Source organism: Delphinapterus leucas, chromosome 4 (assembly GCF_059928025.1).
Source record: "Delphinapterus leucas isolate spDelLeu-1000000601 "Yukka" chromosome 4, BTC_Dleu_Yukka2, whole genome shotgun sequence".
Lineage (NCBI taxonomy): Eukaryota > Metazoa > Chordata > Mammalia > Artiodactyla > Monodontidae > Delphinapterus > Delphinapterus leucas.
Window position 1 is genome coordinate 127,403,121 of NC_143132.1, and position 275,430 is coordinate 127,678,550.

Sequence of the window (275,430 nt, forward strand, 5' to 3'; positions counted from 1 at the left end):
TTTACTAAATTACCTCTCCCTCTTCCCCACCACTTGGGCAAGGTTATTAGCCACCAGATCCCAGGGAATTCTCATATTCTTTAACCCAGCCCACAGGGTTGTCCTGTCTCTCCCAGAAGGTCCTGCCTCTGTCAGCATCCCAGTTTCATCACCAAACTCTGTCAAGAACTGAGAAGAGTTTGAAGTTTTACTGTACTTGGAAGCTAACGAGCTCCATGGATACTGGCAGCAGATATGAGACTCCTGGGTCAGAGACTAAAGACTTTATTACTCATGACATAGCAAACATCATAACCTTCATATTTGCATTGGTTTCCTTTGCCTCTTAACTCCTGTGTGGATTGTCTGGGTTGATGCTGTGCACACAGTGGGTTTGCAGTACAGCTGAGCAATCTCGAGCTTAGGAAACTTGAGTCTTTTGTAATGGGCTGCAAGCAAGTGTGCCCGATGCTTGCTCCAGAGGACATAATTTTTATTATATTGGACAGGAAACAAAACTGCCCTCTACTCTGGGGGGAGACACTATCTCTATTTTACAACAGAGGCCTCAGTACCTCTGCTTACCAGACAAGCAGAAACAAGAAAGCCGTGTAGAATTGCCTGCCAACCATAAATTCATTATCTTGATTGTGGGAATAGTTTCATGGTATATACATATGTCAAAACTCATCAAGTTATTCACTTTATGCATAGTTTATTGAGTGTCAGTTTCATCTTAATACAACAGGAGGGAACAAGTCTTGCTACTCAGATATGTTGTTGGGACCAGTAGCCTCCGTGTCACCAGAGTGCTTTTCAGAAGAGCAGAACTTCAGGCTTCATTCCAGATGTACTGAAACAGAATCTGTGTTTTAATAAGATCCACCAGTATTTAGTTTTTTTTTAATTGAAATATAGTTGATTTTCAATATTTAGCTTTTTGGCTTTCTATTTTGAAATAATTTTAGACTTAAAGAGAAGTTGTAAAAATAGTACATAGAGTTCTCCTTTCCCCCAGCTTCTCCTAATTAACATGTCACTTACATAACCATAATATAACTACTCAAAATGGGAAATTCACATTAATACAGTAGTATAAACTAATCCACAGGCCTTAACTTGAATTTTGTCAGTTTTCCAACTCTTGTCCTTTTTCTGGTCCAGAATTCAATCCAGGATCCCACGTTGCATTTAATTTTCATGTCTTCTTACTCTCCTCCAATCTGTGATAGTTCCCTAGTCTGTCTTTCTTTTATGACCTTAACATTTTTTAAGAAGATTGGCAGTTATTTTATAGAATGTCCCTCAATTTGGGTTGGCCTGATATTTTCTTGTGATTAGGTTAAAGTTCTGAATTGTTGTTAGAATCCTGCAGAAGTGATGTCCGTGGCCTTAGTGCATTCTATCAGGAAGACATCAATATGTCTTATTATTGTTGTTAACCTTGATCCTTTGATTAAAGGGGTGCCTGCCAGGTTTTTCCACCGTAAAAGTACTATTTTCCCCTTTGTAGTTAAGTATCTTGTGAGGAAATACTTTTTTTTTTTTAATTTTTGTTGCAGTATAGTTGCTTTACAATGTTGTGTTAGTTTCTGCTGTACAGCAAAGTGAATCATTTATACATATAAATATATCCACTCTTTTTTAGATTCTATTCCCATATAGGTCATTGCAGAGTACTGAATAGAGTTCCCTGTGCTATACAGTAGGTTCTCATTAGTTATCTATTTTATATATAGTGGTGTATATATATCAGTCCCAATCTTCCAATTCATCCCACACAGGAGATACTTTTAGACCATGTAAATATCCTGTTTCCCATCACACTTTCACTCACTAGTTTTTAGTATCCCCGGATGCTTCCTGTCTGCAACAATCATTTCTGTAATATTTGCCTAATAATGGTGATCTTCTATTTCCATTATGTCTTTACATTTATTCATGGAATTCTACTGTAAGGAAGAGTTGTTGCCTGTCCTCCATTTATTATCCAATTATTTATATCAGTATTGGTCATCTCTTGCCCCACTTCACATCCTCTTAGCCCACTTTTTGATTCCAGTTGTAGCAACCAGCTGCCCCAGGTGTAACCTGACAGCATCTTACTTTACCATATCTCTGGTTTTATGAGCTGGGATTTCTCTGCCTCCCAGCTTGGAATACTCATTTGAACTCATTCTGTCATTTTTCACCCATGGTCAAGCCTGGAATGCTAGAAAGTTGACACCATATGGGTAATGTTTAAACAATGGGGACAGGAGCCAGTGTGTAAACATGCTCCTCTGTATTAGTTAGCAGATGTAATAGTTTGCGTTTGCTAATCCCAATCTCCTACTCCATCCCTCCCCCATCCCCCTTCCCCTTGGCAAAAGCAAGTCTGTTCTCTATGTCTGTGAATCTGTTTCTGTTTCGTAGATAAGTTCCTTTGTGTCATATTTTAGATTCCACATATAATTGATGTCATATGATATTTGTCTTTCTCTCTGACTTCCTTCACTTAGTACGATAATCTCTAGGTCCATCCATGTTGCTCCAAATGGCATTATTTCGTTCTTTTTTATGGCTGAATGATATTCCATTGTATATATGTACCACATCTTTATCCATTCTTCTGTCAATGGACATTTAGGTTGTTTCCATGTCTTGGCTATTGTAAATGAGTGCTGCTATGAACATAGGGGTGCATGTGTCTTCTTGAATTGTAGTTTTGTCTGGATATATGCCCAAGAGTGGGACTGCTAGATCATATTATCATTATTTCTTATACCTCACATATAATTTATATTTTTAGGATAAATAAGATATTTATCTTAAAATAATTTTAGGTTTGATATTAAGAAAAGTTTACTTCTATTAATGGTGGCTGTGTAATCTTTCCACTGCCTGAACAAAGTCATTCCAGAAATGAACTGAGGAGAAAGCTGTGTCCCTCACTGAGGAAATTCCAAGGCTTTGATTCCACTCTGCAGTTTAATGTGACTAAACTGCACATAATACAACTGTCTCTGGAAGACAAGGCCTCTCTGTAACACATTTTTCACTTAAGTGTTATTTCTTTTGTCTGTCACTGGATGGATTGGGTGTGAGGTTAAGAATTCGCCTGCCAATGCAGGTGACACAGGTTCGAGCCCTGGTCCGGGGAGACCCCACATTCCGCGGAGCAGCTAAGCCCGCGTGCCACAACTACTGAAGCCTGCATGCCTAGAGCCCGTGCTCCACAACAAGAGAAGCCACTGTAATGAGAAGCCCACGCACCACAGAGAAGAGGAGCCCCTGCTCCTCACAACTAGAGAAAGCCCGCCTGCAGCAACGAAGACCCAATGAAGCCAAAAATAAATAAATAAAATAAATAAATAATAAATTTATTTTTAAAAAAAGTCATCTGCAACTACAAAAGTGTAGACAACTATGGATTTTTGGGAATGGTAAAAAGGTGTCACTAAGGTCCTTGTCACTCAAACTGTGGTGTTTGGTGAAGCAGCAGCATCACCAGTTGGGAGTTCATTGGAAATGCAGACTCTACCCCACTCTGAGGTGGGGTACCTCAGACCTGCTGATCTAGAGTCTGAATTTTAATAAGATCTCTAAGTGATTCCTGGGTACATTAAAGTTTGAGAGACATCGGTCCAGGAGCACTATAGCTATGCCTCTAGAAAGCAGCATCCAGCTTCAGGAGAGGGGCAGCACAGGGAAATTCCTCAGGTTTAATTTTAGCAGATCTGTCTCTTTCATGGCCGTCTGTTTGTTGCCCCGCATATACAAGTAGAGACTTTATTTATGCTCGTCTCCTCTTTCCAACGTGCTAGGCTGTGGCACACTCATCCATTCAATAAAAACTTACTGAGCTTCCCTCAAGCACCGAGGATAATGTAGTGAATAGAATGGCGTAGATCTGAATCGCAGGGAGCTTACAGTCTAACAGGATACAGGTACTAAATGAGTAATCAGAAGTTTGATGAACGTTAGAAAGACAAACAATTTTATGGGCCAAGAGCTGGAGACGGGGAGTCAGAGGAAGCTTTTCTGGAGAGAGTGTTGTTTCAGCTTAGATGAGAAGGCATGTGTAGATGAGGTGTGGATAAACTGGGGGATTGTTCTAAGCACAAGGAACACCCATGAACAAAGCTCTTTGGACATTTATGTGTGTATTTCCAATGCCTAGCACTGTTGGTGGCATACAATAAGCGCTTAGTAAGTGTTTGCCAAATCAGTAAGTGTTCTGTCGTGTTTCAAACATCTACTCTCTTGCTTTGGAGATAGTGGAAGCTTTATTTTCCTTTTCAAAGGAAATCAGATCTTTTAATGGGGAAATGAGAAGGAAGAGAGAAAGCTGGCTGTTGTGCAAATTGCTAAATTGGAACTGTGAGTGGGAATGAAAAATTGATTTACATGAATTTTCCTCCCTGAAGCAACTTGACAATTTATTCTGTTCTGGGGAATTTTCAGTTTTTGGCTTGAAAACCAAGCTGTTCCTTATTCTGAATTTCTTGGCCTGCCGTGAAACTAGCATTTTGTGTCTTTTACAGCATACCCTGATTAGGTCATGGAAATTCACAGCTAGATCAAACCAGTATATGGAAAATTTGAAACTTGCACTGCCCATTTTACTTCAAGGCGTTGGAAGGTGTTATGAAACATTGACTTTTAAATCATTCTTTTCAAAAGCACTATTATCAAATGATCATAATATCACCATTATTTACTGAACACTTACTATATGTATTACATAGCAAAATCCTCATATTAACTCTTCGAGTCATATGAAAATTGCCAAATATTAACAATTTCATGTGGTTTAACTTAATATTATCTTCCGACTCTCACCTTAAAAATTTACAAAGAGGTTAGAGAATCCCTGATTGCCATAGCCTTACTCCAAAATTTAGCACTGAGTTGTCTTCATAGACAAAGAGATTCCGAGGTACAGTTCCTTAATAACATCCACTGCTTCTCCCTCCCCCATTAGCCCAAGCACAGCTCTGCATCTACTTCTACTTGGACAGTTTACACTTTGACCTGAGGTGATTAACAATCCATCTCTCCTGATAGACTGAGCTCCTTGAGGATGGAGGTTTCGTCTGTTTTCCTCATTTTTGTATCTTTGTGCTTACGATGTTTGAAAAGTATTTAAGTTGAAACCACAAAATTTCTGTGGAAACTAAATAAATCTTATTGATTTGTTATTGCAGAATGCAAGGTAATGACTCCACTGGGGCTTTTGCATTTTAGAATGAGTCCAAGGAGACTGCATTCAGCATTCTTGACCACCTAGGACTTTATCTACGTACAATTATGCAGAAATTATCTCTCCACTCCACCCCAGAGAAAGGTCCAAAGGTGCTTTCTCACCTCCCCCAGTTCCTTTAGGCATTTATTTAAATGGTGCCTTTCCTGCTGCCTTCACTGAGCACTCTATTTAAGTCAAGCCATCCCTCAAACACCTTCTCTGCTACATATTTTCCCCAAAGCATGTCCCAGCATGTAACATAGCTTATATTTTGCTTATTTCTTTTGCATATTGTCCTTCCCACCCCACTAAAATGTAAGCTCACACATGGTTTTCAGATAGGCACAAAATGTATTAATACTGAACTAAATGGACAGGTATTTGGGGGGTGGGAGCTGCGATTTTCTCTTCAGCTTCCACGTGACATGGTGACCTGGCCCGGTTTGGATCTTACTTGCCTGTGTACTGAAGAAGCCACATGCCCAGCGGTCTCTAACCCCTGTCTGAATAATTTACCGCACACTCGTCCCCACACGTGGCCTCAATCACTCGTCCCCATGCCCCTCCATGCTGCTGCCCCGGAGGTGACCCATCAAGTGACTGGGGACGGAGTTGTGCTTGGGAACTAGGGATGACCTAGTTCCTCCTTTTCTAAGAGAGATAGGGGTTTTCCTGCTTGGGCCCGGGGGGATGGGGGTGGATGGAAAAGTCAAGATTCCCACCCAAGCCGGGGGAAGGGGCGGGGAAGGGTGTGTCTATAAATTTTAGGCCTCAGGCCTGTAGCCTGCCCCGGAGGCGGCTGGGGAGCCGCGTTGGCGAGATCCCTGCGGGGGACCCACTGAGAACCTCCAGTGGACAGCCCAGGGACCCGGCACAGTGCCTGACGCCCCGCTGCTACACCTCGCGGCCCCCTCCTCTCTTTGGGAAGCCTCGGGGCGGGGTTTGTTTACTCCTCGCACGCACCGCAGGCCTGGCCAATCCGTGGGAAGAGGTGCCGTACGACATTCATCCCGAGGGCCAATCGGCGCTCACCGTGCTGCTCCGCCGCCAAAGCTCGCGCGGGGGAAGCGGGGCAGTGGCTTGGCCGGGCGAGGGCGGACGAAGCTGCCAGCGGTCTCGGCTGCAGCCGCTGCCGCTGCTCGGTACGCGGGCGCGCCCTGACCCTTCCTCTTCGGGCAGGCTCAGGGGCGCGCGCGCGGTCGGCGTCCCGGGGCCTCAAACTCCAGGGCCTCGACTGGGCAGGCCGCGGATCGCCAGCCTGCCCGGCGTGCGAGTCGGCCGGGAGCCGGCCGCCGCCAGCCGCGGGCGCCACTGGAGCGGCGGCGCCCGAAGACGTGCCCCAGGCTTGAAGAACAGCCCTGCGCGGTCGCCTCGTTTTCTGCAGCCAAGCGGCGGTAAGGTTCAGGGTGCGGGCGCGGGCTCCGTGCCGAGGGCCTCTGGACCCGGCCCGGCGTGTTCCTGGGCAGTTCCCCTCCCTGCGCCTCCGGGTCCCCTTGTCACCCCGAGTCCCATCTGTTTATTCCCACGCCTTCTTCCAGGCCTGGCCGAGTAACCCTTGAATGTCTGGGGAAGAGAGTCGGAAACCGGAGACCGCCCCTCCCCCCCGGTCCCCCCCCGTCCCCCCCGGTCCCCCCCCCGTCCCCCCCCCCAGCCACACACAGACACACAGAGCGAATCGGGGGAGGCACCGTCCCTGAGTCACGCCTCGTGGAAGAGAGGAAGGGCTGCTTTCTACTTTCTCGGTATCTTCAGGGGAGAAGCATGGCTTCTATGTCTGGTTTTCCATCTCTGCCAGGTGTATTTCAGAGTTCCAAAGCCTCGTGCGCTTGGAAGAGCCTCGTAGCCTCTATAAGGGAACTTTTCTCTCAAGTAGAGGGTCACTTTTGGGGCCCAGACTCCTTTGAGAAATTCCGGAGAGCCAAGGTCTCTCTCCACAGAAAAGGGTAAAGATTTTTATAGGCTCTTGCAGGGAGACAGTGCAACTAAGGGGATGAGTGCTCCGTCTCTGGTACCAGTCTCTGTTACCTGGCGTTGTGTGGTCTCAGTTTCTTCATCTGTAAAATAGTATCCACCTATTGAGGGTGTTGCCAGGAGGAAATGGACTAATCGGCGTCACCATTTGGAACAAAGCTCACCTCCTATTAATTGCCCTGCCTTGCTTGAGTTAGGCATTTAATTGACCCCCGTGAATGATGGTTTAGAAAAGTTCCCCGTATTGTTTCTCTTTTTCCGTTGAAACAGTTAACAGGCTCATCCCTTTCCGTATTCACTGCTGAAGCTCCCTTTGAGGCTTTGAATACTTTTCCTCATTCTGGCCCTGAGGGCTCAGACTCCCTGTCCCACTTCTTTGCTCTCTTTTTAGTAAGTCAGTAGCTCATTCCCTTCCTTCCCCTTTCTCCCCCAAATCTTAGTGTTGTGTTTTTTCATTTGATTTCTATAGCCTAATTTTTTTTCTGGGCCACTTTTCTTTTCTCTTAATGGCTTGAAATCATCTTCACCTAACAGGTATGGTTGAGGTTATTCATCTGTCCTCTGTACGGTGTAATCATGACCCTACCTCTGTACAAAATTATACAGAAAATAATTTAGTTGATCTGATATTGCATGTTGCTTTTCCATTTCATTGGTTGGCCTATAATTTAGCTAAAGCTTTATCACTATCCTGTTACTGTAATAAATCTTTAATGGCAGTGTCCATTCTCAAGTAGCACCCGGAGAAAAATCAAATGCCTAGACCCCGGATTCTGTCACACTTCTGTGCTGGCTCTTGATGCATTTGTTATTTATTAGAACATCTTGTGCCTGGAACTAGAGTCTAGTCTCATGGCAGACATGGTGTCTGTAGCCCTGTTCTGGCAGTACAGTTGCAGTTTCAGCAATGTGGTGCTTATATTTAATAAAGGCCCAGGACTTACTAAACTCTTATTTTGGAGTTCTCTTTATGTCTAGTTGTTTAATTAAGAGGGAAAACAGAAGTTTCAAGTGTTTAATACTTCACGTTACCATTTTGTGATCATGTACTTTTCCCCCCAACTCTTGGAAATGTGTCCTCCAACTGGCACCTTCAGGTTTTTCCCTTGCACCCAAAATTCTTAACTGTGAGCTATGTCCCCTCAATACAGCTTGAAATTGGGTGCACAGATGTGTTTATCCTTAATATGGAAAGCATTTGTGGATGGAAATTATACATTAAAACAACCTGAAGGATTCAAAGATTGCTTTTTGTAATTAGGAATTGAAATGTGAATATACATTTGCTTTTATTTTTTTTAGCATTGTAGAAAGACTGGCTTTGTTTTCTTGCTATTGATATTTTATGTTTTATGCATAATGCATGAGTCGTATATTTACATTGCACTTCACCATTTTTAGTTATTTTTAACATCTTTATTGGAGTATAATTGCTTTACAATGGTGTGTTAGTTTCTGCTTTATAACAAAGTGAATCAGTTATACATATACATATGTTCCCATATCTCTTCCCTCTTGCATCTCCCTCCCTCCCACCCTCCCTATGCCACCCCTCTAGGTGGTCACAAAGCACGGAGCTGATCTCCCTGTGCTATGTGGCTGCTTCCCACTAGCCATCTATTTTACGTTTGGTAGTGTATATATGTCCATACCACTCTCTCACTTTGTCACAGCTTACCCTTCCCTCTCCCCATATCCTCAAGTCCATTCTCTAGTAGGTCTGTGTCTTTATTCCTGTCTTGCCCCTAGGTTCTTCATGACCTTTTTTTTTTTTCTTAGATTCCATATATGTGTGTTAGCATACGGTATTTCTTTTTCTCTTTCTGACTTACTTCACTCTGTATGACAGACTCTAGGTCCATCCACCTCACTACAAATAACTCAATTTTGTTTCTTTTTATGGCTGAGTAATATTCCATTGTATATATGTGCCACATCTTCTTTATCCATTCATCTGTCGATGGACACTTAGGTTGCTTCCATGACCTGGCTATTGTAAATAGAGCTGCAATGAACATTTTGGTACATGACTCTTTTTGAATTATGGTTTTCTCTGGGTATATGCCCAGTAGTGGGATTGCTGGGTTGTATGGTAGTTCTATTTTTAGTTTTATAAGGAACCTCCACACTGTTCTCCATAGTAGCTGTATCAATTTACATTCCCATCAACAGTGCAAGAGTGTTACCTTTTCTCCACACCCTCTCCAGCATTTATTGTTTGTAGATTTTTTGATGTTGGCCTTTCTGACTGGTGTGAGATGATTTCTCATTGTAGTTTTGATTTGCATTTCTCTAATGATTAATGATGTTGAGCATTCTTTCATGTGTTTGTTGGCAGTCTGTATATCTTCTTTGGACAAGTGTCTATTTAGGTCTTCTGCCCATTTTTGGATTGGGTTGTTTGTTTTTTTGTTATTGACCTGCATGAGCTGCTTGTAAATTTTGGAGATTAATCCTTTGTCAGTTGCTTCACTTGCAAATATTTTCTCCCATTCTGAGGGTTATCTTTTGGTCTTGTTTATGGTTTCCTTTGCTGTGCATAAGCTTTTAAGTTTCATTAGGTCCCATTTGTTCATTTTTGTTTTTATTTCCATTTCTCTAGGAGGTGGGTCAAAAAGGATCTTGCTGTGATTTATGTCATAGAGTGTCCTGCCTATGTTTTCCTCTAAGAGTTTGATAGTTTCTGGCCTTACATTTAGGTCTTTAATCCATTTTGAGTTTATTTTTGTGTATGGTATTAGGGAGTGTTCTAATTTCATACTTTTATATGTACCTGTCCAGTTTTCCCAGCACCACTTATTGAAGAGGCTGTCTTTTCTCCACTGTATATTCTTGTCCCCTTTATCAAAGGTAAGGTGACCATATGTGCGTGGGTTTATCTCTGGGCTTTCTATCCTGTTCCATTGATCTATGTAGCCTGCCCTGGAGGAGGCTGGGGAGCCACGTTGGCGAGATCCCAATGTTTTTGTGCCAGTACCATACTGTCTTGATTACTGTAGCTTTGTAGTACAGTCTGAAGTCAGGGAGCCTGATTCCTCCAACTCCATTTTTCGTTCTCAAGATTGCTTTGGCTATTCGGGGTCTTTTGTGTTTCCATATAAATTGTGAAATTTTTTGTTCTAGTTCTGTGAAAAATGCCAGTGGTAGTTTGATAGGGATTGCGTTAAATCTGTAGATTGCTTTGGGTAGTATAGTCATTTTCACAATGTTGATTCTTCCAATCCGAGAACATGGTATATCTCTCCATCTATTTGTATCACCTTTAATTTCTTTCCTCAGTGTCTTATAATTTTCTGCATACAGGTCTTTTGCCTCCTTAGGTAGGTTTATTCCTAGGTATTTTATTCTTTTTGTTGCAGTGGTAAATGGGAGTGTTTTCTTGATTTCACTTTCAGATTTTTCATCATTAGTGTATAGGAATGCCAGAGATTTCTGTGCATTAATTTTGTATCCTGCTACTTTACCAAATTCATTGATTAGCTCTAGTAGTTTTCTGGTGGCATCTTTAGGATTCTCTATGTATAGTATCATGTCATCTGCAAACAGTGACAGCTTTACTTCTTCTTTTCCAATTTGGATTCCTTTTATTTCTTTTTCTTCTCTGATTGCTGTGGCTAAAACTTCCAAAAGTATGTTGAATAATAGTGGTGAGAGTGGACAGCCTTGTCTTGTTCCTGATCTTAGTGGAAATGGTTTCAGTTTTTCACCATTGAGGACAATGTTGGCTGTGGGTTTGTCATATATGGCCTTTATTATGTTGAGGAAAATTCCCTCTTTGCCTACTTTCTGCAGGGTTTTTATCATAAATGGGTGTTGAATTTTTTCGAAAGCTTTCTCTGCATCGATTGAGATGATCATATGGTTTTTCTCCTTCAATTTGTTAATATGAACTTCACCATTTTTAAAGGCTATTTAGGTATATGAAAGTTTGTAGAATGTGGTGAGGAAACAGACTAAGCCAAAATTAAATTCATGGCAAAAATAGTGAAGTAGAACCTAGTATTCTGACTTCTAGTACATTGTTTCTTAGTTTGTCAACCTTAACAACCAATCGGGACTAAAAGATGAGAAGGGAGAGTTTAAGATGAAGTCTTAAAGGCAGAGGGGGAAACTTTCTAATTTGGGCATTAAATATTAGATATTGAGTAGTATATTAGCACCTCATTTTTTAATCTTTAAACTTAGGTATGTTTCTTTTAAAGATGAAATAGTAAGCCATTATTACTTACAGTCGGAACTTACTTATAGTCGGTTTACATTGTTGCTTGGCAAACTTGATTTCACTTTTTTTCTGAACCTGTCATGATATTTTAAGCTCTTATTGTAACATGTATCTTAATGTGTCTTAGAGGAAACTAGAAAGCATGAAGTTCAGTGCTTTTTAGACCATAAAGTTTTAAGCTGTAATCAGTTTTAAAGATTATAAAATATATTTACCTCTTCATACTTGAATCCTTTCTGTTTTAATCTGGGATAAATAATTCTAAGGATGGGGCATGAATACATTAAAAGTAGATTTGTGAACCCTTGGAAATTTTATGTGCATTTGTATATTTTTCTGGAGAGAAGATTCATAGTTTCTGAGGCAAAGATATTTGGACAACTCTAATTTTTATAAAATTATTTCTTTTACAGAACTAGAAGTTATATCTTCACTGGTTTTAGTTCTGTCCCCTCTGTAGTGGGTTTTCAAATATTTGAAGATACTTCCTATACTCTCATGATTCGTTTCTTTTCTAGACAAAATATTCTCAGTCTTTAACCTCCTCTAATGATTTTGTTGTTTTGATTTGCACCTCCTCAAATTACTTATGGCTCATTTGTGGGTTTGTCAGTTCATCCATATTCTTCTTAAAAGTGTAGTACCCATAATTAGATATTAACCAGTAGAGAAGACCGTAAGTTACCTCTCTGATTTAAGATTAAGGGTAGACTTGCTTCTTTGGCAATCACGTGGCACTGTTAATTTACAATAATGTCCTGTCAGGAAGGCGAACTCTGGGGCTAGCCTGCCTGGGTTTAAATCCTGGTTCTACAGTTTATCAGCTGGGTGACCTTGAGTAAATTATGTAAACATTTTGGGGCCTCAGTTTTCTCTTCTGTAAAATGGGGTTTATCATAGTACCTATCTGATAGGGTTCTTCTAAGGAATAAATGAATGCATATATGTAAAGCATTTAGAATAGTCCCTGGCATTTAAGTGCTATGTGCATTACCCATTATTGATTTTGTAGTCACCTAACATTCTTGAGTTGTTTTGTCCATGCTCTCCCAGTTCTTTAATAGAATATGTTTTGGTAGGACTTGATATTTATCCCGATTAAATTTTATCTTGTCAGATTGGTTCCAGTATGTTGACTCTAAAAAAAAGAAAAAGTCTTGATTTGGTCATTCAATAAAAAAGCTTATTTGTTTATCCATAGATTTGATAAACTATAATTTTGATAATGCTGACATAGCCTTCATGCAAATATTATTAAAATGTTGACTAGGTGGGCCTAGGAGCAGAGCTCTCACCCTGCTAGAGACCTCATAATGTTGAATTTTAAAAACCTGTTAATTCTTTGATTCAAGTTGTTCAGCTAATTAGAAATCCAGCTAATTTATCATTATCTACCTCAAATAGTTCTAGGTTTTCACAAGGAAAATATAAGGAACTTTAACAATTGCCTTCCTAAAACCCAGGTAACTTTATATATACTTCATTAAAAAAAATCCTATCTGTTTAATAACTGTCAAAAAAAAAAGAGCATTAATCTGTCATTACTCATCCTTAATGAAACTATACTGATTTCCAGGAGCATAGGTTGGTTATTGTTTTTTCTGTGTTCATAGACTTCTCTCAGTAATGACTCTAAAATCTTGTCTGGAGTTACATTTAACTTCAGTGATCAATAGTTGGCAGGATCCCCTTTCCCTAGCAGCTGCATGCACATTTCATCGGGAGTGATATACCTTGTTGAAGGTTTCCTTAGAGCAGTTAGGAACTCTCTTTAGAATCTTCTCATCTATATTGAGCTTTGGTTTCCATTAATTCATTGATTAAATTTATTAAATGCCCATTTTGTGCAAGATACCAATGCTCGTTTAACCCCATACAGTCTGAAGAGAATTTTTCTTGATAGAGATACCTGAAGCAAAAAGGTAATCCATGTCCGTTTCTCGCCATTCCTACTGTTGTTACCATAGTCTGGGCCTCCATTCCTTTTCTCTACAATAATAGCTTCCTTTTGACCTTCCTTCTTTGATCTTTTTCTGTCTCCAATCCTTAAGCATTGCAGCCAGAATCATCTTCTTTGTTTTGTTTTGTTTTTTTGCTGGACTGCGCAGCATGCAGGATCTTAGTTCCCAGACCCGTGCCTTCTGCAGTGGCAAAGTGGAGTCTTAACCACTGGACCACTGGAGAAGTCCTTCATGTTTTTTCCTTAAATTAATTAATAAGCTTTTGGTTGCGTGGGTCTTTGTTGCCGCGCGTGGGCTTCCTCTAGTTGTGACGAGTGGGGGTCACTTTTCGTTGCAGTGCGCAGGCTTCTCATTGCGGTGGCTCCTCTTGTGGAGCACGGGCTCTGGGCACGTGCGCTTCAGTTGTTGTGACACGTGGGCTCAGTAGTTGTGGCTCGCAGGCTCTAGAACACAGGCTCAGTAGTTGTGGCGCACGGGCTTAGTTGCTCTGCATGCGGGATCTTCCCGGACCAGGGCTCAAACCCGAGTCCCCTGGATCAGCAGGCGGATTCTTAACCACTGCGCCACCAGGGAAGTCCCTGTTTTTAAAATGCATGTATTTCTTTAAAGTATTTTCTTCCCCACTGGAAAAATGTTTAATGATCTAATTAGATTTTAATTTTTGACTACTTTCCAACTCCCTTATTCTGTTTACTAGCCTTTGAAATTCAAGCCTCCCCCGCCCTCTTTATTTTTTTACCTTACTTATTCTTAGAGATGATATGAACCATCAGCCAGATAGTAGGCATGGAGCAATGGTGATTCCTCACCAGCTGGTCTGTGTGTGAGTCACTCAGCTGACAGATATGGAGTGCTTACTATGTTACAGGCACTGTGTAAGCCACTGAACTGACAGAAGAGCATGACATAGCCTCAGCCCTTGAAGAATTCTAAGTGCAGGGAAAGATAGAATAGGGGAAAGTATTTGGAAAAGAGAAATCTTTCTTTTTTTTTCTTTAATACTCAAAAGCATAATAAGTTTATGTAACAGATTCCATTTTATTTTGAAAAGAGCCAAGTATGTTGTTATTAAAGAATGAGTTTGTGGGACCTGCCTGGCGATCCAGTGGTTAAGACTCCATGCTGGGACTTCCCTGGTGGCACAGTGGTTAAGAGTCCGCCTGCCAATGCAGGGGACACGGGTTCGATCCCTGGGCTGGGAAGATCCCACATGCCACTGAGCAGCTAAGCCCGTGTGCCACAGCTACTGAAGCCTGCTCTCTAGAGCCAGCGAGCCACAACTCCTGAGCCCGTGTGCCACAACTACTGAAGTCTGCACACCTAGAGCCCATGCTCTGCAACAAGAGAAGCCACCGCAGTGAGAAGCCTGCGCACCACAACGAAGAGTAGCCCCCGCTCGCCACAACTAGAGAAAGCCCGCGTGCAGCAACAAAGACCAATGCAGCCAAAAATAAATAAATTTATTTTTTTAAAAAAAGACTCCATGCTTCCACTGTAGGGGGGGTGGTTTGATCCCTGGGAGCTAAGATCCCACATGCTGCATGGTGCGGCCAAAAAAAAAAAAAACAAAACTGGGGGTGTAATGTACACCATGATAAATATAATGAACACTGCTCTATGTTATGTACGGAAGTTGTTAAGAGAGGAAATCCTAAGAGCTGTCATCACAAGGAGAACAATAGTTTTCTGGTTCTTTAGTTTTGTATCTGTATGAGATGATGGATATTCACTAGGCTTATTGTGATAATCCCTTCATGATGTATGTAGACAGATCATCATGCTGTCCACCGAAACTTTTGCAGTGCTTTTGACAGCTATGTCTCAAAACTGGAAGAAAAAGAACATATGCAACTAACAAATAGCAGTCAATAAAATGATTTCTAGGCTAAAGAAAGTTTGGAAAAACTTTTTCATGTTGTGACTACTAGCAACTTAGATGAATTTTTCACATTGAATCTACATCTATCTTAAGTAGCCAGTGTGTGTTTGGTAAAATTTTTATGTCCGATATCAGAAGCTCTCTCATAGTTTACATTATCTAGTGCTTACTGTGTGAATCTTGTTGTGTCTGATAGTTCCCTTGAAGATACTCCCTGTTAATTAATTAATTTATTTTTGCTGTGTTGGGTCTTCGTTTCTGTGCGAGGGCTTTCTCTAGTTGTGGCAAGCGGGGGCCACTCTTCATCGCGGTGCGCGGGCCTCTCACTGTCGCGGCCTCTCTTGCTGCGGAGCACAGGCTCCAGACGCGCAGGCTCAGTAGTTGTGGCTCACGGGCCTAGCTGCTGTGCGGCATGTGGGATCCTCCCAGACCAGGGCTCGAACCTGTGTCCCCTGCATTAGCAGGCAGATTCTCAACCACTTCCCCACCAGGGAAGCCCGATACCCCCTGTTATATCTACTCTTGGTTTTAGCTCTTGGTTATCTTGCACAAATCCCACTTTTTCTCAAGAGGAATATAGGAGATCAGTTGCTGACGATGGGGAAATAAAATAAACCAGTTGTGCTTTCTGGATTCTTCTGGGCTTAGGGGCTCATGCTTGCCTTTCTGACTTCTTGTATTAATATTTGGCAGTTACCAATTTAAAATTTTCTGAAAAAGAATCTTCTTCATATTTTTCATCTCACTATCCAGAGGTAAAACTATGTTTTTAAAAACTGCTTTTTTACTGAAAGATGATAGATACCTAAAATTGGACAAATTTTCACTAACTAAATAACACATCAGTGTAACTAACACCCTAGATCCAGAAACAGACGATTAACAGCACCCTACTGCCCTTTCCAGTCACGAACACCTCTTCCCCAAGGGGAACTATCTTGATTTCTAACAGCACGAATTAGTAAAACTACCTTTAACCATATCTGCTTTTAGTTCTTTTGATGGTTATCACTCTTAGTGGTATAATTATTGCTGTATTTCTTTTTTTTAAACTTTTTTACTTTAAACTAATTTTAGACTTACAGGAAAGACACAACTTCCTAATGTTAATTTAACCTTTCCATAACCATTGCATAATTATCAGGAGCAAGAAACTAACATCAGGACAATATTATTAACTAAACTACAGACCTTAATTTGAATTTCATCATTTTTTTCTGTAATGACATTTTTCTGTTCCAGGATCCTATCTAGGCTCCCACATTGCATTTAGTTGTTTCTCCTTAGTATTCCCTATTCTCTAACAGCCTTCAGTTTTTCTTTGTTACATGACCTTGACACTTTTGAAGAGGACCGATCATATATTTTCCAGAATATCCTTTATTTGACTTTGTCCAATGTTGTCTCATGATTGGAGTATGGTTATGCCTTTTTACTAAAAATACCACAAAAGATGATGTGTCTTTCTTTCACAGAGCTCATCAAGGGCTTCGTCATGTTAATATGTTTTATCATTGGTGATATTTACCTTGTTTACCCTTGTTTACCTTGGTTAAGTTGATGGATGCCCACTTTCATTTTTTAAATCTCGACCTCTAATCCTTTTGGAGTTTATTTGTGTGTATGGTGTGAGATATGGATCTAATTTTATCTTTTTCAGAATGACTGCCCAGCACCATTTATTAAAAAGTTCATCTTTTCAGTTGATACCGAAAAGTATTTGACTAAATTCAACACCCTTTATGATAAAAACACTCAACAAACTAGGAATAGAAGGAACTACCTCAACATGTAAAAAGGCCCTATAGGAGAAGCCCACAGCTAACATCACACTGAGTTGTGAAAGACTGAAAGCTTTTCTTCAAGTTCAGGAACAAGACAAGGATGTCTGCAGTCACCACTCTATTTAACATAGTACTGGAAGTCCTAACTGGAGCAATTAGTCAGGAAAAAGAAGTAAAAGACATCTGAATTGGAAAGGAAGAAGCAAAATTTTCTCCATTGGCAGACAATATGATCTTTATGTGTAGAAAACCCTAAAGATTCTACATACCCAAACCTATTAGAATTAATGAACAAATTCAGCAGAGTTGCAGGATAAAAAAATCAACACAAAAGAATCAGTTGCATTTTTACACACTAACGTAGTGAACAATCCAAAGGGGAAATTAAGAAAACAATTCCATTCAGGATAGCATGAAAGGAAAAAAGAATAAAATACTTTAGGAATAAACTTAATCAGGGAGGCAAAACACTGGTACATGGAATATTACAAAACATTGCTGAAATTAAAGAAGACACAAATAAATAGACAACTTGTGTTCCTAGACTGGAAGACTTAATATTGCTAAAATGTCAATACCACACAAAATGATGTACCGATTCAGTGCAATCTTTATCAAAATCCCAATTTCGTTTTTTTAACAGAAACAAAAATCCGTTCTAAAATTCATATAGAATTTCAAGGGACCTTACATAGCCAAAATAATCCTGAAAGGGAACAAAGCTGGCGGACTCAGACTTCCCAATTTCACTACTTATTACAAAGCTACAGTAATCAAGCAATGTGGTACTAGCATAAAGACAGACATAAAAATCAGTGGAATATAATAGCTCAGAATAAACCCTTGCATATATGGGCAAGTTATTTTTGACAAGGGTGCCAAGACCATTCAATGGGGAAAGGGTGGTCTTTTCAACAAATGATGTTGGGGAAACTGGATATCCATGTGAAAAAAAAAAAATTGGGCCTTTATACCATATATGACAATTAACTCAAAATGAATCAAAGACCTAAATTTAAGAGCTAAAAGTATTAAATTCTTAGAAGAAAACATAGGTAAGAATCTTTATGATTTTGGATTTGGCAGTGATTTCTTGGACATGATACCAAAAGCACAGGTAACAAAAGTAAAAATAGATAAATTGGACTACATCAGAATTAAAAATGTCTGCATCAAAAGACACCATTAAGGGTAAAAGGCAGCCTATGGTATGGGAGAAAATATTTGCAAATCATATATCTCATAAGGTGTTAATATCTAGAATATATAAAGAACTTCTACCAGAACCCAAACAACTTGATTCAGAAATTGGCAAAAGGACTTCCCTGGTGGTGCAGTGCTTAAGAATCCGCCTGCCAGTGCAGGGGACATGGGTTCGATCCCTGGTCCAGGAAGATCCCAGATGTCGTGGAGCAACTAAGCCCGTGCACCACAACTTCTGAGCCTGCGCTCTAGAGCCCGAGAGCCACAACTACTGAGCCTGTGCCACAACTACTGAAGCCCGCACCCCCCAGGGCCCGAGTGCCACAACTACTGAAGGCCGCGTGCTTAGAGCCCGTGCTCTGCAACAAGAGAAGCGACAGCAGTGAGAAACCCATGCACTACAACGAGGAGTAGCCCCCGCCGCTCGCTGCAACTAGAGAAAGCCTGTGTGCAGCAATGAAGACCCAACACAGCCAAAAAAAAAAAAAAAATTGGTAAAAGACTTGAATAGACATTTCTCCAAAGAAGATATACAAATGGCCAAAAAGCACATGAAAAGATGTTTAACGTCCACTAATCATTAGGGAAATGCAAGTCAAAACTGCAGTGAGAGGGCTTCCCTGGTGGCGCAGTGGTTGAGAGTCTGCCTGCCATTGCAGGGGACACGGGTTCGTGCCCCGGTCCGGGAGGATCCCACGTGCCGCGGAGCGGTTGGGCCCGTGAGCCATGGCCGCTGAGCCTGTGTGTCCGGCGCCTGTGCTCCGCAACGGGAGAGGAAACAACAGTGAGAGACCTGCGTACCCCCCAAAACAAACAAACAAACAAAAAAAACAACGCAGTGAGATACCACCTCATACCTATTAGGATGACGCCTATAAAAAAAAACCCAATAAAACAAAATAACAAGTGTTGGTGAGGATTGGAACCTCGGTTGGAGAAATTGAAACCCTTACCCTGTTGGTGGTAACATTTATAAAATGGTACAGCCAGTGTTGAAAACAGTATAGAAGTTCCTCAGAAAATTCAAAGTAGAATTACTATGTGATCCAGCAGTTCCACTTCTGGATATATACTCAAAAGAATCGAAAGCAGAGCCTCAAAGAGATATTTGCACACTCATGTTTACACCCATGTTTATAGAAGATAGAAGCAACCCAGGTGTCCATCAATAGATGAATGGATTAGCAAAATGTAGTATATACATACAGTGGAATATTGTTTAACCTTAAAAAGGAAGAAAATTCTTACACATGCTATAACATGGATGAACCCTGGGAACTTGATGATAAGTGAAATAAGCCAGTGACAAAAAGACAAATACTGTATGATTCCATTTATATGAAGTACTTAGAGCAGTCAAACTCATAGAGACAAAGCAGAATGGTGGTTGTCAAGGGCCACAGGGAGGGGTGAATGTGGAGCTATTGTTTAATGATTATGTAGTTGCAGTCTTTCATGATGAAAAGAGATCTGGAGGTTGGTTATACTGCAGTGTCAATGTACTTGATGCTGCTGAACTCTAAACTGAAAAATGGTTAAGATAGTAAACTTTATGTTACGTGTATTTTACCACAATTTTTAAAAAATCTGAAAAGAGTCCACCTTTACCCAATGATTGGGGATGCCAACTTTGTCATATACTAAATTTCCATTTGTATTTAGGTCTAATTCTGTACTTTCTATTCTGTCCACTGGTCTACTGGCCTATTCGTGCATCTGTACCACAATGTTTTAATTATAGAGGCTGTATAGCATATTTTAATATCTGGTAAGGTTATTTTCCATTCATAGTTTTTCTTTTCCAGTACTTTCCTAGTTATTCTTGCATGTTTGTTTTCTATGTCAACTTTATTTAAAAAATTTTTTTAAAAACTATTTATTTGGCTGCGTTGGGTCTTCGTTGCTGCGTGTGGGCTTTCTCTAGTTGTGGCTAGCGGGGGCTACTCTTTGTTGCGGTGCGCGGGCTTCTCATTGCGGTGGCTTCTCTTGTTGTGGAGCATGGGTTCTAGGCGCGTGGGCTTCAGTAGTTGTGGCACACAGGCTCAATAGTTGTGGCGCACGGGCTTAGTTGCTCCATGGCCTGTGGGATCTTCCCGGACCAGGGCTCAAACCTGTGTCCCCTGCATTGGCAGGTGGATTCTTATCCACTGCGCCACCAGGGAAGTCCCTCTATGTCAACTTTAATATCAGCCTGTCTAACTCTATAAAATGGGTTGTTAGTATTTTTATTGGGATTACATTGAATTTATAAATTAACTTAGGGAGAATTTATATCCTTATAATGTTCAGTTGTCTTATCCAAGAACAGGGTATGTCTTTCCGTTGTTCAAATCTTCTTTAGGAGTATTGAAAATTTTCCTTGTTTTTTTTTTTTTTTTAAAAAAAGCTTTATTGCATTATAATTATCATAAACTTCACCTTTTAAAGTATATGATTTGGTGGTTTTTGGTATATTCACAGAGATGTGCAGCCATCACCACCACCTAATTCCAGAACATTCCCAGTAACCCGAAGAGAAACCTGTGTCCTTTAGCAGTCACTCCTCATTCCCTTCTCCCTCCAGCCCTGGGCAACTACTAATTTACTTTATGTTTCTTTGGATTTGCCTCCTCTGAATAGTTCATATAAATGAACTATTCATGTATAATATCTAAATCATATTTAAATTCAGTCATACAACATGTGGCATTTTGTGACTGCCTTCTTTCACTTAGTGTAATATTTTCTAGGTTTATACATAGTGTAACGTAACAATACTTCATCTCCTTTTTATTGCCAAATAATATGCATTCCGTTGTATAGATATAGTCCTTTTTATTTATCCATTCATCAGTTGGTAGACATTGGGTTTGTTTACGCTTTTTGGCTATTATAATAATGTTGCTACAAACATTCGTGCGCAGGCTTTTGTGTAGACGTATGTTTTCAATTCCCTCATACAAGTTTTTATACATTTCTTGTAATTTATTATTAAGTATTTAATCTTTCCTACTATTGGACTTTCTTTACCCTTGTAATCCTCCTAGTGTTTATTGATTTTTGTGTTTTTCTGTTTTGATTTTGTTGCTGTACGTAAGTTAAACTCGACTGTAGTTTAACATATTGTTCCTATTACCTGGCTTTGGTGTAAGGGTTATACTGACCACATCAAATGAGGCATTGTTTTGAAGAGAATTCTTTGGAAAACAATGTGTATTCTCCCATTTTGGGGGCAGGTTGGTACATATGTCTCTTAGACCACACTTACTAATTGTGTTGATGAAATTTTGTGTATACCCTTACTGACTTTCTTATTTTGTCTGTTCGACTCATCATTACTGAGAGGTGTATTACTGAGAGGTTAAAATCTCTTTTATAGTTGTAGATTTCTCAGTTTCTCCTTGTAAATTTGTCCTTTTTTTTCTTTATACATTTGTGAACTGTTATAAAATACATTCAAATTTAGAATATTTGTGTCTTCCTGCTGAAAAGAACCTTTAATCGTTATATCCTCTTTATCCTCTATAATGCTCTTACTGTGAAGACCATTTGTGTGTTTATAGAGTCACATTGTCTTTTTTCATTCTGCTACTTTCTGTGGAGGTATGTGTTAGATACTGCAAAGAGCAGTTGGATTTTGTTTTCCATTTTATTGTTTATTTTAAACCCAATGTGACAGTCTTTTTGACTAACGAGTTTATTTATGTATTTGCATTTCTTTCTACCATCCATTTATACTGCTTTTTCTGTGCTGCTTCTGTTTTTCTATCCTACCAGCTTTTGATAATTCTTTTATCCTTTAAGTGGTTGCCTTTACATTTTTAGTGAGCGTATTTAATTTAACACAGTATTTTCTGAACAGCACAAGGCCCTTTGAATTCTTTAATTCTGATCAAATGCCTCCCTTCTTATATTACTGTTGTCCAGGCATATTTCCTCCTGTTTTTCCCCCCACTTTCTTCATCTTCTAAAATTATTCAGTATAACTGTCATACAGATGATGTATGTTTATATATAATCGTACCTTTTTTATTTCTCTTCCTTGAATTTCTTTTGCATTTTCAGCTTAGTTTTCCATTTTCCTGAAGTATATCCTTTGGATGCCTCTTTATTGAATGTCTGTTGAAGGTAAACTCACTGAAAATGTCTTTTATTTCACACTTATTTTTAGGTGAAAACTATTCTAAAATAGTTTAGAATTCTAGTTTGCTTTTGTTTTCCCTTAACACCTTGAGGATATTACTTCACCGTGTTTTTGCTTTTGCTGGTGTTGAGAAGTCTTCTGCAGCCTAATTGTCATTTGCTTGTAGATAATCTGTTTTTTCTCTCTGCCTGTGTTTTTTCCCCCAATTTAAAAAAATTGTAGTAAAATACACATAACATAAAGTTTACTGTGTTAACCATTTTAAAGGATACAGTTCAGTGTCATTAAGTACATTCATATTGTTGTGCAATCATCACCACCATCTCCAGAACTCTTCTTGAAATCTGAAATTCTGCACCCATTTTCCCCTTCTCCAGCCCCTGACAACCACCATTCTACTTTCTGTCTCTATGATTTTGATTACTCTAAGTAGTCATATAAATCATAGAATCATACAGTATTTGTCTTTATGTGATGGGCTTATTTCACTAAGCATAGTGTCCTCAGAGTTCATCCATGTTAGAGTACGTGTCATTATTTTCTTCTTTTTTAAGGTCGAATAATATTCCATTGTATGTGTATATGTAGCATATTTTGCTTATCCATTCATCTGTCTATGGATACTTGGGTTACTTCCAAATTTTAGGTGTTGTAAATAATGCTGCCATGAACATGGGTGTACAAATATCTCTTTGAGACCCTGCTTTCAGTTTTTTTGAGTATATATGCAGAATTGGAATTTCTGGATCACATGGTAATTCTAGTGTGAATTTTTTCAGGACTTCCATACTGTTTAAACTCCACACTAGCTGTACCATTTTATATCCCCACTGGCAGTGCACAAAAGTCTCGACTTCTGTACATCCTTGTCAACGCTTCTTGTTTTGAGAGTAGCCATTCTAATGGGTGTGAGATAGAACCTCACTGTGATTTTATTTTGCCTTTTTCTAATGATTAGTGATGTTGAGTATCTTTTCATGTACTTGTTGGCCTTTTGTACATCTTCTTTGGAAGAAAGTCTATTCAAGCCCTTCGCCCATTTTGGAATCGGGTTGTTTGGTTTTGTTTTTTTTTCTTTTTTTGGTTGTTGAGTTTTAAGAGTTCTCTGCATATATTCTGGATATTGACCCCTTGTTGGATGTATGATTTGCACATATTTTCTCCTGTTCTGTGGGTTGCTTTGTTACTTTGCGCATAGTGTCTTTTGATGCGCAGAATTTTAAATTTTTCATGAAGTTCTGTTTGTCTATTCTGTCTTCTGCTGCCTGTGCCTTTGGTGTCATTCTCTGCTTGTTCTTAAGATCTCTTTATTTTTAGTGTTTTGCTGTGTCTGGATGAATTTTTTTTTTTTAATTGGAGATCATTATGATACCTGAATCTGAGGATTTTTAGGAGACCTCCTTTTCCCCTAGTTTCCAGAGCTAGATAGAGACATTTTCTTGTCTTTGCTGGTGGTTGATTTCCTTCTCCTCCCCTAGTCCATCCTTTCACTGAGGATGTTTGAAACAGGGTGGAAAAAAAAAAAAAAAGAAGAAAGGGAGTAGGGGCCTTAATTCCAACTCTTCACTTCATGTGATTCCCAAAACCTCATCTCTTGTCACTTTAAGGCCATTAAAAGTTAAAAGTTTTGGTTATTTGTGTTGACAAATTCCTCCATGGCAGCTGAAAACTTTGCTTTCTTGTGAGCTCAGCATTTGAGAGAATATGTATTTTAATGTATCCAGCATTTCTAGATATTTGTTAAGGTGAAGTTTACAGACACTTTAGTTCACTGTGTTACCAGAAACAAATATATCCTTTTGGGGGTATAATTTCTTTCCTTCTTTTCTCTTTTCTTTTTCTGAAATTCCCTTTTAGTTGGACATTCTAGATTTGTGATTCTTATTTTTTTCTAATTTTAAAAAGCTTTTTGTTATAGTTTGTAGATTTCGCACTCTTCCTTTGCTTTCTTTCTCTTTCTCCCCTTCTTTCTTTCCTCTTCCTTCCTTCCTTTCTTTTCCTTCTTCTGTTTTGTTAATTCGGTCTTTTTATTGCATGTTAGAGACTTTCCTCATTTGTTCAGTAAACTTTGGCCATCTGTGTAAAGAGTGAGACAGTAAAAACTCTGTCCGTGGGGAGTTGTTAACTGCAAGTCTTAATACAGGGTGATGGAGTGATTGAGGGTCTCTTCTCTTGGGTCAGATTCCCTATGGAGGAATCTCGTAGTCTCCTGCTTGATTGGCTTGTGTTCTGGAAGCTGATTTGGGGAAGACGGCTGGGGTCCACTGTTCAGCATGTGAATCTTAACTTAATCTCTTTGTGGTATGCTGTGACACGCAACCCCTGTGTGTACCTGGTTTCTACATCCTAGTTTAGTGTCTTAAGACAAATCACTTGTCTCTTGCTAGGGTGCAGGAGAAGCAGTTTCTTGGCTACATGATAAGGCTTCTGGGTGAAACCTGTTCCTTATACAGCCTTTCAACCGATATTCCGATTTTCAGCCCCGACCCAGATGTCTCCATTCTTAAGCCTTTCTGTTGTGTTTGCAGCTTATTGGTTTCATACCCTCACCTGCCCTCACATGCATAGGGTTTGGCTTGTTCTGTTTTACCAAGCCAAGTTCAGCTACCCTCTGTCTAGCTTCAGTGAGCTGTATTTATGTCCCTGATGTTTCCTTTCATGCTACATATGTATATGTTTTTAAAAAAATATTTATTTATTTATTTGACTGTGCTGGGTCTTAGTTGTGGCATGCGGGCTCTTACTTGTGGCATGCGGGATCTAGTTCCCTGACCAGGGATGGAACCCGGGCTCCTTGCATTGGGAGCATGGAGTCTTAACTGCTGGACCACCAGGGTAGTACCAATATGTATATTTTTTGGATGGTTTTATCCTTTTTTAGTCCTTTAGCTTCATTTTAGTGTAGTTTCAAAAGAGAATGGATATAAACCTGTGTTTTCGTATTTAACAAAAGAACCTTATGGACAACTACATGTAAAAGAAAGATATTAGAACATTTTTTCACACCATGTACAGAAATAAACTCAAAATAGATTAAAGACCTAAATGCAAGCCTGGAAACCATAAAAATCCTAGAAGAAAACATAGGCAGAACATTCTTTGACATAAATTGTAGTAACATATTTTTGGATCTGTCTCCTAAGGCAAAGGAAACAACAGTAAAAATAAACAAATGGACCTAATTAAACTTAGAAGCTTTTGCACAGCAAACGAAACCATCAACAAAACGAAAAGAGAACCTACTGTATGGGAGAAAATATTTGCAAATGATATGACTGGTAAGGGATTAATACGCAAAATATATAAACAGCTCATACATGTCAATCTTTTTTTTTTCATACATGTCAATCTTAACAACAAACAACCCAATCAAAAAATAGGCAGAAGATCCAAACAGACATTTTTTCCAAAGAAGACATATAGATGGCCACCAGGCACATCAAAGGATGCTCAGCGTTGCTAATAATCAGAGAAGTGCGAATCAACGCCGCAACGAGCTATCACCTCACACCTGTCAGAAATGCTGTCATCAAAAAGACCACAAATAACAAATGTTGGCCAGGATGTGGAGCAAAGGGAACCCTTGTACACTGTGAGTGTAAATTGGTGAAGCCACTGTGGAAAGCATTGTGGAGGTTCCTCAAAAAAAATAAAAATAGAACCACCATATGATCCAGCAATTCCACTCATGCGTATATATCTGAAGAAAATGGAAAACACTAATTCAGAAAGATGTATGAACCCCAGTGTTCATAGGAGCGTTATTTACAATAGCCAAGATATGGAAGCAGTCTAAGTGTCCATCAACAGATGAGTGGGTAAAGAAGATGTGGTACATGTATTCAATGGAATACTACTCGGTCGTTAAAAAGAATGAAAATTTTCCATTTGCAACAACATGGATGGACTTGGAGGGTGTTATGCTTAGTGAAGTAAGTCAGACAGAGAAAAACAAATACTATATGACATTATTTATATGTGGAATCTAAAAGATGAACTAGTGAATATAACAAAAATGAACCAGACTCAGATATAGAGAACAAACTAGTGGTTACCAGTGGGGAGAGGAAAGGGAGAAGGGGCAAAATAGTGTTAGAGGATTAAGAGGTACAAACTAATGTGTATAAAAATAAATATGCTACAAGGATATATTATACATCACAGGGAATATAGCCAATATTTTATAATAATTATAAATGGAGTATAATCTTAAAAAATTGTGTATCACTATATTGTATACCTAAACTTATATAAAATTGTAAATCAACTACGATTTTAAAGCAAAAGGAACCTTATAATACGTTTTAAATATGTTGTATTCACTTAAAATAGTATTGTTATAAATTCAGGAATTTCTTCTATCTTCCTTTTCCACTAATGTTTGTTTCAGTTTCATATCTTGGGTGAAGAGTAGAAGGATAGGTAAATATAGGCATGAATGCAGAAGGGCAACAGGACAGAGACATAGAGAAAAGGAAAAACAGGTCTCTTAATAAGACCTTGAGAGACTTAGATGTAGGTACCAGTGAGACTTTAATGAAGTAATAGTGCCATCTTCTGGCTTTTTAAAACCTGTGTTCCTGTAATTTTATCTTGGAATCCCACATGTCGCTACATTGCACTGTGTGTCAGATATGGTGAATTTGGTCTTGTTTAGTTCTCTACCTTACTGTAGAAAAAGGCTTTTCTTTACATAGGATTTGATTAGAATACAATAATTCTGGTTTTTCAAGCTCCTTAAGCGAGGATTCTATCTAAAATGTTACAAAAACCATACTCTGACTCTGTACTTCAGATATTATTTCTACTTATTTTTTGAAAGCAGTATTGTTCCTCTCTCTCTCTCTCTCTTTTTTTTTTTTTTGGCTGCATTGGGTCTTCATTGCTGCCCACGGGCTTTTCTGTAGCTGTGGTGAGCAGGGGCTACTGTTCATTGCGGTGCATGGGCTTCTCATTGTGGTGACTTCTCTTGTTGCAGAACGCGGGCTCTAGGCATGTGGGCTTCAGTAGTTGAGGCACGTGGGCTCAGTAGTTGCGGCGCGTGGGCTCTAGGGCATGTGGGCTTTAGTAGTTGTGGTGCACAGGCTCAGTAGTTGTGGCTTGCAGGCTCTAAAGCACAGGCTCAGTAGTTGTGGCCCACGGACTTAGTTGCTCCACAGCATGTGGGATCTTCCCGGACCAGGGATCGAACCTGTGTCCCTTGCATTCGCAGGTGGATTCTTAACCACTGCGCCACCAGGGAAGTCCAGAAGTATTGTTTCTGTATGAAGGAAAATACAGAATTAAAAATTAAATTGGTGTGTTACATAGGTACTTTGTGTTTGTAGGAAAAATACAGAATGTATAAAGGATGTAAGTAGCTCATCTTATTATTTCATTAAAATTGATCAAAGAAAAGAAAAATGTGTTCTTCCCACTCTTTGCCATATGTCCAGCCAGTTCCTTGCCTGGGAGGTAGTCTTTTTATACAAATGCTAGTATGCTTCACGTACTTCTCTTTAACTTGCTTCCTTTCACTGAAAGGTTTACATTGGAGGTCATTCTTTATTAGTTCACAATGCGCTCCCTTATTTCTTGTTTTAGGCCATGATTTGTTTAACTAGTCTAATATTGGTAAACAGGGTTTGTCTTAACTTTTGCTATAAAAGTGACACCATAGTGAGTATCCTTTATATCTATGGTTTCACATGACCCTAGAAAAAAACCTCATGGGATATATACATGTATAATTTTCATAGATATGGTGAAGTTACCCTGCATAAAGATTGTACCTATTTATTCTACCACCAGCAAGTATGATAAAGTCTGTTTTCCCTCCTTTTTCTCAGTACAGTATACCAGTGTCAATATTTTTGATCTTGTGTATTACAGCTTTATTTTGTATTTCTCTTATGAGAGAGGTTGAATATATTTTATGTTTAAAAGCCATTTGTGCTTTCTGTTATGTATCTTTTGCCCATTTTTCTTTAGACTCTATGTTCTGTTTATTTATAGGAGCTTTCATAGGTTAGAAATTAACTCTTTTTTTGGAATGTGAATTGCAAATACTACTTTCCAGTTTATTTTTCTTATGACTTGCATTGTGGTGTTTTCTTTAAATATAAAAAAATGTAGTCATATCAGTTTTCTTCCTTTGATGACTCCTGGGTTTGGGTTCATATTTTAGAAGAGGTTTCCACACAGATTAAAAAATCAAGCTCCCATGTTTTCTTCTAACACCTAAAAAATTGCATTGGATTTTTTGATCCGTCTGGAATTTGTTTCAAACAAGGTACAAATTATGGCTCCAATTAATTTTTTTATATAAATTTATTTTATTGTATTTATTTGTTTTGGGCTGCGTTGGGTCTTTGTTGCTGTGTGGGGGACTTTCTCTAGTTGCGGCGAGTGGGGGCTACTCTTCATTGAGCTGTGTGGGCTTCTCATTGCAGTGGCTTCTCTTGTTGTGGAGCACAGGCTCTAGATGCGCGGACTTCAGTAGTCGCAGCATGTGGGCTCAGTAGTTGTGGCTCGCGGGCTCTAGAGCGCAGGCTCAATAGTTGTGGCGCACAGGCTTAGTTGCTCCACGGCATGTGTGATCTTCCCGGATCAGGGCTTGAACCCACGTCCCCTGCATTGGCAGGCGGATTCTTAACCACTGTGCCACCAGGGAAGCCCTCCAATTAATTTTTTTAAGATGATTACTCAATTGTCTTGTATCCTATTGCTATTTATTGAGTAATCTACCTAAACCATTTATACCTAACTAATATGAAGTGTCAACTTTGATATATACTAAATTTCTTTGTAGATTTAAATCTATTCTTGCACTTGTTTTTCGGGTCCATCCATCTATACGCTTTTGCATTTACAGTATATAACATTTTAACTGTTGTAACTTTATAACTGGTTTTAATAATTAGACGGGGCTAATCCTTACTCTGTATTTTCCAGAATTTGTGTGGCTGTTTTGCTTACTTTTCCGTGTAAAGTTTTTTGTTTTTGCTCATCCCCTACTTTATTGTCTGTCCATTAAAGAAATTTTTTTTATTGTGGGTAAAATACACATAACATAAAATTTACCACTTTAAGCCTTTTTTAGTATGTAGTTCATCATATCTATAACTCTTCATCTTGTAAAACTGAAACTCTATACACATTAAACAGCAGTCCCCCATTTCCATCCCCTGTCCCCCAGCCCCTGGCAACCACCATTCGGTATACTTTCTGACTCTGTGATTTTGCCTCTACTCTGAGTACTTCATGTAAGTAGAATTACAGTATTTGTCTTTTTGTGACTGGCTTAGTTTGCTTAGCAGAATGTCCTCACGGTTCATTCATGTTGTAGCATGTGTCAGAATTCCCTTCCTTTTTAAGGCTGAATAATATCAGCCTGGGAGCAGATAAATTGAGAACCTGAACAAAATGGATGATTATCCAGGAAAATATAAACTACCAAAAACTACCTCCAGAAGAGGTAACAAGTCTAAGCTGTCAGGTTACCATAGGAAAAATAAAGTTGTCAAAGGGTTGCCCATCTAAAGAGCAACTGGGGCCGTACTCTTACAAATAAGTTCTATCAATAAGAAAACACTTTAAGTATTTATTAGTAATTATTATTAATTTTGACTACTAATGCCTTTTAAGCAAATGCTAAAATATGCTTTCAGAAGATTTGATAAGATTTAACATGCATTCATTATACAGTCTTGTTAAATTCTCATTATAAATATTTAATAAGAGAAAATGATTTAATATTTAGTAAGATTATATTTTATGAAGAATGCATATGGAATCTTATCAAATGCCCTTTCAGCACCTATGGATATATTTTTCATTAAGTATCATTAAAGGAACAGTCTGATTAAAGAATAATAAGAAAGAATGTCTGTTATTACCACTCACCACTATTATTTAACATTGTACTGCAGAAATCAGCCAGTGCAATCAGAGAAAAGAATGATAGAAGTATATAAAGTGGCTGAAGAGGTAAAGTAATCATTACTTACAGATGATCTGACTGTTTACAGAGAAGCCCCAAGAGAATCAACTGGAAAGCTCTTTCAAACAAGTGATATGGCAGATTACAAAATTCATACTCATTTTTTTGCGGTACGCGGGCCTCTCACTGTTGTGGCCTCTGCCGTTGCGGAGCACAGGCTCCGGACGCACAGGCTCAGCGGCCATGGCTCACGGGCGCAGCCGCTCCGCGGCATGTGGGATCTTCCCGGACCGGGGCACGAACCCGTGTCCCCTGCATCGGCAGGCGGACTCTCAACCACTGCGCCACCAGGGAAGCCCCTCAGCTTTTTTAAAAATGGGAAAACGAGAGTGTTTTGTATTACTTGTGTGTGCTTAAAAGAAATCTGGGGCAGATACAGTAGAAACAAAGTACTTTGACTGTCCATGCAGGGGTATAAATGGGGCAGATGGGAAATAGGCAGATGGGCCAACAACATCAGGAGAATAACATTTCGCTGTACACCTTTTTGTACTTTCTGGCTATCTTCTTTTAAAAAATTAATTTATTTTTAAACCAGTGTTAAATAAATCAAATTAAAAATATGTGATAGCTCTAAGTTGATAGAGGGCTCATATAAATAAGACAAATGTTCTTTTTCTAAAAAAATATATTTATTTATTTATTTGCCTGTGCTGGGTCTTAGTGGCGTCATGCGGGATCTTTGTTGTCGCATGCAGGCTCTTTAGTTGCGGGATGTAGGCTCTTAGTTGTGGTGTGCGAGATCTAGTTCCCTGACCAGGGGTTGAAGCTGGGCCCCCTGCATTGGGAGCGTGGAGTCTTAACCGCTGGACCTCCAGGGAAGTCCCAAGACAAATGTTCTTACCCTCTGCCATTTTTCTAGAAGTCTCTTTTAATTAATTAATTAATTAATTTTTTATTAATTTTTATTGGAGTAGAGTTGATTCACAATGTTGTGTTAGTTTTTTTAATTAACTTTCATTGAAGTATACAGAAGTTGATTTTAGATCATTTTAAACTATATAATAGTTTATATTCTTCGCCATTTATATACAATACAAAGTTTCTTAAATGTTTTTAAAATCTTAAATTACTTTAAAATTAAAACTGCTTGGAACTCATCTTTTTATGATATCATGGAACATGTATGTAGTAACTTTATTGCAAATTTTGGTTGTATATGACCTTGTGCAAGTTATTTAAGCTGACTCAGTTTTCCCTCCTGTAAAATGGAGGTAATAACTATTCTGTAGGTTATTTTGGGTAATTATATAGTAATTAGCTCTTGTGATGATGCTGGATATAAAATTGTTTCATTTCCATTTGGATATAGATGAAGTATTTATATAAGAACAGTGCTGTTTTAAATGAGGATTAGAAACTGTACTGTTTTCTTCACTGATTGCTTCCTTTTTTTTTTTAGCTTTTTTAAAAATTAATTTTATTGGAGTATAGTTGCTTTACAATGTTGTGTTAGTTTTTACTGTACAGCAAAGTGAATCAGTTATACATATACGTATGCCCAATCTTTTAGATTTCCTTCCCATTTAGGTCACTACAGAGCATTGAGTAGAGTTCCCTGTGCTGTGCAGTAGGTTCTCATTACTTACCTATTTTATATAATCAGTTGCTTCCTTTTGATTGCCTCCATTTTTCTTTTCTTCTTGGACCCTTAGGTGAATTGAACATTTTACACTTGCATCGTTTTTTGTACAATACTTTGTCTGTAAATTATATTAATACCCAAATGATGTTTTAAAAACTCATCTAGTCTGTTGTGATGTATCAAGTAGGGATAGATCTTAACATTTGTATTACTTATCTAGAGCTACATGTATCTGGAAACAAGACTTTGCTAAAGAGCATATGGACAACAGGTGATCTAATCCATGCATTGTGCATAAATTGATTAATGGTTTAAATTTTGGCTTGTACCACTTGATAAAAGAAGCTTTCTATTAGGTTCTTGGCAGGATCTTGAAATGTGATTTTTTTCTAAATTTGGGTAATTACTTCTGATGTTGCTTGTTTGGTCAGGGCAGAAATAAGTTTTCTCTCTTAACTTTTGTTTTCTGTAATTAAGAACAAATAATAAATGTTATGATCTATGAAAATGTTTTAAACAATAATATTCGTTAGGTTTTATTGTGAAAGCTTGTATAAGACCATGTCATTAATGTGGTTTTGCCAGGGAATGAGGGAGGATTTTTTTTGTTTTTTTTTTCCTGCGGTGCCACATGGTTTGCGGGGTCTTAGTTCCCCAACCAGGGATTGAACCCGGGCCACGGCAGTGAAAGTGCAGAGTCCTAACCACTGGACCACCAGGGAACTTCCCGGGGGAAATCCTGTTTCAGTGAATTTACTTGGTAAAATATAATATGTCTAGTTTTCCTTAGTATTAAGCTGCCAGTTGTCAATTACTTTGTCAATGTACTCACCTATAGCAGTGCCTAACCCATTTGCTCCCTGAAAATCAAGATAAGCAAATTTACCGAGAATTTTATGTTAAATAAAATCAAGTGAAGAAAGGCCTGTGTACTTGAGTTACTGACAAGTGCATAGGTTTTATGAAAGCTAATTTGAGAGCTGGGGACTTTTTTTTTTTTTGGCTTATTTCTGAGCTTTGAGTTTTGTTCTAATAGGATAAGGTGTTTGTTAGATAAGTGAATTGTAGATGATGAAGTGAGTGAATATTTCAGTTACCAAAGAATTACAGAATATTATAGGTGATATTACCAGTTTTTAAAGAATTAGAATGCACGTAATTTGTACTTAATCTTTGGTGAATGTAATTTAGTATCTCTGGTTCAGATGTTCGGCTCTTAAAAATCTTTCCAAGGCTTCCCACTAATTTAATTAAAAAGAAAAGAAAAAAGTAATGTCCTGCATGATTGGGCCTCCAACCTTATCTCTCAGTCTTTCCTCATCTTGCCCTTTGTTTTCAGGTACATAGATCTTCCTTCAGCTACTGGAACTTGCTATATGTTTTTCTTCCTCTGAGCATTCCCCTGTCATGTTTGCACCCTCTGGCTGTGAGGTCCCCCTCTCTCTTTGCCAGTGGTTTACTCTGTTTGTCTGTTGAGCTCAGCTCAGACTTCACTTCCTCAGAGGAATCTTCTTTAAAACCACCAGAGTTCCAGACCCTTGTTGTACGTGCTCCCTTTGCATCTTTTTTTTTGCCTCTATAGTAGCACTTATAGTAATTGTAATTACATAGTTAATTGGGAAACATTGTTGAATGCCTACCTTTAGAGTTAAAATGTAGGCTCCATGAAAGCAGGGACTGTCTTGTTGTTTCTCGAAGTATCTTTAATGCTCAGCCTACTGTTTGACAAGCAGCAGGCAGTCAATCAGTATTTACTGAATAAGTGAACCAATAAGTCGTGCTCAGACAACATTATTCGTAATTTCCCTGCACATATGTGGAAGACTCTGTTAAAAGTTGTTACTGATTGCTTGTAGTATTAACCAGTTTTTATCATTGTGTAGCGTCCTGGGTGAAAGCTTATGTAAACCTGGACACATTTTTTTTCAATTAAAAAAGGTGAGCAATGAACATAAAAGCAATTATCTTTTTCTTTTTAAGTGTAAGATGTTGATGGTTTCTTAGAAGGGCAGCTTGTAAATTTTAACTCTTGGGACTTCCCTGGTAGTCCAGTGGGTAAGACTCTGCGCTCCCAATGCAGGGGGCCCGGCTTCAGTCCCTGGTAAGGGAATAAGATCCCGCATGCATGCCACAATAAAGAGTTCTCATGTTGCAACTAAGAAGTCCGCATGCCTCAACTAAGAGTGCGTGCCACAACTAAGAAGTCTGCATGGCGCAACTAAGAAGTCCGCATGCTGCAATTAAAGACCCAGGTGCCACAACGAAGATCCCGTGTGCTGCAACTAAGACCTGGGGCAGCCAAAAAAAGAAGAAAATTAACTTTTGCCTACTGTTCTTTTCACCTTAAACATCAGTGAAATTAAATATCCTATTATAAAATTTTTCCCATTTTTTGAAATTAATGAACACAGATATAATGCTGGCTCCAAAACACTTTTTGTTCATGACAGGACAGTGACACACACATTCTGCTATGTAGCTTAGTGGCATTTCGGATGTGTGAATGTGTTCAATGTTTATATGTTTTCTCATTTTCTGCTACCAAGTCATATTAAATGAGATTATCATATATTATTAAAGCATGAAAATAAATAAAATATTGAGTACATAATTAATTTAATGAATATTTCTTAAAAAGCAAACAAAAAACAAATATTTCTTGAGTTCCAACCATGTGCCAGACACTGGGTATATAATAAGTGAACAAAATTGGATAGGGTTGGGAATTTCCTGGAGGTCCAGTGGTTAGGACCTCCAGGGAATTAGGAGTGCTTTCACTCCGAGGACCTGGGTTCTATCCCAGGTCAGGGAGCTAAGATCCTGCAAGGCGTGCAGTGCGGCCAAAAAACAAACAAACAAAATAGATAGGGTCCCTGCCCTCATGGCATTTACTCTTCAGTTGTAGAGATGGGCCACAATCTGATAACCACACAAATAAATAATGACAACCAGATGTGTACTATGAAAGGAGAAGGTAGGAGAGCATTAACTGGAGACTCCTGACCTAGTCTGGGTAGTGGGAGAAGGACAGTTTTCCCTGAGAAAGTGACATTTGAGAAGAGATCTGAAGGAAGGAGCGTTAACTGCTGGGGAAAGTTCCAGGCAGAGAGAACAGAATGTGCAGAGGCCCTGAGGCAGGAGAGCCTGTCTTTGAAGAATGGATGGGAAGGCCAGTGGACCTAGATGAGAGAAGGATATGGGAAAGTGTTTCAACACAGAGCTGGCAAGGTGGTCAGAGAGCAGATCAAACACTGAGGATTGAGTCACTAAAATGTGATTACTGTCACCAGTGTAGAAATGTAGGAAATCTAAATGTCCATCAGTAGGTGACTAGTGACATAGGTTACGGTGTAACAATGTAAAGGAATACTATATATCTGTAAAAAAATGAGGAAGTTTACTACCTACCCAGAAAAATAAATGTAAATTTAATACTGAAATTTAAATAAAGAAAGAACCTTTAAAAAGGGGAAAAACCTGACCCAACGATATATAATTTGTACTATATGAAAATAATTCTTTTGGTATAATAAGTTATCCTTTTATATATGGATTTATTGTAATAGTAATTATGTATTTTGTTTTATTTTGAGGATATATTTATTGTATTTCAAGGCAAATATATTTTACAAATTAGCATAGTAGTTAAGAACATGTCTGCTGGTCTGAGATCCTGACTTCATATTCTGGCATTGCCATTTACACAGTTGATTAACTGGGCAAATTACTTCAGCTCTCTAAAGCTCGGTTTTGCCATGTGTAAGATGCGAACAGTAATAACATTTACCTGGTAGAGTTGTGATATGAATTGAATGAGATTATATAGGTGAAGCACTTAGATGTGCTCATCACCTAAGAAAAAGTTATATACTGTCACTTTTTATGAAAATATCTTCTAATTAATACCATTTATCAAAAGTTAGAGTGCAGAAAGAGAATACTGAAGAAAGTTATATCAAAAGTTTATGGTAGGGCTTCCCTGATGGCGCAGTGGTTGGGAGTCTGCCTGCCGATGCAGGGGATGTGGGTTTGTGCCCCGGTCCGGGAGGATCCCGCGTGCTGCAGAGCGGCTGGGCCTGTGAGCCATGGCCGCTGGGCCTGCGCGTCCGGAGCCTGTGCTCTGCAACGGGAGAGGCCACAGCAGTGAGAGGCCCGCGTACCGCAAGAAAAAAAAAAAAAAATTTATGGTAGTTGCCTTTCAGAGGTGGGATTATGGCTGCTATTTGTTATCTGTTTTATTGTTGTGTATATTTTCCAAACTTTGAAACGTGAGCGTGTATTTAAAATTACTATTGCCTTCCATTGAAATATGCTGGCTTTGCTGAAATTTAATTTTTAGTAACATCTTTTTCAGCAGTGTGAGAAAGTCTACAAACCCCGATTCAAGTGATGTTAGTTCTGTAAATGTATTCATAATTATTTTTGCTTTCTTCCTTATATTTTGATTAATGTTGTACCAATTTAAAAGGCTTTGTGCCCACAGCTGCTAAGTTGTGATTGGAAAGGAAAGGGGCTTGCATTTTGAGACCATCTGTGGGAGTTGAATTGTCTGAGCCTGACAAGAGATCATGGCAGATGGTGAGGTCACTAAGATTGACTTTTTGAGCTTGACATAATGTGTTCATGAAGCTGGAAGAAGAAATCTGACTTAATTTTTTACCCAACAGCAGAGCATGGTGACAGGAAGAAGAGTACAATTGTTGAGTCTGGATGAAACATAAGGCATCAGTGCACATGACTGGTTTATCTTTGAGAATCACCAATACTGCCAAAGATGGCAGTTTCTTGAAACATTCAGTGCTGCATTTATTTACTTTCTAGGCCCTTGATTTAAGTCATATACTGCAAATGAAGACAGTGTAAAAGAAAGATAAAAGCTTTAAAAATACTTAGAAATGGATATTTTTAATTAAAAGGTTATAGGCTATCACTCAAAGCCAGTACAGCATACTTCTTCATTTTTAATTGAATGAAGATGTCTGTTGCAATCCCATTTCTTTTTATAACATTTATCTTAATGTAATTTTATATCATTTAAATTACACTTGAAGGTTTATGCTTCCTGTTTCTGTCATCTACTAGGACGTCTCCAGTACCTGGATTCGTGTTTTGCCCATAGTGGGTATTCAGTAAATGCTGGATAGATAGATAAATTAATGAATGAAGTTATTGCCGACTCTTGTTAATTTTAGATGAGTTTTTCTTAACCACAGTTAAACACTTGTTTTTTCTCCTTTAAACTTGGATTTAAATGTAATAGCATTTTACCACATTTAAATGTATTTATCACTTCAACTACATGTGAATTAAGTATTATTTATTTTGGAGGAAGAAACCTTAATTTGTCATGAGTCAGTGAACCACTTTTTTCTTTAACATTGATTACCTTTTGCTAGGCAGTGTCCTAATTATTTTCCAAGTCTTGACTCATTTAATTAAGCAGATGTACTAATACTATTTTGTAGATGAAGAGATTGAGGCACAGAGATATTAATGTAAATGTGCTCAAAATATTCATGTACTTTGGCTCTATTTCAAACTATCATTTAGGTAACATTTAGAGGTTGCAGTTTATGCTTATCTTTGGTGAGAAGATGCAAAGGGAATACTAAACAAAATTATGTTTTGTCTTATTAAGCTCGGTTAATGTGGCTACAAAGTATTTTTATTGGTTGCCTCCTGTTACAGTGTGTTGAAATAGTAACACCCTGTTAATTTCTTCTTGTTTGCATGAGTAGCAGTGTCACTCAACAACCTGGCCCTTAGGAAATATAATCCCATACTGAACACTGAGTATAATAAGGAAGCAGATGCATGGAAACAAGGAGCACTAGCCATTACAGGCATACTCTGGAAACGAAGAAATGGGGAGGGGGGAAAACGGCATTTACTAGCTGAATCTAGTAGCCCAGCCCAGTGATGGTCTGCTTATATTTCATTGGCTAGAATTGTGTCATGGTCAACCCATCTGAGGGGGAGACAGAATGTAGTAGTTTCAGTTGGGCATATTACTACCTTCAACTTTTCCTAAGGAAGAGGAGGAAAATGATATTGGGTAGGCAACAGGATCTGCCTTAGGTAGTAGATACAGCAGGTTTCTAAAATTTAGCAAGTACTTTGGGTAGAAAAGAGTCTATTTTGTTGTTGTTGTTATAACTATATTTCAATAGGTCATAAGACCATCTAAAAATATTTAAAACTGATTTTTTTTGGCTGTTTGGAGTGTTCAGTGTTTATGTATTTATAAATTGGAGGACATTTGTTACATTGTCTTGGGTGATACAGTTGCTTTTCACTTTGACACAATGTATCTAACTTACTCCTAATGAAACAGCACAACTCAGATGGGACTTGAGTCCCAGATTGGGACTTGAACCCACAAGTTGAGACTCAAACCCAGCCAAAACCCAGACTGGGACTCTAACCCACGGGCTGGGACTCAGACCCAGCCAAAACCCAGACTGGGACTTGAACCCACTGTCTTTTAATTGAGATCACACATCTTGTCTCAGGATGTAATGAAGCTCAGGTTCTTTATGTCTCATCACAGAAAGAATTTAGTGAGAGGCAAAGTGATATAAGAAGTGGATTTATTTAGAGAGATACACATTCCATAAACAGAATGTGGTCCCTCTGAAAAGGTGAGAATGGCCCTGGGGGAAACACTCTCCACAGACAGAGTGTGGGCCATCTCAGAAGGCAAGAGGCCCCAAAATATGGAGTGGTTAGTTTTTATGGGCTGAGTAATTTCATAGCCTAAGGAGTGGGAGGATTAATTCCACCTCTCTTGGAGAAGGGATGGAGATTTCCAGGAATTGGGCCACCACTGTCCACGTCTTGGCCTTTTATGGTTGGCCTTGGAACTGTCATGGCGCCTGTGGGTGTGTCGCTTAGCATATGCTAATGTATTACAGTGGGCATGTAATGAGGCTCAAGGTCTCCTGGAAGCTGATCTTCTGCCCTCTTGGACCTAATTGGTTCTAACCTGTTTTATGTCGTAACCTCAAGGGCTATGTCATTCTTTCAAAGGTTGTGCCCTGCCCCCTTCCCTCCTGTTTCACTAATATAACCGTGAAAAACTGTGTATACCTATTTTTCAAATGAGGACACTGAAGCTCAAAGAGGTTAGGTCACTTGTTCAAGGTCACACAGCTAATAAGTGTCAGAGCTCAGACTGAGCCTAAGTTAAAAAAAGAAAAATCATGCTCTTTTCACTCTGCTACACTGCTGCTTATTATATGTCTACGTCAAGCAGGACACTTAGAACCAGTTGTTATTTTGATTTTTTTTCCTATTTCATTAATTCTTTTTTTTAAAATTATTTATGGCTATGTTGGGTTTTCACTGCTGTGCACAGGCTTTCTCTAGTTGCGGTGAGCGGGGGCTACTCTTCTTTGCGGTGCGCGGGCTTCTAATTGCGGTGGCTTCTCTTGTTGCGGAGCAAGGCTCTAGGCACGTGGGCTTCAGTAGTTGTGGCATGTGGGCTCAGTAGTTGTGGCTCGCGGGCTCTGGAGCACAGGCTCAGTAGTTGTGGTGCACAGGCTTAGTTGCTCCTCAGCATGTGGGATTTTCCCGGACCAGGAATCGAACCCGTGTCCCCTGCATTGGCAGACAGATTCTTAACCACTGCACCATCAGGGAAGCCCCCTATTTCATTAATTCTTACTCTTCTGTTTCTTTTCTTCTTTCTTTGAGTTCCCACTGATCTTTTAAAAAGCTTTTAAGTTGATTACTTAATGAAGAGAAATGTAAATTTACTTCTAAGTACTATTTCAGCTGCACTTTACTGTTTTTTTATTATTGTTTTCATTGTCATTCAGTTCTAAACATTTAAAATTTCCTTTTCTAATTCATGGATTGTTTGAGCCATGCTATAGTTTTATTTTCTAAATATACAACTTTAGAAAAAAATGACTCCTAATTTAATTTCATTGTGGTCAGAGACCATAATCTGTATAATATTGTCTCTGAAATTTGTTGCTACTACGTTGGTGATTTTCTATGTGGACAAATTTTGTAAGTCTGTGCTTAAAGAGATGTTTCATATCTGTTAGCTACAGAGTTTTATGTAGATATATTAAACTTTCTTAAAATATTAATCTTCAAAATGCAATACTTACATTTTAGCCTTAAATTCCTTAGTGTGAATATGTCAGGTAGTTTGGTGAATGGGACGTCATGAACTTGTGCTTTATTATTTACATCATATTTGTAACACTGAAGAGGACATAACAAATAACTGATAAATGTGAAGCAGTTCCAATGTAGGAACTTGATTTTCATATGACTTTAGTCTTTTAAAATCTGGACTGTTTCTTTAAGCCTCCTTTGTCTTTCATGATTCTAATATTTTTTTAAGAGCTCAGGCCATTATTTTATAGAATGTCTCTCAATTTGAATTTTTCAGTTGCTGCCTCATGATTCGATTTAGAGTATACATTTTGGGAAATACCTCAGAAGTGATACTGTATCCATTGCAGTGCACTTGAGGAGATGTATGATGTTGGTTTGTCTCATTGTTGGTTGTCATTTGGTAGCTTTGATCACCTTGGATGAAGTGGTATGTGCCAGGTTTCTGCACTGTAAAATTGGAATTAAGAGGTATTTTGTAGGGAAATATTTCAAGACTATGTAAATATCCTTTTGCTCACCAACTTTCATCTACTAGTTTTAGCATCTTTTGGTGATTCTTGCCCAATCCGTTAATATCACAGTGTTTACAAATTGGTAGTTTTCTAACTGCTTAATTTCTTTATACATATTAGTTGGCATTGTATTGCAGAGAAGAGCTTTCCCTTCCTCCTCCTTATCTGTTTCTATCAGTATGGACTCCTGGATTATTATTTAATGGGTTTAGAATCTGTTCTAGTCTGTTGCTATCAGTATATACTTAGGTGCTTAATTGCCCCTTTAAACTGGCTTAAGTTGTCCCTTTAAGTTGTAGACCCTTTAAGCTGGCTCCTGTATACTTTTCATATGTCTCCATCATTTTTCGAGCCCATACTTAACTTTAGGTACAATACAATGTTCTAGGTTTATCTTATACATTACCTGCCCAGTGCTGGAAGTGGCTGTTTCTCCAAGAAGCCCTGGTGTTGCTTTCAGTGGATTATCTAAAACAGCATGGTATAATATTTCAAAGCCCAGTCTTTGTCACTTCTTAGCTGAGTTGATTTGGTCAAATTATTTAACATCTCTAAATCTCAATTTTTATCTGGAAAATGACAGTTAGAATGGTACCTATCTCACAGTGTTGTTTTGAGGGTTAATTTAGATAATTTAAAGAACAATGCATGCCACATAGTAAATATGACATAAATGTTGCTTATTATTATTATTACATTATTCCCTTTTTTCCCTTTAACAGGATGTTCTTTTAAAGAATATTGAAGACGAAGTTTTTTGTTTTGGTTTGGTTTTTTGTTTGTTTTTTAATGGCTTTACAGAATTTTAAATTGAATACAATTTGACATGACGGCAAAAAATGTAAGTATCTGTAAATTTTTAAATGTAAGTATTTAAAAAATGGGTTGTACTTTTTCGTATGCATATTTGCTTTGTCATTCTGATTAATGAAATTCAGTGTACCGGCATTAGTTGATCACTGTTTTTGTTCCTGCAAAGAATGAGATAGTAAACTTTAACACTGTTGAATATTGTGCCAGGTTGCTCCATCTCAACAGCTGCAAAATTGCTATCTCCAGAAGGTTTCCCACTCCCCCACCCCTCCTGTTTTGTGTGCTGTGATAAATTTGTTTTGGCGCTTGCTGGAGACTTACTTGGCATTATTGAGAAAAATCACTGTTTTCTTTGGCTCACATTTTTTCTTTTGGATTTACTCTTGGAAGTGTGTACAGATGTTATTCAGAAGAAGCTTGCTGTCCTCCATGAGATGATTTCTGAGGGAACATGAGACTTAGTTTTTTTGGAGAAGTTATTTCTGTTTTTCTTTTGCTTAAGGCTCTCACTTCTGAATCTACTTCCTTTCAAGTTACATTCTTATTATCACCCTGTATCAATGGTTTTATTTCCAGTCATGGTGAAGGATTATGCCAGAAAAGAAATACTACAACATATAGGGAAATAATTTATTATAATTACTGTTCCCAGATTATGTTGGAATATTTGATTACAGGTAACAGGAACCAGCTTGGGCTACCTTAAACAAAAAGGGAATTTATTATAAAGATACCGGATGTCTCAGGGAATTCAAGAGGAGGAATTTAGTGGGTCCTCAGAAAGATGTGGGTCCAGAAACTTGAAATCTACCAGGAATCGAAGCAGTATTTGGTTTCCATTTGTCATCTCTATTTGTTTCTGTGCATTGGCTTCATTACTTTCTGTCTCTCTGCAAAGCATCTTCCTCAGTTCTCAGTCAGCATCTTGATCTACTTGTTACAGTACCAGCCTATTCAGAGAGAGAGAGAGAGAGAGAGATGAAGGAAATGGGGGCAGGCAGCCTGACAAATCCTGTCTGCCTATGTCAGCTCTAATTTCAGACTCCTTGGGAAGGACCTCTGGCACTACTTCAGCCTGGTATCTGCTAGTAGTTTGGCTAGTTGTGACCAGAGGCAGGTGTTATATTGTATAAAAAGATCTTGTGAGCCAGACAGATAGTTCCAGATACTACCCATTATACATTTAAAGAAGAGCATCAAAAACAAACAAACAAACAAAAAACAGCCAAAAACCAAAAAAACACCCTGATTACTTATCTCTATTTTCCCATTATTGACCTTGCTTTTAACACACAGGAGTAGCTATTAGCAGATATAGACTTTGGTTCATTATCATCTAATTAATTATTTTAGCATAAATTATCAGGAGTAGTCTGCTTTTAAAAAATTTTTTTCATTGGGGTACATTTGTTTTACGGTGTTGTGTTAGTTTCTACTGTACAGCGAAGTGGTGTTGAGTTCCCTGTGCTATACAGCGGGTTCTCATTATTTATCTGTTTTACACATATTAGTGTATATATGTCAATCCCAGTCTCCCAGTTCCAGCTTTCCCCCCTTTGTGTCCATATGTTTGTTCCCTACATCTGTGTCTCTATTTCTGCCTTGCAAACCGGTTCATCTGTACCATTTTTCTAGATTCCACACATATGGGTTAATATATGATATTTGTTTTTCACTTTCTGACTTACTCCGTATGACAGTCTCTAGGTCCATCCACGTCTCTACAAATGACCCAATTTCATTTCGTTCGTGTGGTATATGTACCACATCTTCTTTATCCATTAAGAGTAGTCTGTTTTAATCTATGGCTCTTGTATATATTCGTTTAAGTGCTGTCTGGGGAAAAGAAGAAGCAAATTTTTAGTCTGTGTATTGGGAATTTTCTTCCAGGATATTTCCTTGATTTTCCCTCCTCTAGAAAAAAGAGAATATAGAAGTTATCCTGAGCAACAAGATGGTTAACATTCAAGTAGCAAGTATATTTTGGCTTAAAAATGTACCTTAGGGCTTCCCTGGTGGCGCAATGGTTGAGAGTCCACCTGCCGATGCAGGGGACACAGGTTCGTGCCCCGGTCCGGGAAGATCCCACATGCCGCGGAGCAGCTGGGCCCGTGAGCCATGGCCGATGAGCCTGCACCTCCGGAGCCTGTGCTCTGCAATAGGAGAGGCCACAACAGTGAGAGGCCCGCGTACCACAAAAAAAAAAAAAAAAATGTACCTTAAATCTTCCTAGCCATATGTACAGTTTGCTACATTAAAAGTTGTTTCCCTAAAGTAACAAAGCATTTGAACCAGTGGTAACTATTCTCCCATTATTTCATTTGTATATTTGGAAGTAATCAAAGAGTATGCAAACAGTTTCTCTTTCCGCTACAGCAACCTAGGGGGAAAGGGCTACGTCATGAGCTGACCCTCTTCTGATTCCTTGGAGTTGGGGACATGGAGAGGTCAGGCCTCAGACTGGGCTGAAGCATGTGGGAAAGAATTGAAATAGGCTAAACATCTAATCAAGTTCACTAACCATTCTGCAGTAGATAAGAACATTTTTGTGACTTATAATATATTTTGTCGAGGTACTTACGGGAAGGCTCATACCAGTTTACAATGCCATGAACAACTCATTCTCATCTCCCCCCTCCCCATCTCTCTCCAACAAATAGATTGTGTCTGACGCTGTTCCGGGCTCCTACCTTCTTGGGGTTTATAGTGTAGTGAGAGAAGATGGTAAATATATAATGTCAGGTAACGATAACAGTTATGAAGAAAAATAAAACAGGGTAAGAGGAGAGAAAGTGACAGCGATGAGGGAGATCTCTTTCAACGAGGTGTTCAGAAGAGTCCTCTTTAAGGAAATGATGTTTAGACAGAAGAATGCTCTTCAGTCTCAGTGCAAGAAGAAGGAGCCAGCCATGTGAATATCTGGGGAAAGAACATTCCAGGTAGAGGCGGGAGAAGGTGAGGTGGTTCAAAGAGCAGCAAAGGACCAGTTGATAAGACGGAACAGAGTAATTAAGCCAGGGAGAGTGCGAGGCTCCAGGTCATGGGGAGCCTCAAACACTGGGGTGAGCAGCGTGTGTTTTAAATGTCAGTGGGGAGCTGTTGGAGGTTTTGAGGATGGTTTCATGTCCTGACTTAGCATTTTCAAAAGCTTGTCTGGCTGCTGAGTGAATAGACTGCAGAGGGGCATAGTAGAAGTGGGGAACTCATTTGGTACTTGTCCCAGTAGTTAGACATCAGAGTATGGTGACTTGAGCTGGGGTAATGATATTAGAGATGGGGAAAAGTAGTTGAATCTAAGATGTATTTGAAGGGACAGCCACCAGGACTTATTGAGTAATTAGGATATGGGGACAGGGAAGAAGTTAAAGATTTCTCAGCATTTGGCTTGTGTAACTGGGTAAGTGCCTTTGTGGTTTAATGAGAAGAGGAACCCTTGGGGAAGTGCAGGATTTTGTGGCAAACTCAAAAATTGTTTTGAATATATTAAAGTTGAGGGACCTGAAAACATCCAGGTGGAGATATTGACCAGGCAGTTAATATAATGATTAATAATGACTCTGGAGCTCAGGGGAAAGCTTGGGGCTGCATATAAAAATTTTGGAGTCATTTCATATTAGATTGATTATTTTAAAGCAGTATGATTCCATGAGATTATATAGTTCATGCGTGGCTAGAGAATACATAAGGACCAAGGTCTGAACGCAGGGAATATCCAACAATTGGGGAGGAGGAGAGGCAGCAAAGGACACTGAAGGAATGGACAGAAAGGAAGGAAAGAACGTTACCCTGATGATGTGGAAGCCAAGTGAAGACAGTGTTTCAGGAAGTGGGGGTGGAGTGATAATTGTGTCACATGCTGCTGAAAAGTGACTCTTAGATATAGAAGAGATTGCGCAGGTTTTATGGAAGAATTATTATTATTATTGTTATTTTTGCGGTATTGCGGGCCTCTCACTGTTGTGGCCTCTCCCGTTGCGGAGCACAGGCTCCGGACGTGCTGGGCTCACGGGCCCAGCCGCTCCGCGGCACGTGGGATCCTCCCGGACCGTGGCACGAACCCGTGCCCCCTGCATCGGCAGGCGGACTCTCAAGCACTGCGCCACCAGGGAAGCCCTGTGGAAGCATTATTAAACATATGTTCAAATATTTGCATCTTCAGTTCCTGTTTCTCATTTTGCATTTCTCTTATGAGAACAGTTTTTTGTGAAACGTTAGTTTTGCCTCAGCCATGTCATCCTAGGTCTCTTATGGTTGCAGGTGTTAGAAACCCTATTCAGAATCACTTAAGGCAAAACGTGGAATGTGTTGATTGGCGTAACTGAAAAGTCTGGAGTACTCTGGCTTCAAATACAACCGGGTTCAGGGAAATGATAGGCATCAGGGCTCTGCCTCCCTTTTTCCAACTCTTGGCTCTGTATTGTGGCATAATAGCCTACATTGGCCTTTTAATGCTTATCTCAGAAGAAGAGAGGGAACTTTTCTTTTTTAGTATTTATATTTCAAATTCCACGGAGGAGCTTTGGTTAACTCTGCTTGGCCCACACGCTTAGACAAGTAGAGAAGGAAGTAGGGTACCATAAATGGTTTGCTGCTTCACTGTGGGTCATGGGTCCATTCCTATTGCCGTAGCACGTTTGAGGCTCCAAGATGAACAGCCCTACCAGAACTGCAGGGAGTGTGGGATGTTTCGTTTTGCAAAAGGAAGCTCTGCAGAGCTGGCAATATATTCATTGTATCTGGGACAAAATTGTTATCAGGTAGTGTCTAGTATCCAGTGATACTCTTCAAGTGTCTCCATAAACGGAGATGTGTTCTCACTGAAGTTCACTTAGTATACAATAAAGAATTTGAAAGATACTTTGAGGTGTGATTTTTTGCCTTGTCAAAGAATCTTTTAACAGCATGTAAGCCATAATACTCATTACAGAAAAATTAGAAAGTACAGATAAAGAAAAGAAACTAGCCTAGAGATTATCAGCAAAATTCTGCCTAAGAACACATCTGGTATATACACAAATATATATATATATTTACACCAAAATCTATGTATATTATATTTTTTTAATAAAAATGAGGCCAGACTGTTTTGTAACCTATTATTTAGCGTAGTCTCTATGATGAAAACCTTTTCTTGTCTTGATAACTCTGTAACATCATGTTAAATGGCTCTTTTATGTTACCTATTCTATGGACATTACACTAGTTTCCTAATATTGGCCGTTATTTCCATTTTTTCTCTTTTTTTTAACTTTTTGTTTATTTTTGTTTACTCATTGGATTATTTCCATGAAACAAAAGTCTTATGAAATTACCGGCCCAAAGAGTATGTACTTTTTGGACTCTTGGTTCATATTGCTAAATTGCATTTCAGAAAGGTTGCACCAATTTACATATTCACCGGTGGTATATGAGAGTGCCATTTCCCTTTATTTTCTTTCTAATCTTGGTCAATCTAATCAGCAAAAAAATGGTATGTAATTTACTACATTTCTCTAATTGCTAGTTAGGTCAAATTGGTATTCTCTGTGTTTATTGGTCATTTGTGTCTCTCTTATGAATTGTCTAGGTCAGTGTTGAAGTAGTAAGGCCATTGCCCTTTGAATTAACGACCCAAATTTGAATATTGCTTTGCCATTAACAAACATGTTCACATAATTATTTAATTTGGTCTCAAGAGCTGTCTGAGTTTGTTGTACACATGTGTATTGTCATCCTCATTTTGCAGTGACTGTTCCAAGAACACCTTGCTTGTGAATGAATGGTACAGCTGAACTTTGACCACAGACCATCTTGCTTTGAATCTTTCAGTTACATCAGTCTGAAATGTTAAAGATCAGTGAAATTATAATGCTGTTATTGGGGAATATCGTTTGACTCTTAACATTTGGGCCTTGGATATTTTTTATTCAATAGACATTTAGTGACTGCTTACAGTATGCAACACAGTGTTTGTGTTGAAAAACTTTTCTCAGGATCTTATTAGATGAAAAATTTTACATAAAATTAGTTTACTTGTTTCTCTTGATCTGAGAAACATTATATAGAAAGATCCTTTTTAAATGGACAGAATAAAGAAAGAATAGCTAATATTTTTAAATGCCTTTCCTACCCAACATTTTCTACTTGCATATCTACTTTTTCTTTGAATCTTTAAACTATACAGTGTTTATGAAAGCAGAAATTAATACAGTTTTGAAGTTTTAATTAAATAAATTTTAGTAGTATTTATTTAAGCTCTGAATACAAACACCTCCCCTCCATCCATGAGACCAAAAGTACACGCACTATTGATTTACAATTGACTTTTATCTTTTTGTGGTATAACCTGTTGTTCACTAAGGTGCAGGTGTACAGCTGCTTAAAACATTTCCTAATTCGTTTGCTACTTCACTTAGAAGTAGCAAAAGTTAAACAGTAAGAGCAGGTGTTTAAATGTAACAGTAATCCAGTAACTGAACTCTCGTCTGTGAATATGTGGTTTTGGTTGAGGTTTTTGCCGTTATCTTTGTATAATAACAAAAAGGTATAAACGGATACTTTTGAAGTTATTGTAATGTATTAAATAATCACATTGTATTAAGCATGGAATATATTAAAGGCTGTCTTTGCCTTCTTTGCTTTCTGTTTACAGTAGAGCACCAACAAAAATTTCGCCTTTCTCTTTTTTTGTAGTAGAAGAGCTTAAAAAGGAGAGGCATGTTTGTGATGCCACAGTAAACTCTTGGCATTTACAAATTGAACGCTTAACGTTAGTATTTGTGAGCAGCTCTGGAAATCCATGCAGTGGTATTTTGTTGGAAATTGTGTTGCAAAAGGTTTACTTCTCATAGAATACTTACGAGAAGCTAGACAGGGTTAAGGATCTGCACCATTATCTACATAGAATTAAGAGGCTATGTTTTAGGTGCCTCTGTCTTCAGCCGCTTCCATAAAAATTTAATATGAGATGCCAGACATAGGTTTGCATCCGAATTACTTTTCTATGATGTGAACGATATGTAGAAATATTTCTGGTAGCATCTCTAGAAAAAAAGAAATAGCTGTTAGTAGAACATCTGAATTCCCAAATAATGAAATAATTAGCTCTTATATTATGAAATTATAAAGTATCAAATGAGTGGTTTTGAAGAATATACAGTGTTAAAGCAGTGGATACTTTAAAAACATAAAGCAAGTACCCAGATACAAACTTACAGAACTTTGTGTGCCTTAAAATCCTTTCGGTGTGTTAGTACTTTGAGAGGATGTTTGGAGTACCAAATTAGCGTGGATGTTGCAAGGTTACAAATCTACAAGGATTAAAACAATAATACAGTAGTAACAGTAGAACCATTTATTGGATACTTGCTTTGTGACAAGTTTTTAAAAATAGAGGGTTTTTTCCTGCTGGCTCTATCTATAATGAAATTTTAAAACTCCGCTTGCTGATACTACCATATTCAGCTTATGATTCCAAGTAGTCCAGTAGACATCACATTAAAAGAAATATATTGTCTAAAGGAGAATTTATAAACACATTTGCTTTAGGTAGTCCCTCAGGTATCTTACAAACAGTAATGAACATTAAAATGGATGGAGCACTTTGTGCCAAGCCCTGTGCTTTACATGAATTCTTTTTCTTAATCTTTCTAACAACCTGAATTGGTAAGCACCTTTAGCGGCCTCTAATTTATGGACGAGGAGACCGAGATATAGAGAGCTTGTGTGACTTGACCACGGCCATACACATAGTGGGCTTGATGAACTGCAGGATGAACCCAAGGCCAGTGGACCTCATGTCTGCGTTGTGGTATTAATGGTCTTTATTTGGTCCATTACAGGTCATAATGTTTAAAAGCATTATATGCAGTGATTGTGAACAGTAAAAATTAAGGGCAGCAATGAGGGTGGAATTTTGGTATATCTTTTGGCAACTTCATGGTTGCCAGATTACTTGCTTTCAAAAAAAAAACCATCAGTGAAATCTGTAGATCTCACATCTGCTCATAAGTAACATTATTTCATTAATTTTTATCTTGATCTGGACAGTGCGTTATTTTTCCCATTTCAAGCAAAATGGCAGTGTTTTAATCCAGCTCCTATAGTTGATATCATTAACTCATCTTTATGTGACAATGTATAATATTTGATATGGACCTCTGGTGGAAGGTTATTAATAATAGCTTATTAAGTGATCACATATTATTTAAGATCCTATGTATAATTTTTTAAACTGTTTTATTCAGGTTGGTTTGACTTCTACAAATGCAGAATTACGAGGATTTATAGATCAGAATCTCAGTCCAACAAAAGGTAAGGACAGTTGAATAAAAATTTTCTGCATTGAGCTAGTTTTATTGCATTTGCTATATAAAATAAACAGTTAAATGAAGAATTACTTTATGTATAATAATTATATAATATTACTGTGTTATATTACAAAGAACTGTCGTATTCCAAAGGACTTTTATCATATAAAAGTCAGTTACCTCTGAGAGGTGGAGAGGGAGAGAGAGAGAGAGAGAGAGAGAGAGTGAGAGAGAGTGAGAGAGTTTTGAATTCATTTGTGTAAAGTAGATGGTTTACTGGGGGAATGCTTATATCAGAAATCTGATCCATCCATACAAGAATTTGTGCAGGACACTTGTCAATATCTTTCACTATACATCTTTCAACAGTATCTTTTAGTATGTAGAATTAACATCTGAAATCTTTATGGTTGAAACGATATGGTGTTTGGGATTGGCTTCAGAATAATCCAGTGAGGGAAGAAGAGTAAAGTGAGTGGAATTATAGATAAAACAGAATTCTCTGTGAGGTGGTTAATGGTTTAAGCTGGGTGATAGTTATACAGGGTTTCATTATTCTTTTCTCTCTTCCTTTGTATATGTTTAAATTTTTCCATTATACATATATAAAGGTAAAAACAAAAGTGTCTACTATTACAATACAGATAGCTATGAGAGAAACATCAGCTTCCTCAAAGGCTTTATGTCTAAGGTGGGCTATGTATGTCTAAGGTGGAGAGAAGGCTAGAGAAATCTGTATTTCAGTATAAAAATTGCTAGCTTAAGAGTAGAAATGGTCTGTAGAAGTATTCTAAGAATTTAAATGTATTATGAAGCAATGAAAGAGATACTTGAAGCCTTGATGCTTGTCATTTTTTCCCCAATTTTTAAAAATTGTGGTAAAACACACATAACATAAAGTTTACCACTTCAACCATTTTTAAGTGTACAGTTTGGCGGCATTTAAGTACATTCATATCGTGCCACCATCACCACCATTCATATCCGTAACTCTTCATCTTGCAAAACTAAAATTCTACACCCATTAAACAACAATTCCCTATTTTCTCCTCCTCCTTTAAACCTCTGGCAAGAACCATTCTACTTTCTGTATCTATGATTTTCACTACTCTATGTACCTCATATAAGTAGAATTATACAGTATTTGTCTTTTTGTGACTGGCTTATTTTGCTTAGTGTCCTCAAGTTTCACCCATGTGGTAGCATATGGCCTAATTCCCTTCCTTTTTAAGGCTGAATACCATTCCATTTTAAGTATGTACCACATTTTGCTTATCCATTCATCCATCAGTGGACACATGGGTTGCTTCCATATTTTAGCTATTGTGAGTGATGCTGCTGTGAACTGGGAGTACAAATATCTTTTTGAGACCCTGATTTAGTTCTTGCGGATATATTCCAAAAGTGGAATTGCTGGGTCATATGTCATATGGGTCAAATAACAGAATTATTTTTAATTTTTTGAGGAATTGCCATTTCGATTTTTACAGCAGCTGTACCATTTTACATTCCCATCAACAGTGCACAAGGGTTCCAGTTTCTTCACATTCTTGCCAACACTTAACTTATTATAGCCATCGTTATAGGTGTGAAGTGATATCTTATTGTGGTTTTGATTTGCATTTCCCTAATGACTAGTAATATTGAACGTATTTTCATGTGCTTATTTGCTATTCATATATCTTCTTTGAAGAAATGTCTACTCAAGTGTTTTGCCCATTTTTGAATTGGATTTTTTGTTTTTTGTTGTTGAGTTCTAGAAGTTTTTATATGTTCTGGATATTAATTCCTTATGAGATAAATGATTTGCAAAAATTTTCTCCCATTCATCAGGTTGTCTTTTTGCTTCCTTGATAGTATCCTTTGATGTGCAAAACTTCTTTGTTTTGATGAAGTCCAGTTAATCTATTTTTTCTACTATTGCCTGTGCTTTTGGTGTCATTTCCATTTAGTGGTTGCCAAATCCAGTGTCACGAAAATTTTCCCCAGTGTTTTCTTCCATGAATTTTAAAGTTTTAGCTCTTAGGTTTAGGTCTTTGATCCATTTTGAGTTAATTTTTGTATATGATACAAAGTCAGGGTCAAACTGACATAGGGATATCCAGTTTTCCCAGTACCATTTGTCAAAAAGACTGTCCTTTGACCATTGAATGGTCTTAGCACCCCTGTCAAAAATCAGTTGGCCATATATGTGAGGATTTATTTCTGGACTTTTTATTCTATTGCATTGGTCTGTATGTCTGTCCATATGTCAATACCATAATGTTTTAATTACTGTAGTTTTGTAGTATGTTTCAAAGTCAAAAAGTGTGAGTCCTCCTACTTTATTCTTCTTTGAGATTGTTTTGGCTATTTAGGATCTCTTGCGATTCCGCATGAATTTGAAGATTACATTTCCCATTTCTGTGGAAAAGGCTGTTAGATTTTTAAAAAAATTTTATTTATTTATTCATTAACTTGTGGCTGCATTGGGTCTTCGCTGCTGCACGCAGGCTTCCTCTAGTTGCAGTGAGTGGGGGCTACTCTTTGTTGCGGGGCACAGGCTTCTCATTGTGGTGGCTTCTCTAGTTGCAGAGCACAGGCTCTAGGCGTGTGGGCTTCAGTAGTTGTGGCACACGGGCTTCAGTAGTTGTGGCTCACGAGCTCTAGAGTGCAGGCTCAGTAGTTGTGGCGCACGGGCTTAGTTGCTCCGCGGCATGTGGGATCTTCCTGGACGAGGGCTCGAACCCGTGTCCCCTGCATTGGCAGGCGGATTCTTAACCACTGCGCCACCAGGGAAGCCCACGCTGTTAGATTTTTGATAGAGATTGCATTGAATCTCTAACTCACTTTGGTTTTATTGACATCTTAATGCTATGTCTTCTTATTTATGAACATATTCAACTTGTCTAAGCCTTCTTTAATTTTACCATTTCTTTTTGAAGTCATAAAAAGGTTCTGGAAATAGTGGTTGTAGCTATATAACCTTGTGTATATACTGGAAATCAGTGAATTTTGGGGTATGTGAATTATACCTTGATTTAAACAAAAAACGTTTTCTTCAACTTAATCTCTCCTTCCAGCCCTCATTTGTTCTCCCCATCATTATCAGACTTCTTGAAAGAAGCTATACACTTACAGTCCCATTCTCAGCTTTCATCACTTCTCTGCCCAATGTAATCTGGCTTTTGACTCCATTAATCCATTGAAACTGCCCTTGATTTTGTCTTTTTTTTGTTTTCGGTTTATCAGCTTTTGGCACAGTTAATGTGCCCCCCACCCTTTAAAAATAACCTTTTAATTTTAGAACAGTTTTAGGTTTATAGAGAAATCACAGAAATAGTACAGAGAGGTCTCATAAACCCCTCACTCGGTTTCCCTACTGTTGACATCCTACATTATTCTAGTACAGATTTTATAATGAATGAGCCAGTATTGATACATTATAATGAATACAAGTTCATACTTTATTCAGACTTCCTTAGTTTGTAGCTAATGTCCTTTTTCTGTTCCAGGAGAGCATTCAGGATATACCACATTACATTTCATGATCATGCATCCTTTGCTGCTTTTGGCTGTGACAGTATCTCAGACTTTTCATGTTTTTAATAACTTGACAGTTTTGAGGTGTACTGGTTAGGTATTTTGTAGAATGTCCCTGAATTGGGATTTTTCTAATTGTTTTTCTCATACTTAGATTGGGGTTATAGGTTTTTGAGAGAAAGACCACAGAGATAAAGGGCCATTTTCATCACAACATATTAAGGGTGTCAACATGACTTATCATTATTGGTGTGAACCTTGGTCACTTGGCTGATTTGGTTTTTGTCATGTTTCTCTACTGTAAAGGCACTCTCTACCCCTTCCCCCTTTCCATACCATAGTCTTTGGAAGGAATTCATTATGTGGAGCCCACACTTGAGGAGTGGAGAGTTTGCTCCACTTCTTTGAGTTGTGAATATCTACATGATTTGTTTGGAATTCTTCCACCCTAGATTTGTCTCTTCTCCTCCATTTATTTATTTATTTAGTTAATTCTTTCTTTATACCAGTATGGACTCATGGATATTTGGTGTATAGTCTGGGTCATAGTCCAATACTACTTCAGTTTTTTTGCTCAAATTGTTAGGACTATGGCCATTGGGAGCGTTCAGTTGCTTTTCTGTGTCCCTTTGACATATTTCCAGCCCATTCCTCAGATCAGCCATTTTCCGAGAGCGTCCTGATTCCTTTTTATAGAGAATGTTGTTAGAAATCAAGGTCTTGGTGCTAAGCGAGCTCATCGTTACTAGGGTGGTGTCTTTCTTTTTGAATCACTGTTTTTCCTTGTGTCTGTGATACCACACTTTTTAAGTCTTACAGGAAGCAGTACAGTGTAGCAGTTAAGGACAAGGGCCCTGGAGGATGAGGGTGTAATCTTGGTTGCACTTCTTATACTCCACCAAATGTGTAAATCTGAGCAAGGTGATCTCTAAGCCAAAATGTCCACATCTGTAACGATGCAGATAATAATGGTAAATTGCTCATAGGGTATGTAAGGATTAAATGAGGTATAGTGCACATAAATCACTTAGTACAATACCTCGCACATAGTAAGCATTCATTAAGTGCTTACTCCTTTTCCTCTTGTTAATATTTTCATCTTCCTTTTTGGCCATTCCCTTCAGTCTACTCTCCTAGCTCTTCTTTTGTTTGTCTTCTAAATGTTAGTGTTCCATGGTTTTTTTTTGTTTGTTTGTTTTGTTTTGTTTTTTGCAGTACGCAGGCTTCTCCCTGTTGTGGCCTCTCCCGTTGCGGAGCACAGGCTCCGGATGCGCAGGCTCAGCGGCCATGGCTCACGGACCCAGCCGCTCCGCGGCATGTGGGATCTTCCCAGACCGGGGCACGAATCCGCGTCCCCCGCATCGGCAGGCGGACTCCCAACCACTGCGCCACCAGGGAAGCCCTCCATGGGGTTTTTGTCTTAGTTTTTTTTCCTCACCTTGTACATTTTCCCTAGGCAATTTCATCTATTCTCACTGCTTTTACTTTGTGTATGGTTGATTCTCAAATCTGTACCTCCGGCCCAAACCTTTGTCTTGAGTTTTTGTATATTTAACTGCTTATGGGACACCTTCATTTGAATAACTTATATGCATCTCAGACTCAGTCTGTCCATAATTAAAGTGACTATTTCACCCTCTCAAAACCTACTTTCCCTTTTCTTTATCTTACTGGATAGTACAGTAGTACCTTTCACCCTTTGCCCAAACCAGAAACTGAAGCATCATCTTTGACTCCTTTTTTGACCTCTCTACTCCCAGTCAAATCACTTACAAGACTTGCTGATTCCAGCTACATATCTCAGTTCTCCCCACCCACTTTCTCTATCCCACTGCTATTATCTTAGTTCAGACTATGATAAACTATTTCCTGGATTACTGTAGCCGTTTTTTACTTGCTTTGAGATTTTATTTCTTTCTATTTCATTCACTGTACTATAGCTACATACTTTTTCTCAAACACAAATCTGAACAAGTCTTCCCAAGTTAAAAAAACATTTTTTGTTCCTTATTTCCCTCAAGATAAAGTCCAAACTCCAGTTTAAAAGATCCTTCATGATATGGTTCTTGCTTTCATCTTTAGCCTTATCTCAGACATTTATGCTTCTGCTACACTGAACTACATTCTCTCTGTCTGTCTGTCCCTCTTCTCCCTCCCCTCCCCTCCCTTTTCTCTCTCTCTCTCTCTCTCTCTCTCTCTCTCTCTGTCTTTCTGTATTCTCTTCTCTGTACCTATAATGCCATACCTCTCTGACAGCATCCTCACTTCACTCCTGATAGATATACATTTCGCCTGGCTAATTTCTGTTCATTCCTAGCATCTAAGTTTAGGTCTTACACCCACTTGGCCCATAAGCCTCTAATACTCTCTACTTATCCCGATTGCAGTATTTATCACACTGGACTTTAATTTTACTGATTTACTTATTGGTCCCCACCTGACTCCGTGAAGTCAGAGACTTTTTTATCTTATTCATCACTGTTTCTGTAGAATAGATATTTCAAAGTAACTATTCCATAGTAGCTGTCCCAAACTGGAACTTTGTTGAAAGAATGCGTGTCTTTCCTTCTACCTATAATTCCCTTGGCCACTGGGCAAATTCCTGTTTATGCTTTAAAATCTAGCTGAGCACGAATTCCTCTGTACCTCCTTGTTACTGAGCCTCCTTTGTGTTAACCTTTGGACCCTGTAGATACTTTGTGATTGTCCTTATCACATTATATTGTGTTTCTTTATAAGATTGTCCTTTTTTTTTTTTTTACTAGACTCTGAGCTCTTTAAGGACTGGGTCTTTTTTATATATATATAAATTTATTTATATTTTATTTATTTTATTTTTGGCTGCATTGGGTCTTCAGTTGCCGTGTGTGGGCTTTCTCCAGTTGTGGCGAGTGGGGGCTTCTCTTCATTGTGGTGAGCACGGGCTCTTGTTGCTGAGTACGGGCTCTAGGAGCACATGCTTCAGTAGTTGCAGCACGTGGGCTCAGTAGTTGTGGCTCGCGGGCTTAGTTGCTCCGCGGCATGTGAGATCTTCTTGGACCAGGGCTCAAACCTGTTTCTCCTGCACTGGCAGACGGTTTCTTAACCATTGCACCACCAGGGAAGCCCAGGGTCTTTTTTCATATTTTTGTCTTTAGAGTCTAGCTTGGCATCTAGCGCAGTTATATATATTCAGTAAATTTTTAAAAGTTTATTTTTTTATTGAAGTATAGTTAATTTACAACATTGTGTTAGTTTCTGGTGTACATCAAAGTGATTCAGTTATACATATAAATATATTCTTTTTCATATTATTTTCCATTATAGGTTATTACAAGGTATTGAATATAGTTCCCTGTGCTATACAGTAGGACCTTGTTGTTTATCTATTTTATATATAGTAGTTTGTATCTGCTAACCCCAAACTCCTAATTTATCCCTCCCCTCCCTTCCCTTTTGCATACTAAGTACATATTGAACTGCAAGAGCTTGTTTTGCCATAGCATTTCCAGACTTTTAATGCAAATATTTATTTATCTAACCTTTGAGAAATGTATAAAGAAGGAACTTGCCTTGAATGCTTTTTGAAACAAAGTGTTAAGGTATTCAGTGAGGAAGGTTTCTGAGCTTTTTGTCTTAGGGCATCTATCTAAGAGTTGGAGGTCTAAAAGTTACATAATTAATTAAAATAAGAACAAGCCTGAAGATGATTTTATCCCGCCATAACCAGGCGAGTAGCAGAGGATTTGAAAGCAGTTGAGTATTCGTATATCCTTGTCATAAATCATGTAATTGTGTATTATTTTTTATTTTATTTTACTTTATTATAAATTTATTTATTTCTGGCTGTGTTGGGTCTTCGTTGCTGCGCACGGGCTTTCTCTAGTTGAGGCGAGCGGGGTCTACTCTTCATGGCGGTGTGTGGGCTTCTCATCGTGGTGACTTCTCTTATTGCGGAACATGGGCTCTAGATATGTGGGCTTCAGTAGTTCTGGCTCTCGGGTTCAGTAGTTGTGGCTCGTGGGCTCAGTAGTTGTGGCTCACGGGCTCTAGAGCGCAGGCTCAGTAGTTGTGGCACATGGGCTTAGTTGCTCCACGGCATGTGGGATCTTCCCGGACCAGGGATCGAAACCATGTCCCCTGCATTGGCAAACAGATTCTTAACCACTGCCCCACCAGGGAAGCCCTGTATTATTTTCTTAAATGAAAGAAAAAGATAGTGTAACTCAGGGCTTCATTATCTCTAGTGTTGAAAGCCCAGCGGAACCTTTGTTGAAGTCAGGGATTCCTTCATTATCTGAGAGGTACATGCTGTTACTTGGGCTATATCTTTGGGTGGTTCTGGCATGTGAAAGAGGCCATATTTGCCTGTAAGCTGTATGCGTTTCTCAGGCAGCTGCTGTGGGCTGAATTGCTTGTGTCTCTGCAGGTAGATGAGCCCTGCCGTGTATCCTCCTCTTGCTCCTTTATGTCCTCAGCAGAGCTAGCAGTGCCACCTTGCCAGCTCCTTCATTGCTTGCACATCAGATTGAAAATATGTGTATCTTTTACTCACTGCCAGTTCCGCACTGTCCAAGAGATTGCAGTAGCCTACAGCTATGGAAATAACAACCTACTAAAAGGAATGCAGCAACTCAAAAGAGGGAATATCCCTGGATAATCAGATTCCTCCTATGGAGGCAGAACTAATGGAAAGGTAAGAGAGAGCATGACAGGAAGAAAGAAGAATGGAACTCTCAAGAGGATACAGTTGGAACACCGAAAAAGTTGTTTTGGAACTAAAAATATATTCACAAGTCTTGAATCTAAGGAAGATTAAAAACAAAAAAATGGCCAAAGATGTACCATGAGCAAAACAATATTGATACTAAATAAATATACTAACAGCCTCAAGCTATTAAAGGGACAAAGAGAAATATTGTATTGTGATGAAAGGAACAATCTACCCAACAATCCAATTTTTGGGAAATGGGCAAAACTTATGAATAAACAGTTCACCGAAAAATATTAATGGTTCTTAACACAGATAAAAAGGCACTCTACCTCATTCACAAACCATATGTAATTTAAAATTACACTTGAGTACCATTTTTCACTCTATAAGGCTGGCGAGTATTAAGAAGTTTGATAAAACACTGTTGTCAAGGGTGTAGGATAATGTGCTCTCTTATACTGCTGGTGGGAGCATAACCTTTATGGGAAGCAATTTCACAGTATTTATTAATTTAACATTCACATTTCCTTTGACCAAGTGGTCCCAGTTTTAGGAATGTATTCTACTGATATGTTTATAAATTTGGGAAATAACATTTAATCTTTGTGGTATTGTATGTAATAGCAAAATATTGGCAACAGTGTAAATCCATCAGTAAGATCTGGCTAAATAGATTATGTTCAATACATATAATGGGGTTCTATGCAGATGTAAAATTGGGAGTGAGAAAGCTATGTACAAGTATGGAATGATCTACAAAGACACATTATTAACAAAAGAAAAGTGCAGAACAATGTGCCGAATAACCATTTGTTTAAAAAGAAGTGACATAACAAGCACACGTATCATGTTTCTTGTAAGAATACAAAAAGGCTTGACATTCCTTATCTGGTAGTTAGAGAAACAGTATCTTTCACAGAGAAGTTTTCATCTTAATGAAGTCCAACATTAAAGCCTCATTTTTTTTTCATGGATCACACTTTTTGGTGTTTTATCTATAAAGTCATTACCACACTGAAGGTCAGTTAGATTTTCCTCTTATTTTTCTTCAAGGAGTTTTACAGTTTACATTTAGGTCTGTGATTCATTTTGAGTTAATTTTGTGACAGGTGTAAAGTATGTGTCTAATTCTTTTTTTTTTTTTCTGCATGTGGATGTCTGGTTGTTTCATCCTCATTTGTTGAAAAGACTGTCCTTTCTTCATTGAATTGCCTTTGCTCCTTTGTCAAAGTCTAGTTGAAAGTATTTGTGTAGGTCTTTTCCTGGGCTCTCTATTCTATTCCACTGATCTATTTTCTTATTTTTCTGCTGATACCACGCTGCCTTGATGACTGTGAGTCTTGAGGTTGGGTGGTATCAGTCCTCCAACTTTTCTTCTTCAATATTGTGTTGGCTATTCTGGGTCTTTTGCCTCTCCGTGTAAACTTTAGAGTCAGTTTGTTGATATCTACAAAATAACTTGCTGGGATTTTGATTGAGATTGCATTGACTCTGTACATCAGTGGGAATAACTGACATCTTAACAATATTAATTCTTCTATGCATAAACGTGGACTTCTCTCTCCATTAATTAGATCTCTGATTTCTTTCATCACAATTTGGTAGTTTTCCACATATAGATCTTATACATATTTATTGGATATATCCTTAAGTATTTCATTTTTTGGTGCTAATGTAGATGGCCGTGTGTTCGTAGTTTCAAACTCCAGTTATTCATTGTTGGTATATAAGAAAGCAGTTGACTTTTATTTATTAACCTCGTATCCTGCAACCTTGCTATAATCATGTATTAGTTCCAGGATTTTTTTTTTTTTTTGTAAATGATATTTTTGTTATTGGTGGTGTCTTTTTTCTTCTTTTCTTTTTTTGGCCACGCTGCGTGGCATGTGGGATGTAAGGTCTTAGTTCCCTGACCAGGGAGCAAACATGTGCCCCCTGCAGTGGAAGTGTGGAGTCTTAACCACTGGACTGCCGGGGAAGTCCCTGTAAATGGTATTTTTAATTTCAGTATCCAGTTGTTCTTTGCCAGTATGTAGACACACAGTTGGTTTTTGTATTTTTTGTAGCCTGCTCCCTTGTGAAACTTATTTCTAGTAATTCTTTTGTGGATTTTTTAGGATTTCCCTTATATACTCTCACGTCATCTGTAAATAAAAAGTTTAACTTTTCCTTTTCCAATTTGTATTTCTTTTTCTTTCCTAACGTCACTGATTAGGACTTGCAGTTCAAGGTTGAGTAGAAATGGAGAGAACAGAAATCCTTGCCTTGTTCTTGATCTTAGGAGGAAAGTATTAAGTCTTTTATTATTAGGTATGATGTTAGCTGGTAGAATTTTCATAGCCACCCTGCAACTGGTTGAGTAAGTTTCCCTTCTAAGTTTTCTGAGTGTTTTGATAATGAATGGTGGATTTTGGTAAATGTTTTTTTTCTGCACCTATCGCAGTGGTTATATATGGTAGGAGTAATTTTAGCCCATGAATATGGTGAGCTACATTGATTGATTTTTACATGTCACAAAAACTTTGGATTCCTTGCATAAACAGCACTTAATTTTTTAAAAAATTATTTTTTTGGCTGCATTGGGTCTTCGTTGCTGTGCGTGGGCTTTATCTAGTTGCAGCAAGCAGGGGCTACTCTTCGTTGCGGTGCGCGGGCTTCTTATTGTGGAGGCTTCTCTTGTTGCAGAGCACGGATTCTAGGCGTGCAAGCTTCAGTAGTTGTGGCATGTGAGCTCAGTAGTTGTGGCACACGGGCTTAGCTGCTCTGTGGCATGTACAATCTTCCCAGACCAGGGCTTGAACCTGTGTCCCCTGCATTGGCAGGTGGGTTCTTAACCACTGTACCACCAGGGAAGCCTAACACCACTTAATTTTGAGAGGAGCTTATGAGTTCTCCATTTGGAGAGTATTGTTGATTAGAGCCTGTTTTGTACTATTTTTAATCCCTTATAATCTAGAGATGATTCTGGAATCCCTGTGTAACAGCAGGGAACCAGTTGAGGTTAGGCAGAGTACATACGTTTATAGTGGAACCAATTGTTCAGGTTTTGTAACGTTTTTTTAAAAGATCTTCACAGCCTGGAAACAGAAATAAAAGAAAGCATTTTGTGGGTAAGGCAGTAGGAAGAGAAGGAATTCAGAGTTTTCCCAAAAGTGTTGCTGGAATGGCTCCTTATAGGGGCCATATGAATGCATGTCTGCTAAGAAGGGAATGTGAGAACTTACCTTTCTTGATGAGAAGAAGTTTAAAAGGACCTGGAAAGGTGAAAGGGTAAGGAACTGGTGTTAGAGATTATTTCAGTCCTCAAAATCTTTAGAAGAGAGAAGCTTGTATATTTTGGAGTTATATGTTTCATTAAAAAGGCTGCTAACGTTTGCCCCATTTTTTTAAAAATTTTACTTAACAAATTTAAGTCCTCAAATATCTAGTAAGCTTTGTTTTATTTTATATTTCTTTGAACAGTAGGTATAAGCGACATTTGGTTGCTATTTCTATGAAAATTCTTTGGCAGGCTTCTAAATCTGAGGTCATGTTAGGGTAAGTTGAGCCTCTCTTGCTGTGTGAGGCTTACTGAGAGATTGTATTTTAATAAACACAGTGAATGGTTCTGGCTTTGCCTTTTGAATCTGAATTTGTTTTCAGGATATTTAAAAATATCTTAATGATCTGATAATAGAGTAACACATTCTACAAGTAGTTTTATCGACCTGTTCAATCCAGTAGCTTGCTTTTCCTGTAGGACTGGTGCCATCTGATCTTTTTCTCTTTTGTATTTTTCTGATCTTTTTTTCTCTTGTGTTTATCTACAAGATAAGTTTTATTTAAATAATCATGTTTAGTTTACCATACTACATAATTAAATACTAAAATTAAATAAGAATTATCTTTTAGAAATAAAAGTTAAGTTCCTGATTTAAAACAAAAAATAAAGGAAAAATTAAAATGTTTTTAAATAGACTGTGCTTACTACATCTTTTATCTTCCTGTTAACTGCTTTCGCAATGTATATTGTGGTTAGGTAGAATTACATAACTTTGTTCTGTGATTTGATTGCATGTTGTAGATTTATAAATAATTTTGATAACACAGTATGTTGTACCTGAGACCAAATAAAATGGGTTCCCCCCCCCCTTTTTTTTTTTTTTTTTTCTTTTTTTGCAGTATGTGGGCCTCTCACCGTTGTGGCCTCTCCCGTCGCGGAGCGCAGGCTCCGGACGCACAGGCTCAACGGCCATGGCTCACGGACCCAGCCGCTCCGCGGCACGTGGGATCTTCCCGAACCCGGGCACAAACCCGTGTCCCCTGCATCGGCAGGCAGACTCCCAACCACTGCGCCACCAGGGAAGCCCTCCCCATTTTTTAATATACATTTTTATTCTCTATTCTGATAGTTAATATAAATTGCTTTATTATAGAGCGTGACATGATGATACCTATTTTTAAATCTTGAAATAACGAGTCACTATTTCTTATGAAAGGATGAAAAATGGATATTATTCTTTTTGGAGGAAAGGATATCTGCAGTCTTGTTTCTGTAGTATTTCAAAATTCATTTTCAGTGAATCAGCTTGTAACTTAGTTGGCAGAGTAGAATACTGTTGATGTTAAAAGGTCCTTCTTTATGTGATTTCTTATTTGCTAGGTAGTTGGAAAATGGAGTTGATCTAATTGCCTGTTTTTATTTCCTATTCCTATATGGCTCACTGTCTTCTAGAAGGAAACTTTTCCACACCTTTAACTTAGCTAGCCATCTGCTTACTATTGGTAACAACTATTGGTACTGGTTAATTTCAAACCCACAGCACTAAGGGAAGATGATAATTTTGATTGTCAATTGGAATTTAGTTCTAAAATCAACTTCTTAAATGTTTTCTTTTTTTGAATTTCCTCATTTAAATTTATCTTGTTTATGACCAACATAAAATTTGCATGAGTTGTCAAATCTAAAAGCAAAATATCAAAAATCATGCCTTAAAGTTGTTTAACAGCTTTGTTGCCAACACAGTGTTTTGGCAATTTAAATTGCAAATGTTATTTAGGAAAGATTAAATTGCCTCTTCTGAATTTAACCTGGTTTCTCCTCTGCTTTATAAATTACATAGTAAATAAAAATGGTAGCTGTGTCTTTAAAAAATACTAAATAGGAAAACTATTAAAAGTTGGTAAAATTTTACTAACTATATTTCTTTAGGAATTTTTTATTCATTCTAATGAAAACACATTGTATTTTGCTTCATGTTGTAAAGTAAGTTTGATATATTTGAAAAGGGTCAGGTTTTGGAATCAGTGAAGCAGAGCTTCAAATTTCAGCTTTGCTATTTACTAGATCTACAATTGATAACATAGGAAATATACTAAATCTCTCTTCTGATTTTCACATTTGTGCTTTGGTGATTGTAATACCTACCTTGGAGGGATTATATTTTCTCATTTAACTCTCATGTGTAAAGCTTTATGCATAATGCTTAGCATGTAGTGGGTGCCCAATAAAATATTAATTCTCTTCTCCTTTACTTCCTTCATTGTTCCTTTGATATTTGAGCCTTTCCTTATCATTGTATCAATTATGTAGAAAATGTCTGCAAGTTGCTGGTTAAATTATTGAAAAAGACCAGCCTGAATACATTTAATTACAAGCTGTATTTTGAAGTAAAAGGAAATTGCTATCAGGATTTACTGGTAATACAAATTACTTCTTTCATTTTCTGCCTGTGAAACTAATTAAATCCAATTTTTTGCATATCTCAGAATAAGCTAGGACCTGTTTTGTCATCCCTTTCTTCAGTGACATCCTTTACATCCCCTTTAGTGAGTCCATTTGGGACCCATTAAAGTGTGACGAGTAGCATGACTGACACTGCAGACATGTAAATCACAAATCTAAAAGAAGTGGAACAGAAGATGAAAACATTTATCTAACATGAAGGCCCTTAGTCTCTCAGATGAGCAAAGTAGCAATTAGAATAATAGTTTCTAAAAATTATTTATCTTTCTTCCATTCCCTGATTAATAAAGGTGATGTTTTCTTAGTACGCCTGGAGGTTTAGAGTGCTTTAGTCCAGTAGTTCTTAAATTTTAGCAAGCAACAGAATCACCTGGAGGGCATCTCATAAAGATTGACTCCAGAGTTTCTGATTCAGTAGGGCTGGGGTGGGGTCTGAGAATTCATATTTCTAACAAGTTCCTAGGTGAAGCTGATATTGCTAGCCCTGGACCACACTTGGAGAATTACTACTCTAAGGGTATGTAGAAGAAGTGGGGATTAAGCAAAAGGTAGAATCAGACTGACTTTTCTGCCTAAGATTTTTCACTCAATTCAGAAAACTTTTTCCGGTACCTTCTATGTGTCTACTACTGTGGTATCATCAAGCCTCACGTCTTAGACTTTCAAACCATAGATTTTGCTTTACGAAAGGACTCTACTGCCTAAGGAGCACTTCTAAAAGAAAAGACAAGTGAAGAAAGGAGGACAGGCCATCCATTTTGTTGCTTTTTCAAACCTCTGTCCTCATGTTATAGCAATATTTTATCTTTTGCTAATTTTAATGCAAGAACATTGGCTCTTGTAATTCTATCTCTAGGTATCTCTCCTAAGGAAGTAAATTTTGACTTATAATTAATATAGACAAAGACAGGTGTTTATCATAGCATTGTTTGTAAATAGCAAAAAAGTAGCTCACACACAGAAGTATATTACTAGGTGATTTTAAAGTAAATTGTGTTTGTATGTATATGATAGCTAAATTTGTAGTCGTATTTTGCTTATGAAGGAACACGTTTTGAAAATAGAAAATGCTTAATACACATAATTATTTTACGTAGGTATGTTTTGATATAATTTAACCTCACATTTAAGTAAAATTGTATGTATTCTATGTTCTTAACTATGTGACATTTATAGAAAAATGAGGAAATACATCAAATTACAGGTATCTTTTAGAATATGAGATTATGATTGATTGGTACTATATATTTTCTGCATTTTGTAATGTATCCAGAATGGGGTATTTACTTTTATAATGAAAATATTCATGTCGTATATTTACATATATATGTATATATATATATATCAAGTTATCAAGTTTTAGTTGAAATATATAGAGAAAAGTACAAATATAGGTGTACAGTTCAGTGAAATTTCACAAACCAGCACTCGAAACTAGAAGCAAAATACCAGCATCCCAGAAGCGTGCTTTGTGCTCCTCTTGAAGGCTAAGTGCTGTCTTGACCTCTAACAGGATAGACTATTTTTGTCTGTTTTGGGGCTTTACATATGGAATCATACAGCATTTATTCTTTGTGACTTGCTTTTCTTGCTCAACATGTTTGTGAGATTCATCCATATTGTATGTAGTTGTAGTTGACCTTTTCTCATTGCTATATAATATTCCACTGTGTAACTAAACCATAATTTATTTATTCATTCTAATGCAATTGGGCATTTGGGTAGTTTTCAGTTTGGGGATATTACAACTAGTGATCTCACAATATAATTTTAAAATACCGAGTCTGTCAAGTGTATTTACGTAATTGAATTTTATTTTCCTATTACCTTATATTATAATTGAAGTTATGTTCTCATAATCAAATTCTTCAGTAGAATGAGTTTAAATTTTTTGGTAAAGACAGATAAGTTGATAGGCTGTTGGCAGTTGTAATCAGGAACATTACTAGGCTCAATACTTTTAAAGCACTACACAGATATAAAAAAATTTTTTTAAATTTAATTTTATTTATTTTCTTATACAGCAGGTTCTTACTAGTTATCCATTTTATACATATTAGTATATAAATGTCAATCCCAGTCTCCCAATTCATCACCCCTCCAGCTGCTTTCCCCCCTTGGTGTCCATATGTTTGTTCTCTACATCTGTGTCTCAGTTTCTGCCCTGCAAACCAGTTCATCTGTACAATTTTTCTAGGTTCCACATATATGCGTTAATGTACGATATTTGTTTTTCTGACTTACTTCACTCTGTATGACAGTCTCTAGATTCATCCACGTCTCTACAAATGACCCAATTTCATTCCTTTTTATGGCTGAGTAATATTCCATTGTATATATGTACCTCATCTTCTTTATCCATTTGTCTGTTGATGAGTATTTATGTTGCTTCCATGACCCAGCTATTGTAAATAGTGCTGCAGTGAACATTGGGGTGCATGTGTCTTTCTGAATTATGGTTTACTCGGGGTATATGCCCAGTAGTGGGATTGCTGGGTCATATGGTAATTCTATTTTTAGTTTTTTCAGGAACCTCCATAGTGGCTGTATCAATTTACATTCCCCCCAGCAATGCAAGAGGGTTCCCTTTTCTCCACACCCTCTCCAGCATTTGTTGTTTGTAGATTTTCTGATGATGCCCATTCTAACTGGTGTGAGGTGATACCTCATTGTAGTTTTGATTTGCATTTCTCTAATAGTTAGTGATGTTGAGCAGCTTTTCATGTGCTTCTTGGCCATCTGTATGTCTTTGGAGAAATGTCTATTTAGGTCATCTGCCCATTTTTGGATTGGGTCGTTCTTTTAATATTGAGCTGCATGAGCTGTTTATATATTTTGGAGATTAATCCTTTGTCCGTTGATTCCTTGACCAATATTTTCTCCCATTCTGAGGGTTGTCTTTTCATCTTGTTTGTAGTTTCCTTTGCTTTGCAAAAGCTTTTAAGTTTCATTAGGTCCCATTTGTTTGTTTTTGTTTTAATTTCCGTTACTCTAGGAGGTGGATCAAAAAAGATCTTGCTGTGATTTATGTCAAAGAGTGTTCTTCCTATGTTTTCCTCTAAGAGTTTTATAGTGTCCGGTCTTACATTTAGGTCTCGAATCCATTTTGAGTTTATTTCTGTGTATGGTGTTAGGGAGCGTTCTAATTTCATTCTTTTACATGCAGCTGTCCAGTTTTCCCAGCACCACTTATTGAAGAGACTGTCTTTTCTCCATTGTATATCCTTGCCTCTTTGTCATAGATTAGTTGACCATAGGTGCGTGGGTTTATCTCTGAGCTTTCTATCCTGTTCCATTGATCTATATTTCTGTTTTTGTGCCAGTACCGTATTGTCTTGATTACTGTAGCTTTGTAGTATAGCCTGAAGTCAGGGAGTCTGATTCTTCCAGCTGTTGTTTTTTTCCCTCAAGACTGGTTTGGCTATTCGGGGACTTTTGTGTCTCCATACAAACTTTAAGATTTTTTTGTTCTAGTTCTGTAAAAAATGCCATTGGTAATTTGATAGGGATTGCATTGAATCTGTAGATTGCTTTGGGTAGTATAGTCATTTTCACAATATTGATTCTTCCAATGCAAGAACATGGTATATCTCTCCATCTGTTTGTATCATCTTTAATTTCTTTCATCAGTGTCTTACAGTTTTCTGCATACAGGTCTTTTGTCTCCCTAGGTAGGTTTATTCCTAGATATTTTATTCTTTTTGTTGCAGTGGTAAATGGGAGTGTTTCCTTAATTTCTCTTTCAGATTTTTTCATCATTAGTGTATAGGAATGCAAGAGATTTCTGTGCATTAATTTTTTTTTTCTTTTTTTTTTTGCGGTACACGGGCTTTCACTGTTGTGGCCTCTCCCATTGCAGAGCACAGGCTCCGGACGTGCAGGCTCAGAGGCCATGGCTCACGGGCCTAGGCGCTCCGCGGCATGTGGGATCTTCCCGGACCGGGGCACGAACGCGTGTCCCCTGCATCAGCAGGCGGACTCTCAACCACTGCACCACCAGGGAAGCCCCTGTGCATTAATTTTGTATCCTGCTACTTTACCAAATTCATTGATTAGCTCTAGTAGTTTTCTGGTGGCATCTTTAGGATTCTCTATATATAGTATCATGTCATCTGCAAAGTGACAGTTTTACTTCTTCTTTTCCGATTTGTATTCCTTTTATTTCTTTTTCTTCTCTGATTGCTGTGGCTAGGACTTCCAGAACTATGTTGAATAATAGTGGTGAGAGTGGACATCCTTGTCTTGTTCCTGACCTTAGAGGAAATGCTTTCAGTTTTTCACCATTGAGAATGATGTTGGCTGTGGGTTTGTCATATATGGCGTTTATTATGTTGAGGTAGGTTCCCTCTATACCCACTTTTGGGAGAGTTTTTATCATAAATTGGTGTTGAATTTTGTCAAAAGCTTTTTCTGCATCTATTGAGATGATTATATGGTTTTTATTCTTCAATTTGTTAATATGGTGTATCACATTGATTGATTTGTGCATATTGAAGAATCCTTGCATCCCTGGGATAAATCCCAGTTGATCATGGTGTATGATCCTTTTAATGTGCTGTTGGATTCTGTTTGCTAGTATTTTGTTGAGGGTTTTTGCACCTATATTCATGAGTGATATTGGTCTGTAATTTTCTTTTTTTGTAGTATCTTTGTCTGGTTTTGGTATCAGGGTGATGGTGGCCTCATAGAATGAGCTTGGGAGTGTTCCTTCGTCTGCAGTTTTTTGGAAGCGTTTGAGAAGGATGGGTGTTAGCTCTTCTCTAAATGTTTGATAAAATTCACCTGTGAAGCCATCTGGTCCTGAACTTTTGGTTTTTGGAAGATTTTTAATCACAGTTTCAATTTCAGTGCTTGTGATTGGTCTGTTCATATTTTCTATTTCTTCCTGGTTCAGTCTTGGAGGGTTATACCTTTCTAAGAATTTGTCCATTTTTTCCAGGTTGTCCATTTTATTGGCATAGAGTTGGTTGTAGTGGTCTCTTAGGATGCTTTGTATTTCTGCAGACTACACAGATTTTTGTATTACTTTTAGAGCTTTGATAACTTTGAAATGTTCTTATCATCTTGATTTTCTTTCTGTTTTATCCACTGGTACCCTTATTCCAAACTCTAAAAGTATAGTTCTCAGAATTTATTCCCTTCTTCCTATTGGCTGAGTCTTTAGAACAAGGTGGAAAGCACAAAATAATTCAAATTCTCCAGTAAAAAAAAAAAAAATCCAGTTTATGTATATAATATGTAAGTTATACATGTATAATCTTATTAGCCTCGTTGGTATTTTAAAATTATATTGTAGTGGCAGGCTCTTGAGACAAAGTAGGACTTTGCTAGGTAAGTGCACAGCACTTAAGTGCACAGTGCTAGGTAAGTGACTCACAGGGGCTTAACATCTATCTGTTGAGTGGATGAAACAAAGACAAAATTCCACTATCAAGTTTTTCTCTTCTCAGGTTTTGTTGGTGTTTCCACTTGTCCACTCCCCTCAAATTTTGTATGTTTAGTTTAAAAACAGGTATTTGAAATGAGTAAGAGAAAATTGCTATTAGTGGAATTTTTTAAAGTGGAACTTTTTCTCAAGACAACCCCATAGACAAGTCAGAGGACAGAAAGGTAAAATCGTGAAATCACTGGAGATAGTACACATTTTAGTGATTTTTTTTTTTTTTTTAGTTCAAATTTTGGGAGAATCTATTCAAATTCCCATTAACATAAAAAACAAGGTTAGTGTTATCATAGTATTAGTTAAGGTGTATCAGTGAAGTAAATTCTACAATATATATTGGCTACTTATGAACAAAGAGAACTAGGGGAAATAATGCTTTAAGAGAAGGAAAATAAAAGAAGTTCCATATACAAGGAAAGAAAGCTAGAGGCAGAGAGATCAGGAACAGTGAAACTGTCTGACCAGTGTCTGTTATCCTAGATGATATTAAAGAGCTTTGTGTTGAATGTTTTTTTCCTCAACTCTCTTCTACTTTGGATCACAAAATTTTATAGTGTATTATTTAGTTAGAAAAGACAGCTAATCCTCTAGAAATTGTTATTTGCTGCCAGTTTTTAAAGCTTTCCTTGGTTTTTGGTTCCAGATCTTTAAACCTCACTATGAACCAACCCAGTTGTTGAGAAACATTGGATACAGTCATTGGAAAATCTTAACCATACGTGTTAGAGCGGCTACAAAGAAAATGCACAGGGCTTAGGCCTGAAACTTCAGTGCTTTGTTTAATGTGTGTTTCAATTTTATATAATTGATCAAAGCAAATATATAAAACTGCTACTTAATTTTGTATAAAAATATCTAAGTAACTGTTGCTTTATTCTGTAATATCAGATACTCAAATTCAAAGATAGTCTAGATTTTGTTTACGTCGCTGTGTTCTTTCTTGGATTAGTATCCCAAGGTAATTGTTAAATGAACTGGATATTTTAAAACTTGTCAGCTTATACATGAAACTAATATAATATTGTAAATCAACTAACTTCAATAAAATAAATAAGTAAAATTTAAAAGTTTACTTAAAAATATTAATTCACATAGCAATTTCTAGAAAACATAGGTTAGATCAGGCTTTATTTAAATCAGTGAAGTGTACTATCCTGGAGAGGTAAGCTTTTTAAGGCAGTATCCTTATCTCAGTTTCTATGAAATTTGATTTGGGGATCTTGTTAAGATAATTGTGACTGTTTTGCAAACCATGAGGAGAAAAGTAACATCTGGTATATCTGGAACACAGACTTTAAAGGATTCCAGCATTAACTCATACTAAGCTCAGTTGGTGTTGAACTGGCCTGGGGAATAATGTGTCATAATAGCATATGACCTCTGAGATGGTTTGGATAGAAAACCTTATTATATAAAGCCAAGGGGGCTGAGTCTGGGGCCTGTGATCAAAGAAAGCTTCTAGCATCTCCCTGCAGCCACATTTAGTTTTACTGTTATTACCTACTCCCTTCCAACTCATCCTGTATTTTTGGAAAAGGAGGGAAATGTCTTTCTCTGAGATTTTTCTATTCATATTAGATAATTAGAATGCAATCACTTAAACTTAATCTATTGGAATTAAATAATTTATGGAATTCATAATACTCAAATTGTTTCAACAGATACTCTTAGAAATTCTGGATTAGTTGATTAACCACAGTTCACAGCACTTCAGTTGCACATTATCCTTAAGTTTCAGAAATTCCTTTCTGGATGGGAGAGTCAAAACAACCCACCCAGGAACAAACTATTTTCTTGGTTGCAGAGCAGTTTCCATTCTTAACGTACATGAAATAGCTTTGCCATTCTTAGCTCTGCTAATTTTTTCTCTTATTTTGCCTGTGTTTCTATTTTCACACAGTTCCCTGAAGTGATTAAGCTGATCTCAGAGAAATATTTTTTATTTTGTAATTTTAGAAAGATCTTTTAAAAGTATTTTGTTTCAGAAGGGATAGGCTGTCGTTAACAAACTTTGTTATCCCGTGGAGGCTGTGGAAATACACCATTCAGATCTCCTGCTTGAAGGGAGGCGTAACTGACTGACAGTGGCAGCTGTGGCCCCTCTGGATCCACTACCTCATTCTTGTTGAGGCCACCCACACTGCTTGTGGCTGCTCTCAGCCACGATTGAGCACAATGGAGTACTAGCATAGTCCCATTCTTACAGGATGCAGAACTCCTGTGATGGGCAGAGCATTTCTGTTGCTGCATAACAAATTACCCTGAAACCTAACAGCTAACAACAAACATTTATTATCCCACACAGTTTCTGAGGGCCAGGAGTGGCTTAGCTGGGTGATTCTGCCTCAGGGTCTCTTGTGTATTGTAATCAAGCCCTGGGCCAGGGCTGTCGTCATCTGAGAGCTGGACTATGTCTGGAACATCTGCTTCTAAGATGGCTCACTTATGTGACTTTTGGCATGGGCCCTCAGTTCTTCCCTGGCTGTTGTCAGGGGCTTTCAGATCCTCGCCACATGGGGGTCCCCAAATTTGTTGGGGATAAGTAATACTGATAATTCAGTTTCCATCTTGGGTATCATTTTCTCTAAGACACTTTTCTAAACATCATCCCCACCTAGGGTTGCCGGATATAGCAAATAAAAATACAGGACAATATTAGGGGCATACTCTAGAAACGTATTCATTGTTTATTTGAAATTCACATTTAACTGGATGTCTTGGAGCCCTACTTCTGGCCTCTCTGGGTTTAATTTGTCTCATCTGTGCTCCTGTGGCACCCTGTGCTGACCTGTCTTTGCATCCACACTATATATATATTTTTGCAGTACACGGGCCTCTCACTGCTGTGGCCTCTCCCGTTGCAGAGCACAGGCTCCAGACGCGCAGGCTCAGCGGCCGTGGCCCACGGGCCCAGCCGCTCCACGGCATGTGGGATCTTCCCGGACTGGGGCACAAACCCGTGTCCCCTGCATCGGCAGGCGGACTCTCAACCACTGCGCCACCAGGGAAGCCCCACACTATATTTCAATTATATATTTAGTTGTCGGTATCTTCCTACTAGGGTGAAAGTTCCCTTGGGTAGGAACTATGTCTTGTTTATTTATTCACCGATATTTCCCCAGTGCCAAGTGCTGTGTTTGACCTTTATAGGTACTCAGTAAATATGCGTAGGCTATTCAAAGAAGGAAAATACTTGGCCTTGTAATTCGATGTACTTTTTCTCCTCCTCCATCTTTTTCTCCTCTTCACCATCATCATTATCATGATGAATGTCAAAGTAATACTAGTGTAGAGAAAAGGCAGGGAATTCCAAGATTCAAAAACTTGCTTTATCACTTTATATATAAACTTTAGTTTCCCCTTCTGATAGCTGGAGGTAATAACCTGTTTCCTGACTATCTTGGATCATAGCTGCCTCCTGTCTCCCTTAGAAAAAAACTAAAAATTACTAAGCCTACTATTTTCTAGGAAATGTGCTAGTTTCAATAATTGGAAGCTGGGCTTTTATATAGTGGTAATAGGCTTTAAGTAGTGGTAAGGACATGGAATCAAAAGCTCTGAGTTTGAATCCTAGCCTTGCCACACTAATGTCACATACTAATGGGCAAATTACTAAATTGTGTTCCGGAATGTCAATTTTCTCATCTCTGAAACAGCTAGCTGATACCTGATAAGGGCAATTGTGAAGATTAAATGGTACACATGTGACCTTGCACATGTTTTTGGCACATGGTAGGTACACAGCAAAACCCTAATGAAGCCTCTCAGCCTCGCCATATTGTAATTCTTTGAGTGACTTTGGCTTTTGATTTATAGACATTCATAATTCTACCAACTGTAAATTCTCAGCCAAACACATATACAAAATATTTGATCCTGTGATTTCTCTTATTGAGGTGGTTTACTATGGCAACAACATATCAGTAGAGTGAAGCTAACTTGTTTTATATCAGTCTAAAGTAGCTAATTTTCCCTATATGTAGTGCTTGTTGAATCCTGTTCCCAGTGATGGAAGGAAACTACATTGAAGGATCGAAAATGGATGTTTACTATGCTTATTTTTCTGCCGCGTGGTGACTTTTGTGATATCTCCTGCTTAAAAGCCAAAATATAAGAAGGCTCATGAGATCCCACTTTCTCAGACTGTGGTTCTTCCGAAAAATCAAGTTCAAGTGTAACTTTTGGCCCTTTGCTTCTCAGGAGGTTTAACTGTCCTTATTGGCCTCACATACATTAGGATTGCTGGTTGTACCCACCCCAAATCCCCAACTCTGTCTTTCCCCACTTTACCCCAATGCTGTTCAGTTTAATGAATAAGGAAACTTAGTTTCATATAGATTAAATGACTTACCACAGGTCACCCACGTAGTCAACTGGGATTTGAATCCAGGTATCCTGACTGCATTGTGGTATGCATAATATATTCCACTTGTTTTATTAAATGAGAATTATGCAGCCAGTGGATTGGTGGACAAATATGTGGTATTATTTTTAATATTGTGAAGTGCTGTACAGAGATACGCAGTAACCCCTATGGCAGAAGGGTTTATAGTTGATTTAAGGGGACATAAGTTAAATAACAGAAGATGGTAACTGCCAATGATTCATGTAACCAAAAAAACGACTACTGAAAATCAGAATTATTTTTAGCCATATAGAATATTTTAATATATTTTATTAATATCATTTGTGTCTAGATTCTTGTATCAATACTTAGAATAATGCTTTTGAGATTTATTTGTGTTGTGTGTCAGTTCTCTTTTGTTCCATTGTATGGATGTACCACAACTTGTTTATCCATCCATGAGTTGATGAACATTTGTGTTGTTTCCAGTTGTCGACTATTATGAATAAGGCTGCTGTGATTAACATTCAAATGCAAACTTACGTGTTGACATAAGTTTTCGTTATGAGTGGAATTGCTGGGTCAATGGTACGTGTATATTTAACTTTATAAGAAATCACCAAAATGTTTCCCAGAGTGTCTGTACAAATCAGTCATCCCATCAGCAATGTGTGAGAGTTCTAGTTGCCTTGCATCCTTGCCAGCACTTGATATAATCAGTCTTTTTTCACGTTAGCTGTTCTAGTGGGTTTATATGATATCTCAGTGTGGTTTTAATTTGTATTTCCCTGGTGAGTAATGATGTTGTGCATGCTTATTTGCCATCAGCATATCTTCTTTGAAATAACAGTTCAAATTTTTTTGCCCATGTTTAAATTGGTTTGTTTGTCTTATTCTGGATACAAGTCCTTTATCAGATATATATTTTGCAAGTATTTTCTCCCACCCTGTAGCTTGCCTTTTAATTTTCTTAACATTAAATTTTGAAGAGCAAATACCTATTCTATTTTCTTTATTTTATTAAAAAAAATTTTTTTTTTTTGGTTGCACCGTGCAGCTCTTAGGAGCTTAGTTCCCCAACCATGGATTGAACCGAGGCCCCCTGCAGTGACAGTGCCGGGTCCTAACCACTGGACTGCCAGGGAATTGCCCATCTTTCCTATTTTCATGTGCAGTTTGTCAATTTAAAAAATAGTTTGTTCTTCTTTATGTCCTCTTTAAGAAATCTTTGTCTAAGCCAAGATTACTAAGGTTTTTGCTTATATTTTTTTTCTTGGAGTTTTATAGTTTTGGCTCTTGAATTTAAGCTTGGGGTAAGTTTTGAATTAAATTTTTACATATGGATTGAGGTGAGGGGTGAGGTATATCTTTCTTACATACAAATAACCAATCATTATAGCATCATTTATTGAAAAGATTATCCTTCCCCATAGAATTGCTTTGTGCCTTTGTCAAATATCAGCTGATACATAGTTGAGGGTCTATTTCTAGGTCCTATTTTGTTCCATTGATTTAAATATCTGTCTTTATGACAGTAACACACCATACTTACATAGCTTAGTGGTTCTCGATGAAGGGCAGTTTTGCCCTCTATGAGTTATTCGGCAGTGTCTGGAGACACTTATAATTGTCACACTTGGGGTGTGGAGGATTTGCTCTGGTAGAGGCCAGGATGCTGCTAAAAATCCTACAGTACACAGGACAGTTCCCCATCACAAAGAATTAGCCAGTCCAGAATGTCACTGGTACCAAGGTTGAGAAACTCTGCTGTAGCTGTATATTAAGTCTTAAAATCAGGTAGTGTAAGTCCCCCAACATTGTTCTTTTTCAGAGGTGTTTTGGCTATATTAAGTCTGGCATTTTTATATAAATTTTAGAATCAGCTTGTAAATTTCTACTGAACTGTCTGTTGAGATTTTGATTGGGATTGCATTGAATCTATAGATGAATTTGGAAAGCTTTGACAACTTAATATTGAATCTTCTAATTTATAAACATGTTTGATCTGCCCATTAATTTAAATCTTCTATAATTTGTCTCAGCAAAATATTATAGTTTTCATTGTACAGGCCTTGCACATATTTTGTTAAATTTATCCCTAAGTATTTCATGTTCATTTTTGGTATTATTATGAATTATATCTTTTTTTTTTTTGGCGGTACGCGGGCCTCTAACTGTTGTGGCCTCTCCCGTTGCGGAGCACAGGCTCCGGACGCGCAGGCTCAGCGGCCGTGGCTCATGGGCCCAGCCACTCCACGGCATGTGGGATCTTCCTGGACTGGGGCACAAACCCGTGTCCCCTGCATCGGCAGGCAGACTCTCAACCACTGCGCCACCAGGGAAGCCCCTATCTTTTTATTTCAATCTCTGATTTTTTAATTGCTAGAATACAGAAAAAGAGTTGATTTTTTTTTATATTGACCTTGTTGCCTGTGACCTTGGTAACAAACTCACTAGTTTACTAGTAAGTTTTTTATAGATTACATGGAATTTTCTGCATAGACCAACATTTTGTCTCCTTTACTTATTCCTTTATTTTTATGCCTTTTTTCCCTTTTCTTGACTTATTGTACTGGCTAAAACTCCTATTCACTGTTTAAGTAGTGAAAGTGGACATCACTGTTCCTGATCTTAGGGGAAAAGCATTCATATTTTTACCGGTAAGTGTGAGTTTTAGCTAAACGTTTTTTGTTGTTGCCTTTTAGCACATTGAAGAGGTTCCCATCTGTTCCTTGTCTGCTGAAAGTTATTATCATGAATGGTTGTTGAATTTTGTCAAATACCTTATCTTATGATAGTGTAGTTTTTCTTTTTTATTCTGTTGATATGTGGTGAATTACGTTGATTGATTTTTTGATATTAAATCAACATTGCATTCCTGGGATAAACCCCACTTAGCCAGTGACAGGTGTGAGGTCTGCATCTAGTTTTTTTTGCACATGGACTTCAATTATTCCAGCCCCATTTGTTGACAAGACTCTCCTTTCTCCACTGAACTGCCTTTCCTCCTTTGTCAAAGATCAGTTGACTGTATTTGTATATATAAATAGGTCTGTTTCTGGGCTCTCTATTCTGCTCCATTGATCTATATATTCTTGGATTAGTTTCCTAAAATTTTGTTTAGAATTTTTGAGGGATATTGGTCTGTAATTTACTTTTAATGTTTTTGTGTTTTGTTTTCTTTTTATCATGATTCTTTTTCTGAAGTACCATTTGATCTTAGTTGCCACCTTGTTTAATTTCAGCATTTTCAAGGGATTAACACTGAAAGAAGAGGTCAATTTACTTATTATAAAAAGTCTGTTGTGTTTTGAGTGCTATTTGCCAGGAACTGTGCTAAGCTCTTTGTGTTCATTATTTCATGTAGTCCTCACAACCTCTTTATAAGTACTATTATTGCAACCATTTTAGAGATGAGAAAACTGAGGCTTTGAGCAGTTAACTAACTTCCCCAAGTGATAGAGGCAATTCAAATCATGTCTTTGAGATCAGAGGTCAATCTTCTAAACACATTGCTACACATTCATATCCTTCTCAGGAAATTTTTTTTTTTGGGTACGCGGGCCTCTCACCATTGTGGCCTCTCCCGTTGCGGAGCATAGGCTCCGGACGTGCAGGCCCAGCGGCCATGGCTCACGGGCCCAGCCGCTCCGCGGCACGTGGGATCTTCCCCGTCCCCTGCATTGGCAGGCGGACTCTCAACCACTGCGCCACCAGGGAAGCCCTCTCAGGAAATTTTTGATTAACATGGAACATTATTGACAAGACCAGAAGTAATTTAAAGAACTACCACTGAGTAATCTCAGTGCCCCTTGTTATGCTAACTGGTTTTAGTATTATTTGTGTGCTAACTTATTTTTCAATTTATTTGGAGACTGTCTCTGATAATTGGCCTATTATCTCACCAGTTTGTAGGTTTTATCATGTACACTCTATTGTGGAGGAACTTGAGTATTTCTAGTTGGTTGCTACAATTGCTTAGGCTTTTGTTTTGTTTTTAATTAATTTATTTTATTTTTGGCTGCACTGGGTCTTTGTTGCTGCACGTGGGCTTTTCTCTAGGTGAGGCGCGCGGGGGCTACTCTTCGTTGCGGTGCATGGGCTTCTCATCGCGGTGGCTTCTCTTATTGCGGAGCATGGGCTCTAGCTGCACGGGCTTCAGTAGTTGTGGTGTGCGGGCTCAGTGGTTGTGGCTCACAGACCCTAGAGCGCAGGCTCATTAGTTGTGGCGCACGGGCTTAGTTGCTCCACAGCATGTGGGATCTTCCGGGACCAGGGCTCGAACCCGTGTGCCCTGCATTAGCGGATGGATTCTTAACCACTGCGCTACCAGGGAAGCCCATACAATGCTTAGGTTTAAACCTTAGATCGATTGGCAGTTTCTTGACATTTTGGTCTGGAGTAGAGCTTCCTTGAGAGAAAAATAACACTTTCCTTTTTAATATGCTCTATTCTATATGCTCAGTAATATCCATGAACATTTCTGTTTATGTAAATTCGTAGTGTGGTTGAAAGTTAAGGGAGGCAAGAGTAGATAAGAAGCTATTTCTTCCGCTTATCTGCTGTTCCCAGGCTGAACACGTGCCAGGTTATTGTAGGGCATTTTAGCCTCAAGATTTCAACTGTGGGAAGCCTGGGTTTAGCTGGCAGCCAGCTAGTGGAACCCAACTTAATTTCCTCTGTTCTCCCATGGTCAAATAGGCGAAGATACACAGAGAAGCAGGATTACAAATAGAATCAGAAACTAGAAATACAAATTAAAATATGCCAGGCATCAGGAGGATTTTCTACCAGTAGAAGTAAAGACAGATGCCCAAGACAGAATAGCAGGGACAGGCAGGAAAAAGGTAATTTCCTACCCATCTCTACTGCATACCTACATTTAAGGAAGTAGGTGCTTTGCCAACGAGAGAATTGCCAACTATCTCCTGCCGTGTTGCAACTGCTATCTGCAGCCTCCAGGGCTCTTTTTCTCCCTCCCGTCTTTCTTATCATTACCTCTCTACTTCCCTTGGTGACCACAGTTCTGTAAAGGCGGGGGCAGAGGTGGACTGGTTATGGTGTATTTTCAGATGTGAAGTAGGAAGAGGCAGGGAGAGGAAAACCCATGGGGTGGTATGCATTTTTTTTAGGCCCTATACACAAATAAACTCACAAATAAAGCTTTTTATTTTGAAATTTTCAAATATTTACAAAGAGAAGAACAATTTGATGAATGCCCTTGCACCAGTCACCAGCTTAAACAACTCTCTCTTAAGCCCTACTTTGGACTAGGGAAGAACTATATTCTATTTCAAAGTAACCAGGATTAAATTATCAGTCATATGCATCACATAACAAGGTAACAGGATCAGGAGAGCCTTCATTAGCTAATCAGAACCATAGTAAGGGAGGGGATCCTTAACCTAGCATCCATGAATTGACTTCAAGGCATGATGGACTGAACTGGTAATTAAAATTCCATGTTTTGGAGAGAGAGTATGTAATTTTAATGGGATCCTCAAAGAGATCCTTAATCTCCAAAACATATGATAGTCATAATAATGATGTGACTGCCTAACACCGGAAATTTGGCTAAGAGTTGTGTGAATCAATCTTTTCTCCAACTTAAGAACTAAGAGTTAAAAGTCAAATAATGCCCAAATGGACAGTAAAGGGGAGAGACTAACTAGAGTTTGCCTAACTTTTTCTTAGCAAACCCCAAACCTAGATAGTTTTTTCAACTTTCAAATAATTAACAGCATTTCTTAAAAAGGCATCATGGGCTTATTAAGAAATTCTGCAAAATAAAAGAAGGAAATTTTATATTTAAGACACAGAGGAAAATCATACTTGGAAAAAATTGATAAAGGAAACAAGAAAATATTAGATGGGAGTTGCTTTCTTCACAGAATTATCTAATGAATCTGAAATAGTGTGTAAAAGATAACAGATTGACATAAAAGGGAACCAGCTGAGATATTAGTGAAGATTATAGTAATAATAGCTAAATGTTTATTGAGTACGAGATACTGTATTAAAACCCTTCATGAATTAGCTAATTAAATAATTAAATGATTATTCCCAAGAAAATTGAAGTAAATAGGTTAAATACTTCCCCTGAGATTATACAACTAGTCAGAGTTAGGTTTCACATTTGAATCCAGATAGACTGACTGCAGGGCCCTGGAACTAGAGGAAATAAAGATGATTGCAAAGGATCTTGAATCATTTTGTACTTTTCTGCATGTTAAGTTTTCCTCAAGACTACTCAAAACTCATAAATTATGATAGTGAAATTCAGTGTACTATTAAAATCCACAATGAAGGAGTCAGAAGATGGTGAATGGTGAAAATCAAGTAAGTGATGTGGAAGAGAAGCTGGAGAAGGTCTTCCAAAATACAGCAATGGAAAAGGGTCAAAAATGAAAATGATAGGCACAGAGGATAAAGACTCAGTATGTAGATAAGTAGTATTCCTGAATAAAGGAGCATATAGATAGAAGAGAAGCAATAATCAAAGGTAAAATGGAAGACTGTTATCTTCCTTGAGCTCAACAAGGACCAAAGTTTACAGTTTAAAGGATTTCACTGATATAGGGAAAGTACTCAATGTATCACTGCAGATTTTGAGGAAGATTAAAAAATGTACTGTAAACATCCAGGCAAGGGGTGAAAAGGGTACTGCTACAAAAAGCAATCTGTTCACTATTAAACAGCAGAAGACAATGGAACAATATTTATAGTGTTATTATGAAAAAGAAAATGTCTACAGTGTGATTAGACAAGGACAGAAAATACAGGAGATAATATTAAAAATCATCAAGAATAACAGTGACATAATGTAAGACCACCTAATTCGTAATTAGAATAAAAGTGAATACATTAATATATAAGTTTAAAGAACAGAGACTCAGATTGGGTCAAAAAACAATATCTAAGACTTATACTACCTGATTTTGAGACTTACTATAAAGCTACAGTGATCAAGACAGTATAGTATTAGGGAAAGAATAGAAACGTAGATCAATGGAGCAGAATAGAGAGCCCAGAAACAGACCTATTTATATATACAAATACAGTCAACTGATCTTTGACAAAGGAGGAAAGGCAGTTCAATGGAGAAAGGAGAGTCTTGTCAACAAATGAGGCTGGAATAATTGAAGTCCATGTGCAAAAAAAAACTAGATGCAGACCTCACACCTGTCACAAAAATTAACTCAAAATGGATCATAGTCCTAAACGTAAACATAAAAAGATAAAACTTCTAGGGACTTCCCTGGTGGCGCAGTGCTTAAGGATCTGCCTGCCAAAGCAGGGGACACGGGTTCGGGCCCTGGTCTGGGAAGATCCCACATGCCGTGGAGCAACTAAGCCCATGAGCCACAACTACTGAGCCTGCGCTGTAGAGCCCGCAAGCCACAACTACTGAGCCAACGTGCCACAGTTACTGAAGCCCACACTCCTAGAGCCTGTGCTTCACAACAAGAGAAGCCACCGCAATGAGAAGCCCATGCACCGCAACAAAGAGTAGCCTCTGCTTGCTGCAACTAGAGAAAGCCCACATGCAGCGCTGAAGACTGAACACAGCCAAATATAAATAAATAAATAATTTTTAATTAAAAAAAAAAAAGATAAAACTAGTAGAAGACAAATAGAAGAAAATCTAGGTGACCTTGGGTGTGGCAGTGATTTTTTAGATACAACAGCAAAACATATCTTAAAAAGGACTTAGTGAAGTTAGCCAATTGCAAAGTTTGGGAATAGTGCACAAAAGGCTGCCCTTAACTTCTGACACCAGTTGTGAATTCACGGTTCTCCAAAGTCACCTTTTAGGTTTGCTAATACTCTGGAAGGACTCACAGAATTCACTGAAAGCTGTTATACTCACGGTTATGATTTATTACAGCTGAAGGATACAGATTAAAATCAATCAAGTAAAAAGGCACGTAGAGGGGCTTCCCTGGTGGCGCAGTGGTTGAGAGTCCGCCTGCCGATGCAGGGGACACGGGTTCGTGCCCTGGTCCGGGAGGATCCCACATGCCGTGGAGCAGCTGGGCCCGTGAGCCATGGCCGCTGAGCCTGCACGTCCGGAGCCTGTGCTCCGCAACGGGAGAGGCCACAACAGTGAGAGGCCTGTGTACCGCAAAAAAAAAAAAAAAAGGCACGTAGAGCAAAGTCCAGAAAAGTTCCATATGTGGAGTTTCCAAGTTGTCCTCCCCATGGAGTCATGGACAACATTACTTTCCTGGTATTAATGTTTGACAGCTCATGTGGCGTATTGCCAACCAGAGAAGCTCACATGAGCTTTATTGGGATTTGATCATGTAAACCTGACCAGCTACTCATGTGGCAGATTTAAGTCACCATTTCCTCAGGAGGTCAAGCTGATACCACTTGGCCCAAATGCCCCCAACCTAAATCTCATTGTTGATGTTACTCAAAGCCTCCACCCTAAATTATATTGTTACTATGTGGCTGGCCCAATGCCTCCAGTTAAGCAAAGACACTTTTATCAGACAAGACTTTCCAAGGGAGCAACTAGGCCCGTGAGCCACAACTACTGAGCCTGCATGTCTGGAGCCTGTGCTCCGCAACAAGAGAGGCTGTGATAGTGAGAGGCCCGCACACTGTGATGAAGAGTGGCCCCTGCTTGCCACAACTAGAGAACGCCCTCGCACAGAAAGGAAGACCCAACACAGTAAAAATAAATAAATAAATAAACTCCAAGGGTTTAGAGATTACCCTCCAGGAGCTAAGGGCAAAAGGCAGACCGGTCTTTGGGTAAGATTAAATTCTTTACTACCTAGACTTGTATCCAAAATATAAAAAGAACTTAACAACAAGAAAACAAACCACCCAATTAAAAAGTGAGCAAAAGATCCAAACAGACACATCACCAAAGAATGTGTACAGACAGCATGTAAGCATATAAAAACACACTCAATATCTTTTATAATTAAAGGATTGCAAATTAAAACAATAGTGAAACAGTGCTACATACCTTTTAGAATGAGCAAAATCCAAAAAGCTGACGATACCAAATTGTTGACAAGGATGCAGAGCAACAGGGACTCTCATTCATGGTTAGTGGGAATGCAAAATGGTGCAGGCACTTTGGAAGACAGTTTGGTAGTTCCTTACAAAGCTAAACACTCTTCTAGAAGTTGTTCTTCTGGATCCCATTATCCTTTATATGTCTACTTATGTGCTTAATCTCCTATTTATAACTAATTTCTCATCTCTGCCACCCCACTAAGTGGACACCTTCCTCGCATTACTTCAGCTCTATCACTGGGTACCTTACAAAGAATACCCCTTCTCCTCAAGCATTCATGGAACATTTATAGAAGGTAACCATGCTAAAAAACAGAAAATTCTCAATATAGTCTATAAAGCAGAAATTTGATAGACCATTGTATCTGGCGACAGTGCAATAAAATTTGGAATTAATGAAAGAAGTCCACTTGTCATTTCTTTTCCTAAATAGCTACTAAATCAAGGCAGAAACCTCAACTACAATGACTATTAAAAATAACAAATTGTAATTTTATATAAATACACACATATACATATATTTATAGGATACAGCCAAAGTTGTATATGTGCATTTTTTTTAATTAAAAAAAATTTATTCACTTATTTACTTATTTTTGGCTGCGCTGGGTCTTCGTTGCTGCGCGTGGGCTTTCTAGTTGCGGTGAGCGGGGGCTACTCTTCGTTGCAGTGCGTGGGCTTCTCATTATCATGGCTTCTCTTGTTGCGGAGCATGGGTTCTAGGGCCCACAGACTTCAGTAGTTGTGGCGCTAGGGCTCAGTAGTTGTGGCTGGAGGGTTCTAGAGTGCAGGCTCAGTAGTTGTGGCGCACAGGCTTAGTTGCTCCACACAGCATGTGGGACCAGGGCTCAAACCCGTGTCTCCTGCATTGGCAGGCAGATTCTTAACCACTGCGCCACCAGGGAAGCCCTGCATTTATTATTTTTCAATGAAAGAAAAAATGTATTCACCTCCCAAATTTAGCCGAAGGTTAGCAACAGGAGGCATGTAATAAAAATAAAAACAAAATTGAGCAAAATCAGAAGATAGAAAAGTGTAGAATTGAAAGATCCAGGTAGATTGGCCATAATAAACTCTAGGAAGTCACTTAGCAAAATATTGGAATATTAGGAACATTAGAGAAATATTAGAGGATTTTTAAAATTAACAGTATCATATAATAATTATGTTGAAAAATTTGAAAATACTGATAAAAATTATTTGGAGGAAAATATCAATTACCAAATTGATTTTTTTTTTAAGTAGAAAACTTGAAAATTCTAATTACATTGGTAGAAATAGCAAATGTTGTCCAAAGAATTTACTTTAAAAAAGACTCTATTCCTGACAGTTTTATGGGCAAGCTTTTCCCTGTTTCTAAGAACAGATAATCCAGCCAATAAAACATGCAAAGTATAAAACCAAAGACTTCCAGTACATGGAACAAAACTGATTTAATTCATAAATAAAACTTAACAGTACAGAAGGTTATAAACCAATTGCACAACTATAGTAGCAAAAAACCTAAGTATTAGCAAATAAAATTAACATTATATTAAGAGAACTATATGCCATGAACCAGAATTTGCTTCAAGAAAGTAAGGATGGTTGGTTTAATATTAAGAAATTACCATTAATATATTTACATAGGTAGATTAAAGAGGAACCATATTTTTGTCTGAAATACTTTTCAGGCTACATTTTAAAAGATTTGGTCACTTTAAAAAAAAATATCCTTATGAACTAGGGGTTAAAGATATTTTAAAATATATTTTTTAAATGTCTATCATTAAGTTATTAGTCAATACTATATTTAATACATTTCCATTAGAAACATACTATATTTAATACATTTCCATTAGAAACAGACATTCTCATTTAAGATAGGAACAAGATAAGGAGATTCACTGGTACCACTATTATTTATTTGGTTTCCTGTTGTTTTGTTTTTTAAAGTCAGATTTATTGAGGTATGATCTATGTGCAGTAAAGTTTACTATTTTTTGGTGTTTTTTATATATTGTATATTTGGGGCCTGCTACCTTGCTATAAACTCATTAGTTTATTAAAATTTATTACTTTCGATAGCTTTTTTGTAGATTCTTTTGCATTATTTATGTCTAGCAGCATTCTTTGGATAGATACCACTTGTTTGTAATGTATTATCCTTTTTTATCTATTGCTGGATTAAGTTTGCTAACATTTTGTTAAGGATTTTTTTTGGTACTTTTTTTTTTAACTTTTTGGCCGTGCCACATGGCATGTGGGATCTTAGTTCCTTGACCAGGGATCGAACCCGTGCCCCCTGCAGTGGAAGTGCAGGGTCTTAACCACTGGACTGCCAGGGAAGTTCTGTTAAGGATTTTTTATGGTGGTAAAATATACATAACATAAAATTTACTGTTTTAACCAATTTCAAGGTATAGTTTGGTGGCTTTAAGTACAGTCACAGTGTTGTGCAGCCATCACCACCATCATCTCTAGACCTTTTTCATCATCTCAAAATAAAACTCTACACATTAAATAATAATTCCCTATTCCCCTTCCTCTAGCCACTGGTAACCATTGTTCTAATTTCTGTCTCTGAATTTGATGATTCTTGGTACCTTATATAAGTGGAAACATACATTATTTGTCCTTTTGTATCTGGCTTATTGCACTTAGCATATTGTTTTCAACATTCATCAATGTTGTAGCATGTCTCAGAATTTCATTCCTTTCTAAGACTTGTTAAGGTTCATGAAGGATATTGGCTTGGAATTTTCTTATTATTTCTTTGTTTAGTTTTGGTATCAGCGTTGTGTTGGCCTTATTAAATGATGTGGGAAGTGTTTTCTACTATTCTGTTTTCTGGAAGAGTTTGTATGTAGCCATGTAGGCCTGAAGTTTTCTTTGCAAAGAGGTTTTAAACTGGAAATTCAATTTCTATAATAGGTATAGGGCTATTCAGGTTGTTTTTCCTTGAGGGAGCTCTGGTAGTTTGTATCTGTCAATGGATTTGAAAATGTGTTGTTCAGTTTCTAAATGTTTGGAGATGTTTTTCCAGAGACCTTTTCTGTTACTGATTTCTAGTTCAATTCTGTTGCTATCAGAGAACATCCTTTGGAGATTATTTGAATTGTTTTGAAGTTTGCTTCACAATCTCTTGCATGGTCTAGCTTAGTAAATGTTGCAAATGCACTGAAAAGAATGTGGATTTCGCTGATGCTGAGTGGAGTGTTCTATAAATATCAATGATGTCAAGTTGATTGCTAGTGTTGATCAGACTTTCTGTATCCTTTCTATCTGTCTGCTTATTCTGTTAATTACTAAGAGAGAAATGTTGGTTTCCAATCATGATGTTGATTTTTCTATTCTGTGAGTTTTTCCTGCATATATTTTGAAACTCTGGTTTTGGGCACATGCACATTTAGGATTGTTATGTGTTATTTTGTTCGTTTGTTTGTGCTGTTTTCTTTTATCATTATGTAATACCTGTCTTTATCCCTGGTAATATTCTTTGTTCTGGGAATCTCTGAATTTACTTAGGGTCTCTAGATAATTTATATTTAATATAATAATTGGTATGATTGAATTTAAATCTGCCATATTGTTAGTTTTTTTCTCTATATCCCATCTGTTTCCTGTTCTGTTTCTTTCTTTTTCTTGATCTATTTTGGATAAATTGAATTTTTTGTGTGATTCCATTTAATTTACATTCTATTTTTGCTTATTTGTTATACCTGTTTTTAAGTTTTTGTTTTATTCTGTTTTATAATCATTTATTTGTTTTATTTTTTAGATTCCACACATAAGTGCATACAGTATTTGTCTTTGTCTGATTTATTTCACTGAGCATAATACCCTCTAGGTCCATCCATGTTGTTGCAAATAGCAAAATGTTATTCTTTTTTATGGCTGAGTAGTATTTCTCTGTGTGTGTGTGTGTGTGTGTGTGTGTGTGTGTGTGTGTGTGAGACATCTTCTTTATCCATTCATCTGTTGATGGATACTTAGATTGCTTCCATTATCTTGGCTATTGTAAATAATGCTACTGTGAACATTGGGGTGCATGTATTTTTTCAAATTGTGGTCTTCATTTTCTTTGGATATATACCCAGGAGTGGAATTGTTGGATCAAATGGTAGTTCTATTTTTAGTGTTTTGAGGAACCTTCATACTATTTTCTGTTGTGGCTGTATCAGTTTACATTCCCACCAACAGTGCATGAGGGTTCCCTTTTCTCCACATCCTCATCAATATTTCTTATTTGTGGTCTTTTTGACAATAGCCATTCTGACAGGTGTGAGGTGATACCTCATTGTGATTTAGATTGCATTTCTCTGATGATTAGCATTGTTGAGCATCTTTTCATGTGCCTGTTGGCCATCTGTATGTCTTTGGGAGAATATCTATTCAGGTCTTCTGCCCATTTTTTGATTGGGTTTTTTGCTTTTTTGATATTGAGTTGTATGACCTGCTTATATTTTAGATATTAACCCCTATTGGTTGTATCATTTGCAAATATTTTTTTCCATTCAGTAGATTGTCTTTTTGTTTTGTTGATGGTTTCCTTCGCTGTGCAAAAGCTTTTAAATTTAATTAGGTCCCATTTGTTTATTTTTACTTTGTTTCATTTGCTTAGGAGACAGATCCAAAAAATATTACTACAATTTATGACAGAGAGTGTTCTGCCTATGTTTTTTCCTAGGAGTTTCATGGTTTCAGGTCTTATATTTGTATACAGTGTAAGAAAATGTTCTAATTTCATTCTTTTACATGTAGCTGTCCAGTTTACCCAGCACCACCTACTGAAGAGATTGTCTTTTTTTCCCCATTGTACATTCTTGCCTCCTTTGTTATAGATTAATTGACCATAAGTATGTGAGTTTATTTCTGGGCTCTCTATTCTGTTCCATTGATCTATGAGTCTGTTTTTGTGTCAGTACCATACTGTTTTGTTTACTGTAGCTTTGTAGTATAGTCTGAAGTCAAGGAGTATGACAACCTCAGCTCTGTTCTTTTTCAAATTGCTTTGGTTATTTGGGGTCTTTTAGGAATATTCTAGTTTGTGTAAAATGCCACGGGTATTTTAATAGGGATTGCATTGAATCTGTAGATTGCCTTGGGTAATATGTTCATTTTGACAATATTAATTCTTCCAATCAGTGAACAAAGTGATCTCTCCATCTGTTTGTGTTGCCTTCAATTTCTTTCATCAGTGTCTTGTAGTTTTCCAAGTACAGTTCTTTTACCTTCTTAGTTAAATTTATTCCTAGGTATTTTATTCTCTTTGATGCAATGGTAAATGGGATTTTTTTTTTGCTTAATTTCTCCTCTTCTGATGGTTCCTTGTTAGTGTATATAAATGCAGCAGATTTCTGTATATTAATTTTGTATCCTGCCACTTTACCAAATTCATTGATGAGTTCAAAGTTGTTTAGTGGCAACTTTAGAGTTTTCTATGTATGGTGTCATGACATCTGCAAACTGACAGTTTTACCTCTTCCTTTCTAATTTAGCTTCCTTTTATTTATTTTATTTTTTCTTGTCTGATTGCTCTGACTAGGACTTCCAATACTATGTTAAATAAAAGTGGTGAGAGTGGGCATCCTTGTCTTGTTCTTGATCTTAGAGGAAAGGCTTTCAGCTTTTCACCTTTGATTTTGGGTATGATTTTAGCTGTGGGTTTGTCAAAAATGGCCTTTATTATGTTGAGATATGTTCCCTCCCACTTTGATGAGAGTTTTTATCATGAATGGATGTTGAGTTTTGTCAAAAGCTTTTTCTGCATCTATTGAGATGATCATATGATTTTTGTTCTTCAGTTTGTTAATGTGGTTTGCCCTAGAGTGTACATCTTTAAGTTATTACAGTCTGCTTTCAAAGAATTTATGCCATACCTTGTATACTTCCATTTCCTCTCTCCTCTTTTGTGCTATTGTTAGCATACGTTTTATTTTTACATAGTTATAAGCCCTGTAATATGTTATTAGTGTTCTGGTTTAGACTCTCAATTATCTTTTCAAGTGATTAAAGACGAAAGATAGGAAAAAAATTTTCTTCCAGTCTAATAATGAGAAAGTTTAAATAGTTATTTTAAAGCCCCTGTCTGATATTTTCAACATTCAGGTCACATATGAGTCTGTTTCTATTGGCTGCTATATTTCTTGGCAGTGGGGTTTTTTTCCCTTTTGTGTGTGTTTTACAATTTTAATTTAATGCCAGACGCCTTGTACAGAAGCATAGTAGAGCTTGAAATAAGTAGTATTTATACATGGAAATGGGCACACTTCTACTTCTCATAGGGCAATTGTCTGTGGGATTGAGTCAGTCAGTCAGGAGTTGAGCTGGGTGTGGGTTTTGATGTTGCCATGATTATGTTCATCGTATCTCAGAGGGAAAAAGAGGTTGACCCTTTAAGAAAAATCTTGGTCTTTGGAAAGGGGAAATGATTCTGAATAGTGCATGGTGGTAATTACTAAGTTTTGTCTTATGGCCAGACCTATTCAACTCATGTGTGAATCCTATGAGAATAGGGTGGGTATGGTTTTTATGAAGACAACAAAACAGTTATCTTTTAAAACATAATTGAACAAGAATCATCTTGTTAAGACACAGGCAGTGCTGCTTATGTGTATCTCTTATACGGCAGTCTAGTAAGGGAGCAAAATATTCTTCCTTATTTCAAAAAAGGCAAAACTTGAAGCTTGGCATTTTATGGATGCCCAGTGTTTCTGCAGAGGAAGGGGGAGGTGATCTGTGCCTACTGCAGGCAGCATTGCTCAGCAGTACTTACTGGAAATGAGCTTTCATTGAGGCCATGAAACAGACTGAGGTGGTGTTTCTCTAGCTAAGATACACATTGTAATCACCAGAGACCTTTAGAACAGTACTTCCCACCCTCAGAGGTTCCAATGGAATTGGTTTGAGATGTGACTAGACATGAGATTTTTAAGTTTCCCAGGTGATTCTAATGTGCAGCCAAGGCTGAGGCTCATTCCTCTAAAGGCTCACAGAAATCCCTTGGGCTGTTGGAGACTTTGTAGGATCTGGAATATTTGCATTAGCAGATGGAGGAAATACTAGTGATATATAAATTACTATCATTGCTGTGATATACAGAAAAGCAATTGTTTTATTATGCTGAGAAACAACTTAGCACAAGGCAAGTCTTGTCTTTTAACAACTCAATAAATGAAAGTTATTCCATATTCCTAGCAGAGAAAAATAAGTATTTTAAAGTTGACAATTCCTTCCAAAGCAAATAACAGTTATGTAATGCCATTTCAATCAAATATTTTTAGAGTTTTTAAAAGCCAGTAATGTCACTCACTGCCCAGATCTTGGTGTCTAGTACCGTTCTCCAATAAAAGCATCCAGGACTCCTTGGAAAAATAGCTAATCTGTGTTTGCACAGGAAATATACAAAATGAACATGGTATCAGAAAGTAAGGAAATATTAAAAAAAAAAAAAGTGGAACATGCCAAAGCAACACAGGAGCCAACCTGAAAAAGATCCCAGGGGCCAAAACTGGAGCAGTTTGAGCAACAAAATAAATAACGTAATGTTGGATTTTAACCTAAAGTATGAAATAAAAATAAACAAGTACATAGTCATATGAATAAGTGACTGAATAATTAAGTGGGAGAGAAGAGACAAGTCTCCCGTACAGAATTCCAAAAAATTTATGTAGGTACTCCCCGCTCAAGGAGGTAGAGCTTTAACCCTCCAACCTCTCCTTGAGTGTGGGCTACATTTATTTCAGTGCTTCCAAAGAGTGACTTGTGTCTATATGGGGAGGGGGGAGAAGTAACTTTACAGTGGGGAAGCCTAGAAACACCAGCTTGTCCCGGTGATCCTCAAAGTTAACGTTAATAGTCATAAGTCATTCTGATAGCATGTGTTCTCGATATCATGTGAAGAGATCTTCCTCCCAATAACCCATAATCCTAGCCTAACAACGAGGAAAAAAAAAAAATCCGAAAAACCCAGATTGAGTGGCTTTCTACAAAATGCCTGATCAGTACTCCTCAAAACTGTCAAGATCTTCAAAAACAAGGCAGATCAGAGACCAAAGGAGGCTTAGTAAACACCATAGCTAAATGTCATACAACTATATAAATTAAATATTGGCATTACAAGAAAAAACGGGGCAGCAGAGTGGGAAATTCACAGAAGAAATGCAAATGGATAATAAAAATATGAATATATATTCCATTAACCAGTAATCAAAATGCAAATTTAACTGACAAAGCCGATGTTTGCCAGTCATATTAGCAAAGTGAGTTTTTTGTTAATACTCACTTTGGGGAGGTAGAGGAAATTATGGGAACTCATAGAGTGATACAACCTCTTTGGAGGATAATTTGCTCAGTACCTATCAAAAATCTTAAAAATATGCAACCTCTGACTCAACATTTTTTCTTCTGTGGATTTATCCTAATTAAAGAAAGATCTGTGGGAAGATTTTAACAGAGAATGTTTACCATGGCATTGTTGATAAGAATGAAACATTGGAAGCAGTGTGATAAATGAGTATATTGTGACACTGTTGTATGGTGGTATTCTATAGATATTATAAACTAAGCAGTTTATTAAGTTCAAAAAGTTAAGCCAGCATATACAGTATGATTTCCCCCCTTGCTTTTTTAGAAAACGAAAAATATGTAGCATAGAAAAGGAATTGATATATGTATATAAGACATTAATTATAATTATTTCTGGGTGTTTGAATTATAGATGATTTTAAATTTCTCCTATGTGCTTTCATATATTTTATAATTTTTCTGCATTGTACATGTGTAGTATTTTGGACATCATGTAAAAAGCTGTTTAAAAACAAAATCTTATGCCTCTATCAAATTAACAAAGACTTTCTTAAGATTATGACCTGTGTTGGCAAAGGTAAGAAAAGTTGGTTATCTTCATTTCATAGCCACTTCTTGTTATCCTATTTATTCATTTCTTCTTATCTACTTCTGTTAGGAGTGTGAATCAGTACAAGCACTCTGTGAGAAAATTGGTAATACCCATCAAACCCCTTAAAGTAATTTACAGTCTTTCACCCCGTGGAAACCGTTCCAGGATTTTGTCATTAGAAAAGAAAAAGATTTGAGTGTAGAAGTGCTTATTACATAATAGTTTATTAGTGCAAAAATATGGAAACTGTGGAAATATCCATTTATAAGGAAATAAAATATGATACATCCACACAGTGGAATATTATGCAGTCATGATTGTGTTTTAGAGAATATTGAGGTTTGATAATCCTCTTCCTTTTTAGTCTTCTGGTCAGAATGGCATTCATGATCCAGATTTTTTTTTTTTACATCTATATTAGAGTAAAAAACATTTATTGATAGTTGTATTGTTTTATAGATGAGGAAATGGGGGCTTGAAAATGTTAAATGAGGTGCCAAGTCATGTGGCTAGTAAGTGGCTGAAGTAAGATTTTTATTTATTTATTGGCTGCATTGGGTCTTCATTGCTGAGCCTGGGCTTTCTCTAGTTGCGGCGAGCGAGGTCTACTCTTTGTTGTGGCGCGTGGACTTCTCATTGCAGTGGCTTCTCTTGTTGTGGAGCACGGGCTCTAGGTGCATGGGCTTCAGTAGTTTTGGCACGTGGGCTCAGTAGTTGTGGCTCATGGGCTCTAGAGCGCAGGCTCAGTAGTTGTGGTGCACGGGCTTAGTTGCTCCGCGGCATGTGGGATCTTCCTGGACCAGGGCTCGAACCCGTGTCCCCTTCATTGGCAGGTGGACTCTTAACCACTGCGCCACCAGGGAAGTCCTGTTGTATACTTTTTAAATACACAGTGTATATATTTTTAGCAAAGTTTTAGGTTCACAGCAAAAGATACAGCTGTTTCCCATATACCCTCTGTGCCCACTCCTTTGTGAGTTTTTTTTTTCTTTCAGTTCTTAAAATTGCTGTAAGATACACGTAACAAAATTCACAGGCTTCGTCATTTTTAAGGATGCAGTTCAGGGGCACTGAATATATTCATAATGTGCAGCCATCTTTAAGACAGTCGTTTTAAAGCCTTGTCTGATACGTCTGCCATCAGGACTTTTTCAGGGACAGTTTCTGCTGATTTCTTTTTTCCCCTTGAGTTGGCCATAATTTCCTGTTGTGATTTTTCGTTGTTGAAAACTGGGTGTGTAGATCTAATAACGTAGTAACTCTGGAAATCAGAATTTCCCTCGTCCCCAAGGTTTGCTGTTGTTTGTTAACTGGCTTTGTTCATTTAAAAAAAAAAAAAAATTGTTGTGGGCTGTCACTGTGCCAAGGATCAGCCTGAGGTGTAAACTTAAGGTCTGCTCAGGTCTTTTCTGAGCCTTTCCCTGGGTGTGTGTGGTCACTTTCTAATTTTCCCAGATATGCAATGTCCTAGTCTTTAATGTCTGGCTGTGGAAAGGGTAAAAAGAGAAAAATGAAGGAGGGAGGGAACGCCAGGAGTCCTTTCAACCCCCTGGAAGTCACTTCAGCTGGAGGGGGGCTGGCGGGGGGCTGGGTGGAACGATGTGAGGAGTTACAACAGCAGTGCTGTCCACTTCTTTGTCTGCACCTCTGTGAGCAGAAGCAGCAGTCCCCAGCCAGGACACGGATGCCTGATATTTGGAGACCGGGCCCTTTTTGCCCACCCTGGCTCCCACATGCTGTGTGCAAACTGCTCCAGGAACAGTGTACAGCTGCCAGCCACATGGCTGGGGTTGGGGGAGGGGTAGCTACTACTGCACCATCAGCTATAAATTGACCAAAATTAGCTGAAATTTACCATCCAGACCTTCCTCTGGAAGTTGCAAGACTTCCTTAGACTCCAGAGTTTCAGAAGAGTTGTATGAGACAGATTCTGCCAGTGCAATTGTTGCCCAGGTGAATAGATGGATTCCTGATGCTTCCTATTCTGGCATCTTCTCAGAATCCTCTTTCCAACATGAATTTTTAGGACAGAACTGCAGCAATATCTCTGGCATGTTTGGAAAACTATTACAGAAAATTGTGGATTACTAACGGAGAGGACAGCTAGTTGATGGTAATTAGTAATGGAAAGTTATTATAAAAATTCATCTGGGTCTAATCATTAAGAGTCTGGAAATCAGGCAAAAGCAGATAAAATTTTTTCTGCTGTCAGTGGAGTTCTTTTAACAGATGGGAAGCAACTGAAGGTGTTTGATCAGTAAAGGACACTTATTCATTCATTTATTTGTTTAATAGGTATTGTTTGAATATATACTGTGTACGAGATGGTTTTTTAGACAGGAAGGGTACAGGGATGGAATGGGAGGGCTGGAGAGCCAAAAACCTGTTGTGGAGGAATTCACAGACATGTAACTTACAAAGGAATATGATGTGGGAATAGGAATATGGGAACTTAAAATAAGACCAGGTCTGCTTTAGGGAATTGGGAATATCTTAATTGAGGAGGTAACATTTTATGGTTTTGGAGGAATACTAGTTTACCAGGTGAAGAATATTGAGAGCTTAACAATAAGGTCATGGGCTGCTCAGGGAATGGTAAATAATTCATGCCTCTGGAGTTGTGGGAAATAGACCTTGAAAAGCAATTTGGGGTCTGATTATTAAGGGTGTAGTGTGATTTATTTGATGAGGGAACCATCAGAGATTTTTAGGCAGGGGAACTGAAATGACTTTCTTTATTTTTTTCTCATCTGGAATAGTTTAATTGGCATTAATGAACTAATATTTGACATAAAGAACAATACTAGATTTTAGTAAGCCTTTTTTTTGTGTGTGTGATATGCGGGCTTCTCACTGCTGTGGCCTCTCCCGTTGCGGAGCACAGGCCCCGGACGCGCAGGCTCAGCGGCCATGGCCCACGGGCCCAGCCGCTCCGCGGCATGTAGGATCTTCCCGGACCGGGGCACGAACCCGCGTCCCCTGCATCGGCAGGCGGACTCCCAACCCCTGCGCCACCAGGGAAGCCCTTAGTAAGCCTTTTGATTACATCTACTCATTGAATTTATATCTCTAATTACTATCCATAGACTTTAAATGTGTGGACTTTAAGAACTGGATTAGAATCATAGTTCTACCATTTTGTAGCATTTATACAAGTTATTTGATGTGGTAAACCTCCATTTTCTCATCTGAATTATTGGGCTTCTTAGTCTCTGGGCACTATTGACAGGGGGGAAGTAATGAGATTTCTGTTGAATGGGGAAGAAATCAAGTGAGACTCTCCACTGGATGTAATGTAGTCTGAGTACTCTACGGACTGGTTGAAGGCCATAAAAAAGGTGTGCATTTAATCTGCAAGAGACAATTAGTTCTAAATAGGTTTTTGTATGCTTAAGGATTTGGAGAAGGGAACCACTGAAGGTTTTTAAGCAGGAATCCATATGATCCAGTTTTTCCAAACTGCTTCAGTTGTATCCCAGTATAATTATTAATAGTGTGCCCCCTTTAACTCTCAATGGTTAACCCAGTGTGGGTAATAAATTTTGTGGCCAGTCACCTTCTAAAACAAAAATATAGTAAGAACAGAGAGCCGTGGTTGAGCCATTTAGAATACAAGTAATGAAAAAAAAATAAAAGGAACCAGCCTAGAAGGTTGGAGTGAAACAGAGAAGAGTCTTTACAAAAATCTTTACAAAAGCCAAGAGAGGATAATTTTAATGGTATTAAGAACGTGAGATTTGTGAGGTCAGCAGGGTCAAATTCGCAAGGTTATGGAGCATAAGTGTACATTGATTTTCCAAGTAGAGCTCCTTGTCTACTCTAGACAGTACAGTTTCATTTGGGCACTTGGAGAGAAGCCAAATTGGGTCGTTTCTTTGAGGCTAAGGACTCTGCCCTTTATTTTTATATCCCTAGTGCCTAGTACAGTAGGTATCATGTAGGAGGTACTTGGTTCCTTTTTTAAGAATTGAAATATAATTAATAGTTTGTAAAAAGGTGAGAGAGCAGCTATGGATATCACACTTTCAAAAAATTCCGTCAGACGGAAAGGAGGATGTTTTTAGTTGGGCAGCAGTTAGAAAGGAAAGATCTCTGCATCTTAAACGTTAAGGTGAACTCAGTGAAGAGGGAAAAATTAAAGTTTCTGAAAAGGGAAGGAAGTTTGAAAGCTAAAGTTCTTGCCGCTTAGGGCAGAGTCTATTACAAAGTGAACAGTGTGGCCTTAAAGAGATAAGTGGATAACATACCCTCACCTACCCTCCAATCCCGCCCTCCAACCCCACCCCCAACCCTCTGATGATTTAGGAATATTCTAATGAAAAGAGTACAGACATCAGAGTCAGAAAACCTAGAGCCAAATCTTGACTTTACCTTTTACTAGATTAGTGGCAAATCATTTACTCTCTTATATTTAAATGATTCAGCTAGAGATTTTAGTGGCATCTGTGAGATGCCTGGAAACCCCTCCACATATCTCTTCCTCATCTACCTAGCTACTACATTTTCGTGATTATGTCCTTCTGGCTACAGTTGATTGTTCCCCAGCACATCATCACTTTGACAGCATTTCACTGGCCAGGACGAGCACCTGACCCAAATTCAGCCAATGGATGTCTTCCTGGTATGTTAAGGCACAGGCTGAGAGAGGGTTAGTGGAATCTGTAAGATATAAAACTAATGACACGTCAATGACCATGTTTCCCGCCAGCTGAAGAATACTGATCTGTAGTGAAAGAGAATGATGCTGGCGTGAGAGAAAAATCAGAGGTAAAAGAAAGGAGTCAGACAGACCCAGTCCTGGCAGCCTGAGAGTTCCTGAGACCCTGCTGCCCCCTGACCCTCCTAGTTTGGTTCTCTAATCTTTTCTTGCATTCGGTGAGCTAGGCAGTTGAGCCAACTAATTTCTTTTCAAGTCAGACTAGTATGAGTTGAGTTTCTTTACCTTATAACTCAAGTAATACCTGAATTTGGGTGAAGTGTTGTGACTCCAATACTCATGCTTTCTCCACTGTAACATATTCTTTCTCTAGGGCTGAAAATCTTTGGTCTAAAGTTCTGTCCCTTCCTAACTTGTGAGGGCTTTAGTGAACTATGTCTGTCCTCTCTAGCGCCTTTGGTCTCTTCCCTTTCCATAGATCCTTCTCTGAGGTACTGGCAAATGCCTCCCTCATCCTGGAAAGCCTTCGGCTCCGCTAATTCAGCTGTGACTAAAGCACGCAAAGGGATTTTGGTAGAAGATAAGTTTAGAAAGGGGCCAGATTGAGGAAAATTTAGACAGCAGTCTTAGGTCGTTTGCTGTTATTGTCTAGACCAAAGATGTTTAATAGAACTTTCTGTGATGATGGAAATGTTCTGTATCTGCAAGCTGTTAGCCACATGTTGAGGACTTAACATGTGTCTAGTGCAACTGGGAATTGAATTTTTAGTTTTATTTAAATTTAATCAGTTTAAATTTAAATAGCCGTATATGGCTAAGGCTACCAATGTTGATAGTGCAGCTCTAGCCATCAGGAGGTCATCAAAAGTTGTATTTCTTATTTCTTTTGTTTTGTTTTTTAAATCAGGGAAATGATGTGTGTTTTAGAAAAAAAAAACAACAACTGGAAACAACGTGGTCATTTGGATGGTGAGGAAGAGGCAAGAACAGAAAATCACTTCTTTTCAGGATGATGATGCCTGTAACAAGGATGGGGAATGTAGGAGGGTGAGCTGCTTTGGGACAGTAGACGTGGAGCTCAATCCTGCAGAAGTTGCGTTGACGTAGTGGGACTTGTAGACAGAGATGTCCAATAGGCCATTGCAATGAGAGTTTAGAGCAGAGAAGCCCAAGACTAGAAGTATACATTTTTGTAGTCGTCTACATAGAGGTGACAAAGCCATAGAAATGGGTAATATCCTCCAAAGAGGAAATATAAATCTTGGAGAAACGAGCATCAAGGGCAGAACCTTGAAAGATGTCTACGTTTAAAAGGTAGAGGAAGAGGAGGTGCAAAGGTGAAGTTAACTATGGTCACTATGCTATACATTAGATTCCCAGAACTTATACATCTTATAGCTGGAAGTTTAGATTTAGATTACTTCCATGTCTTAGCTATTGTGAATAATGCTGCAATAAACATGAGAGTGCATAGAAAAATACTATATGATATTTTTAAGAAACCGACACTTACCCATGCAAGTAGTAGCAGGAACTCTTTGCTTTAGGCATAGCCCTCATCAGGGAGATTAGACATTTTACTTGAAAATGTGAATAAGTATGTACCTCATGATATGGATCTGGTAGATAGTTATATTTAGCAGGCATGGGGCAAGTAAAAACTATTATTGTGCTATCATAGTGTAATTTCTGCCTATAGAATCACAAATGTATCTGTAAAATATGGTTAATCTTTGGTCAGATGGCCAATAGACATAGCAAACCCTAGTCCAAATAAGTTAGCTTATAAACTTGGGGAAGAGAATGGCTTGTTCCCTTTGGTGTTTGCTAGATAATCAGTAGTTGTAAATAATATAATGCTTAAGTAGATTTTCTTTCTTTCTTTTTTGGCAACTCTGTGTGGCTTGCAAGATCTTAGTTCCCTGACTGGGGATCGAACCCAGGCCCCCTTCAGTGGAAGTGCAGGATCTTAACCACCGGACTGCCAGGGAATTCCCTTAAGTAGATTTTCTATCTAAGATTAAGGAGAAATTGTTTGGGAGAACCTACATAAGATGCATTTTATTATGCCAGTGGGAAGACTCATGAACTTCCCCACAATGTGTCGTACACTCATGAAGGCATACAGAAGGTAGTGATCAAGCTGCATGCTGAGAAAGGCTTGGGAGTAGATTGAAGAGCAGTGTGAATGTGAATGAAGAATTTGGGAGTTGAAAGGGGGCACTGGCAAGGAAGGGAAACAGGGACAAGTAAACATGGTAGAGAAGGGCTTAAGGTCAGATCTCTGGAGCAGGCAATAAGGAGCAGGTCAATTTGCTGCCTAGCTCAGTGCCTGATGCATAGTAGGTGCTCAATAAGTATTTGTTGAAGGAAAGATGAATGATGGTTAGGGAGAAAAAATATTGCTCCTGCAGGACCAATGGAATCCTACTTTGGCCCAATGTTATTTTACTCATTACTTGACCTCAGTCATCACAATGTCTTCCTGACCTTGGGTTACTGTTAATTTATTGTTAGAATACATACTAACTATTCCAGGTAGAATATTTGAACATGTAAATCACTGTCCAGCCCTGGGGGCGGGGGAGGGGATGCTCTGCCTACTTCCTACTACTAGAAGTAGTAGGATCGCAGTGCCTGAGTATTAGAAAGTTTAATTTCCTTTTAAGACTGTAGCAGAGTAGGTATGACAATATCTAGACCCTGAATATCCTGGCCTTGGGTGACATGGGCGATCACTTCTGGCTAACCTCACAGGTTAGAAGTATGTGCATATTTACTCTGTGTGGTTTCTGGTAAGGTGATCAAGAATGGTGAGAAGCAGGATAGGGAGATTAAAATTATTTCCAAATGTGGATATATAAACAGATGTAACCATGTTAGATTTTAATACACAAAACTGATTGGATGCTGGGTAATTTTCAAGTTTCTTCTTTTTTTATTAAAAACTCCTCTGAAAACTGATAGTCCACAAAACCTTAGTGTATAGAATTTTAACTGATTCCTTTACTCAGATATTATAGTGACCTCATTTGATATTGAAAACAGATTTTAGAATCTGAAAAGATACAGAGCCATAGAGGTTGTATTTTCCATTTTAAGCTAATATGTACTTGCAGCTCAATTTAATTTATACCCTATGCTATATTATTTTGGACATATCTCTGTGTGTATATAAGTGTATTATGTGGTACATAGTCTGTTTACAAAGAAAAACTTGACTAAGAAAAAGCTCTGTTTGATCTGTTTCATTCAGTATATGTTTATTGGGGTGTCTAACAGGCTCTGTTTTAGCCACTGGGGATACAGCACTAAACCAAGCGCAAGATCCTTGCCCTGCTGGATCTGTTGTCAAGACATACTTTCAGAGAGGAATATTTCAGATTAGGTGGTACCTAATCAAAGAAGGAAAGGTACCTTATTCATCCAGGAGAGTTACACTTTCAGGGAACTGAGATATAAACCACTGAAGGCAGGGATTTTCATTTGGCTTTTGTTCACTGCTGTATCCACGGAGCCCAAAATAGTGCTTGGCTCATATGTCTGTTGACTGAAGCGTTTATTGTTTTGAATTTGTATAATCAGAGACATGTACTTTGATAAATGATCTTTACACGGAGCTGCTTGAAAAATTTATAGTCTCCTTTACCTTATTTTTATGTTTGTTACCTACTTTTTCTTTCTCTTGGGGCCCATTGTCAGGATGCAGGAACAGCTTATTAATATTAATAATTAGTCATATGGTAATCTGATATTGCAAAGGTTAGATTTGGAAAGGAATTTAATAGGTCATCTTTTGTTCAGCTTCCTGCCTAGGAAAAACCAAGTAAGATAATTAGGTATGTATTTTTAATTAATCATTTAAAAAACTAGGACAACATAATTGGGTTCTCTCGAGAAAATGGAGAAAGGTACTTAACCCTAGATACAAAGGTACTAACCTGAAAAAGTTAGAACTTCTAACTGTGTGGGAAAGTGAAAAAAATTCGAGCACCACTAAGCTGCTCTTTGTTGATATCAGAAATGGGCCTGTCATTCATTTTGGCATTGAAGCATAGCCTCCTATCTCAGGGGGCAGAACCAGGACTTTTTTTTTTTCCTCCCAGAGGAGCTGGACAGTTATTACAGGTTGAAAAGCCTGACTAGTTTTTCAAGAGTTTCTCCTCCTTTTTTTTTTTTTCCCCCCTGAAACTCATGGTGCTTTTGCTCTGCTTTCAAGATGCACTGAGGTCTCCTGCTTTGTGACTGCTTCGGAGCCCACAAATACCCTGACATGTATAATTCGAAATATGCAGGTTTCATAAGTAAGTTCCATCTTGGTTTTTAGCCAGTTAAAATTCAAGTTATTTTTAGAAAAATGTTAGGGTGGAGTTAGGCATTGTATTGTTTCACCACTTTTATTTTAAGCCTATTTCTAAAACAGTCAGTAAGACCTGTACTTTGTTCGTTTTTAAGTGTCTTTGTTGCATTAGACAGTATTCATATGTCTTTTAGAAGCTAGTAACGAAACTATTTTCTTGAGCATCTTTTTAGTTTTATTGAGAAGTAGTTTAAATTGAGTGTTTCTGAGCTCGATTGCTCATGTCTGACACAGTCTCAAGTTTCCACTGAATGGTAACAAAGACTGTAGAGTGTTGTTGGTACTGCAGTGAGAGGCATGCTTCATTAGACCAGGTAAGAGAGATCATTTTGTTTCTTACTGCTGGGTGCGTTTTTACAGGGTTTATTTTATATTCTTTCAACAGCAGCAGTGTTAAATTGATAAATAGCCAGGAGCACGCTGAATTCAAGACGTCCTTGCTTGTTGCAGACAGGAAAGCTACAGGGTATGGGGGTTGGGGTGGGGGGGGAGGGGTAGAGTAAGCTTAGTTTATCACTGTTACTTATATAAATCAATTTAAATATAAAGATAATTCTGGAGCTCCATTTTCTCCTTGCAAGAACTAAAGAAGCAGTTAAAGAAATGAATAATATTAAAGGTACTTCGTGGTTCTTACTTGTGAGTGCAATTCAGATGTGAGTTTTTACTTTCATTTCTTTCCAGTAGTTAATAAAATAAGCTTTGCCTCTAACTCTACATGTTTTTTTCCATTTACGAAAACTTTGAAATTGTCAACAGCAAAATATGCTTCCTCAGGATCTTTGAAATAAACCTGACACGTACAAAAACATTTCAGCTTTTATAGCTGTTTCATTCTCTTTTTTTCCTAGTACATTTTTCTTAAAAGTGTTTGTGCTTTGAAAATGTCAGCTGTATTCTAATGAAGCTCAGGCATTGTTTGCTCATAAAGGGGCCGGTGCATTCCACTGCTTTATGGTTTATTATGAGGCACAGTGTGAGAGTTTGGGTGGCACCATTTGGTGTCTGCCTCTTGGGGTAGTGACTGCCATTATGTTCGCGTTGGATTGGCAAAGAAAATATAGAGTGCAAGATCCTATATGAATCTGGACCCTGTGAAGAAAATCTTTACCATAGACAATAACTATGTGAGCCTGGAATGTGTGACAACTTGAGCTGATCACTTCAAGTATACTCTTGAAGCCTGTATTTTAGTTATAATTAATAGTCTCCCAGTAACATCTCTGGTTTCGTGATGTATGTGAATAACATTTACTCATTATTTGAACTGTAGTAAAGTGAATGTCTCTAGGTAAACTATGACATTTTAAATGGACACGGTACAATTTTCAATCATACATGTACTTTAAAAAAAAGTTTGAAGGAACTTAGTGTCGGGGGGAGGGGGAGTGGGAGTGGGAGAGGAGGTCAGGCAGAGAGGCTTTCTTTCAGTTGGGAAAGCCCTGATGAAGAGAAAAAGCAACAGATGTTTCTTCTGTTACAATTGACGTTGTTTCATTCAAAATTCACAGTAGCTGGATAAGGGAGGGGCGGCCATAAATCTGACTTAATCAGTGAATAAAGAAAACTTAGTCATTTCAAATTTATTAGTTTACATTCAGGATTTGAGAAACAGTATAGAGTAACATATTCTGAGTAACATACTTTTGGAAGAGGCTTTTCTTAATCTTAAAAATTTTATGTGTAATTAGTGGAAATGTGAGAAAGCTAATTTTAGTGCCTTTAAGTGATGGAGAAAATGATTATTAAGTCATAAAGAATACTAGGAAAAAAACGAAGCCACTATAAAATATATAAGGAATACTTAGGTGGCAAAAGTTTGTAACTACACAATAGGTATTAAGGCTCAAAATGAAATTGCAGTATGAAACATCATTTGCATTTAGTGAGAGACTATTTTATCTTCAGTGTGAAGCCATGAGACTTATTTCTAAAGATCTTTGAATAAGAAATGTGGGAGAAATATTTTGAGTTTAATTGAAATGATGTGTTGCAGTTTCCCTCTTTAAAAAAAAGATAGTAAGTAAGCTAATGGAAGGAGGGGAATGTTTATCTGCTGAAAAGAATAAGAAGAGCTTGGACGTGATATGCATGTAATGAAAGCAGTCAAAAAATAGTTTTTTAATTCGTGGAGTTCATAATGAGTAAAGTAAAAATCTATCCTTTTACAAGTAACATGTAGAGAAGTTCTGTGCTCCTGTATACTGTGTGTTTATATACATTACAACTTTATGTATTTCTTAAAGTTAGCTCTTAGAAAACCAGTGCTGAGCGCTAGATCTTTCACATATTAGGCACTTATTAAATTTTGCCCTACCCTACACTGTAAAGTTAGTAATAACATATAATAGCCAAAAACTTCTTTGAACCGTAGTTCAAAATTTGCATATTGAGCAAATGTTAAACGATTTTCTAAATGTTTAGTTGGCCTAAGGAAAGGACTGGGAAAGATAGCAAGATTCAAGGAGGTTATTAAAAATGTCTCTTGCTCTGAGCTAGGATCTGTGGGCTTCCCTGAAGATTTTCTTTGCTTCAAATAATGACAATAGAATTTAGAGATTTCAAAACTTTTCAGATCATTGTTTGAATTAAGACTGAGTTTAAAATCGATCTGTGTACATTTTGCTTTTTTAAGGAATAGCAATATGGAGCAGTTGAATTTTTTTCTAAGATAGCCAACTTCCATGGAGTTTAAAGTGGATTTACCAAGTTATAGGTTTGATTAGAGTAAGAACTTTTATAATTTTGACCAAAGAATGTATAGTTTTGATGGAATAGACAGTCCTAAAAAAAAGTTGGTGACCTCACATGTGAAACATAACTTTGACAGCATCATAGATTGCAGTTATCAAAAATGTGTGTCAGTGGCTTCCCCGGTGGCGCGGTGGTTAAGAATCCGCCTGCCACTGCAGGGGGGACACGGGTTCGAGCCCTGGTCTGGGAGGATCCCACATGCCACGGAGCAACTAAGCCCCTGCGCCACAACTACTGAGCCTGCGCTCTCGAGCCCGTGAGCCACAACTACTGAAGCCCGCGTGCCTAGAGCCCGTGGTCCACAGCAAGAGAAGCCACTGCAGTGAGAAGCCCCGGGCACCACAACAAAGACCCAATGCAGCCAAAAGTAAAAATAAATAAATAAATTTATATTTAAAAAAGTGTGTCACTTATGATCATAAATTTATGTAGGCATGACAGTACGTTACAGCATCATTAACAACGGTGCAGAAGTAATTGAGACTGTTAACCCTTCAGTTTAAGAGCAATATATTGGCTGAAAGAAGACTTCTGGAGTGAAGTACCTGTGGTTCCTGCCTTATATGTGAACTCTTTAGCAAAAATTGATGTCTGGGGCAATCTGAGCCTTCCCTATTCATTTTTCTCCAATTCAGAATACCCAGAGAGTGACCGATGTAGACGTTCTCTCTGCCTTACATATTTTAATGCAATTAGAAACTATTGACGGTGACCTAGAAATCTCTCATTTCTGGTGTGGAAGTCGGAAGATTTGCCGGACACCTACATTTTTCTGAAAAGAAAACCTTTTACGCCGTTGTTTAGGAGCAGGTATGAGTGTTGTGCCTTAAGTGTATTATGAGCTAACTCTGTTTTGCAAGTGGCTCCAGGAACCGATGGTGTAATAGCATTCTTCCTTTCTACCAAGTTTTAAGCAACCAGTTTTCAAGTGAACTTTTGGGTCTTGACTCCAAAGCTGGAGATATCAGCAGGGGGCTTTGTTTTCGGCATTTGGCTCTCTCTTGCAAAGTTTGGCAGCTCTCTTGGCAATTTCTCTGACAGAAAGATGAAGAGACTTCTACCTGAGCACTTACTGTTTGCCAAGTAGACCCAGTAGAACTTATTTATAAAATTTAGCAGAATCTTTTTTTTTTTTTTTTTTTTTTTGCGGTACGCGGGCCTCTCACTGTTGTGGCCTCTCCCGTTGCGGAGCACAGGCTCCGGACGCACAGGCTCAGCGGCCATGGCTCACGGTCCCAGCCGCTCCGTGGCATGTGGGATCCTCCCGGACCGGGGCACGAACCCGCGTCCCCTGCGTCGGCAGGCAGACTCTCAACCACTGCGCCACCAGGGAAGCCCTAGCAGAATCTTTTAATGGGCAAGATTTTAGTACAAAAGCGTTTGTTGATACTGGTGTCTAAGATTTCCTGCTCTTGACAGTATGGTTTAAATGTAGCTTCAGTAATAGCTCTCAGTGGAACATGTTATTGAAATACGAAGTTGGTAACAATGCAATTTTGAATGAGCTACTTAGCATGACCTATGGAATATAATGATCCCTTTTCTTATTTGCTAAGGAAAAGAACTGCCTTTGAAATTCTGGTTCATGGATGGTCTTTGGTCTTTTTGAATTCGTGTCCTAAAGTTTTAAATTTATTTTAAGAACGCACCTTTTAAACTCTGGATCTGTCTGTAGTCATTGCCACCTTTTGTAAATACTAGAAAAATAGCTTCCCTTGACTGTAAATTTAAAATGATTTATTTGTTAACACTGCCTGGGGCAGGGCACCGTCTCAGAGGGCAGTGGGCTTCTTCTTGAGAGTGATTTCCAGTTCAGTGCCTTTGGGTGTTGTAAGCCTCATCAGTTCCGACCCTGGTGGCTGCGCCCAGCTGCGTTGATCTCCTCTAGCCATTCAGTGGCTCCTGGTACCAGATAAAATGTGCTGCTTTCTGTTCACACTCTTTTTCTAGGCATGCGGACAGCGTCTGTGTGCCATCTGGCAAGTGTGTTGGCTGTGGTGATGGTGCTAAAAGTAGTGGTTGAAAATAGGCTAAACATGGAAAAGATACAGCATTTAAGAACAAGAGACAAAGATGATGATGATGATAATAATATAAGGGTCGCTTGGCCCCTTCTCTTTTTAAAATGAAAATAGAGGTAAGTGTAGTAGAAAGTCTGCTTAGACTCCATTACTTCCTTAATTTGAACAGAGAGGAAAGGGGCACTTGCAGCAGCTTGTCCCAGTCCTGCTTGATCCTAATCACCCTCTGAGGCACGTGTTTAAAATATGCATTCCCACCTGGTTTCTTTAGGTGTTTAGTGGAACCCAGAAATACGTATTTTGGATAAGAGGGACACTGCCCTCTCCCACTTCTGTTCACCCCCTTTGTATCCTGTGTCTAAGCACATTTGGTAAGAATTACTGGGAAGGCGTGGAAGAACCAAGTTGTTTGAGGCCATATGGTGAACTCATTGAATTATTAATCAGAAGATAGAGTGTCCAAAACTGGGAAATTCTAATTAAGGAGGTGGAAGAGAAATGAGAAAATCAAGAATTAAAAGAGGGTCCTTGTCTGAGCAGGGTAAATAGAAAAAGGACAAAAGGACATGTTTTATATAAAGATAAAGAAGCCAGTGAAGAAGCAGTAGGATCCAGCCTCTAGATGAGATGCATGTTTTGGGATGGACATCGACAAAGTATTGAAAGGGAAGGGTCCTACAAGAGAAACCCAGTGAGAATGGACTAAATGATTTCTAAGATCTTTTAGCTTTGAGGTTTGATGAACTAAATGAAAACAGTTCTAATATTCCAGATACTAGAGCTTGAATTAAGGAGTTCATCTAAGAAATGAAGAGGCCCTGTTTAAATCCTGACATGTAGGAAGATGGAAAAGAAATGTTTTTCTCCTTTCAAGTTGAAGAATCCGGGGCATTTATGGTTCTGGATACCAGAGAAAGGGGGAGCTAGCTAATTGTTTTAAAAGGTGTCCTCCAAGTAAAAATGCTTATGGAAGCCAAGAGAAAAGACTTGATCCTCTAGGGAAAGTATGTAGGAAAGACTGACGTAAAAGATTTATTGACCCATTAGGAGTATACCCTGAGGGCTGTAGAACTGTTTTTTGTTATGGTCATTTCAAGGATCCTTTCTGTGGTTCTTTGGAAAGATTCTGGTGAGGTGGTCCACTGAGGGGAAATCACAGAAGTCCTGTGCTCTGACAGCTGCAAAAACATCCCGGCTTTGGCTTCCATGCCTGTGATATGTAGGAATGTGCATTTCAGATCTTCTGTCTTTATCTATGCGTTAAGGATACTTGATTTCCATTTTGGAACCACATACAGAGAGGGAGGTTCTAGAGGTCACTTTAACCATAATACTTCGGAGATATTATGAACTTTTATCTTCTATTTCTCACCCTGACCATTTGCAGTGATATTATCGTCACCCACGTTAAAGAGTTTAGTAATGGATGGTGGCCTTTGGATTTAATCTTGGTAACTTTGGTGAACATGATTGAGTACAGATGCAACAAAATAGAACATAACAGTGTTATAGGGTGCATATAGGTAATGCACATTATAGTAGCTAACCTATAAATAGAATGAAAACTAAAAGAAAAAAAAATCTGAGTATATTTAAACAAAACCGAATGAAGTCAGAGTGACTGCAAGGTTTATTTACCTTCAGTTCCCATTCCTGACATGCACCTTATACATGGATGTGCTGTGTTTTACTATCTTACAGATTTGCTGTTTCCAGTTGGATATGTTGTCTTTTCAAATTAATTATGAGCAATTAATATGTGTTTCATTTATGAAGATAGTGCTGTTGATCTATTGGGCCTGAGTTATTTTTCAAATAAAGGTGATAGATATCCCCTGAGCCATCATATTGTTCCCCCTACTTTACTCTCTCTTCAGTGACGTATGTTGCTTTCTAGATGGCCGGCTGAAATTAGAAATACAGTCTGAAGGTTGTGGAATCTTTGCTCTTTGCAAAATGAATGGGCCTATTCCAGAACCGACCTGGGACTTGACCTCATTAGTACTGTATTTGAAACTGATCGATAGTCCTTTAAAACAGTTATTAACAAATAATTAAAAGGTAGTGTGGGAAGGAAAGAGATGCTTGACACTTTTCTTTTTCTGAGTCTCCTTATTCTCTGTTTGAAATGTTAATTGTGAATGAAGTGAAGCACATGATACTGTCACATAAGTAGGCAGATCAGTGGAGCAAATAGAAAGTCAATAAGGTAGACTTTCATGTTAGCATGGGGGAGGGGGAGTAGATTACTCATTAAAAGTAGCCATTTAGGAAAAATAAATTGGATCATTCGCTTCTCACATCAAATAAATTCTAGATGGTCAAGGATGTAAAATTTAAAATGAAGGCATCGAAGGATTATAAGAAAACATGGGGGATGTTTAATACAGTCTTTAGTATGTAACGAATGATAATTAAATTCAAAGAACAGCATATCCAACTGGAAACACCAAACCTGTAAGATGAGTAAAACACAGCACACCCATGTATAACGTGCAGCTCCAGGGTGGGAAGAGAAGATAAATAAATAAACTTTGCAGTTACTCCGACCTCCTTTATTTTTATATTTAAACAGACTCACAGACCTTTTTAAATGGCACTAAAGTCATAAAAGGAAAGAACTATGAGATGGACAGCATTCTTTTAAAATGTGGAAAGAAAATCATATATAAAAGCCAAAGACAAATGTCAAATTGGGAAAAATATTTTCAGCAGGTATAACAAAGAATACTCTTATTCCTTCGACATTTAAAGAGGGTCAACCAATAAAACAAATCATCAACAACCAATAGAAAGTTGGTCATAATTCTCAGGAAGGAAAATTTAGATGACTTTTAAACGAAACACGTCAGTCTTATTCATAATAATAAAACCAAAGTAAAATCAATGTGAGATACTATTTTTAGCCTAAAGATTGACAACAATAAAGTTTGATAACACACTGAGTTGGTAAGGATATGTGGAAATGAATACATTTCATACATTTCTGAACAGAGGGTGAATTGGTACAGCCAGTTGGTACAACCAATGTGTGTAAAGACATATGTGTAGTCATTGCAATATTATTTGTAGTAATAAAAGATTTTACTGTTAATCATGTTTGTAACACTAAAAGCTTTCCATTATTAAGGGACTCAGATAAGCTGCTAGACCCATAAAAAGAAGTATTACATAGCTAACGAAGTAAATACTGAAGCAAAATTACATATGTATGTACGTAGTATGGAAAGACATCTAAAATAGGTATAGTATTGTTAAGTGGTAAAAGAGCAACATGCAAACTGATATGCAAACCATATGTGTAAGGAGAAAAGGATATGTATTGCATATATGTTTGTATATGCCTAGAGTATTTCTGAAAGGTTATATATGAACTGGCGCCAGTAGCTGTCACTAGGGAAGGGAATGGTTAGGTGGTGGTCGGGGACGAGAGGAGACTTAGTTTAACTGTATATACTCCTGTCTCCGGAATTTGTATCACATGCTTCCATGCAGACATTCATGTATTTGTGCATTCATTCATTCATTCATCCATCCAACAAATATTTGTTGAGCTATGCTATGTCCCAGGCACTGTGCTAGGTGCTGGAGATACAGCAGTGAATAAGATAACGAATCCCCTGTTCTTATAGAACTTAACATTCTGAGAGTGGGTGCTTATATGATTATAAGCAAGTAAATATAAATTTGCAGTACATCATATACAGATAAGTACTCTGGTGGAAAGTCATAGTAAGTGAAGAAGTGCTGATGTAGGGTGATCAGGCATCTCTGATACACTGACAGCTGAGCACAGTCTTCAAGGAAGCTGGGGAATAAGGCATGTAGATATCTGCGGGAAGAAAGTTACTGGCAGAGGAAACTTTTAAGGACAAAGGCCACGAGGTAGAAATTTGCTTGTCATGGTTTGAGGAACAGCAAAGAGGCCTGGGTGAATGTAGTGGATTGAAGGGAGAGATTTGACAGCTGATGAGGTCAGAAAGGAGGGGTCAGGTGACACAGGGCTCTGTAAACCATCACACAGACTGAGATACAAAGCCCACTGGAGAGCTGAAAGAGAATTACTCCACAAAGCAGGATCACTCTGACCGCTGTGAACAGCAGTGCTGTTCAGTAGGATAATGTAAGTCGCATAATTTAAAATTTTCTAGTAGCCACATTTAAAAAGGTAAAAAGAAACAGGTAAAATTAATTTGAATGATAGATTTTATTTAATCCAATATCAGAAACATTATCATTGAACATGTAATCAATATAATCAAATTTTTAGAGAGTTAGGTTTTGATTACTTAGCCTTGAAAATCTGTGTTTTACACTTAGAGCACATTTCTGTTTAGATGTTAAATTTTCAACAATTGAGGTGAAATGTAGTACTACCAAAACAATAATGCTGTTTTTAATGGGAAAATATTTTATACTGCTTCAATTTTTAAATTTAAATTCATTAAAATTAAATACGTTTAGAAATTAGGTCCTCAGTTGTACTAACTACTAAAGTCGTGCTTTATAGCCTCGATCTAGTGACTACTGTATCGGAAGGCTTGGGAGTAGTTTTGTGGGGTGAGGTGGGCCTAATGCAGGACAGGTGGATGAATCAGGAAGATATTGCAATAATTCAGTCTAGAAATGGTGACTTGGATCATAGTGGTAGCAGTGGAGTGGATGAGAAGTGGTTATATTCCAGATAACATTTTATTTTATTTTTTGTAAACATTAAATCATGTTTATTGTGGGTATGGATACAGACGTATAGCAAAGAACTAAGTAAAAATTTAAAATAAGGACCACCATCATAAATGTAAACCAGCAATGTTCTGACACAGCCACCTCTTGCTACATAGATTGTTTGGGGTTGGTTTTTTGTTTTTGTTTTTTTTTTTTACATTGGCCATATCTACCTCTTTTTTTTTAGTATATACAATTTTTTAAAAAAAATTTTATTTATTTATTTTTGGCTGTGTTGGGCCTTCGTTTATGTGCGATGGCTTTCTCCAGTTGCGGCGAGCGGGGGCTACTCTTCATCGCAGTGCACGGACCTCTCACTGTCGCGGCCTCTCTTGTTGTGGAGCACAAGCTCCAGATGCGCAGGCTCAGTAGTTGTGGCTCACGGGCCTAGTTGCTCCGTGGCATGTGGGATCTTCCCAGATCAGTGCTCGAACCCGTGTCCCCTGCATTGGCAGGCAGCTTCTCAACCACTGCGCCACCAGGGAAGCCCCAATATGCAATTTTTAAAGGTTACTTTCCATGAACAGATACTACAAAACATTAGCTATGTTCCCTGTGTTGTACAATACACCCTTGAGCCTATCTTACACCCAATAATTTGTGCCTCGCACTCCCCCACCCCTATATTGTCCCACTCCTTCCTCCCCACTGGCAACCACTAGTTTGTTTTCTATTCAGGATACGTTTTTAAATATAGGACCAATAGGATTTATTAATGGATTGTATGTAGGCTATAAGAGAAGGTCAACAGTGATCTCTTTTGGTCTAAACAGTTGAAGAATGGAGTTGACATTTAATGAGATGAAGAGAGAGATGGGAGAAGGAGGTTTCTGGGTGGGATGGGGAACAGTCAGGAATTATATTTTGAGAATGTTAAGTTTGAGATGCCTGTTAAACATCAAAATGGAGATATTTGAAATGACAGTTGGATACATGAATCTGAAGTTTGGGCGAGAGGTTTAATCTGGAGAAATATACATGGGAGCTGTCAGACCACCTAGTGAGGAAGAGTTGACAGAGAATAGTCGGAGGACCGATGTAAGGGGCTCCCGAATGGTTTTAGAGAGGAGGATCCAGCCACCAAGACTGAGAAGGAGAAACCAGTGGGTTTGGAGGAGAACCAAGAGAGAACAGAGGTTTGGATGCCAAGTGGAGAGTGTTTGAAAAGAAGGTGTGTTTTTGTTTATTTTTTTTGTTTGTTTTTTTTTTGCGGTACGCGGGCCTCTCACTGCTGTGGCCTCTCCCGCTGCGGAGCACAGGCTCCGGACGCGCAGGCTCAGCGGCCATGGCTCACGGGCCCAGCCGCTCCGCGGCACGCGGGATCCTCCTGGACCAGGGCACGAACCCGCGTCCCTCGCATCGGCAGGCGGACTCTCAACGACTGCGCCACCAGGGAAACCCAGAAGGTGTGTTTTTAAAAAGTATCAGATACGGCTGGTAGGTTAAGGTTAAGTTGAAAACTGAGAATTGACCATTGGATTTAGCAACGTGGAGGTGATCTTGGCAAGAGCTGTTTCAGTGAAGCTGAGGGGCGGGAATGGGAGTGGGTTAAAGAAAACAGTGGAGAAGTGGACACAGCAGATGTTGACAGATTTTATGAGTTTTGCTGTAGAGCGCAACAGAAAAGAGTTGGTAGCTGGAGAGCTGTGTATGGTTAATAAAAGTTGTTTTGTGTTTTGTTTTTAAGATGAAAGAAAAAAATGCATGTTTATGTGCTGGTAAGAATGACCCAGCCGAAGGGGAAAGACTGTGATGATGCAGGAAGTTTTCAAAAGAGAAGGTAGCTGGAGGGATGTAATTCAGACAAATCCATGAACTACCTGTTTATAAAATAAATTTTAAAAGTAGATAGCAGAAGGTAACAGAAGAGGAAAAGCAAGAGGATTGTACAACCTGTAATTAGCTTCTTACTAATAAATAATGAAATTGCCTAGGTCACTTTTTCCGATTTTTTAAATTAAGGTATATTTTACATGTATATGGTAGAATTAACCCTTTTTAGCCTAGAGTTCTCCGAGTTTGACAAACACATACATACACCACCACAATGTAGGTCATTTTTTTTTCAAATAAATTTATTTATTTATTTTTGGCTGCGTTGGGTCTTCGTTGCTGTGCGCAGGCTTTCTCTAGTTGCAGTGAGTGGGGGCCACTCTTTGTTGTGGTGCGCAGGCTTCTTAATGCAGTGGCTTCTCCTGCCGTGCAGCACAGGCTCTAGGCACGTGGGCCTCAGTAGTTGTGGCACGCGGGCTCAGTAGTTGCGGCACACGGGCTCAGTAGTTGTGGCTCGCGGGCTCTAGAGCGCAGGCTCAGTAGTTGTGGCACACAGGCTTAGTTGCTCTGCGGCATGTGGGACCTTCCCAGACCAGGGCTCGAACCCGTGTCCCCTGCATTGGCAGGCGGATTCCTAACCACTGCACCACCAGGGAAGCCCAATGTAGGTCATTTTTAAACTTATATTTAGGGCTGTAAGTTTACCTTGTCCTGTGAAGTTTGGACCCTGTATATATGGGATATACACTACTTCTGATTTGAGGTATTTAGAAACCCATAAAATAAGCATATTCTTTCCTATAATGTTACTAATTAGGTTCTTCTGGGAGAATGTGATATAGGCTTGGGTGAAGATCTTCCCCAAAGCTTATTCAGGCCAAAAATAATCTTTCCCCCAGCAGGTTAGTACTGTGAAAAATAATTTATGTTGGCTTCATGTAGACAAACCACAATTATTTGACTGAATTTTTCATTTTAATTGGACATATTGAAGGTGATTAACTATAACTGGAACCCCCCAAAGGATTATGAGTGAAAGAAATCTTTGGTGTCTGGACAATTCTAATGCAAAACAGAAGGATTCCAGTTACTCAAGAGATCGAAATAAAATTTGAGCCGAAATCTTGTGCCTGTGCAGGGTTTGGCGTAAGTGTTAGCTTTTCTTAGCCCCTTTCCTAGGTGATCGATCTCATTTTAGTTAATTCAGGGAGCTGCCAGCACCAAAATCCAGGCAGGTCTTTAAAGTTTTGTTTTTAATAAATATATCAAGTGTCAGGCATTGGCTTTTGGACAGTGTCAGGACCCTGTTGCCACGGAGCTATGAATTAAGGCCAGGTACTTAAGAAAAATTGTTTAGACTTGGTTTGGTTTACTCCTAATGTGGCTGAAATTTCAGGAGACTGGACGTTTGTAACCTATTTAAATGTCCTTTTGAGTCCAAAAAAATTATATTTCTGCTGCTGAACCTAGTTGATTCGATGAAAGCAAACTGTGTCTAAATATGTGGCTATTATTTCTGGATATTACAATTACTGAAATCCCAGCAGAGCCCCTTTAACTGCTTCTAAAACAGATTTCATTTTTGCTAATTCTAAAACACAGATACTTCATTTATAGATCTTCACCTTGTTTCAGCAGCTGTGGCTGATTCTCTGTCACTGTCTTTTTTTTCCTTCAGAATGGCAATAGCTTTTCCCGTTATAAAACAGGTGCATGCATGTTCATAAAACTTTATTAGTAATAAAGTATAAAACAAAGTAAAACACTTCTCCATACTACTCACCCAGAGCTAACCTCTATTATTGTTATCTTACCAGACTCTTTATGCGTATGTAAACTTATGTGTATATGTAGTTTTTAAGGTAAATGGAATCATACCATTTAATCATCCTCTCTTATAATGGGAACATTCTTCCATGGCAATACATACTTGTAATTTTTTTAGGGACTTTATAATATCCCATCATATGCATGTACCAAAGATGTTTAAACATTTAAATTGTTTCCAGGGTTTTGCTTTTATCCACAGTGCTGCAATCCCAGGACATGTGTAACTGTTCTCATCTGCTTAGATTATTAGGATACACATCCCGCGGAGGAACTGCGGGTCAGAGGGTGTACCCATTATTAACTGAGACGTTGTTGCAGAGGCCAGGGATCACCTTGCCACTTAGGCAGCAGAGGGCAGTTGAAAGATTATTTGTTGAGGTAGAAAGAGCCTTTAAAATGTGTATAATTGCTTATAAAGCCCTTACTTAAAAATTTATACTCTAACACACAATCCTCAAACTCCTCTCTAATTACACTGTCGGACTGCCATCCAGAAAGGCTCTCCAATAGTGTTAGCCCCTTGACTGCAGTGGACAGTTCACTTGCCCTGAGTATCCGTAGCACTTAGCATTAGTACTTGGCATACAGTAGGTGCCAAGCAAATATTTTTTTTTTTATCTTTTATGTTTTTATTTTTAAAATTTTTGGCCGCACTGCACGGCATGCGGGATCTTAGTTCCCCGACCAGGGATCGAACCCGTGCCCCCCCTGCAGTGGAAACAGGGAGTCCTAACCACTGGACCACCAGGGAATTCCCTAAATATTTTTTAAATGCACCCATTTTGCCACATCTTTACCAACTCAGGACATTATCAGACTTCTTAATCTTTACCAATCTGGTACATTAAAAAGTTTCTTTTTGTGTGTGTGAATTTTTTATTTTTAAAATTAAGCATCTATTCCTGTGCAAATTTGTTTACCAAGTCTGAGATTTGTCTTAAGTGTATTGGGTCTTTTGCTGTTTAGAAAATATTTATTTTTAGGTAGTCAAATCTGTCAGTCTGTTTTCACTTAAGATTTCTGAATTCTGTAACATGCTTGGAATGTTTAATTTTTATATTTAAGCATTTGGTCTTTCTGGGATTTATTTTTGTGAAAGATGAGAAATCTAAGATTTTTTTTATCCAAATGGACAGTTTCTTGTCTCAACATTTCTTAAGTAATCTACCCTTTCTCCATTCATTTGAAAAGCTATTTACCATGTATAAAATTTTCATGTATAAATGAAGTAAATTTTGGACTTTAACTTCTGTTTTGTCAATTTCTTTGTCTGTATCTTAGCCAGTGTCACATGATTTCAGTCCCTTTAGCTATGTAATAATTCTGAAATCTGCGAGGCTACAGTTCCTCTCTTCCCCGTTATTCATTTTTTCAAAATTTTCTTGGCTGTTCTCTGTCTTTACTCTTCCAGAAACACTTTAGAATCAATTTTTTAGGTTTATTAAGTTCCATCTAAATTCTTTGATATTAACTGCCATGACAGATCTGGCTTTAACGAGGTTTTTCTATTTTTTTTTAAGATTTAAATTTATTTATTTATTTATTTTTGGTTGCGTTGGGTCTTCGTTGCTGCACGCAGGCTTTCTCTAGTTGTGGCGAGTGGGGGCTACTCTTCGTTGCAGTGTGCAGGCTTGTCATCGTGGTGGCTTCTCTTGTTGCAGAGCACGGGCAATACTCGTGCTCAGCAGTTGCAGCACGCGGGCTCTAGAGCACACAGGCTTCAGTAGTTGTGGTGCACGGGCTGAGTTGCTCTGTGGCATGTGGGATCTTCCTGGACCAGGGCTCGAACCCGTGTCCCCTGCATTGGCAGGCGGATTCTTAACTACTGCACCACCAGGGAAGCCCTTTTTTTTAATTTAATTTTTAAAAAATTAATTTATTTATTGATTGATTTATGGCTGCGTTGGGTCTTCGTTGCTGTGCGCAGGCTTTCTCTAGTTGTGGCGAGCAGGGGCTACTCTTCAGTTGCAGTGCGTGGGCTTCTCATTGCGGTGGCTTCTCTTGTGAAGAGTGGCCTCTAGAGTGCAGGCTTAGTAGCTGTGGCACACGGACTTAGTCACTCTGCGGCATTTGGGATCTCCCCAGACCAGGGCTCGAACCCGTGTCCCCTGCATTGGCAGGCGGATTCTTAACCCCTGTTCCACCCAGGGAAGTCCCTTTTGTTTCTGTTTTTGACCTAAGTTTTATATTCTTAGTTTGTCTTTACTGTTAAGTTTCAATTTAGGGTTATTCCCTAACCTTAATTATCTTTTTTTTTTTTTTTGTATGTTTCTTGCTTCACTGTTTTTTGTAAGTTTTTGGCTTTTGTTTCTAATATGGTGAATCACAGATGATCTCATCTTAAACATTCAGCAGCCTTAAGGTCATTTTAAAAAACCATCTGAGGGCTTCCCTGGTGGCGCAGTGGTTGAGAGTCCGCCTGCCGATGCAGGGGATGCGGGTTCGTGCCTCGGTCCGGGAAGATCCCACATGCCGCGGAGCGGCTGGTCCCGTGAGCCATGGCCGCTGAGCCTGCGCGTCCGGAGCCTTTGCTCCGCAACGGGAGAGGCCACAACAGTGAGAGGCCCACGTACCGCAAAAAAAAAACAAACAAAAAAAAAACCATCTGAGAGCCAGACTTTATCATGGCTGGGTTCTTCCTCACATGGATCGGTGGTGTTTCCCCTCCTGTCTAGGACTGAGTTTATGGCACATGTCTATCAATTACAGACCTGTTCCTCCCTCTGGAATTATAAATTAGTATTCTCCAGTTAAGTGAATTCTTAAACAGGTGAATAACCGTATTTGGGTTATAAATATCAAACCGCATTTGATAACGTAGAGGCATGTTGTATAAAAGATCGGTGGCACAGTTACAGAGAAAGGAAACTATTTGCTAATACCAGTTGGTCAGTCATGTTTAAAAACAATAAACAAAGGACCTGGTGTTTAAATTTATTTCACCTGTTAAAAAGTAACAAAAGATACAATTTAGGCTACATTACAGGAAGCATGGCATCCAGATTAGGAAAGGTAATAGCTCCAATCTGTGCAAATCGAACAGTTTTTATTGTTTCCTGTACCTCTTTGGGGCCAGGGACTAAACCAGGTGCTAGGATACAAAGCTGACAACATAGCCTACTTATAGTAGAATTACAAGTAAATAATAATAGGTTTTATGAAAAGCCAGAAGAAGGGCATCCAAGACCTAGACCCTAGAGGCTGGAGACGCCTAATAAGGGGGAGGTGACACAGAGAGCAGAAGCTTCGGAGGTGGAGCTATGGCCCTTTACTGCCTGTGGGACCTTGTACAGACTGTTTAACCTCACTCCGTGTTAATTTCATGTGTAAAATGGAGTCATCGGTAATCTATGTCTCACAGTTCTCCTGAGCATTAATGAGACGATGTCTATATGGGAAGCCTCTAGAGCAGACCCTGGAGCATGGTGATTTCTCAGAAGATGGTAAGGAGTACCATTTTGAAGTGCTGGAAGGTAGGCCTTGTCCCAGTAGAGAGAGACTTCCCAGCAGAAGGAAGAGTGTGCATCAAAGCTGGAGTGGTTGATCTGGGGCCTTCCTGGAACTGCAAAGTATTTAATCTGATGGGAGCCTAGGGTGCATGTGGACAGAGTAGCTGAAGATGAAACTGGGAAGGGAGGCGGGGTGAGATCTCCAAATGGGAGCTTGTGTGTCATGTGAGGAGTCTGAGAGGCATTTAGGAAGTGTCGTGGAATCTCTGAAGGCCTTAAACAGGGGAGTGTCCAGCACAGTTTCATCCGTGGAAAGACTGGTTTGTCACAGATGTGCAGAGGGGTAGGAAAGCTGTTTGAGGTAGGATACCCAGTCGGGGAAGTGGGGCTCAGCACTGGCTGCACCTTGGAACTATCTGGAGAACTTTAACAGTCTGGTGCCCAGGTTGACTCCAGTTCAATTATATCAGAAGCTCTGGGGGTAAGACCCAGGCACTGGCATTTTTTATGGCTTCCTAGATAATTCCATTACACAGCCAGGGTTGTGAACCTCTGGATTAGAGAGTAACTGTTTTCAAACCAGATTTGATAAAGTTCCAAATTAAACAAGCACCGGCAATATAAACCAGGGTAAGAAGGTAACAAGTAGGATGTGGTAGTTGGTTGAATAAGGAGGGGTTGATGGTTTCTGGTTCGGGTCACTGGGTGCATGATGATCTATACCAAGAAGGAGAAGCAGATTTGAGTACTGGGCCTTGCTGAGTGGGCATGAGAAAGATAAAGAATTTGATTTTGAAATGTAGAATTTGAGGGGAAATAATACAAGGCAGATGGGCAGAGAGAGAAGCTAAGGGAAGGAACCCGTGGTATAGTTGAAAACTCAGAAGACAGAGTAAATAATTGATGCGTGAGTTCCCTGAGAAGACAGGAAGTGCAGAGCAGACATGAAAGAAGTAATTTATATGAGAATCTTCCACTCAGAGAGAAATAAAAATATGTGAGGGTGCTGGTAAGTTCCCAGGTTGAGGAAGAAGAGCCTGGTGGCCTGAGTTCCTTACTGCAGGAGACCTACTGAGAGGAGACAAGAGAAGGGCATTCAGGAGTTGGGCAAGCTTTGGGGGAGCTCAGGAAGGGGGAGGGAGAGTGAGAAGGAGGTGCATTTCTGGTCCTGCTCTTAAATGTTGTTTTTTCCCCAGAGTTTCAATATTGACCCTCTTTCACGCACTTCCTGTGTGATCTCCTTTGTTATATTGGATTACACTCTTATCTTCTAAGAGGAACATTGGTAAACTGAAGTTTGTCCAGAGAACTTAAGTAGTTGACATGGTAGTTCAGAAAATTATTGGTTGGCTTTTCATTTGGGGGGAAGGCATTTTGCTACCTTAATTTGAAATTTAAATTGTTGAAATCACTTGAAAACACTATACAGATCTCATAGCTTCCACCATCAGAAACTAGGTGGCATCATTTATTTCTCCACTGTGATAAAATCTCAGAACACTGCCAACTCAACATTTTGAAAACATGTTAGCTTTTAGTATAAAACGTTATACTGTAAAGAAATTCTAACAGATACTTATTTTATTTCATGTTATACTTCATGCATTTATTTTTGTTCTGTGATTTCTAATAAAGATCTAACTGGAATTCTCAATTCTGATATAAACTATGATGTGCATTATGAACTCTCAAAATGTTTTTTCCTCTAAAAAAACCAACGTAATGTCCAGTAGTTGTCAGATAAACCAACTTTCCTCTAAAAAGCCAACTTTTCCTCTAAAAAACCAATGTCCGGTAGTTGTCAGACAGACTGAACTATTTATTTTACAGTTGTGCTGTTCTGCAGAATTAATTGTCCTCACTACAACAAAGCGATAGTTGGTTGGCTTTTCAGTACGCCTCTTTGGTCTTAACTTCCTTATTAAGATAATTATAAATTACTTAAGCACAGCTGGTTAGGACCATGGATGCATAGATAGGTAGAAGGTGGCCTTGATGTTGCAGAACATTAACCGAGTGTTTTGATATAATTTCAGGTAACGTTTCATTTGTTGCATTTCCAGTTTCCAGCACCAACTCACCAACAAAGATTTTACCAAAAACCTTAGGACCAATAAATGTGAATGTTGGACCCCAAATGGTAAGAAAATCATCATATCTTAGGACTTGAAACTCTGCTTAGGCAAGACTTATTTAAAGGAGCGTTGTACCAAAGACGCTTGGTCAGATATTCCAGTTAATTCCTTATCTCAGTCACTTATTTTTTAAAGTTTTGTTTTTACCTGAATGTAACTGATTAGTCTTACGAAAAAGAAAGGCGTTACGCTCTTCAGTGTTCAGTGTTCAATGTTCACGTACTTGAATCTGTGGATTCTGAATGTGTTAACATTAAGGTTTTTGCTCCCTATGTGAGGCTTCTCTTGTTTTCAGTTGTTCGATTAAATTGATTTGAAATGTTATGTTTTATGTTCTCCTTTTTCTTTTTCTTGTAAAATAGCCTTTACTGCACTAAACCGTGTAATCTCATATAAATTGAATATCGTATAAATTGAGTATGACCCAACAGTTAATCTATATTTGGAGCTACTAATTTGAAACTCTTTGATGAAAGGACATTTAGGAAGAAACAACTCACCAGTTCATTTTGATCTTTAGCAGTAGAAATAATGAATTAAAATGGAAAGTATTTAACTGTTTCTCTGAAGGTATTCCATTAATTATGCTAGAGCTTAAAGTATATAGCACTTTTAAGAAAGCCTTATTTATAAACAGAGTTGCATGCAGCTAATCTAAAAACTACACCTAATTTAAATGGCCTCACCCACCATTAGCAAAAGTATGTAAACATTTGAACAGTAACTCTTCATTGTCAGTGTTTACATCTTCTTATCTATAAAGCAATAAGCATAAATTTTGTTTGTAATGTACGGTACTGTGGACTCTGTTAAATGCACAATTATTTAGACAAAAGTCTCCTTTAACATTCTGAATGGCTTCAGAAAGTCTTTGAGATCTTAAGCCGTTCTAGACACAACGTTTTTCTTGATCCCTTGAGGACTGTTAATCATCCTGCAGAATCCGAGCTAAAGATGTTGCACAATGCTGTAACTATGAGAAGAATGTAATCTAGCTCCAAGCCTCTTAGAAACTTAAGCTCAGGTGAATATCTGCGTTTCAAGGTAGTTCAGGGTATATTTTCAAACGTTTGCTAAGCATTTGCCCCTCCCCAGCCACTACAGGAGGTGCAAATGAGATTATACACCTGACTTGAACGTTGGTGTTTTGACATGTGATTTATATAAACATCAAAATTAAACAAACAGATGTGAACTTTCTTGACTTCGACTCTTACAGTACTCTTCTATTTTGAAAGACTGTTTCCTCTTGGTATTTCAGTGATGCTGCTATGGCTCAAATTTGAATTCCTCTTTTAGAAACATAATTGTTCTTCCCATTGTCAGTTTAAACTAATGTACATGTAAGCCTTTACACACTTCAGTTCTGACAGTGATAAATAGTCCTGTATAGGACGTACCCAATTACTGCAAACCTCAGAATCAGCAAAGCAAAGGTCAGACAGAGAGATTTCGGCCTCTCCTTTGAAACAGGCCAGCCCAAGACCTTCATTTGTCTTCCGAATTCTGAGGTGCTTTTTGTAGTTTTTAGTCCCTAGGCAGGAATCAGAGTTTTCTTTTTGATTTCCCAATATATCGTGGAACCGCAGCGAGAGCCGCTCTCTCTCCTCTCGCTTGTCTCTTTTGAATGTTGTTCCCTCACATTCAATCTCTCATCCATGATTTAAAAAAATTTTTTGTTAGAAAATTCTTACATGAAACCTCACCTGTTTCCTTCTTACAGTTGTCTTTCTCTACTTGCCCTTTAAATTTTCCATGTCCCTTTAGAAGCCAAATCTTCATGGTAGATAGAAATTTCAAAAGGCCTCAAGAAAAAGTTGTTTTCTGTGTTTCTAGAAGCTAGTTTAGCAGTAACTGTTTCACTTTGGGATACTTGCTCTTTTCTTAAAGGTATCTGGTTTTATGGGAGGGGAGTTTGGGGGAGAATGGGTACATGTATATGCATGGCTGAGTCCCTTTGCTGTGCACCTGAGCCTATCACGACATTGTTAATCAGCTTTATTCCGATACAAAATAAAAGGTTTAAAAAGAGGAAAAAAGGTATCTGGTTTTTTATATAAGATAATCTCATGATTATTTTAACATGGCTAAAAATTGCTTGTTTCTTACAGTGAAAATGAAAATTTTGTCAAATAATGAAATCCTTTAATATAACACTTTATAGTTATATAGATTCTTTCTTTTCAGAGTATAGATGCTCTCTTGGCTTTTCTTACTGTAGATGGCAGTAGTACATAAGGTACCTTGATTGAAGGTAGAAAATCTTCAGAATGAGGTTCAGTTGCTATTTGATTTATGGCTAACTGTAATCTATTGTCAAAGAAACCTCATGATTACATTTAAGTTAAGGATGTCTGGTTTTTTTGTGGGGAGGCGGGGAAGACTTAAATTTAAAATAAATGTTCATTTTCCTCATCAGATTAACTGAATACTATTTTAATTTGGGATTTCAAAATTAAGGTTCAGTTTTATAGAGCATATGTGACTTGTCACCTATATGAACTAATTTTCCCGTGTTCGTTGACTTCCCTTTGGTTTTGTTTCTTAAGGCTCAGTCACTGTCACTGTCCTAGTTTAAGAACGCATTGCGTCTCATAAGGATTTCTAACTTGTGGTTCCAGTTCAAGTCGAGCATCCCACCAGTTCGTTCGTTCATGAAATGTTTGTTAAGGACTTCCCAGGCCCTGTGCTAAGAGAAAGGAACAGAGTATTGCTCGTCACTCTCAGATCAGGAAAGAATAGCAGCTGACAATCTGACATTAAGGAAGAAAAATAGAGTAGAACATAACAATTTATTTCCAAAGTCATTCTCAATAAAGATAACCAGCTTTTCTCTATGTCCTATTTCCCTTCCTCCTTTCTTCAGCTTCTTTTTTTCCTACAAAGCCCTTTAAATCAGGTAAAACCAAGCCTGTAGGGTCCTAATAACAGATAAATAAAAAACTCCTTAGTAATAATACTGCACAAGTAATGCAGTCTGTTTCACGGGTAAATCAGAATGCTTAGATAAGTTGCTTTTCTGGAGACTCCTGTTCTAGGAATAGAGTAGACCAGAGACGGATCAAACGCTCAAAGTTTCCCTCTCAAGCTCTCACACTCAGGGTAAGCATGATAGAGAACATCTGAGTGTGTGGTGCAGTGACTGGTGAGAACTATGCCCTTTTCTTACAGGATTTTATATAATCCTTTCTAGCATATCAATGAACAAAGAAGCTACTCTTTTCCATCATTTTAAAAGCTGGGTCTTCTGTCTCAGTTCAATAAATATTTATTGATTCTTTCCTATGAGAGTCCCCTAGCACTATGGTAGGCTCCGCAGACACTCTCTACCTTTAAAGATCGTGCATTGAAATGGAAGTGAGGAGGTGGTGTGGAATATGTGCAGGGCTAGGAGGTACAAACACCTTGTCTAGTGTTCATATTTTCTCACGAGGCAGACTTCTGAATGCCCTCTTTAATAATCCTTGGCATATTATGAGAATCAGAATTCCCCAGACGTCTGTCAGTATTTGTTGTGTTTTGTTTTCTTTGAACTATAGAATTAACATATTAAAAGCATTTCCTAAGCATTTGTATGTAGTAACATCTCCCTAGCCCCATTAATACCCCCATTCCCTGGAGCATGCCTTTATTCTATTTATTTATTTATTTACTTATTTATTTATGAAAATACTTAAAGGTATTACTAGGGTACCAAATTATTTTCACCAATGAAAACTATAAGACCTGGAAAGCAATTTGGCAACACAGATCAAGAAACGTTTTTTACAAGTCCACATCTTTGGACTTTCCTGGTGGTGCAGTGGTCAAGAATCTGCCTGCCAATGCAGGGGACACAGGTTCGATCCCTGATCCGGGACGATCCCACATGCCATGGAGCAGCTAAGCCCATGCACCACAACTACTGAGCCTGCGCTCCAGAGCCCGCGCACCACAACTACTGAAGCCCGTGTGCCTAGAGCCCGTGCTCCACAACAAGAGAAGCCTGTGCACAGCAAGGAAGAGTGGCCCCCGCTCACTGCGACTAGAGAAAGCCTGTGCGCAGCAATGAAGACCCAACGCAGCCAAAAATAAATTAATGTTTTAAAAAAGAGCAAATTAAACCCCAAATAAACAAATAATAAAAAGTGAAAATCAATAAAATAGAAAACAAAGAAATATATAAAAACAATAAAATAAATATTTATTTTTGGTTGTGTTGGGTCTTCATTGCTACGCACGGGCTTTCTCTAGTTGCGGTGAGCTGGGGCTACTCTTCGTTGCAGTGTGCGTGCTTCTCATTGCCATGGCTTCTCTTGTGGAGCACGGGCTCTAGAGCGCAGGCTCAGCAGCTGTGGCACACGGGCTTAGTTGCTCCGTGGTATGTGGGATCTTCCCGGACTAGGGCTCGAACCCATGTCCCCTGCATTGGCAGGCAGATTCTTAACCACTGCGCCACCAGGGAAGTCCCCAAAATAAATAAAAATTTTTTAAAAAGTCCATATCCTTAGTTCCATTAATTCCCTTTCTGGAGTCCATCCGTAGGAAATAGAAATTAAAGCCAATATCATTTTATAGAAATGTTTATCACAGCATTATTTATAATATTTAATATTTGAATATTCATAAAAATCTAATAATAGATAATTAATCCACGTGACAGAGTGTTTTATGGTCTTTAAAATGTCTTTGAAGAATATTTAATGACATGAGGAAATGCTCTTGAAAAAAAACAGGTAAAGTTGTATAAGAATCCAAATTGTATTATGTCTTTGTATATGTTTTGGACTGTGAAGAATTAATTTGCTGTTACCCCAGTTCTAGTAAATAGAGTTCAACTGAAATTAGGTTCCATAATTTCAAAGAAAGCTTTTCATTTTTCTGATTTTTAAAATGTTGTCAGTTGCCAACTTAATCCCTCCCAATTGCTGTTCACTTGCTGAAATCTACATTGTGACTTCATATCAGTATTCAGGATACTTGTGCTTTAAGATCTCAGAATATAAATGTATCAGAGGTATTGCTTATATTTAGATGATTGATATTAAGTACATTTTAGACAGTAAGGTTTACTCCTTGTGTATAGGTTAGCATTCAGCATTATTTTCTGCCTGTAGGTTTTCCTTAATAACTAAGAATATTTTTTTCTTTGTCCTGACTTTACAGATTATAAGTACACCACAGAGACTAACCAGTTCAGGAAGTGTTCTGATTGGGAGTCCATATACCCCTGCACCAGCAATGGTTACTCAGACACACATAGCAGAAGCTACTGGCTGGGTCCCTGGGTAAGAGTGGTACTGCAAATTACCATTCTTAAAAACCTTTTTTTTTTTTTTTAAGTTCTGATCTTTTTTTCTCACTATCTTGTCTTCTGTTCTTGTTTTATGTTCTTAAAAACTCATATGTTTCCTTTAAAATCACCTATTTTATTTCACTTTATATCCTAGATATAAATCAGCTCTGGAGCAACCATTTTTTAAAATTTTATTTTAATTAATTAATTAGGCTGCACCACCACAGCATGCAGGATCTTACTTCCCCAACCAGGGATTGAACCTGTGCCCCCTACAGTGGAAGCGTGGAGACCTAACCACTGGACCACCAGGGAAATCCCTGGAGCAACCATTATTAAACAGAAAAATAGAACAGTAACTTGTAACTGAATCTTCTTTCTTCAACTCTGAAAGAAGACTACTTTTTATGATTGTGACATTTAGCCACTTTGGAGATGTAAAAACTGCATTTTATATTGTTTTAACAAACATTAGAAAGGAGTTTTATATATACGTGTGTGTGTACTCAGAACTTCCCCTTAAAACCAGCATGTTTATTTCCTTTAAAACCAGAAAAGGAACTAGGAAAAAGAGCCCAAATATATTAAAACTTTCATTGAGTTTTATCTTCGTTCCTTTAAACACTGGGCAATTAAATCAGTATCCCTTCTTTGTTACTCATTTGCCACTTTTAGTGTCAAATCTCTATGTTTCTTTACCTGTAAAATACCTTCATTCAACCTTTCTCCACTCCTTATCATTTTAGCATCTCATCCTTCCATAAAAGAAAAGAAGTAGTAAAATAAATGATTCGGTTTTAGTTTGTCACTTTAGAAGTTATTTCCAAGGTGGCAGGCCACACTGGTGGTTCTATCATTGACTTACAATTGTGAGTTCTAGCAAACAGACAGTAAATCTTGGTTGAGTAAGAATCTCCTTGCTTCAAGGATATTAAGGAAATGAACGAAATAACAATCCTGGCAAAGTGCTTTAAGCCATACACACAGACAGAGACAGCAGAGTTTCATGTGTATACATAATGTCTTTTCCATTATCAAATAAGATGAAGTGACAGAGTCACCTGTAATTCCTTTGCCTTTATTCAGTCGTTAACAACATTTCTCATGTAGATCTAAGATCTAAAAATCTTGGATTTTTTCATAGCCTTGAGAGATAATTTAATGAAAGCCAAGCCTGTGCCAGTAGTGTTGGCCTACTTAGGAGATGACCAGAGTTTGGCTATTTTCACCACCAGCTGTGCTTTATGCTGGGGGTAGTCTGATTATCTAATGTTTTTATAGTCATTTCTCCCAGAGCAAATAAAACTTTTCTATGCCTTCTCCTGTATAAATCTGCAGTATTTTCCTCCCTAAAGATTCATTGAGTTCATTTCAGACTATGGCTATCATGTGATTTCTTTGTCCAGTGATAAAATTTAAGTTTTTATTTCATGTACGTATCTTTTATATTTGTTACTTTTGTGTTTGGATATTTTCCATGTGGAATTAGACAAGTTACAATAAACTATTCATGAAATAAAGTTCTTTATGCATGTTCTTTTTATGGTATCTTTTTTTCTTTTCAGTGATAGAAAACGGGCTAGAGAATTTATAGACTCTGATTTTTCAGAAAGGTGAGTATAAGTTTAACTATTTTGTTTAGGAGATGCTACTGCATAGAGAGGGGTTTGGTACCCAGACTCTAATGAGATGTTTTTCTTCATATAACTTTAACTTTGTTGAGTTTCTACCGTTATTTCATTCCACACTGAGTATTCTGCTTCATTCATCATTACATAAATTTATTGTATTTGTGTGGTTTCAAAAGATACTATTCTGTGAGTAGACTGTCTGTTGGCAGTATGCCATTTAGCCCCCTCCCTCCTTTTGGGAGTTGAAGTGTTTTGCCAAAGTGAATACTCCCCATTACCCCCAAATACACAAACTTTTTAAAAGCAAGTTTCATTGAACACATTTAAAGGTCATAGTAAATTCTCACTTCGTTTTTTTCCTTCCAGCCCTATTGAGATATAATTGACACACAGCACTGTGTAAGTTTAAGGTATACAGCATAATGACTTGATTTACATACATCATGAAGCGACTATCACAGTAAGTTTAGTGAACATCTGCCATCTCATATAGGTATAAAATTAAAGAACTAAAAAATAAAAATGTTTTTCCTGTGATGAGAACTCTTAGGATTTACTCTTAATAACTTTCATATATAACATGCATCAGTGTTACTCTATCATGTTGTACATTACATCTCACTTTTTTCTTAAGTAAGACAGCCAGTGTAATATAACCTTTCCTTAGACTAATTAGGACAGTGGTTCTCAGTTCTTGGTGTGCATCAGAATCACCTGTGGTCTGTTGAATAAACTGCAATTGCCTACTAAGTCAGAAACTCCAGGATTGAAAACTATCACTTTAGGGTCGTTATTTGAACTTAAGTTCAGTGTTCCACAAAAGCCACTCTACTGAATATCGTATTAATGTCACACTATGTTAAAACAAGACATGTAATCTCAGAGGCTGTTGAGTTCTGTAAGATAGTTACTATTTTAGATAAAACCTTGTCATCAATGCTTTTTAAAATTTACTTTTGATTCTGAGATTTTGGAATTGCTTTTGTCAATTGTGTTTTCATCTCTTTTCTCCTGTTAGGTCGTCTGCTTTCAATACAATAGTTTTCTGTTTCTCCAGTTTCTCGTTGCTTTCTCTGATTTGCTGTGCACTGAGAAACTACTTGGCCAGATGTGTTAGAATTCAGTCTAAAATAAAAGTGAATAGGTTCTGAGTGAGGACCTTGGGGCTGTATAAAAGAATGTGTGTTTTCTTGCATTGACACTAGCTCTGCTTTAGTTCCTTGGTGGCCTTTGTAGCTTACTTCTCACATCTTAACTGTTTTGAACAGATAAAATCATGTCTGAGGAACTGCTATATCATATAGACATATATGGCGAGATGGTCTTTTCTCTCTAATGGAAATTCTGGCTCATACTGGTTTTTCTTCATGTATATCCTTGGAAAGGTCAGCAGCACACTTTTTTTTTTTTTGCGGTACGCGGGCCTCTCACTGCTGTGGCCTCTCCCGTTGCGGAGCACAGGCTCCGGACGCGCAGGCTCAGCGGCCATGGCTCACGGGTCCAGCCACTCCGCGGCATGTGGGATCTTCCCGGACCGGGGCACGAACCCATGTCCCCTGCATCAGCAGGCGGACTCTCAACCACTGCGCCACCAGGGAAGACCAGCACAAGTTTTTTTAACCATATATTTAGCACTATTTAAGGCCTTAAAATGGAACTATTCATTAGTTATGATCGGTGGCACCTATGTATTGCAAATAATATAAAAAACAAGGTTCTTTTTATTCTTTATAAGAGAGAAAACTCTAAAGAGCACATATAAAAGTACCAGATTAAATTCATTGGTATAGCCACTGATTCGACTTTCCCTTTCTGCATTTGGTTCAGTGGCCTTTTTTCCGAGTGCTTTTTATTATTCTCTTTTTATTCTTTAATATAACTTTTCTATAATGAATCCCATTCCCTCTCCCTAATCAAGCCACAAAAATTACTACGTGTGGTTTTCTTTTGTTGTTGTTGACCTTACAAGTGTTATTTTTCTCGAAATTTATGTGTTTTTCTGTAATGCTGAGAAAAGTCTTCTGTTCCCTTTTCCCAAGTGCTGAGCTTCAAAAAGCCAGCTCTCAACCCAAAGTAATCTTCTTCATCTCTTTAATGTCTTATATGTTGATTTAGTATCATATGTAATTATTTTTATTACTGTTCCTCAGGGATATGGAGAGAGAGAGTGAAAGAGAGAGAGAGAGATAAAACACACACACACATACTCCCACACAGATAAATACCACCGTTTTATCCTCATCTTACACTTGACAGTACAACCTTAAGTATGTTTTACACAGCTATTCCTTCGTCAGGTTCATTTGCGAGAGCAAGTCAGTTTCTGAAGAAATTTTTTGTTGGTTAAAGATCCATTGATGTATTCTAATTGGTTTTTTTCCCTGTGTTCTGATCCACTGGACTTGTTTGCAAAGAGCTTGTGGAAGGAGCTGCGAAAGCCCCCTTTCTGGTCTTGCCGGGGGTTTTGATCCTGAAAGATGTTTGCTCACTTTCTCTTTCTCCCTTTGGACAGAATATGGTGGTGTCTTCTAAATGCATCTTTTCCAAATAGGGAAGGGGGACCTATTTGGGATCTCTTGGGTGGAGAGAAGGTCCTGGATGTGTGATGGGCAATGGCAATAGCCTGCATATGTATTACTGTATTCCTGTCTTAAATGACTAGGATTTAGCACAGTGGTGTTTCACTGTTCCTTTGTGCTCATGTAATCTTAAGACCTTTTTTTAAAAATTCTGTTGGAATACAGTTAAAACCCTTTTATTTAGAATAAACTAATAATTTATAATAAACTAATATAATTTAAACTATAATAAGCTAATAAAAATCAATATAATATCTGTACTGCTTCAGTGATGTTTATGAAGTTGTTTGTTCAACAATTGTTTTTAAATTAATTTATTTATTTAGTTTTGGCTGTGTTGGATCTTTGTTGCCACGTGCGGGCTTTCTCTAGTTGTGGCTAGCGGGGGCTACTCTTTGTTGCGGTGTGCAGGCTTCTCATTGCGGTGGCTTCTCGTTGCAGAGCATGGGCTCTAGGCATGCAGGCTTCAGTAGTTGTGGCACACGGGCTCAGCAGTAGTGGCTCGCGGGCTCTAGAGCACAGGCTGAGTAGTTGTGGCGCACGGGCTTACTTGCTCCGCGGCATGTGGAATCTTCCCGGACCAGGGCTCGAACCTGTGTCCCCAGCATTGGCAGGCAGATTCTTAACCACTGCGCCAACAAATATTTTGATGTGATAAATGTTGGTATGTTCTAGGCATTGGCAAGAATAATAAACAAAATAGATAAGTGCCCGTTAAAGAGCTTATATTGGGGATGGGGGAGCAATAAACAAAATAAGATAATTTTAGATTGTGATAGGTGGTATGTAGAAAACTAAGAAGGACGATTTGTAGAGTATTGGAAGGATGGTGGCTACCTTAGAAAGGCCTTTCTAAGGGGGTGACATTTGAGTGCAAGGAAGACAGGCATGTAAATACCCTCAGGGAGCCAGGGGTTCTAGGCAGAAGGAATGGCAAATGCAGAGCTTCTAAGTGAGGAACGAGGTTGTTGTATTTGGGGAAGCACAGTGGCTTGGAGAGAGTGAGAAAGTCAAAGAGTGATGTGGGATGAGGATGGAGAGGTAGGCAAGAGTCAGAACATGAAAAGCCTTGTAGGTCATGGTAGAGAATCTGGTTTTTATTCTAAACAGGGTTTTAAGTAGGGAAGTGACATGATCTAATTTACATTGACTGCTGAGGGGGAATGGACTCTGAGAAGACAAGAACAGAAGCAGGGAAATCAGTTAGAAGGCTGTTGCAGGGCACACTGGCCTGGCAGTGGAGATGGAAGAAAAAAATGGATAAATTTTGGAAATAGAATCAACAGGATTTATTGATAGATTGGATGAAGGGAAGAGAGAAATAAAAGATGGCTCCTGTTTTTTTGCAGTGAGAGCTGGGTGAATATTGATGCCATTTAGACTTACTGTAGTTAGGAGTAGGTTTGGGGAGGAATTGAGTTTTGTTCTGGACATACGAAGTTTGATAAGTTTATTAGTTATCTAAGTGATCATATCGTTAGTGTATAAGTAGTATCATCAGCTTGTAATTCGTCACAGGCCTGGATGACATAACCCAGGGTGGGGAGAAAGTGAAGATCTGTAAGTGATCAACATTTACTTCCCATTCAACAATCCCCCCCAACACACACACAATGAATACATATGTACAGGAAAGTGGGGTTTGGGGTTTTTTTCCTAAATTATTTTACTAAATTACTAAATTATTTTGCTGATTTAAACATTCCAGTTAACTTATTTGAATGGGAAATGAGGTTTTTATTGTATATTTTATATAATTTCTTATGTAAATGGAATACATTTATTATAACTTATACCCGGAGGTATACTGTTATACTACAAATTTGAGTTTAATATTACTTTTGTAAATAAATATAAATTATTATGGGAAAATATAAAAAGACAGTGATTGTGGATTCTAGTTAAGTGCCTGGAAAAATAAATACTTTTTATTCCTTGGGAGTAATTCTTTTAAATACTTCCTATGAATATGAAATTATGAATACTTCAAATGAAATAAAATACAGCATGCTTTTCAAACTGTGCTGTATTAGTAGTTTTATTTTCTTAAATATTAAAAAAATTTTCGATTCGGTTTTATTTGGCAAGGAATGCTTCCTACTGGTTCTTTTTTTTTTTGATTTAGGGACTAATAGAGATGATAGTGTGTACATCCTGTGGCCAAATTTTGGTGTTATTTGGAAAGAGGGTCTTGGTGTTTCAGAGAGCTCAGGTTTTAGGAAAATGTGTAAACTCCACTTATTTAAGGTTTAGAGGGCTTCCCTGGTGGCGCAGTGGTTGAGAGTCCGCCTGCTGTTGCAGGGGACATGGGTTCGTGCCCCGGTCCGGGAAGATCCCACATGCCGCGGAGCGGCTGGGCCCGTGAGCCATGGCCGCTGAGCCTGCGCGTCCGGAGCCTGTGCTCCGCAACGGGAGAGGCCACAACAGTGAGAGGCCCGCGTACCGCCAAAAAAAAAAAAAAAAAAAAAAAGATTTAGATAGGGGGCTTCCAGTTTGAGATGATGGGCTGAACACCCATTTTTAATCCCCAGCCCCTAAGATCATAATAAAATTTTTTGTGTAAAAAAATAATAAAAAATAAATCTCTTAAATTGCCGTAAAACATGATAGAGATGTAGATTTTCCAAGGACTTGAAGGTGAAAGCTGGTGTGATTATAATGATGACAAGTGAAAGTAGAGAAATCCACATCCCAAAATACGCATGGGAGAAGTCAGATTTGGAAGCTGCTCTCGCCTGCACTGACATGGAGAGGCCCCAGGCTCAGAGTTGGCAGGTATTAAAAAGCAAGAAGGAATTGGCAGGGGAGGTGCTGAGGGCAATGAAATGAAAAAACTATCCAAGGAGTACCTGGGCCAGTGGAACCTTCTCAACCCTCCAGATCCACTGTTCCTGCCATCCTGTCTCCACACACATAAAAATTACATGTTGTGGCATATATTAGTACTTCATTCCTTTTTATTGCCCAATTATATAACATTGTATGGATATACCACATTTTGTCTATATTTGTTCATTGATGATGGACATTTGAGTTGTTTTTACTTTTTGGCTATTATAACTACTGCTATGAACATTTGTGAACAAGTTTTTACATGGATATAAGTTCTCATTTCTCTTGGATTATATACTTAGGAGTGGAGGTGCTAACAGACAGTTTCTAGAGTGGCTGTACCATTTTACCTTCCCACCAGCAAAAGGTTCCAGTTTCTCCACATCCTTGCCAATACTTATTCTCCATCTTTTTTTATTATAGCCATACTTGTAGATGTGAAATGGTATCTCTTTTTTTTTTTTTTTTTTTGCGGTACGCGGGCCTCTCACTGTCGTGGCCTCTCCCGTTGCGGAGCACAGGCTCCGGACGCCCAGGCCCAGCGGCCATGGCTCATGGGCCCAGCCGCTCCGCGGCATGTGGGATCTTCCCTGACCGGGGCATGAACCCGTGTCCCCTGCATCGGCAGGCGGACTCTCAACCACTGCGCCACCAGGGAAGCCCCTCATTTTGGTTTTGATTTGCATTTCCCTAATGGTTAATGATGTTGAGCATCTTTTCATATCTTGTTTTCTTTTTATTGAAGTATAGCTGATTTACAATGTTGTGCTGATCTCTGCTGTACAGCAGAGTGACTCAGTTATACACGTATAGACATTCTCTTTTTTACATTCTTTTCTATTATGGTTTATCACAGAATATTGAATATAGTTCCCTGTGCTATACAGTAGGACCTTGTTGTTTATCCATCCTGTATATAATAGTTTACATCTGCTAATCCCAAACTCCCACTCTGCCCCTCTCCCACCCCCTCCCCCTTGGCAACTCTGTTCTCTATATCTGTGAGTCTGTTGCTGTTTTGTACATAGATTCATTTGTGCCATATTTTAGATTCCACATACAAGTGATACCATGTGGTATCTGTCTTTCTCTTTCTGATTTGCTTCACTTAGTATGATAATCTCTAGTTACATCCATGTTGCTCTAAGTGGCATTATTTCATTCTTTTTTGTGGCTGAGTAGTATTCCATTGTATATATGTACCACATCTTTATCCATTCATCTGTTGATGGACATTTAGGTTGTTTCCATGTTTTGGCTATTGTGAATAGTGCTGCTGTGAACATAGGGGTGCATGTGTCTTTTTGAATTATAGTTTTGTCTGGGTATATGCCCAGGAGTGGGATTGCTGGATCATATGGTAGTTGTATTTTTAGTTTTCTGAGGAACCTCCATACTGTTCTTCATAGTGGCTGCACCAGCTTACATTCCCACCAACAGTGCATGAGGGTTTTCTTTTCTCCACACCCTCTCTGGCATTTCCTATTTGTAGACTTTTTAGTGATGGCCCTGCTTTTTTAAAGATTTATTTATTTATTTATTATTTAATTTATTTATTTTTGGCTGTGTTGGGTCTTAGTTGTGGCACATGGGGTCTTTGTTGAGGCATGTGGGATCATTCGTTGTGGCGCGCAGGCTTCTCTCTAGTTGTAGTTTTCTCTTCTCTAGTTGTGGCGTGCAGGTTCCAGGGTGCGTGGGCTCTGTAGTTGTGGCACATGGGCTTAGCTGCCCCGTGGCATGTGGGATCTTAGTTCCCTGACCAGGGATCGGACCTGCTTGCCCTGCATTATAAGGCAGATTCTTTACTACTGGATCACCAGGGAAGTCCCAGTGATGGCCATTCTGACTGGTGTGAGGTGGGTACCTCATTGTTGTTTTGATTTGCATTTCTCTAATAATTAGTGATGTTGAACATCTTTTCTTGGGGCTACTGGCCATCTGTATGTCTTCTTTGGAGAAATGTCTATTAAGATTTTATGCCCATTTTTTGATTGGGTTGTTTTTTGTTGTTGTTGTTGAGTTGTATGAGCTGTTTGTATTATTTTGGAAGTTAATCCCTTGTCTGTTGCATCATTTGCAAATATTTTCTCCCAGTCTGTAGGTTGTCTTTTTGGTTTTTTGTGTGTGTGTGTGTGGTTTCCTTTGCTGTGCAAAACCTTCTAAGTTTGATCAGATCCCATTTGTTTATTTTTGTTTTTATTCCTATTGCCTTGGGAGACTGACCTAAGGAAACATTGGTATGATTGATTTATGTCAGAGCATGTTTTGCCTATGCTCTCTTCTAGGAGTTTTATGGTGTCGTGTCCTATGTTTAAGTCTTTAAGCCATTTTGAATTTCTTTTGTGCATGATGTGAAGGTGTGTTCTAACTTTATTGATTCACATGCAGCTGTCCCAAGTCTTTTTTTTATCTTACTAGTATAAATATCTTATAAATAATTTCTGGCAGCTTCTAACCAATGAAATATATTGCACAATAAACCACCTCACATCTTCCAGAAAGAAAAAAACACTAAATTTGAATAGTAATGACCCACTGAATTAGGACACAATTGAAATTTGCTTTAAATATTTCTTTGGGGAAGGGGATACACACTTCTACTCAATTAAGAGAAACGTTTTTACAGTTTGGAGGTCTTTTGTGTTTTTGTTTTTTTTTTTATCATGCCATGAATTCATAGGGACTGGGTTCTGGCAGCTCAGACTCCTTTCCATTGGTTCTCACAAAGTGTGCATCTCTAGGTGGAGCAGGCTGGTGCTTCAATTGAACCCAAGTACCTTTCTCTTTGGCTTTTTTCTTTTTCTGATCATTTTCCTTCACACGTTTCAGGAAGCCATCTTAGCTCTTAGAGTGCTTAATTTGCTTCATAATCTCTTTGCAGGACTCTTGCCCTTAACTCGTTTGTTTACAACAGTGCCAACAGCAGCTGGGTGACATTGTAGAGTCTTCTGGTAGCATTTATGGGGTGTTCCCTTTTGAACAGTGCCCATTCCCTTGATGTCTACAATATCATCTTTCTTGTAGATTGGCATATTTGTAGCCAAAGGAACAACTCCATGTTTTCTAAAAGGCCTAGAGAACATATAGCGGGTACTCCTCCATCCCTTTGTGTTGATCATTTTGGTGAATTACTAGAAGATGGCATTATTGCTGAAAGGAAGTCTAAATATGTTCCTTGAAAAACTCTATTCCGATCTTTTGGGTGGTTGTTGTTTTTTCTATTGAGTTGTAAGAATTCTTTATGGATTATAGATACAAGACCCTTATCTGATACATGATTTGCAAAATAATTCTCCTATTCTATGGATTGTTTTTTCACCTACTTGAAGCACAGAAGTTTTAAATTTTGATTATGTTTATCTGTTGGGTTTTTTTTTTTCTTCTTGTGTTACTTATGCTTTTGGTGTCCTGTCTTATTTAAAAAAAGAAAAAACATTGTCAAATCCAAGATCACAAAGACTTAACGCCTGTATTTTCTTCTAAGAGTTTTATGGCTTTGCTCTTACATTTAGATCTTTGATCCATCTTGAGTTAATTTTTGTCACATGTGACATTATAAGGTTAATTTGTCTAATGTAACCCAAAAGCGTATAGAAGATACATGAAAATGTAGACATTTATTTTTATAACATTTTTCAACCATTTAAATTTTTAAAATAAGCCTGGTTTTAAATTTATCATTTTAAATTATTAGCTAAATTAGGAAAGTTTAACTTTAAGTTTTTTTAAGTTTAACAAAGCTAAATTAACTTTGGGTTTTTTTGGCCGCACTGCGCAGCACATGGAACTTCCCCCACCAGGGATTGAACCTGCGTCGCCTGCGGTGGAAGCACGGAATCTTAACCACTAGACCGATAGGGAAGTCCTGAGTTATTTTGGCTTTAACCCTCATTTTGTGGTGGAAACACAAGCATTCCTGAACTATTTTTGTCAAGAAAGGCACATCTTTTCTGAATGTGGTGACAGTAGTAGTAAGCCAGATGTGACAATGGAAATAGTTTAGAGAATGAAGAACAATAAAGTTTGTTTTGCTCAGAAGCATGTTCCCTTGTATACTGAGTTTGACTTTTTTTGAAATAATGATGAAATGCTAAAACCACAACATCTTATTTTATAGATATTCAGGCTCATGAAGCCATCAACACTTAAGCACAAAAGACAACAAAACATAAATAAGTTCAAAAGCAAAAAAACCACTGAGAAAATAAATAAGAAATTATTGTGCATCTGTTGCCAGTATCCATCTGCAGAACTTTTTCACCATCCCATACTGCCACTCCTCACTGATTAAGCAATAACTCCCCACTTTCTCCTCTTCCAGTCTGCGGTAACCATAGTTTTACTTTCTGTCTTTATAAATTCGACTATTTTAGGTACCTCATATAAGAGGAATCATACAATATTTACCCTTTTGTGTCTGGCTTATTTCACTTATCATGTCTTCAAGGTTCATTCATGTTGTATCAGAATTTCATTTTTTTAAAAGCTGAAGAATCTGTTATGTGCATTTACCACATTCTGTTTATTCATTCATCTATTGATAGATATTTGGGTTGTTTTCACCTTTTGGCTATTGTGAATATTGCTGGTATGAATGTGGGTATACAAACATCTGTTTGAGACCCTACTTTAAATTTCTTTGGGTATATACCCTAAAGTGGAATTGCTGGATCATATGGTAATTATATGCTCAGTTTTTTGTGGAACTACCATAGTATTTTCTACAATGGCTGCACCGTTTTACATTCCCACCAGCAGTGCACGAAGGCTCCAATTTTTCCACATCCTCCCAACACTTAACTGTTTTTTGTTGTTGTTTTTAATAATAGCCATCCTAATGTGTGTGAGTGGTGTCTCATTGTGGTTTTGATTTGCATTTCCCTAATGATTAGTGATGTTGATCATCTTTTTATGTACTTACTGGCCGTTTGTATATCTTCTTGGAAGAAACATCTTTTCAAGTCCTTTGTCCATTTTTGAGTTGAGTTGGTTTTGTTGTTGTTGAGTTCTTTATATAGCCTTTTACCTTTTAATGTTCTTTTACTAGAGGCGTTGTTCACTTAACTTTTAAAGAAGTGGTTTATAGAATTGGTTGCAGAACCAAATCTCCTATCTGTGTACTGCAGGTATTAGCCATTCTAAATTCTGTTGAATTTTAATGTAGACATTGATTGGGTTTTGGCATGCTGCTCCACCAGCCTTCCAAAGATCAGGCTTAATTTCTTTTTTTAAAAAAGTTAATTAATTTATTTATTTTTGGCTGCGTTGGGTCTTTGTTGCTGCGTGTGGGCTTTCTCTGGTTGCGGCGAGTGGGGTCTACTCTTCTTTGCGGTGCGCAGGCTTCTCATTGCGGTGGCTTCTCTTGTTGCGGAGCACAGGTTCTAGGCGCGCGGGCTTCAGTAGTTGTGGCACGTGGGCTCAGTAGTTGTGGCTCGCGGGCTCTAGAGCGCAGGCTCAGTAGTTGTGGCGCACGGGCTTAGTTGCTCTATGGCATGTGGGATCTTCCTGGACCAGTTTTATATGTGATGTATGATTTAATCCTCACAGCAAGATGGGTATTTATGTCTGTATTTTTCAGATCAAGGAAAACTGTGGGATCAGAGCTAAATGAAGTAAACTGCTGAAAATATATAGTTAATAAGTAGTTTACCAGTGTTGATACTTAGCCACAGCTTTCTTCAAGTCTATCAATTCATACACTGAACTAACAGTATAAAACTCATACTACAGTCTTATATCTGTGTTTTGAGAATATGTTCATAAGCATTTAATAGTTGTTAAAAATCTAGTTATTCCTATCTAGTTTCTTCCTTTAAATATTATCCAGGTATGACTGCAGAGGGCAAATTAGTCAAGTGATCCCCCCAAAACTACTGTATGATTGTCTTATTACTCTCTTTTTAAAAAAGACCTAGAATTATATGAAAAACAACAACCCTGCTTCATCCCTGGCTTTTAAAAAGTATGTAAACACTGAGTTAAGGATTTTATTTACTTTAAGCCATTGTCCAATTCTTAACATAAATGTAAAATCCCACACACAACATATTTCTTTCAAAATAACTCCTGTCTCTAGCAATTCTTAAGTATTTTGTTACCTGACTTGCACTAATTACGTAAATTTAGGTGTGACTAGCCATTTATGTCTAAATACACTAAACTCTAAGGACAGATCAGCATAGAGTGGGTTGTGTGGGGAAATGTATGTAGCAGACAGGAATTGATGGATTCTTTTGAGAAATGAAATTACTTAGTCCAATGACTGGTACACACTTAAATTCAGGGAGTATATGCTCTTTACTACCATTAGCACCAGGTTATTAGGGTTATGTAGAAAGGTCACCAGGATGGCCATGTGGAGGAGGGATTGAAAGCCCTTGCCTCTACGCAGCACAAAGGAAAACAGTTATATGGCTCTAATTATATTCTTTTTTTTCCTTTAAAAAAAAAAAACTTATTGAAATACAGTTGATTTACAGTATTAGTTTCAGGTGTACAGCAGAGTGATTCAATTATATATTGTTTGTGTCTGTATATATATATATATATTTTTTCAGATTCTTTTCCCTTATAGGTTATTATAAGATATTGAATATAGTTCCCTGTGCTATACAGTAGGTTCTTGTTGGTTATCTATTTTATATATAGTAGTGTGTATATTTTAACCTCAAACTCCTAGTTTATCCTCCTTCCCTCACCCTTTCCCCTTCAGGAACCATAAGTTTGTTTTCTATGTCTGTGAGTATATTTCTGTTTCGTAAAAATAAGTTCATTTGTATCATTTTTTAAAATATTCCGCATATAAGCAATATCATATGGTATTTGTCTTTCTCTTTCTGACTTCACTTAGTATGATAATCTCTTGGTCCATCCATGTTGCTGTAAATGGCATTATTTCATTCTATTTTATGTCTAGTTATATTCCGAGAGAGATTATGAGGGCCTGAACTAGGGCAGTGGGAACAGAGAGAAGAGGTTGAATTTAAGAGCTCTTTAGGACAAGACTTAGATTAGATTTGACAGAATTAGACTGATTCGATAGAAAGGGAGATTAGGATGAATCTGTTGTTTCTGGCTCGGGTGATTGGGTGGATGGTGCCGTCACTCACCTAGATGAGAACTGGGGTAGGATCAGGAGTTACGGATTGGACATGTTGAGTTCTCCTTTGTATTAATACGGTATCGTGATGTATAAGGACCCCTTCCTGAGAAGGCTGGGCTGAGTGGAGGAAACTGAGCCTAAGGACTAAATCTATGTAAATAACCGAGGATATGCTAGAACCATTATTTTTCTCTTCTTTTTTAAAAAACTCTTTATTTTGGAAAATTTTAAATATAGAAGTAGATGGTTCATATTATGAGCCTCCTATGTACCCATCTCTGAACTTAAGCAATAATGGTGTATCTTGTTTTGTATATACCCCTTCTATATTATTTTATTTGTTTATTTTTTATCTTTGGCTGTGTCAGGTCTTAGTTGCGGCACACAGGAACTTTTGTTGCCGTGTGCGGGCTCTTCGTAGCGGTGCGTGGGTTTCTCTCTAGTTGTGGTGCACGGGCTCCAGAGCACGCGGGCTCAGTAGTTGCGGTGCACAGCTCTCTAGTTGTGGTGTGCAGGCTCCAGAGCACATGGGCTCTGTAGTTGTGGCACGCAGCCTCTCTAGTTGTGGTGTACGGGCTTAGTTGCCCCACAGCATGTGGGATCTTAGTTCCCTGACCAGGGATTGAGCCCGCGTCGCCTGCATTGGAAGATGGATTCTTAACCACTGGACCACCAGGGAAGTCCCTACCCCTTCTATATTATTTTAAAACAAATCCAGGACATCCTATCATCTTCATCATATCTCAGTATTTATTTCTAAAAAGACTCATTTTTAAACGTATCATTATTATACCTAAGAAAATTAGCAGTAATTCCTTAATATCAAATATCTAGTAAGCATTCAGATTTCGAGTTGTTTCAAATGTCATGTTTTGTTTGTTTGCTTTTCTTAAAATTTTGTCAAATAAAATACAGATACAGAAAATCACCAAAAATCAAATGTATAACTAATGAGTTACTTTAAGGCAAACACTCTTGTAACCATCACCAGATGAGGAAGTAGAACCCCAGAAGCCCCTCCATATGCCCGCATCCCCTCTCTCCCCTATAAATAACCATTACCCTGATTTTTATAGTTATCACTTTCTTGCATGTTTAATTAGTTTTATCACCTAAATGTGCATCCTTTGGAACATTTTAGTCTTGCTCACTAAAAACAAAAGTTGATTGTCTTTTATATATAGAATTTTCCTCTGTCCCATTATTTTCCTATACTGTAGTTGTGGAAGGAACTAGGCCTTTTGACCTATCAAATTTCCCACAGTCTAGATTTCGCTGGTTGCATACTCACGTGCATCTCAGTATATTTCTGCTCCCTGTATTTCTGTAGTTTGGCAGTAAGATTCAGAGGCTTTATTAGACTGACGTTTGATCCTTTGGCTAGAATATAGATAGTAGTGTGTTCTTCCGTTAAAAGGCACATGGCACTTGATTATCTCTCTTTTTATGATGTAAACACCACTGATGCTTAATGCTTGTATGTTAATTCATGGTGTGTGGCTATTAGTGTCATTCTGTCACTTCTACTTCATTTACTACTGGCACTACTTTTATAGAAAGACTCTTTTCCTCTTCTACTGTTTGTTTACCTGAAGGGACAGTTTATATAGGAAAGCAGAATAAAGCTTGATCCCTTCCCTTTACTAACCAGTTTTCAAGATGATGAGTTTGTTTCTGTCTTCCTCCAAAGGTGAACAAGTCTTCCCTTTAAAAAATATCATTATAGCGACTTCCCTGGTGGTCCAGTGGTTAAGACTCTGTGCTCCCAATGCAGGGGGCACAGGTTCGATCCTTGATCGGGGAACTAAGATCCCACACATGCCACACAATGTGGCCTAAAAATATCATTATAGGGCTCCCCTGGTGGCGCAGTGGTTGAGAGTCCGCCTGCCGATGCAGGGGACACGGGTTCGTGCCCCGGTCCAGGAAGATGCCACATGCCGCGGAGCGGCTGGGCCCGTGAGCCATGGCCGCCTGAGCCTGCGCGTCCGGAACCTGTGCTCCGCAACAGGAGAGGCCACAACAGTGAGAGGCCCGCGTACCGCAAAAAAAAAAAAAAAATATATCATTATAAACTCATGAATGTAAACATATTTGATGGGTTTCATACAATGCAGTTGTCACTATTGAAACTTAAATTGTCCCATCTTAGGTCTGTGGGAGCCTCTTCTATAATACTTGACTCATAAGTCCTTTTGATATGACCCTAGATGTCTTTGATAGCTTGTTTGTTATCTGGTGTGGCAAGATGTTCCAAGTTCATCTTGTCCATTTCTTGCCCTGTACATGGAATCAGCCATTTCTCTAAGAAACTCTGGTTTCCTTTAGGGTGAATTAGATGTCAAGCTCCAGTTAGGGGCTAAGGATGCTCTCTGCTACTAGGTTGGTCATATTTTCTAGTCCTTTTAAATGGAGAGAGCTAAGATACACACCCACAAAGATACAGTACTTCATGAGTTCATATTGATATTTCCAATTCAAATCTTATTAAACCTCCATTACATCCCAATCCTCTTTTGCATTCCAAGAATCTTGATCTTTAAGGATGTTGGGGGTGAGATGTTAGAATTAATGTATATGGTAATTACTCGTTGACTTTATCCCATAGTACATGCTCAATAGTCCCAAATAATAATACTAATATGACCATTAACATGATTATTGAAAACATTAAAAAATTTTTTTTACATATGCTCTCTCCATTCTCTTCCCATTTTTCTAATAGTCATACATAATAGTCCCACAGTATTTGAGCATTTGCCTATTTAAATACTATACTCTCTGCCTCTTAGCCCTCATTTTGTCTCACATCTGCAGGTAACTATACATAAACATTCACAAGGCCTTTATGTCAATGTTTCTTTAGTCATTCTGATTGTCTAAGTCAGATGCTGGATACAAAAATCCTTGCCTCCTCCTTTCTTTCAAATTCTTAAATATATTAATTTTCTTCTAATATAACAATTTGCTGTTGAAAAATAGGATACTCTCTTTTTCTAGATACCTAAAAAGTTCTTCTTCTTTGCAATACAGCAGTTTTACTAGAAGGTTTTGGTATTTGTCATTCTAGGCTGATAGTCTCTTTTTCCTTTTATTTCATGAACATTTTCTTGACTTACTTAGCATTTAGTATTTATTCTGTTCCCTTGCCTTGATTTTCTTCTTCAGATACTCTTATTGTCTATATATTCTTTGCCTACCTCCAATATTTCTAATTTTCTCTTGAATATCACGTGTGGGAGTCATACGGGCTAGATTGTTGCAACCTCTTCAGTCTTTGTTGGCAGCCTCTTGCACTCAGCTGGTACTGAGAGGTCAAAACTCCTTCTCATTTCAACTGCTGCTCTCAGATTGGCCTGTTGTGCTTTCTAGCAAATTCTTGTTGCCTATTTTGGGCTTATTCTGTTCTGAGTTCCATTAAATGCAGCCTCATTGAATATCTCTTTTTCTGCCCACGCAGACACTACTGTGTAGGCCTTTTGGCTATTGGTAGTTTGTATTCTGGCATTTGTTGAAGGTACTTTGTCATCTAGTTTTGTTGTAAATGTTGTCAAGGGGTTTAGGTTTTGCTGCCTAGTCGTTCCATCTGTTTTTATGTAGGGATTTGGAGAGTTTGAGAACTACGCTGCTATTGCTGTGTTCCCAGACTCCCCTGTAACTGGGGTGTGTGTGTGTGTGTTTACAGTCTGTATGAATCAGAATTTAAATAAATTGATGTCTTTTATAATCTGTAGATTCCCCCTCTGTATGTCTCTCACTCTTTCGCTCCTCTTTTCCCTTACAAATTATTAGTTGAAGAAACTACATTATATATCCTGAAGAGAAATCCTAAAGATTTTGCGTATCGCATCTCTCTTGTATAGTTTAACGTGTTCTTCTGTCCTCGGTATTTCCTTCAAACTGGTAGGTGGAGCTGGAGTCTTGAACAGATTCAGCTTCCATCATAGGTTGTACATTCAAAAAACAAACAAAAAACTGGATGGGCCAACTCAAGGAAAGCAAACAATACAGAAACAGAAGCACTCCATTTGCAAAGTTGACATTGAAGAATAGGCAAATCCATAGAAACAGAAAATAGAATAGTGGTTGCCAGGTACTGGGGGCAGGGAGGCTGAGGAATGACTGCTCATGGGTACAGAGTTTCCTTTTAGGATGAAGAAATTAGGTTGTTGTGATGGTTGCACACCTTTTGAAAACCACTGAATTGTATACTTTAAAAAGATGAAGTTCATGGTACATAAATTGTATTTCAATAAAGCTGTCATCTTGTAAAAGGAAGTTAGATTTGAAAAGGAAGAGGGTTACCTAATTCTCTGAGACTGGTAGGAAGGAGAGTTGGCATGGGTACATGTGCTGGTAAGTTTGTAAGTGACCTCTCCCACTGGCTGTAGACTAATATATTCAACTATCTGTTGAATACACCCATTTGGATGTTCTGTAGGCATGTCAAACTCAACATCATTGCTGCCCGATAGAATGTAATACAAGCCACATGTAAGTTTTAATTTTCCAGCAGCCAATTTAAAAAGTAGATGGAAGTATGTGAAATTGATTTTATATCTTTTATTTAATCTAGTATGTCTAAAATAATATATTTCAGCATGTAGTTATAAAAATTATACATGAGCTCTTTTACCTTCATTTCTCATGAAGGTCTTTGAAATGCAGTGTGTATTTCACACTGACAGCATACCCAATTCAGACTTGGCACGTTCCAGGTGTTCAATAGACACATGTGGGTTACACCTAGAGTACTGGACAGTGCAAATGAGAAGGTTTAAAATGGAATTCATTCCTGTCTCCTTGATCTCAGCAAATGACCCCTCCTTTTAAGGATCATTGTCCTATTTCTTCTTCCTTACAATCCACATCGATCAATCATTTAGTTCCACTGATTTTTTTTTTTTTTTTGGCTGCGTTGGGTCTTCGTTGCTGCGTGCGGGCTTTCTCTAGTTGCGGCGAGTGGGGGACTACTCTTTGTTGCGGTGCATGGGCTTCTCATTGCGGTGACTTCTCTTGTTGTGGAGCACGGGCTCTAGGCATGTGGGCTTTAGTAGTTGTGCCTCCCGGGCTCAGTACTTGCAGAGTGCGGGCTCTAGGGCGTGCGGGCTTCAGTAGTTTGGCGTGCAGGCTCAGTAGTTGTGGCTCACGGGCTTAGTTGCTCCGCAGCATGTGGGATCTTCCCGGACCAGGGATCGAACCTGTGTCTCCTGCATTGGCAGGCAGATTCTTAACCACTGCGCCACCAGGGAAGTCCTCCACTGATTTTTATCTTTAACATTTTTGCAAATCCATCTCTTCTTATCCGGTCCTACCAGTTTCCTGAAATTCAGCACTGCTTGCCTGGGCTATTACAGTAGCCTCTCAACAGGTCTTCCTGTTTCTGTTTCTGCCCTTCGTAAGTTACTCTGCTGCCAGAATCTCTGCCTCACTGATAATTTCACCAGGCCACTCCCCTACTCAGTACCATTTAGTGGCATCCCAGTATTTCAATAGTAGTCTGTGACCACAGTGAGTACTACACAGATGATTGGGGATGTGGGAAAAAGAAAGTAGACATCTGTCCTTATTCTTTCGAAAAGTACATTTAGCATCTATTTCTTAATGGACATAACACAGTAGAACATGTAAATAACTTATAAACAAATATAATTATACTGATGGAATATGATAAAGTCTAGGTTCCTTTGCATAGCAAACTCCCCATTTCCCCTTTCCCTCCAGCCTCTGGCAGGCACCATTCTACTCTCCGCTTCTGTGAGTTTGACTATTTCAGATCCCTCATGTGAGTGGAATCATGCAATGTTTGTCCTTCTGTGACTGGCTCATTTCACTTAGCATGATGTCCTCCAGGTTCATCCATGTTGTCACATATGGCAGGGTTTTATTCTTTTTCAAGACTGAATAATATTCCAGTGTGTGTGTGTTGTGTGTGTGTGTATACATACACACACACCCCACATTTTCTTTATCCATTCATCCATCTATGAGTTTTCCATATCTTGACTATTGTGAATAAAGCTGCAATGAACATGACCGATATATATCTCTTTGAGATCCTGATTTCAATTCTTTTGGGTATATACCCAGAAATGGGATTGCTGGATTATATGGTAGTTCCATTTTTAATTTTTTGAGGAACCTCCATATTTTTTTTCCATAGCAGCTGTACCATTTTTACATTCCCACCAACAATGTGCAAGGGTTCTACTGTAATTTCTCTACACTCTCACCAACACTTGTTGTCTTTTTTTTTTTTTTAATAATAGTCATCCTGACAGGTGTGAGATCATATGTCATTGTGGTTTTGATTTGTGTTTCTCTTACGATTAGTGATGTTGAACACCTTTTCATGTACCTGTTGGCCATTTGTATGTTTTCTTTGGAGAAATGTCTATTCGTGTCCTTTGCCTATTTTTTAATTGTGTTATTTGTTTTGCTGTTGAGTTGTAGATGTTTCTTAGATATTTTAGATATTAACCACTTACCACATAAAGGGTTTGCAAATATTTTCTCCCATTCCATGGATTTCCTTTTCATATTGTTGATTGTTTTCACTGATTCTTACTCCAGGAAGACTTCCTCCAGTTAGACTAGATATCCCTCTTCCCAGTTCCCATAGAACATTGTGAATAACTCTGACTTGGCACTTACATTATTATATTAGAATTATCTGTCATTATATATCTGTTTTGTCTCTCTTCTGGCCTCAAGACTCATTGAGGGAAAGGATTTTGCCTCGGTCATCGTTTTTGTACTTCTAGTCCCTAATACAGTTCCTATTATATAATTGGTACTCAGATATTAGTAGAACTAAACTGCGCCCCTGAAATTTTAATGATCAAGTTATCAAAGGTTAGACCTAGGCATTAACCTAACTTAAGATAACCGGAGATGTGGATTTGTTATTCATACCAATGACCTCTGATTGAAAATTGAGTAGATAACTGAACCTGAGAATAGTGGTATTTTTAATTTTAGGTGGAAAAAAAAAAAGCTGTAGCATATATAGAATACAAAATGATAAGTATTGAGAATATAAACTCTGCAAGTGCAGAGTTTTTGTCTGTTGTTTTCACGGATCTTCTCCCAATGTGTAAAACAGTACCTGGCACATAATAATAAGTAACTGGTCAGTAAATATTTATTGAATAAATGAGTGGGCATAGAAAAGCACTCTAGCTTTACACTTCATTAGGCTTTTAAGGCAAAAATTAAGTTTAAAACATTTCCTTATCTCTTAATTCAATGAAAAATTTATCAAATTCCTGTCTTCTCACATTATTTTATGTTTTGTAAAGGAAATCTCTAAAGTATAATGGAGTATAAATTTTTTTTCTCTTTTAGCAAACGAAGCAAAAAAGGAGATAAAAATGGAAAAGGCTTGAGACATTTTTCAATGAAAGTGTGTGAGAAAGTTCAGCGGAAAGGTACCACATCATATAATGAAGTAGCTGATGAGCTGGTGTCTGAGTTCACCAATTCAAATAACCATTTGGCAGCTGATTCGGTAGGTAGATCATGCACTTGACATTGACTGTGATGAGTGATGCAGCGGTGTACCTCTCTGGGTTGTCTCTGTCAATTCGAGGATTCAGACAAGCTAGGGAATCCCCAACTCCTCCTGAGGGTTTCGTAATTGTCTGTTGGGGAGTTTTGTTGTTTTGATTTTTTTTGTTTTGTCTTAGAAAGAATTCTTTTACTATTTATTTAAACATAAAGATGGACAAGTATTTTTTAAATGTCTTTGGGGGTTACTGAAGAAACATACTTTGTAAAAATATGCTTTTTATATTTGAATGACTTCAGATACATTTCTGAATCTTTTAGTGTTTCTTCCATGTCTAAGTCAATAAGAAAATTTTATCTCGTTTTTAATTGAAAAAATACTACATGAACATGTTTATAAAAATTCACTTGTACCGAAGAGTATGTAATAAAAAATATCTGTCCTCTACCACAGACCCTAATCTGCCTCCCCAAAGGCACTCTTCACTATTACCAGATTCCTGAGTATCATTCCAGACATTCTGTATGCATATATATATAATAAAATTTATTTCTTTTATTATTGTAAACACAAATGTGATTATGCTTTTGTATGCTTCATTTTATTTTATTCATTTATTTTTACATTTTATTTATTTATTTTTGGTTGCGTTGGGTCTTCGTTGCTGTGCGTGGGCTTTCTCTAGTTGTGAGCGGGAGCTACTCTTCCTTGCAGTGCACGGGCTTCTCATTGTGGTGGCTTCTCTTGTTGTGGAGCATGGGCTCTAGGCGCGTGGGCTTCAGTAGTTGTGGCACACGGGCTCAGTAGTTGTGGCGCACAGGCTTAGTTGCTCCATGGCATGTGGGATCTTCCCAGACCAGGGCTCGAACCTGTGTCCCCTGCATTGGCAGGCGGATTCTTAAGCACTGCGCCGCCAAGAAAGCCTGCATGCTTCATTTTTAATTTTATTTTCTTAGCAATATTTATCTTAGAGCCTCTTTTTTAGCACGTATAAATCATTCTCACTTTTTAAAAATGGAGATAAAATTACATGCAGGGAGGGAAATACACATGTCTTAAGTGTACAATTAAATTTTTTCCTTATCTATTGTGGAATAATTTACATACAATAAGATGTAATCATTTCAAGTGTAAAATTCAGTGAGTTTTGACAGTTGTATGCACCTGTGTCATCACCACCATAATCAAGACACAAAACATTTACATCACTCCCAAAAGGTTCTTCCTGCCTTTGTCATCCATCCCTCCCTCTCCCTCTATCTCCAGGCAACTGCTGATATGCTTTTTATCATTATAAATCAGTTTGCATTTTATTTAAATGTAGTCATACTATAGGTATTCCACAACAGTGTTAATAGTAGTAACTGTAGTCATGTTGTCTTTAATTCTTGACGTTAGTAGAAATATTTGTAGTTTTGCAACCTTAATTGTGATAAAGGTTTTATTTTGAGATGATAGTAACCATAACTTAATTTTTTAATGAATGTTTATTTCTTTTTTCTTAATTAAAACAATTAGGAATGGATGCTGAATTTAATCAAACTCTGGATAGTTTCCTGAAATTTTAGGATTTTTACACTGGTATTAATGAATGAGATTGGTGAGGGTTTTTTTTACTTTTGTTTTTACCATCTTTGCTGTTTTTTTAATAACTTTTTTCCCTTTATTCTGCAGTTCACTTATGAGTCCCAGACTGGTTTCTCTTCTGGCTTTGTTATTCTTTCAGTGTCTTTGTCAACACAGACATTTCTCCCAGTAGCATATGCAGTTTGATCCCTATCCAGTGAGTACACGTAGGCCTTCAAAGTTCCTGGTTCTCCAGCATCAGAACCTGGGTCCTCCTTTTTGACTGCACCCATGTCTGTCTGTGCTGGGACTCTGCCGCCTTGGTCCCATCACCCTTGAGGTATCCTTAGGCCAGGAATGCCAAACACATTAACGTGCCAAGTCTGAATAAATACGGGAACTACTTTGATCTTAGCGTTGAGAGTAGGGAAGCAGACTGTGTCTGAGTTCTGTTACAAAGAATGCTGTACGCGATTAGCAGCGTCTGCCTTGGCAACACTCACTAGACATGTCGGGAATGGAGTATTGGGAGAAGAGGCTACGAGCTGGCCCAGATTCAGAAAGGGACAAGGGGTATATTCCATCCTCACCTTAGGTGGTTGTTCTGCTGCCCAGGCTGCATTGTCTCACTGGCCAGGTGGCTGGGGAGGCCGACTGAAGGCCACGAAGTGTCAAACAGCTTCCCCAGGCTCTTGGTGGAAGAGCAGAAGCCCCAAGCTAGAGGGAGCTTGGCAGGGCAGCCCATGCAGGGCCCTAAAGGGGTGTACATGCTGCAGGCTGCCCTGGCATTAGCTCCTTATCCTCTGGAGTCAGCCTCATGCAGGCAAAGGCAGCTGGATGGCTGTCAAAGAGGCAGATGCAGCTCAGGGGTGAAAACACTCTTCCATGGCACTTACCCAGAAATAACCTTAATCTCTGGATAAACTTTCAAAAATTCCCATTCCAAACTAAAATGGTTTACCTCCTGTGTGCTACCAAGAAATCAAAATAGAATAAAAGGACAGTCTTACTTTAATCAAGTCCGGAATGCGGGCACACTGCTTTGAAAAGCACTGTCTCAGCAGAAGACACAAGGGTGTGTGTAAAAGAATGTTTCTGGAAAATACCAAAGGCACCAAACATACCCCCAGCTTTGCCTTCTGCTTCCCTTCCGTGCCACTCCATACCCTGGGGCAGGGAAGCTACTTTTCCCAGCTGACTCTGGGCATGTCACAGTGCTCTGTGAGTGTGTCCAGGTCTCTGTTGAGTCCTCTGCTCTCGGTTTGTGGGTTTGGGATGCTTTCTTCAGGATCCTCTCCATTTGCTGCATCTCCTCCAAGGCCACCTGGGCCGAGGTCCACATTTCCAGGCCACACCTCTTCTCCTTGTTCTTTATGCTCATTCCCATCGCTTCCAGGCGTTTTGCCTCGTCTTTGTCCTTTTTCTTCTTCTGCTTGGTCATGCTGAGCTCTGCGACACCTTTCAGCTTCAAGGGCCCCTTTTGGATCTGCTCGCAGGCCTCCATGGCACCCGTCTGCAGTTCAGTACCATCTTCGCAATTTTGATTAGTAGTGTTATGCTGGCTTTATAAAATGAATTTAGAGGTTTTCTCTTTCTCTTTACTCCATCACAGATTTAATGGCATTGGATGTCTAGTTCTGTTCCCTGAAATTTTATAGAAATCACCTGAGATACCATCTAGGCCTGGTGACTTGGTGGGGGGTAGAGTTTAGATAGCTTTTTCCATTTCTTTTTTGGTAATTAGTCTGTTTACAATTGCTTTCTCCATTAAGAGTCAGTTTGGTATTTTATGTTTTCTTAGAATATCCTCCATTTCGTCCATGCTCTCAAAATTATTGGCAATTATATTTCCAAAATTAAAACCTAAACATCTCTTAGATTTGTTCGTATCGACCTCCTGTTTTGCAGTTGATTTCTGTTTTTATCTGTATTTAATAGTCTGTTCTCTTTCCTGAAATTACTTTTGTTATTTCTCTACCCTGCAGACTATGATGTATACTTTATTTACTTTTATTATCTTTGTTTAGTAATGAAAGTCTTTATGGCTGTGACTTTTCCATTTATGTATGTATGTATGCATGTGGCTGCATTGGGTCTTAGTTGTGGCACATGGGATCTTCATTGTGGCATGCGGGGTCTTTCGTTGCGGTGTGCAGGCTCTTCATTGTGGCATGCTGGCTTCTCTCTAGTTGTGGCACGCAGGCTCCAGAGTGCATGGGCTCAGTAGTTGCAGTGTGCGGGCTTAGTTGCCCTGCGGCATGTGGGCTCTTCGTTCCCTGACCAGGGATCGAACCCTGCATCCTCTGCATTGGGAGGCCGATTCTTAACCACTGGACCACCAGGGAAGTCCCGACTTTTCCTCTTGTGCATGGCTTTAGCCATATCCCATTGATTCCGATATGTTATTCTTTAGATATTCTATAACTTTGGTTTTAATTTCCTCTTTGACCTAAGAATTGCATTAGAAAAGTTTCTTATAGTTCCAGGTGGTAGGAATGTTTGTTCATTGTCATGAATTTTTACCTTTATTACCTATGATCAGAAGTTGTGATTTGAACTTTTTCCTTTTTGGGGGGATTGCTTTGAGATTTTTCTTGTGAGCCATTATGTGGTGATTTCTTTTTCGTTTAATTTCCCTGGGCACTTGAAGAAAAAAGTATATGACATTCTGATTTTCAGTGAGCTTCAGAGTTCTCTAAATGGTCTCCCAGCCCCCGTGTGACCTGGCCCAGCATTACCTCTCATCTCCTACTATCCACTCCCTCAGTTACTACACTCCAGCCACACATTTCGTGGATATGCTCCTAATCAAGCCATTGCACTTGCTGTTTCCTTTGCCTGGAATACTCTTTGCTAGGGATACATATGGTTTCCCTCTCCTCTCCACCGAATCTTCACTCAGCTGTCACTACGATGAGGCATTTCTTCCTAGCACTTCTCAACATCTAACATACATAAATTTTTACTAACTACCCACCTCACTCCCGAATATAAGCAAGGGTTGGGTTTTTTTTCTGTTTATTCACTGCTTTGTTTTTTTTTTCCTGATAATTTGGAAGGTTTGTAGTCTGTAGTTCAATTTTTTTTTTACAACTTTAAGTAACTTCAGTATTTTATTTCTTAAGTTATCACCTATAGACCAGTATCTGTTGATTATGGAGGGAAAAATAAATCAATATGCCTATTATTTACTCCCATCTCCCAGTTTTCCCCTCTACCACAGGATTCGGATTGATTAGTGGCAGTTGTTAAAAGAATATTATTATTGTTGTTGTTTTTATGACTTTAAATGAATATATTGTGCCAAAATTGTTCCTTAGTTCCTCTGCTTTGAATTCATGCCCCTTCCAATATCAAAGAGGAGGAGATCAGCAGACTTCCTTTGCTGCCTCCTTCTGATATTTGTTGTTTTATTATCATTATTTCTACAGTTTCAGGATTTCTAATATTTACATTCAGTTCTATAACTTAAATCTCCCATTTATTTAAGTTTAGTTCTATATTTAAATTGATTCAGTGCTCCACCATCCTTTATTTTCATGGATTGATTGGATTTGGTTCATATGACCCACCTGTGCTCAGTGAGACAAGGGGCTTTTCCACAATGTAAGTTAACACAGTTTCCTTCATTAAGAAAGTCTTGCTAACCGCCCCTCCCCCCCAAAAAAAGTCAGCTGAACTAAACAGTGTGTATAGTGATCTGTGTGATTATATTTTGGTGCAAGTTCACTATTTTCATTGTATATTAGTAATAGTTCACAGATCAGCACTAGTGCATGGACCACATTTTGAGAAGCACGTTTACTAGAGCTTAAAACATGGATCCTTGGGCTTCCCTGGTGGTGCAGTGGTTGAGAGCCCGCCTGCCGATGCAGGGGACACGGGTTCGTGCCCCCGTCCGGGAAGATCCCACATGCCGTGGAGCGGCTGGGCCCGTGAGCCATGGCCGCTGAGCCTGCGCGTCCGGAGCCTGTGCTCCACAACGGGAGAGGCCACAACAGTGAGAGGCCCGCGTACCGCAAAAATTAAAAACGCAAAAAAACATGGATCCTTGACTTTTCAAAGTCTGATATCCTCCTAGGCACTGCAAGGCCTTAGCCACTTTAACTTCATTATGCCTTTCTCATATATATACTATTATTGTCATGTATATTAGTTCTCTATATATTCTAGACTCTACAAGATATTACGTTTTATACAGTGAGTATTGAGATTACCTTTAGAGTTGGTCTTCATTCCATCCTACATCTCCAAGCTCCCATCTTAGATTATCTTTCTTTTACCTAAAGAAGGCCCTTTAGTATTGTTTAATTTAGATCTGTTGGTAACATAATCTTTATTTTTAAGATTGTTTTATGTTTTAGATTGCTTGAAAGTATCTAGTTCATCTTTACTTTTGAAGGATGCTTTCACTGGGTGTGCAGTTCTTTCAGGTCTTTGAAGATACTATAATAATATTAATTAAATATTCTAATATCCTGTGACTATATCTTAACCTTTAAAATTTATCACTCAATAAAAATATTTTTTAGCAGGCTTATGACCAGAAGAACATTAGGCGAAGAGTTTATGATGCTTTAAATGTGCTAATGGCAATGAACATAATTTCAAAGGAAAAAAAAGAAATCAAGTGGATCGGCTTGCCTACCAATTCTGCTCAGGAATGTCAAAACCTGGAGGTGAGGAAAATCTGTTTACAGATAGTAGTTTGCTCTCTTTTACATCAGAGACATTTTAATTTAGAGATATAATCGCATAGTATTAAAATATTCCTAATTGTTCGTTCATGTATATTGTGCCTTTTTTTTTTTAGCAGATTCTTCTATGTAGAATTTTAGAACTGGAAGGAGATTTAGAGAGGTCTAGTCTGACTCATGTCCTGATGAAACCGAGGGACAGAGAAATTAAATGACTTGATTTTTACTGTTTTTTGGAGATCTTTATTTTATTCTAATTTCATTCTGAGCAGTCTACTAATAAATGTTTGGTGACTCGTGTGATAGAAATGCTATCTTATTTGATGAAATGCTGTATCCATCCAAAAAAATGGATCAAGTTGGTTGTTTATTTCTTGTATTTAACCTTTGACTCTAGAATCAGTGGCAACAGAATGGTATGGTATTTCATTTGAATCCTTATTGGAATGTTCAGCTTACACGAATTTGTGGATGATGTATGCCAAAACATTGTTTATTCTGTTAAGTTTAATCATTAGACAAAATCTTTCCTAAGTGAGCATGTGTCCTGACATACTGTTTCTAAGTTGATTTGACATAATTTTACTGTCATGGCCATTAAAGGTAATAGACCAAGGTTGACTACAGCTTTAGAGGTGAATATGGTTGATTTTGTGGTTTTTTTCGTCCCTTTTTCCCTCCAGCAAATTAAAAATTTTTGGTATTACTACACTTGTGGATGGAGGGAGAAACCAGGCAGTCATCAGAAGTTCTAGAATAATGTTCTTCATGTGCTACGGTGCATATGTCTTTTTTTCTCCTCCTGATAGAGTGAAATTTGAGGGTTATATTAATTACCAGTAAGATTAAGCTGGTAACAAAGATTCAGTAAGCAGTAATCTATTAGCATCTACCATGTGCTTAAACAAAGATTATACGAGACAAAATCTCTGACCCCAAGGAGCTTTCATACTAATTGAGGAGAGCAGAAATGTAAAAGGAGTTAACCAGAAATGTGATGACTCCTGTGAAAGAAGTATGTACAGATTCTCTGGAAAGGGAGATAAGGGAGGGCTTTACCAAGAAAAAGAAATCCCTGTGCTCAGTCCTGAGGGAGGGGTAGGAGTTTGCCAAGTGGTTTAGGGCAGGGAGGGCTCTCCAGGCAGAGGCACCGCCTGGGCTGAGGCAGGCTGAAGAGGGCGTGCCCGCAGTGGGTGTGGCCAGGGTACAGGCGAGGAGAGAGGGCATAGGTTTCTGAGTGCTAAAGCAGTAGGGACCTGATCCTATAAACAACCGAAGCTGCTGGAGAATGATAAGGAAGAGGGCTGAGGGCGTGTGTTCTAAAGGGTCACTCTACTAGTGGGTTGGAAGTTGAACTGACAGGAAGCTGAGGAGGGAAGGTGAGGGCGGGTGGGTTGGAGAGGGGCTGAGTTCTGGCTGTGGCAGTGAGGCTGCAGAAGTGTTTTAGAGGCAGCGTCAGTACAGCTTGGCCTGGCTGGGTGCAGAGCATGAGGGGCAGATGGGGGCTGCCCTGTCACAGCCTCAGACACAGGGGGAACCCCCTGCAGCATCTTTTCAGATGGGGGAGAGCACAGATTTTACAGTGGGTCTTCATTGTTTTAGGACTCAAGTGTGGTAGTGGTCAGAAGGCACCATGAGAGAAACTCTCGGTGCGGACTAGATGGGGGGAGCAAACAAGAAAGACGCTGCTTAGCTCCCTGGCGGTCCAGTGGTCAGGACTCGGCGCTCTCACTGCTGTGGTCCCGGCTTCCATCCCTGGTTGGGGAACTAAGATCCTGCAAGCCACGCGGTGCAGCCCAAACAAACAAACAAAACATATTTATGGGACTTCCCTGGTGGTCCAGTGGTTAAGACTCCGCGCTTCTGGTTGGGGAACTAAGATCCTGCATGCCGCAAGGCGCAGCCCACAAAAAAAGAAAAAGAAATACGCTGCTGGAGTAGATAAGAAAAATGTCTTATTAGATGTCGTTGGCTTTTGCCCAAAGACACAGTGGGGAATTCATCTACGGGAAATTCAGACCCCAATATATGTTTTCTAGGTAGCTGTGAGAGTGAGGAAAATAATAGTTATTTGAAGCTGGGAAATTTGTCCCATAAGCATGTTTCTTACAACAAGTAGGGATTTCATATTGAATATGTAGCCTCTCTGTATTAGCAGCTGTGCCTGTTTAAAAGGCAGTTAAACGGAGATCTTAAATGAGATCTTACCTCATTCTTGGCAGTTCATAGAGCAAAGGAATTAATAATAGGGTCTCTGAAACCAGGTGGCTTAGGTTCAAATCCTGGCTGTTGCCACTCACCAGCTGTGTGACCTTGGGCAGTTACTTAACCCTCTCTGTGCCTCCATTTCCTTACTGCAGAAGGGGTAACAGCAGTACTTACCTCTAGGGTTTTGTGAAGACGAATTAAGAGAACATGTGTCCAGGGCTCAGCTGAGTTCTGGCAAGTAGAGTAGGTATTCACCACGTGTTAGCTGTTACTCTGATAAGCGCTTCTGTAATAAATAGCAACAGGTACTGCAGAGCGAGTGTTCACTCGGGGGATGGTTGTCATGATGGCAGTTGCCACAGTTCTGCTGTCTTGCCTGCGTGCTCACCCAAACCCAGAAGGTGCGATTTGCCTTTATTGATGTTCGTTAAAACGGGTTGAATGTCTCTAAGGAAAATTCTCAATATCTCAGAACTGGGACCTGAAAAGCGAGCAGTACTTTCTACTCTGCATATGTTCATGCTATTTTGTTACCTGTGTTTTAAAGATCGAGAAGCAGAGGCGGATAGAACGGATAAAGCAGAAGCGGGCCCAGCTTCAGGAACTTCTCCTGCAGGTGAAGAAGCGGGGGCGTGTTTCGTTACCTTCCCTACCTGTGTTCTGCCTCTCCCCTTACTTGCTTTGAGTCAGCGTTTTCTGCTTTGGGTGCCTTTGAGTATCTGGTGGGGCCTTGCTGGGGCAGCCTCTGCCACGCCCGAGCTCATCACCGTGCTCACGACCTGCCTGCCCCACCGACATCAGGGGGCCTCACAGCAGCTCTAACGTGGAACATATTATGCAACAGTTTACTTTTGACTCTTACCCTTACTCTGAACAGAAATTATTTTAGCCCTTATTTGGAACATCAAGGAATAAGGCTAGTTAAATTTTAGGCGCTTTGAGTAAAATAATCTAATCCACCTGTAATACTTATTATCTGTAAGTGACATTATAACATAATAAGCTTTGTAGAAATACCAAAACTTAAGATGTATTTCTGTTTAGGAAAATTAAATTTTATAGTGTAATGAGGATCCCTGTATTTATGCTTTTTTTTTTTTGATAACTGTCTAGAATCTGGGTAATTTAAAAAAAATATCGTAGAGGCCTTGTATAAAATCATGTGAGGTAAAATCACAGGGTAGATGGACCTTTTTTTTTCTATTTTTGGTAATTGTCAGTTGGTGTAAAAATTCACTTTGAGCAGTACAGCGAGTCATTTTCAGTCCAATCAGAAAAACTTTGTAAAATGAGCCAGCGAGTCTTTATACTTTTGTTTTTAATCAGCAAATTATCTTTCTATGAAAAGCTTTCAACCAGTGATGAAATCGATGTGGATTTGAACAACCATAGGTCCTATTTCACTTTTGGTGTAATCTACTTTTCAGAAATAAAGGAAGCAATAAATTACCAAATAATTGTAACATTTTTTTTCCCCCCTAAAATACTCACTTTGTCTCATGGACAGAATAGGTTAAGTATTCCTACATGTTCCAGATTTTTGTTTTTCACTTTCTAGACGTGTATTTCTTTTTGTTTGTTCGTTTGTTTTTCACATTTTACGTACACATCAGAGAGGAAGGAGAAAACCGCTAGCCCTTCCACAGCTGCGCGTGGTCTGGGAAGGAAGGAGGGGAGGAAGCGGGGCAGGGGAGACGGGACAGAGGCTCCCGCGACACAGGCGGCCCCGCCAAGATGTTCCCTCCTCATTAGGCACCGCCTTCTCGCTGCCCTGTGTCTGCCGCTCACACTGGCCCCTATGGGAACGACCTCTGGAGCAGGCGTCTTACGTATTTTTCATACTGGATTTCCAAAGTAGGCTTTGTTGGAAGAGAGCATACTGCAGCTTAAAAGAAAAACAAAACTTGAAAGCTGACAGTGTATTCCTGTGCTGCTCCCCGTACAGCTCTGCCTGCTGAGAGACCTGGCCTGCCTCGCCGCCGCCTTCCCCGGCTGCCTCTCTGTTGTCCCTGTCCCTGCAGCATCTGCGGTATCTCCCTCCCGACTCACAGGCCCTGAACCCTGTGCTAGGCCTTCCTCACATTTCCTCAAAACCCTCATGGAACACTTTGGAGCTTGATTTTTGGCATCTGTTATTATAAAAACCTGTTTATCAGTATGCCTGTAATTATCTGTTTATCAGAAAGACTTGCGCTGGGCAAAATCGCCCTCATGTATGTGGCGCTTTCCCATCCCTAGATGGCCAGCACAGAGGATGAACTGGAATATGTTTTCCCCTGCTTATCTTTATACAACGAACATTGCTTTTTTTTTAAAGTCCTGAGTTTCTTTTCCTCTGCTGTCTCTCAAAGGAAATGTTTATGGAAGATTTCAACCCAGGCACAACCTAGCTGTCAACATTTATCAAAGCAAGTCTCTCTAAACATTAAAATGAAACCCCAAGTATAACTTCTAATCTCCTGGTAGACATATAGCTTATTTCTTCCTCGTAAAATTAAGCAAGTTGTCCCTAAACAGGAAAAATTTGCCTCGCTGTGGCTAAGCTAGCTTAATTTTTTTTAACAAGTTAAGGTCACAGCTACTGACATCACACGACCCAGGTCACTTTTACTTACATGGCACCACTTCTCTTTCGTCCTTGGTGATGTGGGAGAGGAATGGTGTGAGTAGATTCTGCCTACAGATAATCTAGATGCCCTACTTTTGTCTGTATCATTGTCCCTTCCAGCCAGTAAATCTTTTCCAGAGCTACTAATGCAGGGCAAAATGAATGTCTGAATACACCTGAAGCTGCTTAGCCTCTGAAATAGATGTTAATGAGCCTGGAAAAGAACGAAAGGATGAAGGAAATCAAAGGGCAAAAAATAAGGAAATCAGTCCAAAACAAATGGGAAATGATTTTTCATTTTACTATCCAAATAACTTTATATCTGTATTCACAGTGCTTTGCACAAGAAAAATCTTTTTTTTTTTTTTTTTTTTTTTTTTTCAGTACGTGGTCCTCTCACTGTTGTGGCCTCTCCCATTGCGGAGCACAGGCTCCGGACGCGCAGGCTCAGCGGCCACGGCTCACGGGCCCAGCCGCTCCGCAGCATGTGGGATCCTCCCGGACCGGGGCACGAGCCCGTGTCCCCTGCATCGGCACGCGGACTCTCGACCACTGCGCCACCAGGGAAGCCCAAGAAAAATCTTTGATGCTATTAAATGTACACAGTATTTAACAATCATACATATATAAGAACTTTTACTTACCGCTGTTTATATTCCACCCTCTACCGAGGCCCTCCCGTGGCACTAGGACCACAAAGCTAGGAAAAGTATGGGGGTGTCTCCAAGATGCTTTTTCTAGAAGAGTAAGGAAGCTAGGCAGAAGTATTCAAACATATAATTCTTTTTCCCAGTTTTACAGTTTCAGCCTATTTTTCCTCTATTAAGTGAACTAAGCATTGAATATAAAATAGCCTTTAGTTCATTAGCAGCAGAAAAGAACAAATTAATAAGTATGACTTAAGTAATGTTTGGTAATGAATGGTGTTGACAGTGATGGTTCTGGACAGGGCTAGAATAAATTGGTTTCCCTTCTGTTTTGTGCATTTTAAAAGAGTAAATGTTTACTTTCTAGGGAGATAGCACCCAGCCATTTTAAGATGTCAGTAATCTTAATCAAGCTTCAGTTAAGGCCCAGGACCTAAAATAAACACTCGTAGGATAAGGTTGCTAAAACATAGAAAATAATTCAAATGCATCACTACTGGGTGAGAAGAGGGAACATGCTGATGGAAGGGTTGAAAGGCTGTGACTTTAGGAGCTTTTTAAGCCAGTATCTGTTCCACAAGCAGATGAAAGACTTCAGCTGCGTAAGGTCTTTCTAGCTGTGGAATTCTGAGATACGTTTGCCTTATCTAAAGGGGGGTGGGGGGCTTCCCTGGTGGCACAGTGGTTGAGAATCCACCTGCCAGTGCAGGGGACACGGGTCCGATCCCTGGTCCGGGAAGATCCCACATGCCGCGGAGCAACTAAGCCCGTGCACCACAACTACTGAGCCTGTGCTCTAGAGCCCGCGAGCCACAACTACTGAGCCCACGTGCCGCAACTACTGAAGCCCGTGCGCCTAAAGCCCGTGCTCTGCAACAAGAGAAGCCACCACAATGAGAAGCCCACGCACTGCAATGAAGACCCAACACAGCCAAAAATAAATAAATAAAATAAAATTTTAAAATAAAATAAAAGGGGGTGGCAGGGTCTCTTTCTTTGACTTTTGATTAATGGTTATAACTTAAAAGTAGCAGCAAAATTCATTGTAAAGATTCAGGCCTTATATACCTTATAATCAATGCTAAGCCTCAGTTCCCTCATCTGGAAGATATCAGGTGGGGAGGGGCTTGGACTAGATTCCAAACTGTGCCCTAAAGATGCTTAGAAGTTCTGTGAAGGAACTAAGCGGTGAATGAGGGCAGAGCTGGCAGGACTCAGGACTCAGCCCCAGTGCAGCCAACCAGAGCAAGGATGCTTTGATCTGTTTTATAAACAGTGGGTGTCCCAGAAGATTTCATTTGAAGAAAGCATTCTGTGGCTTTATAAAGTTTGCATATTTCTGGGCTAGACAATCTAAGGGGCATATTTTTAACCCTGAACTCTCAGGAGTCTGTGTTAGATAAACACTGTATCTGTTGCTGTATCACTCTAAGAAGAGTTGTAGGTGCCACTGGCTCTCCCAGATTTGTAAGATCCTGTTTCTATGCTTGATGGAAACCATGGGTCCCATTTTCTGTGTTAGGATATGTTAGACACCATTTAAATGTATATTTTCTTTCCCTCGAAATATATTTATTGAGTTGGATCATTCTAATCTTTTTTCTTAAATGTTTAATTTTAATTAACTCGTAGGTGAAGGGCCTCTTTAAATGCTCTAATTTTAAACTATATTTTAAATGTATTTAATTCATTTAGTTCCAACTCACTTATCCACGTTAAATAACTATACGGGTAATTTTGTTGATCATTACAGCAAATCGCTTTCAAAAACCTGGTACAGAGAAATCGGCAAAACGAACAGCAGAACCAGGGCCCTCCAGCTCTGAACTCCACCATTCAGCTGCCATTTATAATCATCAATACAAGCAGAAAAACAGTCATAGACTGCAGCATCTCAAGTGACAAGTAAGTGGAGAACCAGCGGCCGAGGGCAGGGCTGACCTTCTGTTAACCTGATTCCTATCATTTGCAACATAAAGAAGGTTGTACCCATTATCTGAGCGCACCAAGGCTAACTTCCTTGGGGCTCATGAAACAAGCTTTTCAAACGTGGAGTGCTGTCATCTACTAGCGCTTGCTTCCACATTCACCCTCCGCGGGCCCCTCTCTTGAGCCTGGCACTGTGCTGCCGGTGCTACAGGCGTACTGGTGCCCAAGTCAGGATGTGCACGTATGTACACGTAATGTGGTATAAGTCTGGGCAAGTCACTGCGCTAAAGTAGAGCGTCACTGGGGTCTGGGACAAGGTAGGTTCACTAGTGATTACTGTCATCATTTATGGTGGAAATAGTTGAGATCAACATGTGGCACTAAAGCAGTTGTTTGTTTTGCTATATCGTATTTGAGTGTGCTTCTGTTTATAATGAATGAATAGACATGAAAGTGCTAGATGGCATTCTCTGCTTGCTTGCTTTCCTATTATCTTATAACTTGAAGTTTGTGCTTTTTATGACCTTCATTCATTTTACTCACCCCCACCCTCTGGCAACCACCAGTCTGTTCTCTGCATCTATAAGTTTGGTTTTTAAGATCCACATATAAGGTCCATCATCCGTGTTATTGCAAGTGGCAGAATTTCCTTTTTTTTATGGCTGAATATTCCATTTTCTAAGTACACCACATTTTCTTTATCCACCCATCCGATGATGGACACAGGTTGTTTCCATGCCTCGGCTCTTATAAATCATGCTGCAATCAGTGAACATGGGAGTACAGATATCTTTTCAGGATAGTTATTTCATTTCCTTTAGACGTATACCCAGAAGTGGGATTGCTGGATCATGTGATAGTTCTATTTTTAATTTTTTGAGAAACCTCCATGCTGTTTTCCAGTGGCTGCACCAGTTTACATTCCCACCAGCATGTTTGTCACTTTAAGATTGATGGCAATATTTATCACAGTAAGTGAGAAATAGCAGTTTTCAAAATACAGAATTTATTTGTAACTTATTTTACCCTTCATGAAAACAGTAGTGGTCTTCAGGCTGTGACCAGTATCGAGGTCGTTAAGGGCATAGGGTGCAGAGTGAGGCAGACACAAGTGCTCCCGCATTTAACTGCTTCAAAAGCTCTGTGTCCAAAGAACAGATGGGGATGATGCCAGGGCCTCTGTCACTTCCTTAGCCTTGTTGTGAGGATTAAATAAGATTATGCCTCTTAGAGGTCTGACTCGTGGAAAGTGCTTTGTAAACATTAGCTACTTTTCCAAGGAGTCAGCATATAACTTATCATCCAAACTTGGGACACGTTTGAGAGCAAAAGAGGGCTCAGTAACCACATCAGTGCCAGAGGCATAGCCTAGGACTGTCCTGGGAACTGGAACTTCTAGCCTCTTAGAGCTACTGCATCACCGTGGGGCTTTACCACTCCTGGTTTTTCCCACTCTTTTCTCTGGCAGTGTTGCTTCCCTGTCTTGATTGCATGCAGAGATTATGGGTCACTTAAATAAGAAGGAACCAGAAAAAAGAAGAAGAAGAGTAAGAGAAACAACAGGGATTTCTCGAGTATTTGGTAATTAAGCCTATGGACACAGGTAGAAATAGTAGGGACCGTGCAGGCTGTGACGTCAGAAGATGCATTTTTCAATCTTTCCTCTAGTTGTGTAGTTTCTTAACTTCTCTGAGATCTCATTTCTTCCTCTGTAAAAACGAGAATTATAGTATTTAACTTGCTGGTTTACAGACGTTAAATTCATAAAGGACCAGCCCAAATGGTAGATGTATTATTATTCACACACTTAAAATTCTTTACAGAAACATGTGTCTACAAGGACTTGTCACATATTCTCATAAATCTGAGAATTCTAGAGAATGGTTTAACATATTTTTGGGAAAAACTGTTAGAATTCTAGTTATTCTCTCTAGTTAGTCTGTTTTGTGGGAAATCATTAAAATTCTCTTCTTTGGTTAATCTTTGAGGTCTAAAAGAGTAGCAGGAAAGTGTGGGGACCAGAGACCTAAGGGAATTAGGGATTCTTGTCCTTCTTGGGTGGTTACTGACTCGTGCCCTTTCCTCACCCTCCCCTGAGTGGAGGGAAGGAGGCTCTGAGCTGCTTGTAGGAGCTTGTTGTTCAAGGCGGGGTGCAAAAGCCTGGTCTTTCAGTTACTTTGGTGATGCAATCCTTTCCCCTTAGCCAGGAGGCTTTCCCACAATGATGATTACATTTACGAAACCTTCAGCTTTTAACGTATGCCTGAAGTCACCCCTGGGGCAGGCATCCACTCCAGATTTTGTGTGGTTTCTTTTTTTTCTGAATTTCTGTTAATGTACTTATTTAAATTCATATACTTCAAATTACTTAAATGTGGCATTTTGCTTTAAATTATAAATTTTGCCCTTAAGATCTAGCATAAAAAGTTTTACCCTTGCGTGACTTTAATAGGATTTCATGACAACGTAAGCCCACCACTGTCCCAGAACTTCGCCTGCACCCTGTCCCTGAGGCGCTGAGGCTCTGGGTGATGGTGCCCCAGGGCATAGCCTTGGAGTCAGATGGACTGTTTCTTCTTACAGTCACCTCTTTATTGAAAGCCTGTGCCAGGTAGCTGGGCATCCTGATTTGGTATTTTACAGAAACGTTCGGAAATGTGCTATGTGTTATATACGACACTTTTTTCTTGCGGCGTTTTTACCCCTTAGGCCCTCAAGACAGGATTTGGGGGTTGGTTAGTTTATGAAAAGTCTTCCATTTTCTGCTCATCTAAGGTATCGTGTAGCTAACACTTGACTCATGAAAATGAAGTAAGCATCCAACATGCTTTTTCCTCAACCCTAGTTAGGCCAACTCATAGTAGGAAAGTTAGATATTAAATTGGAAAGGCTTTCTTTGCGTTATTTTTTTGTTAATGACTGCTTGCTTTATTTGTTTTTATTGAAGTATAGTTGACATACAATGTTATGTTAGTTTCAGGTGTACAACATAGGGATTTTACACTTGCATCCATTACAAAATGATCACCGTGATAAGTCTAGTAACATCTTTCCCCGTACAAACTTATTACAGTATTATTGACTATATTCCTTATGGTATATATTATATCCCTGTGGCTTATTTTATAATTGGAGGTTTGTACCTTTTAATCCCCTTCACTATTTCACCCACCACCTTCAGCCCCTCCCATCTGGCAACTGACCACCCATTTGTTCTCTATGAATCTATTTTTATTTGTTTCATTTTTTAGATTCCACATATAAGTGAGATCATATGATATTTGTCTTTCTCTGCCTGTCTTATCTCATTTAGCGTAATACCCTCTAGATCTATCCATGTTGTCGCAAACAGCAAGTTTTTTTTTTTTTTAATGGCCGACTAGGAATATTCCTCTGTTTGTGTGTGTGTGTACATACCACATCTTTTTTCGTTCATCTATTGGTGGACACTTCAGTTGCTTCCATATCATGGCTATTGTAAATAATGCTTCAGTGAACATTGGGTGTGCACTTTATGTTTCTGAATTAGTGTTTTTGTTTTCTTCAGGTAAATACCTAGAAGTGGAATTGCTAGATAGTATGGTAGTTGTATTTTTAATTTTTTGAGGAAACCTCCATACTATTTTCCATAGTGGCTGCACCAGTTTACACTCCCAGCAGCAGTGCACAAGGGTTCCCTTTTCTCCACACCCTCTCCAGCATTTGTTATTTGTTGTCTTTTTGATGATGGCCATTCTGACAGGTGTGAGGTGACATCTTATTGTGGTTTTGATTTGCATTTCCCTGACGATTAGCGATGTTGAGCATCTTTTCATGTGTCTTTTGGCCACCTGTATATCTACTTTGGAAAAATGCCTACATGGGAAGGCTTCCTTAATATTTTATCTTTTGTGACAAAGTTATAGACAGCTTTGAAAAGTATTAGATTTAGACCAAAATTTCTGTCTCCAGTTTGCCACAGCTTAATGAGGGCTGAAATTTATGGACTCCTGTTGTCTGTCACAAGAAAGGTGTTTTAATTGGCAAGTGGTTTATTTGCGATGTCATTCTTCTGAACCCAGCAGAATGACTCATTGCCCTAAACGGTAACAATTTCTAGTACTGTAGCTGAGCTTAGGTCCTCATTCTTTTATTGAATATGCAGAGTACAAAACTATTCAGACCTCCCCAATACCGCAGAAAACCCCACACTAACTTTGTTTCCTGATGCAGGTTTGAATATCTTTTTAATTTTGACAATACCTTTGAGATTCATGATGACATAGAAGTGCTGAAGCGGATGGGAATGTCCTTTGGCCTGGAGTCAGGCAAATGCTCCTTGGAGGATCTGAAACTTGCTAAATCACTGGTGCCAAAGGCTTTAGAAGGTTATGTCACAGGTATGTTAACTCATGCTTTTTCAGTGTTGTCCTTGATTAAATGTCAGACCCTAACTTGCTAAAACCTTTCTCATAGAAAATTAAAGCCCACACTGTATGCCCTTCCTCAGTTCTGTGCCCTTCCCTACCCTAAAATGTAACCTCTCTCTTGAATTTCTTGTTTATCACTACGTGCTTTTCTTTAGAGACACAAACACAAACAAATATAGTAAGCTGGAAACAGTTTATTAGTTTTGCCTAATTCTCACCTTTACATAAATAGAATCATAGTGATATATTCTTTTGTGATTTGAATTTTTTCACTCAACATCATGTTCTTTAGATTTGTCCACATGGTTTCATATAGCTGTAATTGATGCATTTTTACATAGAATTCTTATATGCATAGAATTCTAGTATGTGGGTAAAGCACAATTTATTTGTTCATTTTACTGATCATAAACCTTAAGTTTGTTTCCAGTCTCTTGATATTTAAACAGTGCTGCTTCGAACATCCCCGTAACTGTATCCCGGTGACCGTGTGCAAGTGTATAGAGTGAGATTGCTGGGTCAGAGTCGGGTGCATCTTAATTAAGTTACTAGATGATGCCACAGCTTTCCAATTTGATTTTGCCAAGTTACATTCTCACCTGCAGAGTGAAAGAGTTTTATCTTCCCAGGCAGGTGGATGTGAAATGGTATTGTAATTTTTTAAAATTGAGATTTAATTCATGTACCATTAATACACCATTTTTTTCAAAAAGTTATTTATTTTTGGCTGCATTGGGTCTCTGGTGCTGCGCGCGGGCTTTCTCTGGTTGCGGCTAGCAGGGCTACTCTTTGTTGCTGTGTGTGGACTTCTCATTGCGGTGGCTTCTCTTGTTGCGGAGCACGGGCTCCAGGCGCGCGGGCTCAGTAGTCGTGGCTCACAGGCTCAGTAGTTGTGGTGTGCAGGCTTAGTTGCTCCACGGCATGCGGGATCTTCCCAGACCAGGGCTTGAACCCGTGTCCCCTGCATTGGCAGGTGGATTCTTAACCACTGCGCTACCAGGGAAGCCCAAAATACATTTTAAAGTGTACAATTCAGTGGTTTTAAGTATATTTACAGGGTTATTATGCAGTCATCACCAACTATTATCTCATTCTAAAACGTCTTATCACCCCAAAAAGAAACCCCACATACACTAGCAGTCACCCTTTATTCCTCCTTTCCTCCCGGCTCCTGGCAACCACTGATCTACTTCCTGTCACTGTGAATTTGTCCATTCTGGACCTCTCATGTAAATGGAATCATATAATATGTAGCCTTGGTGACTGACTTGTTTTACTTAATGTAATGTTTTCAAGATTCATCCATCCTGCTTCATCCCTTTTTATTGCCTTTGTGCAATAAAATTGTTTAATTGTTTAATTGTTTAATTAAACAATTGTTTAATTGTTTTGTGGATATACCACATTTTTTTAATCCATTTGTTAGTTGGAGGACATTGGGATTGTTTTCGGTTTTTAGCTATTATGAATGATGTTGCTATAAACATTCTTGTACATGTTTTTTTATGAACATAAGCTTTTGGTTCTGTTGGGTGTATGCCAGGCAGTGGAATTGCTGGGTCATATGATAAACAGTATTTAACATTCTGAGGAACTGCCAAACTATTTTCCAGAGCAGTTGTACTGTTTTACAATCCTACCAGCAATGTACCAGGTTCTGATTTCTCCATATCCTTCTCCACGCTTGTTCATCTTTTTTATCGCAACCATCCTGGTGGATGTGAAGTGGTGTTTCACGGTGGTTTCAATTTGCATTTTCCTCATGACGGATGATGGTGAGCATCTTTTCATGTGTTTACTGGCGATTTGTATATCTTCCTTGTAGAAATGTCTATTCAGATCCTTTGCCCATTTTTAAATTGGGGTGTTTTAAGAGTATAGTGACTGTACTTGAAAATGGAAACACTGTTTTGCATGTTCTAAATTTCAGATTTTCACTAACTCAGAAATCTTCTTTATGACTGTCCTAGTTCCTAAGACTGTGGTACATTCTGCACATATAATTTGGATGTATAGACAAAAGCATTCTTTTGCCTTTGCCAGTTTCCTTCATTTATAAGCATTACTACCTAGAACTAATATTAAAATGCCTTTAAAACATGATGAGAAATTCTAAAGTATATTAAGTCAAATATAAGCAAAGAGGTTGTTTTTATTTTGTTTTATGGTTTTGGCCCTTTAGTCACAAGAGTCTGTTGATGGAGATTTGGTTTCTGTTGGATTTAGTTTTTAAGTTAGCACCGCCCGCCTCCTGCAAATGGGACCCCCTCTTCTTGCCCCTCAGCGACCCAGTCCCCCATCCTCACCCCGACCTGCATCCTCACCCCGAGGGAGCTCCCCTCGCTCCCCCCAGAGAAGGACCTCCTGTTTTATTAGCAGCTCAGGCATCCTAGCCGTCCAGCAGGGTCTGCATAAAGCTCTTACTCCATAAATCTCCAGGACTTTATTTTAGCTCATTCTCAGTGAAAAGACTCAGGGCGATTAGGCGGGCTCTGTGGCTTTGATCTCTTCGTGACCTTGTTTGCAGACCGGGATACAGACTTTCAGGTTAGTTCAGAAGCAGAAGCGTGTGTGCCTTCAGTATGTGGAGGGACAGGGTGGCTCTTGAGGAGGGTTGTGAGAACCGTTGTGTGGGTCCTAGGAAAGAAAGAAATGTTGGCTTTTCAGAGCCATTGTGAAAAGAAAATGTGTCAAGAGCTGTGTTCTGGCAGAAGGTTTCCATACGTACTAATTGATAACACTTAGCACAGGATTCTGGCTTTAATTTCATTATGTACGGACTTGTTCGTTTAAAGTCTACTCTTCTTCTTAGAATTGAAGGGTTTTTGTTGTTGTTTTTTCCCCCACAGCTGCCTTAGTTCGCCTGGGAAGAAAAGATCCACAAGGCCATTTTAAGATGAATGTAGTCATTTAGTTTACTTTTTTCCTACGTGGGAAGCCTCTCACTTGGTCAGGTAGTGCCAGGATAGTGGAGTTTCCAATCCCAGTACACAGTTTCTTTTCCTTTTTGCACAGTGATTATAAAACTATCTTGGTTAAGTATAATAAAAGCTCATTTGGCAAATTACACTTTCTCAGCATACACTTGGTCTTATCTCACAACGTAAGTCAAATAAGTTTCTTTTTTAGGAATGCATTTCTGCTATACCTACCACCTGTGTTGTAAACTCACCGTTGAAAGAGATGGTACTCCTTCTTGCGGTAACAGTTAGATCTCAGATGTTCCAGTCACTGCCTTCTCTGAGCTAACATTCTAGATAAGGAGACAAGCGTTAAACAAGTCGAAGTACAATAAGAATTGGTCAAGGTCGTGATAGGAAAACTATGGTAAATGCATAGAAAATGAGATTGCAAGGACGTAGCCAAAATGTTTCATACAGACTAAAACAGCAACGCCTGTCTCGCCCTCATGAAAAAAGCGACTGTGCGTGGCCTTTTAAAATAAGGTCTAGTTCAAGTTGTAAAGCAGAGGGTACCAGGAAGAAGACTAGGCCTCTAGTGCCTAATAGCACTGAGTTCACCAGGGGACACGAAAGGACGGCGTGCTGGGGGCCTTGGGCAAAAATGTGTCCTTCTGGCCTAAGACACTGCGACTTGACTTTGTCTGCACCCACTCGTGCTCAGCTTGTTAACACCCCGGCCAGAGGCTTTTGTGCTGAGCCCGGCGGGTGTCCAGGAGTACTACAGCTCTCACTGTACTGCGTGAGCTGCCCTCTCGAGGTCTTCTGTAAGAAGAAAGAATGAAGAGTCTGTGATTGGTTTAATTTGAATTCTTTCCTGCTGTAGTCTGCTTTCCTGTATCCCCACCCCACACCGCTCTTATGTTCTGTTTTCCAAGCTGAAGAAACCTGGGTTCTTCCCTGGGCAGGAGACTCGTCCGGCTGTAATTCAGAACAGGCCAATGGCCTTACTTGTCTGTGTTTTCTTCACGCCATAACAAAAGCAGCCACGGAACTTACAGAGCTGCCATCTGTTTTTGTTTTTCCCTGTAGATATCTCCACAGGACCGTCGTGGTTAAATCAGGGACTGCTTTTGAACTCTACCCAGTCAGTTTCAAACTTAGACCTGACCGCTGGTGCCACCTTGTCCCAATCAAGGTACGTATTTTTTCAGGGTGAGAAGGGCGAGCCGCGAAGCCCTGACCCTCCCTGGAGGGGAGAGCCAGCGTGCTGCGCCGGCCGGCCGGGTCCCAGGCGGCTCCGGCAGGGCTGGCCTGCGGCTCCCCCCTTCCCCGGGTTCTTTTCCCTGTGTTCTCCAAAGCTTGAGACATCCACCACGTTAATGAGCCTGTGTGTTTTCAATTGTTTGCTAGTGCAAACCAAGGGTTGTGCTTGGATGCTGAAGTGGCCTTAGCAACGGGGCGGCTCCTGGCCGCAGACACTCACCGGTCCGGCAGTGCGGCCTCCCACTGCTCTGAGTCCCGAGGCGAGACCCCCTGTTCCCTCAACGACGAGGACGAGGACGAGGACGAGGAGGACTCCTCCTCCCCAGAATAAAGACAGGCGCAGACCCACGTTCTGCTCTTTGATGCTCATGTGTGTTTTTAGTGTGAGCTCTTGTGTTTGAAACGATTGCTTCGGTCTTTGCCTTTGTTTGCACTGTGTGTTCAGTGAAAACTAGGGAAACACAATAAGCAAATTACCTGAAGGCTGAGAGGATTGAGGTGAAAGTTAACGTAGTGTGAATGAAAACCCTGAACGACAGAGCAGTAGATCACATGGCAAACAAAGCACGTACTCGGAGGTGGCAGAGGGGATAGTCCCTGACTTGGCAGCACGAACGCAGCGCATTTATCTTCCGTGAGGCGGGGCGCCGTGGCCCCCAAACCCACGCAGCCCTCCTTATTGCCGAGGTGGCTCCATGAACAGTCCCCGACGGCCGTGTGCCCCACGCCCCGCTCCCTGCTCTGGGCTGCCTTTCACGAGGCGGAGCTGAACGCGAGAGGTTCCCGGTGGGAGGAGCTGTACAGCGAGGGATGGAGACCCTCGTGGCCCAAGGAGCACAGATTGAACCGCTGAACTAGTTGAAAGTCTAGTCGAGGTGCTTTACGCATCCGCTGCCTTAGACGGCTTCTAGAAAGGAGCGAACGCTAATTCTTGAGTACTTAAGTGACATTTAGAATAATTTATAGTCAAACTGAAATGATCACTATTAGCCAATGCATTGGTGCATAGAATTTTCTAGGGCTACTTCTGGAAGCCAAAATAGAATAGCATTTCCACGTGCATTAAATACTTTGCCAGCACTGCCTTTCGCCAGCAACCTAAATCTGGAGTTTTACAAGAGAAGAAAATTGTCTCTATCGTTTTAATCAGAGCTATGCATTTCATACCGCTTTTTCACCTAGAACAAAACAAAGGAACAAGTCCCTATGACCGAGTTGCTTGCTTACAAGTTCCCTGCCGTAATTGTATGATTTCACCCCGTGTGCAATTTGTGAAAATGAACTGTCATTACTTTTGTCTGAAAAGTATTTCCAGAATACGAACAGCAATGTTTTCCTGTCCATGTCACCTTTGGTACATTCTCATTCATCAAAATGACCATATTGGGTTGATTCCTGGGTCAAACGCATTTCAAACTCACCCGATATTCAGTGTTTCACAGAAACACCAAAAAACTTTGAGCACTCCAGGTGACTGGGTGTGCAGTAGATCAGGACATAGACTGTCAGGTCAGAGCCAAAGATGCCGTTAGGAACCCGCGCACTGCTGGGTTCACTTCCCGCCCCTCTGAATACGAGTGTGGAGACACTGCCCCCACAGCCGAACCCCGACCTAAGCGCACATTAGTTAAGGTCTTGGAAAGGAGCAAACGATAATGGAAGATTAACTCTAAATCTCTGACTTGAATCATTTGGATTTGCCCCGAGATTATGCATCCAGCGTCTGTGGGCTCAGCGCTGAGCTCAGCCCAAACCGGCTCTTCCCTAAGCCCCGCGGGGGAGCGCGGGAGCCGGTGCCCACAGTGAGCCGGCGGGGAAGGGCCTGGCTGACCCAAACAACCAGTACACAAGGATGTACAACTCCAAGTTCCTTTGAGACAAAACGCATTCCATCAGGAATAAGCCATAGCGCAGACTCAGAGTGCGGAGGGGCCGGAGAGGTGGAGGCAGGTGCAGGAGGGCCCCGTAGCAGCCTGAGTTCCGGGCCACCCTGAGGCCGGGGCGGGCCCGGGAGGGAGGGCCCGAGGGCCTCCAGGGCACGTTCTGCCTGGAAGGTGTCAGCTGCACCATCAGGGAAAAACCGGGTCTCCTTCAGGCTGCCTCTCCCTCTCCCAAACCCAACTTTTCCTGCCCCTGTACTTGAAAGGGGCCCAGCGGGGACCTGGAGAGGCCCAGGGCCACAGCGGGCTTTTCAGACTTCAGAATACCATGCCGCAGGTCCCAGGGCCACACATCGGCGTTCATGACAGGTGCACCGATTGTGAGCACTCCTCTACCAGGTAGCGGGCTCCTTGCCAGAGTTCGTGGGGCACCGATCCCCTCCCTTCTCTGTTCTCTCTCTGCTGCTGATAAAATATGGGTTTAAAAGAAAAAGCAACCAAAGACTCCTCTTACCATTCATTACTGGTGCCCCATCGGTGGCCTCCGCAGCCGGCGAGCAGTGTGTGGTGCTTGTCGGGCAGGAAGTGGCCTCCGTTCCTCAGTGACACACTTGGGTTACTGCTAAGGACGCCCGGCAGAGTCACACTGTGATCACAGGATGTGTTGTCACTGGTTACCTGAGCAGAAAGCTAGACTCAGATGTTTAGAAAGAGCAATGCTGTCATTCTTCTGCTTCTCCCCTAAACAGATTTATGTGGTTCTAAAGTTCGTTACTCAGTCACAATTTCATATAGAAATCAAACAGGAAAAAAAAAAAAAAAAAAGGAAATTGTGGTTACAACATCCAGGCTTCTCTATAGGAGGAGCACTTGGGGTTATTTGCACACGCACATGTCCACACACACGCAGACACCCCTCCCAGAGGGTGCTGGTTACACTCTGCTTGGGGGAAGTTCAAGAGTCCCCTTTTCCCTCAAGCGCCAGTGTATTCGGTAACCTTTCCGGTGCACGGTGTCGCCCAGTCAGTGAAGTCGTGATCCGTTTAGCACCCGCGCAGGTGGCACCAAGCCTGCCGTCTTTGGCCCTGATGTGGGAGGGTCCAGGCAGTGCCCACGGCGCCCAGGCAGCCGCCCACACTTCCTGCCCTTCCCCGCTGCGCGTCTGTCTGACCCGCTTCATTTTCTCCCGTGATGACAAGGTGATGGGAGCAGCTTCAGTAAGTGTTGGCATAAACTGTGCCTTATGATCACAGAGGACCTCGGGGAGGGGCCGGGAAAGGAGGTGCCGAGACGGTGATTCCTCACCTCTCAGCGCTGCCCGCCCCCCTGCAAAACTTTACAAATGACCCCTGTCTTCTAGAAATGGTGGGGAGAAAACTGTCGGCAGTTGGCTGCCACTTTACCGGGACAAAGAGGATAACTCTCTTCTTTGGCAGAATTTACAGTTGTCACCATACTCTGCCCTACCTGAAAAATGATGCCGGGGGCAGCCCCCAGGTACACATGAGCCCCGCAGGTAATTCAAGCAGCGATAACCACAAAGGAGTGGCTCACTTTAGCCGTGCAGACATCAGAAACTCGGCTGTTTGCTAAAACACAGCCCTTTCTGGGCTGCTCAGGTTGTAGAGACAGCAAAGTTTGGGTGTAACCTGGGCCCTGGGACGGTCAGAGCATAGTGGGCATGGGTGGGGCAGGGTTAGCAAAGGAAGGAAACTGCCTCAGCTCTTCCTACAAGAACCACACACGGGGAGAAGCCTGGTTAGCTTCATGCGTGAGTCACTTCAAGTGGCCTTTGACACCTCGCCAGGCCCCTCGCCTCGGGCACGTCTGTGAGGTGGACTTTAAGGCTGCACTGCCACAGTGGTCCCTGCAGGGTAGGGGCTGGACAGTGAATGGGAAGATTTAATCCTTCAGTAAGTGTTTGAGTGAATACAGAACAGAAGACGTTCAGGTTGATTCGTGCTATGGAAAAAATGACAGGGACATGGGGCAGTGGGGGAAAGGCTACTTTGGCTGGCGGTATCCGGGGAAGGCCCCCTGAGAAAGTGACTTCTGTTCTGAATCAGACAATTGAAAGACCTCCCTACCAGGCCACCCTACCCCATAACGTGCACTTGGAAATCTCTGCTAAATTCCGAAGGCCCCACTCTTCCAGCTTTCAGTGTACATTTTGGAGTCTGTCAGGGAATTTCTAAGATTAATAAAAGAAAACCAAACTTAGCTACCAGCAGTAGCCATAAACTAAGAGAACATTCTAACCCATGGAGGTCTCCTTGTTGGCTCTGTTACCTTCCAATTGAACCTACACAATAGGAAAGTGAGTAGAAATGGAGAACTTTTCTAGGTGTTTTCTTCTAGTTTTACAAGTTGTTAGATACATAAAGATCTACTTTTTATATTAGATATATAAAAGAGAATCTTTTATCCTGCATATGGACTCGTTTTAGCAGAGCTGAAGACTACCTGAGGTTCATTTTCCCAAACGGGTTCCCCATTTTCAGTCACCCGAAGCAGTGGTCCCCCAGCACTGACGATCACTCACACACATTTATCCAGACCCACGGGGTGTGCCAGGGCCCCTGCATGACGCCGCTTGAGCGGCCCTCAGAAGCGTGCCTCCCTGCCCTCTGATTCACAGTCATACAACGTTCAGTGCATTTGCTTAACTTCCATTCAAGCCGAAGACTATTACCCAAAAGGAATATAGTGTCTGACGTTGACTTTACCGTTTTCTAAGAAGTTCAAGCTAATGCCCACGTAAATTACATTTCTCAGGAATTAGCCAAGATCTCTGGAAAGCTGTGCGTAGATAACCTTCAGGACCCCGTTTTCCCACCTATTCTACACTCGCACTGTGCTAAGGAAGAGAAGGTGAGGGCATAGACTCTGCCCTCCAGCTCTGACCTGGGAGTCCCTGACAAGTACAGAAGTTTCAGTGGCCGCAGGTGTTCACTGACCACGCTCTTGTGACAGAAGAAAGTATATTCGCTTACTTCTGTGCAGCTGTACTTTCAGATAAAAGCCTGTATTCTTACAGGGCCTTCGCTTTACACGAAGGCCTGTGAATTCCATGCTGTCGTGACCCCTTGCTACTCCAGCAGATTGGACTTCGGTCCTCTGCCTGTAGCTGCCTTAGAAGCCAGCGTAGTGGACACGTGGGGTCAGGACTCGCCCCTTCTCCACCAAGGGCCTCAGAATAGGGGCAAACCCTCCCCACTCACTCAGGCATGTGAAACCGGCCGGGGGCGTGACCGGCCCGATGCCCCTCAGCCTGTCTGGCAGAGCCTGCCCTGCATCCCGAATATCCCTCCTCCCGGGGCCCCACTGCCTCCTACAAACCCAGCCCTCACCCGGGTCCTCCCAGAGGGCTTCTGGGTTAGCATCAGCGCTCTGTCACACCAAGTGCTGAACAGCTGAGCAGCAGGAGTGGACTCCGCCCGTGGGTCCCGGCGAGAGGCTGTGGTGTCAGTCTCGGGCCTGTCCCAGCCCGGAAGACCCAGGCTTAGAAGAAACCCGTTCCTCCCTGGGCAGAGCCCTTCACACACGTTGGAGGTCAACTGGCCCTTCTGTAGCAATGTTAGCTTTTTTTCTGTCCGTGCCCGTCTCAACCAGGAGACGTCCCCAGATCATGTTTGGGTTTTAAAACCCGTCGCTTTGTCGCTTCAAACTCACCACGTTGTCACTTCCCATGCGCTGTCTTCAGCATGTCGGGCACTAATAGCAAATGGCCTGATGGTTCTGTGTGTTCAAGACTGGGGTCAAAGATTTCTCTCAAACCCAAAGTCTCTGGGGACCGAGATTCTCTTCTGCTAAGAGACTTCTCTGAGCGTGTTGCAGTTCTGTTTTTCCCAGTAGAACCGTGGCGGCTTCACCCGTTCGGTGTCCCGAAAGGCGGACCCGCCGGCCGCGCCGGAGCTCGGAGGCCCACCGTTCAGTACTGTGAGGTCTCCGAGGCGGCTGCTTGCCATCACCACCCTGACTGTTAGACAAAAAAGAAAGGCCATGAGCCCAAATCCCCAGCTGGTTCACCTGTTCATTTGTAGATGTCGTACTCTGATCCTGTGCTGATAGGTTTTATTTCCAGAAAATATAGTTCTGCTTTTTTCTGCATGAAGGAAACATCATGGTGCCACATGCTTTAAGCAGTTTAAACGAGAAATAAGGGGAAAATGCAAACACCACATCTGACCTGCCTAATGTAGACTTTATTAGATTGAAGTATCTAACCTGATTATTATTTTGTAGCATTCTCAAACTTTGTAAATAAATACCATTATTTTTATATGGAAATTTTATAGAAGAGCTATTTCTGTATACTTAATTATTCCTGGGTTTTCTGAAATTGCTTCCAATAGGTAATGGACAAGTGCTAATCTGTGTTCCTGTAAGGATGGTTCAAGGACCACCCACAGCAGAATTGATGGGGGGAGTTTTTAAATTTTGCCTCCCTAGGACCCACCCCAGACGCTCCCTCAAAAGCTCTGGTGGCGGGTGGGGGGGGAGCCTGGGAAGCTGTATTTTTAATAAACTCTGAGTGGGTCTTTTTGGCAATTACAGTGTGAGTGTCTGTCCATCCTGAAAGATTAAAAGAAGGAAAGAAAGAATAAGCATTTGAAATGAGTTTAAGTTGTGCTTGAGGAAAAAAATGTATCAGACTGTTCCATGATTTGAATGAGATGTACTGTAGAAAAAATAAATAATTTAAAATAACTGTGGTCTCATTAGTAGCAGACTGAGGGCGGTGGGGGTTAGTGAATACTGTGCAGTGCCCGGACCCCGGCCCCATCTGAGCCCCTCTCCCCAGGAATTGCCCTTAAAAGGGAGCTGCCTCACCCAAGGTTATATACCACACACAGCCAGTGAGGGGTACAAGAGGCCCAGCCGCCTTGCCCCAGTTGGGGTATCTGAAGGGCCGTCTCCATGTCAGAGTGCCTCGGGGAATTGGCTGGTTCCTCTGACGACTGTGTCGTGGCTCAGCTACCCTCTAGCCCACCCTGCACCCCTCACTACTTACAGGTCACGTCCCCAGAGCACTTCAATGCACATCCACCACCTGTCACCTAGGATGGAAATGTCAAGACATTTAAAAGGTTTTCTGCACTGGAGACCTGTGATTTTACATCTTTATAAGATCACCTTAGAAGATAATCGCCTAAAGAATAATGTCTTTGCAGTCTCAGGAACGACCGACTGTAATACAGTTTTTTAGGGAGAATGCTCATCTTCCCTTTAACCAAACCGGCATCAGAGAGACGAGCTACAGTGATGGGTACAGAGTGAGGCCCCAGGAGCCACCGTGGCCCCCAGAACCTCCTGCTCAAGCAATCTCTGCCTGCCTTGGGAGAGGTGGGAGCCCTTGATAACGCTGTCTTATATGCAGTCTGAGCTGGGTGCGTGGTGGGCACGTGGACAGTCGGAAGGGTTTGGCGCAATTGGGGCATGGCAGGATGGGGCCACGTCTTAAAGAGACACTAGGAAATGGTGAAGGAAGCACTCACTTGAATGTTAATGTCCAGTGGGACTTCCCTGGGGGTCCAGTGGTTAAGACTCTGCGCTTCCACTGCAGGGGGCACAGGTTCAATCCCTGGTCGGGGAACTGAGATCCTGCAAGCCATGCTGCATGGCAAAAAAAAAAAAAAAGAATGTTAATGTCCAGGAAGAAAGGCATCCTCCCTTAAAGACTCTCCCTTGAGTTGAGCAGACCAAGTCAGTGATGGTGGTGTGGACTGTCCAGTGTTGAAGTGGGGAGCCAGTGCCCGCCCCCTTTCCCAGGGACTTCCTGGAGTGGTGAGCCCAAGCTGGTAGCAGGTCCTCCCTAGGGCCATTTGGCGAACGTGTCCAAGGACCCATGCGAGTAACACTGGATCACGTATTTGGCCATGAGGACGTGCTTTGCTCTTGTGGCCGCATGGGGGATGTCGTGCGAGACTGCTGGGAGTGTCGTTGGTAGCTGTCAACACAGCCAGTGGCCACGGGATTGGCCGGGGAGATGTCCGCAGAGCCCCAGCAGTTGTTTACGTCACCCAGTTCCTTGAGCTGGGCTCTGCTGAGGCGACAAGGCATCAGCGAGAAGACGGCCTCAGCCAAGGGTCTTCCCCAGAAGCCAGAACTCATCTGACAATCGACTGTTGCCTTTTTCGGTTCCTACTCCCAGAAGCTAGTTTTTCCCCATTCCATCGGACAGACGAACTGCTACAGTAGTTCCATCCTCCTTCCATTTCTGTGTCTTATTTATTTGAGCGTTGGCTCCTCTAACTGCTGCTTGTGCCTGAGAACACCTCGAAACTTCCCCCGTTTCTTGCCTGGGAAGAGGGCTCCGCGTGTTCATACCGTGAACAACCGCCAAATGCCCGGGAGCTCCCTGCTCACTGCCAGCTCAGCCTTTCTTCCCGAGAGGCCTCTCCAGCTTCTTGCTGAAACTTGCTTTCAGGAAATCCAAGCGTATAAAATGCTCTGTAGTAAAGGCAGGCCTGTATCAGGATGGGTGAAACCAATCCCACTGAATGCAAAGTACAATTTGTCATGACCCCTCTTTCACTTCCATGCAAATCACTTTGCCATTTCTGCCACTGGGGCACAGCTCCCATCGCCAACCACTTCCTTCTCGCTTGCTTGTCTCCTGCCTTACTCAAGGGCCTCGAGTACTATGATGCCTGTCATACTGAGGTCAGGAGATTTGTTTTCATGCCCTAGCACTTGGCCATGGCCCCCAAAAGCCAGAATTTGATTAGAAATCCCCAAAAGAGTATGCACTAAAGCCCCAAAATAATGGTCCTTAAAAAGGTACCATCTCCACAGGATTTATTTTCAGATTCTGCTAATAAATAGATTTGTTTTTGAACCTCCAGTGAACAAAGTCTTGTATTGCATCTTTAAAAAAAATATTTTATTTTTGGCTGCATGGGGTCTTAGTTGTGACACATGGGATCTTCGTTGAGGCACGTGGGCTTCTCTCTAGTTCTGGCGTGCAGGCTCAGTAGTTGCAGTGCGTGGGCTCTCTAGTCGTGGCGTGCAGGCTACAGAGCGCATGGGCTCTGTAGTTGCGGCATGCAGGCTCTCTAATTGTGTTTTGCGTGCTCAGTAGTTGCAGTGCATGGGCTTAGTTGCCCCACAGCACGTGGAATCTTAGTTCCCTGACCAGGGATCGAACCCACGCCCCCTGCATTGGAAGTGCGTCTTCTTAACCATTGGACCACCAAGGAAGTCCCTTGTATTGCATCTTTAATCTGAATACAACAAGAAGTGCTCTCACAGAAGGTGTCTGTAGAACATCTAGGTGCGGCCTGCTTCGTGCGATGGGCCATTGGAGCAGTGCTGGGCTCTTCCACTCCTGCCCGTCCTGTGATCATCTAAAAGATGAACAGTTTCCTCAAGGTTTATCAAAATTCAGTTTATAAATCACTATTAACAGTTATAAGAATGATAGATTTTTTACTTTAAAAATACTTGTGGAAATTATTTTTTAAGAACAAAACCCAGGGATTTCCCTGGCGGTCCATTGGTTAAGATTCCGTGCTTCCCCCGCAGGGGGCACGGCTTCGATACCTGGTTGGGGAACTAAGATCCAGTGTGCCATAAAGCACGGCAAAAAAAAAAAAAACACAAACCAAAACGTGAGCCCAGTGGACACTCTTGAAAGTCAGACTAAAGGCATGTAAGGAGACAGAGACCATCAAACTGCAGTTCCTACTGGGGGCGGTTAGTGTCCCGCGGGCCTCGTCAGACAGGCAGGCGGGCCGGGGCAGGCCGTGGGGCTGCCTGCTTCTTCCTAGGTGTTGGCTCCGACCCTGGCAGCACCACAGAGAAGACAGGCAGCTTCAAAAGCCACAGGCTCTGGCTTCCTCACCTGCACTCCTGGATGCAGACCTTTGGAGGAGGCGTCTGTCTTCAAAGACAGTGTTTGTTAACGGGCAACACCTTCTCCAGGGCTTCCAGAGACAAATTCCTCAAAAGACATTTCTAAAACCTCTGGAATGAGGGTCGGTATCAGGGCAGCTGTTCCCTCCTTGTTGGGCCTCTGTGCCAGGAACCTGGCCTGTACGTGACTGGGCAGGTTAAGGACAGGTCTGACCAAAGAAATCTGCTTGCTGAGGGGAGAGAGTTTCCCCCGTGGCTTCCCCACCCTGAATCCCTTTTGAAAGTCTTCTCAGAGCCTGGAGGGCAAAAGCATGAGCAAGTTGCAGGGTTGGCTGGAGTTAGGCCGGGGAGGTAGGTGCTTGCTGGGGCCACTTCCAGTCATCATGATAAAGGACAGACACGGAGCAGATGGGGAAAAAAGTCCAGGAGAAACACCACGGGCAGAACAAACACAGAAATGAAAAACTGCGACACCCACGTAGCATGAGCCATGTGGGCCATGGAGGCGCTGGAGGGCCTCGCCCGTCAGCCAGTAGCGGCTGGAAAGCAGCACAATCTCCTGTGAGGTGGCCGTGTGCTTTGCTTAAGTTTTTGTTTGTAAGACTCAACAAATACCAGCTACTGCACTGGGAGTCCTTGATGGAGTTAAAGTCCTGCTGGGTATACGGGTAATGGATTGACGAGATAAGTCGGTAACACAGTCTACTCATCTGATGAGCTTGGATGAGCTGGCATTTGAGAAATTTTAGTTGACTTTTTTTTTTTGCGGTATGCGGGCCTCTCACTGCTGCGGCCTCTCCCGTCGCGGAGCACAGGCTCCGGATGCGCAGGCTCAGCGGCCATGGTTCACGGGCCCAGCCGCTCGGCGGCATGTGGGATCTTCCCGGACCGGGGCACGAACCCGTGTCCCCTGCATCTGCAGGCGGACTCTCAACCACTGCGCCACCAGGGAAGCCCGGTTGACGTTTATTTACATTTGCGTGTGTGTACACAAATTCCGTAATTCCTAGGCATTGTCTGAAAACAAAATTCTAATTTTTCTGTAGGATTTTGTCATGTTCAATAAGCAGTATTAGAACACACTCTGCGGTTGACAGTCTGTTGACTTTCTTGGCAAATTTTTAAGTGAAGAGAGACACAGTCAGGAAAGTAGGGAGTGTAGCCAGGCTTTGGCCAGATCATTCATGCTGAAGGTGAGTGCTATTTGGTTATTCAGGCTAACCAAAGGGTCAACATAAAGAGTGCGTAGTTCACCTGTTCATTCGTTCATTCATTCACTCGTTTGCACACCTTGACCTGTCTTCCTCCCTTTGATGACAGCTTGTGAGCACGTAGGGGTGGGCTGGCTGGGGCCGTTTGAGGGACCTCCGTGCAAGAGGAGGGAGGGAAGCCCCTGCAGCTCACAGGCTCCAGCATCACAAACCGGCACCCACCTCACTCGGAAATTCTCAGGCTTCACTGTCAGTGGGAGGGAACCCAGGGAAAATCTTTGTCTCTCAGAAATTAGAAGTTCTCTGAAAATAACCTACAGTAGGAACTTGTTTCTTATACATGGACTTTCTTTCATCTTTGTAAATTCAGGGCCTGGCACAGTAACTGGTATGTAATGATAGGTTCTTAGTCTTTTTTGAACCAGTGAATGAACGAACGAACGCATGAACAGGTGAACTACACGCTCTTTATGTTGACCCTTTGGTTCGCCCGAATGACCAAACAGCACTCACCTTCAGCATGAATGATCTGGCCAAAGCCTGGCTAACCTGGAAAGACTGACCTCTTAACCATCCTATGTTCTGCTGGATTGAGTCAAAAGAGGACAAGATGGTGAAAAGAGTGAGACATTTGCCTGGCTTCGGAAGTAACTGGGAGATAGGAGCAAATAAGCTGATGCAAGGAGAAAAACTCTGCCTCTTGGGGAGAAGGTCGGGGGTAGCAGGCCTCACTGTCACCCGCCTCTGGGTCCTACCTGACAAATCCTTTCTAGTGACTCGCCCACAGGCCCGACTGTGCTTTTCCAACCAGCCCAGGCCCCTGCGTACTATACGCTTCTCTCCCCACCAGGACGTTAGTAGTTTATTTTCTATGAGCCAGTAAGAGACCATGGAAAGATGAGGGCTCCACTCTGATAAGTCTCAAGCCAATATGGTTTGTGTTTCCAACACAGAAACAGCTGCTTCATGCCCCCCCGCCCCCGCCAGTCCGGTACCAGCTAGTTCTGTCTTTCCACTGCTGCCATTAACACACTTGTTCTAACCAGCAGCCACTGGATTTTTCCATACTTGAGTGTGGGCAGCTGTTAACAAGAGAACACCTGCCCAGAGAAGCCAGCAAGCATGGGAAGGAATGAGCTTGTCACACAGTCAAAAACAGATGACTAGGAACTACATGAAGTCCGTAGCACTTCCAGCTGCTTTCCATGTGAATTTATCAGTAACAACTCCACAGGAGAAGCTTGAGTGGGAGAGAAGGTGAGGGACTGTCCTAAGGTCACGAAGAGACCAAATCACTTGCAAAAGAGAGTTCCAGCCAGAGAGCTTACCTCACCCAATCTTTGTATCCAGGGAGGGAAAAGCCTTAAATGCTGGAGGGGCCAACACGAGGCTCCCCACAAGCCCTCTCCTCAGAAGTCCATTTTAAAAGGCCTCCTGGGACTTCCCTCGTGGTGCAGTGGTTAGGAATCTGCCTGCCAACGCAGGGGACAAGGGTTTGAGCCCTGGACCGGGAACAGCCCACATGCCGTGGAGCGACTAAGCCCGTGTGCCACAATTACTGAGCCCACGTGCCACAACTACTGAGCCCATGTGCCACAACTACTGAAGCCCGCGTGCCTAGAGCCCGTGCCCTGCCGCAAGAGAAGCCACCGCAATGAGAAGCCCACGCACTGCAACACCCACGCACCGCAACCAAGAGTAGCCCCCGCTCGCCACAACTAGGGAAAGCCCGTGCGCAGCAACGAAGACCCAACGCAGCCAAAAATAAAATAAATTTATAAAAAATAAATAAATTAAAAAAAATAAATTAAAAGGCTTCCTGGGCCAGGCACAGAGCTGTTTTCTTAGTCTCTGCACCCACAGGTGTATCACAGGCCAGGGATGCACCTCTCTTGGGGCAAAACTCTTTTAGTCATTTGTAGGTTGAATCAGCGACTAGTCTTTGATGGGGCAAGATACTTTTCTACTACCCCAGGGAACTGCCGCCAACCCCTAGCAAGTTTCCCAAGCTGAACGGTGGGCACTGGCTCCAGATGCCCACGGTGGTCAGAGTGGGCCTGGACCAGGGAGACTCTGAGGGAAGACAGAAATCCTTTGTTCCTAAATAATGAATCTTCTTTAACAGTAATGGCTCTCTTCTTCGGCGCTGCCTACAGAGCGGGCAGCATCTCCTACCCGGGATCATGGCTACCCTCAGACCACTGGTGAAGCCCAAGATGGTCAAAACCTGATGAACCAAGAAGTTCATCTAGCACCAGTCAGGCTGATGTGTCAGAATGAAGCGGAACTGGTGGAAGCCCAGAGGCATTGACAACAGCGTGCGCAGGAGATTCAAGGGCCAAAGGTTGATGCCCAACATCAGTTACGGAAGCAACAAGGAAACAAAGCACGTGCTGCCAGTGGCTTCCGGAAGTTCCTGGTCCACAGTGTCAAGGAGCTTGAAGTGCTGCTGACGGGCAACAAATTTTTCTGTGCTGAGACTGCTCACAACCTCTCCTCCGAGAACTGCAAAGCCAGCCGTTTTGGAGAGAGCAGCCCAGCTGGCCACCAGTCACCAATCCCAACGCCAGGCTGCACAGTGAAAAAATGAATAGACAGCTCGTGTGCACATTGTGTTTGTGTTAATAAAACCATGGAACTTGGCCAAAAAAAAAAAAGACACACCAGTAATAAAAAGCAGCTAAGGCATCTAGCGCTAATTGCCAGGCACTCCTCTAAGCACTCGCCCTACTTTACAGACAAAACTAAGGAAACAGAGAGGTTACTGTCCAAGGTCACACAGCTCTGAGCAGGGGGCAGAGTGAGGACTGAAGGCGAGCAGCCTGGCTCCAGGCTGTGCTCTTAAGGATAAATTAGAGCTGCCCCTAGTCCCTCCAAGGCAGTCTTTTCAATTCTGATAAGTGTATCGTCTTAAGTTTTATACAAAGAAATCCACGTCAAACAGGCTGTCATCTGACCCAGAGTTAGTTGGGGGCGGGGTGAGGGTGGTCAGTTCTCTGGGTTTTGAGGGGAATGAGAGTCTGGTGTTGAGATCTGTGCAGTTAGTTGGGACGGTGGCCCAGGAAAGAATGACTAAGGCCGAGAACAAAGCCCCTCTCTCTCCTGCGCCAGCCTCTCCCAGGGAGGGAAGTGTCTTTTGGAAGTGGGGTCCCCAGCAGACGGTGTCTGAAGGTGGCATGGCTGTGCCCACAAGTCTCCTGTGTTTGCCTCCCTGCCCACCTCTTGACCCTGTGAGTTTCTTTCTCAGGCAAGCTCTCCCCAAATGGTGGCCAGATGGTCCCCAGCAGCTGCTGGATTCCTCACTGCCCTCCAGCCCTCTAGCCCAGAGGTCAGCGCTTCTCCTGACCAGTGTCTTGGGGTTTACTCTTCTTGGACCAGCCTGGGCCACATGCCACCCCGACACCAACCAGTGTGGCTGCAAAGAGCATGCAGATGAGCTCGGCCCGGGCAACCCCTCGCCCTTGGAAACAGGTCGGTGTGGCAGCCCTGCCTGGACCGCGTGGCCTGAGGTGGGGAACATCAAGGCGCTGTGATGGGCCTGGCAGGGACAGGTCAGGGCAGGAAGAGACACGGACACCCGCATTTACCCAGAGCAGCCTTGCTGGAGGAGACCCGCTTAAAAGTGAAAGCATTTGCATTCTACAGCAACACTGTTTTATGTGCTGCTGTGAAGTTAAACACAGTGGGTGGGGGTGGTCTGGGCACTTACAAAAACAGCCACGCTTTTCAATAGTGCGTTGAAACGCTGGAATTCATGGGATGGCAGGTCTGGAGCAAAGACCTGGATTTCCGCTGCGGCTCCACTAAAAGTAAGTCCCTGGGCTGGACTTGTTTCCATCCTCACAGAAGAGGAGGCTCACCTCCGCCCTCCATGCCTCACAGGCATTTCAGGAGAAATATGAATGTGAAAGTGCTTAGCGCTGTTGCAGGAATGTTCAATCCTGAGCAAAATCCCTCAGGAACTGGGGCAAAGTGAGTATGGCCAGAAGTCAGTACGACAAACGACAAGTGCAGGGGCCTCTGGGGCCTTGGAGGACGGGGTGTCACAGGCAGCGCCGGGTGGGAGGGGAGACCAGAGGGCCACAGAGGTCAGGCTCCTGGGCTCGGGGGACTGACAATCACAGCTGAGAAAACACATACTTCACAGACTTGATACTTCTGCATCAGGAAACGGCACGAATGATCAGGTCTAAATAGAACAGACAAGCACTGACCAGCAGAGAGGCCTGCGAGCACAGCGGGCGGGCGTGGAGCCGCACATCCCCGGGGCAGGACAGCTGTGGACAGAGGCATATTCCCGGCAGGCAGGGGACAGTCGGGCCGGCAAGAGATTGAGTGCTACCTCAGGGGACCACCCATTTCAGAGGCCCTGTAATTAGGAGACACACAAAAGATGGCGACAGAGTACATGGAGAGAGCTGAAAAGGGTGAAAAGACCCGACTGCTACTACGTATAAAATAGATAACCAACAAGGACCTACTGTATAGCACAGGGAACTATACTCAATATTTTGTAATGATCTATACAGGAAAAGAATCTGAAAAAGGATATCTATATCTATCTATCTATCTTGTGCTGTATACCTGAAACTTACATGATATTGTAAATCAACTATACTTCCAATAAAAACAAAAGACTTTGAAAAAAAATAAAAATAAATAACAGACCCAAGTGGGCGTGTCTGCACTCGGTCTCCGCAACAGTTCAGAGAACAGGCTGTGCTTACCTGCCCAGGCCAACCCTAACCGGAGGGCTCTTCGTGGAAAAGACATCCAAGGAACCCATTCAGACTGCGAGGAGGAAAGGCACCGGTGGCTGCTGTGCGCATCTGCAGCTTCAACACGGAAGGTAACCACTAGTTGGGGTTCCTCTTGTAAAGCTGCCACAGGGGTCTGGGGCTCCCCGAATCTGGCTGATGCTTGGGGTCTGCTGGGGAACCACCTTACTTAGGAGGCCTCCTTAACAAACTTCCTTGGATGGATTTTGGGACAGTCTTGTCTTTAAAACAGCTGCTTCTGAGGGATCCAGATGACAGTCAAATTCCCACATGAGATTTTCAAGGAGCCCTTGTGCTACTTTTAAACCCTAATATGTGTTTCTCGTATTTACTTGCTACACACATATAAACATCACACTATTCTTTTCCAACTAATATGGATTTTAAATTCTGCTCGCTACACCAGATAAACTTCTTGTCCGTTGGAGTTATTTAAGGATCTGATAGAATCTTCTGCAATCCTTTCTCTCAGAGCATTTATAAAATGCAAATATCAAATTTAAAAAAAAAGGGGGGGGAATCCCCTGGCGGTCCAGGTTAAGACTCCACATTTTCACTGCTGAGGGCGCGGGTTCGATCCCTGGTTGGGGAACTAAGACCTCACAAGACGCGTGGCTCAGCCATAATAATAAAAAATAAAATAAAAGGCAAGTATCCTGAAGACTGCGTCTGCAGGTGTGATTATTGCCCTCCTTCTGGGTGGCTCCAGACTTAAAGCCATTTAAAGTCAGTTCTAACATGTCTCCTCAGAAAGAGGCTCCCCAGACCTGCTGAGTGCTGGCTGAGGGCTGTGGACTGAAGGTGTGAGCAACGTGTGGACCAGCCTACTCTGGCCAGAGGCCATCACCTCCTGGAAGGGCAGCAAAGACAGCCACCACACACGCAGCCTACCAGAAGCAGTTTCAGCCTTGCTGTAGTTGCTGGGCTGTTAAGTTCCACGAGGGCAGGGATCTTGTTTTGACCCCCAGTGTACCCCAAGCTCCTAGTACATCGCCTGGCACACGCTGGGTGCTCAATTAAAAAAAAAATTTTTTTTTTTTAAATGAATGAGTCCATTCCTTCTCACTAAGCGATAGCAACTCTGCAGAGTTTTCTTTGTTGATGAGGTGGGCTCCCTTCATCTCCAAGCCGGTGGCCCCCAGAAGCTGACCTTCTATTCAGCTGGGAGAAAGGGTATGCTGGCGAGGACGCTGTTAAAGGTCAGGCTGGCACCATGCTGTCCTCAGGAAGCTGGAACCATGGCTGCAGGCTCTTGTCCTCCCCCCAGGGCCTCAGAAAATAAGCACAGGACATGGAAATGCCCCATCTGCAGCCAGGTCCTGCCTGCTGTGCAGGCCACGGATCACAGACGTGAGGCTCACGATCCAGAAGCCAGGGGCTCACGACACAGGGCACCCCTCCACCTCGACCTCTGTGAATACTAGTTCACAGCGGAGCAATACGTATCCTAGGCCTTTCTTCTCTCAGTTCTCATTTCCTCCCTCCTCTGCCCTGGCTCTGAATCCCAGGTGCTGCACTGACCAGGACGGTGCACGAGAGCCTCGTGGGCAAAGGTGATTCCTCAGAGTAGCAGCACACAGGAGCTCGTCAGGAAGGCAGACTCTCAGGCCCCACCCTAGACGTGGCTGCATCAGAATATGCATTTTAAACAGGATTCCTTGAATGAATCACATGCACCCGAGACTTGAGAAGTACTGGGTTGGAGCATACGATCTTCATTGAGAAAATGACCATCTTAGCTTTCTAGCTGCTGCTGAAACAAATGACCACAAATTTAGTGGCTTCAGATGATACTCATTTATTCTCTCCATGGTTGTGGTCCGCCGTCTTGGTGGGCTGGGCTGGGCTCTCCTCCGGAGGCTCAGGGAAGACTGGGCTTCCAGAATTCAGTTGCTTCTCCTGTTTCCACACGGCCCCCTTCATTATCAGAAGAGCAACTGGGCGTCTTCTCACACTTCGGACCCGACTTCTGCTTCAGGCTCCCACGATTACACTGAGCGCTCTGGATGATCCAGGATAATCTCCCCATTTTAAGGTCAACTGGTTAGTAACCTTAATTTCATCTGCGAAGTCCCTATTGCCACGGGATGCAACATAAGCACAGGTGTGACACCAGAAGGCAGAGGTCACGGGGGCCCCAATTCTGCTTGCCACAGTGATTTCATCAGCAGTAGGTCCAAACCCGGATGAATGGTCTCAGAAGGGCACCCGCAAGTGCTCTGCATGCTCGGTCATCTCTGTTGGCGTCTCTCCCTGCCACGCCTCACTTGGTTCTTCCTGCCTGACCCTTAGTTTCACTCCAGTTACCACTGCCCGCCCCCTACCCTGCCATACAGTCTCAACACATCTCAACTCCCTCCCACCCAAGAGAGCTCTTATCTGAGGGTGTACATAATTCTGCAGGAAGTCCATCCTTTCCATGCCATCTCAGCTCTTCTCAGCCACCCAGAGGGAAGATCACAAGGAACAAGGCTAATGCCAAGACAAGATGGCACCCACGCCCGCCACTTCATGTCACCCCTCACTCTCCCTCGGCTCTGGCGTTAGAGACCTGGGGCTCTGACCTGCAGAACAGAAGGGGCGCTGGACGCGTGAGTGTCAGCAGAAGGTCTCTGGGAGCTCAGCACCTGAGCCAGCAGCCCTGCACACTCTCCAATTCCAGACAGACTCATACTTGAGTGGATAGAGTGGTCCTGTCTTCAAGCAAATCCAGAACTAACGCTAGCCTGTCATTAGCTGGTTGGTCACCAGTCAAATCCAGTTTATTCTTATGAAGGCCCTTCTGAGTTATCCCAAGGCCACACAAATAATCTGGAAAGAGAGGGTTAGGAGACATTCTCTGCTTTGGTTTTCATACTTAAATATCAGCCCTTACCAGTCTTGACTCCCTAGTGAATTCTGTTCCTAAAAAGCAAGCCCATCCTCAATGGACAAATCCTGCCATCCATGACAAGGGTTAAAGGCTGTTCCATGCTCCTGAAAGCAAATCCAGAAACCATTCCCGAAAAGTTGTGAAGTGACTTATTTGAAGGACAAGTCACTGGAATGTGACGAAATTGGTTTGTTCAAAAAGCAGACACACTGATCTCTGTGTGACCTCCAGTATGAAGGAAGCCCTCCTGGGAACAGATTCTCCCTCCCTGGAGTACCAGTCAGTCGCAGGCCGGTCTCAGGGAGGCGCCGCACGAAGACCCACGGCTCAAAACACAGCTCCTTCTGTGCGGGAACCAATGGAGCTAAAAAACTCTGAAACCAATGTAGCAAGTCCTGTTGAGCCTTCTTTAAACTCCAACTTGACAAATTTATTAAAGCAAGAAAAGCCAAGGGAAATTAAAAATCCCACGTGGATGACAGTTTCAAATCCACCCATCTGTGACCCCTGCCCTCATACAAACCTGCTGCACAAGGCCACAGGCAGCCAGGAAGGACTTTCAACTCCTTTTCTACCACACCCCTCCCAGTGATAAACAACCCACCAACGCAGCAGCAACACCGTACTTACCCTGTTTCCAGTTACCAGGAAGGAAACACTCCCGAAAAACCTGCAACCTCGAAAGGAGGGGGAGCCTTTGGAAACTCACATTTATAAACATCTACTACATGTTGGCGTGGCATATATATTTTCTCATTTAATCCTCACAGCCCTGAAGGGGGGCAACACCCTCATCGTACAGTTAAAATGAGAACCGCAGCTCAGAAGGGTAAGTACCCTGGCCTGAGATTTCCAAACAATCAAATGCAAATCAGGATTTAATGCCAATTTTCCCTCCCTCTCCTTCCACAATGAATGATCGGGGATTTCACGTGAAGTTCTCTCTTCCAACAGACTCTACACAGAATCTGGGAAGTCCTCCTCACAGACTGTACCTTCAGTGATAGGCAGTCCTACTGGATTTTGTGAAGAGGACAGACCAGCCTTTCTTATCCCACTGCTGCACGTGGCGGGGAAGCTACCACTAAGAAAGGACAACGGGGCTTAAGTTATAGGACGAACTACACACATTCGAGGTAGGGAGAGTTCATCTTGTACAGAAAACCCTACTAAGACAGTATAATACAGTCTAAGGCTGAGTCTGTATGTCCAAATTGGGATTGAACTAGACTGTAATTTGTTCCCTCCCACCCATGGAAGTGATCAAAGTGAAATAAGAGTTCATTTGTATAAAAGAATTCCAAGTATAAAACAGCTTGGAGATCTACGGAAACTAACACATAATTTTCTTTGAGCTAGATATATAACATACCTGTTGAATTTTAAGTATCAGCTAAAGTCAACTGACAGTGGAATCTTCTCCATCCAGTAATCAAACTAGTGCCAGACTCAACCGCTTGAGGATGCAAAGCTGCTGGTCTTTGGTCCTTTGTCCCCTTGCTATTCAAACTGTGGTCTGTGAATAGCAGGCTAGGCATCACTTAGGAGGCTGCTGAGTGTACAGAATCTCTCCTATGGAATCAGAATCTGCCTGTTAACAAGATGCCCAGTGAAGCTCTGAGGAAAACCTGAAATGTAGCAGAAATGCAGACTCAAAGCACGTCCAGGGCTCCCTTCATTCCTAGTCACCCTTTGCATACAGACCCAGCCCCTTCCCATACTGACTGTCTCGGGGGACCTTTGGAATAACCCAGGCCCCCTCCACCTCCCTCACATCTACCTGCCATCATCTCAGAGCCTGTTCCCTCCTAGTTTTAAGATTTTCAAGAGACCGCATCTCTTCATCTCTTTATCCTCAGAGTCTGGCAACTCATTACCTGGCCCACAGCAGGCTTGGGATAAAGTTGCTAAACTCCCCTAATTTCAACACAAAAGAGAGCCAGGAAGAGTTGGGTAGGTCAACTAAGGTCACAGGCAGTCAGGGGCCAAGCCACGACCAACCTTCTGAACCAAGGAGGCACAAATGGGACTCATGTCTATGTCCCTTTTTTCTTCCTTTCCAAAACCCACTCACCCATTCTGGATATCTCAATTCTTGTCACATGTTCTGAGAACTACTTTGCTTCTGCCTAAGCTCATTAAAACAAAAATTCCACCCACACTATACTTCAAAAGATACAAAAATACAAAATTAACTGAATACTTAATTGAATGATATGGATTTCACATGAGCCAGAGTTGACAGCTGCTGAGGACCTGTTCACACTTGGCCAACTAAAGTGGTGTCCTGGTTGCAGCCCATGACACTGCTCTGCCATCACAGCATCTTTTCTCCTTGTTTTATACTCTTAAGAGACAGGGTAGGTTTGCTTTATTAACAACCCCAAGCATCATTTTCTTCAGTTGCAAAGGAGGCTTCTACAATGAAAATCTGTTATCACTAAGATCTTAGTGACAGAGCAAACCTCCCAATGGCGCTGAGTGACAACTACCCAAGCGTTCAGGCTGCTCCTGGGCCACCAAGGCCCATCTGGCCAGTCAAGGCCACCCAGAGCACTCATGTTTCCTCCAGACAGCCATTCCTGAGCCAGCTGGGTTGGGTCCCACTCGTCCTGGCTTGCACCAACACGGAGAAAACCTCAAGAATATTAGCCCTGCCTTTTTTTAAGGAGAAAAGTAAAATTTTTAAAAATGGGCTTTAAAAAAACCACAGATCATGTGGGAAGCACACCTTTCTCAATAGAGGAGAAAGTAGCTCACATTATGACAAAGAATCATACCAAACACCTCAGACTGAAGGAGGAAATATTTCATGACTCTAATCAGACAATGCTGAAATAAAACTGTTTGGTTGGAAGCTCTGAATAAGTTCCAAGTTTTTACATTTCACAATTTGTAGAGTCCACAGTCTGCTAAATAAAAGCAGTAGTAAGATTTCACAAACTATTATACAATTTAAATCTTATGAATTTAATTCCATAAAAATTTAGGTGCACATATTCTTACTGGCTAACCTAAAAATGCAGTTTTTATCTATGGTCTAAAATACTTTAATCTTAATACTTTAAAAGATTTAGTTCCAGCACTGAAAATAATCCCATCACTTTTTTTGTTTGTTTTTACATGTTTTACAACAAAAAGGTTGTGCTCCTAGTCAGAAAGATCCACAGACTAATTCAGCATGTAAAAAATAATTTTACAAAACATCCAAGACAACCTTTCAAATCCACTTTTATTTTCCTTTTTCCTGCTCACATACAGAACTTCTCCACACACTGCATTTCTTGCAGCTATAAAGTCATTTGACGTTGGTCAGGTACCATTTTATCCCCTAAAACTTTGCTGGCATCAAAATATGACAGTTAACCAGTGTTAAATCTATAAAATATTTACATAGCACAGCACATTAAGCTTTAGACACTTGGCAATTAAACCACATAAAAATTGGACAAACCCCCATCCTACATGTTCAGAATCAGCTGTTCACAGTCCCTATCTGGTGACTGTACATCGTTCAAAAGGCAGCAGAGGCAACAGGCAGTTACTTTGAAGGACACCGAACACTATGGTCTGGAAGCACATTGTGATGCTACCCCAGTGTATGATGCACCACTCCACCTTTCTCCAAGGCGGTCTCATAATTCTGGAATGGCAGGTCCAGCTGATACCAAATGAAGACAGACAACACAACGTTTACTCTGTGGAGATATCTTAACTCCTACTATGGACGCATGGTGATTTTGAATACAACGCGTCCTAAAAACTTGTCACGATCATCCTGGTTTTTTAGGTTGGGTGATCCATCAATCTTGCACTCAACTGTGACTTCGTTTATGTCATTTCTATTACCAAAGATGAGCTGGACGGCAACTAATGGCTGTAGATAGCTCCCCTGGCAAATAAAGGAAAATACATTAATTCAAATTCTGCAATAACTTTACACTTTATCAGGGGTTTGTTTATTCTGTAAAATTAAAAAAACAAGATTTTAATTTAATAATTAGATCTATTATTTTTTTAATCCTCTACCTTTTTTTCCCCCTTAGCTGGATATTCATTTATTTTCACTTTAATTTTTATTGATAAAAGTGTTTGTGACTATGAATTTTCCTCTAAGCACTGCTTTAAATGTATTCCATAGGTTGTGATTATGTTGTGCTTCATTGTTTTTTAGATATTCTATAATCTTGGTTTGAGTTTCCCCCTTTCCCCAAGAGTTGATTAGAGAGTTCCCACCTCCTCCCTCTTTTGGAAGGGCCCTTTTATTTCAATAATTTCTAGTTTTCCTGCATTGTGATCAGAAAGTATTGTTGTAATATATTTCTATTTTATGAAACTTGAGCATGCATTTTTTATGATAAAGTTTTGTGACTGTTCTGGGTGTCTGAGAAGGATATGTATTGTATCTATCTATATATTAGTATGTTTGATAAACATGCAGAAGATCTACCTCACTGATTATGTTACTTAGGTTTCTAACATCCTTACTTATGGTTGCTGTGTGACTTGGTACAAAAATATACTCAAAATTGTTTTGCCATCACTGTGGTTTCTAAATACAATTCTTCACTAAAAGGAACTAGGGGCTGATTCCAGGGCTGAGGCAGGAAAGTACAAGAAGAACCTGGAACATCTTGTGGTGCCAGAAAGTAAGGAAGTGCTATAGGAATCAAGGGAACATGTCTAAAGGACACAGGAGCCAGAGCCAGCCTGAAGGTCTCCCACCAGCCAAATCTGGGACAACATTAGCACCAAAATAAATGATTATAACATATAACCCCTGAATTAAATAAGAATCCGTAAGAATATACTGATATAAATAAATAAACAGTGGAGAAGGAAAAGCTCTTCCTTAGAGTGGAATGCCAACTAGTAAATGGAAAAAGAAAAGATGAAATTAGAAAAAGCATTTGAGAACAATTCTATTAGTAACTGATTGTGGAAAGAATTGACAAATGCTAAAGTTATAGGAGAAATAATTTTATAAATTCTCCAAGTATTCTCCCCACATGATACTTATTACAAAGAAAAAAAAAAGTATAACTTTACATTAGGGAAACCTGGCTGACACCACCTTAACAAGGTTAACATCACCATTAATGGGACTCAACACCACGTCCCTCCTGATATGCTATTCTGAAAAGGACATAACATTTCTTCTGAGGCATTCCTGCCGAAAATGTACAACCTACATTTAATCATGAAAAACATCAGATAAACTCAAACTGAGGAACATAAACCAACAAAGTAAGCCAAAAAAGGCCTGTACTCATTTCTGAAGAGCTCAAGGGCATGAAACAGACAGATGGAGGAACTGTTCCAGGTTATAGGTGACTAACAGTGTAACATCCTAGACCAGGAAAAAACTTTTTTTTTTTTTTTTTTTGCAATAAAGGACATTAGTGGAACAACTGGTGACATTTCAACAAGATCTGTAGATTATAGTACAGTATCAATGCTAATGGTTATATATGATAATGTCCTTATTTTTAGGAAATTTAATGTAAAGAGCATTTAGTGTAAAGAGGCACCATGTTTATCACTGAGTGCCAATGATGGTTCAGGGGGAAAAATTATATATATATATTTTATATACGTATATATACATACATATATGTGTATATATATATATATATGGAGACTAATAAGACAAACGGGAGATCTGTGTGAAGGGTCTATAGGAACCCTTTGTACTATTCTAGCCACTTTATGTTTAAAATCATTTCAAAATAAAAAGTTTACTAGTATACATACAAAATGCTATTTATATACACATACTTAAAGAAAAACTATGGAAGAAATTACGCTACAATAATAGTTATCTCTGGATAATGACTTCTTTACTACTTCTCTATATTCTTTAAATAAGCACACCCTAAGAAATGAAAGAGGAAACTGTATTTTGAAAATAATCATCCTTTAACTTAGCTGCTTCGGTTTTGTGTTTGTAGTTAAGATCTGGAGTCTCCATTTGCCATCACCATTTGTATTTAAAAACCAGAATAGATGATGCACACGTTACATGGGGCATACGTCTACCTAATCCAGACAACTGGCATTTTAATACAGACTACCACTTAAGAGTCTTAAGAGTCACTACCACTTAAGAACTTCTAAATACTTACATGCAGTTTTTTCCCATAATATGGAAAATATTTTAAATCTATCATTCCATTGGAAGGATAAGTTGATAGCAATGCTGTGTTTTCACCCTAAAGTTGAAAACAAAACAAACCCTTTTTAGGTCACAAAAAATAGCTTTTAAAAATGTATTTTTATTAAAGCAGTATCAATTATGGACAGTATGAAGAAACTACAATGTTGCTCCAACTGCATTCACTACAAGTGTATTTTTGAAAAGAGACTTACTCATGTTGATTTAAACCGTTTGACACAAACTATCCTGATTTCCTAATATATCTTATATACTTTTCCATGACAGTCCCTTTAACTTACAGCCAGATCTACTCATGCAATGTCTGTAAAATCTTATCTGCCTTCCAACTACCAAATGCCAGTTCTCCAGCCACTGACAGCAGGAATGCACAAGTAGGTCTGGGACCAATGAACCCTAAAATGAATAAACTATTGTGCTTCCAGACTGGAAAGCAATAGCTGCCACACCTAGAAGGTACCACTCAGGCCTGGGAGGCGGCAGGTCCAGAAGTGTCACATGATTAACCACCATGATAACTGTAACCAGAGGTGGAAACTATGATGCAGCTGACACACTGCTGGGGAAAATTTAAAGTACTCCAAGGAATACCCTTCTTAACTAATTTAAATACCACATTTCCCTTGAATAATTTTTACGGGCACATGTAAATCAGTTAGAAGTATTATATGTCTACTGCAATTATATTCCACGTATTAAAAAAGCTGATACAGGAACTTCCCTGGTGGTCCAGTGGTTAAGCCTCTGCACTTCCACTGCAGGGGGCACGGATTCCATCCCTGGTCAGGGAACTAAGATCTGGGATGCCACTAGGCACAGCCAAAAAATAAATTTAAACAAACAAACAAGCAAACAAAAAACTGATCCAACAAAAAAGAAACAGACTCTCAGATATAGAAAACAAATTAGTAGTTACCTTTGGGGAGAGGGAAGGGGAGAGGGGCAATATAGGGGTAGGGGATTAAGAGGTACAAACTACCATGTATAAGATAAATAAGCTGGGCTTCCCTGGTGGCACAGTGGTTGGGAATCCGCCTGTCAATGCAGGGGACACGGGTTTGAGCCCTGGTCCGGGAAGATCCCACATGCCGCGGAACAACTAAGTCCGTGCGCCACAACTACTGAGCCTGTGCTCTAGAGCCCGCAAGCCACAACTACTGAGCCCGCGTGCCACAACTACTGAAGCCCGCGTGCCACAACTACTGAAGCCCACGCGCCTACAGCCTGTGCTCCGCAACAAGAGAAGCTACCGCAATGAGAAACCCACTCACCGCAACAAAGAGTAGCCCCCACTCACCGCAACCAGAGAAAGCCCGCACGCAGCAACGAAGACCCAACGTAGCCAAAAACAATAAATAAATAAAATAAAATAAATTTATAAAAAAAATAAAAAAGCTACAAGGATAAACTATACAGCACAGGGAATATAGCCAATATTTTATAAAAACTATACATGAAGTATAATATTTAACAATTGTGAATCACTGTGTTGCACACGTGAAACTTATGTAATATTATAAATCAACCATACCTCAAAAAAAACCTGATATACAAGATAATGATACAAATCTAGTATTCTTCTTGAAAAATAAGCAATTTATGAAAATTCTCATGTAACACATTCTGAGTAGACCCAATATTAAAGACTGTAACTTTTACACATACTGAGTAGATGACAGACAACAATGATTAAAATCAGTGGCAACTTCACAAGGCACTAATTAAAATAAAACATTACTAAATGTTTGCATTCTAGATTTGAATAAACAAATTTCTACTTTTGAAAGCATACACGAAACACTATAGCAAAACTAAGAATCTTCTCTAAGGGAAGCGGTACTCTGCTTACTTCCCTTAACCACCACGAAGCAGCAGATGTGCATGGGGTGAGAGAAACACATGGACAAGCGACACAGGCAAGACAGCAAAGCATAAAGCGATGACAACCCACAAAAAGGGCAAGTTCTAACGATCCAGATCAACAATACGTAAAAAGAACAGGAGAGGGGCTTCCATGGTGGCACAGTGGTTAAGAATCCGCCTGCCAACGCAGGGGACATGGGTTCGAGCCCTGGTCAGGGAAGATCCCACATGTCGTGGAGCAACTAAGCCCACGTGCCACAAGTACGGCACGCCTAGAGCCTGTGCTCCGCAACAGGAGAAGCCGCCGCAATGAGAAGCCCGTGCACCGCAAGGAAGAGCAGCGCCCGCTCGAACGAAGACCCAATGCAGCCAAAAATAAATTTATAAAAAAAAAAAAAAGAACAGGCGATAACAAGGCTAAGGGAAACTGTAGAAGCCATTTTTCATTCACTATTCAAACACCACCCTACGTTTGTACTCCTTAATTTAAAAAAAGTCTAAAAAAATCTAAAAAGGAGTGGATATATGTGTATGTATAACTGATTCACTTTGCTGTACACCTGACACTAACACAACATTGTAAATCAACTATACTCCAATAAAAATGAAAAACAAATTGAAAAAAACCAGAATACATGCTCAAAAAAGTCCAAAGTAACATTTTATATAGGAGAAAAAAATAGTCACTTTAAGTACTTTTGTACATTAATTACCTTTCTTTTTTTTTTGCGGTACGCGGGCCTCTCACTGCCATGGCCTCTCCCACTGAGGAGCACAGGCTCCGGACGCACAGGCCCAGCAGCCACGGCTCACGGGCCCAGCCGCTCTGCGGCACGTGGGATCCTCCTGGAGTGGGGCACGAACCCACGTCCCCGGCATCGGCAGGCGGACTCCCAACCACTGCGCCACCAGGGAAGCCCCATTAATTACTTTTAACCTATTTTTCCTTAATAATTCATAGAAACACAGAGATGTTCCCCAAAATGTAAAAGGTTTTCTTTAATTAATTTATTTATTTATTTATTTTTGGCCGTGTTGGGTCTGTTGCTGTTCACGGGCTTTCTCTAGCTGTGGCGAGCCGGGGCTACTCTTCGTTGCGGTGCGTGGGCTTGTCATTGCAGTGGCTTCTCTTGTTGCAGAGCTCGGACAGCACTCGGGCTCAGTAGTTGCGGCACGTACGCGCGGGCTTCAGTAGCTGTGGCGCACGGGCTTAGCTGCTCCGCGGCATGTGGGATCTTCCCGGATCAGGGATTGAACCCATGTCCCCGGCGCTGGCAGGTGGATTCTTAACCACTGTGCCACCAGGGAAGTCCTGGGTTACAGTTTACTGAGCACTTCAGTGTGCATTTTCAGTCACACACCACACTCAGTTTATACTTACCTCATTTAGGCCTAAGACCCTTAAGTGTGTAGGATCAGTTATAGAGAGGGGAACTGAGGCTCAGCGTTATGGTCACATGCTCAATTAATTGTTCTACGGGTTTGTGCCTAAGCCATCATGTTGGCAGACTTTTACTTAAAATTAACATTTAGAAATTGTGAAATAATAAAATGCACATCTGAACAATGATGAGGTACTTTATGGTGAAGCTACATGTCATGGTTCTCTAAGTATACGAATGGCATCATATTGGAAACCATGAGCAACTAAGTCCAAGAGTCTATTAGCAGTCACTAAGTTCCACTGAAAACAAAATAAAGGTTTAAAACTAATGTATTTTGGTTCTACTGTAGAGTCATCACCTGTAAATAACTTGAAGAACACACACCAAATGTTCTAAGCAGTGATTAACTCTGGGTAGCATTTACCAAATATTTTCCTTCTGCATTTTTCTAAATTTTCTTAAATGAACACGATTCACTTTTGTAAGAAAATTTAAGAAAACACTAATGACATAAATATGAATATTACATCTTTTGCAGGAACCATCCTTTAAAATTAAAGGCCACCTCTAAAAGCATGTTCTGTCATCAATGCTTTAGTGTTTCCAGGACTCTTAACTTGTATGAAATCAATTAAAGGACTGCCCCAGTGGCACAGTGGATAAGACTCCGCGCTCCCGATGCAGGGCGCAGGGGTTTGATTCCTAGTCAGGGAACTAGATCCCACATGCGTGCCTCAACTGAGTTCGCATGTCACAACTAAGGAGCCCACGTGCTGCAACTAAGGGTCTGGCAAGCTGCAACTAAGGAGCCCACCTGCTGCAAGTAAGACCAGGCCCAACCAAATAAATAAATAAAAAAACAAAAACAAGACCAAAAAAATCCTTATAAATAAATAAAAGCAGATCAAAGTTAAGAATACAAGACAAAATAAAAGACAAATGTATTATATAAAAAGTAAGTCAACTAAAGAATTTACACTAAGAACACTTGATTATAGACAAATCTAATGGAAAACAGCAATATGGTGATATGCAGTAAATGTTGCCATCTGTTCACAGAGCCACACCTCGAAAATTTATGGATTCCACCTGATTACTCCTTTGTGACTAGCCTACGAGTAAAATGCAGTTTTACAAAGATTTCCTCCAATTTCGTGTTTTTTCTAAAAACAAAAATATTCCACAACTAAATAAACAAAACAAAAACCCCATCTATTATTTTGATTATTATATGTACTTTCCACACAACTCTTCAAAGCAAAAGGGACAGCAAATTGAAATCTGAGTCATTAGACCAGATGTTCCTCCAACTATTCTAGAAGTTCCCCCAACTATTCTAGAATAGTTCCCCCAACTGTTCTAGAAGCAAAAGATACATAACAGATAACAAGGAGAAAAATCCATTTATAATCCTAAGTGAAGAGTTAACACGGAGGAGTTTATACTGGCCAAAGGCTTACAGAAGTGAAACCTTAGGAAGGGAGTGGAAGGCTTTTGTCCTTCTGGCTGTGTGTGTGTGTGTGTGTGTGTGTGTTTTCCTTTCTTGATGGTGTTGGCTCCACAGACCCACTGTTCCAAGTATATCTACATTGTCTGCTCACGTGCAGAGGCAAAAGTTCCCGCACACAGGACGCTCATAAAATCAGCACTTCCACCTGGCTGAAGGCTCACAGCCAGCCTCGGGAACCTTCTACTGGAAAGAATTGCAAGCAAGGGGGATCACAGAGTTACACAATACATTTCCTAAATCTGTCTTGTAGGTGTAACGTTTTCTCCTGTTTTGAGATGACAGTAGAAGCTCACTAGATTTTTAGAAGGATTTGTATACCAAGAAAAACTCAGCTTAGATGCAGCATCTGGTTTTAAGTGAGATTCTGATTTTTTAATCCAAGTTTCCTGCTGAGCTGACTATGGCATAAGGAGATAAAGTGAGCTGCCTATGGTCACACATGCATACTTCAACCCAGATGAGAAAACCACAAACTTCCCAGCTTTTCATTCTATTCTAAATCGTGAATAAATACTCAAAATTAATCAATAAGGATATTCTAAAGCAGGAGTTCTCAGAGTGTGGGTCCCAGACCAGCAGCATCACCATCACCTGGAAACTTTAGTTAAAAATGCAAATTTTGCAGCCTCACCCCAGACCTACTGAGTCAGAAACTGCAGAACTGGGACCTAAGAAACCCTCCAAGTGATTCTGATGCATGATCAGATTTGAGAACCACCCAGCAAGAAGTTTCTGCCCAAATAAGAAATCCATTCATCGTTAAAAGGGATTACAGTTTTCTTTGGCAAACTACTTTAGAAGTGATTTCAATGTAACATTTCAAGTAAGACACTTCTGACATATTAACTGGAGCTGGAATGCTAATATTTTACACAATGATAAAATTAAATTTAGAACAGTTTCTCCTGAGAACTCTTACCCATCATTTACATATTTGTCTTAGTTGAACTTTGCAGCATGGAGAGAAAACAAAAGAAATTATGAAAGGAAAACAGCACAGTGCTCTGGAAAAAATAAAGTAGGGATGAGAGAGCAAAATAATGCCTCCTTAAGGAAAATGTACCATGTTTTTCATTAAATCTCAGATGCCACTGATGTACACCAATTTATGTACTATTAAGAAAGAAAAAATCTTATACACTATCAAGTCACTATCAGTTATAAGGCCAACCCCAATTTTGGTGTTATCAAGCTAGAAAAAAGAAAATGAATCTTAAAATCAGTGAAATATGGTATATGTAAATATAAAGGCAAAGTATGTGAAATCAAATGCACATGGAAAATAAGTCTTTTTGAATTATCATTAGCAAACAGAGAAGGGCTACCCTCAAAGGTTGGTGGAGTTTCATTCTTCTAAGAATGGCACTACAATGGACTTTAAAAATGGGACAGGGAAGAAAAAAATGACTAAATTCATTAGACTTTTAAAGTATTTTTAAGATACACTAAGGTTTTAACAGAAGTTGGGTTATTTTCTGAATACTAACCTTCAAAATACATTCTATCCTTGGTTCTCCTTGAGGCTTTAATCCAATTATCTAAGGTAAAGAAACATTGATTAACTGAAACATCACAACGGTATACAACAGAACCTCTTCCTTCATTGCTGGGGACGCAGGGGTGGGAGGGTTGAGATGAACACTAACACTGCATTAAAACCCTGTTACCTCTGCCTTTTACTTTAATTTTATTTTAGAGGATTAGAACAGACTTTTCAATATAATAATCTTACCAATTATCTATCTTATTATAGTACTGGGGCAATTTCGAAAATAAATCAGTTATCAACGAATTGACCAAAACACAGCATTGCACTTTGCTACCCTAAAACAAGAAATAAATAGAAACCTTTACATTTCGTTATTTATACGAACACATCATTAATGCAAATAAGAATGGCAAAGGCGTAATATAGTAACTGTTCTTCATGAAAATATATTAGGTCACAACCCTACCATGTTTGCATAAGGCTTCCACAGAGCCCTGTTGTATTTCACATCTATCTGTTCTACAAAACACATACACTTAATGAATCCCATTTTGAGGACTCTCACAGCACCACTCAGTTCTATGTAATGAGGCTTTCATTTATGTCGTTGGTATAACTAACTCTGTATGAGTGATAACAGATATTTATCCATATATTTTGCGAGAGGATTTTTTGGCCTTTTGAATTGTATGCATTTTAATTTATAATTTTATAATTTATATACATTTTAATGTGAATGCCTGTAAAATGTAAGTACTCCTCCCGAAAGACAGGTATTGTTGCAACCGAAATAATAATTTCAAGAGCAGTAACCATCCGTGCCCTTGCAATGATTTTGGAACAAACTATACTGGGGTTAAATGCCCTGCTACACCCTTATGCAACATGTCACTGCCGATCCCTGTGTGCCTGATGATGCCTTCCTGGCATGCCTGTGAAGTTCTGCCCTATCGGCAAGTATAATCTCACATCCTCATCATTCAGAGGACATGTTGACAAAGAAAACAAACTCAGAAGGTTGGTCCTGTGGCAGAAGGAACTGGCATTTCTTCTCTTGGCTTTATATTGGGAACAGATTTTCCATCAGTCTAGGTGTTGTGAAGATACTCCTAGGAGGCAGGGATTACAAAAGGCATCCCTGTTGGAGGGAATGGATCTACTTCATCTTACAAGCTAGATCACCTGGCTTCACATTACAGTTGGCCCTCCCTATCGGGGGGGGGGGGGTTTCCACATCTGCAGATTCAACCAGTCGCAGATGAAAAACATCTGGGGGAAAAAAATTCCAGAAAGTTCCAAAGAGCAAAATTCGAATTTGCTGTGTGCTGACAACTTTTTACACAGCACTTACACTGAATTAGGTATAAGTACTCTAGAGATGCTTCTGACTACACAGGAGGATGTGCGCAGGTTATATGCAAATACTACACCATTTTATATAAGGGACTTGAGCACCTCCAGATTTTGGTGTCCTCAGGGGTCCTAGAATCAATTCCCCACAGATACCGAGGAATAAACTATCTGGGTTTCTTGTGTGGATTGTGAAAACTCATTTCTACTTTAACAGTATGTGGTATGTATGAGCTCCCTAGCATTTCTGAGGAAAGTAGGGGTCCCCTCGAAATAGTTGTTCAGATCGCTCCCACTTCCAGGCCTACCCATCTTGCCTTCAGTTTCACCTCCACTTTGTTAACCTTAGTTCCTAAGTGTTGCTAAAACACCCCATTAAATGTTTATTGAGCACCTACTATGTGCCAGGCAATGTTTCAGAATGATTTCCGGAGTGCTATGAGATAATCAGAAACTGTCGCTGTCCATGGGGACAGGGGAAAGAGAGGCTGGAGGGAAGCCAGTCTGGCCGCTTAAGGGTCTAGCTGGCTCTCCCTACAGGGAAACTCCTTATTTAGCAGTGCCAACTTCAGAAGACTCAAGTTTTAGTTTTATTAGGGATGGTAACTTTAGTGATATGTAAACTCAAGCCCTTGAGAGGCCTGCACCTGTTTAGGAAATTGCCTTTTCTCTGTGTAAATGACCAGGAATTACCTCATTCTTCAAGGGAGACCATACAGGCCTCAACAGGTTAACTGTATCAGAACACAACTCTGCAGTACCATTTATAGAGCAGCAAGGCACAGGGTTTGGAGATCACTTCATTATGCAAGGAAAGCATCCTCCTTTTGCACAATGACTCCACGACATTGTTACTTAGATGTAGAGCACATTAGCTTCTTGGTTTGCTAATGGCTATACAATTCAGGCACTTTCTCTGGACAACATGGCAAGATGCTGCTGGGTTCATTTTAATGCAAATTTATCTCTATTTCTACTATTTAATTACATATACTATAAAGCTATGCTTTGCTACTAAGTATTCAGAAAAAGTTAAATAAGCCAAAACTTTGTAAGTTTGCCGTGGGATTTTAAATTACATTGCCACACAGGATGCAAAGATGAGCAGAGCACATTAACACAACCATGCTGTGGGCATGATCCCCAGAATACCTGATCCCTGAAGCTCTGATCTACGCTTAAGTGCATACAGCTAGTTCCAAAAGAGAAAAACTGAAGTTGCGTGACTCCCTAATTTATGACTAATCTATGAACCAATTGTTTTTTTCTGTATTAATTTTCCAAAGGTCAGTATCACTGTTAGCTTTTTACACAAGCTACCACCAAGTGAGGGAGCACTGAATAAAGAGCTGCCAGCTTCTTAACAGAAGAGATTTGGAAGAAGCAGCCGCAGCAATAAATTATGTACATACTCTGTTCATTTTCACAAGAATACAAGGGCGTCCTGTGGAGTAGCCAAACTCGGGATCATCCACACCGCTGCACGCTTCAAGTAAGACCAGAGGAAACTGACACGAAGTATATTCTGGACCCTTCTGCTCAAAAAGCGCTCCACTGCGACAATCTGTGAGATTCTTCTGTTCTTCTAAGCCATATGCTAAAAAGGAAACAGCCAAAAAGGACCTTAAACACAACCAGAAATATATCATCCTTTGGACAACATTCTTCAAAGACAAAAACAGCAATGCCATTTACTGGAAAATTTTAGGGAAAGAATGTTAAGTCTGTTCCTTTAAAGTCCGACTGCTATCTAGCGCTTTGCAGTTTATTTCATTTCAATACAAACTGGGTGACAGACAGATCTCTTTTGTCACCATCAGGTGGCACTAGCCACGGCTACAGCATTATCTGAACGCCTTCGATGCTCTTGGCCCAAAAGATACAATGGTGAGGACATAAAAACGCATTACCTCTGCCCTTATGGAGGTAATTTACAGTGTAGTGGGTAAGACGGGTGTTGAGGATAAAATCATAAATGAAGGGCCTAAAGAAAGGGGTACATGTGAGTTAATGTTAGCTTACAAAAGGGTGTTTTCAGCAGAGATGGAGGTAACGAGATAGATCCAAAGGGGATGAAGGAGTAAAATGGTTACAACTTGGAGATAGGGAAGGAAGGAGAGGGAGACAATTCAACGATTTTTCGAATGTTTGCTGTGCACTTGACACACTGTTAGACAAAAGGGGCACAACGGGGAGCCGGTCTGCTGTGGACCCTGCCCTCAATGAGCTTAGGCTACTGCAAGGCACTCACTAACAAACACGGTGCCACAATGCCTCAATAAGAACTGTTGGTGTGTGGGTATAAATGGTACCAGAAAAAGGCCAGCCTAAAATGAATTCAACCAAAAGCAGGAACCAAAATTTCAAAGTACTCACACATACTTATTTAACTTTATTTATTTATTTAAATTTATTTAAATTTGTTCATTTGCTTGCTTGCTTGCCATGCCACGAGGCTTGTGGGATCTTAGTTCCCAGGCCAGGGACTGAACCCAGGCCCCGGCAGGGAAAGTGCTGAACCACTGGACCACCAGGGAAGTCCCAAAGTAAACACATTTAAAAGGAAGTATGATCTTTCCCTTAAAAAAAAAAAAAAAAAAAAGTCAAAAATTTTGGTTTCAACTTTTACTTATCAAAAATTAGGATATCATGGGAAATATGTACCCATTAAATAGCCAAGAATGACTCAGGTATTGGGGAGGGGGGATAGGAGTAAACTTTTACAACAAAACAGTACCACTGACATTCGTCACTCCTTTTTGACTTTCGTGGCACAATCACGAATGTCATTCGGCAGAAAATATTCAAGGCCTACATCAGTTTCCTCCGAGGGCTTCTCCTGCATATACTCTGTTGGTACAGTTCATCAGGGACCATTTTTGTATGATGCCAACTTCCACTTCTACACAAAACCGCTCTAAGTCAAGGAGTTGGATGATGAATGGTCAGAATATGAAGACCCCTGCTCAGCACATGATGGGAACAGAGAAGGGTGACCGTTCCGAGAGAGAGCACAGAACCCCACATTCCTGAGGAGAGTCTAAAGTAAGATAGAAAAAGGTGTAGGTAAACGGGGGTGGGGGTGGGGGGGGGGAGACCTGAAAGATAATTTGAACAATATAAGATTTTAAATTCTAATTAGTATTCAAGGGGGAAAAAAAAAAACAAAAACCCAGAGCAGATAATGTATCTTTTAACAAGAGACTGCATCTTTTAAACACCAGAAAGGCATTCCTAAGAGCAACAATGACAATTCAAAGTTTAAAAAAAGGGAAGGGGGAGGGCGTGCTGAACACTGAAGATCTAAAAGTAAATCCCCAGTATAATAAAGCAAAAGTAGAAAATGAGAGACAAACAAGAGATCCAAAACCCAACAACTAACAGAATAGCTCTAGAAAGAGAACCAGAAAACTGAGGCGAGGAAATTTTCAAGTAATAATAGTTTCCTCAACTGGAGAATCTAACTCTTCATCCCGAAAGACCCCATCAAGTTTCCAACAAAGTGATATTTTAGAGACTGACACCAACACTTGGAAATTTTAGAACCCTAAGGAAATACATTTAAAAACAAAAACAAAAAACCAACACTGTTGAGCAGAAAAAGGCAAATACAAAGGAACTAAAATTCTGTACACAGCTAAACTAGAATAAAAGCAGAATTAAGTCATTTTCAGAAATGAAAGGATTAAAAACCTACATTCCATGTATCTTAAAAACATTTTTTTAATTTAAATACAAATTGAGATATAATTCACATATAACATTATATGTTTCAGGTGTACAACACAACAAATGCTTGAATATTTGTACACATTGTGAAATGATCACCACGATAAGTCTAGTTAACATCTTGTCGCTATGTATAGTTACAAATTTTTTTCTTGTGATGAGGACTTTTAAGATCTACTCTCTTAGGAACTTCCCAATACGCGATACAGTAGTGTTAACTATCGTCACCATGCTGTACATTACATCCCCAGGGCTTATGTATTTCTAACTGGAAGTGTGTACCTTTTGACCTTCCTTCACAACTTCAGCCCTGCCCCCTGCTGCCTCTGGCAACAACCAATCTATCTGTTCTCTGCATCTATGAGCTTGGTTTTCTTATTTGTTTCTTAGATTCCACATATAAGTGAGATCATTTGGTATTTGTCTGTTTATTTCACTCAGCATCATGCCCTTAAGGTCCATCCATGTTGCTGCAAATAGTAAGATCTCATTCTTTTTAGTACAGTGGTATATATACAATGGAAGAGTATTCATGTATCTTTTCTTACAAAGTCATTTGAGAATATACTCCATCAAAACTAGGGAATAAATAAAGAAAAAGAAGGCAGGAGCCAAGAAACAGTGAATACAATCCGAAAGGGATCAAACGAACTCCCCAAATGACAGCTGGGTGGTCGAAGCCCTAAACAGAAACCAGTACAGACTGCAGCAGAGGGGAAGGACTCTAGGGAGGAGTTCTCCAGAAAAAAGGGACATAAGAGAACTCTCAAACGATGGTATACAAATAAGGGAGTTAGACGAGAGTCTCTACAGATGGTAGAATATGACGTAAAGACAAGCATAAGAAGGCAACCAATAATGAAAATAAAATAGTAATTCAATTACTTTTGAATTGAGATTAGGTGAAGGTGTGAGGCATGTGAGCTAAATCCTCATTTAACATGGCAGGAAGTAAAGACAATGTATAAAAGTGATAAATCAAGAGCCAGCAGATTGCATTTAAAGATACAGAAGAAAAAGTTCAAAAGTATGAAGTTATTTCCTGTTGAAAATGTATCCAGAATCAGACGATTTCTCACAGCCTCACTGCTCCTGACCTTGCCACTATCTCCACTCATCTAGGTGACTGCAATGGCCTCCTAACCAGCTTCCCTGCTTCCCCTCTAGAGTCTAGTCTCAAAAAACAGCCTGAGTGATCCTTTAAAAATCTGAGTGAGATGATGTTATTCTCTGCTTAAGAACCTCCATCTTGGTCACTGTGAAAGTCAAAGAACTGAACAACAGCCTCTAAGGCCTACACAATCCGGTCCTCCTTTAACTCCCTGACCTCAATCTCCTACTACTCTCTCCTCACTTACTCCATCCAGCCCCTCTGACTTCCTTGATGAGCGCTGAACACATTGGACATTGTGAGCCTCAGGGCCTTTGCACCTACTGCTGAGTAGTTCCATGGCTACTTCCCTCATCCTTAGATCTTTCCTCAAACATTCCCTTTCAATGAGGCCTTCCCAGACCACTCTGCTTAAAATTGCAGCCCTCTCAACTCTCCCTATTTCCCTTCTCTGCCTTATTTTCCTTCACAGCACTTATTACCTTCTAACACACCGCTAGATTATAAAAACTCCACGAACACAGAAACTTTGTTTGTTCATTGATGGAAATTAGAAGAGTGCTTGACACAAAAAAGACCCTCAAAAAGAAGTGTTTGTTGAATAAAAGAACAGGACTGCAGCTAGAACAGAGTACGGCAGGGAATTACTGTTCTACGTATAAGCCTTTCTTTACTATTTGGTTTTCAAACCATGGATTATACTCTCACAAAAACATCTCCATTTAAATAATAAATATACATTTAACTTCCAAGGGAAAGAGATTTAGGACGGTAGGTAGTAGAAGACCAGGATCAAAAGGTTTTTGATTTAAGATAGGAGGGAGGTTGAGGATTTCTACATGTTGACAAGAAAGGATCCAACAGAGAGGCTAAACATATATGAGAAGGATCAGTAATTAGCATAATGCTCGAGGCAGTGAGAGGGGATGAGATGCAAAACATGACCCGGACAGGTGGACTTAGATAAGAGGAAGGGCAGCTCCCCTTGTCAGAGCAGGAGGAAAACCACAGACAAAAAGGCTGCAACTGAAGGCTGGTTTTACTGGTAACAAGGAAACTGGGGGAGTTTCCACCTGAGTATTTCTAGTTTCTCTTGAAGTAGGAAACCAGGTTATATGAAGAAAGTGAGTTATAGGGGAAAAGGTAAGGAGCTAGAGTTTTGAGTAGAGGCTGGAAATAATCCCTTCAGAGAATTACCCAGGGAAATTCAGCAGGATTGCCAGGCAGTAGATCCGATCCATTTGAGGTAGATGATCAAGTATTCACAGTGCTAATTAGTCTTCAGAGGGCAGGCTCAAAGGAAGAGCTCCATCCAGGAATTACAGGGCTTCATCTAGGGGCATTACACGGCTTCATCTACTTGCAAGTTTTATGACAAACGGACTAAGAGGCGAGGGATTTTAGAGTACTGGCTTAAGTAAAAATGAAATAAAAAACTATGGAATTGACAAGCTTGACCAGAAGGGCAGCTGAGCTCCCGGGGAGCGGCTGGGATAAAATAAAAAGGTCAGTGAACTGGAAGTCCCAGTGAGGGAGACAAAGAGCGAGGGCAAGTTAAGCAAACGAGAAGGTTGTATAGGGAGCCCCATCAGCGACCGTGGCAATGGAGTCCTGCACATTCTAAGAAGCAACTGCAGGAGACTGTGGCTGAGGAAGAGCTGCGGCAGCCATGAACCAAGAGGCCATGGCGCTTGATGGCTATTCGGGTGAATGTTAATACCATGGAGCCAGGGCAGACAAAACGGAAGAGAAAACTGGGCCAGGACGGCTATTAGAAAGCACTGCAAACCAGTAGCTCTGAAAAACTCACAACCGATACACAAACTTTTTTTTTCTTTTAATGAGGAACACCATTCCTCGTCCCCACACCGCAAGCACTACACTGGACCCGAAGATCCAAATCCTTAGAGGCATCATTTTATAATATAGTTTTGCTCCATTAGTCACATGCTATTTGTTTTGATGCAGATATAAATGTTATGCTTCAATGAACTTACTCATGTACTTATTAAAGGGTAGATAAAAAAAAAAATCAAATAAACTGCCCATTAGGGTTAGGCCCCTGTGCTTTCCGTAAGTCAGAATACGGACTAATCATAAATTCATCATGAATAATCGTAAATTCTACTTGCCAAGTCCTCTCAATTGACGGTGTTTAACAGAAAGAAAGAAAAAGGCAAGACAAACTCTAAGAATAATGTTTCTAAAAGTAATCATAATTTGGTACTAGTTTCTGTAATAACTAAAATCTTTAACTTACTCTAAAAAAACATACTTACGCTTTAGAAATTTCTTAAGGTCATTGATGTACCCTCTATAGGATTCTGGATTAGACACGCTGAATGAAAAATCCAATGCCGTCACCGGTTTTGGAAAAACCATAAGCCCTATAGAGATAAAAGAAAAGGGGGGAAATTAATTATAGCAATTCCCTTCTCTCCCTCCTTCTCCTTACTCTTATCTCTAAAAAGGAAGATCTCAGTAAATTTTGTGGAAATTGTTTTCACAGGTAGGTTGAAATTATCAAGAACCTCCCACTTCTATCTGACTACGAAGAGACATCTAAAATGAAAAAATTCCACATCTTCACAATCACCTCGGACACTACCAATTAGAAACCTCCTCTAAATCTTAGTTAGAATTGCTCTGTTCCTTAATTTAAAAGATGCAAGTTCTACTTTGTACTTTCTACATTCATTTTCTATTAAATATTTTTAGGTTTTGCCCATTTGCCATTAATATACAGAGAAAATTTTAGCAAATCAAGATCTAAGCACTTTTGTCATTCAAATTACAACTGTATGAAAACATTCGTAAAGAAAGCTTACCTTATTCAGTGAAAGAGGGCTATACCATTTTAACTCTACAGTTAAATATTCTTCCTTCAATAATAAACACTGCTCGATAACTAAAATGTGGTTTTCTCATACTGAATTGACGCATAACCACCAACAATTTCACATTAGCAATCAACACCCATGTATATAGAATATGTTTGCATGAGTTTATTAACAGAAAATGTAAGCCTATTTATATCTAACCATCAGGTTTCCAACTTTAAGCTCTCCTTGATTTAAAAGCATTAGATCAAGTGTGTCTGTACATGTATAACTGAGTCACTGTGCTGTACAGCAGAGACTGGCACAGCATGGTAAATCAGCTCTACTTCATAAAAAAAATCTGTTTAATTTAAAAGCATTAGATCTACATTCAGCCTTGCACAAAGGCTTAAACAAAAAAATCCTAAAATTCTCACTAGTTTCTAAACATTCCCCATATATCAAAGTTATTATAGATAAGCCTTGCATTGAATCTGAAAATAAATAACAAGGTTGTTTTAGTTTTCATTAAAATTGCTTTTGCTGCTCTCTATGTACTGCAACTACTGAAGCCCACGTGCTGCAACTACTGAGCCTGCACGCCTACAGCCTGTGCTCCGCAACGAGAAGCCATCATGATGAGAAGCCTGCGCACCGCAACGAAGAGCAGCCCCTGCTCGCCGCAACTAGAGAAAGCCTGTGCACAGCAATGAAGACCCAATGCAGCCAAAAAAAAAAAAATTGCTGCTCATAGACATCTAATTCGTTTTAGATCAAACCCAGTTTCTTTCAAATCCTAAATACTTGCCTTTGTTGATCTGCATGGTTCTTGAGTTAAACTGCAATAGATCCGATGCTACTCAACTATGATGAAACACTCAATGTTCCCAAATGGCAGAGCAAATCTTATTCCATATACAGCACAAAAGAGCCCCAATTAGATTCCCCATTCACCTACTATCTCAACATACCAGATCACTTGGATTTGGAGGATCTCATATGCCTATTTTTCCTTACCCCTCCACCTACTACAAAATCAATAGTAACTTTCTGACTCTTTAATAAAAATGTTCAATGTAGAAATAAAACCTGACCATCCAGTATATGAAGTGACCATCTGTGTATGTCTGAAATTGTATGTTTTCATTTTTAAGGTTTTACAGAAGGAACAAGACATACTATACTGTAAGTGAAAAAGTAACAGAATCAAGGCAGTTTATATATAACTGTATAAAAACACCCAACTTTAAGAAAAACCCAACTTTTAATAAAACATCCAGTTTGAAAGAAATTTTAAAGAAAAATATGAAAATATCTATGCTTTATAAAAAAAAAAAAGATTACATTCCTTTAACATGACTTATTTCTATGGGAAGTTTTAAATGACTCAATTTACAAAAACTCTGTAGACCAGAATGTCTAAAACTGAATTTCTGATACAAGTTACTTCTTAGATCTTGCTGAGCAATGCTCTTGGAGCCTTAGTTCATTTAACAGCCTGTTTGAAACTCTTAAGTAAAAAAAACACAGCAGGAGTGTGCCGTACAGCTGCATTTTTTGACGCAGCACACCTACGTCCTCCAAATAGTCTTGGCTTACCCCAAACCATGAACATCAACAGTATGTGAAAACTGCAGTAACTCTTACGTCTTTACAATTTAAACCATGAATATGTGTGTATGCATGTGTGTACATCTATAGGGGTGTGCATGGATGGTACATGTTTATATCATATGCATGTATATTAATACACACACCAATTTCAAACTAGCATTTATTTTACCAGGTGCAAATACATTATTGAAATGATGCCATTTAAAAATAAAACTTAGGGCCTCCCTGGTGGCGGAGTGGTTGAGAGTCCGCCTGCCGATGCAGGGGACGCGGGTTCGTGCCCCGGTCCAGGAAGATCCCATATGCCGTGGAGCGGCTGGGCCCGTGAGCCATGGCCGCTGAGCCTGCGTGTCCGGAGCCTGTGCTCTGCAACGGGAGAGGCCACAACAGTGAGAGGCCCGCGTACCGCAAAAAAAAAAAAAAAAAACCAAAAACTTAATATGGTCATTGTTAAAAAAAAAAACAAAAACCTTAGAAAAAAGAAGTAGAAATAAAATTTAATTACCCATAATTCCTTTATGAAGAGAAAATCATATTTAACAAACTAGTATACATTCATCTAATATTATATTGATATATAATATGAATACGTGTGCATATATATTTGTTTATTTGAACTAATATTAAGTTTTTAAGTACTACAATACACTTGGTGAATGATTTTAAGGAACTCAGTTTAAAAGTATATACTTAAAAAAGTATATTGAATACATTTTACTGCTTATATTGTTCATGAAATTATAAATGGTTTAATATTTCTGAAATAGATCAGCTTATGTTCAACAGTAATAGTCACATAACTTAAGGCAGCAAGAGAAATAATTATCTTAGAATTCATCTAGGTAGAAAGAAAGCAGGGCTACAATGAAAGATGAGGAAAAAATTAGCATGGAGCTGGTCTCAGATACATGGTCAAATAGACCAAAAGAGTTATTCATGATATTTAGATAAATATTAGCTGCAAACAAAGGAAAAGCCATGAGAACAAATTTTTTAAGAAAACTGGTTGGGGAAACTGGTTCAATCTCGCTGCTGATATAGCTGAGAAGTCCATGCAGTGGGCAAGGATCTAGGCTAGGGTTCCTCAGCCGTGGGCCTAATGACATTCTGGACTGGATGATTCTTTGTTGTGGGAGGTTGTCCCATGCACTATAGGGATGTTTAGCAGCACCCCTGGCCTCTACTCACAGTAGCATGTCTGCAGTTGTGACAACCAAAAATGTCTCCAGACAGTGCTGAATGGCCTTGGGGGGCAAATCACTGCTGGAAGAGAACCATTGCTGCAGACAGAAACCTCCTGCTGCAGACTCCCACCTTCCCTGGCCTGCATGCCCACTCTGCCTGCTGCCCAAATCACGGTCCTCCATGGAGAGCCGTCCCTTTGCTAGCATCTCTGGACGTTGTTTATATTTCTGGGAATTAGATACACTGGAGTTCTGCACATTATTGTTATTTACTAGCACTTTGAGGACAAGGGCCATGTGCACCAACGAAAGCGGAGCTAACATTCAAAGACCAACTGTTTAAAAAGAATAAAATCAGGAAGGAGAAAATGTGACTTAAACAAGCGCTCCAGTTAAGATTTTCTTCCGTATGAAGGTACATTCTCCAGTATCCTAGAAGAAATTTTTTTCCCTAAGACAATCAATAGGGAATAATTCAACATATTAAGAGTATGTTCATTTTATTCTCTATTGACTTCTTACCATTTCCACACTAAGCAATTAAAAACATGAAGCATGGGGCTTCCCTGGTGGCGCAGTGGTTGAGAGTCCACCTGCCGATGCAGGGGACACGGGTTCGTGCCCCGGTCCAGGAAGATCCCACATGCCGGGGAGTGGCTGGGCCCGTGAGGCATGGCCGCTGAGCCTGCCCATCCGGAGCCTGTGCTCCGCAATGGGAGAGACCACAACAGTGAGAGGCCCGGTACCGCAAAAAAACAAACAAACAAAAACATGAAGCATGTATTTTACAAGACCAATGCTCTAACCCACACCAGAGCTGAAATATATACTTCATAAGTAAATTACTCAGAGCAAAGTGAAATTACTACTACACAATATTCATAAACACCATTCATAATTATAACTATATTCATCAATCTGGCTTCACTTTAACTCTTAATATTCATTTCTGCTTACTCTTGGCAAAAGACTCAAGATTTATCAGCCAGGGTTTTGTATCACTGTGTAAATATTAAAGGTTTTTATATCAGTATGTAAATATTAAAGGTCTTTATATCAGTATGTAAATATTAAAGGTCTTTATATCACTATGTAAATATTAAACAACAAACAAAATCAAAACTTTCACATTATCTAACCCTAAGGTTTAACATCTTCTACCGGCTATATAATACAGACTTACGGAGAAGATAAAGTATAAACCAATTTTGTTACAAGCCATGATAATCACAACATAATTAATTACCTGGACTAGGAATCTGGTCACGGTATTTTGGAACCTCATCGTTCAGAGTCTGAAGCATAGCCCACATTGTGAATGTAAAGAGTGCAGCCAGGAACCCATAAAAGACTAGGTAGAAGAGCAAGATCAAACCTGTAAAAGAAAATAAAACTCATAAAGTTGAAGATATACACATTGTGTGTGTGTGTGTGTGTGTGTGTGTGTGAGATGTGGCCAGGGTAAAAAAACAGACCCATCATTGCAAGGCTAGAACTCCAAGCTTTGCCATGCACACAGCCAAGTATCTTCATATTCAGAGCGATATGAATTTGCCCAAGCAAGGGGTATTTCAGCAGGCAGCACCCACCCACATCCTGTGACCCCCTCCTCTCCTCTGATACTTCCAAGTACAAGTAGCTTCCACAGATCATACTGATTCAAGATCAGAGCTTTAAAATTCCAGCACATAAGGGAGTATTTCCCGAAATGGAGTTAATGCTCTCTAGAAAGAAAAAAGATGATTTTAGGTTGGACAAAACCCCCAGTATGTATATGTGACAAACAAAAAAATTAACACATAGGACTTCCCCAGTGGTCCAGTGGTTAAGACTCCGTGCTTCCTCTACAGGAGCCATGGGGTTCAATCCTAGGGGAAGTTCTGCATGCCGCACAGGTGGACAAAAAAAAAAAAAAAGAATTAGCACGTCAACCCTGTATTTCACAGTAAGTATTAGCATAAATTTGGGTTTTAAAAAGTGAGCTGATTTAGAGAATAGCCAGGAAACATGCAGAGAAGGTAAATCATGAAGCCGGTATCAATGAATAAAGTTTAGGAAACACCGGTTGAGTGGAAGCGTCATGCAGAAGTGAAGAGAGGAGCATCCCAACCAGTGGGACTTGATAACTCCCTGCTAAGCACGCAGCAAGAGCTGGCAGACGCAAGTTTCAACATCAAGGGCTTAACCTTTTTTTCTTCACAATCTGGAAACACTAAGATCTATCCTAAGCCAGTGATTTATTTTGTGAACATGTAGAATTATTTTTCTCAAATGTCTATATTCAAAGATCTAACATCCTAAGTGGTCACCATCAAGATTATATACTAGAATATATTGTTAACGTCACACATTTATATTTGAACATTTAAAAACTGATCAAAGGGGACTTCCCTGGCAGTACAATGGTTAAGACTCCGCGCTTCCAATGCAGAGGGCACGGGTTGGATCCCTGGTCAGGGAGCTAAGATCCCACATGCCACGCACCACAGCCAAAAAAAAATCTGATCAAAGAATATTCAATAAATCCCCAGTTACAGCAACAGTAAAGAACACTTAATTCCCCAAAGTTGAATTAACATCAGCTTCATTTTCCAGTCTTAACATAAACCTGCTTATTAATATTTGTCCTAGCAGAAGGGCTAGAACAGGGGTTCCTAACCTGGAATCTATGGACCCTTCACCCTCACTCATCCCCAGAAGGATTAACTTCAGAGCTTCTATGACTTCTGTAATAATACAGTTCTGAATATATCCATTTTTCTTCTGCGGAGTGGCTCTACAACGTTCTTGTGATGCTCAAAAGACCCTGTGACCCCGAAACAGATTGTGGCAAAAGCTAGATAACTTTCATTTGTTACCTGCGGGCCAGGAAACTACCTCCCCTTTTTTTAAGCAAAGGGGAAACAGTTAAAGCAATTTCATTTTAATTTAGACCAGCATTCCCCATCCTCCCCCTGCCCCAATTACCAGGAGGCCAAAATAGGGAGCGAAAGGACAGAAGGAAGAAAGGAGCACAGGATGTCGCCTCCAGACTGCATCACTTCCCTATCACACAGAGTGATCCTGTTGCAGAAACACAAAGGAAGACCAATCTCAAAGAAGTGATCAGTTTACTACAGAGGTAGATGAAATACGTGCAAAGCCCAAAGGATGGTTTAATGAGATACAGAAGAAAAACCATTCTTTCAGATCTGGGTATTTGTAGGAACTAATGGATAAACTCCTCCACAGAGCAGACCAGGGTACAAATATATAAATGTGATAATGAGTGGGGGATGTGTTCCATCCAGTAAAGCCTCACTTATAGAGCAGGCAGACTGAGGCCACAGTAGTTTGTCAACTGACGCAGTAGATATTAAACTGGAGAAGTTTAAAACAGGTGCCAGGAGTTTAATTATTTAGCGGTGTTTCAAAGTCATCTGAAAATATGCTTACCATTTTCAAATTTGATTTTAAATTTTCAGGAAAAATAATAAAAAGCGGATTTATAAAAACAGTTACAAAGCAAATGAACATATAGCAAACACGAACAGAAGTGTAAAAACTTCCTATAAAGAGTTGGGTTGGGACTTCCCTGGTGGTCCAGCGGTTAAGACTTCACCTTCCAATGCAGGGGGTGCGGGTTCCATCCCTGGTAGGGGAGCTAAGATCCCACATGCCTCGGGGCCAAAAAAAAAAAAAAAAAACACAAAACAGAAGCAATATTGTAGCAAATTCAATAGACTTTAAAAATGGTCCACATCAAAAAAATCTCAAAAAAAAAAAGTTAGGTTCATAAAATAGATACACAGATTAACAGCCATGTCCCAAACCCGATGCCATGTACTAGTGGCCATTAAGTCAATTTTGAATGTAGGGAGTGTACCGAGTAGATAAGTGATTTTCAGCACTGAAGTCAATTTCCCCTGCTTGATAAGATCCTCTCGCCAAGAACAAACTTAACATTTAAAAACTAAAATTAATCTCACTTGTAAAAACCACATATGAAAGACCACTCGCAAGGATGGCAGTACTTTATCAACTTAACCACCTTTCTCCTACACTAAGAAAAAAAATACCTGAAAATAAAAACAGAAGTTGTAAACTGCTGTTCTTATATATCAGTATCTTGCAGTTATTTACTCAGATGCATTCCTGGCAATGACAGGGATGAAACGAATTGAGCTACCCTACCTGAGTAATAGGTAGTGCAGATGGGACCTGTTCAGTGTGCCATGTCTGCCTCAGTGCTAGTTAATGTAAGCAGGGAACAGGTAAGTCATTAGGCTTCATCAAGGCCTGGACATCCACACCCGTTCAACACACTTTGAGACCGTGTGTTAAACCGTGATCTGACTCCCTACTTCTGCAAACTTCCTAGTTACCTGAGGGTACCTAGACAATAGAAAGACTATGCCTTATCCTCAGAGAATTCTGATGAGAAACAACTTCCCCGTGGTAAATAAATTAATAACCTGTTTATAGTTAAAAATAAAGCAGAGGCAGGTATAATTTTTTAAAAAGTCAATTATATGGACAAGTACAAATTTAAAGTCCTTTGTATATTCAAATTTTTATAAGGAGCTATTTATTGAGGTATAATTCACATTTCATTCACCTATGAGTGGAACTGCTTGATCATATGGTAATTCTGTTTAGTATTTTGAGTTAAGTACCAGACTATTTTCCAAAGCATCTACAACATTCTACATTCCCACCAGCAGGATTCCAATTTCTCCACATTCTCATTAATACTTCCTAGTGGGTTTAATTTGCATTTCCCTAATGACTAATGATGTTGAGCATTTTTTCATGAGCTTATTGGTCATTTGTACCTTCTTTAGAGAACTGTCTATTCAGATCCTTGGCCCATTTTTAAATTGGGTTGTCTTTTTATTAAGTTCTAAGAGTTCTTTATATACTATAGGCACGAGCCTCTTGTCAGATACATGATGTTCAATAATTTTCTCCCATTCTGTGGGTTGTCTTTTCATTTTCATGACAGTGTCCTTTATTATTATTTTTTTCAGCAAAACATTCTTATTTTATTTTTATCTCAGCAAATGTTCTCATTTGGCACCCGACTGGCATCAAACCAAAGCCCTTAGGCCGACAGGTGTGGGCTGAGACCACCTGCAAACTTCCCATGTGTAGGTCTCAACGGCTATGCGCATCAGAGCACCTATTCCTCTCTCTAGTCCCTTAGGGTGGCCTAAAGGTCTCAGGTGCGCTAACAGTGCTGGCCACGAGGTGGTGGAAAAGTTGTGACACTGAAATCTGCTGGGATAGGAAACCAAGCAGTGCCTTGAAAGCAAGTTCTTTTCTCAGGCGACAGATACCCAGATAGGGTCCTGATCATGCTTATTCAACATACTCCTGTCTGCCTGGTTACACTTTTTAGAGCTCAAGCATCTAAGGAAGTCTTGTCTGGCAGGATGGGACAGTAAGCTCTCAGGTCAGCACTGTTGGCCTGCGGAAATCCCGAGTCCAGCTTTGCAGCCTTTGCACAGTGGGTACTTTCCCAGGATCCATGAAAATACTCAGAACCCATCAGAACATTTTACTTGCATGCAGTTTCCAACTGTCAGAGGAGTTCAGGACTGTCTGGCCTTCTCAGGATCTCAGTTCAAGATTAGCTATTCAAAGCATGAAATAAGAGGGAATATGTTTTAAGAATCAAGCCTGCTCTTTTCAGCCCTGCTGAGGGAACAATTTCAGACATGACTTTTAGAGAGGAAGCTGGGCACTCAGCAGGGCACAAAGTGGCTTTCAGACCAAGGCTCCTCCTCTGGTGCAGCGGAAGTGGGACCTCAGCGTGGGGTCCCGCATTCTAGCTTTTCTTCTGCGAGCCTACTTGACCGGCAGGCAGGGATCATGAGCAGCTGCAGGAGAATGAAGACCGGAGACGTGATCAGGCCGAACCAGAGCTCCCGAGTCTGCTCCACCAGCTTCTGGCACAACAACATCTCGAAGACGAACTTCAGGCTAAGAACCGTGAGGACCCAGAAAAGGTGGAGCACGGCCAGCCGCTTCTCTCCGTCCTGGAAGAGGCGCACGGAAACGACAATAGTGAAGTTGGTGCTGAGCCGGTCAGCGGCGAAGAAGGGCACGAACACGTTCCACCAGGAGAGGCCGGGAGCCAGGCCGTCCACACGCAGGGCCAGCAGCACGGAGAACACCGAAAGGGCCATCAGTTGCACGAAGACCTCGAAGGGAGCGAAGCCCAGCAACTGCACCAGCTCCACGAGCGCGAAAAGCATCGCTCCGGTAGAGCGCGGGCCAGGGCCCGGGCGACGGTCTCACCCGCCTGGCTGCGCCGCCACTCCCCACGGGCCTCGCTGGCGCCTGCGCCGTCGTCGCGGCCAGCGAGCTGCAGAAAGTGGCCCTGCCTGCCCTGGCTCTCGGCCCCAGCCCAGGACCCAGCACTGGCCGCCAGCTAATGCCCGCCTTGCTCGGACGCCATGCCGCGCTGGGCGCCGACAGTGTCCTTTAAAGCAGAGAAGTTCTTAATCTCAAGGAAGTCCAGCTTATCTATTTTTCCCCTTGGTTGCTTGACTTTTGGTATCATATCGAAAACACCACTGCCTAATCCAAAGTCATGAAGACTTGTAATTATATTTTCTTCTAAGAATTTTTAGTTTTAGCTCTTTAAGTTTGGTTCTTTGATCCACTGTGTGTTAATTTTTGTACATGCTATGAAGAAGGGAACATTGGGTTTGGGATAAAAACTGGGCAAGGTCCTGGATGGGTTGGTAAAAATCTAAATCTCTCCATAGAGAATCTCCATACCTGACCAGCTCTTGGCTACCTATGCCTCATCCCTGAATGCTATGACAGGGATGTCTAAATACAAAGAGGAGGTGCAGAGAACCAATAATTACAAAATACTGAGAAGAAAAACTAATCCAATAAAGTATCAAATGCAACAAAGAAAGTAATGCCTGAAAAAACTGGGTTGTAACAGGGTACAGAACCAGGGGGGGTAGCATGAGTATAATTAAAATACAGAGTATAAGGTAAGAGGATAATTTTTCAAAATCTGATTTCATATTCTGATTGTTAAAATTTTGAAACTTAGTAGATAGCTGAACTGGAGAAGAGTCAAATAATAATAAAAAAAAAATCCAGACACCTAACAAAAAAGCAAACCAAAGACTGGGAAAAATATTTTGCATAATATGAGACCAATAAATTACTTATTTGCAATCTAGAATATATAAAGAACTCTTACAACAAAACAAATTTCTAAAACATGGACAAAAGTTTTGAACAGAAACTTCATCAAAGATGTAATGAGAATTGCAAAACAATCAAGCTCATGAAAACATACTCAACATCACTAGTTATCCAGGAAGGGCAAATCAAAACCACTACATGCTCACCAGAATGCTAGAAATTCTAAAGACTGACCATACCAAGTGATGATCTAGGAGCGGAGCAGCTGACACTCTAATACACTGCTGGTGGGAATGTGCCAAAACAAAAACTGATTTTGGAAAACAATTTTTTGAAAAGTTAGTAGCATATACCTATGATAGGATCCAGCCAATCCATTCCTAGATATTTAACCAAGAAAAACGAAAGCACACGTTCGCAGAAGTGTATGAATATTCGTAAATGCTTTATTTGTAATCACTAAAAACTCAAACAACCCAAAAGCACATCTACAGATGAATTAATAAATAAATTCTGGCATATAACACAATGGAATACTATTCATGAACTACTTCTCAAAGTAACTGTGCTGAATGAAACAACTCAGCACTCCTGACCCCAAAGAGAACACACTACATGATTCCATGCATTTAAAGTTTCAGAAAATACAAACTAATCTAAACTGTCAAAAAGCAGATCTATTTTTGCCCGGATACTGGGGATGTAGGGAAAGAAAAGGATTACAAATGGGAAAGAGGAAATCTGGGGAGTGATGAATATTTTCATTACCTTGATTAGAGTGATAGTCCCATGGATACAATATATGTATATGCATATAGGTGAATATACATCAAAACTCAAGTTATACATTTTAATTTTAAACACATGCAGTTTACCATATGTCACAACTATACCTCAATAAATCTATTTAAAAAACAAAAATTTGGAAGAAGGCCTAACCTAGAGAACTAGCCAAGCCAAAGAAAAATTCAGTGAGCTAAAAGATCAAACCAAGGTGTTTTACAATACTGGGCAAAAAGACAGAGAGTGTGTATGGAGATTGTTGAGACACGGGAGACAGAACCAGAATATCAATAAATCTAACAGGAATTCCCAGAAAAGGGGATGGGGAGGAGTGCCCAAAGAAATAACACATTTTGTGTCTAGATTGGAAAAGATTGAAAAATATTAGAAAATACCCTATACCTAGATAGAAAAAGGTAAAATTTCAGAATACTAAAAATAAAGTGAAAATTTCTTAAAGCTTCTAAGAAGATAAAACGGGTTTTACCTAGAGCAGAGAAATATGACTGACAGATATCTCATCAGCCAAAAATAAAACAGTATATTCCAAACTGAGGAGGCTTTAAGTTTTAGCTACACTGTCTTCATTTCCTTCTTTTTGGAAGAAAAACTTATATATTATCTAACCTGAAAAAAAAAGGACAAAGTTCACAGACTAAATTCTAGAAAAAGCTAATATAATTGTACATTTTTCATTTTTTAAAGTTTTCTTTAAAAATCTAAGACAAGAAAAATATATAAAGCAATGGTGAGCAAAGAAACCAGTAAGGCTTGCTGGTAACATCTAAGTAAGTGTTGATTTTAATTTCTTTTCCTTATCAGGTCTGAGGAATAACTTACATACAATAATTTTCATTGATTCCAAGTGCACAATCCCAATGAGTAGACAGTTGCATGTATTGTGAAACCACCACTACACTAACGATACAGAACATTTCTATCACCTCTGAAAGGTTCCTTGTGCCCGTTTGCAATCTGTACATCCTTCAGCCAGCCAATGATCTCCTTTTGCCACTACATTAGTCTGTATTTTACACAGTTAAAATTTGATTTTAATTTAATAACAAGTTAAAATCCCAAAAATATTAAGGTAGGAATAATTTAATAGTAGTCTAATAAAAGACATTCTCAAAGTGCGTTAAAGAAAACCTTATAGCACTATAAATAAATGCTATTTATAGATAAAAACCTAAAATTATAACACATACTGGTTGAAAATAAAGTAGATCTTGGCTAACAAAAAGAAATGTAGAAGTGGCATTATTCCTGTAAGCAAACTATTTAGAATTCAAGTCAAAAGGTATTAACAAAGCAAAGATATTCTCTATTAATAAAAAGTAAACAAAACACATCAAGAAGATACAGCATAAAAGCCATGAACATTTGTGATGCTAAGTGGCTTAAGATATGTAAAGCAAAATTTATCACAATCATCTGTAGAGATTTTAACGTACCTCTTCCAGAAATCCACAGATCAGGTAAACAATAACAAAAAGGATAATATTTTAAAAACACAACTAATAGTTATTTAATATATGTAAAACTTTGTAGTCACCAGAAAATATACTCTTTATAAACCTGGAACATTGTCTCGAAACTGACCATGACTTAAATTTCAAAAAACCAAACCAAAACAAAAATAACCTAAAAAAAAAAAAAAAAAAACAAGGCCATTTTTCAAAATCAAAGTATGTTACAGAAGTATAACAAAAATTTAGAAAATGGACTGCTAAATGACCTTTGGATTAAAAAGACAACAAAACCCAAAACATTCAAAATTCAAAACAATCATGTAGCCAAAGCAGAACACAAAGGAAAATCCATAGCCTTATACGCATTCACTAAAAAACCAGACTAACCAAAAAAGCCAGGTTTTAAATTCAAGAGTAAAATAAATTCAAGGAAAGTAGATTTAAGATACAAGCACAAGTTAATGGAAACAAATGCAAAAAAAAATCATTAATTTTATCAATAAAACCAATTTCCAACTAGTAAGCTCGAAAATAGATGAAATGTATGATTTTTAAAGAAAATAAACATATTCAAATCAGAAGTTGTTACAAGAAATAAAGAGCTCTATTCCTAAAAGAGACACTATGTCCAAACGGCTTTAGTTCTCCCAATTTTCAAGTAGATTCTTTCTCTACACACGAGCTATCCTTTTTGTATGCTCCGTAAGTTACCTAAATCTTTATAAGGCTAGCACCCTCCAGATACCAAAACTAAACAGACAGTAGTCGCACAGATTTCACAAATTTATTTTATTTTAAACGCTTACATAGAGCTTACATGCTATAGAGTGATAATGACACAGGAACAGAGGTACAGATTAATAACAAAACATAACAATAATCAAGAAAGGATCCATATAAAATCCATGTAACAAAGCGGGCACTTCAAATCAGTGAGAAAATGATGGATTATTCAATATATTTTGAGATAAGTGATCAGGAACTGCCTATAAAAGACTGTTAAATTTGTAATAATATTTATTTAAACAAGTACAATTTTTAAAATAAAAGAATTAAGAGACAAAAGACAGCAAAAAGACGAGCAGGTCGCTGTAAAGAAACAAAAACTGAGCAAACATAAGTTGCAATTATCAGAGATACTGCAAATTAAACCAACCAAGACACCAGCATCCCATCAAACTGGCAAAAATTTTTAAAGAGTGATGATAACCAATGCTCAGAAAGTTGAAGGGAAACAGGTAATTTGATCCCTGCTGGTGAGAGTATACACTGGTACAGCTTTACTCGAGGACAATAAATTAATATAAAAATAAACATATACTATAAACTGGTGATTCCATTTCTCAGTGACTACCCTGGATAAATAGTTGCACACTGCACAATTTGCAAGACAAAAATTGCATATTATGCAATGACTCAAAGGAATGAGATAAATAAATGGGGGGGAGAGAGAGAGACATGGAAACAGTCAAGACATATTAAGTGAAAAAAAGCAAGTTCTAGAACATACATTCTTCCTAGTACTCATGTAAAAGTGGAAAATTAATTATTCCTACATAGTCCATATATACTCATATACATACACACACACACACACACATATACATATACACATATATAAGTGTTTTGAAAAAGGACTGGTAGGAAAACTGATAAGCAATCATTATCTGTGGGAAAGACTGCGACTGGCAGAAGGCAGTGAAGAGAAACAATATATTCATGTATTCTTTTTTCTCCAATATCCAATTAGGAATACTTACAAATACACAGAAAAGTTAAAAGAAATGTAAGTGAACACGCATAAACCCCACCTAGATTCTACAGTAAAGTCTACTGTATTTACCTCTTATCTATTCACCATCTTTTTTTTTTTTAAGAATTTCAAGTTGCAGATGTCAGTACACTTAACCCCTAAATACTTCAACATTATATTAACTAAAATTGAGGGAAAATTGCATTCAGCAAAATACACAAATCTCCAAGGTACCATGACACGGTTGTTGAGAAATACATTCACCTCTATGATTCAAACAGCTATCAAGATACAGAACATTGCCAACACCCTATAAAGTTCTCATGCCCCTTCCCAGTCAATCCCCATGACCACCATCCTAGAGGCAAACACCATTCTGGGCTTTTCCCCAGCATAGGTAAGTATGGCTTGATTTAGAATTTCAAAGAAATGAAATTATATAGTATATTCTCTTTGGTAAAGCTTCTTTTCTGCTCAGCCTAATTGTGGGATTCACCCATGTTTTGTGTTACCTGTAGTTTGCTCCTTTTTACTGTTGAGTAGTATTCCACTGTGTGGACACTGGTTTGTTTATCCATTCTACTGCCGGACACCTGGGCTCTTTCCAGTTTGGAGCTACTATGAATATTTTGTGTATTTTTGTGGACATATGTTTTCATTTCTCTTGGGTAAACTGCTGGAGATCATGGGGTAAGTGTATATTTACTTGTACAGGAAATTGTTAGACCTTTATCCAAAGTGGATATACCACATATGTTTTAAAAAGTATGACAGGTAACAGTGGTTACCCAGGGAAGAAGCTGAGGATGACAGTGGACTTATTGACTATTCACATCTGTACTATAAAAACTCAAATAATGAAGTTACTTTTGTCATATGAAAAAAAACAAAGCCAAGAGTCCACATTCCATTTAAGACACGTTCAGGTTTCTTGGATTAGCCTACGCTGACCACTAACTAACTTCTAAAGCATAGGTCAGCAAATCATGGCTGCTGCCTGTTTTTGTAAATAAAATACTGAAATGCAGCTAGGCCACTAGTAAACATATTGTTTACGGCCGCTTTCAAGCTACTAACAGCAGAGTTGAGTAGCTGCAACACATACTGTATTCCTGGCAAAGCCTAAAATATTATCTGGTCCTTTAAAGAAAAAGTTTGCAGCCTCCTGTTCAAAAGCATTTATATAGGCCTTGATTTTCATTCCAATGTGACATCTGAAACTATCTCATGCAAATTCTCCCTTACAGAGGAAACTAAGACCAAGAGATTTTTAATGACTCACCTAAGCTTAGATGGAGATGTGGAATTCTAATTCAGGTCCATATTCTGAATCCTAGTCTGATCATCTTCTCAGTATACTGGTAAACTTCTAAGACGTATCAAGCAAAAATACATAGGCCCACAGGCTCACTTTGACTACGATGCCCTATCTGGAAACTTCAATGAATTAGAAATTTAGTGGAACAGAATCATGGTGAGCTGAGGGGAATAATGAACAAGTTTCTCCACAAACAAGACTTTCATAGTGTGGAGCTATACCAATTAATCAAAATACTCTCAACTTTAGCCCAACGACCAGGTGAATCACAAGTGGAAACTGGCTAAATGACAATTTATTCATCAAAAAAATAGTAAGTGCTTACTATGTGCTAGATGTTGTAGGGACATAAAATGCACCTGTGATTCCTGCTCTGTGAGAACATCCAGCTAGTGGGAGCAATGTATATAAACAACTCTAATCCAGGATACAAAATTTTTAGGTGTTATAGACGATAAATGTATTATTTTCACCTGGGCAAGTCCAAGAAGGCTTACGGCAGAGAGGGCACTAGATCTATGAAGCAGGGGAGAATTTATGATGCAGAGAATGAAGCACACGGGAGAGGGAATGAGTAGGGCATTCCAGACCAAGGGGCCTTAGACATACCCATTTGGTGTACAGGGAGCAGGGTGTAAAATGACAGATTATATAAGGTTGGAAATGTAGTTCTAAGCCAATTTGTAATATATCCGGAATACCAGGCTGTCTGGAACTGATTTAAACCTTCTGAAAGCAGTGGGGATCCCAACAGCTTTGGGGTATAGGGAGTAGCTTGACCAAAGCTGCAGCCTTAGAAATAATCTGATAGCAGTGAAGTTACACTGGTTTAGGTCACAATGATTCTAACTGATTCCTTGGATCTTTCTGGGGCTGCACCAGAAGAGCCTAACTTCCCCAGTCAACAACACTACACTTTTTATAAGCAGCAGATAAAAGTTGGAAAGCCAGTGGTCTCTTTAAACTAGGACCAATTTTTAAAGAAATTTACAAAAGATCTTCATCTAGTGCTTTAAGTTTTTTAATCAGAGAATTTACAAGAAAAGGCACTACCAGATCCTGGAAAAGTGGGGCAGGGTTGGTGGGAATATTGAGGGCTCTGCAATGTGCAACAGGTGGTTAGCATTATGAAGCTAGGAAAAACAAGCACCCTGGGCTCTCTCTGAATGCCTGTTTTCACAAGATACTGGAGGGTGGGGTGAGGTGGGGCAGTGGTGAGTAGGTCAGAGAAAATTAATTCCTGAATTAACTGTAGCAGTGGTAATGAGGGTGTGGGTCACCAAGAGATTCAAGAGATGTTATGGAAGTGCGATTGGCATGGTTTGGCCAGGTTCAGAGCCCAGATGACAGAAATGGTAGTGACAGTCTTCAAAACTTGCAAATACAGAAGCAACTCACAACTTCAGTGGAGGAAGGGGAAAGAGCTCTGTTTATCAGTTGATAAACAAGGTACTGGAGTTGTCTAAGCCTCACTCTCAGGTTTATGGGATGTGCAAGAAGCAACTGGAATCTCAGAGAGATGTTAACCAAGAAGTAAAATCTGTCAGTAATCTTTGCAATTGTTTTATGAGATGAAGAAGATGAAAAGAAAACAAGGCCAAAGACAGCACCTGGGAAATCTACATCTAGGAAACAAGAGAACCAGGAAAGGAATGGCTAGAGAAGTACAGAGTAGGGGTAAGGGCCACTTTTACGGACCAGATACTGCCAACTGGCCAGAAACCATCAAAAGAAAAGTACCTCATGCTGTGGACAAGGGTCAATTCCTTACCGTGGCATCAGCAGAATACGAGGAGGAAGTCATAAATGAGAGCCAGCTCCACCAATGACTCAGTAACAAAGTTTAAACAGATATGGGGAGGTTGTTAAGTTAGGGAATTCTTTTTAAAAATATTATTAGTTAAATAGCACCCTGTAGGGAGAGGATGATACTATTAAATAAACCCCCATTAAATCTGAGAGCAGGTAAGTTTACAAAGAAAAAAAAAAATCTTTATGAAGTTCTCATAAGAGCCATATAAGCAGCAGAATAGAGCAATAAAGCAGGACACAGGAGGCCTGGATAACTACCCTGGTTCTGTTATCCTCATCAGATGCACGACCGGGGCGTGTCAAACTCAGCTGAGTCTCTTTCTCAGTCTCCCTGAGAAAGTTAAGTGGAAGCTTTTTCTGAACACTGAACTATGAAAACCATCAGTGCTGAAGCAAAAAGGAAAAAAAAAAAAAAAGGAAAATGCCCAAACACTGGGTGAACCATTATGCTATGATACACCAAAACCATCAAAGACATTAAAAACAATGTTGCAGAAGACTAATTACATTTAATTAGACTGGAAACATTTCATAATACTGTTCATTCATTCAACCACTTCTTATTACATTCCCACTAAGTGCCGGGCAACAGGCTAGGTGTTAGGGAATTCAAGATGGGTAAGATGTGAATAAGAAGCTTATGTCTAATAAGCGGGCAACAACAATACTGTTGAAGTCATAAATACTATACTAGAAAAAGGTATCATAGAATACACTGGAGCACTTGACCCAGTCTCAAGGCAAAGAATGGTTCGAAAAGGTTTACCAGAGATCAGGCCATCACAGCTGACATCTGAGTAGCCAGGCCAAGTTGAAGGAAGGAGAGGTTCGGAAGCTAGGAAACAGGCCCAAAAGCAGTGGGAGAGAACTATGTGGAACAGCAGAGATGACAGGGGAGAAATATGCCAACTAGACTGCAAAGAGTCTGCACGTCATGCTAAGGAGCCCCGAGGGCAACAGAGTTACACGAAGAGGTGCCCATGCAACATCCAACTGAAGATTTCTGACAGGCATTTGGTAATAAGAATACAAAAAAGTCTTAGGGACTAGAAATGCAGATTTGGGGGTCTCAAACGGAGATAATAACTAAAGCCACCAGAACATGTTAAGTTCTAGCAGGAAGTGTGGACAGTCCCCGCAGAAGTGATGGAGAGGGCCAGGGATACCCCAACAGAAAGTGGCAGAGGAATAAAAAACATTCCCCTTAAACGTTAAGTGATCAAACTAGGTATATCTAACCGTGTATTTTCAAATTTTATTTATACATTTGAAAAAACTTTATACATAGGAAAATGTTAACAGTGGTTACTCTATGTGATTAAAGATGACAGGTTTTACTTCAAAATCAATATAATGAATGCATAAGTAGAACATAATAAATTTATCTTCCAAAGTTAATTTTTTTTCCCTCCTATTACACAATTCCTTTTTTTTAAATGCTAGGTTAGTAAAGGCTTAACCATAATGGAAATGCCGGAAGTCGAAAGGGGGAGGGGAAGGGGAACTGATATCTCCTAAGATTAACTTTCACTTTTTAAAAATTATTGTACATGTGATTTTTTTTCCCTGCTCATACATGTGCGCTGCCCATGTACTCTTGGCATATTTCAATAAAAGTGTTTGGAACATAAAAGCATTAAACGGTCCTTAATCAAACACAATGATAAATCACAGTAAAGTTGTTACTAAGGACAGGAGGGTTTTTAAACTTCTTTTAATACAACTAAATTAATTCTAAAAATACAAATTCAAAAGTCAATTTCAAAGAAATGGAATTACTTCGGGGGTGAGGGGAGGCTGCCCTTTAACACAGTAAAGCACATACTACTGTAATTACAAAGGTATCTGGAACATCACACACACACACTTGCCCCCTCCCTCCCTTCCACTAGCAGTCCAGAAGTGCTGCCTCCTGCTGGGGGACAGCTCGGTTAGCCTCAGCTGCTGCCGCTGCCACACCCACCACTGCCCTTCATATTTATAGCCTGCACACAGGGTAAGGCAAGTCCTGTTACTTTCCCAACAGTGCAAATTTTTGTAAAGTTTCTTTAATATGTCACTCCACAGGACAAAGAATACCTTACAAAACTGGGAAAATAAACACACTTGCCTTCTCCCCTACAGTAAGACACCCAAGATGGGATGGAGCCTGATCTCCAAAGCAGAGCATTTACTGAGGCATAACCCAGAATGGGAGCAGGTGACTGAAAAAACAGCACTTCATATATAATATGACCTATAATAAAAGAGACCTATAATAAAAGAGAAGCACGTGAACAAAATGTAGATATTAGTAGTTTGGGTCCAGAATCCTGACCCTGCTTGGAATCAGTAACTTGAGTTTTAGGTCCATGTTAAAATAAAGCATTTATTGACAGATAACCTTAAGATAATGAACTCCAAAGAAGCCCACAAGCAGATGTCATTAAATGACATTACATCATGTTTAAAAAAAAAAAAAAAAGCTCTGTCCTTGGAGAGTCTGAGGCCAAGGATTCTATCACTAGCTGAGTAAGTGAATTCTGACAGATCAGATCTGTGGGTTCAATTTTCTCACGTATGAAAATGAGGGCACAGGGCTAGATTAGTGGCTTTCAACCTTTTCTTGATTGTGAGCCACAGTAAGAAATACATTTTACATCAAGGTATCTGAATATACAAAACGTTTCACAGAATGATACTTTCTCTTAGAATAAACTTATTAGGCAGAATAAACTTTGATAATTTTTCTATTCTATTTCATTATTTTTAAAAATGTTAACTGCAACACATGGTCCACTGTCTACAATTAAATAACACTAGATGATCTTTGAGCTGCCTTTTACTCTAATTGTACGTAATGCATTTAGGTTTAATATCTGCAACATAGCCACAAGGTGCTAAATTGTCTTTGTCCTGTGTTTTCATAAAAGGCAACTACTTATTCCTGATGCATCCTTGCTGTCCAGCTTGAGAAAACAGCTCTTAGGAACACTTTGATCACCTACATGGTGTGCGTAGAAAGTTGTGAAGATGGAATGAGGTAAGTGCGTTTATATGAGCACTTTGAAACTGCTGTAACCAAGTGTCACATATTAACCAAATATACAAGAAGCTAATCAAATTCTTCACACAGTTAAATAAGGCAATGAGATGAAACGTAGTATTTTCACTTTATCTCCAAGGTAAACTGCAAAATTGCTTTTTAAACATGTGTTTTTAACATAGATAATGCACTTGGAGAGGAACCTCAGATTACATGGGACAAATGTACTGAAGCCTTGACTGTAAAAAATAAAATCAGGAAACATCTTAAATGTCTTTATAGAATCCTTGAGGTAGAGAAAGGTTTTCTTTATATGCCAGCAGCCCAGCAAATTTACCTAGGTCAAAAATAGATGTAAAAAAAAAAAAAAAAGAAAAATAGATGTAATAATTCCCCCCCCGCCATTAATTTCAAAAGCGACTAAAAGAAAAAATTTGCACTAATGAGGTTTAATAAAAAAGCCTATAACATGTTTTCAGAATATAAAACGTACATAATGTTATCCATAACCCAGAAATTCCACCAGTAGAAACATATCTCAAGGAAATAAATTTGCAAAAATGTACAAGGATGAAGGGAATGGGAGGAGGAGGGACCAATACATACAATAATGCACTGGTTAAAAAAAAAATCAGGAGTTACTCCTATTACCCTGGGTATCTCCCATGTATACATACGGTACACATTAGTAAACTTAAAAAAAAAAAAAAATCCCAGTACGTCTAACTATACAATGGAACACTAGCCAGCTATTAAAAGTGGTGATATAGGTCTTTATTTATTAACATGGGAAGATGCCCACAATATACTCAAAAGATTATAAAGCAACACTTATGGTATGATCTCTTTCTGTTAAAAAAAAATTAATAGTAACATTATACACATTTTAAAAGTCTGCCCAGACATATACCAAAATATGAATAGTGGACGTCTCTGGGGTGATGAGATCAGGCAGCTCACTCATACACTGCCTTTCTGAGAACTACAAGAAGATATGCTTTCTCCAGGCACACCCCATGCTCTAGGGTACACAGCCCAGAGAGCTGAGTATGGATTTCAGCCTCCAGGCACCACTCCTCCACACTTCCTTGGAGTGAGTGCCCTTATACTGGGATAGGATTATGGATAGCTTTCACCTATTTATGCCATTCTCCGCTGGCTTACTATTATTACAATAAACCCAGAAATTTACTATTTGTTGATACTTTCGATTTTGAAAAAAAAGGTCTTGCCTTAATCCTTCCAAAACTAATCCCAACTTTACTTGTACTACTCCCACTGCCCTTACATGATGCCGCATACTCTGATAATTTGTGCGTGTTACCTATTTAAATGCACGTGCCAAATAAAATCTCTACCCCAAAAGCATATAATACAAAGGTTAGATAAGGAGCACAACCTGCACTAAGAAATGTCATTCTAACACAAAGTGCAGATACTTATTACTGGAAATGAGAAGGCACTGAGAAAGGTAGTCTACACAAATTCACCACTCTCCACCACTCAAAAATTCCTTCAGCAGAAAGTCAGGACACTCTAGAAACAATAATAACTGTTTACACTTTTTTCCCCCATTTAATTCCAGATGCAAGATCTATTTCCTCATCACATTAGTGGGTTCCCCACAGACAGCCATTCGAAAAAAAATTGTGAGTGATTACCATGCAGTTAGGCAAGGCATCTGTAAAATAATACCACCGCTGGACTAGGATTAAAGGACAACTGGTTCTTTTCTTGGCTCTTTGGAATATGTAATTTTACACAAAGTAAAGACGCAACCTCTCTGGGGCTCATTTTTCTCGTCTCTAAAGCAGGGTTTGGGCTAAAAAACCTCCAAGGCCCCTTTCACCTTGTGACAGGACTTTAAGCCGCCTTTCCACTCTGGAGGAGCCGATTTCAAGCAGCAGCCAGTCTATTTTCTAAGTCAGAGCAAATTTACTCTCTTCGTGCTTCTCTTGACAATGTCATGCCCGAATAGTTCTCAACTCTAGAAATATTCTCACTCAGAAAAAAAGGTCTGTCATGACCAACTAACAAAATATTTTTCAAAAGGAAAGAAAAACTAGTTTACTTAAGTGTAAAGGGGGGAGGAGGAAGCGCACTAGTCCTTATTCAGATATAAACATAATTTTTCCAAAAAAATAAAGAGTCACTCCAAAGCAGCACCACACTGGCGGATGGTTTAAATATTTCTTTTAAAACAAAGAACCCATGCAGAGGAAAAACTGCTGGCAAATTCAATCATCACACGTTTTGAAGGCACAGGAAAAAAAACTGTGCCATTCAGACCGGATTTACTTTCCCCCAATGAAGCACGTTGGTAAGAAAACCTGTGTCATTAAAAAGGAATTAGGGAGAAAGCAACCTTTTAAAAGGTCTTTTCACTGTCCAAACTCAAGTGCACTTTCGTGTACCGTGTACTTCTGTGCTTAAAACATGAGTGCAGACCACACACTTAACACTCACACTCTTCCGACCAGCTGGGGTGGCAGCGTGGACGAGTCACAAGATAGCGGCGGGAGTGGAAATTTCCTCTCCCCGGGCGTGGGGCAAGGTCGGGCTTCCCCAAACGGCTCGGCGCCGCTGGCCGCCTCCGCCAGGCCTCTCCGGGCCGGCGCGCTCCGTACAAAGGAGGCCGGGCGCTCAGCCCCCACGCGCTCGGGGTTCGGGACAGGGTTTACCGGCTTCCGGCGCCGCAGGCCCGGGCAGCACGTGCGGCCCACTCCCGGCAGGGAGGAAGAAACCGGCGCGGCCCGGCGGCGGCTGCCAGCGGGCCCCGCAGCCTCGCTCGCCCGCCGCCGACCCCGCGAGAAATGAATGGGGCCGCGCTGCTCCTCCGGCGCCGCCGCCCGCGTTCGAGGCTGGCGGCCGCGGCGAAAACCGCTGCGGGCGGAGGGAGCGGCGGCTCCCGGGGCCCCCGCGCGGGGAGCCGCCTCCCGCCTTCCCTTCCCACCCGACCCCGCCCGGCGCCCCCCGGACCGCGGCCGGCCCCGGCGCCCAACCGCCGCCCGCTCACCCCAGCTCTTGGCGGTGCGCCCCAGGAACTCTCCGGTGGTCGGGTTGTAGATGAAGAGCTTCCACTCGGCCAGGCTCTGGTTGAAGGACTTCTTCTCTTTCTTCGTCATGGTGTGTGTGCGGACGTCGAGGGGAGCGGCGGCCGCGGGGGTGGAAGCGGCGAGGAGCGCAGAGGCGCGTCCGGGCTCGAGCGGCGCAGCCCGGCGACGGCGGCAGAAGGCGGGACGGCCTAGGAAACCTCCTCTCTGTGGTGAGCGCTCGACCCGACTGCGCTGCGCCGCGCCTAGCCGGGCCGCCGCTCCGGCCGCGGGAGCCTGACGTCTCCGCCCTCCGCAACCAATCCCCGCGCCGTTCAGGCCCCGCCGCCGCCGCTACCGCCTCCAGCCGGCGGCGGGGCGCAGCTGGAAGCTGTGAAGACGCCCCGCCCACGGCCACGGCCCCGCTCGGTGGTACCCGGCTTGGCTCCGGGACGCTCGGCGCTCCCTCTTCCCGGCGAGAAGAAGAAGCAAAAACTACGCATAGCAACTTAAAAAATCATGAGAGCTTAATAAGAAGCAGATTTATAATGACAAGCAAAAGATGAGCATCCCTAACCCGCTGGTTTTTCAGAAGAACTCTGGGGAGATGCTGCGGGCAACCGGGATCCGGAGTCCCCTCGCTTCCTAGCCTGCGGCGGCGCGGGACTAGCAGAGAGCGGAAACGACTCCAGTCCACCGAGGACGGGACTTCACCACCGTCTCCCCAAACCGTTTCCAGGCGTTTTCCTCTGGGCTCTATGACGTGACTAAAAGATAATCCGCTGTAGTATCTCGTGAGGGTGTACGGTGTATTACATACCTTCGCTCAGAGAATGCCCTGACTTCGCTCTTTTGAAGGAGTCAACTAGGATTCTTGGGTCAATGGGAATTTCATCCTAAACATGCCAGTATTAAGTAAATGCAGTATAGTTTTCCCCAGATTTAATTGATCAATGAAATCAATACACATGCTTTCCTGAGTTTCCTGTCAACCGCAAGACCTGCTTTTTCTCAAACACTCAGACTCTTTACAGGAAATCAATTCCTCGTTTAGTGTTGATGCCTAAATACTGTTCGCGGCTTTTCATCTTTTCCACTCTATTGGTTGCTCCCCTTGGTCAGAGCTGAGGGTGCAGTCGATGTTTTCCTACACGAGATGGAGCTGAAGAGTAAGTGCTTTGAGACTGTTGGGACAGCGTGAAAAGACTTAAATAGGAGTTTGGGCAGGAGGTGCTTTCTTTCTTTTCTTTTTCCTTTTTTCGGAAAAAAGAAATGGAGCACTGCCTATGTTTTATTAGCAAATAAAAAATTATGAATGAAGAAATGTAGCACACATCTTACCGTTTGGAATGATGCATTGTGATCCATCCGACAGTTTAAACAGCCAGCAAATGCTTTAAAGGAGTAAATGGATAACAAAATTCTGGCGTTGCTTTTGTTTCCTCACTTTGTTTATCAAAACAAGGAATTATGAATTATGCCTTTCACAAATGGAAAAGGAATAGAAGAATATATTATTATAAAATGATTTTCCCCCTGCGCTTACGAAAGCTAAATTTAAAATTATGACCTTGGGAATGATAACCAAATCCAGTTACTTTGTTGAGCCAATGACAGCAAAAGATTTGTAGAAGCATTTTGTAAAATTTGGCATGAAAATAGTACTACAAATAGCAAAACATCGTGCAAGCAGACTAGAATGCATTTCTTTAGTTCATAAATAAGGTCGAAAGGGAACTGAGGAATGGAAGTAGTTAACTATTTTTGTCTCATTAAAAATCTAACTACAAATTAGAGGACAGCTAAAATATTGGTAGAGCTGATAACAGGCTTTCTAGTTTGGGTAAGAGGGAAGATACAGAGTCTATTTGGAATAAAATATAAAACTGCTTGGACTTTCCTGGTGGTGCAGTGGTTAAGAATCCGCCTGCCAATGCAGGGGACATGGGTTCGAGCCCTGGTCGAGCCCTGGTCTGGGAAGATCTCACATGCCGCGGAGCAACTGGGCCCGTGCACCACAGTTACTGAGCCTGCGCTCTGGAGCCCGCATGCCACAACTACTGAGCCCACGTGCCACAACAAGGGAAGCCACCTCAATGAGAATCCCACGCACCGCAATGAGGAGTAGCCCACGCTCGCCGCAACTAGAGCAGCAAAGGAGACCCAACGCAGCAAAAAAACAAAAAGAAAACAAAAAAACCCTCTGCTTTATTTATTTTGTGTGTGAGTTAATAACACAATAAGCACACTTCAAGAAATAATTACCTGGCGCATACAACGAAAACATGGTAAACAAGAACTTTATGAAATAGTGTTTCAAAGATACTGAATGCTGTCAGACATTTGTAGTCATTAATATGCTTTTCATATGTAGTGCTTTGTGGTTTTCCAATTAAGTACTTAAATACAAATATAATTCAGTAAGTATTTTCAAAACTCATGCCTAGTTTAGTATAATACCTGATCCAACAGATTTCAGTTTGGGGAAAAGTTTACATCCTAATCCAAAATACAGGAACTATTTGTTTCTCTGATACATGATACTTGAGCATTACTTGCAAGAGAAAATACTAAGTGTTTTGGGGGATATTGGCCTACCAAGTATGAATAGATGAAATATCAAATTTAATCAGAGCTTTATTCCCTGTAGATTTACTTTACCATACCCAAGTCTCCCTTTTATTTTATTTCTTTTTTAATTTTTGAATTTTATTTAATTTATTTTTTTATACAGCAGGTCCTTATTAGTCATCAATTTTATACACATCAGTGTATACATGTCAATCCCAATTGCCCAGTTCATCACACCACCACCTCCACCCCCTGCCGCTTTCCCCCCTTGGTGTCCATACGTTTGTTCTCTACATCTGTGTCTCAATTTCTGCCCTGCAAACCAGTTCATCTGTACCATTTTTCTACGTTCTACATATATGCGTTAATATACGATATTTGTTTTTCTCTTTCTGGCTTACTTCACTCTGTATGACAGTCTCTAGATCCATCCACGTCTCTACAAATGACCCAATTTCATTCCTTTTTATGGCTGAGTAATATTCCATTGTATATATGGACCACATCTTCTTTATCCATTCGTCTGTCGACGGGCATTTAGGTTGCTTCCATGACCTGGCTATTGTAAATAGTGCTGCAATGAATGTTGGGATGCATGTGTCTTTTTGAATTATGGTTTTCTCTGGGTATATGCCCAGTAGTGGGATTGCTGGGTCATACGGTAGTTCTTTTTTTTTTTTCGGTACGCGGGCCTCTCACTATCGTGGCCTCTACGTTGCGGAGCACAGGCTCCAGACGCACAGGCTCAGCGGCCGTGGCTCACGGGCCCAGCTGCTCTATGGCATGTGGGATCCTCCCGGACCGGGTCATGAACCAGCGTCCCCTGCATCGGCAGGCGGACTCTCAACCACTGCGCCACTAGGGAAGCCCCTATTTCTAGTCTTTTAAGGAACCTCCATACTGTTCTCCATAGTGACTGTATCAATTTACATTCCTACCAACAGTGCAAGACGGTTCCCTTTTCTCTACACCCTCTCCAGCATTTGTTGTTTGTAGATTTTCTGATGAAGCCCATTCTAACTGGTGTGAGGTGATACCTCCCTGTAGTTTTGATTTGCATTTCTCTAATAATTAGTGATGTTGAGCAGCTTTTCATGTGCTTCTTGGCCATCTGTATGTCTTCTTTGGAGAAATGTCTATTTAGGTCTTCTGCCCATTTTTGGATTGGGTTGTTTGTTTTTTAATATTGAGCTGCATGAGCTGTTTATATATTTTGGAGATTAATCCTTTGTCCATTGATTCATTTGCAAATATTTTCCCCCATTCTGAGGGTTGTCTTTTCGTCTTGTTTATGGTTTTCTTTGCTGTGCAAAAGCTTTGAAGTTTCATTAGGTCCCATTTGTTTATTTTTGTTTTTATTTCCATTACTCTAAGAGGTGGACCACAAAAGATCTTGCTGTGATTTATGTCAAGAGTGTTCTTCCTATGTTTTCCTCTGAGAGTTTTATAGTGTCTGGTCTTACATTTAGGTCTGTAATCCATTTTGAGTTTATTTTTGTGTATGGTGTTAGGGAGTGTTCTAATTTTATTCTTTTATATGTAGCTGTCCAGTTTTCCCAGCACCACTTATTGAAGAGACTGTCTTTTCTCCATTGTATATCCTTGCCTCCTTTGTCATAGATTAGTTGACCATAGGTTCATGGGTTTATCTCTGGGCTTTCTATCTTGTTCCATTGATCTATGTTTCTGCTTTTGTGCCAGTACCATATTGTCTTGATTACTGTAGCTTTGTAGTATAGCCTGAAGTCAGGGAGTCTGATTCCTAATCCAAAATACAGGAACTATTTGTTTCTCTGATACATGATACTGGAGCATTACTTGCAAGAGAAAATACTAAGTGTTTTGGGGGATATTGGCCTACCAAGTATGATCAGATGAAATATCAAATTTAATCACAGCTTTATTCCCTGTAGCTTTACTTTACCATACTCAAGTCTCCCTTTTAAAAGAGAAGTTATTTTGCCAGATAAAATACAGGATGCCCACTTAAATTTGAATTTCAGATAGGTGATATGTATAAGTATATTCCATGTAATATTTGAGACATACTTACATTAAAAAAAAAGATTCTTGTCTATCTGAAAATCAAATTTAACTGGATGCCTTGTTTTTTCATTTGCTAAATCTGGCTTCCCTACTGTAGAGGATACCTATGAATCCCACAGCAATAATAACAATGATCATTTATACATACCAAGTCCTAGGCCCCGGACCACTTGCTTAGTGTGATTTATTTCTTAATCTTCACAAATACCCTAAGAAGGAGGTATTAGTTCCCTAATTTTGTAAATGAGGAAACGGAGGTTTAGAGAAATTAAGTGACTCACCCATGGTCAAAAAGGTATCAAACAGCAGCACAGTGATTCAATGCCCATCTCTCCTCCACCACCCAATACTGCTTCCATAGTGAATGACGGCAAAGTTCTGGGAAAACTTAACAAAGCTGAATAAGGCAGAATGAGAGAGAAATGGTTGTAGGCCACTGGCTGAGTATGCTCTCCAATCAGCAGAATCCATTTTCTACTTTCTGTGGGCGTAAACAAGATATTTTGACTCTTAATTTTCTAAAACTCTTTGTTTATTCCCGAATTTTATTTTTTTAATATTATTTATTTATTTATTTAGGCTGCGCCAGGTCTTCTTTGCGGCATGTGGGATCTTTAGTTGTGGTATGCATGCGGGATCTAGTTCCCCGACCAGAGATTGAACCCGGACCCCCTGCATTGGGAGCATGGAGTCTTACCCACTGGATCACCAGGGAAGTCCCTATTCCTGAATTTTAGAATTGTTTATACAGAAAAAAGTATTTCAGTTCTTAAAACAGCATCTTATTTATAACTTGGTGTTATAACTAGGACTGTGATACTAAATCACTGAAAGACCATTGTCCCTCAGAGAATAGATATTAAGATTTCCTTAGAAATAGTCCTTTCTTCCCCACAAGCAACAGCTATAATTGTGTTGGGATTTTATTGTATCTGAGAAACACAGTCATGAATATATATATTCTCTTCACAGAAAATGTCCTTTTCCACACATTGATTTTAATATTGAATACTTTTACTAATCCTTTAACAAACAGCATCTCTACATACTTTGCAGGTTAAAGGGCACACAGTTGCATTGTTGATTATCTTGAATAAAATGAACCAGTGCTTTCATAAAGCATGAGCACAGTGTCTGGCACAGACAGCGCTCTGTAAATGGTAGGGGTTTTTTGGGTATAATTTCTAATACTGTCATCCACTGTGTTAGGTGTTTTATGAAAAAGTATATGATATGATCTAACAGGATTTTTTACTAAATGAAAAATAAATTCAAAAGACCAAATCAATATGAAAGAGTAATTAATAATTTGGTTATAAAAATTTACAGGAGTAGGTGAAGTTGTAAGTGAAACAAGAATGGTAGAATATTGATGTTTATTGAAGCTGGGTGATGGGTGGATGAAGTTCATTATACTTTGTTTACTTTGTATATCCTTGAAATTTTCCAGGATAGAATGTTTTTTTAAAATGGGGGCAAAGGATAGGAAATTTTCTTGATGCACAAGAAAAGTTCACTTAGTTGAAAAATAACCAGAAGAAGGTATGGATGTAATGTTTTCAAAAGAACGATTTAAAAAAAAAAAAAAAAGCTGAACTAATGGGAAACAGATAATTCTGGGAACATAAGATAATTTTTTTGTATTCTAATTAGTAACCAGAGGTAAAGTTGAGAAGCTATTGTATCCATAAGACAAGTATATGTATATAAATATATATATGTATGTATGTATATATATGAGACAAAAAATTATTGAAAATTTAAAATATAATTAATTCCTATAATTTAAAAAATCAACATAAGGGCTGAAAGAAAAGGTCAATGGAATCTCCCAGAATGTAAAGCAAAAAGACGAAAGAAACACTGTATTTTTAAAAGTCCAAAGACTATCTAGGTTCAATCCAGGAGGGACAATAGTGAACTAATAGTTCCAGAAGGAGGTAAGAAAATGTGGGGGAGAAAATAGTGAGAGAAATACAGAAAAAAAAATGTCCTAGAGTTGAGAAAAGATAGAAGTCTTCAAACTGAAAGAGCTTACTGAGTGCCAAACAAAATAAATAAAAATAGACCCATACTTAACCCTAACCTTGTGATTTTATAGTACATCAAATACTAAGAGAAGTTCCTAAAAGCTTCCAGAGAACAAACAACAGGTCAACTACAACAGAACAACAGAACAAAAACCTGATTGGCACCAGTCTTCTCATCAACAAAAGTGCTAGAGACAGTGGTGGACTGCCTGCAGAGTTCTGAGCATCAGAATCCCATACCCAGCTAAGCTATAAGGGTAAAGTGGAAACACGTTCAGACATGTAAGAACTCAGAAAGTCCACCTCTCAAAAATCCTTTCTGAAAACATCAGTTAAAGATGGACCAGTAAAAAGGAAAAGGAATCCAAGAAAGAGTAAAACCTGGGGTGCAAGAAACACTGGTCCTAACCCAGGAGTGCTATGAAGAGAAGGTCTAAAATAACAACTGTACAGCAGGCTAAGAGAACAACAGATTTTAAAGGGAGAAGAATATCTTCAAGCAGAAAGTAGATTCCATGGCCATGGAGACTGGGATTAAGATCCTGAACAAATTTAATCATATGGTGAAGGCATGTGCTTCTTTTGTTAAATGAAAGGCAATTAAAACCAGCAGAAAACTGTGTTCCAAATATAAAGCAAACTAAAATGTGGCAACTCATGGAGCGTTTGAAAATGTAATTATATAATCTCAATGTTTGGAGCATCCTTTATTTTTTTTGATTAATTAATTTTAATTTTTGGCTGTGTTGGGTCTTCGTTGCTGCGTGCAAGGGCTTTCTCTAGTTGCAACAAGCGGGGGCTACTCTTCATTGCAGTGCACGGGCTTCTCACTGTGATGGCTTCTCTTGTTGCGGAGCACGGGCTCTAGGCGTGCAGGCTTCAGTAGTTGTGGCACACGGGCTCAGTAGTTGTGGCTCGCAGGCTCCAGAGTGCAGGCTCAGTAGCTGTGGCCCTCAGACCCAGTTGCTCCGCGGCATATGGGATCTTCCCAGACCAGGGCTCAAACCCATGTCCCCTGCACTGGCAGGCAGATTCTTAACCACTGAGCCACCAGAGAAGCCCTGGAGCCTCCTTTCTATTGGCACAGGGCTCGTGATATGGATTTACTTTTTCTTTTTTTTTAATTTACTTTTTATTTTATATTGGGGTATAGTTGATTTACAATGTTGTGTCAGTTTCAGGTGTACAGCAAAGTGGTTCAGCTCTACATATACATATATTCATTCTTCTTCATATTCTTTTCCCATATAGGTTATTACAGAATATTGAGTAGAATTTCCTGTGCTGTACAGTAGGTCCTTGTTGATTATCTATTTTATGTATAGATTTACTTTTTCTATTCTAACAGATGCATTTTGTTCTACAGTGAATACTATTTTCATAATCAAAATAGTAAAATTGCAGCTTATTGACTTTCAATTCTTCAGAGTCAACTGAATGACCAATCACAGAACAAAATGTAAATGTTGTAAATTATGACAATATAAAAGTAATGGTGGGGTTGACAGAAGTCAAGGGCTTTATGTAGGAGAGAGTTGAAGGAAAAAAGTTGAAAGGAAGTGTAGAAGTGTTCATTTTTTTACATAATAAATAAGAAAGTAAGAAGTGTTAAGAGTAAAGAGTTTAAAGATGGTGGAACTGGAATGGAGGTTTAAGTATGTTCTTTAAAGTTATAACTATAACCAATGGAAAAATAAAGTAAATACTAAATAATAGGACTTCCCTGGTGGCGCAGTGGTTAAGAATATGCCTGCCAATGCAGGGGACAAGGGTTTGAGCCCTGGTAGGGAAAGATCCCACATGCTGTGGAGCAACTAAGCCCGTGCGCCGCAACTGCTGAGCCTGCGCTCTAGAGCCTGCGAGCCACAACTACTGAGCCCGTGTGCCACAACTACTGAAGCCTGCATGCCTAGAGCCCATGCTCCGCAACAAGAGAAGCCACCGCAATGAGAAGCCCGTGCACCACAACAAAGAGTAGTCCCCACTCACCACAACTAGAGAAAGCTCGCGCGCAGCAACAAAGATCCAACGAAGCCAAAACACAAACAAAAACTGGATAATACTACATATTATTAATAATAAAATAATACTATGGCTAAAAAATATGAAATGGAGGATGAAGTGGGATATAGTAGATAAATAGCTCATTTATCATCTTCCTTGGCAGACAGTTAATAGTGTTAAAATTTGACAAATAAAAAGATAGGTATATTGGGAATTCCCTGGTGGTCCAGTGGTTAGGATTCCCTGCTTTCAGTGCCAAGGCCATCGGTTCAGTCCCAGGTTGGGGACTGATCCTGTAAGATCCTGTAAGATCCTGTAAGCCATGCAAGGTGGCCAAAAAAAAAAAAAAAATGTATATAAGCGTATTATTTGGAGCTAAGGAGAGAGTGACTGACTTCCTTAATCCATTCAGGCTGCTATAACAAAATACCATAGACCAGGTGGCTTATAAACAACAGAAATTTATTTCTCACAGTTCTGAAGGCTGGAAGTCCAAGATCAGTGTGCTGACATGGTGATGTGAGAGCCCTCTTCCAGGTTGCAGACTTCTAATTGTACCCTCACATGGCCGAGAGGGGAGGGATCTCTCTGTAGCCTCTTTTGTAAGGGCAGTAATCCCATTTATGAGGGTTTCACCCTTGTGACCTAAGCACCTCCCAAGGGCCCCACCTCCTAATACAATCATCTTAGGGGTTAGGATTTCAATTTATGGATTTGGGGGGGCACAAACATTCAGACCATAGCAGTGACCAAATGAAATAAAGCAAGAAAGGATTTAAAGTGATTACCTCTAGGGGGTTCAGTGAAAATCATGTATGTTTTTCCAATGGGATAGGAGAGAGGATACATGTACTTTTCATTTGTAGTTCACTTCATCTTGTAGTTTGATTTTTTTAAAACCATGTACATGTTGTTCTACTTTGATAGTTTAAGTGGTTGGGAAAAAAGCACTTTAGTGTAACTGGCTCCTGCCATTACAAACCCTGAGACCCACAATTCCTAACTGCAACCCTTTTTTTTTCCTCCTTAAAGGAAGATTTAAGTTCTTCAGTAACAGGCTAAGAACTAACACCTTAATAAATGAGTTACAAGGTATTAGGTGAAATCAAATGAAATTTTGACCTATGAAGATAGCAATTTCATATCATTCAAATTAATATATGCTTTTTTCACTAAAAAAGTGCAAGTGAAGCCAGAACTGTAATTATAGCCTGTTATGCACCATACATTTCATTTTTTATATTGATTTTTCTACTTAATTTAATTAAAAAAAAATTTAAACCCCACAGAGCTCTGTCAAAAACACAAAACTATTTTCAATTATAGAAAGGGCTAAGCCATCAGTCTCCAGAGAACTTTGGTTTACTTTTTTTTAAATTAATTTTTATTGGAGTATGGATGCTTGGTTTACTGTTGTTTGATATGTCTCTTACAAAGCAACCTGCTAATTTAACTCAAATTTGAAACTAAAAAGATGTCACATGAAGCCATCTATTTAATATTCAGGCCCCTTGTACATGTAATATGCTGAAGTAATATGCCCTGCAATTTTTCTATTTATTTCTTTCATGACAAACTCTAACCAAAGAGGGGCCAGGAAGAATTTCCTAATACAAGGGCGAGGCGGACTTAAGAACAATGTCTTATTACTTAATCACTGTTTTTCAGCAAACCTTGAAAGTACCTGAATCTCAAAAGTTAGCCCTAGGCTTTTTTTTTTTTTAAATAAAACTCAATGCTCCTCCCAAATTTGAGGTATTTGACTCACTAACTGAGAATCCTTCTCGAATATTTTCATCCTATACCTGACAATTTATTCCTGATTGTTACTATGAAGGACTAAAAGCTGTAGAGGATGTGTAGTTTCAAACTATAGTTATAGTAGTATAAGCATATTGCTCATAGACTCCTAGATCTCTAGAGAAGGGACCCTCAAGATCAGCTGATCTGTTCACAAATGAGGAAACTGAGGCCTAGAGACTGAGAAATTTAGTCTATACAGAAAGTTAATGAGATACATAAAGTGACCAGAGAGTGTTCAGCTCCTGGTGAGACCTTTTTTGTTATACTGTGCTGTTTCCTTAACTCAGAAATTCACCATCAAAAATATCCAGGTTTTTTTTTTAAGAAATTAGTCAAAAATGGACTTTTGTAAACCCAGAAAATCATGATTCTCCAGAAATTCTATAAATTAAAAAATATGTTGCCCCTCAGAGGTCAGGAATAATGGTGGTAAACAAAATACTTTCCATATCCTGAAGTCTGGGGCATCCTTCAGTGGAAAAGGAAATGTGGGCTAAAAGAATAGTAGGCCCTATCTTTCCATATTTCATCTTTATTTGAACAAAGGTGTCTCACAAATAGTGATCAGGGCTCATTTCCCTCTATTCAAATAAGCTGTAGGCTTCTGGTATGTTTGCCAGACAACTTCTAGGGCAAAATTGGAGCAATTCAAAACTTGAATCCAATTTTCTAGCTGCCAGGATTGCATTACCTGATAGCATTAATAAATAACTGACTTATTATTTAAACAGTCTCTTTTCCTTTCAGTTTGATGTTTTGTTTTCCGTGGAAAATAATTGTGTCAGAGAAGTGACTGTTTTCTTTTAAGCAGGAACTGTCTGTCACAATCTGACTAGAGGAACATGAAGGAAGATTTAAATGTCACTTTAGGTAGTATCGCAACAGTGTTTCCTAAGAGACTTGATAATATCTCCAGGGCCATAGGAATTCAAGTTCCTTGACTCTAATTATTGTGTTGCAACCGACTCCTGACATGACCACAGCTACCATAGTTTAATTACTTTTACACAAATTCATTATCTCTCATGAATTGTGTACAAGTATATAACTCTGCCTTACTGGATATATTATGAGGAGAATGGTCTTTTGGTTATATGACGGTTTGGGAGTTAGGAAATGTCCATAAATGAATATTGTGTGTCAACTTCCTGCAAATCACGTAAGCTTATATCAGCTAATGATCTTTCCATAGCAAGAAACAGAAAGCAAACTCCTAGTGACTTAAACAATAAGGAAAATGTACAGGTGAACATAGCGTAAAGTCCAGCTTTGAGAAAGGTTTAACCCAGGGCCCAAATGAAGTCTATAAATCCTGGATTCTTGCTTTCCATTTATTGGTTTTTAGGATTAGTTTCTAGAAGCTTCTGGGCCTAATTATTTCCATGTTCAAATCCAGAAGAAAAGAGAGACGCAGCATCCTCAATAGCTGAAATAAAACTCCTAAATGTAGCCTCGTTGACCCACCCACTGCCCTGACTCGGGTACTGTGTTTGTCCTAAACCAATTGTGAAGACCAGAGAGGGACGTGGTATATGCTGATTGGATCAAGCCCAGGAGGGTCCACTCTTGACCTGGGGGTGGGGTCAGTCTCTCTCAATTGCATGGTTCAAAAATTTGGAATAGTGTTAGGAAGAGGGGAGGGGAGATAAATCCTACAGACTTCTATTTAAATAACTGCCTTCAGAAACTAAAATTTCAGGGACTTCCCTGACTGTCCAGTGGTTAGGACTCGGCACTTCCACTGCAGGGGGCCCGGGTGTGACCCCTGGTCAGGGAACTAAGATCCCACAAGCCGCACAGCCTGGCCAAAAAACAAACAAAACCCCTTGAAACCAACCCCCCACCTAAACAATAACTAACATTTCAACCTAGAGTCATTCTTGCCTTCATTGATTTATTCAACTAACATTTCTTCAGGGGTCCCCATATGTGAGGTCTTTTTTTAAAAAAAAATATATTTATTTATTTATTTACTTTGGCTATACCAGGTGTTAGTTGTGGCACATGGGATCTTTAGTTGTGGCATGCACACTAGTTCCCTGACCAGGGATCAAACCTGGGCCCCCTCCATTGGGAGCACAGAGTTTTAACCGCTGGACCACAAAGGAAGTCCCTAAAGTGAATGTGTTTTGATTTTTGAAGTTAACTTGGGGGTTGGAAGAGGGTTTACATACATTGAACCAAGACATTGTCTTCATAATTTTTTCCAGAGTCAGCTCCTTTTAGATCTAGGCGATAAATAAGTCTTCTTGTAGCAGTAATTTATCAGTCAGCAGTTGAGGTTCTGAGGAAGCAGTTCATTTGTCTAGTGTAGTGAACTTGTCTTAGAGCTCTTCCGGGCTCCTGACTACTCTCTCTCACCTCCCACCTCCAGGCTCAGTCTCCCTCCCACTCTAGGGAGGATGCTTATGGGCAGGAGTCTCCAAAGCCCTTGTTGGAAATTCATTAGCTCAGGAAAGAGTTGGTTTTGCTCTTTCCTGTGACTGCCTCGACCTTGGTTTCTGGATTTCTAGTAACCAAGAACTTTTCCGGTAACCAAGATCTGCCTATCTTCTTGTTCTTGGCTGACCCTTGCTCTGTTCCTGAGTCCCTGGTAATTGCATTTCCCTCCCAGTTTCACAGGGAGGTTATTGCCCTCTGTTCTCTCCAGTGACTACATTTATCTAACCTTGACTCCTAAACTCCTACACCTGAGTTATCTGCATACATTTCTCCTCTCCTTGGCATGAAATCATTCACTTAACACAGGTGTAAGAGTGTTCGTGTTTTTATTGGGGCCTGTATTCTACTTAGCTTTGTTTTAACCTTAGTTCCCCAACCAGGGATCGAACCTGCACCCCCTTCAGTAGAAGTGCAGAGTCTTAACCACTGGACCACCAGGGAAGTCCAAGAGCTAGTGTATTTCTTGAATGCCCTGAATCTCACTGAAAACAACTCATTAACTTTCTAGCATTGAATTACATCAGCTGACAGGATCACAAACAAGGTGGGCTAAAAATAAAAAAAAAAAAACTGGATGATCACTTAACACCTCATAACATAAGCGGTGTGATATGGACAAAAAGCAGTGCAAACACTTCAATAAAATCTGAACTAGTTATAACAGCCATCTGGTCAAGAATCCTATTTTAGTTTTTACAAGAGATCAAAAGCTTAAGAATTAATCATAGGCATAACAATTTCCATAATCATCTCACTGCTTAAAACAGGAAGAAAAAAACATTGGTATACTCTGTTTTTTCTCTAAGTTATCTTGGCAGGAAAAAAAAAAGAAATGTGATTCAGTTTTGCAGATAAGAATTTTTTTGGAGCATCTTTCTTAAAGACAGGGGTTTCTGCACACTCACAGATATAGAGAACAAACTTGTGGTTGCCAAGGGGGGGGGGAATAGGGGAGGGATGGATTAGGAATTTGGAGTTAGCAGATGCAAACTAGTATATGTAGAATGGATAAACAACAAGGTCCTACTATATAGCACAGGGAACTATACTCAATATCTCGCGATATATGTGTCACATATATATATATATATATGTAAGTAAATCACTTTGCTCTATAACAGAAATTAACACAACATTATAAATCAACTATACCTCAAGAACAACAACAAAAGACAGGGGTTTCTGTCTCTATTTCATCATTGAAATAGTTCAATAGACCAATTGCAGTATAGGATTTAAAAGACAAGATTCCCTTTAGAAATGGTATATGAAAGTATCTAGTTGTACTAACAGAATTATGCAAGACCAACACAGGCAAAATTAGCTGCAAAGCTCTTGAACCTTTTTGGGTTCTGAAACCATTGATATTACCTGGGGTATTTATGCTGTAAAATTTGATAGACCTCACACGTTTTACTTGGTGTATTCTCAGCTGCCATTCACCAAAAAATCAAAGAAAAGTGGTTTATATGACAAGAATATTTTTCTCATGGAGGAGGGCCCAGAGTTGGCTCAGGGCTCAACAGTGTCACAGAGAATCCAAGTTCTTCCTGTCTCATTCTCAATGGCTCAGCCGAGTGTTCCCTCGGGTCACATGATGGCAGCAGCAGGTCCACAGGGACATGTCCCCAAGCAGGGAGGAGGGAGCAGGGTCTCCTCACACATCCCTGTCATTTTATTGGAGAAGAAAACCTTTCCCCAAAGCATGTACCTCTCTTTCCCCTTCTTTCATCGACCAGAACTTGATCCTACAGCACTGTTCACTGAAAAGTAATAGTGTGCTATGGGCAAGCTTTCCACATTTTACTAACCCATGGAACATTTCATATTACATGAGGTTCATCTCCCCTTTGAAGTCTTGAGAGTACTCAACCTTACGGGCCACGTGGACCTGCTTTCTTTTGTAAAGGTAGACCTTTGTCTACCTATTCCTTATGTTATTATTGGTGATTTCAGGCTTTCTATTTATTTAGTCAAGTTTGGAAAGTCATTCCCCATGGTCTAGATTTTTAAAGTCACTGGAATGAAGCTGTACCTAACATTAAAAAAAATTTGTTTTTAAATATCTGTATCCTGTTTTCATTCCTAATGAATGTTATGGTGTCTTTTTGCTTCTTTCTTTTCTGGAACAGACTTGCCAAAGGCTTTCTATGTTTTGATCTTGTCAGAACATAGAAGTTTAAAGCTATTGTTTTTGGCGTTCTATTTCATACTATCTATTATATCTTTATTAATTCCTTCCTTCTACCTTCTTTGGTTTATTTTTTTATTTCTTCTCTGGTTTCTGGAGCTGAATGCTAAGTTCATTTATTTTCAACCTTTCTTGCTTTCTAACATCTGGATTTAACATTATAATCTGCTCCCTGAGAAAATATTTTGTTATGACTCAGAGCTGAGATGCTTTGTTCCCATTGTCACTGATTTCTAAATAATTCTACTGCCCCACCCTGTGGGAGAATTATACTTCCTTATCCCATTGATGCTAGACTTAGCCATGCAACTTATACTTTAGTCAATAAAATACGAGTAGAGGTGAAGCCTACATTTTACGAGTCATAGTGTGGTTCCATCATCTTTCTTTTCCTTTGGCAAAAAGACAAGCAAAGTCCTAGATAGGGCTGCTTCTTCGGTCTGCATACCAGACTGAAGGAGACAAGAGAGTGGCCGCTGGCCTGGGATAGTGATGTAGTGTGAATGAGAAATAAATGATTGTTGTTCTAAACTCCTGAAACAGCCTTAAATGCTTCAGCACGCATTTCTGAAGAATAAGAACTTCTTCCTATGTAGCCAAAAATGATGTTTCACATCTAAAAAAAATTAATGATGATTTCTTAATATTATCCAATACTTAACACATATTTGAATTTCTTCATTTGGCCCAAAATGTCCTTCATAGCTGGTTTGTACAAACCAGAAACCAATCCAGAGCCACATGTTCCATTTAAGTTTTTAAACTGTCTTTTAACCTAGAAGAGTCCCTTTTCTTATTACACTGATTTGTTGAAGAGCCCGGGTCAGCTGTCCTAAAGAATGTGCCATCTTTTAGATTTGTTTGTTTCCCCATAGTTTTGTTCAGCTTGTTCCTTTATCCCCCCTATTTCAGTAAATAAGTTAGATCTAAACATTTGGCTAGGTTCAAGTTAAACATTTTTGGCTAGAATACAGTATATGTGATATTGTGTGCTTTGTATTGTATCACATCAGAAGACACATACAGTTGGTTATCTCACCATTAGTCATGCTAATGGGATAGAGGACCACTAGGTTAAAGTGGGAGCAGCCTGATGCCTCCATTATATCGTTATGTTTTTTATCTCTTGTGACCAGAAAGTAACCCAAACGTTATCACTTTAATACGATATGAATAATCAAGTATCCTTCCATAGAGGTTTTAACAACAATTGATAATCCTTGCCTGAATCAATAATTTCATTAGGGACTATAAAATGACTCTTCTGTAAAGTAGAGCTTCTCCTTCTAAATGGAGACATTTGGTTTCTGCAATAAAGTTGCTACTAGAAAGGCAAGATAATGTTCCAATATTCACTGTAGCACTGTTTATGATAGCCAAGACATGGAAACAACCTAAGTGTCCACTGACAGATGAATGGATCAAGAAGATGTGGTATATATACACGACAGAATATTACTCAGCCATAAAAGTGAATGAAATAATGCCATTTGCAGCAACATGGATGGACCTAGAGATTATCATATTAAGTGAAGTAAGCCAGACAGAGAAAGACAAATACCATATGATATCACTTATATGTGGAATCTAAAAAAATGATACAAACGAACTTATTTACAAAACAGAAATTGACTCACAGGCATAGAAAACAAATTTACAGTTACCAAAGGGGAAAGGAGGGTAGGAGGGATAAATTAGGAGTTTGGGATTAACAGATATACTGTACTATATATATAAAATAGGTAAACAACAAGGACCTACTGTATAGCACAAGGACCTGTATTCAATATCTTATAATAACCCATAATGGAATAGAATCTGGAAAAGAAAAGATATGTATATATGTATAACTTAATCACTTTGCTGTACACTTGAAACTAACACATTATAAATCAACTGTACTTCAATTGAAAAACAGAGATTTCAGACACTGAGAATATCTTGGAGTACGCAGGAGCCACTGCTGGCTGTGGCTACTACCTAGTTGAGAAAGTGAGTAACATGTACTCTGAATCACTGGTCACAGTGATTCTGTGATAAAATTAGCTACACGAGGATGCAGTACTTAATTTCATTTTGGTTTAGTTTAGTTTTTAATCACAAGCGAGGGTGGGCATTGTGCAAGAGCACAAGAGGGCTGCTTTGACCCAGCCTCTGCTCCTGTCTTATCACCACGTGACCTTAGGAAAGACACAACCTCTCCAAGATTCAAGTCCCTCATCTGTAAAGTAAGGACACGAACACCTTCCTTACAGGGCTTTGGTGAGAATTTGCAGGAGAGTGCTGTGAAACCCCATGTAAATGAAACCTGTGAAAAATTAATAAGTTAAAAACGTTTCGGGTTCTGTAAATGCACGGATTCAGTTCTAATTTTTAAAAATCAGGACTTGCCTGTGACTTCCTGGTACAGAACAGTGAGGGTGGATGGGCAGGTCTGACAGACCCACCCACTGCTTGGAGCAGCGCCTTGGCATGCCAGACTTGGAGGATGGAAACTCACAAAACCCTCACAAAGGGTCAGAATCCCCCTCTCCTAGAACAAGTAACTTATAAGAGATTTTTTAAAAAAATTATGCACAGGTTGGAGCTTTCTAATTGATAGGCTGGGTTTTGCTGTTCTCATCTAGCTACCGGGAGTGAAGAATTCACTTACCTCTTTTCCTAACCTGAACTTGGACCAGCAGCTGTTCCCTGGCACGATCACATTCTAGCGGACTGTCTAAAGAACTCCTTAGTTTCTGGTTTGAGATTTGAAGAGTGATTTGTGGAATGTCCCCTCTGGAAAGCAAACAGTACTACAGAGCACGAATTTAATTCTTATGCCCAGAAAGTTCAGCTTCGATATTTTATTATAGACAACATTAACGGAAGCCACTGATTTCTCTGGGGACTGCTTTGGAAATGGTGTGAAAAAAAATGGAACATCGGAAGGACTGCCCAACATCTCTCCTCATTTTGCCATTTATATACAAGTCCTTATTAGGCAACAGGGAAAAAGTCACTGCAATTTCCTCAACTGTGATCTGGAAAGTAGCCACACCCTCCTCTCAGAAGTTCCCTCTTCCCCCACAAAGCTTTTTCCTTTTGAAAATGAGATTTTTATTCTATTTATAAAAGAAACGTGTGCTCCTTTCTCCAATTACAGTCTACAATTAAATCAATTTCACATCAGGTGAAAGCCAATCCTTTCTTCGGAATGGCAACATAAATGTTCACGGAACTGGTGATTTTTGCTAGTGAATCATGTCCTGGAACAGAATTAACAGATTGTTTTCATTTATCTGAGGGCAAGGCCAGATGAAGGCACACACCAACGAAAGTAAATACACAAAGAAGAAGATATAAACAAAGGAGAAACCTATGTGCTTTTAGTACTACCTTAGGTAATTGTTTTATATTGTCATTTCTACATGCTAAATACTTTACAGGTATTTTAGCATTTAATACAACAACCCTGTAAGATAAGTATTATTATTATTATCCCTATTTTAAGATAAGGAAACCTCAAACAGAATGGTTAAATAACTTGCTTATGGTAACACACTGAACCCTATTTGCTAAATATTTACTAAACTCTACTTGCTAAATATTCCTCTTTGCTGCATCAGCTGTAGACCCTGGGAGTCTTAAAGATTTTTGTTCTCTGTCACTTTTTCCAAATTCACGGTAATTTCAAAACTCATATGCACAACCTTTCCAATCCCCGTCTGCCAGCACCTCAGCCTCCTTTTTTCAGTGATCTCGTTCTTTCACCTTACCTGTGCCAGAGGCCAGCTGTGACTCCCCAAATCTGTTTCCTCTCCTTCCTGGGCAGATGACATTTCCCCTACTCATTTGTAGTTAGATGTGGCATCGTGACTGAGTTTTGCACAAAGGAATATGGAAACTGCCCTCTGTTTGCTCTATTATCTGCAGCCAGGTGGAGAGCGTCCAACGGAGGGTTCTGAGGCCCTAGAACAACACTGTCCAACAGAAATGTCACGTGATTTTATTTTATTTATTTTTTAAAAATTTATTTATTTATGGCTGCATTGGGTCTTTGTTGCTGCACACGGGCTTTCTCTAGCTGTGGCGAGTCCGGGCTACTCTTTGTTGCGGCGTGAGGGCTTCTCGCTGCAGTGGTCTCTCTTGTTTCAGAGCACTGGCTCTAGGCGTGCAGGCTTCAGTAGTTGTGGCATGTGGGCTCAGTAGTTGTGGCTCGTGGGCTTAGTTGTTCTGCGGCATGTGGGATCTTCCCGGACCAGGGCTCGAACCCATGTCCCCTGCATTGGCAGGCAGGTTCTTAACCACTGCGCCAACAGGGAAGCCCTCACATGTGATTTTAAATTTTCTAGTAGTTGCTTTAAAAAAAAACACAAAAAGAAACTGGGGAAATTGATTTTAATAATATATTTTATTTAACCCAATATACCAAAAACATTATGATTTCAACCTGTGATCAATATAAAAACTATTAAAGAGGTATTTTGTATTCTTTTTTCATATTAAGTCTTTGGAATCTGGTAATTTGCACTTTTAGCATAAATCAATTCAGATGCCAAGTTCCCATAAAAAACACTTGATCTGTATATAATTTCATGAACTAGATGCACACACTAAAATCATTCCAAACATTCTTTCTTGGGGGGAGGGGACTTGGACTTCCATAGCATCTTATATACTTAATTGAAGTATAATGGATTTATAATATCATGTTTGTTTCAGGTATACAGCACAGTGATTCAGATAGATATATATATATATTCTTTTCATATATATATATATATACATATATATATATATATATATATATATATATTCTTTTTCAGATTCTTTTCCCTTATAGGTTGTTACAAAATACTGAGTGTAGTCCCTTGTGCTATACAGTAGGTCCTTGTTGGTTATCTATTTTACATAATTATATATTTATATTTTATATATAGTGTATATGTTAATCCCAACCTCCTAATTTATCTCTCCCCCCTCAGGTATTCTTTCAAATTTTTAAATGAATTAAGTATAAATAAAATTTAAAATTCAGTTTCTTAGTTGCACAGGTCACGTTTCCGGTGCTCAGTGTTGAAGAGTGTGAGCCTAGAATCTGAGCTGCTGTGGAAAGAGCCTAGGACTGGAAATGACTTTAGGGAACTGACTTTTGTCCCCACCCCATCCGTAAGCATGGGACTGTGGCATGAGTGAGAAGCAAACTCCGTGTTTGTTACGCAGCTCGTCTGCCCAATATACAGCCTTAACCACACCCGCATTTACACGTTGTTACCGATAGCTCTGCCTCCCCCCAACCTCCATTTCAATCTTCCTCCTCTTCTCACTTGCTATATTTTCAGCTCCTTTCCTCTAATATCAAAACTCTAATAATTTGCCATCCCCACTTTCTTCCTCACCCATGGACCCTCATTCTCTGGCTCTTACTGCCTTGTATACACCCTCAGCTCCCTGGTCCTTGCCTCCTTCCACTGTGCTTTCCTAGCAAACCCCCACTGGGGTAGAGCCCACCTCCCTGCCTGCAGTCAGTGAATGTGGACACCCAGAACTGTGCTGATTTTCCTCACTTTAAATGAGTGACCAAATAATTTACTAGGGCATTTAGTACTGCCAGGAACTCCTCCTACATTTCCATTCCACACTGCTCTTGCCAATTTTTCTTCTCTTCAACTCTCCACTTCTTTCCCTTTCCTCTGTATCAGCTTCTGACGGGCTACCTGTTTCCAATGAGAAAATAGCAACCATCCAAAGACCAATTCCATGCACTTCTACTACCACACCAGCCAAACTATGCACTCACCCCATCCACTCTTACCCCTGACACAACCTTCTAGCAACTGTCTCCACTTTCCTGCATCATTTTTGTTTTCTTTTAGATTTTTTTAAATGTATGTATACTTTTAAATAGAGCAAAACACACCAATCTTAAGTGTAAGGTTTGATTAATGTTTGCATATGTATATAGCTCTGTTATTACCATTCAAGACAAAGAACATTTCCAGCGCTCCTGAAGGCTCCCTCATGCTTCATCCAAGTAAGTACCCCCTCAAGGGTATCTACTATTCTGACCTCTATCACCCTAGATTGATTATGCAAATAAAACTTCATATAAATGGAATATGACAGAATGTATTTCTTTTGTGCCTGACATTTCATTTAACTTTATGCCTGCGAGGTTCACTCACCACAAGTAGCAGTAATTCATCTTTTTTTAATTGCTGTGCAGTATTCCATTGTATGAGTGCACAACAATTTGTTTACCTATTTTATTGATTGTGGTAGATTTAAGATGGCTGTAAATTCTTTGACACTCCTCCCATTGACAGTGGAGTCCCTGTCTCGTTGAACTTGGCTGGCCTGTGACTGCTTTGGCCAAGAGAGTATGGTGGAGGTGAGCCTAAGCTGGTTCCAAACCTAGCTTTCAAGAGGTTGGGCAGTTTCTGCTTCTTTCCTCTTGGAGCCCGGAACCTCTATATAAGAAGACGGACTACTCTGAAGGCGCCATGCTGCACAGAAGCCCAAGCTAGCCATGTGAAGAGGCTGAGGGTAGAAAAAGAGAATTTCCTTGCCAATCCCCACACCTTCAAGTCATCCCACTGAGGCCCCCAGAGATCACAGAGCAAACATGTGTGCCTCGTCTGATTTCCTGACCCGCAGAACCATAAGATATAATAATACTGATATACTGTTGTGTTAAGCCTCTAAATTTGGGAATTGTTTGTTACACAGCCATTAATAACCAGAAAACTACTGTTAAATATTTCGGTTGTTTCCAATTTCTGGCTCTTAGGAATAAAGTGGCTACGAACATTCTTTTACGTGTCTTTTGGTAAATGTAAGCCCTGTTACTCTTGGGTATTGCACAATCACCAGTGTTTCCCTCTTGCCTGGATCATTCCCATCAATATGCAAGCATGCTGCAATTTCTCCCATGTTAAAAAAGAAAATGTTCTGAAAAAAAGAATGTTCTGGACCCCAGCTACTGCCCCGTTTCTTTGCTCCCTTCATAGCAACACTCCTTGAGTTATCTACCCTTCCTGTCTTCACTGTTCCTCCTCCCTTGCATCCACTCCAGCACTGCTTTTATCTCCTCTACTCCATAGAAATAGCTCTTGTTGATGTCCCAAGGGCCTTTATACTCCCAAGTCCACTGGGTATTTCTTGGTCCTTATTCTTACTAGACTTTTTCAACAGCACTGGACACACAAGATCCCTCTCTCCTTATTGCAGCACTTTCTTCGTTTGACATCTAGACTCCACTCTTGGTTGTCCTTTCACTTTTCTAGTCATTCCTCTTTAGCCTTGTCTCATCAGTCCAAATCTCTAAAGGTTGACATCTCCCAGAGCACCGGCCATACTCAATAGATGTTCACACCCAATCTCAAGGCTTTAAATACCATCTATTTGCTGCTGACTTTCAAATATATACCTCCAGCCTGGACCTCTCCCCTGACCCATAATCAATTGCCCAATCCGATGACTTCATCTCTTACCTCTCTTCCCCTCACCTTACCATGCTCTAGCTTCACTGGTCTCTTGCTTTCTCGGGAAGTCCCAAGCTCAATTGCGCTTAGAGCCTTTGGTTTTGCTGTTTCTGCTCCATGGAATGCTCTTTCCTAGATCTGTGCATGGATGGGTCGTTATCTTTCAGGACTGAATGAGTGAATAAATGAATGAGTGAATTATTTGAAAGATATGTTTTATAACTTTAATAGTATTGTTACTAGCATCTTTTATTGTTAGCCTATATCTTGAATGTAAAGATGAAGAGACTGGTTTCAGTCAAGGAACAATTCAGGGGGGGTTTGTCTTCAAGACACCAAAGAGCTAGGTGAGGGACATTCTCCACTGCAGGGTGTTCTGAAATAAAAAGACTAGAAAATTTAAATTAGACCTCACACTCTCTGCCTTCTCATTTATAAAAGGAATGTAACCTGGAATTTTCTACCAGTCTTGCCAAATCATCAACCTAAGACATTGAATCTCATTTGGATACTGCCTATCTGGCAGATGTGTGTGTGTGTGTGTGTGTGTGTGTGTAGGTGTAGGTGAAAAGACCACTTGGGGTTCAGCATCAAGTATTTCACTCTATGGTTTGGCATCATCAACTAACCTCCTTATAGTTCCACTAATTCAAGAGGAAGCCCAAGGAAAGAATAAGACCTAAGGGTCAACCAGCTTTTTCATTAAAAAGTCTGCTTTCCTTAGAGGTGAAGACCATCCAGCCTTTAGAGTGTATTCCTTTGTAGCCCCAAAGAAGATGCAAATTTACCAGGCTGCCACTTAGCTAACATGGTAGATTGTGGGTGAGTGGAAGAAACTGACTAGTTTACACGGCTAATTAAAACCAAATTAACGGGGCTTCCCTGGTGGCGCAGTGGTTAAGAACCCACCTGCCCATGCAGGGGACATGGGTTCAAGCCCTGGTCCGGGAAGATCCCACATGCCGCAGAGCAACTAAGCCCGGGTGCCACAACTACTGAGACTGCGCCCTAGAGCCCGCGAAGCACAACTACTGAGCCTGTGTGCCACAACTACTGAAGCCCACATGCCTAGAGCCCGTGCTCTGCAACAAGAGAAGGCACCGCAATGAGAAGCCCGCGCACCTCAACGAAGAGTAGCCCCTGCTCGCCGCAACTAGAGAAAGCCAGCACACAGCAACAGAGACCCAATGCAACCAAAAATAAATAAATAAATTAATTTTTTAAAAATTATAAAACAAAACAAAACCAAATTAACAAGGACAAGATTCAATGCACCATATATCCAGAAACAGTAATTGGATGGGAAAGGACATTGAGATCCTTGCAAGGGTATTTAGAAGAGATTAAGGTGAGTCATGATGCGGGGAGGGACGCAGTGCAAATATTTGGAGTGCTCTTATGTGGGAGAACGAGTGAATTTCTGCATCATTCCAGAGCGTCTAGCCCGACGCTATGCAGGGCTAGATGTTGGATGCAGTCCAACACCAGCATGCTTGCTCTAATGCACAGGCAACTTCTGAACTGCTTTTTTGTTTTTAATTCCTTCAGCCCCCAGTTCATTTGACTCATTTTCTATTTGAGGCCTGGAAGCTGGCTCTCAAATCCAACCCTTGGTCCAACCTTTGGTCTAGCAACTTCTTCCTTCATCCTGACTGCATTTTCCCCCTAGAAGGCTGCCTCCAGCTGCCTCTGGGTAAATACCTTGCTGGGTTTGCCAGGACACACTAGTAGGACTTGGACTCAGAAGAGAAACTGGGACCAAGGAATTCAAGTTGCAGGGGGGATAGGTTTCAGCTCCAGGAAGTGAAGGAGGCTGTCCTTCACCCTGTCACTGGGCATATGCTACAAGTGACTGGAGGGTCACCTCTCTGAATGGAGCAAAGGGAACTCCTGCACTGTGATGGGGTTGAAGGCCAGCACCTTTTCCAAATCTCATCTCCCAAGGGCCCAAGAACTGACAATACAAAGTGGTCTAGGACTAGCCAAGGATATGACTCTTCATGTTCATGTCCATTTTGTATTCCAGAAGATGGTGAAGGTGTTCCAGATTTAACCATTTTGAGTCTGTTTCTTTAGCTCTAAAAACTGGGAAAATAAAAATACTATACCACAGGGGTTATTGTGAGAATTAGGGGTGTTCATTTTGTAAAACACTTGAAAATATAAATAGGTCTGGAAGGGAATAAACCAAACTGTTGACAGTGGTTACTCCCAAGGAGTGGCCTTGAATAAAAATTTTGAATCCTTTTCAATGAGCTTGTATTAACTTTGCCATAAAAAAAGTAAAGATTTTAAAATATTACACATAGTATATAGTGATTCTGTAATTACACATGAACCCATAAGCGTGTTTCTACGAAGACGTATATCCTTTCAGTCTTTTTCTCCCTTTGACCATCAGGTTATAATATGAGTTAACATCATTCCATGCTATTACACATTCTTTGATAACATTCCTATAACGATGCCCAGAGATTTACTTAACTGGTTCCTTATTGTGGCTGTCTGGGTTGGCTCCAGTTTTTCCATATTATAAACAATACTGTGATGAATATTCTTGTGTCTATTTCTGATTATTCCCTTAGGATGGCTTCCTAGAAATAGAATTGCTGGGTCAAAGGGAAAGCTTGTTTTCCACACTTCTGATTCTTGTTACCAAAAAGCCCTCCAGAAAAATGGTACCAATTATGTTTCTGCCAGCGGTGTATTGTCGAAAAAAATTGAAGTCCAACGTACTGAAACCATGAAAATGCAAAATAAATGACAGCAGCTGGATGGTTTCTCTGCCAGATGACCCAGGAAACTTTGAGTTGAGGTGGGAGATTCGTGGGCTGGTTCAGGCCCTGAAGGGAAGTCTTACTTTACTAGAACCTTGTCATTTGTAAACTGCTTTAAGCTTCCATGTTTCATTTCCCCAGTAAGAAGCCCACTGGGTCAGATACACCCCCTCCACTGTGGTACCTCTTGGCGTGAGCAGGGTGGAGACACTCCCTCTAGCTCTCCCAGGCCCACCTTCTAGGAGCCAAGCTGATAGAGTGGTCTGGTAGCCCAGCCAGCCTGGCCAGCTTCCTGCATAGCCTGCAGCTAGAATGAGTCTCTTTGCTGCTGGCTTCGCTGTCCTTCGCCCCCAAATTATCTGCAAACTGGCTGTGGATCAGGTCCTGCAAAGGAGCAGAAGCCCAGCCCTTTCCCCTCCCCTTGTGCAGAAGTGGATCCACACCACCCCCAACCCCCAACCCCGCTTGAGGTTTTTAATGAACGTGGGCCCAGCCTCACCAGCAGAACTGACAAGGTCAGCACTTTCTCTCCTATTCCCCACCACCACCCCAAGACCTAGAGGAAATGAATAACAATTCTTTTCATGCTTTCAAGTATTTGTTGTTGTTGTTGCTATGGTTATCCGGAGTCAAATCTGAAGCAGAAAGGAAGGGAGGCCTCTGGAAAGTCTTTGACCTCTTATTTCTTCAATAGCTTTTGGTTCCCAGCTTGTACTGTAATGTTTTGCCATTTCCAGGCTGAACAGCAGATGGTGTGGTAGGGGGTGGGGCGGTGTGTGTAGGGGAGAAAGCATCATTTCTGGACAGTAGAGACATAGAAAACACCTGTGGATTAGTGAAAAAGACCCCTGGACTCAATATCCTAGGCGTCTTCACACTGTACTTCATTATAGCCCCAAAGTGGAAGAATCAATCCTCACGTCTGTCCATAGCAGGTAAGTAAATTGTGGTGTAGTCACACAACAGAATACTATACAGCCACGAAAAAGAACATATTCCATTTATACAGAACATGGGTGGCTCTCACAAACATAATGTTGGATGAAAGAAGCCTGACCCAGCCTGACTCTGGGTATCATATGACCCCATTTATACAAAATTCAATGAGAGGCAAGATGTAACTACAGTAAGTCCCCTACATACAAATGAGTTCCGTTCTGAGTACGCATTCATAAGTCCAGTTTGTTCGTAAGTCTGACAAAGTTAGCCGAGGTACCCAACTAACACAATCAGCTGTGTACTGTAATAGGTTTATAATACTTGTCATGCAAATAATACATAAAAAACAAACACAAAAAATAAAGAAAACATGTTTAATCTTACAGTATGGTAGCGTGAAAAGTACAGTAGTGCAGTACAACAGCTGGCATCCAGGGGCTGGCATCGCGTGAACAGGCAAGAAGAGCTACTGACTGGAGGAGGGAGATGGTAGTGTTGAAGGAAGGTCAGCGATTGGAGACAGAGGGCAAGCTGCAATTTCACTCATGCCTGACTTTGATGGCACAGGTTCTGGTTCCTTGCTGGATTCAATTCTATCTACCCTCTTGAAAAAACAATCCAGGGATGTCTGGCTAGTAGCTCTTTTTTTTTCGTCATAGATGACACAGTAGCACTGGATTGCATTCTGAACGGGTGCTGCAACCTTCGTGTACCTTTCTACATTCGGGTCCTGTGGCTCAAAAACTAACAGTGCCTCCTGAAATAAAGAAAATCCCCTGCCATTTCCTGCTTTGTGAATCTCTTCAGTTCTGCAGTTACTTCTTCCTCTTGTCTCTCTTGGCGATTCTTAGCAGTACCAGCTTACCTCACCACCGCTTTTACACTTGCTTTTGGACATCCTGAGCTTGAAATAAAGATATTGTACTACTGTACTCTATACAGTACTATACAGTAAAGTACACAAAAGCACAACCACTTGTAGAGGACGCACGCACGTGACAATGTTCTCCAGACAGGTGAACTAACTTACGTGATTGGACATGGGAACGCACGTTCGCATCTTTGAAAGATCGCAACTTGAAGGTTCGTGTGAGGAGGACTTACTGTATAGTGTTTAGGAATGCCTATTGGGTAATACGCTATTAAGAAAAGGAAACAAGTGATTTCCATAAAAGTCAAGGTAGTAGTTACCTCTGGTAGAAGAGACGGTGATTGGGAGGGGGCATGATGGGGCTTCTGGTGGCTGGTGATGAGCTATTTCTTTTTTTTTTTAATTGAGGTGTAGTTGATGTACAACATTATATAAGTTTCAGGTGTACAACGTAGCGATTCACAATATTTAAAAACAATATTTATTTATTTGGCTGCGCCAGGTCTTAGTTGCAGCACGCAGGATCTTTGTTGTGGCCTGCAGGATCTTTAGTTGTGGCATGCAAACTCTTAGTTGTGGCATGGGGGATCTAGTTCCCTGACCAGGGATCAAACCCGGGCCCCCTGCATTGGGAACATGGAGTCTTAGCCACTGGACCACCAGGGAAGTCCCGTGATTCAGGATTTTTAAAGGTTATATTCCATTTATAGTTATTATAAAATATTGTCTATATTCTCCATGTTGCACAATATAACCTTATAGCTAATTTATGGTGATGAGCTATTTCTTTCTTTTTTTTTTTAAAGGCAATTTTATTTATTTATTTATTTATTTATTTATTATTTATTGATTGATTGATTTATGGCTGTGTTGGGTCTTCATTTCTGTGCGAGGGCTTTCTCCAGTTGTGGCAAGCGGGGGCCACTCTTCATCGCGGTGCACTGGCCTCTCACTGCCGCGGCCTCTCTTGTTGCGGAGCACAGGCTCCAGACGCGCAGGCTCAGCAGTTGTGGCTCACGGGCCTCGCTGCTCCCCGGCATGTGGGATCTTCCCAGACCAGGGCTCGAACCTGTGTCCCCTGCATTGGCAGGCAGATTCTCAACCACTGCGCCACCAGGGAAGCCCAATGAGCTATTTCTTGACCTGGGAGGTAGTTATATGGATTTTTACTTTATCATAATTCTTCAAGCTTGCATTCTATGTTTTGTCCATTTTTAGGTATGTCTGTTGTTTCTCACAACTTGAAAAGTGTGTCTGTGTGTTTTTGTGTCTGTGTATGTTTAGAAAGATTAAGAGTCACTATTTTCCAGAGTCAAACGTTCTATGATGCAAACGTTCTATGTCTGTGATGTATTTCGAGGACCCCTCTGAGGCCACACATGTTAGACCACCCTGGTGAAGGACAACTAGGACTGTGTGACAGGGCAGAAAAAGAAGGAGAGCAACCCAACTACTGAGTCACAAAGCTGTTGACATACTTATCTATTTTACCTTCTCAAAGACTAGAGCAGTGGGAATCACAAAAGAATCATTCCTGTTTAAAAGGTGGAGCATAATCTATTAGAAAGAAATGGAGTCAAATAGCCTGGAGTCAAAACTTGTCCAAGCCTGAGAGATCTGTAAAACAGAGCAGAATAATCCCTTCCTCTAGGGCTTTGGAGAGGAATAAGTGAGATAATAGGTAAAGTGCCTGAAACATGTAGATAATAAATGGTAGAAATAGTATCCTCATTTTACTCAAGAAGACACAGAGCCCAGTCTGGCTGGGACTTGCCCAAGGTCACCCAGCTAGCAAGGGGAGGACTAGAGAGTCAAGCCTGGGCATCTCCCTTTTGGAGCTCAGGGCACCACCTCCCCACAAGCTGTGTTGTAATAGAAGTTTCCTCTGGGAACTCAGGGGAGGCAGCAGGTACATGGCTGGGTGGGAAGGCTTGTCACAGAGGATGTGACTTTTGAGGTAATCCTTGAAGGAGATGAGGGATATGTTAGGCAGAAGAGAGAGGGAGCACAGACCAGCCTAGGAGGTGTGAAAATTTGTAGAATCACAGGGGAATGGTTGGTGAACGATTAAGTCACTGAACTACACTAGGCATCAAGTTCCGCACGCATGGGGCTGAAAGTAAGAAAAGCTGCCCTGCTTTTTTCAAAGTGTTATTCCAAGGATGGAAGGAAGGTGTATTTGAAAGTTCTTTATAAATTGTTCAGCATTACACAAACGTAAGACCGTGTGTGTGTGTGTGTGTGTGTGTGTGTGTGTGCATGCATGCACATGTATCCCAGGGAAAATTTAATATTTGGCTCCTATCTGTGGGTAAAAGAAGGAATCATGGCCTTTCCTTTTGTCCTATAGAGACCACTCCCAAGCCTGGGGCACCAGGGACTAAAGGAAAATTCCTGGAAGTTACTTAGCACAACAATTAAGCCTAGAGTATGTGTATATACTGTTAGGCCAAACGTTGGTAGTTAGAGTTTATTGTTAATAAGCATTGAATTGTTAACACAAACCCTAGGATGACTAGTATCTGCGGGTAGCAAATTTCAGGGGGCAAGGATGAGCCCATCTTCTGGGAAAACTCTATGAACAAAGGACTGGTTTCATTAGCAAAATCATTCACATTCTCCTGGCATCTTGTGCTCCTCTGAAAGTGTTAATAGCTAACACTTCTTCTGTGCTTACCGTGCGTCAGACACTTTGATAAGTACTCTATATGATTTCTTACTATTAAATTAATAATTATAAAAATATTGTTAATCATCAGAACAATTCGGTGAGGCGTGCTACTTTGCTCACCTCCATTTTACAGGTGCGGAGACCTTAGGTAACCTGACCAAGGTCACATGGCTAGTACAAGGTGGAATTTGAACCCAGGCAGGTCTGATCCCAGAGTTCACATGCTTATCCATTTCTCTCTACTATCTTTCAGCCTGATTAATTTGATCAATGACAGTGACCGTTTACAAGAAGAGGCTGATTATTTACTTTATCTGTTTCAAATTCAGCCTAGAGTCTCTACACTTCTTAAAGCCAAACTTTCGTCACCAATTTTGAATTCAATGCCACATGTAGAATACAGGTGAGGGTCACCTGTATCTCTGAGAAATGTTTTTGAATGTTTATTTACTTGTTCAAAGCTTTGAGAGTTTCAAAAAACATAAAAATGGCTGACCCATGTTCGAGAACTTTGAGAAATCCTAATGAAACCACCGACGATAAAGGAAACAGGTAGGACTGAATGAAGGTCTGTGATGATGGTGAAGCGGGAAAAAAGAGTGAAGACAGAGGAGAGCCTGGGAAAGATGCAGAGCCTGAGAACCATGGGGCTTATCTGAGCTGTAATCAACAGGCACCATTCCCGGTAACGTGTGATGTTGGAGACAGCATGGTGCACTTTGACAGAAATAATGATGTTTAATTAATGTCCATTAAGATATGCCAGCACAGCCCACCAAAGCACATGGATAGGTAAAGACAATTTAGTTTGTTTGACCAGGTTACTCTCTATCCTGCTTTCTTAACATCCCTTTTTAAATTGCCTTCTGAGCTTCAGCCAGAATTGGGTGAATTGGCAAGTGGGCTGTGTGGCTGATTGCTGACGCCCTGGAGAAAGGGAAGGGTGTCCAGGCTCTCTGTCCCCCAGCTCGAAGTCCCAGACATCACAGAACCTGTCAACCACGGCTCCTTTCTGCTACATGATTAAGACGCACCCTACCTGAGCTGTGCTGCAGGCAGGCTTTGACACCAGAGACAGAGGATTAACTCAAAGTGAGGTTTTTCCTCCAGCAGAAAAAAAAATTGGCAATTGACAGAACTAAGGAAACGAGCTGAGAAAAGGCCAGACAAAGAATAGTGGTTGGATGATTCATAAGGTGGGGTGCTCCTTTCCGGCAAAAAAATATTATTATTGTAAGATTGTAATCTTCTGGTGGCTGTCTTGTTCTTTAATGACTATGTTCTCCTTCAGAATTCTAAGTGTAGGTTAGGTCTGGAAGGGGGAAAAATGTTGAAGGGAAGGACTCTTGTTATAAGTGGGTCCTTCACCTCTGCCTTCCCTTTCTGTGAGCGCTGTGGCCATGACCTTGTTGCCAGCCTTGCAACCCTGCCCAGGTGATGTAATTCATTAGGTTTTGCCACCTTGGAAGACGTAAGGTGGAAAGAGCTTTTAAAATTCTGCCTTGGTTTGCTCCAAAGAGACCTGGGGATTTTTTGCAGGTTACTTGCTTTCCCGGTCCAGTAATGTTTTCCCCTGCTATTGTGAGCGCTTTCATTGTTTTAAGCAAATAATAGTCCAGGAGTGGCCAGGACTTTTTCTTTTTGACAGGAAGATCCCAGGAAGAGCTGTCCATTAGTAACCATTCACAACATACAATTGCTGCGTGTCTATCATCGTCTCCAGTGCTGCGGAAGAGCTAAAAGTTTGGACGTCCAGCTCTAACTAGATTAAGGAGGGGGAAATCATAAACATTGTCCCCTCAGATACTACCCGGAGAGGGTTTGTTTTGAGAATAGTAGTTTCTGGGACCTCCTTGGCGGTCCAGTGGTTAGGACTTCGCCTTCCAATGCAGGGGCGGGTTTGATCCCTGGTTGCGGAACTAAGATCCCACATGCCTCGCAGCCAAAAAACCAAAACATAAAATAGAAGCAATATTGTAACAAATTCAACAAAGACTTTAAAAATGGTCCACATCAAAAAACTCTTAAAAAAAAGAAGGAATAGTAGTTTCTGTTATCGATCAGAAAAGAAGTTTAAGGAACGTGAAGTTCCATAAAAATCCTTCCATTAGGAGGGAGTGAGCAGTGACAGGCGTGAGGGGAGATGGAGGTATAGAATAGCAGTGACAAGATTCCAGTCACATGTGTGCTCCTGGAAAACTGGGTGGGGACCAGCCTGGCCTGAAAGGAATTTAATTAATTAATTAAGTTATTTATTTATTGGCTGCATTGGGTCTTCGCTGCTGCGCGCGCAGGCTTTCTCTATTTGCGGCGAGAGGGGGCTACTCTTTGTGGTGGTGTGCGGGCTTCTCATTGCCGTGGCTTCTCTTGTGGTGGAGCACGGGCTCTAGGCGCGCTGGCTTCAGTAGTTGTGGCATGCGGGGTCAGTAGTTGTCGCTCGCTGGCTCTAGAGCCCAGGCTCCGTAGTTGTGGCACACGGGCTTAATTCCTCCGTGGCATATGGGATCTTCCTGGACCAGGGCTTGAACCCGTGTCCCCTGCATTGGCAGGTGGATTCTTAACCACTGAGCCACAAGGGAAGTCCCTGAAAGGAATTATTGATTCAGTTTCCCTTCCAGGATTAAAAATAAATGATGTGCTGATAATCCATGGTTAAATTCGGGTTTTGGATGTTATTTGTCTGGATTTGAATCTGGGATCTTCAAAGTATTTGCTGTGTGTCCTTTGTCTAGTTACTTCACCTCTTAGTGCCTTTTTTTTTTCTTCTCTGTCGCTTTAGCTTTTATTTTTAGTAAAGTGGTACATATCCATTATTTTAAAAAGTCAAATTGTTCTACAAGGTCAATTGTGAAAAACACAGCTCTCTGGTCCCCTTCTCCCTCTATTCCTACTTCCCAAAGATAACCCATTTCATCTATTTTAGCTGCTTCTTTGAGTGTATCCATATTGCTAAATAATTTTTTTTTTTTCGGTACGTGGGCCCCTCACTGTTGTGGCCTCTCCCATTGCGGAACACAGGCTCCGGACGCACAGGCTCAGCGGCCATGGCTCACGGGCCCAGCTGCTCCGCGGCATGTGGGATCCTCCCGGACCGGGGCATGAACCCGTGTCCCCTGCATCGGCACGCAGACTCTCAACCATTGTGTCACCAGGGAAGCCCTAAATAATTTATTTTTAATAAATCTTTTTTTTCTGATTGAATACCCTGTGTGAAGGATGAAGATTTCGTCCTCTTACTCGCTCCTTTAAACCACATACATACATCCCTCCCCCATCCTCCTGTATATAAGTTTTAGTTTGATCTATATTCAGTTTTTAGATTATTGTGGCTGACAAGTGCCTTCTCAAATGTAAAATGGGGAGGGACCAAATAATGAATCATGAAAAACATGGACTAAGTGCTCAACAGATATTAGCTACTATTATTAGGCTACATCATTGTAATAAGTCTTCTGCAGCACAGAAATTCCAGAAAGTTTTCGATTAACTGTACGACCTTGGGGCTGAATTTTCTCATCTGTAAAATTCGGAAGCTGGATCAGATAAGGTCTGAACTGACCTTAAAGGTCTCAAATTACATTCTTTGCATTTTCCTAATGGAAATAGTGAATCATACATCCTAGTAGTACCTGTTCCTGATACATGGCAACCTAGCAACAATCAGGCTGAGGAGGTGGATGGCCACCAAGTCTTTGATTCTAATAGTTTTCTATTATCTTATCAGAAGATCACAGCCCATGGTTCATGAGAGTGCAACCTGGTACAACATTCCTGGAGGTCAATCTGGCAATATTTATCCAAAGCCTTAAAATTATGTATACCCCCAAATTCCATTTCTAGGAGTTCATCCTAGGACAAAGATAAATAATAATTAGAGATGTTGCAAGATAGCTACAAGGATGTTCATTACAGGATTATTTATAATAAGGAAAAATTGAAAAAATAGTGATAATCAAAACAGAGGATTGGTTAAATTATGGTGCATCTATGGAATGAAATGCAGTTGTAAAAATGATTAACAAGGAATTTTTTGACACGGGAAGATGTTTATAATGCATTGTTAAATGGAAAACACATTCTCAAACAATATATATACTGTGACCCCAGAGTGGTTAAAAACCAATGTGTATCTCTCCACCACAGTCCACCAAATCCACCAAATATATAACCAGTCTGCTAAATGTGTTCACCAAAATCTACCAAAATATAAATGGTTTGCTTAAGACAGTGTTTCTTTTTTGTATTTGGTTTTTTACTAATTTTATCCATTGAATATATTTTTTCTGAACTTTTAGTTTTGGAAAAATTAAAACATAAACAAAAAATAGAAAAAATTGTGATAGCCCCCCTCTTCACTATCTACCCATCACTGAATTTCAGTAATTTTTAACCCATGATCAATCTTGCTTCATCTTGTATTACTTTCTAATAGAAAAAAAAAATGTTACTTAAAATTTTTTTCAAGACTCTCACCTTATAGGAGGAATTACTGTTCATTTCACCCCAACTACGGGACAAATAATAAAGAAATTAGCTCAAGATTCACAGTGGTCCAGTGGCATTTTTAATCATATCAGGAGCAAGTAAGAGCAATTCTGCACAGACCTAGGCGGGGTCTTTACCAGGCAACCATACCAGTCAAGAGTAGCTTCTGGTACAAGTACAGAAACCCACGGCTACCAAGTGAAGTGGAAAGCAATTGGCTCTTGTGATCCCATGGGAGTGGGAGTGGGGGTCAGACAGAGGTAAAGTGTCCCTGGGGACTCAGGGAATTTCCTGGCGGTCCATTGGTTAGTGTCTCAGGAGCCTAATGCTCCTCCCATGCCTCTGACCTAAGTCACAGGAGCAGCAGCTCACAGGCTCTCAGCAAATGATAAGGGGAGTCCCACTGCTGTCAGTCACACAACCTCGAGTGGCCTCTGTCTGGTAGGCCTTGGGTCAAGTCACTTCCCTATGACCAGAGGGCAGAGAGCCAGGGCCACACTGAGATCGTTAGAGGTTCTCACTATAATATTAACAGCAACAGCTTCCCAACATAAAGCACCTGCTCTGTGCCAGGCACTGTCTAAACACTATGTATAGATACACTCATTGAAGCCTCACAACAGCCCTAAGGTGTAGGTGCTAGTATTAGCATCATTACCCTATTTTAGAGATGGGAAAAACAAAGGCAAGAAAAAGAAAAGAAGAAATCAAGCAACTCGTCCAAGGTTGTATAACTAGTAAGTGACAGAACAGGATTCAAACCCAAGCAGCCTGGCCCTAGGTGCAGTGAGCCCCTCTGTGATTCTATTGCTTGAGATTCTGAGCACCAAAAGCATTGTGCCTCTGGCCATATATAATCCAAATCCAAATCACACTAAATTCTGAAGGAGGGTAAGAAATTTTAAAAATTTAAAAAATGTTTCCTATGACGACTATGATTTTTTTTTTTTTTTTTTGCATTACGCGGGCCTCTCACTGGTGTGGCCTCTCCCGTTGCGGAGCACAGGCTCCGGACGTGCAGGCTCAGCGGCCATGGCTCACGGGCCCAACCGCTCCACGGCATGTGGGATCTTCCCGGACCGGGGCACGAACCCGCGTCCCCTGCATCGGCAGGCGGACTCTCAACCACTGCGCCACCAGGGAAGCCCGACGACTATGATTTTTGCTATTGCATGTTTTTCTCATGGTTCTGGTGCTGGTGCCCTAAGTAAATAACGCTTTGTCTGTCACTTGGATAACCGGCCCCAGTGTTTGGAAAGGGATTTCAGGTGGGCAGAGTGCATAGATGTAGTTCTACCAGCCAAAGTTGTGTTGGGTGTCCCCTGCCCCCCCACAGGGTGTCCTCCAGTCCCCTTTGGGGACTCACTTTGGAAGCTTTGGCAGCAACTGTAGGCCTGACAGTCCACTTTTTTTTTTTTAAAGGGTGATTCAGGGAATTCCCTGGCAGTCCATTGGTTAGGACTCAGCGCTCTCACTGCTGTGGCCCGGGTTCAATCCCTGGTTGGGGAACTAAGATCCCACAAGTTGTGTGGCGTGGCAAAACAAAAAAGTGTGATTTAAATGTTCAATGTCTTTATTGGGGTGGTGGTTACACAGTTTTATACCTAATACAAAATTCATCAAGTTGAACACTTAATGGTGACGTTTCAACAATTTTAGATTTATTTTTTACTGAAGTGACATTGGTTTATAACACTATACACGTTTCATGTGTACAACATTATATTTCTACTTCTGGATACCCTGCCGTGTACTCACCACCAAAAATTTAGCTTCCGTCTGTCATCACACAGTTGATTCCCTTTACCGTCTCGCCCTCCTCTGCACCTCCCGCCCCTTCCCCTCTGGCAACCGCTCCTCTGTTCTCTACTTGTATGCGTTTGTTTTCTGACAGCCCCCTTCTGTAAAAGCATGATATGCATTCCTCTGGATTTCCATCTATTTCCAACTTCTCTCTTGTATTCTTTAAGTGCGTTTGGCAGCAAGTAACCAGAATCTTGACTATCAGTGCAAATTTAAGCCTTAAGAGGCCTATTATCTTCTTCAGAAGTCTGAGGGTGGTAGGTTTGACAGCTCAATAGTGTCATCAAGAACCCAGGCCCTGGGAATTCCCTGGTGGTCCAGTGGTTAGGACTCTGTGCTCTCAAGGTCAAGGGTCTGAGGCGAGGCTGAAAAAAAAAAAGAACCCAGGCCCTTCCATCTTGCCACTCTGCCTCATGTGTTAGCTGTTATCTTCAAGCTCATACACTATGGTCTCAAGATGGCCACCTCAGGGCAAGGCATCATGGTCCTCTTCTAACTTAAACATTAAAAAAGAAATGGGCAGGGCTTCCCTGGTGGCGCAGTGGTTGAGAGTCCACCTGCCGATGCAGGGGACGAGGGTTCAAGCCCTGGTCCGTGAAGATCCCACATTCTGCGGAGCGGTTGGGCCCGTGAGCCACGGCCGCTGAGCCTGTGCATCCGGAGCCTGTGCTCCGCAACAGGAGAGGCCACAACAGTGAGAGGCCTGTGTACCGCTAACAGAAAAAAAAAAAAAAGTGGGCAAAAGGGCTTCTTTTTCATGTGGTTCTTTTTATTTAGAACAATGACCAAAAAATCCATCCAAAAGCATCTCAACAGGCATCTGTTTACTTCTCTTTGGCCAGGAAGAGGTCACATGACCGTGCCTAGACCAATTATTGGCAAAGGGGATGCTGGGCTTAGACCAATCATGATTCATCCCCTAGGCAAGGGCATGCAGCTTCCCTGAGCGATATTTGGCATCCGTGTGCAATGAAGAAGAAGAGGTGGCTGTTGGGTAGGCTGCCATATAACCTCTTTCTCCTTCTTCTCATGTCCTTCCTCCCAAAAGTCCTAAAAAAAAACCCTGCCCTCCCCTGGGGCAGGGCCAAGGTCAGGATTGGAGAATAGGGGGCATTGTTTGCTAATTAACACAATTTATAGTTATTCCTTTGCAGAATAATTGACCTCTGTATTTTCCTAATTCTCCTAAAGCCTCAGAAAGTTCTTTAATTCCAAGGCCAGAAAAAATATGTTGTACCTTGTATTAGTTTCCTATGTCTTTTGTAACAAATTACCACAAAGTTGATGACTTAACACAAATTTATTCACTTATAGCTCTGGATTCAGAAATCCAAAATCTGTTTCACTGGGCTAAAAGTCAAGTAGTTGGCTGGACTGGTTGCTTCTTGAGAATCCAGGGAGAATCCATTTCCTTGCTTTATTCAGTTTCTGGTAGCTTAGTGCCCCTTCCGCCATCTTCAATGTGGGTAATTCCACCAATGGCATCTGCTTCCCTATATCCCACAGCCCTCTCTGACAGACTCTTGCATCCCCCTTAGAAGGAGGGTTGCAATTATTAATGCAGGATAATCTCCGTATCTCAAGATCCTTTTTTTTTTTTTTTTTCACTTTGTCTCCAAGACCTAAAACCGAAAACCACCAGTCATTCAGTCACGTGGTGCTGGAACTCCTGTAGTACTGGAATGGAACTGACAGCCACAGGCAGACTCGAGATTCTTAAATTAATCACATCTGCAAAGTCCCTTTTGCCATATAAGGTTAACACCGACCAGGAATTAGGACATGAATCTCTCCGGGGGCTATTAATCAGCCTATCACCCACCCTAATACCTGATCCTCCAATCTCAAAAGTTTCTGAAGGGGGAACTTACTAGGCAGGAGGGAGTTCTAATGTCTTCTTAGTGACATTCAGCAGCCCAGCAGCTCATAAGTGTGGTCTTGGGGTCCATGGCTTAAGTTTGTGGTAGATGCTTGGGGTGACGTTTGTGCCCGAAGGACAGAACTCCTAGCAGAAGGAAGTCTCTCTTGGGAACCTGTGGGGGACACTTTTAACTCTGTGCGTCTTGTATTTTTGCAGATGAATGAATCACATTTGCTTTAAGTCAGTGCACATGGAAGAGGTGGCAGATCCCATTAACGTGAAAAAACTTCCATCAAATCACATGCCCACATTAGCTTCGTCACATTTTTAATGAACCCTTGTTGTGGAGTGATGATTCCACAGGACATCTTAGGACGTTAAGTGAAGTTTTGTAGTGAACTTACAGACCACTTGGACCATTTTCCTCTCCCTGCCTTTCTTTCCTTTTGTTCTGGTTTTGGTGGTTGCCCCTCTTTCACGTTCTCTTACGGTCCTCTTTCAGATGTTGGTAGCCTCGCATCCAGCTTTTCCTGGCATTTCTCAGCTTCTCTGGCTGGTGAGTATCTCCCATGGGCAGTGGCTTGTGACTTTAGTTGGTTTCTCCCCTACAGCCTTGCCCACCCCCTGCAAATAGAAGCAAGTCTTGGGGCAGAACTTGTGGGGTCCCGGGCAGAGTCGTAACTTAACGAGACACAGTATGTTCCAGGGACAAGTCAGTGAAAAGCTGGTAATGCTTAACAGCCCTCTCCCCAGAAAAAAACAAACCTGATTTGTAGGATTTGCCAATTTTTGAGATGGCAGATACACCCACTGCTGTCCAATCCAAGCTACTGAGGTCACCTAGACCGTGGAGTTGGGGAGAGATGCACACACCACGGGGCCAGTGCAGACATGTCCTCATGACACAGTATTTCAATAGTCCGCCTCTTCCGAAACAGGGAAGAACTAGTCAAACACATTCTCTCTGGAATTTTTTCTAAAGGAAACCTTCCACGCTCTCACATTCTCCCCGAGTTAGTCTTTGGTGCAAGGGTATGATTAGAAGTAAGCTTTGATGTGGAATTGCACTTTGCTTTTAGTCTTTCCCACTGTCCCTCCTTCTTCCTTGTGTCAAGGGATGCTGGCTTATAGTCACTTTTACTGGCAAGATGGTCACCATGCCAGGGAGGAAAAGGGCTAAATATAGGCGATCCAGCTCCTGTGTGTCTCATGTGGTACACACAAGAAAATTCCAACTTAATGTAAATTAAGGTGAATTAGCTGAGTTATCTTTTCATAAAAGAAAGGGGGTTGGGTGGGAGATGTGAGCAGACAGAGTATGTCATTTAAGTGCTAAGAATCCAGAAACCAGTTAATGGCTTTGGCCCTCTTCTTAAATTCCTGTTCCAAAATGGAACGGATTTATTTCTTTTCCTTTCTGCAGCCCTGCACACAATGGGGTAGGGCACAGTGAGTGACAAAGTGACCCCAAATGCACTGTAGGAGGGAGAGGCAAGGTGGCCAGAGAGTCTACAAACTGCAGGTGAGTCTTAAGTGACTTAGAATTGATCAAGCACTCAACTGTGACAGGAAATGCCAACATCGTCATAAAGTAATTATAATCATGAAAACTCCACATGTCCGGGCCAAGCTCTGCCCTGCGGTATGTGCTGTGCTGTTTTATGGGCCTAGCCCGGAATACAACGAGGCAGAGGCCAGGGCCGGAGGGCACCCCGCTCCCTGGGAAGCGAGGTGCAGACAAGGGCATCTGAATGTTTGTTTGGTTGAGCTGCTGTTTCACCATTGTTCGCCTCGTTACCAGTTATGACACGTGCCAGAGCAGGCTTTGCCCCCTTCATTCCACTGGCATTTGTTAAAACAACATTCACCAAGATCTGATCTGGATGTGTCTTTTGGCCTGCCTGTAACTTTCCACTTTCAGGGAGATGTAACGAGGAGTTTACAAGTCTTGATTTCACAGCTTTTTAAGGACAAGGATTTTAAAGCATAAACCTGGGAGAAATTTTATTTTTTATTTTTTTATTTCTTGGCCACGCCGCGCAGCATGTGGGATCTTAGTTCCCCGACCACGGATTGAACCCGTGCCCCCTGCAGTGGAAGCTCGGAGTCTTAACCACTGGACCACTAGGGAAGTCCCTGGGAGAAATTTTTTAAACAGAAAAGGAAGAAGGGAAACTGAATTTCAGTTCTTAACTACCTACCCCCTGGGCATTGTGCTTCCGAGTCCTTGGCATCAATTAAAGTACGATAAGAGAAGGAAGAAAAATTACTGATCGTGGGACTTTCCTGATGGCGCAGTGGTTAAGAATCCACCTGCCAATGCAAGGGACGTGGGTTCCATCCCTGGTCTGGGAAGATGCCGCGGAGCAACTAAGTCCATGCGCCACAAATACTGAGCCCACGCACCACGACTACTGAAGCCTGCACACATAGAGCCTGTGCTCTGCCGCAAGAGAAGCCACCACAGTTAGAAGCCTGCACACTGCAACGAAGACCCAACGCAGCCAAAAATAAATAAAATTTTAAAAATATATTGATCGATATTGCCTAATAGAGATCCAGCCAAAAGCGGACATGTTCTGGACGTGCGTGGTCTGTCTTGGGTGGTATTCCCATCTCCTACAACAAGGCCTAGCATATGGTAAGGCCTCAATTAGAATTTGTTGTATGAATGAATATAGATGATTGTGAAGATGCAGAGAAGTAAAGAAATGTAGCTTCAAAAGGATTTTGCTAAGCATCTACACCTGAGCTGTCTAGGACACAGGCCCAGAGTTAGGGTGAGGGAAATGAAAGGTCTAAGGTACAGAACTGAAGGAGGCACTCACTTCCAGTTTTATGCAAGTTTCAAGGCTGCACTTACTGGCATGATCCTGAGAGTGGGTGCCATCTTACATGTCCTAAATATTGTGCCCTACTGCCTCACTCACCTCACTCCTATCCCCGCCCTGCTAGTCCATTTAGAACTGACAAAATATATTTAAAAAAATTATTTCCCCTTTGGGCTTGGTCCACTAGCTCTGCTCTGAAACACAGGAGATGTTTTAGGGAATAGGAACAGAGGCTGTTCTTACCTAGGAAACCAGTGACCACACAGCCAAGAGCTGTCAGGTAGACCCGGGTTTACTCAGCACTTACTGTGTACTTGGATAAGTCCGTTAACCTCCGGAGCTTTCCTTCTTCATCCATAAAATGCAGATAAGAATACCCACTTCACAGGATGATTGTGAGCATTGGGAGTAATATACAAAAAGTGCCAAGTGCAGCACCTGGCACATAGTAAGTGCTCAATAAATGGGAGTCTTTATTGTGTCACTATTAGTGGTGATGCTGGCGATGCCGGCAATGCCGCTTAGCCAACTCTTTAGGTGAAATACAGCACACATATGCACTTGTCGAAAAAGATTCAGGTGGACTTCTGAAGCTGTCTTTGGTTCTTGTGGCTCCTGGCTCTCTCCTCCCTGCTTCTTCTTCCCTGATAGCATCCCCTGCTGTACGCAGGAACTGTGGGCATGGCAGGAATGTGTGTGACAGCTGGCCATGCAGACAGGAGAGGCAGGGTGAGGAGAATAGGTTTAAAAATATAGACTAGTCAGCTGGCCCCATGCACCTCAACCAAACTCCCTGGGAAATGCTAGTGGCTTTCCGGCCTCACCACCGCTCCCACCAGCCCTCTGTTTAGGGGCTCTGCTCTCTGCTGTGTGTTTCGTAAGAGAACAAAAAGACAGAGGGCTCTTGCTGAGAACTTTTGCTTATGGAAGCAGAATTTTTAAAATGTGCCCCAGGTTCCATGATGGCATTGTGACATTCTGCCTTGTGTTAATGGATAATTCTCAAAAAAAAGGGTAAAATCATGACTGTCTGTCATACAGAAATAAAAATGAAAACATGTTAAAGATTTTATTTAACTCTTTAAGGAGGAAACTGGCGTTTCAACCAGTTCAGAGAAGCAATAAAACCCACAGATTTATATGGGGTAAAGGAATGTTGGAACGAATGAGCAAATGGACATAAAATTGGCTTAAGGGGTGTTATAGGCTGAATTTTGTCTCCCCAAATTCATGTGTTAAAGTCCTAACCCTCAGGTACCTCGGACTGTGACTGTATTTGCAGATAGGGTCTTTAAAGAGGTAATCAAGTTAAAATGAGGTCATTAGGGTGGGCCTTAATCCAATATGACTGTTGTCCTTATAAGGAGAAGAAATTAGGACACAGACCCACACAGAAGGAGAACCATGAGACAGAAGGTGGCCATCTAGAAATCAAGCAAGGACAGAGGCCTCATAAGAAACCAATCCCAATGACACATTGATCTCAGACTTCTAGCCTCCAGAACTGAAATAAACTTCGGTTGTATAAACCACCCAGCACTTTGTTATCATAGCCCTAACAAACTAATTCAGTGGGGAAGGGTTATTTGAACATCTATAGACAAGAATTAATTTACATCCCAATTAGTTATCTATAATTTATAGAGTTGTAAAATAGCTCTGTTTGAATCAGATAACCCAGCCAGTTTAATAATGAGACTTATTTACAACTACAATCAGTAAACTACAGCTTGTGGGTCAAATCCAGCTCCACCACCTGTTTTTATAAATAAAGCTTTATTGGCACACAGACAGAGTTGGTCCTTTCCCTTGTCTGTGGCTGCTTTCCCACTACAAAGGCAGAGTTAACTAGTTGTCATCTGCAAAGTCTAAAATATTTACTATCTGGTCTTTTTCAGAAAAAGTTTGTAGATCTTCCTCTAGAAAATGCATCATTTCCCACTGAAGCACAATTTCCTTACAGTTGGAATGTCCTTCAAGGTCATCCAGTCCAGGGGGTTCCAGATTTTGAAATCTCATGCATCAGTAAAATTTCAAAAAAATACTTGAGGAATAGTCACTGGTCTTCAATTTTTACTTCTGTCGAATATCAACTACTTCATAAAAGAAGACATTTCAGCTATGTGATAAAATAAGATATTTTGAAGAGCGTAGCGCCTGAAAGACTCACTGCATTGTCCTTTCTTTTTTTTCTTTGAGGTTTGGTAAAAACTTTGCCACCAACTAGCCACAGTTCATGGTCTGGATTGTGGGACAACTAATCTGGCTCAACCGTAGACACCAACTGCTGGCTCTGTCCAGGGAGACTCTGCTGGCTCAGACCAGGAGTCCTGGACTTACTCCTGGTACCCAGGCTAGTTCATGTCTTTCGGCCAGGAAGGAGGTCCTCAGGGTCTGGTTATTGCCAGAGCCAGCCTGGGCACACACCCAGCTCCAATTATGACAGGGCCTGCCTTGCTTTAAAAAATATTTTTTTTCTTTTCTTTTTTTTTTTTTTACATCTTTATTGGAGTATAATTGCTTTACAGTGTTGTGCTAGTTTCTGCTTTATAACAAAGTGAGTCAGTTATACATACACATACGTTCCTATATCTCTTCCCTCTTGCGTCTCCCTCCCTCCCACCCTCCCTATCCCACCCCTCTAAGTGGTCACAAAGCACCGAGCTGATCTCCCTGTGCTATGCAGCTGCTTCCCACTAGCTATCTACCTTACGTTTGGTAGTGTATATATGTCCATGCCACTCTCTCGCTTTGTCATAGCTTCCCCTTCCCGCTCCCCATATCCTCAAGTCCATTCTCTGGTAGGTCTGTGTCTTTATTCCTGTCTTACTCCTAGGTTCTTCATGACATTTTTAAAAATATATATATTTTTTCTTGATTTTTAAAAGAAAGATATGTGCAGTGCAGAAAACTTAGGAAAAAATGGAAAGAACAAAACTCATCTCTACCCAGAGAGATATAAAAGTTTAGTGATACACAGGGTGAACAAAAGTGCTTTCCAATCTAAAAAGTTTAAAGGGGCAAAACCCAGCATATCTCCCCGAAATGAGGCCTGGCACATGGCAGGCACCAATAGTTATTGAAAGAATAATTAAACCTAAACGACTGCAATTATTTTTCCCAGATGATCCAAGAAAATTCAGTCTTTTTACTTTTTTGATGATCAAAATGGCTAATATGGTAAATCTTCCAGGTTGGCCTCCCCACCACCAAAAAAATCTTGTATCTATTTTTTTTCTTCTTAAGGCTTATAACTGCCAAGAACAATCATTTAAGAAGCAAGTATTATATAT

The 275,430-nt window shown here is 40.1% G+C and overlaps 3 protein-coding genes, 1 long non-coding RNA gene and 3 pseudogenes across 14 annotated transcripts; 2 read left to right on the forward strand and 5 right to left on the reverse strand.

Annotated features, from left to right (window-relative positions):
• The first annotated feature begins 6,487 nt into the window (after nt 1-6,487).
• Nucleotides 6,488-168,538, forward strand: TFDP2 (transcription factor Dp-2). Of its 9 annotated transcripts, none has more exons than XM_022582646.3 (13): nt 6,488-6,600; nt 41,283-41,401; nt 49,599-49,665; nt 118,912-119,015; nt 124,156-124,277; nt 125,851-125,898; nt 145,777-145,939; nt 152,038-152,184; nt 154,958-155,026; nt 159,419-159,570; nt 163,807-163,973; nt 167,996-168,101; nt 168,317-168,538. In XM_022582646.3, the coding sequence occupies exons 2-13, from the start codon at nt 41,387-41,389 to the stop codon at nt 168,498-168,500; spliced, it is 1,344 nt and encodes a 447-aa protein (XP_022438354.1). In that variant the 5' UTR covers nt 6,488-6,600; nt 41,283-41,386; the 3' UTR covers nt 168,501-168,538. The 9 variants fall into 9 exon arrangements, with proteins under 9 accessions (XP_022438354.1, XP_022438355.1, XP_022438356.1 ...); XM_022582647.3 differs by having other exon boundaries at nt 152,041-152,184; XM_022582648.3 differs by having other exon boundaries at nt 118,939-119,015.
• LOC149749427 (large ribosomal subunit protein eL21 pseudogene) lies at nt 131,785-136,324 on the reverse strand (annotated as a pseudogene).
• LOC149749428 (protein FAM32A pseudogene) lies at nt 148,106-151,806 on the reverse strand (annotated as a pseudogene).
• On the reverse strand, nt 161,695-176,529 carry LOC111179262 (uncharacterized). Of its 2 annotated transcripts, XR_002645870.2 has the most exons (4): nt 175,548-176,529; nt 170,564-175,109; nt 167,176-167,256; nt 161,695-166,640 (listed from the first exon to the last, which is right to left on the reverse strand). It is a non-coding gene; the product is annotated as an uncharacterized LOC111179262 (long non-coding RNA). The 2 variants fall into 2 exon arrangements; XR_016393131.1 differs by having other exon boundaries at nt 161,695-166,866; nt 170,564-176,529.
• LOC149749429 (large ribosomal subunit protein eL32 pseudogene) lies at nt 168,661-192,153 on the forward strand (annotated as a pseudogene). The gene is made up of 2 exons (XR_016393130.1): nt 168,661-183,966; nt 184,646-192,153. The product of XR_016393130.1 is annotated as a large ribosomal subunit protein eL32 pseudogene (transcript).
• Nucleotides 189,982-231,643, reverse strand: ATP1B3 (ATPase Na+/K+ transporting subunit beta 3). Its single transcript, XM_022582654.3, has 7 exons — nt 231,331-231,643; nt 212,243-212,371; nt 207,659-207,766; nt 201,952-202,136; nt 199,188-199,238; nt 192,893-192,979; nt 189,982-190,659 (listed from the first exon to the last, which is right to left on the reverse strand). Exons 1-7 carry the CDS (start codon nt 231,437-231,439, stop codon nt 190,489-190,491), a joined length of 840 nt encoding a protein of 279 aa, XP_022438362.1. The 5' UTR covers nt 231,440-231,643; the 3' UTR covers nt 189,982-190,488.
• On the reverse strand, nt 213,965-231,280 carry LOC111179259 (transmembrane protein 203-like). Its single transcript, XM_022582655.2, has one exon. It carries the CDS (start codon nt 217,233-217,235, stop codon nt 216,786-216,788), a length of 450 nt encoding a protein of 149 aa, XP_022438363.1. The 5' UTR covers nt 217,236-231,280; the 3' UTR covers nt 213,965-216,785.
• Nucleotides 231,644-275,430: the final 43,787 nt, after the last annotated feature.

What these genes read in the sequence shown, in the direction of transcription:
- TFDP2 (XM_089911059.1), top strand. Translation starts at nt 100,575, where the DNA reads ATGGTAACAAAGACTGTAGAGTGTTGTTGGTACTGCAGTGAGAGGCAT. An exon ending in AAGTTGTTTGAGGCCATATG is followed by an intron (nt 105,521 to 118,911) that starts GTGAACTCATTG and finishes ATATAATTTCAG; the next exon opens with GTAACGTTTCATTTGTTGCA. An exon ending in TGAATGTTGGACCCCAAATG is followed by an intron (nt 119,016 to 124,155) that starts GTAAGAAAATCA and finishes CTGACTTTACAG; the next exon opens with ATTATAAGTACACCACAGAG.
- LOC111179259 (XM_022582655.2), bottom strand. Translation starts at nt 217,235, where the DNA reads ATGCTTTTCGCGCTCGTGGAGCTGGTGCAGTTGCTGGGCTTCGCTCCC.
- ATP1B3 (XM_022582654.3), bottom strand. Translation starts at nt 231,439, where the DNA reads ATGACGAAGAAAGAGAAGAAGTCCTTCAACCAGAGCCTGGCCGAGTGG. An exon ending in CCTTAAGAAATTTCTAAAGC is followed by an intron (nt 202,137 to 207,658) that starts GTAAGTATGTTT and finishes TTTCCTTTTTAG; the next exon opens with CATATGGCTTAGAAGAACAG. An exon ending in GGATAGAATGTATTTTGAAG is followed by an intron (nt 192,980 to 199,187) that starts GTTAGTATTCAG and finishes TTTCAACTTTAG; the next exon opens with GGTGAAAACACAGCATTGCT.